Below are 288,358 nucleotides of genomic sequence, written 5' to 3'. Positions count from 1 at the left end.
CTCTTGCTATATTTTTCCCTAAGGCATTTCATTCAGTCGTAGGATTTTAAATTCCGACTATATATTGATGAGTTCCAAGTTTATATCTCCATCCATGATTTCCCTCTTAGCTCCAAACTCATATGTAAAACTGCCTATTTGATAATCATTTAAATGTGTAACTTCACCTTTACCTCAACCTGTTTCTTCCCAACCCTCCTCATTTAAGTGAATCATTGATTTACACTCAAGTCTAAAGTAATGTATCATTCCCTTTGTCCCATTCCCCTTCCTCTCCTTCCTAATTCAATCCAACAGCAAATCTTTTTGCTTTTAGATGTGTAGTATATCCCCAATCTGTTTCCTTCTCTCTGTTTCCACTCCATTACCCTAATACAAACGACTATTATCTTCTGCCTGGGCCTTGTAATTACCTCCTATAGCGGACAATATTGGTTGTTTACCCAGCATCTATTAATCTCTAGGAGAACCCTAATGTTTCTCATGTAGCCACTTTCTCCCACCAGCCAGGTGCTTCAAGAGAGTCTAGCCCCAACCCTGGATCCCAGAGTAGAACCTAATTAGTCCAAGGCAACTGTGCCAATACTAGTCTCCTTACCAGTGACCGATTTCGGAAGGAGCATCTGACCAAATTGTGGCCAATGAGACATAAAGGAAAGTTTATAGAGGACTCCTGAGTAAGGCTCCTCACTCTTACAAAGGGAAACAAGGAATATAGAGCCTCCTTCTACCTCTGGACATGGTCATGTCTAATCTGATACCAGAACTGCCACAGCCAAACTGCAACCAGCCAGAGAAGATGGAACGAACACACAAAGAAGGACATGGCCTCAAGAGCTCTAGTAAAGTGGAGCCAGAGTCTTGATGGCCTATCCCCACAGACCCCTACCTCTGTGCTTCTGTTATGGGAGGAGGATTCATTTCCATATTACTTAAGCTACTTTGAGGCAGTGTTTTCTGTTACTTGCTTTGAAAGGCTTCTGTGTCAATCTGAATTCCTAGTTGCCAACAATAGAGCCTATTACCATGTTTCCTTGAAAATAAGACCTAGCCAGACAATCAGCTCTAATGCGTCTTTTGGAGCAAAAATTAATATAAGACCCGGTCTTATTTTACTATAAGACCGGGTCTTATAGTAAAATAAGACCGGGTCTTATATAATATAAGCAATTATATTTGCTTATATTTGGAGCAATTAAGTTTTGCTCCAAAAGACGGATTAGAGCTGATTGTTCGTCTAGGTCTTATTTTCAGGGAAACAGAGTAGATAGTTTAAGCAAATTATGAAAGAATGTCCTTGAGTGAATCCGGTTTGGAATCTAGGGACAATATCCATGTTACATCAGCAGACAGATCCAATGAAGACCTTACCACTCCCACCCCCACTGGTGCAGGCACAGCAGTTCACAGTGATAGAGGTTGAGCATGAGATTCACCACTAACAACTTACCTCTGCCTCCTGTGAAAGCTGAATTTCTCTCTACCACCTTCCCCAGGATCAGTTCTCTGCAGTACCCCCTTCTTCATGTCATTTCCTGAATTGAAGTCTCGGTCAGATAAGTCAGACTGGCAAAGTTTGGGCCACTTGCCTTCACTTTAGCTGCAAGGGAGGCTAATAAAGACAGTTTCTGGCTTCCATCTTGAGGTGGCAGGGCTCAAAAAGGGGATGCATTATTTATCTATTGCAATGTGACAAACTGCCCCAAAACTTAGCAACTTAAACCAACAAACATTTGTTATTTCACAGCTTCCGACCATCAGGAATGTGGGAGCAGCTTACTGGGTTATACTGGTTCAGGGTCGCTCATGAGATTGCTGTCAAATTATCGGGCAGGACTGCATCACCTGCAGGCTTGACCAGAGCTGCTTTCAAGAAGACTTATTGGTTGGCTGTTGCCAGAAGTCTCAGTTCTTTGCCATGAAGATCTCTCCACAGGAATACCTGGGTATAAAACACAGCAGGTGGCTATGCACAGTGACTGATCCTAAAGAGAGACGGAGCCCCAGACATAAGCCACAGTCTAATCTTAGATTATACCTTAATCTTAGAAGTGATATACTATCATTTTGTTTTGTTGTATTACTTACGCAAACTAAACCCTGGTACAATGTGAGAGAGGATTACACAAGGGTGTGAGTACCAGCCTGCGGGGATCACTGGAGGCCATCTGGGAGGCTGGTTACCATAGTGGGAAATTTAGAAAGAGTGCATAAAAGGAGCTGGATGACCAGACAGCATGAAAAATGTTCATTAGCACAGTGCTTTCCAGTTTTTTCCACATTGTAGCCGACATGGAAAATGATGCTATTTATTTAGCAAGCTCACGTTAAAGGATGAGTTTGTTTGAAGACAAACCAATCCTGTGGCTTTGCCCAGCCCAGTCCTCTCCTGGTTACATAAGGACCGAAGGGATCAGTATCTTTTACACTTATAACTTGTTCATGTGATGAAACATCCTAACTAATGCACTTCCTAAGAAGTCTTCCTTTTCCCAGTCTTGCCTCCTACAATTCTTTCTCCTTAGAGCCTCTATAGTGATCTTTTAATTCATGAGCTAAGTCACATCAATTCACTGCTTAAATCTCAAATGACTTACAATTATACTGGTAATTAAACCCAAACTCCTTTGTTTGGTCTGTAGTGTCCAGCACAACAGAGCTTTCCTCTACCTTTCTGATACCATCATGTACTACTCTTCCCTTCGCTCAGTTTGTCTCAGTCACATTGTTCTCTTTCTGTCCCCAAATATAATCAGTTTGTTCTCAATTCAGTGATGTTTTATTTGCTCTTTCCTCTACCTCAGACACACACACCCTCAGCTGACTCCTTCATTTTCTTCACATTTTTAGCCTAAACATCACCTTCTTAGTGAGGCCTTCCTCATTGACTCTATTTAAATGCTCTATTTTTTACTAATCTATTTCCTTCACATCACTTAACACAATCAGAAACTACCTTGCTTATCCTATAAAATCACAGATATTTAGTGAGCACCTACTCTGTGCCAGAAACTGTTCTGGGTGCCATGTATGTGTTTGCTTGCTTTTTACTTATCCCCATCCTTCATTCCCCATGAGAGTAGGGACCTTGTCTGTCACTGCTGAGAATCCAGCATCCAAGACAATGCCTGACACTTAGGAAGTGTCCAGTGAATATTTGTCAAATGAAAGAAGATAGGCAATGAAGGGCAGCAAATTTAGATGGGCCAGGGTACTCGTGAGAGCATGGGTCAGCAGCTTGGCAAACACATCAGAACCAGTGTCCTGTGTCAAAGAGTCACGTGAATATGGAGCTCAGAATCCAAGTGAGCAGTCTGGCTCTGGATACATACAGGACAGGGAGTAAGACCAGAAGCAACATGGGAGGATCTTGCTCATGGAAACAAAGTTAAGCTTCCCTCCAGTATCATCTTGTATACTGTCAGTTTTATCAAGACAGACCCAAGCTAGCCAAGTGCAATGATAGCTGTTGAGTATGTCACCCCACCCAAGTTCATGTCTACCTGGAACCTCAAGAATGTGACCTTATTTGGAAACAAGGTCGTTGCAAATGTAGTTAGTTAAGGATGTAGAGAGGCAATCATCCTGAATTTAGGGTGGGCTCCTTCTAGAAGAGGAGGGGATACAGAGAGATACACAAGAAGAAGACAGAGACAGAGATTGGAGTGATGCAATAACAGACCAGGGAGTGCCAAGGGATTGCCAGGAGCCACCAGAAGCTAGGAAAAGGCATGGAAGGATTCTTCCCTAGAGCCTCCAGAAGGAGTGTGGCCCTGACAACACCTTGATTTCAGACTTCCAGAATTGTGAGGTAATAAATTTCTGTTGTTTTAAGCCACCAAGGTAGTTTGTTATAGCAGCCCTAGAAAAATAATACAACAGCTACGCTGGATTTTTTGTGTGTTTGTGTTTGTTTGTTTGTTTGTTTTTCCTGGGCACAGAGCAAGTGTTCAGCCAGGAAAGGTCTGCAGCCAACAGCCAAATAACTCAGCCAGGCAGGTCTGCAGCCAACAACTTGCCCAATATTTGGCACAGAGCAGATGATTTTAAAAATTCTTGTTGTTAATAAATGTTTGATGATTGGGTGACCTGGTATGATTTCAAAACACCCTTAGGAGAAATATATCAAAACCTTTCAGTGATTCTGTCTGTGACTATGGAAAGTCAAAAACACCTGAGGAATCTGACCTTTTCCTGCTGCTGAAAAGAAAATGTATTACCTTTGTCTGTAAAATTATATAAGAGCTGAGGTCAAAATGAATAAGGAAACAGTAGGGCTTGGAAACATTTCTGTAATTTTTATCCAAGTATGAAATATTTTATTTAAATTTGTATTTAAGATTTATTTCTTTACTACTCATGCCGCTTCCTTGTGTAATTAATGGAGCCCTGAGCCAAGAGGACAGTTACCTGGACGATTTCAGGTCACTTTAGGCTGATGAATTGAGCACTTTCTGGATGATTATGACTGTGTCAGTCACTGTGAGCTTTGAAAAATATGTAAGATTAGGTTCTTACCTTGCGGGACTGCACAGTCCTGGATAGTGACAGATGGGTGGTACCTCGTTAAAACACAGGGTCTTGTTAAGGCATTTCATAGAATTAGAAAACAATGCAGAGGGATGGATAGAGTAGTTCTATCAAGAAGCATTTGTCTATTATATGATTGTGTGGCCTCAAGAAAGTGACTCTGGGTATCAGTGTCTCATTGCCAAAACAAACGAGTTTGACAAGACAAGGTCCTTTTGGGTGCTGACAATATAACACTGATCTTGTTTCATATGTGCTAGCCTCATCTCCCGTTAGACTACGATGGGGTAGGGGTCATGTCTCAATCATCCCTCTACCGCAGTGCGCAGGGCATTGCCTGACCCATCAAATTTTGCCAAAGGGCTTGAGAAAGTCTCTGTATCTTAGTTCACTCTGATAGCAGTCTATCAAAAGTCTCCCTTTTCTGAACTGATGTGAGCCCCTCACCCCTCCATGATCTTTTCTGACTCTTAACACCTCACATTATAACCACCATGCGCCTGTATATATGAATGTATCTTAAAGATGTGAGTGTTTATAGGTGTGTGTGTGTGTGCATGCACGCACACACACAAAATGTTAAGAGAGTAAATGTGAAATTTAGTAGCATGTGCCTGCAAGATGTATGAGAGAGACTCTCTGAGTGTGCATTGTTTGTGTTGATTAGACCAGTAAGAAGAAAGGACTTCTTTATGCCCCACAGAATTACCAGCCCAACCTCAAACCAGAAGCTATCCTCCAAGTTAGCAGAGCTTATCCGAGAGAACAAGCCGGGGGTGGGATGGGGTGAGGGGGCTTCATGCCTCTTGCTTGTCAATTCTTGGGCCTCCATTCCCTAATCCTGGGGAGAGAATTCCATTCACTGTGAATCTTAGATAAAGATAACCATGGGAAAGCTATCAGTTTCAGGGCTTTTTTTGTTTTTTTGTTTGTTTGTTCGTTTGCTTGTTTTTAAGAGTATTAAAAAATAGTAAGCAAGTGAACTTGGCTTTCTTTACTGAATAGATGATGTTCTGTTGTTTAGAAAAAACTGTTGTCTGCAAAGTTTTTTTCCACAGACATTGTTTTCAGTTTATGAGCTGCTCTGATCTCAGAGGGGTAAGAGAGTAAATCATCTGTTTTCTGAAAGAAAAGACAAAACCATAAAATAAAAAACAAAGGCCCAATAAGATGACTTTTCCCCCGGTTTAAGCCATACTTGTCTGAGTAAATATTACTCAGGGCCCTGAGTTAAGGCCCAACAGGGCTAAGGTGTAATCAGGTCCAAGTCTGGGCCTCTGGAGACCATCCCAGGAGTATTAACACTAATCTGGGATTTTCAGAAAACACAAAACAGCCTTATGTCACATCACTAACACTGTTTCTGGGTCAGGATGACTCCTGAGGCAAAAGGAACTTCTCTGTACTAGAGAAGCTTAAGGTTTCCTTTCTTGTCCACCAACACCCCTCCCCTCCCCCAGCATTTGCTCTTCTATTACAAAACTAATGGCTAACAGAGCGAACCCATTTGTGGAGCTGTTGCTGTTGTAAGCACTTTACAAGCATTAATTTATCGAATCCTCAAAATAATGCTATCAAGTGGATGCCATTATTATATCCATCTTACCAGTAAGGAAGCTGATGCTTGGAGAGAGTAAGTCATTTGCCCAAAGTGACACAGCCAGGAAGTAGAAGAGTGAGGGTTCAAACCCAGACAATCTGCTTCGACTGCTTTATTAACTGCAAGACCACATTATTTTGCTGGCCAGGCCCCTGCTGCAGACAGGTTCTAGAAATGGACTTGTAATGTGAATATTAAATAAAAGCACAGTTTAAAATAGAACAGAACTTTGGCAATTATGTATTTAGAATTGATTAATTTTTAGGGTTATAACAAGGCAAATACAAGGACGGGAAACACTGAGAATTTGTTGTAACAGCCCATGGCTATAATAAAAAAAATGTACTGACTCTGTGTGGTGAACCCACAAGGTGATTATATATATATATATGATGTATTACAGAATTGTACACCTGAAATCTATGTAACTTTATTAACAACTGTCACCCCAATAAACTTTAATTAAAAACAAAATGTACTTATAAGAGTAAGGAGATTTCAATGCTTTCTCTGCCTCTACCCTTTTATACTATCAACTTGATGTCTCTGGATACAGTGCTCCACCATCTACCTATATACGCCCTCAGCTATGTGAATACTAGAAACTGAATTCCCTAAAAGCATACAGGTAGAGATTTACTAATGAAGAGATCGTGTGTGTTGTTGGAGGGAGATGGGTACAAGGAAAGTGGCTCTTCTTCTTCTTCCTCCTCCTCCTCCTCCTCCTTCTCCTCCTCCTCCTTCTTCTTTTTTATTTTATTTTTTTTTGAGAGTGGCGCTTCTGCAGCCTTTGGTAGGTGAGAGCCTTCTCAGAATTCTCCTCACTTAAGATCCCCTCTACATTCTGGTGAGTGGCTTTACTTGGGATCTCCCAGATTTTCTACCAATATTCCTGTGTAACTTTGTTTTCATTAGGAAGGGAGGGAAGGCAAGTCATGGTTGTCACACTAGGCTTCACAGGAGCCTTTGTGTTGTCTCTTCTAAGACAGATTTACATACATATCTTAAGAATCAAGTGGCATCATGAAAATGGGTGGTTTGGTATAATCCTGTGGCATGGTGCTTTATGCGATGATGCATCCTTGAACGTATCATTGTATTTCCTACACTCTGACTCTATTAAACATTTGATTCCATTCAGAATCCCAAATCAGAGTCTTCTCCCAAATATATCGACTATCTGTGACATAAAATTGATTATTTTTCCCACTGAATTAATATCTATTGTGACATAACAAATTACCCTAAAACTTAGAAACTTCAAGCAACTAACATTTCTGAGTATTATCTCACAGTCTCTGTGGGCCAGGAATACAGATGTGACTTAGCTGGGTTCTGGCTCTAGGTTTCTCTTGAGGTTGTAGTCAAGCTGTAATCAGGGCTGTGGTCTCATCCGAAGGCTTGTCAGGGGGAGAATCAATCCCCTTCCTACCTCACTCATGTGGTTGTTTGCTGCTTCATTTCCTTACAGGCTTTTGTATTGAGGGCCTGAGGTTTTGCTAGCTATTAGCTAGAGACCTCCTTCAGTTCCCTGCAATGTGGGAAATATGCTACAGCTATTAAACTAAGGAGAAAAACATTTTATAAATTATTGCTTTGTTGATCTAGAAGATCCAAAAACATTGAACAAATTATTCAAACAAATTAGAAAAGTTAGGAAAATGTTCAGATGCAAACATAAATAAAAAATATTACTAGTTGCTTCTTTTTGCCAGGAATAATCTAGTCGAAATTATTATGGTGAAATTATTTTATTCTATATCATCAAAAATAAGCAAATTTACAAATAACTAATAAAAAATCTGTGAAAAATAATTTAGAGAATTGTATCATCTATATGAAGAGAATTAGAAACCATATGGAGAGATACAACAGGAAAATAAATGGAGAGATATACCATGTTCCTGAATGAGAATGCTAAATATTATAAAGGTAATTAATTCTTCCCAAATAACTTAAAGATCTAATATGATTCCAATAAAAATTTTCTAAGAATTCTATTTTTTTCTTGACAAAGTGATAACATAGTTAATTTTTAAAAGTATATTGTTTTGAATAGCAAAAAATTTCCGAAAAGATACAACAAGATGGAAAGAGTAATGAAGAGGGATTTGTCTTACAAGATAATAAGGCCTACAATAAACTTTCAGTTATTAAGATGCTGTGTATCTAGGATAAGAATTGACAGTTTGATCAATGGAGCAATATAAACATTTTAGAAACCAACACTCTCATATGTAAGAATTTAATATATAGTTAAATTTCCATCATAAATCAATGTGTAAAGGAAGGCGTATTCAATAAATGATGCTGGAACAATTGGTTAGGTATTTAGGGAAAAATAGAGCTAGCTTGAAATGACTTAGTGATGTGCTTAAATTTAAGACAAAATAATACTAAAACCAAAGTAAACTAAATTAGAATAAACTGTATATGAGCATTTTGTTGACCCTGGAAGGAAAAATTTTTTTTCTAAGAATGAAAGACATAAAAGAAATCACTATGCAAATAACAAATAAACAAACAAACAAAAACCGGATTACTTAAAAATCTAAACTCTACTTCTCATAAGTTACCACAAAATAACATTAAAAGAAAGTTGACAAACTGGGAAACTTTTTGTAGACAAAGACTTTGTCTTCTTAAAATGTTTTCTTTAAATTGCTCTCAAATCAAGAAGAAACACACTAATACCTCAATAGATAATAATGGACAAAGGCTATGGTCAGATAATTTACCAAAGAAGCATAAGAAGCCAAAAAATATATTTTTTTAAAGGTTGATCTTTTTAGTTATGAAAGAATTGTGGGATAAAATAACAATGGAATAGTATTTTTCTGATTCTAAATTTGAAAAAAATCTTTAAACGCTATAATACTCAGTGTTAGTGAGGGCTATACTATCATTAGGTATAATCCTGTCTGGGAAATAATTTTGGAAAAGTATACCAAAGTAGTTAAATATTAATATCCTCTGACTAAAGTAACTTTATTAATTGGAATTTATGTTTTTAAAATAGAAGCTATTTTAAAAGTTTAATTTTCTAATAATATGGAAGAATCATTTGATATTGATGGATTAATATATTTTCAGCAATTATAAATCATAATCTCAAAGAAATTAGTTAATTAAATTGAAAAATATTCATAATACAAATAAAATTTTAGAATGAAATATTTCATGTTTACATAACATCATAAATTTGTGTATATCTATGCATGCACACATACAAATACCAATACACATGCATATATAAAAATGACCAGGAAAATATTTAAAACTTAATTGTATCTTTATGGGTGGATTATGAATTTGTTTTCTTTTAGTCTATTTTTTTGTAATTTTGAATATACTCAGAATATTATATTTTAATAATAATTAAAGAACTGTTGAGAAGAAGGATAAGGGGATATTTCTAAATTCCAGGAGACATTCACTCATATACTCATTCAACAAATGTTTACAAAGTGCTTACTAGTGCCAGATGTTATGTTAGGTCTTCAGTATACAAAGGGTGAATGAAGCCGGTGTGATTCCTTCCCCTAGTGACCGACCACACAGTCCCTGTGCCTCTCAAGATTTGTAGTTCTGATTTTTGGCTTCCCCTTTTCTAGTGGGAAATAAATAAGTTGCATTTTTCTCATACTCAGCAAAAAGAAAAAAAAAGAAAAGAAAATTCGCATGCTTTCCCTCAAAGAAAACCTAGCAACCAATTCTCTTAACTTCCTATCCTTTTACTCTAATACGCAGCCCTCCCCCGGAGCTAACTTTTTCCTGAAAGATGACTGTGTCATTAGCAGCAGCCAAATTGCCAAGTGACACCTTCCTTTCTCTCTGATGTGTTACCAGCCCAGGAGCTCAGTTTAGCAGAGTTCTGTGCTGAGGCTTCAAAAGGAATGAATTGTTTCTTTTAAATAATCTCTAAGAGGAGCTCTAGGAAGAGCTACAGTGAGCTATATATTTCCCCAAGATTTTGCTGTTATTTCTACAATATAATGTGTGTATATGCTCATGATCTGCTAGCGCCTAAGTGCTATATGCACCTAATACATGTGGACTAGATTTCCCAAACAGAACAATTTATGAAAACTGTATTTAATAAATGATTCCGAAATCAACCGTCACAAATACTACTACGCCTTTAATTACTGATTAGCTGGGAACAGATTTTAAAGCATTCTTTTTCCTCCAGCTGGAAACAGCTTCTGTCAGGCAGTCAGTTATTCAACATTTCCATGAATCCTTTCTAAGCGGCAGCCATGATCCTACTGAGGATATTAAGATGAATGAAGCAGACTTTTACCTGTAAGTCCCTAACAGGGTTGAGCAGAGGTGTAGAAAATATTACACTACTGTGAGCGAAGGGCTATGTTCAAGATATGTTCAAAAGAAAAGCTTTGAGAACCAAAGGGGAGATCATCAAATAAATTCTGTTAAACATGCTATTTATGCTAAATTTACAAATGAAGCTTGAATGGCACACAGAATGGGGACAGGCCAAGAAAGGGCATGTGAAAAGTTATGGAAACTGTCAAAAATACTATGCGGTGTGTACCAGGATAATTTATTGACCTACCTAATGGTTATTTTGTTTCTGCTGCTGAAAAAAAATTGGAAAGAATGTGAGCTTTGTGTTTTTCTCACTGTGTTTTTTCTGCTTCACATTCTGACAAGTTATCAAGCACTGCTCTAAATCCCTCTATTAGCTATTAATTCAATAAATCCTCATGATAACAATATGAAGGAGGAACTATTATCATCTCTAGCTTACAGAAAAGAAAACTGAAGCACCGAGTAAATAAGTAATTTATAGATTAGTTACAACCTCAAATTCAAACAGAGGCAAATTGGGTCAAAGTCTATATTCTACAACCACCATCCAAACAAAGGATTCACATGCAGAATATACAAAAAGTCTCCCACAAATCAAGAAGAGAAAACATAAAAAAAAATTCACAGGTTATAAAGTTCATAGAAGAAGAAATCTGAATGGGCAATAAACATGCAAAAAAAGGTTCAACCTCATTTGGATTTTGCAAACTGCAAAGTAAAGCAACAGTATAATTCCATTTTTCTCTCATCAAATAGGTAAATACTAAAAAGTCTGACAATATCAATAATTTGCAAGGATTTGGGGAAAACATAGTACTCATATATTACCGGTAAGAATATAAAGTGGTATAGCAATTTTAGAGAGCAATTGGTAGCAGCTAGCAAAATTAAAACTATGCAAACTGTATGATCCAGCAGTCCACTTCTAGATGAACTAGAAATTCTCATATGGACGTGCCACAAAACATATATAGTGAAAGCAAGTAATCTATTGTTTGTGACATATAAAGCTGACAGCCACCTAAATGTCTATTACGAAGGGAACAGACAAGTAAAACTTGTTATGTTTATAGTCGTGTTGTGAAATACTCTACAGTGAATAAAAATGTTGAACTATATATAGGTTATCTATGTCTGTAAGCAATTAACCACCATTAATCCTAGGTTGTGGGAGAATAGATATTTGTCATATTATTCTCTGTGTTTTTACATAGCTCTAAAATTTCTTAGATAAAAAGCAAAGGAAACCACAATTGCTCTTCCTCTCTTAAGGAAGGAAGCATAAATTCCACAAGATCCCTTAAGTTTCTCAGATCCCAACAGTATTTTCTACTTTTGCCACTTCCTTGACTTTGTAGAGGCAGATAATTAAGCTTTTGCACTTTCAAAAAGACTTATGAGCATCTGATGCCTCTTCTCCCCTCCATGGGCTTGGGTTGTTTGTCCTAGGGCTGAAGGGCATCTCTTTACACAGCCATATGCTGTTTTATTTTCCTATTTACTATTTTCAGATGGGCCAAAGCTTATCTTGGAACCAAAAGCTTATCTCTTTTATTATAGGATGTTTGTGAAGGGCATCAGAAGTAGCAAAACTGCTTCAACACCCTACATTTTTCCACCAAGGTCTCTGAAATCCCAGTATTATAGTAGGCACAGCATCTGACTCAAAATCCAAATAGATGGCAGTTTAACTAGTTGTTTGACAATCACTCAACCATGATGGTCAACTTCTCAGCAAGGGGCCTCACTATCCAACATCCAAGCTCTTTGCTGGTTCTATAATTACAAGTCTGTTAGTTGTAACATTCCAACATCTGTACCAATTTTGGTATTAATCAGAATGCTTTAGATTGCAAGTAACAGAACCTCAAGTGAAACTACCTTAAGCCACAAATGAACTACATTGGTTCCTATACCTGGAAAGTCCAGGGGTTAATGGGTCCTTTCAGGCACGGCTGGACTGACGGGCTTAACTAATTTATTATTCCTATTTATTCCTCCTATTCCTCCTCCTGCTCCTCTTCTTCCTCATTTTTTAATTCTGTTACTCTCTGTACTTGCCTCATTTTCTCCTACTATAGGTGAACTTTTTCTGTGCAGTTAGGGAAGATGGTTGCCAGCAATTCCAGGTTTCCACTGTCCGAGCTTAGTAAGCCCAGTGCAAAGGTAAGTACTTTCTCAGTGTCCATATATCAATCCCAAGGAAGGATTCTGATTTCCTTTTTTGGGTCATATGTTTACTCCTTGAATCAATTACTATTTCCATGAGGTGTGGGCACTGTGATGATACCCTATCAGAACCAAATGGAAGGGAAATGATCTCTCAAAGAAAGAGGGTGCTATGACTAGACAAAGAGGAAGAGATGCTGGGCAGAAAAACTGATTGGTACCATGAGTCCATTAAAATTCTTTCTACTTAGCCCTAAATTTTCAGTTACATACAACTTCCTTCCACTAGTGACTCTCTAAAGAATTAAGATGGAACTCTGAAGAAAAATGACCTCTGAATGATCCTTTTATTGAGGTCAGCATGGAAGTAGCAGATCAATGTGATAAAGAATGGCAGTTCCAAAGCTCCAAGTGATGGCCCCACAGCAATGTAAGTAGATACATATATGAAAGTAGGTATGAGAAACTAGATATTAATAGAAAAGTCTTCAGCATGAACTGGCCAAGTGGTAAATGTGAGACAAACTCCTTCTTCCCTCAAATACATATAGAAAGAAAAGTTTTGGGGTGGTATATTAGTCAGGATTTTCCAGAGAAACAGAACCAATGAGATACAGGAGATATATTATATATATATATATATATATATATATATATATATATATATATATATATATATTTCTGACGTGCATTTTTCCAATGGGGCATATATACATCCTATTGTTTCTGTTTTTCTGGGTAATCCTGATATGACATGACATGACATGACATGACATGACATGACATGACATGATATGACTGATATCATATATTTATTTTAAGGAATTGGCTCACCTGATTATGGAGGGTGAGAAATCCCAACTTCATAGTCAGCAAGCTAAAGACCCACAAGAGCCAATGTGTAGTTCCAGTGTGAGTCTGAGGTCTGAGAACCAAGAGAGCCAATGGTGTAACAGTTGAAATCTCTGAAATCTGGCAGGCTTGAGACCCAAGAAAAGCTAATGTTTCAGTCCAAGTTTGAAGGCTGGAAAAGACCAGCTCCAGTAGTCAAGTAGGGGAAGTGCTTTCTTACCCAGCCTTTTTGTTCTCCTCAGGCCTTCAAGTGATTGGTTGAGACCCATCCATATTAGGAGAACAATCTGCTCTACTCAGTCTAACCATTCAAATGTCAGTCTTCTCCAGAAACACTCTCACAGATACATCCAGAATAATGTTCGATCAAATGTCTGGGCACCCCATGGCCCAGTTGACACATAAAACTAACCATTACAGATGGAAACAGGAAGATGTCCCTGCTTTTATATGCTTGAGATTTTCAGGTAGCACACTTCATAAGCTTTCTACGGCCTATCTACTCTTCTCACTCTTCTCTGCTTCTTTATTCAGATCTTTTCTCTGTTCCTTGTTTCATTCTTCTCTATGTCCCATGCCCTTCTGCCCTCCTTTCAAACATGTTTCTTTCTATATTCTATTTTCCCATGAAAACCAAAGTCGTTTTATTTTGTGTGGTTGGTTTTTTTTTTAAGACAACTGTAGACTTTAGACTTTTTGGTAAAGACTGTCATCATTTTGACTTAGTTACTTAACATGAGAACACTAACTCTCCATAGCTGTGATATAATGAGAATTGTTCCTCCTGTTTCAAATGATATGATTAAGGACATCTATGAGGAAAACAGAAAGATATACATAACAATATTAGGACATATTTAATATCATAAAGATATCTCCTTGGAGGCAGAAAACTCTGGGAAATTTGTGGGAGGAGGCCACATCCTTGAGCACTTTGACTCGTTACCACAGAGCTGATGGACACATGATGAAGACACCAAAATACCTTTTGAAGACCTGAATGAGGAATGTAGGGTGTCTTGAGTGGTTAGCCCTCCTACTCTCAACAGCAAGAGGACACTGAACGATGTGTGTAGTATTGGTATCTATGCCATCCCTGGCTGGCCAATAACCCACTGGGGCCAGAAGTTGAATTTTGAACTCAACCATACCTACAGTCATCCCACGTTTCCTGGATGCAGCTTTACTTCCAGTGTCCACTATGGGAAAGACCAGTGCACAGCTTTCCTCCTACTTTCCACCAGGGCTGAACGCTTTAGCTTGATCTTGACTTCATGGCTCTCTAGTCAAATGGAAGTGTGAGTGCTTTTTTATACTCCCAGGGGAAACACCTGCCCTCCCTGAGTGTGGTCATGCTGTGAAAAGAGAGATTCTAGAGTATTGTTCTACAGCTACTTCCTCAGTAGCTGAGCACCAGGCAAAATGTCAGAGCAGCTGGTGCCCATCAATTCATCTTCTGTGATTTCAAATACCAATTAGAATTGCAAACTCCTAATTGCCTCATTTCTAGCCACATTTTAAAGTAATTAATAAGTAATTGAGTAATGGGTTAATAATAGCCTTAATCATTTTTCTAATGATCAGCTCCCGCATATAGTCATCTTTCCAACCCGTGGGGAGAATTGCACTCAGATCATATCTTGTTAATAGCCCCAAGCTGGTCCTGTAAAGCTATCGTTTCTTACCAGAGAAATTTGTTTTCATTCCCCAAAGCAGTTAAAAAAGATAAATTCAACATTCAAGCTGCAATCTGTCAGATATCTTTTAAAATTTATTCCTTCTCTTACACGTGCTGTCCCTTCCTCTTATCCAATTGATTCTCCTGCTAAAACTCAAAGGGAGGTGTCAACATCTAGGCGTGATTTCTAATTGCAGTGAAGCCTTATCTCATGACCATTCCTGAACACACACTTTCTTTAGTAGTAAGAACATTTACCTGGACTCTCAGTTTTGTTTTATCATAATTATAGCTTATATTAGCTGTTAGATATGAAGGGACTTACTAACCTTGGGTTTTAATTCAAGGAGAATGATGGCCACTGCAAAACTACCCAGACCTTCAGGAAAGTTTTAAGCAAGAAGTATAGAGGGTCATAAATAGATCTCCCAAAGAGGTTGAAACTTGCTCTCTCATGATGACCCCCAGCAGTTGAGAACCAGTGTGAGCAAGTCACTTAGAAATGGGTCAGAAGAACATTGGGTGGGTAAAACGGGTGAAGGGGCTCAAAAGGTACAAACTTCCAGTTATAAAGTCAGTCACGGGGATGTAGCATACAGCGTGGTGACTATAGTCAAAAATACTCTATTGCATATTTGAAAATTGCTAAGAAAGTAGATCTTCAAAGTCCTCATCCCCAGAAAAAAAGAGAATTTTTTTTTTGTACTCATGTATGGTGACAAATGTTAAGTAGATTTATTGTGGTGATCATTTCACAGTGTATACAAATATTGAATCATTCTTTGTACACCTGAAATATAATGTTAGGTGTTGATTATACTTCAATAAAAACAAAACCCCCCACAAAATATGGCAATACCTCAGGCTATGTTCTCTTTGTTATTAAAAAAAAATAATTGGAAGTCTCTATCAAATATCACTAACCTCCATTCTTTGGAGTTTGGGGGTTTGGAGACAGGAACTGTAATTCTAAATATGCAGAATAAGAGGTTAGAATTATGAGTGTGGGGATGAGACTATTGGAGAAAAATTTACAGGGATTGGTTGGTATAGGGTCTTTTCAGGAAAAGTGGTCCTTTTATTTTAGAACTGTCTCTCCACTGGTCTTTTTAATCCAGAATATACTAAAATATATTAAATATACTAAAGTTCCTACCTTAAAAAATTAAAACCAAAACAGGTCTCCTCTGCTCCTCCCTTCTCCTCTAGTGACTACAGTGTGTCACCTATAGGCTTTCTATGTGCTGTGATACACACACACACACACACACACACACACACACACACACACACAGGAACAGGTTCCCCCGCCCCCAGTGTGCAGAGAGTTTCATAGTGAAACAGTGTTTCTCAAGGAGGTGGCGGGGTCATTGTGGGGTATCAGAATTTGGGGAAGAAAGGTATCAAGGGTGGACTCACTTGGGCACAGCCACAGGACATACCTTCCCTATCTCTATCCTGTGGTTCCCAGTTGAGAACTACCACTTTTGAATTGCATCATGCTAACTTCTCATTTAGGAGTCTTTTGATCAGTCCTACACATGATGAAATCAAAACTCTCTTCCTGTTAGTTAGATCCAAATCTAGGAGATATAAAACTAATTATAACATATATATTCACCCCCTTAGATTGGGTTCCTCAGAAATAGACTCTGCAAACATTTGATGCAGGAGGTATTGAACACTGTTCTTGAGACTGATGCCTATAAATGGGTATGAGAGATGGGATTCTGCTGAGAAAGAGGTAAAAGTGCTATGTGATTGCACTCAGTTTCAGCCAATCTTATGGGAGCTCTGAAGCTGGAATGGCCCTTTGGAGACATCCTGAATTGAAGCAAGGAGACTGCGTTCTGATATCACCAAATCAACCATCATTGAATACTGACTGCCTCCTGGAAGGGAGCATAATCTTTATCAAGGACAATTTCTGTGGAGGGACTCAGCCATGACCAACCAGCAGTCAACCTTCCTGACAACTGGAAAAATGAGCGCCTCACTCCTGGAAGAGGGGACCTAAATGACAGTCCCCAGCATCTAGTACATTCACCCTTCCTCCCTCTAAGTCCCCCTATTGAAGCCTATTCAGGTACTTCAGTCTTGCCCATCCCTTCTGATGCATTAGGTATGGTGGGATTCTGGCAACACTGAGGTGATTTTGTTCATTTGTCTCAACCTGCTCTGTGGGAGAGGGATTCGTTTTATCCCTTCTCTCTCTCTCTCCAGGAATTTGGCTCTATTCACTTCCAACAATAAGCAATCACAACCACACTTTTTCTTCTCAGAGACTTCCTTCTAATCCCAGGTACTTTCTCTACAACTTGTTCAAAACTTGACTTATCAAAGTCAGTTCTAAAAAATTGGAACTCTTCCATACCCTTTAATTAGAATTTCAGTGATTTCCTAATTGTCAAAGTCAAAAGATGCGTTTTACTCCTCAACTTGTTTGACGTCTCTAGAATATGACTTCATTCTACTTTGAAACTCCCTTCTCTCCCTCCCCCACATTTTTTGACCTCACTTTCTCCTCACACTCTATTTATTTCTCTGGACCTAATCTCTGAGATTCTAGACTCTTCTCTTCTGTCCATCCCTAAAGCACCAGTATGCTATCTAGACTAATAACCCCAAAAGTGTATTTACTATTATTATTCTTTCCTCACACCTCAACTATATGCTGTTGATATCCATAGCTATAAATCTGGCTCATATATCCTGACTGAACAGTTTTGCTACGTATGTGTGATTTACATTCAAATAGCTTAGACAAGTTATATACAATATGTCCTCTTTTTCCCCAAATGCAATTCTCCTCCTATATTCTCTACCTCAAGTAATGGTATCACCAGACACATTCATCACCAAGCCATTCTAGGCTCTGACTTCTCCTTCTCATTCCACATATAATCCAACACCAAGTCTGTTTATTCCACTTGCTAAGTAGTTTTTGAATTTCTCCACTATTCCGCATATTGCTACTGGCTCTACTAAAAGCTTCATAAATTCTCACCTAAGCCTCTTTAATAGCTTCCTAATGGGTTTCCTCACTCCATTCTCCCCTCATCCAATTCATTTTTCACACTACCAGAATGATCTGCTTATAACACACATCTCATCTTTTTGCTTCCCTTCCTTAAAAGCCTTCCACTTCCTATTGCCTTCTGGATAATGTTCAAACTCTTTGTCAGGGCATTAAAAAAATCCTCATGATTGAGCTCTTACCCAGCTCCCCAGCCTTATCTCATCCACACTCCACTACAGACATGCCAGACCTTTTGTAATTTCCAGAATCTATCGTATTTCTCTTACTACCATGTCTTGCTTCTGCTGATCCATTTGGATCATCCTTTCCCACATATGGAGACTTTTTCGGAAGTGAATTATGTTTTCATGGCATTTCTCATCAGACTACACTGTCCAAGGAAAAGAACTACAGGGGTGAGGGCCAGCTGGTAATTTTTACTGAGCATTCTATGGCACATATGTTTCAAGAGGTGGAAATGAACTGAGACTATGGTCAGTGCCTAGAGACAAAAAAAAATGTACCTATGTCACTTTGAAATTGAAGTTAGGAAAAATAAAGTATAAAGGATATTTACAATTCTGAGAATCCAGGAAACTAAATTCAATTTGTTACCTAGACAATCCAACCAATGTTATTATTATTGGAAAACAGAGAGAGACCAAACCAACTTTAGGTTCATAAAACGATGTTCATAGGAGGACGGATTAAAGCACAACCACATGCCCACTCCCTGCCTTTAGTCACTGCAGCAAGTAGAAGCTGGCCAGGTGGCAGCTCTCTTGGCTTTCTCAGATCCATGCTGCCTGACTGTAGTTACCTTGCTTTCCTAGAAAAAGTTGTGAGCCAAAACTACCCACAGCTGCCTGCCTAGATCAAAGGGTCCTGCGTGGCAGTCATATTTCTGGCACCTCCATTCTTTATTACCTTCCAAGGAATTAACAGGGATGGAATTCCGATAGTTAACTGTACCATATTAGGATCTTATAGTCATTTAACTCTTAGAAAAGACTTACTTAAGATCTGCCTTGCACAGAAGGCCTGCCTTCCTTTCATCTATGTTCCTTCAGGAATTAAATCCAACTGCTGCTTCTCTAGGCCAGAATTACATAGGATTTTCATGAACCCACCCCAGTGTGTTTGTGTGTGTGTGTGTGTGTGTGTGTGTGTGTGTGTGTTTTGAGGGGGGGGTCTATGTAGCTCTTCAAAGGGGAAATAAATCATGGAGCAAATAAAACAAATTAGCACATCAATATAGAGTATAAATCTGAGTAATCAGGACAAATAGGCCAACATTTTTAAAAAAGAGTTAATGTAGGAAATAGGAAAACACAGCAGGCTGCCATGCTAAAGAGAAATTTGGCAATAAAAAAGTGTTTTTCAGCATAAAAATTGTATTTTCCAAAAATAAAAAATTCAATAGAGGCAATGAACAGAAGAATGTATGCCACCAAACACCAAATTAGAGTTTAATTATTGAAACAAATAATCCTCCCAGAACACAGAGCAAGAAGACAAAGAGATAGAAAACATGAGAAAACTCACGGAGGCTAATCCAGGTGCTCCAATCTGAAAAATGAGAGGAATGAAGGGACAGAAAAGAGCTAATGGAGGATAAGTGGCAATAAAAGTTGAACTGGAAGAAATTTCTCTTGGCCAAATACTGGCCAAGATTATCGAAAAACTATCTACATACACTTAGACACACGCTGGTGACACGTTGGAACCAAAAGATAAAGACCTAAAAGGTTCCACAGCAGTTACCTAAAAAATAAATAATAATAATTTGATTGGCATCAATATCTTCATATGCAATACTGGATATAAAGTATCAATGGAAAAATATCTATGGATTTTTAAGGAAAAGAGATGGTAATTCTGCATGAACATATTCAACTAAATTTTGTTCATTCATGATGGCAAGAAATTTTTAGACATGCAAACACTTAGAAAGTATCACATACATATTTCCTTTCTGAAAAAAGAAGACTCTCATAAAAGTACTCTAGCCAAATGAAAATTGCATTAGCATAAAGATCTCAAGATGGTGAAAATTTAATATACAAGAAACAGTAACAATCAATGAGACTAGCAGAAATTCCACCTAAATAACAGTACTATAGTCCTGAAATATGTGGAAATTGTTCAGAAAGAATTCTTGAAAGAGAAAGGACATAATGTAAGAAAAAATAAATAATATAAGAATAAACTCAAGAGTACAGATTCTCAAGATTAACTGATACTTCTATCGCTTTCTGGCTATTATCATCAAGAGCAAATTATTTAATCTCTTGTGCCTTGGTTTCCTCCTCATTATAATAGGATTGATAATAGCATGTTTCATAGCGTTGTTGTAAAGAATTAGTACATAGAAAGGGCTTAGAAAGGTATTTAGCATATAGTAAGTGCTTAATAAACATCATCTGTCATCATCATCATCATCATCATTGCTATTATTATTAGCATATCGAAAGGGCAGAAACATTGCTATTTTATTCTTACCACTAGAAAAAAACAAAGGCTCAAATGTTTAGTTAAATTAAGGAAACCAGTAGAAACCTTGAAATAGGTATAGAACTTCAAAATCAATTGAAGACAAACAGAACAAACATACTTTGATTAATCCAATTTATTAACCAAGATGATAAATACAGGACAAGGAGCTTGTTTAAGGGGGTGACTATAAATCAAATTTTGGACACACTGAATTTGAGATTCTTCTTGGACAGTTAATTGGATATTTCAGACTCCATTTAAGAGAGAGACCTGGATTAAGGACATATATTTTTGAAAATGAAATTTACAGATGTAGTTAAATGAAGAAATGAGAAGATTTTCAAGAAGGGGGATTAGGATAATGTGCAGCAGGAAAGGCTGATAAAGTAGTTTGATTTGGCCACATAGAGATCACCGGTAACTTGGTGAGAATAAACCTGATCATAGCAGACTGAGGAGGTAATTGGTGCTCAGGCAACATGCAGAATCAGATGGCGAGATAAAATTACACTAACTGGGAAGGGTTACACTCAGAGAAGAATATCCTTGTCTCTGTGCAGAGGTAGAAACCTTCACACGCACAGACCCTGAGACAAAGAGGCAGTCATTACTTCACTCATTCAACAAGTATCTATTCAATACCTATGTGCCAGAAGCTGTGCTAGACTCTGGGGAGACAGTGGTGAGTAGAACACACCTTCCCTTCCCTCATGTGGTATTAAGGCCTATAGCCATGAAAAAGAAAATGAAGTCTTTCCTCAGCCCACAAAAGGAAGAGGTTTCTTTCTAGATGGTAAACCAGCTAAATAAATGCTGGGATATAAAAAGGCTCCAACTTCTTTCTTTACCTTGCCAGAGAGAAACATTCATTTTCATCAGCATTCAGTATGTCCTGAATTTAGGATATTTAGGATATATAGAATATATGTATAGGATATCAACATTATTACATATTATACTCTCGCTATATTACACTTTGAGTTCCAGAATCCTTTGCATCCCATTAAAAATGACTCCCTTTTACTGGGGATGTAGACCACCCACTTATGGCTCCTTCTCCTTAGATAAGGAGACAAGAAAAGCTTCTCTTTCAGGGGTCACTGCAAACAGTAGGTCATTTATGTAGGAAAAAGTCTGGGCATTTCTTTTGGGCATCCCTTCCCTCGGTTCACTCCATTCACCTCAAATCAATCTTAGGAAGCAACCTGAGGAAGGGGCAGGGAATACCTTTTCTCACAGTTCTTGTGAATATTCTACCACAAATTCAAGCTTCATAGGTGTCAATTGCGTAGTGATAGCAGTTTCCTATCTGTGTAACTTCACATTCTCATACAATTGGACTGCATTCCCTTTTGCAGAGGTAGCACAGTGACCATTTCTCATCAATTGCCTTGCGTGAGTGATGGAAGACTGGGAATTAGGAATTCCATGTATAAATTCTGAAGATGTACTGTATTGTAGGATTGGGGACTGGAGCAAGGAAATCTTTACTCAAAAAGAGAGGGGCAAAGGGCACCAAAAACAAAGGCATGCATAAAGCCTAGGTGGTGACATGAATTCTGAAGAAAGCCAGAAGGATCTGTGCTAAATTTGTTCAAATCCAATGGGACTAGAATTGGATATTAAATTTAGGGTGTGGGTCCAGGAGACAAAAATCAGGGATAAAAATAGCAAGAGCAACAGGCACAGAAGTTAGTGACTGCCCCTAGGAGACTGCTTAGCATTTAACTGGGATAAGCTTTGAAGTGTTTCTGAGATCTGTTTGAGTTTCATGTGACCTCCAGGAACATGAGCAACTTTCTTGGAGTATTAAGTCAGAAGTCTGTGTGGGTTGTAGAAAAACACGGGAACATAAATTTGTACCAGCTCCAATATGCATCCCTCAGATTTAGTCTGCTCTAGTTTCCTAGGAAATTATTACTGTTGGCTGCTGGATATTCTATTGAATGGATACATTATAGTCAACTTACCCATTTCCTTATTCTTGAAAATTTATGTCATTTTCATTTTTCACTGGTACTATGATTAACATCTTCCTACATGCATTTGTGTAAAGGGGGAACTTGGTGTCTGAGCAGATAGAGTAAGAGAGAAAGAATTCAGGTAATTTCTTGGTTTCTCGGAGGTGCATGTATTGATTTTAAGGTACCTATAAGACATCTTGAGGGAGATTTCAAAAGGCTGGCTAGGATTTACAGCTCTAGAATACAGGATATTTACAAAGTAGAAGACACAGCTATCATTTGTCTGCATTTGGGTGACACTTGAAACTGTAATTGCATAGATATAATTACCCAGGAACATTGCGCAAAGAAGAGATCAAGAAAGGCCAGATTTCTGGGGAACACCAAAATATAATAATATGGGAGGGCAGAGACGGATCCTTTTTCCTTCAAAATAGAGGTCAGTGATATAGAACCAAAATATGATGTGATTACAGAAACCAAGTGGGAGAGCTTAAAAATGGAATAATATTACTTCCTAATTAGGAAATATGCTAAAGACAAGTCCAACCGGATAAAGAAAACAACTGGTATTAAACTTTCTTCTGGCTCCCAGATTTCTCCAGTTGTTCCTGTTCCCAAATTGGATAGAATTAGATTCTCAGTGAATTACTGAAAAATAAAATGCATACTGATAAGTGATGCTTAGCCTATGCCTAAAATTCACAAAATTATATATAATAGATTTAGTTCTGCTATAAGCATTTTGACTATGGATTTATTTCATATGTTTACACCATACAACTTATTTGTTTTAGAACATATATATATATATATATATATATATATATATATATATTGGTTTTTTTTCTTTTTTTTTTTTACTAGGAGTCATCTTTGGTCCTTTACTGTACCCACTAAAATACTTCATCTACTGTCATTTCTTATTAAATATTTATTGGATTTACTTAATTGAATCTATGACACAATTTGGAGCACATTATACTAAATAAATGTTATTGAATAAATAAATTAGTGAATCAAGTTTAAAGTCTTAATTCACAGAGACTGAAGATTTTATCTTCCTCCTTGTTAAAGACACATGCTCTGCTACATAGCTCCATATTGTAGCTGGAGGCAATGTGGTATGAATGAATGAAGTGATAAACATAATCATTAATCAGTTACCGTGTACTAGTCACCAGGACAAGCATGTTACATACATCTACCAGAATCTGCACTTTTATTCATTCTCTCTTTCTCTCCTAATGATGAGTAAGTACTTCCTGAGTTTATCTAAGGCCAGCCCCTCCGTTGGTGGACTCAGTGGCATGCTCATAAATGCTTAACATCTTATTATCCTAGGGGACAAAGCCCAGATTTGTAGCATCTTTGGATTTCTGTGGTATAAATAATCCCATGATGGCCTATTTCAAGCTACCAATGTGACGTCACTGAACTTGAAATTGGGAAGAGATGCTCACAATCTGCTCGTGAGAGATTGTATGAGAGGGACTCAAAAACCCACTAGATGTGCTAGATCTCACCCCTTCTTGTCACTCAAGGACATTGCTCTTGCAGGTTTTCCCTCTTGCTCCTAAAATAACAAATTTGCTCTCTTCTGGAACTTCCTTATCAGCCTGTGAACATACTATTATTTCTCCCACAAAACAAACAAACCCTCTCTTAACCCTACTTCTGTTTCTAGGACTATGCCTTTTTTCTTTTCTTTCTTTTTTTTTTTTTTACTGACCTGTCAAGTCACGTACAAAGAAGGTTGTTTTAATGCATGCTGGCTGATAGGTCATGTCCTATCACAGTTCTTATTGGCTGTCATGAAACATACATCCTGACATCTCTGGGCTGTTACAGCAAACATGACAGTGTCACAGTGTATGCATTGACACACACTGATCATCCACAGTATAAACAGCTCTCAAGGTGCAGACTAGCTGACATATGCTGTGTTGTCATATATACAAGTATACCTGGTTGTCATGGCGCATGCAGATTGATCTATGAGGCTGTATATAGGGCTGTCACAGTATGTAATTAATTGGCAGGGGCCACCCATACTGACATATTTGGGGATGATATGGCATACATGGGGCCATTATGGGACATATAGGCAAATATAGTGGGCTACTTTAGTATCAACTGGATTGTCATGGTATAAGCAGGCTGACACTGCTCGACCATCATAGTGACAAATAAAGTAGCCAAATCAGTTTCCTATTTTATGACCCAGTAATGTACACATCTAGCTCTTGCATCAAACAACCATAGCAATGCTAATAATATTGCATTTAGTTTGAGTTGAGTTATAAGGTGCATAGTTAAATTAATAAGTCCCTCCATTCCAAAGGAAGTACCCAAATAGTTAGGCAATCATACTCTTTTCCTCAATACATACGAGGGAATATCTTTGGTTTTCATTTCTTCTTCAGTTACTTGATTTATATATTTTCTACTTATCTAGGCAGATGGCAATAAACATACTGTGTTTTCCCTGACAGATAATTCGGTTTCCTACACACAGAGTATACTATGCTTATACCAATACATTGCAATATTTATCTGTCACTTCTCAAGAATAAATATATTTGCAAACTTTAAAGAAATCATTGATAATTTTCAGAAGTTTTAATTATGAAAATAAGATAAAATATATTTCTATATATGTAAACTTTTATAGTCTGAGTATTTGTGAGAAAATACATAATGTAACGTCATTTGGTTCATATAATAAATAGAAGTTTTCATTAGAATCAAATATAATGCACTGGAACAAAAATACAAATTATAGCATCATACCTACTAAAGGCTCTGACCTCACGTTTCTGTCAACATGAATACAGGATGTGCTGAAATGTGCCTAAGGCATTTACACCTCCCTTCTGATGCTTCTAAAAATAAGCACAACCCAAGTCCAGAAACATCCACTGAACAGTAGTGAAGAGGAGACGGGAGTGGCAGGCGTGACCAGTGCCAGGTAAGCTATTTGAGAAAAGAAGCTGCTCAAGGCTAGGAGGTGAGCACACACTGTAGGAAAACCCACCTGGGACTGGAGATGGAAGTTTGGTAGTTGATTTCAAGATCATACAAAATCCCACAAAACATTTTATTCTTTCTTGGCATATATTTTCTGTTTTGAGACAACCTCAAACTTGCGGAAAAATAGTGTGTATAGTACCAAAAAAACTGAATGTTAAGTATCCACCTGATGCCCTGTTATTCCCCGAATACTTCAGTGTGTGTTTCCCATAAACAAGGATATTGTCTCAATAATCATAATATGAACATCAAAATCAGGAAACTAATGTGGTACATTAATATCATCTAAGCCTCAGAGCCCATTTAAGTTTTTATGGCCAGTTATTTTGTATCATGTCTCTCCATTTTGGGGTGTCTGATGTCTGCTCACTACTACAGTTGGGTTATGCAACCTGGCCCATACATCAGAGAGTAGTGCTGTGTTGTCACTGCATCCTATCAGGTTATACAAGATTTCAACTGTTCCCGTCACTGGTGATGTTGTTTCATTATGTATTTAAGGTAGTTTATGTCACACTTCTTTACTGGGACATTTTTTTCCTTTGAAATTAATAAGTGTTTTGTGAAGAGGTTCTTTGAAACTATGTAAATATCCCATTGCTCATCAAACTTTCTTATTTACTTACTTAGATCAAAATGGACTATGTTTTGTATTTTGAACAACTCCAGGGTTAGGGGTCCCTACAGCCCATGCCATCAAAATGCATGTATCAGTAAGTTCAGCCCTCCAGATATGCAGACTGCCAACCTCCAGTTGACCCTTGAACAACTTGGATTTGAACTGTGTGGGTCAATAGGAAAAAAAAAAATCCACGTGTAAGTGGACCCATGCAGTTCAAACCTGCATTGTTCAAATGTCAACTGTAATCCTTAACTCTCATGATTTATTTTGATGCTCAAATGTGATAACTTTAAAAGATGGCTCTGGTGTCCTTTCGACATGTCTTACCATTCTTTCAACACTTTCTTGCTTTCTGGTATTAAAAAGATGATCTGGGCTCATTTTGAACTTTCCCTGCCCCAGCCTTGGAATCAGCCATTTCTCCAAAGAGCACTAGTTTCTTTTATTAGAAAATGGTATTTAGAAGCCAAGATCTGGGCACTACATGTGCCATTGAGGTGAGACCTCCCGGCCCTCTCAGTCAACAGAACATTCACACACACTTACATCTACATTTATTTCTGTATCTATGTATATTTATAGAAGTCCAGGAGTTTACACCAATATCTCTAATTCCAATCGGGCTCCAAAGGTCCATCCATATTTGTAGTTCCTGTGACAGTGAGAAATATAATGGGAATCACCCTTCTTATATTTACTTTTGCAAAATCAACTCCATGGTTTGTAGCCAATCTTCCATTACTCTGCCTGCCTTCTTCCCCACAGGGATGCTCTCCTCTACTTACTCTGGTGCCAAAGTCCATGCCATGGAGCCCCTCAGTGTGGATGATGCCCTTCCAACCCACTTGGTTTCTGACTATCATGCCAGGCTGCCCTTCAACATGAACACCATCCACACCCATGCCTTCTCCAAGTGCATGGCCCTCTCCGCACTTTGATATATTCAGAGGCTCTCTGAACCCCTTCATTTAGAGGTTTTGATGAAGGTTTCATTACAGAGGCATGATTGAATCATTCATTGGTCATTGGCGACTAACTCAATCTCCAGCCCTTCTCCTCTCCCTACAGGTCAGCACGTGGGGCTGAATGTCCTAACCATCTAATCATGACTTAGTTTTTCAAGCTACCATCCCCCATCCTGAAGCTATCTAGTCCCCAGTTCCCTCTGGCCAGGAGTCATCTCATTAACATACAAAAGACACTCTTTTCACTCAAGAGATTCCAAGGATTTCAGGAGCTTGGTAAAAGGAACCCAGCATAAAGATAAATATACTCTCATTCTACCATATTCACAGTGGAGAAGGCTTTTCAGCTTCTTAACCACTTCACCCTGGCAGTGACTCCCATTACTTGAGCTCACATTCCCGTAGTGAGAACTTTGTCATGTAGTCACACCTAACAGCGATGGCAGCCAAACAGTATAGTTGTGTGCTCAGGTAGAAGTCTCTGCCACAGTGCCATGACACAACCTTTCTGAATTAAGGCTGCCTCAGTATACTGGTTGCTCCAATCCTTGCTTCCTGTCTCCTGACAATAAATGAAATACTGTACAGGGATTACGAACTGTGAAACAGTTCTCTAGCTCAATTTATAATGGCACAATTAAAACAGTGCCCAGGTTATCAGAGAGGAGAATCAGGGAGAATTAATGCATATGATTCTTGAGTAAATACAACTTTCCATACACTGATCTCTAGGCCTGCTGTATACATTTTGCAAGCTCTGTACTGCAACTACACGAAGGACGTCTCCTAGAGCTTTGGAGTACATGACCGTACAGGTATAAATGGTGGTCTTGCTCCTTAATTCTAGATAATTAGCATAAAGCAGATCACATGAGGTACATACATAGAAACTACAGAAAAAGAAAAACTTGAAATCAAAACTTTCCCTACCTTCTTAGAGAAGACAAAGGACACATATTCTTTGAATCAAAACATCAATTACGAGATTAAAAGATCAGAAAGATACTAAAAAACAACCCAGTGAGAAAGAGGGAAGTCATGCCTCAGGAGGATGATTTGGCTAGTTCATTCTACGTAAGGATAGATATGGATTTTAAGATCTTAAGGTTAGACTTCAGTTTGTTACCACTGCTTCTTCCTGGGGGCAGGTGTTGTGGGGAATCCGTCAAAGAAGTGAGAGGAGCACTTTCACCGTCTACTGTTTACATTTCTGTAGCATTTGACTTGTTTAATATGAAACATGCATTATTTTTTATTACTTCTTCTGTGGGAGACAGTGAGCATCCTTTAAAGCATCTCTCTGTTCACAAATAGGCATCCCAACCTATTATTACAATTTTACGTAGCCTGTATTCTGAAACCTTTATTTGTTATTTTAATAAGGTCTTTCCAATCAGTAAATATAGAGTCCACTTTCAAGAACTGTATGAAATTCCCCCCTTAAATTTACTTTACCAGTCCATTATTGATGGGCATTAGGATTGTTTCACATTTTCAATATTGTAAATAGAGTATAATGTGCATTCATCTAATTAGAGTAAATTACCAGAAGTGTGTTGCAAAATGAAATATTTTACATTTCAACAAATACTGCTGGGTGGTCCTTTCCTAAGGTGATGTGACTGTTTTCTTGTCTCAACAACATTGCAGAACACTCAATGCCCCTCATAATTGCAAATTTGAGGTGGGCAGTAATTTTAATCTTTGCTGGTTTGATGGAAGGAAAAAGACTATTCACATTTTACTAGTATTTCTTTGATTATTCCTGAAGCTAAATCTTTTTCTGATGTCTTTGTGTTTCTTTGGTAATTTGTCTCACAGTATTTTGCCCATTTTTTCATTAAAACATTAAATATTTTCTCTATTGATTTTCAAGAGCTTTCTATCAAGGATATCTTTTCTTTGTCTAACATTTTGCAAATAGTTTTCCAATTTGTCTTCTACCTTTCAACCTTTTTGTGGTGTTTAATTTTACACAGAAGTTTCATTTTTTAAGTAGTCAAGTTTACCAATCTTTCCTACTATATTTTCTGATGCTGAGACAAACTTAGAAAGGTCTTCCCCAACCCAAAGCTATGATCACGAATGGTTTAATATTTTATGGTTCCAGCAAGAATTTATTGTATTATATATAGTAAGTGAGGTAGGAATCCAGATCTTTTTTTTTTTTTTTTTTCCAAATGGCAAGCTTCTTAACTTCATTTACTAATCTTTGTTTTCCCTACTAGTCTAAAAAGCTACCTATATAGACATAAACTCCTTATATACACTTGGTTCAAAGTCTGGAGTTGGATTCTTTCCATAGTTCATTCTGGCTTTGCACCAGTAACATATATCTTTAATGATTCTAACTTTGTAATGCATTTTAATATGTGCTAAAGCAAGATGCTATCATTACTCTTCTTTCTCGGAATTTTTTAGTATTTTCAAAACTATACATTTTTATAATTGTAAAGTAGAAAATAAATTCTGTTGGAATTTTTATTGGAACTGCATTGAAAATACACACAGACATACGATATGACCGCTTTCTTTATATACAAAGTCTTTCTATCCTAAAACAATATAGGCCTATTTATTTATGGTCTTTGGTAAAATCTTATAATTTTATAAATTTCATTATTTGTGTTATAAACAACTGGTTATTTTTTAGTTGTTATAGTAAATTATGTTTTCCTACCCTAGCACATGTGCACAAGGAGGCATATATGCCAGGATATTTATTGCAGCATTGTAAAATGAAAAATAGTAAGTGATCTAAATGTCCATCAATAGGGGAAGTAGATTAAATAACCAAACTGTAACATTTTCAAACAATGGACTACCGTACAGTGGTTTAAATGATCTAGATCTACATATATTATTAATATGGATAAATTATAAATCATAATACTTAACTTTAAAAAAGCAAGTTGTCAAATAAGTACAGAATGACCTCATTAATGTAAAATGTTAAGCTATCTTAAACAGTATTATATGTTTTATGAGTACAAACATGCGGAAAAGGAAGAATTTTATGCTCAAGAAGAATCCTAAAACATATATACACACGCACGTTCTCTGAAATTTTGTGGCTTAACAACTTCAGAGTTTATGTTTCTGATATAATGGGTGATTGCAGGCTGGTTCAGTTTCTCCTCAAGTATGTCAAGCCCATGCTCCTTCTGTCTACTCAGATATCCTTAGCATGTATGTTTAACTCATGGGCACATGACAATTGCTCTGCCACTGGATATCTCAGCTGTATTCCAGACCGGAAGAAAGGTAATGGCAAAAGACATAAAAGGTGTGTTCCAATTGAGCGTGCTGCCCTGTAGTTTTCTCAGGAACTTCATTCAACAAAGTCCGCTTCTGTCTCATTGACTAGAACTGAGTTACAGTAGTCCCCTATTATCTGCAGGAGATACCTTTCAAGACCCCCGATGGATGCTTCAAACTGGATAGTACCGAACCCTACATATATTACGTTTTTTCCTATGCATATATACCTTTTCACTTAAAGGAAGCACTTAAGGCTTCTCTTTGGCATAACTGAATTGCTAGCATCACTACTCTTACATGTTGGGGCCATTATTAAGTAAAATAAAGACTACTTGAACAAAAGCACTGTGATGCCATGACAGTTGATCTGATAACCCAGAGGGCCACTAAGTGACTAACAGGTGGGAAATGTATGTACATTGGACAAAGGGAAAATTCATATCCCCTGCAGGATGAAGCAGGACTGCGTGAGGTTTCATCACACTACTCACAATGGTGAGTAATTTAAAACTTACGAATTGTTTATTCCTGGAATTTTCCATTTAATGGTTTTGGATCACAGATGACTATGGGTAACTGAAACCACAAAAAGTGAAACCATGAATAAGGGGTGACTACAATACATAGTTAACCCTGTATGGGGGTCTTGTCTGGAATTTTTTTTAAGCACCTCTTAGATTTTTCATCAAATTAGCTGAGGCTTAGCAGTATTCAGGGGACCATGTTTATTTCAGATTCTTTTAGTAGTAGGTTGTATGCATTATCATTAGCTCTCAGAATAGAACTATAGGCCCACTCAGTGCTGGAGGGCACATCTGCCTTGAGTCAGGAAATAATGGACAAAATCTGTAATTATACACACCTGGTGCAACACCTATTTTTTGCTTGGATGTTTGAAAAATATTGCAATGATTCTCTTTTAGGTGATTCTAACCTAGTTTTATTTTTAAAAAGAGTTGGTGTACTGACATGTCAGTCTTTTTCACCTGGTAAATTATGCTCATTATCAGTCATTCACTACTACTTTTTGACTCTGATGCCTAATGGTGAACTATGTTTATTTTTTCTGGCATCGCATATAGAACTAAAAGGCCAGAAATCTGTCACTATTTTTGCCTGGACTGCATTATCTGAAAATACATTTAACTAGACTTTTTAACAGTGTGTACAAGTAATTTATCATTGGGAACAGTTTCAAGAAAATATTCTAAAATATCTATTTCTCTCTGTTTTTATTACTGATATATCGGAAAAAGGGGAACACAAAATCTTTAATTACTATATCCCTCTCATGGCTCTGACAATACAGATTTTCTAGACATTTATACATGCTTTATTTTCCTTATCAACTGCCTATGCAACAATATTTTCTCCAATACTGTGTCTTTGAATTTTGTGTAAAAGAGTAGTAGGCCCAAGATTTGGGGGAAATGGTTCAGTATTTCCTTTAGCATGGTTACCATAATTTAGACATTATGAACTTTCTGCTTTCTTTCGATCAAATTGCATTTTTTGGCTTCTCCTAGGATATTTCCTTCCCATTATAATTACAATTATTTTGGAAAAAAATCATACAAAATCATTCTGAAATTAAGATACACAGATCAATTCAAATGATTTTTAAGTTACTGCTGTGCTGTGTTGAGCTACATAATTTTGAAATTAGTTTATTTTCTTATACTGATCACATCGACTTATTGATGAAAATATGTAGGAGTTTAATCATGAAAACACTTGTTTCTTCAGGCCATTTCACATGTCAGTAGCAATTCTGTGTGCCATTTCATTTGGATCTACCAGATGAGATCTGATAAGTTGGGAAGTAAAAGTAAAAAAAACAACACAAAAAAACTTCTCATGTAGCTGTACTCATTATTTGTGATACCACTTCAGGTTAGTACAGCTATAATAAATCAATAAACTTGATTGCATGCACTTCTGATAAAAAAATAAATGTGACTGCCCGAGGCCTAGGGGCTGAGAGAAGGAGTCAATAAAGCCAAAGGACACAGCTGTCAGATTTTTCCTGAAGGTCAGGACAGAGGTGGCCTCTGAAAAGTCCCATTAGAGGAATAGTCAGCTTCGAATATATCTGCCTCACCTGGAAGCACTAACATCAACTCTAACTTTGCCAGTCAAATTAAGTTGTGCCTTTGTCCACCCCACCTTTCTCCTCACTCCGCCCTGGAGAGGCCATAAACATCACCTGAGACTCAAGAAAGGAGGAGGAGGAGACTGGAAAAAGAGAAATCAGCATGCGCCATCCACCAATGCAGGCTTCCTACTCTGAAATAAAACTCAATTTGGGAAAGGGAAAAAAAAATTATATTTAATCAGAGTTTAGAGTTTTATAGTATATATAGCATAAGAAAAATTTTATTTTATTCCCTGATCGTGACCCAAAACTAGGAGAATTCACTTAAATTTCATCCAGAGACCATGAAAGATCAAGTTGCAATGCAGGTCTGAAAGTGCAGTCGTATAAGGTTGCTTTCTATTTGCATTCTATTGATTCAAGTTAATTCAGTAAAACTGGGGGGGTTTTATGTTGTGGAAGAAATTTTAATTTAATACCGTAAAATATGTCAATAATATTTATTATATGTGTGTTTGTGTGGTGTGTTAAGAAGAAATCCTTTCCTATCCCAACATCATAAATACATTCTCCTGTATTTTCTTCTCAAAATTTTAAAGTAGATGAGGGTAAAAGGGAACAAATATATGGTGATGGAAGGAGCACTGACTCTGGGTGGTGAACACACAATGTGATATATAGCTGATGTATTACAGAATTGTACACCTGAAACTTTACTAACCATCATCACCCCAATAAATTTCAATTAAAAATATTTTTTAAGTTTTGTTTTTAACATTTACATTTTAATGCACCAGGAACTTATTTATTTTAGACAATGAACTCATTTTTTTTATATGGGTAACCAATTATCCCAGCTTCATATTATATATAATATATTCAGTTACCCATCATTTTCCCCACTGATTAGTAATGTCACTTCTGCAATAAATTAAGTTTCCCATACCTGCTTGGGTCTATTTGTGGGCTTTCTATTCTGATCCCTTGGCCAATATCACAGTATCTTCATACCTTAGATTTCTAATTGTAAATATAATAGAAAATCTTAGACCAGACCTATATTATATATCATGATAAAAGAACATAGGACAAATGCTGTTGGTCATCTGAAATATAAAGAATAGATCATTTCTGGGAAAGATACCAAGTGTCAAAAATTAGTATCAATATAGCAGATGGAGAACAGAAAAGCTTTACTATAAAGAAGGACTCAACTTCACGTGTCCTGACCAGGAATAAGGTAGTGCATAGCTACATCCTGTAATCCCAGTTCTCTTAAAAGTACCTCTTCTGAAAAGAGTATGAAAAATTTATGAAAATTTAAGAAGGTGTAAAAGTAATTATTACTTAACTTCATCTTAAAGGCAACTCCAATAAGAAATAGGTATAAGAATAAAGATAACACAGAAATAATTTAAAAACCTTGGTTTAAATAGTTAACACTCAGGTTTTCTGGTATCTGATCAGTTTTATAATTCCTATATTAAACATGCATTTTGACAGCTTTTTGAAATTTTAGAGCATTTAAGAGACTCATATATTCAAAAAGATTCTAATTAAAGGTTTGTAAGTGTTGGATTAAGTTTGCAATCAAAGGTTTGAATGTTTGGGGAAATTTAATCTGTTTAGTGTCTAACTTTGATTTTTCAGTTTATGTACATGCTGCATAAATATTCAGTGGGATGTTATTAATATTTAAATTAATTCTAGATTCATATGATTAATACATTGGAAAATAAACTAATTATAAAAGTGTTTAGTCCTCTTTCTGCACAGAAATAATTTGGACCTAAAGTAATCTCACAATGTTAAGTCGTATCTTACCCCTGGTCTTTTTCTGCAAAATGGTTTTTTCTATTTTTTGGCCCATAATTTCTCCATAAGAATTTTAGAATTAGCTTAGTAAATTCCATAAAAGTGCTCTGAGTTACTTTAATTGAAATTGCACTGGATCAATAGGTTGATTTGGAATGACTTTTCTTCGTTATGAGAACACATGGCCTTTCTTCTGTTCCTGTTTTAAAAGGAAATGCTTTTAATACAGGATGATGTCTTCTTGTATTCAGTGATGCTGATGAAATCCAGTATCAATATTGTTCTCATTCATTTGTATATGACTGAGATATTAGACCCTTATTAGATAGGATTTTCTCCCAATCTGTGATTTGTCTTTTCACTTTCTCATATTGCCCTTTGAAACACAGACGTTTTTAATTTTGATGAACTATAATTTATCTATTTTGTCTTCAGTTGCTTGTGCTTTAGGTGTCATATCTAACATAATATTGCCTAATCCAGGTCACAAAGATTTACTGCTGGATGAGTTTCAAATTTATTTCTTCCAAATATCCAATTCATTTCTCAAGAGTTTATATTCAGTTTATAAGAGTTTGTATTATGTCACTAGTGCTGGGCTTAGGGCTGCTCAGCAAGTTATGGGACATGTCGAAGCCTACTGCTGTAGTTGATTGTAATTTTGATGTGGCTGTGAGAGGAGGCAAGCACAGTGTTTACCTACTGCACCATCCTGCCTGTAACTGTACGCTGTTTTAACACCGAGTCTCTTCATAGGTTCAGATTTTGCCTTGCAAGCTCAATGTTGACTGCTAAAATATTTTTTTCCTTCTTTTTATTTTTTTTCCCTTTTCTTCTGTGTTTACCTTTTCTTATTTAATGATTTTGCAGATGCATCCCCCCAATTCTCTGGTCTAGTATATGGCCTTTTAATGATTGTTTTGTTTACTGCTCCACTGTGATATTGTAGATGTGGCAGATTTGGTTATAGAATCCCAGGTAACTTAACTATGTTCCCTGTTTCCTGGCTTTCAATGTGTGTAGAACCTGGGAGTATAGCCTCAGGCAATATTCAGCACACTCAAAATCATTTATTTCCCATTCTTTCCCTCTAACCTTTTATCTTTCTAAAGAAAAGCTGAAAATATTTTAATTTTTCTCTCAGTCTCGATTATTAACTTTAGCATTCAATATTACTCTTATCTTCTGCTATCTATTGTTACTGAGAGGTCAACTACTATCAAGATAATTGTTGTTGCTTTCACTGTAATCTATATTTTTCCTCTAATTACCATTAAAGATTTTTTTTCATTCTTGCTGCTCTGCAGGTTCACTGTGAAATTTCTAGCTGTGGTGCATTATCTGTATCCTTTTTTATTCTAATGATGCACTTTCAGTCTAAGGAATCATGTATTTATTTGATTCTGAAATTTTCAATTTTTATCTCTTCAGATAGTTATCTTTCATTTCTTCTATTAGATTCTTTTGGACGCCTATCAAATAAATATCCTTCATGCTTTTTAAGCCATTTGATAACATATATATCTTAGATTTTTTTTATCCCTTTTTATTGTGCCCATTGTCCAAAACCAGTCATGTTGACCCCACTTAACCACAAGTGTTGAGAATGTGGGGGAGCAGCTGAAATACGGGGAAAGCACCCATGCCCTTGCCATGGCCCCAGTGTACGTCTGTACTCTGACCAGTCTGCCCCACTATTCAACATCATCATATTCAACCATCACTTCTTAGACTACCAGCCCCAACACCCTTCTCGAGCTATGCCCAACCCTGCCCTGGGGGTAAGCCCATGTGGGTCCTTCATAGAAAAGAGCCCTGAGCTGATTAATTGGTTGCATTGGCTCCGTTTCACTACTCACACTTTCCCTGGCCTCCTCTCTCTTCAGAGGTCTGGGTGGTCACCTTTATCCTCCATTTATTTTATTTGAAAATATCAGTGCCCTAAGGACCCATCAGTGTCCAAGGATGGCTTCAGCATTTATCCGAACCACCCTGGAATCCCACTTTGGCAAATGGGGCTTTGCCTGACTAAAAACACACAGTTTTCCCAAAACGGTACATTACCCTTTACAACCCTGTCTATAGCCTCTAAACCATAACCTGGCCTCAGTGAAAAGAGCACTGGATTTAAACTCAGAAGTTTTCATCGAGGCTTTAAATTTAATCATCACCATAACAAATGATTATTATAATAATATCTATCATTTATTACTTGCCTGAAATGTGCATATTTTTCTTCTAAGCACATTATACATATTCCTCACAAAGATTTTATAAAGCAGTATTTTTCCTATTTAAAAGATAAGGCTTAGAGAACTATAAAATACAGAATATCTATGGTGAAAACAAAATCTTTCTCTTCTCTTCTAGAGAAGTAGTTCTCAAAGTGTTGTCTAGAGATCTGGGTCAAAACTATTTTCATAATAATATTAAGACTTTATTTTTCTCTTTTACTCTAATTCTCTCAAGAGTATATCAGATTGAATTCAGAAGCAAAATAAGAATCCAGCTGTCTCTAGCTAGCCAGACATTAAAGAGAATTACAAAAAGGTAAAATAATGTCACTCTTCTCACTAATTTATTTTAGAAAATGTGGTTATTTGTCTATATAAATATGTTATTTACGTTGACATGGGTTCATTGTTGTAATTTAAAATAAAATAATAGATACTTTTTTTTAAGTTTTCAGTTTTACTTTTGATGTAACAGATATCTACAGATATAACTCACATAAACAAAGCTCCTTGGGGTCCTCAATAATTTTTAAGAATATAAAGAAGTCCAAAGACAAAAGAAATTGAAAACCACTATCCTACAGTAATCCTACTCTCCAGCAATAAACATATTTGTGATTGCTAAGGTAGCTTCCATTTTTTCCCTTGACGTATAAAAACTAAAGCATATTAATACACATCCGGGGTCTGACAATTAAGTAGGAGAACTTGCTACCATACGCTTACATTGGCAGCACTATACAAACAGCTCGGTAAGGTTTCATAACTTTGGTATATCAGGGTCTCACAGCTGTGTTTGTGTCAACGTGTGGCGGTGTCTTGCTCAGTGGCATTCATTATTGTTGTTGCATGTTTTTGCATGTCATCGTAAGAATGAGCTTGAATTAGAGCAACAAACATTAAATTTCTTATTAAACGTGGCAAGAGAGGAAGTGGAATCAGAGACATGATAGTCCAAGTTTATGGAGATAATGCCATGAAGAAAACAGCAGTGTACAAATAGATTAAACGTTTTTCTGAGGGGAGAGAATGTGTCACTGATGAAGAGAATTCAGGGCGGCCAGTAATGAGAAGAACTGATGAAAACATTGCAAAAAGTTGTGAAATTGTGAGTCCAAATCGTCGGCTGACTGTGAGAGGTATAGCAGACCAAGTAAACATTGACAGAGAAACAGAAAAATCTTAACTGAAAATCTTGGCATGAGAAAGGTGTATGCAAAAATGGTCCCAAAGGAACTCACTGATGAACAAAAGCAAAGGAGAGCCGAAGTTTGCCAAGGCCCTTTGGAGAGGCAAGACCATATTTGGGGCTGTGTTACCAACACAACCCTGAAACAAAGCATCGAAGTGCACAATGGAAGTCAGCCTATTCTCCACAACCAAAAAAGTTCCATCAATCCAAATCAAGAGTTGTTAACGATGTTGTTAACCTTTTTTGATATCAGAGGGATTATTCCTTATGAATTTGTTCCAACTGGACAAACAGTTAACCAAGTTTACTATTTGGAAGTGCTGAAAAGGCTGCATGAAAAAGTTAGATGAAAACAACCTGAACTTTTTGCCAACAATTCATGGCTCTTGCCTCACAATGCACCAGCTCACATGGCACTGTCTGTGAGGGAGTTTTTAGTCAGTAAACAAATAACTGTATTGGAACACCCTCCCTACTCACCTGATCTGGCCCCCAATGACTTCTTTCTTTACTTGAAGATAAAGGAAATATTGAAAGGAAGACATTTTGATGACATTCAGGACATCAAGGGTAATACAACAACAGCTCTGATGGCCATTCCAGAAAAAGAGTTTCAAAATTGCTTTGAAGGGTGGACTAGGTGCTGGCGTCGGTGCATAGCTTCCCAAGGGGAGTACTCCAAAGGTGACCATAGTGATATTCAGCAATGAGGTATGTAGCACTTTTTCTAGGATGAGTTCACGAACTTAATTGTCTGACCTCATGTATGCTTGAATTCTTCAAGAACCTCAGACTCTTACATGAGAGGTAGACATGTAAGAATCACAGAGGAGAAAAAGTGGGGTCAGGGCAGAGTAGTCAGAGAAGCATCCACATAAAAAGAAATATCTTGAGCTTGTTTTTGTTTTATGACTTAAATCCTTAATATTGTACATGCAATTATCTGAATTATTTTCATATGGGTATTCTATGATTTGACTTTATTAAATGTTTACTCATTTATTCTTCAGCAATTCATTTTGGTGAGAGGTACAAATTTAGTGTGTACTGGAATTAAATACTGGTTTCTCACATTATTATCCAGCTACCAACTTGTTATTTAATAAATGGTCTTCCTTTTTCAGTTCTTTCGTGATACTGATTATTTCATTATACAATTTTGAAAGTTCTACTCTGTTCCAATCATATCTCGTACTCTGTTAGAATCAGAAGCCTAATATTTTAGTGTTTACCGTGTTCTGATACTTGGTAGAACAGGTCTCTTTGCTGCTCTTTTGTAAGTTCTGTGATTGTGTGACCTGTTCATTTTTCCTATGAAGTTTAGAAGCATGTTGTTGTTTCCTAATATGAAATCTTGTTGGAGTGTTCATCTGAATTATGTGTAACTTCTCCATTAACTGTTGGAAAGTAATTATTGAATTACTTTGGCATTTGTAGCACTGGCATATGTGGCCTCTGACTACATAGGAAAGAGGATTGGACTCAGTATTTCTGGGAAACTCTTCAGGCTCTCTTAGTCCTCATGTATGCAACACGCACCCCCACACACACACCCCCCCCCACCGGTCTATTCTCTTGTTTGGTAAGCTCTAATGTAGACCTTTAGTGTTGAACTTTGTTCCTTTTCCTTTACTTCTCTTTTTATTATTGGTTACATCCTTTCGAGAGTTTCCTTGGTTTCTGCCTGTGTTTCCTGCTGGGTGCTATGTTTTTTTCCTATTGTTTTGATTCTATTATCTTAGACTATTTGCCAGCTTCTCCTGTTTTCCTCTTCCAGCTCTAGATCCTAGAACTCCAGCCAGAGTTAGCAGATGTTCATTCTTTCATCTATTAATGTACCTTGCTATAGTTACTCAAAATTTTTATATATATTTATCAAGGTTTTATTATTTTCATTATGAATCTATGTATTGTTACTTCATCCCAATGCCTTTGGTATGTGTTTGTATTTGTGTAGTGTGGTGTGTGTGTGTGTGTGTGTGTGTGTGTGTCTGTGTATCTTATACTGAGGGAGGGCCTTTCCTGCTTAGATTCTCCATTTATTATTAATACATTATATTATTATTGATTTTTTTCTTCCAAGTGACATGTCTTCTCCATTAAAAAATTAATGTTATTAGTTTTTACCAATTTTTTGAAGTTTTCTAACTATACAGCTATTATCTCACAGATAAGAAAATATTATTTCAATCTTTCCAGTACTTATTTATTGCCCTCATCTATGGGAGTTAGAGCACATAGCGTCACTGGCCAGATATCACATCCACAAGCGTGAGCTTTGGGTCCATTGATGATGACAAGGCACCTTCATTAGCAATGTGGGCTACAGGGGGTACATGCAATCAGCAGACCTAAGAGACTGTTAATGCGCACATGTGATATGCTCACTGGAGACTTCTGAAAACAATAGAAAGAGAATTTGCAAAGTGGGAAACACATAATGTTAGGTAAGGACCAGACCCAGAAAAACCTAGTTTATTACTAGATCCTGTTTATAACTGTCGATATGCCCCTTTGGCCTTTGTGACCAGAAGAATGTGAAGTAGACAACATCAACTATAAAAGTATACAAGAACTGAACAGTTTGGATGAAAATGAAGAATTATAAAAATTCCTGAAAATAGCAAAGAAGAAGGCAAAAAGAGTATGTCAAAAGACAAATCTCAAATCTTAATTCTAGAGAAATGATAGAGACAGATTCAAGAACAACTAACAGGCCTAGACATTAATTTATAAAACCATGACAAAGATTAGTATATGTTGATTCTTAGTTCTTAATGGCTCTCCCAAATGAAAATTATACCTCACAATAATACAGAGATGTAAATGGTGTAACTTTTCAATGGGAACAAGTTTCTTTGGTTACCCTGACTTAATAATGAAATTAATTTTCAAATCCTCTCCACCATCCACCAGAGGCTCTCATGTAAATTCAGGAGAAAATATCCTAAAGTGGTCTTGTAAATGAATGAGCAAGCGCTACATTTATATGTTTTAAACAGCAGAGTTTACAACCAGCTGAAACCCTTGAGAATATTTTTAAATGTTAGGAAAATTGTTTCTACATTTTTAAGGTATGCAAGCAGCAGAGTTTTATAGGTGACACATAACCTTTTCAGCAGCAAAATCACATAATTGAAATGTTTCCCAAAAATCATTTTCAAAATGTTCACTCCAGACTTGAATTTATTTCATTAATAAACATCACATTTTCCTTGAAGAAGAAATTAAATGAGTCTATTTTTTCAAAAACATCTGCTAGGTAGTATACCAATGGCACATATTGAAGAAAAGGTAAGTAAATGTGGACTGTTTACTTTTTTAAAGGAGAAAAACGTGTAGTTCAGCTTTGACAATTATTTTAATATTCCTTGTTTTGAAACAATATGTGAAGCTTAAAGGATTTTTACAATCATTTCCCATTTCATAAATAAATATTGTAAAGATTCTTCTACTTAAGAAAAAATGATCCATTTAACTTAGCTCATAACATTACAAAATCCTGGAAGCAAAGGAAAATGTGAGACTAGCTCATGAACCCCACTACTTTTGTACTGGGTACAACTCTGTGCCGCATTTGCTTGTCTGATAGTTGGACCAAGTGAAAGCCCACTGTCAGTGTCCACATCACACATTAAGAGGAAATCTCCTAAAAGTGACAGAATAGGAAAACGGAAAATGCCTGCGTCCTTAAAGTCACTGCTGTGCTGCCAGTTAAACAAACCAGGATCATCTATCACCAGATTCTTGTTGTGTGAAATGGCAAATCCCTGTTTTTAAGCCACTTTGCATTGGGCTTTCTTTTTACTGGCAGCCCGGTGCATTCTAAAGCGTACACTGCCTCAGGGGCTTTGCCCTCGCTGTGTCTTCTGATTAGAGTTCTCTTATACCAGGGCTTCATACAACTGACTGGTTTTTAATCATTCAGGTCTCTGCTCAAACGCCATTTCCTTCTAGCAAGCTACTGTCACCCTAAGTTACTCTCTATCATGTTAGGTGATGCCATTTTCTTCAGAGAATTTAGCTCTTGAAATGTTCTGATCTGCTTATTTTATAATATTTTTATTTTCAATCTTCCTCGTGGGCAGAGACTTCATCTATTTGTTCATTGCTATATCCTGGTACAAAAAAACACTGCCTGGCACATGATGGCATTCAACATTTGTTGACTAATTGACTATATCTTCCATTTATTTCCTGAATCTTCTCCTCTTAAAGCCTATGCTCCAACATACTTAGTTTCCAACACATCACAGAACACAATCTATTTTCTCTTGATTCTCTGCCTTTGAATTTCCTGTTGCTTCTGTCTATATGTCTTTTTCCCTTTTCTCTGTTCTAAAATTTAAGGTTGCCATTTCATGCCCAACTTGGATGGCTATAATCGAAAGACAGACAATAACAAACCGTGGCAAGGATGTGAAGAAATTGGAACCTATACACTGCTGGTCAAAATGTAATATGATGTAGCCCCTTTTAAAAACAGTCTGGCAGTTCCATAAATAGTTAAACGCAGAGTCTTAATATGATTTAGTCCTTCTACTCCCAGGTATATACCCAAGAGAACAGAAAACATGTTCACATAGAAACGTATACATGAATAGTCATAGAAGCATTATTCATAGTGGCCAAAAAGTGGAAACAGTTCAAAAGTCCATAGAATTATGAGCAGAAAAATAAAGTATAGTATATCTATACGATAAAATATTATTTGGCAAAAAAATGAAATACTGATACATGCTACAACATGGATGAACCTTGAAAACATTATGCTACATGAAAAAAATCAGCTATGAAGCATAATTTATTCTAAAGTTTGTTCTAAAATTGAATGTGGTAATAGATCTACATATCTGTGAATACAATAAAAGCCACTAAACTTTATACTTTAAATGGGTGAATTGTGTGGTATGTGAATTATATCTCAAGAAAGCTGTTAAAAATGTATAATCACCAAAAACCACAAGAACAAAATCTCTGCCATCTCCACATGTCTTCCAAGATTGAACTTTAGGTTTTCTCCTCAGGGAAGTCTTGGTTCTGTGTCCCTGCTCAGTTTGCCTACGGAATTCTGCAGCTGCTTATATCGTAGCTTGAATCACCTGTTTTTGTAAGTTTCATTCACACTGAATGTTCTTTGGGAATAGGGATGGTGTCTTTCTGTTCTGACGCCCAAGAGACTAGAACACATATAGTGGCTGTTTTAGTAAATGTTGGCTGAAAGAAAGAATATGAAGAAATAATTGGATTAACGAAAAAGATAAAGGGAAGAGTTTTGTTTTGTTTTAGAATAAGAAAAAATGCAAAACTTTAAAAAAGTGTAGTCTGATAGAGCAAATCCAAGGATAGGGTATGAAAACAGAAAGTCAAGTTCTCTAAGGTAGAGCAGACCCAAAGGGAGAATGGGGGATCTGAAAGTCTTTCTTAATGTGGAGATTCCTAACGTAAGAGAAGGTCCAAGTTGCTGGAAAACAGAGGCCTAAGTTGTAGTTCTACCAAGTGGCCATTAGATAGAGCTGAAACTTGTAAGTTGAAGTTTTTCTGTGTGTTGGCGGGAAACTCTAGAACGAACAACAAAAAGTCAAGTACCAAAGATCTCAAGAAATATGGGAGAGTGACAAAGATGGGAAGAGAACAATACAAATGGATAATATGGATTTCAAAAGAAGGTACAGGCATAGCTTTTTTAGTGTAGGAAACATTTTCTTGGAAGTGATCATGTTAACTAAGTAAGTTTCAGAGCTGTTTTAACTGTCTCTATGCCCGTTCCATAGTTCCTTCTAGGTTATTGCAAACAATTATTGGTCTGCCGTACTGTTTACAATGCCCTTTAAAACGTCAAAGGATTTCCACCAATTCCCGCTGAAATTTATCTTCTGTTGCCATGTCCATTACATCAAATGCCTTGAACCATCATAAACTTTGTATTTGAATATCCAGCATGACAATTTTCCTTGGCAGTTTTGTGGCACTACAAGCACTCTCCTGGCATATCTTTTAATAGCCAGAAAAGGTCCACATAGTTCTCAAAAACAAGTTAATAACAGTAGAAAGAAACATCATAGCACGGAAAACAAACAGATTTGTGAAAGTCATTCCAACTGCAAAGAGCACAGGCTAGCCCAGTAGCACCTACTGGCTGAGAGCACAATCAGGAGAATAATGAATTACCAACTTCACATTGATTGAGGGCTTTCTGCATGTCTACTATGTCCTATGCATTTTACATGTGTTAATTCTAATTTTCAAAACAATTATTTGGGGGGAGGGTACTATTATTATTCCACTTTTTTACAGAGCAGGAAATAGAGAGAGGGGTTCATATCAGGCAGTATGGCTTTTAAGCCTGTATCCTAATCACCTTACTATACGACTTTCTGATATCTACTCTACTGGTTGATTGGACATGGGAAAGACACACACACACACACACACACACACACACACACACACACACAGTTCTGACAATTAAGTTTGTGAACTTATTGCAACGATGTTGCTAACCTTTTTTGATATCAGAGGGATTGTTCATTATGAATTTGTACCGACTGGACAAACAGTTAACCAAGTTTACTATTTGGAAGTGCTGAAAAGGCTACGTGAAAAAGTTAGACGACCTGAACTTTTCGCCAACAATTCATGACTCTTGCATCACGACAATGCACCAGCTCACAAGGCACTGCCTGTGAGGGAGTTTTTAGCCAGTAAACAAATAAGTGTAGTGGAACTGGCCCCCAATGATTTCTTTCTTTACCCAAAGATAAAGGAAATACTTAAAGGAAAGGAAGACATTTTGATGACATTCAGGACATCAAGGGTAATACGATGACAGTTCTGATGGCCAGTCCAGAAAAAGAGTTCCAAAACTGCTTTGAAAGGTTGACCAGGAGTTGGCATCAGTGCATAGCTTCCCAAGGGGAGTACTTCGAAGATGACAGTAGCGATATTCAGCAATGAGGTGTGTAGCACTTTTTCTAGGATGAGTTTGTGAACTTAATTGTCTGAACTTGTGTGTATGTGTGTATGTGTGTGTGTGTGATATATATATAATATATATATATATATATACACACACACACACATTCCTTGTGACATGGAAAGCACTGTAAGGAATTGGCACTCTATGGGGAAATGCTCACTGAGGTATAACTGTATTAAAAGAATGTACTAAAAAACAGGCTGGAAATGGCAGCAGAAATTCAGCAGAAATGTCTCCCTATTGTCCCTGAACACTATTATCCTTGACACCTTTGTGCTTCTACACAAGTTCTTTTCAATACCTAGATTGCCTTTTCCACCCTTAGCTGCCTATTGAATAATAATTACTACTCATCCTTCAAGATAGATAATATTATCACTTCTTCCATGGAAACTTCTCCAACTCTCCCTGGCAGAATTAGTCATGCATTTGGCTAGATTCTCAACTGCTTTGTTTATATACCTTTTATACCATCTGTAAATGTTCAGTGCAGGAAAGAGAAACCACTAAGTGTATTAAGCAAAAGGAAATTTAGATGCTTACAAAATTGTTGCAAGGGTTCTAGGCCAGGTCTCCTGAAATGACTCTCACATCACCACTGAATTGGCCTTAGTAAGAGAGCACACACCTTACCTATGATCTAGGGGTCAGAAAACGTTACCGGTACTTCAACTGAAATTGCCTCTTGGCAGCTACAAAGTTGGTAAATGGGCCTTGGAATGCTGCAGCAGAATAACCAGTCCCTAGGACCTTGTTTGCCAACAGAAAACAACCAAAGGGGCAGGGATTTGCCCTTCCAAATCATACGTAAGTGCATCAAATTGGTGGAAGCTAATTTATCCAGAACCCTTGTTGAAAGAGAGTCTAGGAAGTACAGTTTTTAGCTTTTCAGCCTTTGCAAACAGCAAAGCTCACCAGAAAGAAGACAACTGAAGCTGAGTGAGACCATTGATACCACCCACTACAGCACCTTGCAGGCTGTATTTTGATGTATCTGCTTTCATTAGTGGTTCATAAAGGGGTAGCAAAAAGCACCTTATTTGACTTTTCTAATCCCAAATACTTAGCTGAGAAAAGGTATCAATAGATATTTGTGGAACAAAGAATAATTCTTTATCATCTCTTAATTGTTTTGCTACTAAGGTCAAAGAAGAATATGGGTACTAATAGGCCCATTACAGAACTGACATACTCCATGCGTACTGAGAAGCAAGCAGGTGAGCCTGAAAAGCTGGAGTATAGAACAGCAGGGCAATGGGAAGTTAGATCTATTATTCCTAACTCAGCTACTTCTCAAATAGAAGTGTGCTAACTAACCACTTTGTGTATTGAAATATGCCCAAACCCCAGATCCACCTATTTGGAGATCTTCCTAGTACTTTCCTATACTCAGTTTGGTCACAAAAGTTGGGAGGTGGAAAAAAAGCAAACTGGATATTAGGAGAATGGCCTCTGGGCATCAGGAGAAAAACTTGCTAGACGTTTTTCACATTGGTTTTTCACAGCGCCCTGTTAATGTTGTGGTCTTACTGAAAATCTTCAATGCTCCCCTTTCACAAAGTAAAACTAAACATCCTCATTCTACCATTCAAGACCCATTACAAGGTCCATAACTACCTTTCCAAAACCATCCCCCACCAGTTACACTTGCTACTTCCAAGTAACCCCTCCTTCTCCTGATGGGCCATATGCTTGCCTCCAGGGTTTGCTCTCCCCATTTTCATTTCAGAAATGCCCTCTCCTCCTTCCTGTTTTGAATGGAACCTAATTTTCTCTGAGTTTTAGGTGTTCCCCATCTTTACAATTTAGTGCCTACCCTGCCTCTTCCATGAAGCTCTCCTGAGAGACAGTTCTATAATATTCTTTCCTCTTCCCACCTGCTATTCCACTTCCTGTTCCACTTATTATATATGCTTTGAATGTGTATCTTGCTTTTGCCTAAATACCCCATATTTCAGTTAGAGTGCTAGCTACTCCCTAGCAATAACTGGTCTTATATTTCCTTTTGTTCCCACACATTGGCCCAATAACTTACATCATGTTAAATGTGAGATAAAGACATAATTATAATTTTTCTTAGGTTTTTTATATTTTATAATTTATAATTAAAGCAATATAATTTTGTTAAGCATCTATGTGTTCCCCCTCTAACAATTCATTCTGGAAACTTCTATGCATAAAATATTAAGGTCAAATATCACCCTTAGGAGATTTTTCCTTGTCTAGTCTCTGCCCCCAATAGGCTGGGTTTTATTATACTGATATATCACAGCACTTATCCCCTGTATCATTTAGTTTTTGGTGCATAAAAACCATACCCAAACCTCAGTGGCTTAAAATAACAATCAATTACTTCTCATGATTCAGTGGGTCAACAATTTGGGTTGCGTTCAGCTGGGATAGTTCATCTTTGTTCTACATAGTGGCTGGGTTCACTCATGGAGATGGTGAGGAAAGTTGGGCCACCCTCTCTCCACATTGTCCCTCATCTTTAATGAAGTTGGCCTTGACTTGTTGTCATGGTTGAAGTCTCCCAAGAGAATGAGGGGATAAGCTGCAAAAACTCACATGACATCACTTCCGCTACATGCTACTGGAAAGCATGTCAAAAGACCAGCCAAATTCAAGGTACAGGGGAACAGACTTCACTTTTTGGTAAAAGAAGTTACAAAGAATCCATGGACATTTATATCTATTACATCCACTGTATTCCACTTACTTATTGTCTGTTTTTATAATTAGGTTAAGAAGTCCTAATATGCCTTGTCTGGATATTTATTTTCATGTGCTGAGTGCCTGGCATAGAGTGAACTGCTCAACATGGGGTTTATAAACATTAAGATTGCATGTTAGGCAGTGGTTGGAATACAAAGATGTGTGAGATACAAGACATAGTCTCTGCTCCTGAGGATTTTCCCTTGGTAGAAGAGGAAATAATGATGAGGCAAGTTTAAAAGAGCCTTTTCAAACAACAGAAATTGTACTATTCCAACAAGAAACTGGAAAACTAATTACCTAAGTGGGATACACAGGTAAGAAGAGAAAACACACATTATATCTGGTGATTTGGAAATTAAGACCTGCACTGTTTTGAAGATAAGATTTGGATTCTTAAGTAATAGTTGGGTATAATTAGCTGGAACTATGTGAGAAATGGCCCAGCGATGAAAAAGTAAAACTATGTTCAAAGAAGTAGTGGCTGCCCATTCTGCCTGCAGCAGGAGCTGGTGCCAGGGCACAGTGGAAGGCTCAAAGGACACCTTGGAAGACAGCTGCTTGGATTTTATCTTGCTGGTGATATGCTCTTAGAGCAGAAGAGCATCAGGATATATATTGTGTTTAGGGAGAGGACCAAGGAAACATATGTAAAATGGACAAAAGAGGGAGAGACAAGAAGTAGAAAGAAGCAACCACAGTGAGGGCCTAAACCTCATGTTAGCAGCAAGAATGGACAAGAGGACGCCAGGAGATTGAGTTACTGAGCCCCTGCTGTTCTCTAAGACTCAATATTTCATCTGATCCTTCAATAATCCTGCGATGTAGATGTGAACACCACCATCTTACAGATGAGGACAATAAAGTTCAGGTAATTTAGGTATCTGGCCCAAGATCATAAACTTATTAATGGAAGACCTGGTTCATTTAACTCTGATTTAGCTCTTATTTAGCTCTTCTCAGGACAGAAAAACATTTTATTATCAAACTTTTACTTTAGCACAAGTTTATGCAAGGTCTTCACCAAATGATGAGCAGGTCTCTAACATAGTAAAATAGTACCCCTGCCCTCTCTATTTCTGTTCATACAGTGGATAAAGGAAAGAGATACTTCAAACAAAATGCACGGGAGTGAAGTGGAGGAGACAGAAAAAGGGACGGAACACAAAAGTATTCAGCCACTAAGTTCTAACATAAGCATGAAACATTCATTCAGTATATATTTAGCACTTAATAAGTGCAAGCCCTGAGCCGGGTGCTGGGAAGGAAAGATGAATCAAACACCATTCCTATCTTTCAAAATCATAGAGGAAATTGGCATGTAACAAATCAATGCGGTATACCTTGCAAAGGAATTGATGGAATTCTGTATACAGTAAACCCAGAGACAAATAGGAAGGGATTATTTCTTGCTGAAGCATTGAAGAAAAGTTTCACAATGGAGATAGACCTTAGTCAGCATATCGATAAGCGAAAAAACGGCCAAGTAGCAAAAAGGGATAAAGAAGCTGTGACTGATGTGGAGGGACAAAGGAGGGGATAGTGAATGCAGTGTCATTCACTGCAAGACAGGAATCACATGGTAGAGAGGGACCAGTTCACGTGGGACAGAGCAGTTTAAGTGGAAGAAGTACAAAACAGCAGGTAAGAGAGTCAATGCCAGGGTCAGACTGATAGGCTTCAAATCTCGGTCTGTACTTCCTCCCTTTAGGCTTTAAATCAGTTGTTCAACTTCATTAAGATTCAATTTTCTCATCTGTAAAATGGAAACGATAACATCTTCTTCCTCTCTATCCCCATGTCTGAACCAATTGCAGAATAGATAGTGTCAAGTAGAAATCAACATATAGGCTTTAACCTGATAACTCTGGATTGGAGTATTTGGCTTGGATTTGAAGTGAAAATAGGCTTCCGAACACTTGCTCTCAAGCCCATATATTGGGCCCTACATGTGAGGAGAGCTACAGCTGCTGAAAAGGTACTCAGCATGAAGGACTGAAGCCTTCTCACACTCTGTAGACCTTTGTTACTCAGCGTCTGGTCCACAGACCAGCTGCATCAGCGCTACCTGAGAGTTCAACAGAAATGCAGAACTCAGGTCCCCGCAAAGACCTACTGGATCAGAGTCTGCATTTGAACGAGATCACCAGCTCAGTGCTCTGAACATTAAAGTCTGAGAAGCACTGCCAGAGAACACTAGAGAGATTGGACTAGAAGATGAGAGATTCTATATCTAGCCTGTAAGATCCATCATCCTTCTCCTATGGGGAAGAGCCAATGAGAGCTGGACAAGAGGCAGAACATTCAACCTGATGCCTCTGTGAAGGCGTGAGTTCCCACTTGGGGTGAGCAAGAATTCAGGATGGGCGAGAAGATGCTTTCTCCTGCAAATATAGAGGTGGGGGAGGAAGATCACCCCATGAATGTGACTCCAGAGAATGGATGCAACATTCCCCAAGACTGTAAATGTAGGACAAGAGGGAAATCTGAAAAGAAAATTTGGAATATTTTATAGATTCATTTTTTTATGTTTAAATGTTAGATCCATCTAGAATTTCTTCTATGTTTCTGCTCAAATGTCATCTAATGGGATATTCCCTGAGCACCTTATAGAAACACTTATCACTGGCACTACCACCTCCAGTGCTCAGCACTCTCTGCTCCCATAAGGGACTGTCTTAGTTTATCTGTCTCCTCACCTCCCCAGTACAATGTAAGTTCCACAAGGAGCTATATCTATTTTATTCATTATGATTTCCCTGGTGCCTAGAACAAAGTAGCACCAAAGTGGCACTGGAGATATATGGTAGGTACTCGGTAAGTATTTGTTAAATGAATGAATATGACTTTGAGATCCCACGAGGCATTGGGTGGAGTTGCCCAATAATAATTGTGTTTACACATCTGGAGTTCAGGGAAAAATTTGTTTTCTGTTTTCCTTAGAGAAAGCTAGCAACTTCTTGGAAAGTTGTATGATGTCACAAGAGGCAAAACAGCCAACAACAGCATTTATCATTTATGGAAAAACACTTCAATAATTCATTGCTTCAATTAACATTTTCTGTTAATCAAGATTTCATATCTGAAAGCATCATACCCAAGCTCAGCAGGTCGGTTTAGAATTAACTCCATCTGCCTGCCATGGAGTCCAGTGGGATGAACACAAGGAGACAAATGCCAAGCCTACTTAAAGCTGGCAGTGGGAGCCGTCTTCCAAAGCAGGCTGCTACAGGGAACCGGACACCTCATGGAGTTAGGAAAAGCAAACTTTTGCCTCCAAAAGGGGCCTACAGTCTCCAAAGGAAAAACAGAATATTTTCCCTAAGTGAGAGGAAGAGATTATTAATTAGTTTAGGTCTCTCTCACACACAATTTAATATAAGATTATTTCTCTGCATTTCTTCCTTTCCCACAAGCTGAAAAGACAATCTATAATGAAGCAGACAGAGCCTTGTCATATTTGATCACTTGTAATCTGGTTATTTGTGGGTAATTGTTTCTGCCAAGGGCAGCAGTTCTACAGTGAATAGGAAAGAAGCAAGAAAGGATGTCTTTTACCATTTATTGTTACTATTATTTCTATTGTTCTAAGATATATAAAAACTTATTTAAGGAGTCTGGTCAAGATGGTGGAGTAGGTAAATGTTGTGCTTACCTTCTTGCATGACCACATCACAATTACAACTAAATTACAGAAAACCAACCAAGTCGAGCTGAACCGAAGTCCTACCTCTAAGAACATACAGAAGAAGCCACCTTGAGATTGTTGGAGGGACAGATGCAGAATAGGCTAGTCCTATACCCGCATGTGACTGTAAAAAATCAAGAGGGATATTTCAGCTGCGGACGTTCCTCTCGCCCCCAGCCCCACTGAGGAGCAAGGGGTCCCAGCCCCACACCAGGCTCCCCAGCCCAGGAAGAGAAGTCTCCATAACTTCTGGTTGTAAAAATCAACAGATAGCAGCTGGGTGAGATGCAGGGCTCCTGGAGTTCCAGGTGCTCCTCTTCAAGGGCCTGGACATGGAAATACTCATTGACAGACTCACTTGCTCTGAGGTCCAGCACTGGGGAAGCAGCTCAAAAGGCACCAGGGACATAATGGGAGGAACTGAATTGTCTGGCTTCAGGGCAAGGGCTGGAAGAGCAGCTTTTTCCTAGACGGAGGAGCTGGTGGAAGCCACCGTTTTTCAGTTGAGCCCTCCCAGAGCCCAGCATGCAAACACAGGCAGCCACCATATCTGAGTCTCCATCAACCTGGCTAACATCGTTCATTTGCCCTGTCCCCAGTGATTCTCTGAGATGCCACCCCATCCAACTTACTTAGTTTGAAGATATTCATCTGGCTTCCAAAAACATATGAAGAAGGAAAACTGAAAAGCATGTTCCTCCCAAACCTCTATTGTTCCCACCACTATCTCGTAATATTTGAGCCCTGGTTTCATAAGATCAGAGGGGTGCTTGTCTACAGCTGCAGCAATTATCTTTGTAAAGATACTTCACTGCCACAGCAGGGCCTCATGCTTCGATTCCAAGCTTATACCTTGGTCAGTTTAAGAACACATGCTTAGTCCTTTCTCCCAACATTCACACCCTAGTGGTGTCACTGAGTCAGCTACATTTGCCAACCTCAAGCACAGACTGAGGCAGAGCCCCGCCAGCCCCACTCAAGGCCTCATATGTTGTGCTCTTGACCTCAGCCCAGACCCACCCATAGAGGGTACCTATCTAGGGAACTCTGTATAATTTCCAGCCCTAAACCTCATGTTTGCTATGCAGATTGACTCCAGGAGTTTTTCTATCATCACATCTCCTTATGCAAATTATTTCATGTCCTCCCTTGAGCTCAGCACACCATGAGGACAGAACCATAGCTTTTTGCATAGCTACATAAAGAGAGAAAGGTGCCCTTTTAAACCTAGTCCCAGGGCAAGGTAGGCCTACTGGTCATACATTCAAATAGCCATCCAAGTGTTTTGCTTATAATGAGGAAAATCTTCTCAATTACTATCTCCATCAGTAGAAATAAAAGACAGCCATAAAGCTGAATTTTCTACCTCAAAATTTACCCACTTATATAAGCAAAATTGAACTTAGATTTCTCCCTCTAAAAAATGTGTAAGTGTATAAATTTATTCTGAAAAAAACACTAGTAGTAGATGAGCCAAAGCAGATATGGAGGCTGACAATCCTCCAGGAACATATTTTATCTTTGGTGACAGGTGGGGAGCATGCCATTTTGAGGTGAGATGAACTGACTTTCAAATTAATTGGAGCAGGCAGCATCCATCCTGTGTAGCAAGGAAAGGGCCTTTTAGTGCTAGAGTGGTTCCTTCTGTAAAGCTGGCCAGGCTCAGACATTGCCAAATGCTCCTTAATACAATAATGGTGAGCTTTATTGTTTCAAAATCGTCAAGGCCTGGAGTCATGCTAATACAAATTGTTTCTCTCTCGGTATATATTAAATTGTATTGTTAAGAAAAATAATACTCACCTTGATGAGATGTGTTTACATGTTAGGATAAAATTTTTTAAATCTAGTTTTGAGTTTTCTTTTTAGGAAAATAAAGTTAAGGCTCACCCACCTCACCACTCTCAACCTACCAAACAACTGAACAGGAGGAAACTGCAGTGAGCACATAGGAGAAACATGGGACATTAGTGGAGTTTGCAAAATGCAAAGGAGGAAACTCTTAATCCTAAAGTGTGAAGGGAGTTTCCTGAGTGAAGAGGGAGGGTGCAGAAATGGTACCACATGACTTAATGAGAAAGCATTGCAGGAAGAAAGGGGAAGGCTCACATAGGGAGAGAGAAAATAGATGGAGAATAGCAAGGCTCTGGCAGAGTGGCCAAAGAAAGTCTTTGTTGTCCTTAGTCCCCTCACAAGGATGTGACTGAGACACGTTTGAAATTTTTAGCCCATGTAGATTATTAAATCACAGATGGTTTTCAGCCATGACTTGCTCAACAAAACATGCCCCCATCAAACATGGGAGACTCAATTGCTTCTCACAGATGAGCAGAGCTGGGAAGAAAGGGCCCTGTCACACCCAGATTACAGTGTGAAGGCGGGTCTCTACTCATGTGTGACCACATGGTAGCCTGGCACGTCTTCCTGCTCCTATTTCTTACTTTATAGAACATATGTGCTCTAATAGAATTAGTTCGATAGTTAATTTATGTAAACTGGATTCAAACTTCCCTTTTATTTGTGTTATTGATGTAGACATTATAAATCCACTGGAAGAAGTTTCAAAATAAGGCATTAGCAGATGAATATAGAAGTTTTCAGTGTATCAAAAACTAATCCACAACTGAAAAGCAAATGATAAACTGGGGAAAATATTTGCAATATCATAACAGATCAAGTGCTATTATATTTAGAATAAAAATTCAAATGACAACAACGAGTAATTTTTCACCTATCACACTCGCAAAGATTTTTAAAATGAGAATGCTCAAGGTTGGCAAAGGCTTCTGGATAACAATTCAGTAATAGACTTCAAAAGCTTTAAATATGTTCATATCTTCTGATCCATGAATTCTACTTCTGGAATAGATTCTAAGAAAACAATATAAAATGAAATCAAAGAATTAAGCACACAGCTGTTGTCTGAGACATAATTTACAAGAATAAGACAAATGTTCACTATTTGAAGAATGATTAAGGAAATCACAGTAAGTCCATATAATAGGACTAGATGCTACTATTAAAGTGATCCTTATGGAAGTTTTTAATGATATAGAAAAATTGGTATGAATGCTTTTTTTTAAATGAAAAAATGCAAGATATTATTTTATATACATACATAATGTGGTTTCAACCATGTAGAATTTCATTACAAACGATCTGGAAAGGAATATATTTATAATGTTATCAGTAGTTACTTTAAAATGGTAGGATTGCTTTTCTGCTTCTTTTCACTATTATGCTATCTGCACACTTTCTGCAATGAGAATACGCTTTTATAATTAGAAAAAAATGAGCAAAAATATAATCCAGATTCACATTAAAAGGAACCAAGACTCCAGAGAAATGGATGAATTTCAAGTTTGGAGTATAAAATTTATAAGGTGAGCCTGCAGCATTTTGTTGATACCCAAAAATAAGGAAGCTTTCAAAAGCTGTTGGAATGGGTCAGGTCAAAAGAACACCTGGAGCCAACTTGAAGAAGCCCCCATAGGCCAAACATGACATCACTAGAGCTCCAGAAAGAAAGCAAATAACTGCAAGTAATTGAAACACATTAAACATGTTTAAAACAATGCTTGAGCTCATAATGTTATGAAAATAAAAACCACTGGTCATTTTGGAGGTTGCTGGGGAACTGAATTATTATTCAAAGAACTGAAAAATAAAGAGAAACAATGAAGCATTTATTCTTTTTTTTTTTTTTTCCTATACAAAGTATAACCAAGGCAATGTTTCTCAAAAGTGTGGTCACAGGGCCAACCAACATTACCTGAGAACTTGTTCAAAATGTTAAATCCCAGGTCCCACTTTAGACTGAACCAAAATTCTAGGGATGGGCCTGAGCCTGAAAGGTTAGGAGTAGTCTTAATGAACATTATATCAAACTTGGAAGCTTTTGTTTTTGTCCTGTCATTTTTGTACCAACTATGAGGCTGTAGTGCGGTCTTTCCTTACAAAGAGAGATAAAATCCCAGAGTCTTGTGCGAGTTTAAGGAAAGAGGCGAGGTAGGCGTTTCAGTCTGCTCTCTACAAGGACAGATAGGTCCGTCTCTTCTAGGTGAGAATTTTCCAAGTGTTCCCGCAGACCCCACCTGGGGAGTACTCTGGAATGTGGAGCCAAAGTCTTGGCCAGGGTATTAAAGCTTCTCTCTTGCCCATTGTCTCATTTCCTATAACTTCCCCTGAACGGTACCAATTCTATCCAATTTCACAGGTCAAGTCTTTCAAACCAGTAAGTAAATAATACCAATTCCTTTTAAACCGTTCCAGAGCTTAGAGAAAGGTTACGAAGCTGATATAACACTGATGTCAAAACTGGACAAAGACAGCTTCCCCAAAGAGGTCCAAACTCTACCTTCCAGGTTGTCGGATCCACCAAACAGATTCCAGGTCTTACAAGCCTGAAAACTGGCACAGCAGAGGCCATCCTACCTGATCCTCTAGCCCAAGAAATGTGCCCCCAGCTCACTGTGACTGACCGAGATGATCAGGCAAGAACCGTGAGCACGTGGCAGTCCCTTGCAGAGGGGAAGGCCTCCTGCTCCGGCGGCAGGTGCATCTTCCCCTTACACACAGTGACTGCTGTAACATCATCCCGAGGACCACCGCAGATAATATAAAACGTGAGGGTGTTCTGTGGCTGTAAATCTGGCCTGGTGCTCTGCATTCACTTCTCTCTATGACACATATGCTTGAATCGAAAACAGACCTGATAGACACCTGAAAGTTTCTAGGACAAGCATCATGGATTACATAACGGACCCCCATACCATCCACAGGATTGGGGAGTAGGGGTGCAGTTTCAACCGTTTCCTCCTCATCAGGCACCAAGACCAATGCCTTAATCCTTTCATCATTGAATCTTCAGTGCCAGGCATGGTCCTTGACACACAATACATGTTTAACAAATGTTGAATGTATTTGTTTAGTAACTTAGTGTCCTAGGTTGACTTTCCTGGACAGAAAATGCATTGAGACCAATGTTATAGTAATAAACTTTGCATCCTCGGACCATATAATTTCTCTTGGTAAATGAACATATTAACACGTGGGTATTATCACAGTTGAGTGAGCTACTCAGCCCAAAGCCTTGACCACCTTAAATCTGACCGACAGGACTTAAAGGCCTTGTCCAACCATGGTCCCCTCTTAAAGCCTCTTCTAGGGAATCTTGCTCTGAAATTAACAAAATTTCACTCTGCCTCATCTCTTAAAATAAATTAGAACAAGTGTAAATTTCCCCATTCATCTACTACAGATGATTAGGGACCCTGGGAAAATGTTTCCACGCAGGAACACTCAGGAAAGGATCAAATAAATTTTGGAGACAGGAGTCTACCAATTAGGACCTAAGACCCTTGAGACATCAAAGGCGTGTGAAGTGGTCTAATTGGTTCCTGGAGAAGACAGCAGTTGGATCAGACACTGGCCCCCGAAACCACCTGCCATTGTGTTGGCTCACAGAGGCATGGATGATCTAAGCAGGGAACTTCCTTCAAACAGCCCCTGCAGTCAGTGTGAGAGCGAGTCACCTTCATTGTTCCAGCCGGTGCAGGCTGCATTTATTCTGGCTCTGCTCTTTTAATCCTCTGTGAGCCAGCCACATGTGTAAGGCCTATGGTCTATTATCGGAGTGTAATCTTTTCACTTTTCAAAATAGCTTCTTCTCTCTGGAGCCACAAAGCTTAAATAGGGCACCGGACTGCTAATCAGCTCCTGTTTGTGAGTGGGGATGGCAAGCCATCTGTGTAACAGCCGAAACAGAGAAGCAAAGCTGGGTTCCCTTGTTCTGACCCAGGGGTGCAGTAATGCCACCTACAGCTCCTGCTCTGAAGACCCTGGCCTGGGTTGCAATTAGTGTAAAAGGGGAGAAAGCAGGGGTAGGGCAGATGACACGCACCTCAACTGTGGATAATGGAACAGGCAGCAACATAGTTCCTCTTGCCGTCGTCAGACTACTGCTAGAATCAGTTAGAAGTTTTGGGGCTGACTTCATTACCACAACATGAAGGAAAGATTTCTTCTGAATCATTTCTCTTTTGACTTAATACAGAAACACAGGTTCATTTTTCTAGGACATTCTCCTCTTTAGTCAGGATTTATGTGCTTATTTTCATTTTGGTCAGCTAAGTCCCTAACCACTCATTCCTTAATCAAGAAGAAAAAGTAAATAAAATGCTTCATTTTCATATATAGTTAATCCAATTTTTCCTTAGACTGATATACACTTTCAGGACACAACAGAAGTCAGTTCAATTAGATTTTTGTATTTATTTTTAACTTAAGGGAAGAAACCATCTTTCTAATTCTTCTCCAGGGGTTAGAGCAAGCCTAGTAAGGGCACTGGCAGGGAAGGCCAATGGCAGAGCTGAGTGCCAAGGTCTCAATGGGGGTAGAAAGAGTTGGCCACCAAAGTGCCTAGAAGTGGGTAACATCAAAAGCTGAGGAGAAGCCATGTCTTAAAGAGTACTGACGGTCAAAGCCAGGACTAGCCCCTCTCTGATGCTCCACATGCTCCACATCCAATCCAACAGCAGATTCCTTCAGTTATACCTTCAAAACATACTCAGAATTGCATCACTTCTTCTGTCTCTAACCATTATAACCTGGTTCACGGCACTATCAGCTCCTTCCTAGGAAATTCTGAGACTCCTAACTGCCCTCTCATCTTCTCTCTCTCCCACTCCAAGACTATTCTCCTATGACAGTCCAAGTTGTACTTTTAAAACATTTCAGATGAGGGTATTTCCCTGCTCAAACAACTTCAAGAGCTATAGTCTCAGATTTAAACCAAAGTCTTGACCACGGCTTAGAAGGCTCTATACCCTAGGCTAGCCCTGGGCTTTACTACCGCTCTGACCTTTCCTCTTACCAGTCTTCTTTTATTCATTCTGTTCCAGCCTTTACACTAGCATTTCCCTCAACTGGGACAGTCTTCCCACCAGACACAAGCATGACTCTCACCCTAAATCCCTTCCAATCTCTGTTCAAGAGTTGCCTTATTCGAGAAGACTTTCCTGATCACACTACATAAAATAGCAGCCCCCAGACTACTCCCTGTCCCTCTTACGCTGAAGAATTTTATTTTTCTTCATGGCACTGTTGTAAACCATGTCTGTGTCTGTCTGTCTGTCTATCTATCTTATTTACCCATCTTATTTATCGCTAAATCCATCTATATAGCGATAGACCTCCACCACTACAGCCAGTACCAGAAGGTAAGTTCCATTAGGACGGGACTTTGTTTTACTCACTGATACACCCCCAGCACCCACGACAGAGTCTGGTACATCATAAACATTCAATCAATATTCCTTGAAAAAAATCAATGAATGAAAGTCACATCTGGCATTTTATTCAAAAAGGACAGGATTATAACCAAGAGACAAAAGCTAAGGACTAGAAGCCAGGAGGACATAGCAACAGGAGAAGGATTAGGGCCTAGAGCAGAATCAAAGAAAGAAGGATCCATGTTTCAGAAGCCTGAAGCTCACTTTTACTGCCCAGCAGAAGGTTGATATGGGTGGGTCAGCTTGATTCGAAGCCTGATTATCTGAGAACCAGGAAGCTGATAGTTGGAGGATTCCACTTCATTTCCCTTAGAAAGATCAGAACATTTCCTGATCTCCAGCACCTGTTTCATTCTCTGGAATTCCCTCAAGCTCCCAGGGAGACTATCTTCTATTGTCTTCATCTCTACCTTTCAAGTGTCTGATCTGGTGCCAGGCACAGGACACATGCTTGATAAATTATTACTGAAGTGGGTAAACTGTGAGTATGTCAGGAAATCCCTTTGCAAACTCGCAGAAGGTGGAATGTAAGTCCTGTGTCTGGAGATGGGCTGGGTTCTCAAATGCTCCACCCCCCACTCTGCACTCTCTTCCCTCTCTCCGGAGACCTTGTAACCCTTCTCAGCCCAATAATATGCCTTGAAAGAAAAAACAGAACCAAATCAAGACTGAGACATTTATTTTCTTGTTTGGCCCTGTAAGTGTTAGAACATGGTCTTCCAGCAGGGTCTATTCTTTCTTAGAACAGCATTGGTTCTTTTAAAGCCTGTAGCTAAAAATAAAACTCCTCCATTTCTTTGCCCCATAGCATTTTTTGCAATTCTAGCATACTTGGATGTAATTTTTCTGGACACAATTCTTGTATGTCTCATCACTGTCCTTCACTTCAATTTTATTCATACAAATGTTTATTAAGTTAATCCTCAGTGAAGAATGCACACAAGGCAGTCTTTGGTCCTGTGCTCTTCTGTCATCTTTGAGTTGTCCTGTGTATCTGAGCTGATCAGACAGCTCCCTCTACAGTCTTCCTGACATCTGCATGTGCCTCTTCCTTTTCTTCTTTCTTAGTAGTATATTTTATATTTTTTTAATCAGAATTTTCCAATTCTTTTAAAGCCAATTTTCCATTTAAAGTGTCACTTTGCAAAACTACAATTGTCTTTTTTTCTTATCTTTAGAATATTTACCATTTTCAAATCTAATACTACCCTTTTATTTTTTCTTAATTTTCACATCACCAACAAATTCTTGTTATTGGTTAGAATTAGTTCCTGTATTAATCAAGGTTCTCCAGAGAAACAGAACCAACAGGAGATGTATCTCGCCCTCTCTCTGATATAAAATATACATATATATATATATATATATATATATATATATATATATACATATATATACACATATATATATACATATATATACATATACATATATATACACATATATATATACATATATATACATATACATATATATACACATATATATATCACATACATACACGTGTGTGTATGTATATATTGCACATCTGTTATGGCTTGTGTGTCTGTGTGTGTGTGTGTGTGTGTCTGTGTGTGTCTGTGTGTGTCTGTGAGAGAGAGAGAGAGAGAGTGAGAGACAGAAAGAGGAGAGACGAGACTGATTTATTATAAAGAATTGGCTCAAGTGGAGACTGAGAAGTCCCAAGATAGCAGTCAGCAAGCTGGAGATCCAGGAGAGCTGATGGTGTAGTTCTAGTCCAAAAGCCAGCAGGCTGAGACCCAAGAAGAGCCAATGTTTCAGTGTGAGTGTGAAGGTAGGAAAAGACCAATGTCCCAGCTCAGCAGTCAGACCAGAGCAGCTCCCTCTTACTCGAGGGAGAATCAGCCTTTTTGTTCTTTTCAGGCCTTCAAACGACTGGATGAGTCCCACCCATATCCATGAGGACAATCTTCTTTGCCTTGTCTACTGACTCAAATGTTAATCTCACCCAAAAACACCCTCACAGACACACCCAGAATCATGTTTGACCAAGTATCTGGCCATCCAGTAACCAGTGAAGTTGACACATAGAATTAACCATCACAGGCCCTTTGTTGCTCTAGTTCTTTCTCTAATTTTGGAAAATAAAATTTCACAGGAATCAAGGTCCTTCCAGACTCTGCTTTCAACTAGAGGTATTCTCCAGATATCTAGTTAATTCTTATTCCCTTTCATGACAATATCCTACCTCTGCCAGTTTATGTTTTGCATGAAGTGTGCACCATTCAGCCATATTCCACAAGCAGACATTTTATATTGATCACCTATTATGCAGCAGGCACTGTGTCAGGAATCATCTACTCCTTTCTCGCCCAGCGGCCTGTGGGTGTCCATGATTATTTCACTTCAGTTCCTCTCTTCTGCTGGCCTGACACGCTCTGAGGAGAGGGTCCTCTCTCAGTTCCTGCGTTTTCTTACAAGCACGTATCTTCTTCATATAAAGGCAGTATGTTTCTCACTTCCTGTCAGACTCATTGATTATTTATTTATTATTTTGCATATCTGTTATGGCTTATAATTCATAGGCAAAGCTAGTGGTTTACTCACAGCAAGATAAATGCAGGTAGGAAAAGAAGTCACAACCTGGCAATAGATTCACCCACCTAAACAGTGCAGAGGCACATTAAGTGACCTTCTGGGCTGACAGTGGTTCTCAAGCCATGTCCAAATCCATAGTGTCTAAGAAATATTGAGTTTGGGGCAACAGGACAGCACCGAAACAGCTGCTGAACCAACAGGAGGTGGAGCACAGTGATAGAGAAACTACAAAGAGCACAACTCTGAAGAACTGGGAGAGAGACTGCTGGCACCCGAGATATTCATGTTCAGTAGGTTGGATTGAAATTCAGGGATAAGCCCACAGCTTCTGGAAAGAGAATTAGCAAGAGAAAGGCCTGACCTTTATGGTTCAGAGCATTGAACTTGAAGCCAGAGTGTTTGATTTTAGACCCACTTTCAAGCTGAAAAATCTTAGGCAAATTATTTAATTTCTTTACCCTGGTTTTTTTATCTACAAAGTGGAAAAACTAACAGTACTCACCTCACAAGACTGCTGTGAAATCTAAATGAATATATGTAAATTAGAATATGTAAAGCCTAGCACAAAGCAAGCATTCCAATTTAGTTGTTATTTAACAGGTTGTTTGAATGGGAACTAATGCAGAAGACTAATTATAGGAAGTAAATGGGGGTGAAACTTGGGAGTGTTTTCAGGTTTGAAAATTTCGTGAAGAATAAGAGACTGAATGACTGTAACACAGTCATAAATGTGGAAGTGAAAGAGTCACCCTGGTATACTTGGCCCAGGCCTGGAAGGCTCTGCTGAGCTGAGAGCATGGCCTTATAGATAAATCCGACCTTAGGAGCACTGTCTTCAGAATCTCAGGTGGAGAGGAAACTGATCCCAGCTTCAGGGCTTTATGCAGGGCAATCTTAAAATTGTGTCTAACCTCTTTTCCTATACAATTATTTGGTTATTTTCATTATGCAACACACACACACACACTATATGAATACATACAAAACAATATATAGCATATGTATAGACTAAATAATAATGAAACACACACCAACCACCATTAAGACACAGAACATTACCAGAATCTTTGAAGGCCCCCATGCACTCTTCCCTAAACATGACCTTTTCCCTTCCCCCATAAGTTACCACTATCCTGGGTTTTCTTACAGAATTTCACCATCTATACCACCAACACATTGTTCAATTTTTCAGGGTTTTGAATTTTAGGTGTACTCTTCTGTAATCTGCATGTTTTTCTCAGTATTGTCTTTGAGATTTATCCATGTTGAAGCATAGCCCTGCAGATCTTTCATTTTCATTGGGATTTGGTGCTGTTAATTCATAAAGGTTTCAATTCACTGGGAAAACATTTAAAAAATTAAATGCTAGGTATTTACTGACACAGCTTTAAAATATATACAGTAAAATTTATTGAAACCACAAGGGAAAATTAACAAGTGCACTATCACACGGGGGAGACTTCATACAACTCTACTAAGACACTAAATCAAGCAGAGAAAATAATCAGTAACAATAGAAGAGACCGAAACAAAGAAACAGTTGTGTAGGTAGCAAGGAGGAATTGCTAAACGGTCAAAGTATTATCAAGAAAACTGGCATGGTGTAAAGTAAGATTATAAAAAAACAAGTATATTCCAGAATATCCTTTTAATCTGTGCCTCTTGCTAGACTAGGAATAGAACTTTAAGGAGAATTATAAATTTTTTTAAACTTCTCTCATACAGCTCTTATACCAACCCTGCCTATTCTTAATTTTTCCTGCTAAGGAGAAACACTGGTTTAATTAGTTGGATCCAGGCCACTAACTGGGTCATATTTAATAGTGATAAAGGGTCAGTGTAAATTTAAAGATTGCCCATATATTGGTTCTCTCTCCTTTTTCTTCTTCAGCAAAATGGTAAGTGGCCTTAGGGTCACTCTAGTCTGGTAATGTAAACAATTCTGAAGTTGAGGCTTTGGGCTTCTAAGAAGAAACATGAAATAGAGGCCCCTTAAACTGCGTCCACCAGTGTAATTTATAAGAATTCTCTGCATTAGGGCTTAGGGCCCAAGTCTAGGAAACAAGTTATATTTTGCTTCCTATTTTTTATTATTCCTTATAGGCATAAATTTTATGGAGCTATATAGCTATCATCTGGTGTGCAATTCAGTTATTCCTAGGTCCCCTAAAAATACTAACACCTATAGTTTACCAAATGCCACCATTTTTTTCTTCTAACAAAGACACATTCCTTATTTTGAGCGTTCCGTTCTCTCTCAGAATCTGTCTTCCCCTCCATGGAAATCATCCTGATTGTGTACCTTCAGTTGTTTAAAGTTTCTTCTGCATCTTTACCTCCTCTAGGCACCCTTCTCCACAATCCCAACTCTGATCAGGCTTTAATTCTTCCTCAGGTCATTAGAATCCTCTACTTTCAGATTTGCTATTTGCAGTATTGCCTCATTCTCTCTGGGAACTTTCTCTTCCCCATAAGTAAAAGAGTAGAGGAATTCATCTTGAATCCTTTTCGACCCATGAAACAAAATGACCATCTGCTTTAAATATAGATAGATAGATAGATAGATAGATAGATAGATAGATAGATAGATAGATAAACAGATAGATAGATATAGAGGATGCCAAAAAATGTATACACATTTTAAGAAAGGAAAAAACTATTAAAATTGTAATACTCAATATATACCAATAACAAAAAATGAATACAAGTCACATTTGACTTCTGCAATTACAAGAGGTACTCAAAGACCAGACATTTCTGAATACAGCAAACTACTGCTTGAGCAACACTGACTAAAGTGTCCACTTCTATACATTTTTGGCACCCCCATGTATGTGTGTGTGTGTGTGTGCATATATATATATATATATATATATATACACACACACACATATATATATATATATACACACACACACACATATATATATGTAAATGAAACTGGCCCCTAAGTGAGGGAACAACTCACCTGTTACTGTATGTGTGTAACCTAGTTGTAAGGATAGTGTGTTTGCTATTTGAATGAGATGAGTCAACTTCTCAGCCTGTAATATAAAGCCATGGGTCTATACATATGGGAGCTGGGTCAAAGTCTCACCTGAAAGCTATTCCTGGTGTCAGTTACATGAGGAATAAGCCAAATTTTTCAGACTGAAAACCAGAATTGAAAAAGCGGACAACGGATATGCAAAAGACGCATATGCAGCAGATATGCAAAGTCTTTCTGTTAGTCTACACTGAAAAGTGACAAGGTTTTAATGGAGTTCATCAGTAATAGGTGAGAACAAGGTAATGAAAATCAAAACTGATACATAGAAACTGGCCAGAAATTGGGAAGGAAGAGACACAGATAAGATTTCAATGAATTAGGGCCAAATATAGAAGACTCGACAAACTAGACTTGATAGGATTGGATCCCTGGGTTTTGTTCAATGAAATGTTTGACATTCCACCTGTTTACTAATTATTTTCTTATGCTTTTCATTCAGACCTGACACAGTGTTTAGGATTTCAGTCTGTCTTAGACCTGCTAAGAACAAAGGCCTGGTGATGCCCAGGCCCAGAACAATGGCCTCCACTGAAGCTGGGCTGAGAAAGCTCCAAGGACTGGATGGGACTCAAAGCACCAGGTCAGCACTGCTGTTGAGCATCCCCTGCACTCCTGGCAATTCTTCCTCCGGAGATAAACCAAACTAAATCTGTTTTTGCTGTATTTAATGAGGTTACATTATTTAATACTTAGTTCAAACAGAAAAAAAAAAGCGTAACATCCATGTTTCACGTGACCTGATTTTGGCATTTTCCCAAGGTCTCTGGTGAAACTGAAGTCCTTGAGTTCTTGAGTTCCTGACCTGCCTCATCTCCACTCCCTTTCTGGAACTGAGGCTCTGTCATGTTCTTGGTAAGTTAATTATTGGAGTTAATTCCCTAAATGAAATCCCTCAGAAAGCAGCCTACCTCTGTGCCCAGACCTTCCAAATGTCTAAACCATGCCCAGGTACCTCAAATATCATCTGCATTGTATTCGTCACCACTGTACTTTGTCTACATGTTAAAATACCATGCCACTCTCTTGGATTCCTTTATCACTGGCTGTTCACATGAAATATACCCTTTTTTGGTTGGGGGTCAATATTGTGATAATGAAGGATACAGACTCAATTTTTAAATTATGACTCTACTGTTTATCAACAGTCTACACATAGAGAGGAGAAATCATACAGTCCGTACACAGACAGCACCACTATCAGAAACTTGAGTATCCAAGTGGCAATTATTATCTTATAAACCTTGATATGAAAGCTATATGCAGAGCTGGTTTAGGAACTTGGGACAGTTATCAAGAGTTTCTTTTCCAAAACTGCCTTTCTCTGAGTTTAAGGAGGGGGAAGGAGCGAGGGTCTTTTATTCTGAACACTGTGCTTTATTTTTCTGTAGTCCAGGGTTCCTGTTGATGCAGTCATCTATGGGGAGGAGTATCTTGTGGCCCAGGAAGACTGAGAACACTTCCAGAAGGAGAAATGGGAATGGAGTCTTCATCCCACATCCCACAGACTTTCTCTGCTCGCCCCAGCAGGGCTGTTCCCTCCAGCCCCATTTGGTATCATTCTATCAAGGAAGGCCAGGACTTGACTAGATGTCTGTGTCATCAGATCTTTCCCAACAAGGACTCCCTAGAGGTCTATATGACATCAGACCATTTCTTGTCTGAAATGATCAGACAAGAGAGGATCATTTCTTGTATGAAAGGTCGGGGTTCCATAAAATACCTGTGGTTATTTTGGGGGGGTGGTTATTAGGTTAGAGAGAATGGAGACATAGCCTGGAGAGAGCAGTGACCCCACTGGTGAGGCTAGAAGAAGAGTGAAGGAAGGGAGGGCAATGGCTCAAGAGACCTCTCGGGAAAAAAACACATAATAATAGTAGCCTGCTTTGGATCTTTAAAAGTGAAGTGTTGTACACGGAAAGAATGGAATAAAAGATGCTATACAGAAGACTTCTGGTTCAAGATGGCAGAGAGCATACTTTGCTTTACCCAAACCCTAAATCCTACTAAAATAATAGTAAAATAACACTTTTTATATAGTATAAACAAATAGCAAAGGGAACAACAGAAGGCAGAGGGGAAGTGTGAAGATGCAGTCCCAGCAGACAAAATATTCCAACATATTTTTGGAAGCAGATGGAAGAGTGTTGACAAATGCAATAAACTGGAGGAAGTCATAGCCTGAATAGAGTTGAAAGGTACCACAGGAAAAGAAAACCATATGCCTGGCAAAGCTCTATAGTCAGAAGGTGAGGGTCAGAAGTGAGGTTAAAAACAAAAAAGATTGATTGAAGATCTGCGTATAGAGAAGACTCTTCCAGCCCTCCCTGCCACGGGAAGAGCTTAGGCAGCCCAGCATTTATCACCAGGAAAAAAAATCTGTAAAGAAATTAAATGAACTATTAAGGGGGAACTAGGGTACCTAATAAGGCTGTTGTCACAAAAAAGTTGGCCATACTTTTCACAAAATTTGCCCCTTTCTAAGAATTTATTTTAAGGGAAAACTTCTAGTCAATAAGCCCACCCACACACACAGAGCTCCTAGTCAGCCTCCCTTTCCCATTCTTAAATATGAGTAGGTGTTTTAGTTATCTACTGCTGTTCAACAAACTGCTGCAAAACTTAGTGGATTAAGATAACAAACATTTATTATCTCACAGAGTTTCTGAGGGTCAGGAATTCAGAAGTTGCTCAGCAGGGTCGTTCTGTCTCAGGGTCTCTCATGAGGTTGCAGTCTAGATTTTGGCTGGGGCTACAGTTATCTGAAGGCTGGATTGGGACTGAAGGATCTGCTTCCAAGTTCATTTGTGTGGCTGTTAGCAAGAGGCCTCAGTGCTTTGCTATGTGGGCCTCTCCTCCTGTTATAGGAGTTAGCTTCCTTCAGAGAGAGTAACACAAGAGAAAGGAAAAAAGAAACAAGTTGTTAGAAACAATGATTGGTAGATACATTTTATAAGCAGTAAGAAGAGGTGATGGGCCAAAAGAAGATGGAGAATGGTACACAGAAGAGAATTTTGAAAATAGCACCATATTAGATGAAGATATGTGCAGGTGCTCTTTTCAATTCTAAGGTAGCCTGGAGAGTGGGGCGCCATCAACGCAGCTCTAAGAATTGACTTGAGCTCTCGAGTACAACTTCTAGAAGGGAGTGTTGAAGAGATGCTGCCTTTCTAGGGTCTTAGACTTAGTGTCTGTGTCTGAGGGTGTTCTAAGCCCCTTCCTGATGCCCTGCATAACTGCAATTAGATTTGTTGTCTGTTTTGCTTTCATTGGATGTAGGTATTATTGGAATACAAAAGCCTGCTTGCTCCATTTCTGAACTTGCAGACAGAAATATTTGTAACACAACCAAGAGTTACATATATCTTATTTTATGATCGTATAGTAATATGCTTTTCTCCTTCATCACATGTGTTATATTTGTTACAGTTGTGGTATTTCTTCTATTTGTGTGATAGTTGGACGATTGTCTCTCCTCCACACTAGATACATGCTCCTTACCTCAGAAATTGGGTTAGGAGCTGAGAGAACAGGGAGAGATGAGACTTGGAAGTGAAGCAAGGGCTATATCATAAAGACTTGAAGGTTGGGCTGGGGAACTTAAATTTGATCCTAAAAGCGGAAGTTTTCCTCTAAGCAATGGAGTATCATACTTGAGAAATAAAGCTGTCCCTCTAAGTAGATGACATGATGGTCTAGGTAGAAAATATCAAGGAATCCACCAAAAAGTCCTAGAAGTAGTAAGTAGGTTCAGAAGGTAAGGGGATACAAGATAAACGTATAGATTTTGCACTAGCAAGGATCACCTGAGAAATGAAATTAAAAATACCATACCACACAGAATCACTTGAAAAAGGACACATTTAAGTATAAATCTAACAAAATGTGTATAGGACTTGATGCTGAAAACTACAAACTACTGATGAAAGAAATCAAAGCTCAAAATAAATGGAAAGACATACTGGGGTCATGGATTGGAAGATTCAACTCAGTAAAGAAGTCAATTCTTCCCATATTGATATGCAAGTTTTAATACAACTCCTACTAAATGCCCAGCAAGACGTTTTGTAGATATGGATGAGGCTATTCTAACATTTATGTAGAAAGGCAAAAGAACTAGAATAGCTAAAACAATTTTCAAACACAAGAAATGGGAGGCAGCAGACGACCTGATTTCAGGAAGTATTAAATAGTTACAGTAATCAAGAATGTGTGGTATTGGTAGAGGGATGAACAAATAGAACAATGGAACATAGGAGAGAACCCGGAAATTGACCCAAGTAAATATGCTTCATAGATTGTTGACAAAGATTCAAAGGTAATATAGTTAATTCAATGGAGGAAAGATAGCCTTTTCAACAATTGGGGATCCATAGGCAAAAACCTTGATTCAACTTTCATACCTTATACAGAATTAATTCAAAATAGATCATAGACTTAATTGTAAAATGTAAAAAAAAATGTAATTTTTAAAATTTAAGTATAGTTGGCCTACAACATTATTAGTTCAGGTGTACAATATAGTGATTCAACATTTATATACCTTACAATGTGATCAGTCTAGTACTAGTAATCATCTGTCACCATACATACTTGCAACAAAAATGAAACTGGACTACTCTCTTATGCCATTTACAAAAATAAACTCAAAGTGGGTCAAAGACTTAAATGTAAGACCTGAAACCCTGAAACTTCTAGAAGAAAACATAGGTAGTAAACTCTTTGACATCAGTCTTAGTAATATCTTCTTGGATACGTCCCCTCAAACAAGGGAAACAAAAGCAAAAATAAACAAATGGGACTACATAAAACAAAAAGTTTCTGCACAGTGAAGAAAACCATCAACAAAATGAAAACACAACCCACTAAATGGGAGAATACATTCACAAATGACATATAAGAGAAGTGGTTAATATCCCAAATACATAAGGATCACATACAACTGAATAACAAAAAAGTAAACAATCCAATCAAAAAATGGGCAGAGGACCTGAATAGACATTTCTCCAAAGAGGACACACAGATCATATTAATCAGAGAAATGCAAATTAAAACCACAATGAGATACCACCTATCAGAATGGCTACTATCAACAAATCAACAAACAAAAAGTGTTGGTGAGGATGTAGAGAAAAGAGTGCAGCCATCATGGAAAACAGTATGGATGTTCTTCAAAAAATTAAAAACAGAACTACCTTATGACCCAGCAATTCCACTTCTGGGTATTTAACTGAAGGAAATGAAAACACTAATTCAAAAAGACATATATACCCCTTTATAATGGCAACATTATTTCTATTAGTCAAGATATAAAACTAATATTTAAGAAAAACCTGGAAGAAAATCTTAGGGATACCATGGCTACACAAAGATTTCTTAGACTTGTCACCACAAGCCATAAAAGTAAAAATTAATGTTGGACTTAATCAAAATTAAAACTTTTTCTCTTTGAAAGACTATTAAGAGGATAAAGGGGCAAGCTACAGAGTACAAGAAAATATTTACAAACCAAATATCTGACAAAGGACTAATATCGAGAATATAGAAAGAATTCTCTAAATTCACCAGCAATAAAAACAACAATACATTTAGGAAATGGAAAAAGGGCATGAAGAGAAATTCCACCGAAGAAGAGACACAAATGGCAAATAGCACATAAAAGATGTTCAATATCATCAGTCATTTGAGAAATGGAAATTTAACAAGATAAATATGTTATTACACACATATCAGAATGGCTAAAATTAAAAACAGTGAGTCAAAAATTGCAGAGAAACTGAATCACTCATGCATTGCTGGTGTGAATGTACAATGGTACAGCCCCTATGGAAAACAATGTGGCAGTGTTTAAAAACTTACACACAACTACCAGATGATCTATCAACTGTACTCATGGGTATTTATCCCAGAGAAATAAACTTTGCTTCATGCAAAAACCTGTGAACAAATGTTTATCGATGCTTTATTCATAATAGCCGAAACAACCCCAAAGGCCTCTTGGATGGGTGAATAGTTAAATAAAGTGTGGTACATCCATATTTTGGACTACAGCTCTGCAATAAAAAAACCAAAAAAACAAACTATTGATGAACATAAAAACCTGGATGAATCTCCAGGTGTTTAAAAAAAAAAAAAGCCAATCCCAAAAGGTTCCGTACTGTATGATTGCATTTATATAACATTCTTAAAATTACGAAACCATGGAAGTGGAAAACTGGCTAGTGCTTGCCAGGGGATAAGGAAAGGGTACTCTAAATACTGAGTAAAAGGTACTCTAAACTCAGATTGCCATCTTATTTCTTACAACTGCATATGAATCTATAATTATCTCAAAATAAAGTTAAAAAAACACACGAAACAATCTTACCTTCATCTTCAAAGATGAGTAGAAACGTTTTCTTACCAAGTCTGTCTTTGTCATTGCTTTATGCTTCCTATCAGAATAAGAACAATATTTACTGAACATATTTGATGATCACATTACATTGTGAGGCAAGTAATATTACCCCCATTTTATATTTGCAGTATCTAAGGCTTAGAGAGGTTAAATAACTAATATGTAGTCACACTGTTGGTTATCAAGCAACAAAGATTCACCAATTGATAGAATTGTAACACCTACAATGTCAGAGGGGTAGTAGATTGGGGGCGGGGGGTTACACTTTGTGAGGGGTGTAAATGTCTAACCATTACCTTGTTTTGTACCCCTGAAACTAATTAAAAAAAAAAAAAAAAGATTCACCAAAAACTTGCCTGGCTCTAAAACCAGCGCTCTTCACAATACGTATCCTTCAAAGACAATCTGCGTTGAGCATCACTCGAACAGGACTTTATTTTAGACTGAGAGCCACGAGCATGAGATTTTAATTGTGTTTCCCCCTCATCCAGTTGTTTTTTTCTTGTATCTCTTTTCCTATACTGCTCCTCTATGCTCTAGTGCAGATACATTTCTTGTTTTCAAGAAGCACCACAGGCAAGCTGAGCTTTTTCTGCTTCACTGACTGACCTGATAAAAATCCAATATTTCTTAAAATAAGCTTCTAAATAGCTCATGAAATCATTCTCAGGCATTGCCTGCAGCACCCAGAGTTTGTTCTGTTCTTCTGAATCTCTCAGTAAAAGTAGCTGCTTCACCCTCCCCTCAACCTTCCCTATTCTCTGATAATTTTGGGCAGTGGTGGCAGGGTTTTTAAGTTATATTAACAAGAAAACCCACTCATTATTTTAATTAATCAAAAACCTCACAAACGGGTGATTCCTCGGCCTGTGATATCAAACGTCTTGCATTTTCATGGCTCGGAGATACTGAATTAATTCAATATTGAATTAATTCTATTTGAATTCAATTAATTCAAAATGAATATGGGAGGTTCTTTAGGATTGTCAGCCATATATGGCTCTAAAGAGATTACAGTACACAAAATGCCACACAAATCAGCTTATTCTTTAGCAGTAAACTCTCGATAGTCCTCTGTGAAAAAATTGAATGTACATTAATTTACTTATTTACCATGTGCTGGACACTGTGTTAAGTGTTTTAAATGTGTTAAATAACGTAATGCTCCCCAAACCATCATGCAGTGGGCCTTCATATAATTCTCATCCTACAGAAGAGAAAACAGGCCTGGAGACGGGAAGTGGTTCACTCAAACCCACAGGGACATGGGATTTTGAACTCAAACAGTCTGATCAAGAGCCCCAGAAGCTTAACCCATGTTTTTCTTCTTACTCATTTTAATGAATTCACTTCTGTGTTTCACTAATTTGCTTCCATGTGCCTTTGGGGCTCATTAGAAGAAAGTTGAAGTCAGAAGAACAATGGAAGTAAAGAATCAGAGAAATAATGATTTTTAAAAAATAATTCCAAAGTTACAAAAAGGATGCAAGAATAGTAAAAAGAACTCCAACTCTGCCTTCTGCCAGGTTTCCCAACTGTTAACATTTGACACATTTTCTTTCTTCCTTTCTCTTTCCTTTCTTTCTTATTTTCCTTCTTTTTCTTTCTCTCTCCCTTTCTTTCGCTCTACCTTTCTTTCTTTTTCTTTTGTTCTTTTTTTCTCTTTCTTTCTTCCTTTGTTCATACGTATGCATGTGTGTGTGTGTGTGTGTGTGTGTGTGTCTGTGTGTGTAGACACCCACACACACATTATCCCCCCCAAATAGGTTTCAGGCATGATGACCCCTACTGCTATTTCCTAAAGAAAAGAACACTCCCCTATGTAACCATGAAGTTAACACTGAGAACCATAAAACCCACAAACCCCATTCAAATTCCACAAACTAAAGTTTCCTATAAACTTTGTACTTTATAGGAAAGAAAAGTACAAAGATCTTCTGGCTCAAGATCACCTGGGGATTGAGTGCTACATTTCATTGCCACTTCTTTTGACTGTCAGTCTGGAAAAGTTCCTCAGTCTTTCTTGGTTCACGATCTTGATGTTTTTAAAGAATACATGATAGTTATTTTTCAGAATTCCCCTCAATTTGATTTTACTCATGTGTCCTCAATATTAAATTCAGGTCATACATTTTTTTGGCAGGAATGTCCCAGAAGTGATGCTGTGTTCTTTTCAGGGTGTCTTAGCAAGGACACAGTGTTGATTTGCATCATTCCTAGTGATGTTAACTTTCATCACTGGGTTAAGGTGGTGCCTATCAAATTTCTTCACTATAAAGTTAGTTTTCCCTTTGTAATTAATAAGTATCTTGGAGAGAGATCCTTTGAGATTACATTATTATCCCACTCCTCATCAAATTTGTACTCACTAGTTTTACACTCTATTGATGATTCTTGACTAAATAATCACTATGATGCTTTCCTAATGATGACTTCTTAACTCTATCATTCCTTCTACATTTATCCATTGGTATTATAGTGTAAGAGTTTTTCCTATATTCATTCATTCATTTATAGACTCACTGATCCTTATATTAATCAATAGGGTTTAATCTGTTATATTATTTATTTTGATACTCAAACTGTCCCAATTTTCCTCTAAGCTGGGTACCGTGTCCTTCTGAGAAGTTCTCATAATGTTTTATCACTTCCTTGCTTTAGGACAAATCAAGACATTCTAGGAGTATCTTCTTCTTTCCCTGCCCCAGCCCTGGAATTAAACATTTCTCTAAGAAGGCATGGAATTAAACACTTCTCTAAGAAGTTTTCTCTTATTGGAGGAAGATATTTAGAAACCAAGATCTGGGTATCAGATGTGCTCTTTGCTACTGGGGTTTAGGCTCTCTCAGCAGAGAGCTAAAAAATGTACACATACATATACGGTACACAAATATATCTATCTACACACACACACACACACACACACACACACACACACACACAGAGCTATTTCCATTTCTCTCTAGATGATTGATAGATACCAGTAAATAGATCTACAGAGAAAGACTTCATCTGATACCTCCAATTCCAATCTAACAACACTCTGCTCATTCTTTCACCCTTTCAATTTTTGAATATCCTTTCTCTCAGAGAGAAAAAACTGGCTCCCATTATTCTTGATATAGTTGGTCATTTTCCCTGTTTACAAACAATTCTTCTTCCGCCCACCCCCACAGGACTCATTAGCCCAGGCCACCTCCTCAGCCCATGCCATGCAGTCCCCACAGGAGTAGGTATTTTTACAACAAAGCACTGAAAGAATGGGTATAATAATATAAACAGATCAGGTCCTCACAACTGCATGTTGGTGAAATCTGTGACCTATCACCCAAGACTATACAAGGTTCAGTGTACACACACAAGATGGATCAAAATTGTATCTGGCAAAGGTGAGAGGGGGAGGGAGTAGGTAGAGTGCACAGCATGAGCAAAGGTATGAAGGTAGGAAACAGATTTTCTCTATTCAGGAAGGCATTGCTCTTTTTCTCCAATATCCTCTTTTTTAATCACCTTCTGGGGCTTGAGCCTTGAAAATCCCATTCATAAAGAGGCAGTGAGGATTATGGAGATTATAGTTTACAGACCCAAAAATGGGACACAGTGTCATAACGACACAGAACATCTGAAAATATGACTCTCAGAAAATTCTAGAATTCTGTTTGCAATATGAAAATTGAATAGAGGTTCAGACCTAGCTCTGGTATTATCTGTGGATTCATTAAAAAGTTACTCATCTTCTTAAACCTTGGTTTCCTTATCACCATACAAATGTTTCAAAGGGTGATTATAAAAATTAAATTCTCAAATTTCCATATGATGTGAGAATCCAGAATCAGCTCCCCAACTCTTTACAAGTAGTATTGCATTAAGTCTTCACAACAGTCTCTGTGGGAGGTACTATTTATTACTAAAACTTTACAGATGAGAAAACAGAGACAGAAAGGTTCAGTAATGTATTCAAGATCACACAGCTTGGATTTATGGAGCTGATTTGGACTCAGGCAGTCTAATTGTAGAGTGTGCAATTTTTAACCACTCCATTATACTATTTGTGGGAAAGCATAATATAATACAGTATTCTTTTTGGACCTAATGCAAATGACCAGCGATTTTCAAGCATGAACATCTTGAGGGCAGAGCTTACTTTAGATTTACCTTTGGATCCCTCTTCCACCCCACCCCAGCCCTGTGCTTTGATAGCTGCTCAGTATATTTTAGTTAAATTAAGAAAATGCAAACTCTATAGTAAGTGGCAAATAGTTTTGAATGGAGAAATGTAGATCTTGGTCACTAAAAGAATCATTAAAGGCACAAATTTTATTTAAGGAATAAATATTTTTTAAAAATATATTCAAGCAAATTTTTCTGTTCAACTCTTCTATTTAAAGCTCAGAATTCACCAATCTTAAAGCACAAATTCCTAGTAAGACTGGAGTTCAAACTAAGGAAGTCTGTACTTTGTTCTAATTATTCCTTAAAAGCATATAGCTTATTATAATAAATATTTGCTCTTGGCCTTATTATTTCTTTTTACTCTTGAAAAATGGAAGGAGATATGAAGGAATTGACACTTTCTTTTTTACATAGTCCTAAAAATATCCTAGGATAACATAATGCAAAAACAACAAAGAAAATGTCCTGTTATCACATCCTGTCTTGGGCCCGTGGAGCTTGATGTGTCTCCTCAAGAACCACGCACATCCCCCGCATGGTGATGTTTCTCATAAGAATTAAATTGGTCATCATTCTGTCAGTCACCTGAGTATTCTGTGGTGGCGTGGTGACATTTTTCTTATTCTGCAGACAGTGTGGAGAAAGAGTCAGACATGAACGATCCGTCAACACAGTAGAATTTTGCAATGTGCATTACATTCTAGAATAGGTATTCAATTTCTCTTAATCCCAGCAGGCCAATAAGGAGACTAATTTCTGACCTTCTAGGATTTACATTGTAGGACTCATTAATAGCTATAAAACTTGGAAAGGAGGTTACTACGTGTGATACAGTTACACTTGTCTTCTGTTTCCAGAATTACCTGTTTCCCAAAGGATCAGTTTTCAGTATGTCTACCTTGGTCATGCTGCGGGCATCCCTTAAATATCTGATGATTCATAGTTGTCCATATTTAATAATAAAGGGAATAAGGCTGTCTATAAGTTCTGTTGATGTGGATGAAATTTAGCAACAGGAAAACTTCACACCTGTTCAAATGTATTAAACCATTGGTCCACAAAACAAATCAGGATTCACATAGTGACTTAATTTTTATAAAGCAGATTGTAAATTTTATAAATTAATTGTAAATAATTTAAAATTCGGGTATGATACGTAAATTATACTTCTAGCTTCTTTTGAAAAACAGACTATCTACCATGTTTCCTCAAAAATATGACCGGGTCTTATATTAATTTTTGCTCCAAAAGACACATTAGGGCTTATGTTCAGGGGATGTCATCCTGAAACACCATGCTAGGGCTTATTTTCTGGTTAGGTCTTATTATCGGGCAAACACGATAGCAGCACTAGGCCCACACTCACAAATGCCAGTTGGCCAAGAATTGGTGGCTGTTCTGCTTGCAGCCCATTTTACACATGTGTGTATGTGTGACCTATCTGGTTCCTGTTCACACTGGAATTTAAGGTAACTACTTAAGAGTGAGCAGGCAGGAGGCTGGACATTTTGCTGTAGAATCCTTACACACTAGGATAAAGAGGACTTTATTCTCAAGTGTCAGACCACACTCCCTGTTCTTGCTCCTCCTGGACAGGTCATTTGTTTCTTTTAATACGAGAAACACACTGTTTTCCAATATTCCTCAATAAAAAAAAATTATTAAAAAATAAAAAAATAAACCCAGGTGCAGGGAATTGAGCTGATCATGCTCTATAAGTCATTATCATTTTGTGCAAGGCCCTTCCCTTGATTAATATATTCTATTGTTTTGTTTCTTAATTTCCTATCCACCCTCCTATTCCATTTTTTCCCCCATGGGCACCCAGTCAAATGTATTGCATAAGATTTTGAACAAGTACTGTATGGAAATTATCATATCATTTGCAAGTAATGCCCAGACTTACAGGAGAACAGTACCATTATTCCAGGTTTACCTAACCCTGATACCCAAACTAGAAAATAAAAACAAACATAAACACAAACTACAGACTACATTCAGTTTTGAAGATAAACGAAAAAATAATAAATCAATATTAGAAAACTAAATCCAGCAGTGCATTAAAAAATAATACATCATGACTGTAAGGTTTATCTGAAGACATTTGTACATTATCAGTTTAAAGGAAAACTTATGACCTGATTGATAGATATTCCATAAGTAGTTGTTTATGTTCAACAACCATTCCTGTTTAAAAAAAATAAAACCCCATACGTTTAGCAAACTAGGAATAAAGTAAAGCTCCTTTAACAAACCCACAGCAAATACCATGCTTCATGTTAAATATTAGAAGCCCGCTAAACTACTGCAATAAAGTTAATGAGGATTCTCATTATCACTGTTACTAGTAAACATTTTATTGAGGGTTGCACTCATTTCAACAAGACAAGAAAACTACAAAGAGATACAAGTATTAGGAAAAAAGTACTATATTGTAAGCTATGATTTTCTCCTTAGAATATATAATAGAATCAATCGGAAAACTGTTGGAAGTTTTGAATGTTGACAAAGTTGTCCGTACATGACAGAAGTCTACAATTATGACAGCCTCCATAATCAACCAGCCACAATAATTAGAAAAGACTGAGAAGGAAAAGCCTTCACCATAGGAAGGCAAATTGTTAAATACATTGGAATACACCTAACAAAATCTATATGAAGAAAATGGCTTTATTTTACCTAAGGATATGAAAGAAACTTTAGTAAGTAGAAAAGCAAAGTATTCTTGGATAACACAACTATTACCTGCAAGTATTTTAGAAATACCAATTCACACTAAATTTATCTGTAATTCTGGTGTATTTGTAATCAAAGCAGAAAACAATTTTTTAAGAAACTTGACAAGTTGATTTCCAATCTTATCATTTAGGGAAAAACCCCATAAGACTTAGTAAATAAGAAAACAGAGGGGCAGCCTGTTAGCTTAGTTGGTTAGAGTGCAGTGCTCTCTTAACAACAAGGTTGCCGGTTCGATCTCCACACTGGCCACTGTGAGCTGCGCCCTCCACAACTAGATTCAAACAACTGCTTGACTCGGGGAGCTGATGTGCCCTGGAAAAACACACTTAAAAAAACGAGAAGTTAAAAAAAAAAGAAAATAGAGAAAATTTGTCTGTTAAAGGAAGGAGAGTCATAGGGTGATAACTAGAGAGGGTTTGGTGATCAACAGAGATTTTTAGAGACTTGAGTACATTTGTAATAAATGTTGATAGGGTAAGGCCAGTAGTGGTAGAGAAGTTGAAATTAAAAAAAAATAATAGCACAAGTTTCCTAAATAGCTTAGGAGTATAGTACATTCCAAATAAAATGTTATAATATACAAAACAGAATTCTTGTTCAGGATGACATCATGAATATATTTGTTTAACTTCTATCTTCAATCCCTTCTGAATTCTAACTTAAAAGACCAAGCAGACATAATGAAGGGGAAAAGAATCAATCAACCTATGGAAGGTTGTATTTTACCTGTCAGTTACACTGAGAATATATTGAAAGATATAATGGATATAAGATAGGAAAAAAATTACCAACTGTAATTTCTGCAAGAGATAATAAAGCCTGTCTGGGAATAAATGTAAAGTAATGCCAAGGTAATTCTTAATTAATCAAAAGTAGTTCCCTAGTCACCTTCACTGTGCCTTTATTTGACACTGAAGGGAGAGCAAACTGGAGCATTTGCAGGAAAGGAGGTCTATTTAAATCTTGCTGGAACCTAACAGGAAACAACGTTGTCCAAATAAAGAATCCAGCCTCATAGTACAGATTACCGAATAATTAAGGTGAGGGTCTTGCTGTGGTAATATTTTTAAAAGACAAACGTGCCAACTATGAGAGGAAAAATTATAGGCTTAAGGATATTTGAAGCCACCCAATCTGCTCTAGAGAGATTAAACAACAACAACAACAAAAAACCCTCAAATTTTGAACAAAATATATATAACAAAAATAAATCTTTCTAAATACTTCAAAGATCTGCCAAAATAGTAAGAAATTATCACGCCAAATGTAAGTGAAGAAACTTTTGCTAGGACAACATTTGCCAAATCATCTGAACTTTAACAGTAGTTTCCAAGGCTTTGCTTTGTCTTGGGAGATGAGACTAAATCCAAAGTGCATCTGGGTGAGGATTCTAAAAGAACAGCCTCCCTCCAAAGAGCTGTACCCTCAGTATATGGGCAAGACGGACATAAAGCTGCCTTCCCAACTTCACACATCCAAGGGATTGCTTTGGCACTGAGCCAAGCACCTATCAAACTGATTGGTAAATAAATGAATGTGTGATGGTATCCAGAGTTGAAAGGAGGTGAAACAACAGGTATTTCACAAACATGACTAGGTGAACTATATTTTGAGGCCATGACATTTGAAAGGCAGTTTGACATTATTTAGTCAACACTCTAGGTCCAAAGACACAACGATGTGGAGAATGGTATTGTTCAAAATTGTCTCAAACTGGAAATGATGCTGATATTTACGAACAGTAAATAGGTGAATAAATTATGGTATACTCATACAGTGGAATGAAAATCACTAGAGCAGTGAAAATTAACGAACTACTACCTCATTCAAGAATATGGATAAATCTTACAAATATAATACTGAGTGAAAGAAGAAAGTCACAAAATATACAGTATTAATTCCTTTCATATAAAATAAAATCCAGTAAAACTATATCACTCTATTTAAGAATACAGTTAGATTATTAAAATAAAGAAAAGCAAGAATATGATTATACAAAAGTCAAGAAAGTTATCACGTCCAGGAGAGTGAGGGGCTTGACATTTGGAAAGAGGCAATGCGGGACTGACCTCTTGTGTCTGGCTTGATCTAGTTAGTGATTACAGGAATCTAGTTAGTGTTCACTTTACAATTTTTCTCTAAACTGTACAAAAAATTCTCTACTCTTTTCTGCATGTATGATATATTTTGCAATAAACATTAACAAGGAAACCAAGACAAAAATAAATAAAACTAAGAGGAGGAGGATGACAGCAGAGGAGCAGGAAGCAAAGGAGGAAAAACGAAGATACATAGCTCCCTAACTTGAATTGTCACAATAAACATGGAAACCTATCTTTTGAGCATCAGGCCAACACTTCTTGTTTTGGCTGCTCCTGGCTCTACAGTTTTAATTTTCCTCTTAGGTTTCTGAATCTCTAAAATGTCAAAGTAAAACTTGAGAGAATTAGAATGTCTCCTGTTTGTTGGTGTTTCAAGTATTTAAAAGGAACTAAGTGTCAGACAAAAGCCACTCTGCTTCCCCACTGCTAAAACAGAGACATCCCTCTGCAGATATAATGAAACAGAACAAAGATAATAGGACTATGAAAAAACTCAGCAGTGAGAACAAGGGACCAAGCTGACAAATCCAGGCAATGTCCCCCCGCCCCCAGTGGCACCCCAAGTAAACTGACTTTTTGCCCTGAAACAGAAAAATCATTAGAAAAATCTACAATCCAAACACTCAACCAGATTTGGAGGTACATTATGATTTATGAAAATAGAATACAAAATTATGAAGAAAGCACAACACAATATTGAGAGATAGCTCAAGAGTTTGTATCAAAATGGATATTGAATTTTCATTAAAGCTTTATTGGAATCTAGGGACATGACAGTGTGACTTTTTCTTTTGGTTTATTGATGAAAGGTTATATTAATAGATTTTATAAAACGACATTCCTTTTTGTTCGTGGTGTGTTATTCTTTAACTGTGTTGTGTGGTTCAGAATCAATGAAATAAAAGAAAAACACGCCTTGAACTAAAGAACTGCTTGAACTTTCCGGTTGAAATGTTTCACATTACTCACAAGCAAATACAACAACAAAAAAAGTATATATTTTCATAAAACTTGTGAATTTTTAAGGATTAAAAAATATGTTCAAACCAGCATTTAAGTAAGAAGATGAACCACAGAGGAAAAATACAGTCCTGTTGGCCTCATATTTCTGCTCCATAACAATAACTGCCGGAAAACAATTTAGCATTAGCGATAGACACATCAACCTTTTCTGTTCTGGTCTTGCAACCATTCATTCATCAATCAAATGAAAGACATTCCCAACCACGTAAGAACTCAGAAACTCTACCAACCACATTTCTATCCTTAAAAGCTATTTCCAGCTTCTACTTTAGCTGACCACAAAATGAATTTAAATTTTTAAAAACATAATAAAAGGGAAGATGGTATAAAAAAATTGGTAGTAAATATTAAAAACAAACAAAGCTTACACTACATAATTTTAAAATATCCTAATGGAATTAAATGAAATTGTCACTAATTACTTTTGACAGAGCAGCTACATAAGACAATAAATTATTAAAATTTGAAATCCCAATGATTTCACTCAAAAACGCAAAGGGTAATGGGAGGAAATGAGGGAGAAGAAACATTCTAATTTTCTGTTTTTGAAAAATGAGGGGGTTGTTAAAAATACTGTTTCATTCTTGACATTGAAAGTATAGTCATGAGGATGTAAAGTACAGCATAGGGACTATAGTCAATTATATTGTAATAACTATGTATGGTGTCAGATGGGTACTAGACTTATCGGGGTGATCACTCTGTAAGTTATATAAATGTCTAATCCCTATGGTGTACACCTGAAACTAATATGATATTGTATGTCAATTGTCATTGAAAAACTTTAAAAAATTAAACGAAAATAATAATCGCCATTTCTTTCCACTGGTGAAATAAAAGGGGGACATTTACGATAGTTATATAAAATACATACCTGTATATTATAAGCTTTGAATACTCGCTTTATCATTTTTATCAATAAACTGTGTGCGTTACCTCCCTTCCTTATGCTGAGGTTTTCTCAGCTGTAAAATGGAGATAATAATAGAACTTGTCTGGAACATAGTAAGGACTCGGCATATATTAGCCAATTTATTATTGTCATGGTGATTATTCTTATGTTCTTGGCAATATATCAAGTGCTTTAATCATAAAAAAAGAAAGTGTAGCTCCTTCCTCTTTTATAAACAGTTAAATGTAAATAATCAACTCATCAGTGCATAATTATATTTCGTCTCTTTATTTAATTCCTTTTAATTTGCCTTTTTTCATATGCTGACACTCTAGACCAATACTGAATAACTGTAATAGTAATATCCCTGTCTTATTTCTTGCTTCAGTTAGATTCCTTCTGTTTTAGTATTAACAATGCTGTTAGCTGATATATCTTGCAATACATTTAACATGTTATATTTTGGGTTTACTAATAGTTTGTATCAAAATGGACACTGAGTTTTTATTAATGATTCAATGGAATCTATGGAGGTTGTGACCTTTTCTTTTAGTCTATAAACTCTATATTAATAGAGTTTATAAGAGTACATTCCTACTTGTTCATGGTATATTATTGTTTAAATGTGTGGCTTAATTTACTATTATTGAGGATATATTTTTACCTACATTTATGGATCAAAGGTAGCCTATTTTCATAGTTTTCCATTTTCATCAGCTTTTGGTAGCAAGTTTACACTGGCTTGTAAAATGAATTTAGACATTGTCTATCTCTTAAAATATTCTTCATTGATTTTATATAGCATGGGAATTATTTCTTTAAAATTTGAACAAGTGTGCTTTAAGAGTTCATTCTTTCACAGATTTTAAGTTGCTTCCATAGTTATTATCCTATTTATATACTCTATGTATTCTGAATCTATTCTACAATTTATATTTTTCTACTAAAGTGCCTACTTGACTGAGAGCAGGGACGGGGAAGCCAGGCCGAGCCTGGCCTTAACTAAGCAGCCCATAGTTGAAGATACAGAGACGAGAGTCCAGAGGGAACAAGGCCACTACCATATGCAGGCCAGAGTACCAGAAAGAAGAGTGTGGCACAAAAAGAGAACTCCAGACATCTGCAGAGGGCCTACCTAGAGCATCCAGCCAAGTACTGAGCAGTGAGTACATGTGAGGAAACTATCTGAGGCTAGGTAGGGGAAGCACCACCCAAAAGGATTAGGAAAGCACAGTACCTGGCCCTCACACCAGGCCAGGAATAGTCACCCCAGCAGCGGCTTAATCCTTGACTGAGTCCTATTTCTATTCTTAATTTTGTAGTTATTATTCTGGTTAGCCAAGTTAGTTACACGCTTAAGAAGGTGAGGCCTGGTTAATTTCATCTCTCCTGGGCATCATTTTGGGTCTATGAACATGGTTGTTTAGAAGCATGTATAAAATCAGATGAGTGTTTCAAAACAGCACATCCCTCCCCCAAAGTTCATAAATCTAGCTTTGCTGCTAATCCTTCCCAGAACAAATAAAGCACAGAGGAGTTAATCCAAACATATTAGTTACATGTGGAGTGTTTACTCCACTGGAAATAATGAAAATAAATAAAGCAGTATTATTATTGAGGCCATAAAACACATTTGGTGAGAACTAATCTTCTTAGTTTGCTATTTTAGCATTATCAAATGTTCATAATAGCTATGCTTTATATCAGAGAAATGGCATTTCTTTAAAACAAATTTTCAATTCACTGTTATATTTTTAGAGCTCTGCTGTCAAAAATATTTCACTGGATATAAAAGAGGAAACACATAATGGCTTTATCCAGACCCTAATTTACTTCAGCCTTTTTATTTAGGTTCATTCCTGGTCTTCAATTTTCCTTCTATTCCAAAGCAAAAGTTTCTTTTCCACTGCTAGTGTGAAGTGTTTTCATTTGTACTCTATGTGAGTTGGGTTGCAATTGATAGTTTGTGTTTTCCTTCTCCACTGGACTCAAAGACAAATATTCAATGATAGAGACCATAATCAGTGTCACATATCGACATTTCCACCTATCAGAACCATGCTTGGCCAATAGTAAGTGTTAAATTAATCTTTACTAAATGAGGGAATGGAAATCTGAGGACAACCACAAGCAGAAAGTGGTTCCCTTTCACATGCCCGGTGCCCCCTCATTCCTCTCCAGTGGATTGGACATTTTCTGAAATACCACTGAGCATCTAAAAAGCGGAACTGCATTTCCAGGCTGTCAAAAGGCCCAGAGTGATTATAATCCCAAGGACATCCACCCCTAATTAAATAGCATACAAATGGTTTGTTTTCCCAAGTCTCTGATTTTAGTGGAACCACCCATCATAATATCAACTGTGGAAGGTTTAGGGTCTCACCCAGAATGAGGTCTGGAGAAAAAAAAAAAAAGGTTTATAAAAATTAAATGTCAAGATTAAAAGGAAGGCTAAAACCATACACTACTACGTGTGGCCTCAATAACGAAATAAAACACAAATAAAAATAGGAAAATTGTACAATTGAGTTCTCTGGCACAATTTCGAGACTGGAGATAGAATACTGTTACGTATCTTGATGTTACTAGAAAAATAAAAGCAGACAGTATCATAATGTAATGGGGAAAATTAGGACATTTGTGAGTTTACAATCTCAAACCAGAGAAGGGTCAATGAGTTGCTGCCTGTGCGGTAGTTGGAGAATTTGGGGGAGGGTATGATTGAATTAAGGAGGCAAACACTGAGAAAGATTTATCTCAAGTCACATCCAGAAAATTGTCACCAGAAAGCAGTAGATATGAAGGTAGCGTGTGCCTCAAAATTCCAACAATGCTGCTCTTGACTCTGGATTTGATACCAAAAATCAATACAAGGTTTTTAAAAAATATATATTATCAATTCCAATTCAAGATTCATTGTGTGATTTCTTAGTTCAAAACAGCTGTTATGATTGAGGGATAAGCTGATAATTATAAAGACGCTGATGATAAAAGTAATTAAGAATACTCAGTAGCTTACAGAATGCCACTATTTTATCTTTATATTTTTTCTGTGGAGGAAGAGTGAAGTGTGAGTTATAAAAAGATATTACTAACACATTGGGTGAAACTAGGAATTGAGTGGATCCTTATCTTTGTTAAGTAACGTATATACCAATTTTTAACATATTTTTCCTTCTCATTAAATATTTTCTATAATTCTGAAATATAAATATTTATTAAATAGGGAATAGAACATTCCCCATTTTTTCCTAGAACTTCAAGGTGAGAACTGAGCCACCTCGATTGACATCATAGAGACCTGGGTTCTTATGCTATGGCCTGCTTGGCACAGGTGACTTTTTTTCAGGCAGTATAAACTAGGAAGTAAATCCTTGGGCTCTACAGGCCACTTAATTGGATTAAAATTATTACTTTACCAAATTTCTATTGCTGTAACCTTAGGCAAACTACTTACCTGCTCTAGACCTCAGTTTCCTCATCTGTAATATGGGTATAAAAGGCATCTATTTCATAACATCATTGTAAAGACTAAATGAGGTGAATTATTTCAATGCCTGCTCAGGAGAATCACTCAGAAATGTCAGTTATTTCTGTTACTATCCTTAAAGCCAGAAAGGACACTTAGAGATCATCCACGTCAAAATTATCTCAACCTCTATCAACCTCTTATTTATAAATTTGAAGAATATTAGGCTAAGCAGACTAAATGTTTATATAATTTTCACTAATGTTCTGATATTTATCCTAAGTATATAAGACCTCTTTTTCAACTGTATAGTTTCTTTAGAGCAATTAAGTTCCAATATGAATTTAGACTTTAAATTTATTTAAAAATATAGCTGTAATCTATACATTACTTAACAAAGTCCCTATTCTCATCTAATTTTTTAGTATCTTCTTAAAACTCGTATTTCATGTTTCCTCCATGTGATAAACATACATGGAGGGTATTCCCTTTATTAGGTTACATTAAGTGGCAAAGGTGATGGGATGTCACCTCCATGATTATGGAGATGCTACCCAGATGTTATATAAGACTAACGTTCTGTTCTGTTTGGTTGTTGTAAGAGTCTGTATTAGCAGACTGGACACTCTCTCTTGTAGGCTTGGAAGAAATAAGCTGCCATGTTATGAAAGGGCCTGTGAGAACGTCACATGGCAAGGAATTGAGGGGCGGCCACTGGTAGTTGAGAGCAGTCCCTTGCTGACAGCCAGCAAGGAAATGGGCTGTCAGTTTTATAGTTATCTGACAGCCCGGGGACCTCAGTTTTATAGTTATCTATCATATGAATATGAATTCTACCAAGAGAATATTTGGGTATAAATACATATGACAAATTACTAAATTTATTTAGTTAGATGGAAACAAAGTTTTAGTCTTTATGTAATCAAATTAATCAATATATAACTTTTTATACCTCTGCTGCTGGGCCTAGAAAAATCTTTCCCAACTCAAGATTATATATAAACCCACCTATATCTTCTAAGTTTTTGCAGTTTCTATTTTTTACATTTAAAATGTTAATCCACAAGAAGATGAAGAGTTCTGTGGATGGATGGTGATGATGGTAGCACAACAGTGTGAACTGTACACCTGAAAATGGTTAAGATGGTAAATTTTATGTGTATTTCACCACAATTTAAAACTAAAAAAAAAAACCTTACCTAAAAATAAAGTTTATCCATCTGGAACTTCTTTTAAAATAAGTATACATATACATATGTACACATACATACACACACATGTGTGTGGGCGAAGTTTTTAAAAGTATTTAGCTAACTGAATCAGCATTACTTATTGAATTATCCATCTTTTCCTACCAATTTGAATACTTATACACACTTGGATATACTTCTAGTCTTTCCAACTGTACACAATGCTCAGTATCTGATTATATGAAGATTTTCAGTTGCCTCTATTTCATTTCCATCATATCCAGAAAGAATGGCACAAGCACTACCCAGCCATAAATTGCGCACGCCCTGAGCCAAAATTCTAGGTGGCAGGTAGAAGGAAGGAAACATGAAGTCAAAATCCGTAAGCTTTTGGTGCCATCTAGTGGACATTTTCATGGGTAGACCTTTATTCTGAGTAAGGAAACACTCCTCCCCCAGCTTCTTAATTCACTCTGGCAACTATAAATATAAAAAATTTAAGCCTTACCATGTTGTCACGTGGGGTGTCATGCAAGGTCTCTGGTCCCACTCCCTGCATAAGAACGCAGGATATGGCGAGGCCAAAAAGGAACACCCATGGAGCCATAGGTAGGGGAGTCATACCACTATATTCTCCCTGGCAGCTGAGTTGGAGACACAGGAAGCAGGAGCCACAGTATCCCCAACTGGCCGTCCACATGTCTCTGCCAACCAACCTAACTTGCTAACTGCAATCCGCCTCTCTGCAATCTGCAATCCACACTCGGCCATGCCACGCCACGCCACGCCACATCGCCACACCACCACGACACCACACCTTGCTAGCTTAGCCACGACAGTTATATTAGTGGCTAATGGCTAACCGGTAACAGCTGATGGCCAACCGTCACAGCTGATGACCATCTACTACCCGAGCCAGCACCTTTTTATGTGAGGCCGAGAGCCTGGAAACTGCTCTCTGGGGCTTTCTCTGGGGTCCACTTTTAAGATGCCAAGGAGCCAAGGATATAACCGTCAAGTGCAGCTCAGATCACCACACCTGTCTTTCAAAGTTTCAATGACTACTAGTTGGAAATCAAATAAAGTACATGTAAATTAGCAGAGAGGGAAATAAAATCAACAAAGATAAGGACAATCCTAAAATTAACTACAAATAGAAACAAAGGACCTATCTGTACTTAAAATGGGCAACATACACACACCAAAAAGGAGCTTCCTTGATTCAGGGAAAACCTTGAAATTCACATCCTCTGGAAAGACTTCCTCTGATCAGAATTCATTCATTTGTTCCCTTAGCACACTGCCCATGCCCATCTCATAGCATTTATCTCTCCCTGTTTTGCATTTTAGGCAGTTTGATGCAGAACTATCTGTCACCCACACTAGACTGTGAGTGCCTTGAGGATAAAGATAGCATCTGGTTCATCTCAGATTCAAATTGCCTTGACACCTTAAGAAGAGTGACTTTCTCTGTGAAGGTAACTCAGAGACCTCAAAGGAGGTATCAATGCACATGCAGTTCATCCCAGGACATTAATCCAGACAATCCATTTCTGTTTCCCAGTGTCTACAATTTACCTATTCATTTTTCCCTATTAGTCTGACCTTAATCTGATCTCGTAATTTCTGTCTTTCTTATTTATTGATTCACATTTTGGGGTTCCTCATTTCTGTGCTCCTGGTAATCAACCTCAAGGTATACTTTCCTAAATTAGTATGTTAGTGATTAACCTGTGTTCCTTCACCCTTAGCTATATAAATTTCCAGCAAAAACTATATTGTCAAAAAAGAACAGCAATAGAAAACCACAGCCTCTGTTTACAGAGCTATGTGCTACATGCTTTAATATATTGTGGTAATTAATTTTCACAGCAAGCTAGTTCTTACTCATCCTTCACATCTTAATTCAATCATCACTTTCTCAAGGATGCATTCTCTGACGTCATAAACTATACCAAAACTTTATTAATACAGAATCTCATAGTACTACGCATCTCTTTCATGCTTATGATAGTTAAATTGTTACATTTTTAACCAAAATTTAGCTTCCCTTTTGAACACCTATCCCTTTGAGGATTAATAATGTATTAATTAATACTTTTGTTCTCCAAGGTGTCTCCGTTGCTCATCTAAGAGATAAGAATTAACTTGTCCAAAACTAATCGCCAGCAGAGTTGCTTCCAAGTAAAAGATTGGCCTTACACAAAGCTCTGTGGAAACTGGCTAAGGCCCAGTTTTTAAGGCAATCAATCAGCTGCACAACTTGGACCACTGTTGCTCCTACAGCTATGATGTTAGAAAAGGGCTAATGCTTCCCCACATCATGAATGCTGACGCAGCTAATCCTGCCTCTAGTTTGCTATTCCATACAGCTTCAACTGCAAGACTTTGCCCCAGCCCCCACAACATCTGAGAAGTGGTGTTACTCACACTGACATCTTTGCTGCCCCCCATCCCCCAGTATCCCCTACCCCACCCCCATCCCTGCTATTTATATTCTACTGTCTCTGACTTCTCTGGTTCTTGACAGCAGGGCTGGCCAAAAAACTCCACCAGGAGTATTAGTGTCCCGTTTTGAATACGTGAGGTAAGGCAGATAGATTTCATTATCAAGGCCTTAACTTCTTCAAATCCCAACCATGAGCACTGAGTGACAAGAGGGTTAGAGCTAAGGTTCTGCCAGGACATACTGCTATTACACCCTAACCCCTAAGAATTCCAGGATAGGGCTGGCACTTCCTGTATTATGCAACTCAAAGCCCCAGAGCCCAAAAGTAGTAAGTTCTCTTCCAAAGCTGATACCCAATGCTGCATCTCTGCATTCCCCTAGAATGCATGTACCAAGCCACCAACTGCTGCTGCTCTGCCTCTGTGACTCCTTCTTAATGAACGTGAATTCAGCAGCTAAGTATGTGTGCTGCTTTGTTGTTTGCCTGTTGGCATGGTATGATATTAGCACGGGGCTTGACATATAGAGGGTACTCCACAAATATCTGCTCAACATTGAATATAATGAACAGATGGACAAACAACCTCATGAGGTAAGCATCCTTGTGTGTATTTTATAAGTAAGAGAAGCAAAGCAGAGAGTGATCAAGTAACCTGATCAAGATCACATGGTTAGTAAATGGCAGATATAGGATCTGAATTCAGATCTACCCGATTCCATACTATTTATTCTAGATCACTGCACTCTCAGGGACTTCCCTAGGTGTGTCAGGCCCTAGATAAATTGTGAATAACAGTAACAATAGTAATAGCCACACTCTTTAAAATCCAGGCACCATACTAGATGTTTTATTTATGGGGTAAAGTGAAGTCTGAGGCTATTATGCCAGTGAGTAATAATTCTAAACCCTACATGATTTGAAGGATTCCAAGCCTTAATAATAACATCTATCTACCTCACTTTAGACCGGTTAGGAATGGGACACTGTAGAAAGATTGGACCTGCTGGTGGAAAGATTGGGTCACCCTAGCTGTCAAGAAGTAGAGAAGACAAAGGCAGCAGACTACAAATGGGGTCTGTAAAGAGTCAAGTATGTCTCTAAGATTTCAAACTGGAAGAATATTGCTTGAATAAATACAATAAAATGCACAAGATGAACTTTTCTGAAGACTTTTAGTACATAAGCAATTGTACTGTTCATTGGAAAAGATAAATTCCAAAGGGAAGTCTGGGCCTCCTCTGTGTGTGTAATGCTGTGGTACCATTTGACAAACCCACTGCATTCCAGGCACTGTGCTGGACGCTTTATAGGCCTTATCTTATTTTAAACTTTCAAAAATTTCATGAGATGATTTCACCACTTGCACAAGGAAAAACAAAAAACAAAAAACTGAAGGTCAAAAATTTTAAGAAAATTGCCTAAGCCACCTAAATAACAGAATGAAGACTGTTATTTGACCAAAAGATTACCTTTCTAGATTACATATGACTAAAGATTACATATGACCAAAAGATTACCTTTCTAGGGGTGGCCGGTTAGCTCAGTTGGTTAGAGCACAGTGCTCTTTACAACAAGGTTGCCAGTTCGATCCCCACATGGGCCACTGTGAGCTGCGCCCTCCAGAACTAGATTGAAACAACTACTTGACTTGGAGCTGATGGGTCCTGGAAAACACACTTAAAATAAATAAAAAGTTTTTTGTTTTTTTGTTTTTAAAGATTACCTTTCTACTATAACAAGCAGCCTATAAACGTGGGGAAGCCTATTTTTTCCTCAATATTTTTTTCCTAAAAATTTCCTGATACTCAGGTTTTCCTTCTCCTTGAGCATTTTAATAAATATAATGAAATACATTTGACAGGGTCATCATTGCTCTGTAGTCCCTCTAGAGTTATTTTTTACACTTAATACTCATGCTCATGTCACCCTCGAAATATTCAGACTCACAATCATTTTTAAAGAGTTCTTCAATGTGCTCCAGTATAAGAGAAATTAGCTTCAGAAGGAAAGTCACCACAAACAGAACATACAGATTCTGAAAGGAATTCCCCAACCACTGGATTCCATGTATGCTCAGCAAAAGCAACAGTCTGAATCTGCTTGGTGAGTTCCAGAGTATGCCCAAAAGAGGAGGACATAGTAACTGTCCCCAAAAAGGACATTTCTGTGGAGGAAGAGAAGGAAAGTCACATCACCTTTAAGATAAAGGCTAAAAGGGAGGCACATGGACCCCACATTATCTACAGGTTGAGAAATGAGAGGCCCCAGGTAGGAGGAATATAGGCAGAAAAGCCTTCCCATCTTACCTGGCCCAAGGCAAGGGAAGAAGGGGAGCTAAAGGAACAGGGGGAATGAAGTCTACCCCCAGCACTCTAAGGGAGCCCAGGACCCACAGAGGATTCAGGTTGCAGTCACAGATGGAAGCTCAGGCTTCACCTGGTGGGGAAATATTTAGTAATGCTGTCTGCTGCCACATGGACAGTTTGGATGCTCCTGGAACGCTGTTTTGGACAGAAGGAATGTAGAGATGGGATCTCAAGAGTAGGATGATTAGGCAAGCTCAAATTGAGAACATTAAGAGTTTTTTGGTTATGAGATGCACACTTCTTAAATTTTACCCAGTGGATAACTCCTGCAAAATACCTGATTTGCTTGCTCTTTCTCCTCCTTTCCCCCCTCATTATTATGAAAGCAAGTATAAACAAGAGCTCTCAAATCACTAGATCGCTTGCATATTTTCCTATGAAGATAGCTTTATTAATATTCAGTAAAAAAAAATATTGGGGCTGTTACACACGTACGAGAAACCCACAGCCTTTGTATGCTATGATCTCGAACTCATCTAAGCTCTGAGTCTTTATTTCCAAATGTTTACACCTCACCTTTTTAAATAAAGTTATTAATAGTTTCAGTATTCAGATTATTCCAGAAATAGCTATTCTGTAAATTGGAAAGTTTTTCATCACTATCGTGCTTCAAAAAGACTGTCAAAGGGAAAAGGTGCACTTTCCTCTAAGATTTGTTCTCAGATATGCAATTTCTAGCCTTGAGGTTATGGTGAGCTAGCTATGAGCAGTGTAGGATAGGAAGGTTCTGGAAACTGAGTCAAATAGAATAAGGCATCACCCATATTGATGCGAGAACAAAGCTGGGAGAATCATTGGAAAGATAAGAGTGCTGCAACTGAAAGTTTCAGAATAATAGATAACATTTTTTAAGAAGCCATTATATGCTGGTGCTGTGCTAAGCTCTATTTTTCATATTAAACTTTGTATTATGAAGGATTCTGAAATTATAGAACGACATGCTGATGTACAGACCACAGAAATTTAAGATTTAACATTGTTATTTTTGCTTACAACCCATCTTTTAGGACATGAAACATTCCAGATTCAGCTAAGGCCCACTACTCATCCTCTCCTTTCTCCTTACACTAAATATCCTTTTTGTGTACCACTCAAAACACATTTTTATCCTTTTGTTAATTATACCTACATTTATGCAATTTGCCTTTTCCCCCAAATATTTCAATATTTACCTATGCTGATGCATGTGGGTCTGGTTGACTTCTACATTGAACTTCGTAACAATAAGCCTCAGTTGATCCACTCCAGGTAGACTCTTGTTTTTTTAAACATTCAAATTGTGCTGTAAGGCCCAATCTTGAGCATATCTCCTGTGTACACATGCAAATTTCTCTGGGTCCTCTCCTTCAAGTGAAATTTTTGGGTCATAAGGCATGCATCCTCCCACATTACTAGGCATTGCCAGAGAATTATTTCCAAAGTGATTGTGTCAATTTATACATCAGAAAGGTATGAGTCTTTTGCTCATTTTTTTCTTTTTTATTTCTAAGCATTGGAAGTTGATTTCAATGCAAATAAATTCTCCCAATCTATGGTTTGATATATCACTATGTTAACAGTGTCTTTTATCATAAAAAATACCTTAATAATAATGCGGAAAATTGTATCATTTTTCTTCTAGGCTTATGCTTTTTATGTCTTAAAAAGGAATTCTCTACCCCAGTATGGTACGTATCTTCTTTATTTTCTTGTATTTAAACTTTTTTCACGTTTGTATCTTCACACCATCTAGGATGTATTTTTGTGTATGCTGTTAGGAAATTTCATTTTATCTTTTTGCAAAGAAATAGCCATTTTTTAAAGTCCATGCTTTCACCAATGACTTTTAAAGCTATCTGTCATATATCATGTTTTCATATACAAGTGGGCCTGTTTCTAGGCTTACTGTTTTAGTCCATTGGTCTACCTATCCTTGGTTTTGTTGATAACATACAGCTTAAACTACTAGAACTTCATAGTAAATCTTGATTATTTGGTAGGGTGAGTCCTTTCTAATCAGTTTTTCAGAATTGTTGTGGCTCTTCTTACTGTGTACTCCATCATGTAACTTTCAGGATTAGCTAAAGCTCCCATAAGTGCTTTTTATTTTTAATTTTTAAACCTGTTTCTTAATTTGTTGATAATGTTTTTTTTATTTCGTGGTTGAATAGCCAAATCTTTTATTTAGTATTCCATCGTTGATCAACACAAATAAGTGGTATTATTAGGAAAGCTAGGAGGGGAGCTGTGTGGGGGAAAAATCATGTTGTAATTTCATTTGAAGTAGTACTGATTTTCCAAGTTAATTTGATGAGGTGGAGAACAATTATAAAAAGTCTTCCCAACCATTTCATGATATGGCTCTCCATTTATTTAGTCTTCTTTTATGTCCTTTAATAAAGATTAACAATTTATCCATATAGGTCTTACCCATTTTTGCTAGATTAATTCCAGGAATCTTTTTTTGAGCTATTTCTATTGGTCTTCTGGGCCACTATGCAGCCTCTTGTAACTTCACTATTTTGTTGAAAAACCATGTTGTTAGAGTTGTATATGTGAGTGGGTTACATATTTTTGCTGTTGTGAAGGTGTTCCTCCAGCAATTATTACACTGAACATGGATCCTAGTATTTTAAACTGATCCTTCCTTCCCTGGTCACTAGAGTCCTTTGATTGTACAATTACCTTCTCTCAGATACCCATAAATTCCACAGGTCCTGAATGGAAAAAGTGTTTCTTGCCCTGTGCTTGGGGAAAAGAGACTGTTACACCCCTCCTGAGGCACCCTGGAGGAAACCTCTCTGATTCTTGTCTGCTCAAACCCTTTCCCCAACTTAAGACTATGGAACATTCAACCCATCTTCTTGCTTTTTGTGGACAGAAGACCAGGGTCCCTCATATCAGGTAGAGATTCTCAGATGCTGAACCGCCAAGCTCTCTCAGGGATTCTCAATCTTCTGAAACCTGATACCAGGCTGATCACATTCAAATCCTCCACACCTAGGGGAAGAAACCCAGTTCTCTCCACTGGAGCCAGCAGCTGCCTCTAGAGCCAAGGGCCAAGTAGTTTGGAATTAGGAATAGAAGCCATTATAGTCCCCAAATCCACCACTGGTATTTTTCTACCTGTTTCTTAATAATTTGGTGGTGGTCAAAATAAATGCCATTAGACGTTTTATGGGGTGTTGTTTTGTTTTTGAAGCTTTGTTGTTGATTGGCTAAATCTTTAATTTAGTATTCCATGCCTGCTCAACGCATTATGAATGGTATTTTGGGGAGCAAGGGGACAAGAGATTGTGCAGAAGCCCAAAGAAAAAGTAAAAACGCAAAATATGGCCAGCATTATCCATTTGCTTTTTTGATTTACGAAGTGAATAGAACTTTCTTTAAACACACATCTGATTTAAGTGTTTTTTGTTGTTGCTTGTCTTTGTTTTTTAATACTGGGAACACTGAAATTCAGTTCGAAAGACCCTTGGTATCTTTAGAGTAGCATACACCAATCCCTCCCACTCTCCCCTGCAAAATCTAGTTGGTTTGAATGGACAGAATGATCCATTTTTTATTTTAGTTGAGCAAATATTTGAAAAAGATCTTAGGACTGTTTGCCTCATTTATCAGGAAAATTGAGAAGGGAGGAAGCCTTTAGGAGAATTTCTACTCGGAAATATAAGAAGACTAGTACGCAGATTCGTCTTTTAACATGAGCTTGTTGAAAGAAACGTTAACAATTCCAAAACGAAATTAAACGAGTTTTAACTTTTTCCTCCCAAAAGCACCAAAATTATGGAGAGGAAGTTAACAGGAAATTCTCAAAAGGTAAAATCAACTCTTCCTTGTACTAGTCCTTAGGTAGTTACCACAGAACTGGTTCTTCTTTATGATAGTTTCTTTGAAGACGGATTTTGGTCATAAGCCGGCTGTACTTAATATCTGCTTCGGCCTCGGCCTCTCTCCGAGCGGCTTCCTAAGCGGCTTCCGCTTCTGGGAACCCTGCGGACCGACCGGCTGTAAGAATCGCGCGGCGGAGGGCACTCCCTTTCCATGGACGGGGGTCCCCCACGATTGGCTCTGTCGACCTGGTCACGGCCCCTCGAGTAGCGATCGCTCCGACCACTGCTGTAACTATCGCGCCCGCCGCCGTAGGCGTCGGGCGAGCAGCCCCGGTACTCGTCGTAGCGGCCTCCGCCGCCGTAGGATGGTTGGGGCCCCCGTCCGGAGGCGGTGCTGCGCGGGTCTCCGTAGCTCTCGAAGGGGTCTCGGTAGGAGCCTCCGCCCGGATGATCCACGTAGTCACGGTCGCGACCCCCGTAGCCGTCTCGGTCGCCGTAGCCTCTCGATGGACAGTCGTCACGGGCACTGGAGTGGCCGTAATCCCGGTAGGTGTATTCTCGGGGCGATGGAGCGAAATCCCGAGGGTCGCGGGAGCTCGGGTAGTCTCGGCTCGAGTAGCTGTCCCTGGGCGAGTAGGCCTCTTCCCAGGGGCCCAGGTAGGGATCCCGGCGCGGAGGTGGCGGCTCCCGTCGCGGCGGGCCCGGGTAGCCATCTCGCCCACGCGCGGCCGGAACCCGCCCATGCATTCCACCGCCACCACTGTGAGTGGGGACCGACGACGTGGCCCTCTTGGGGGGCGGGCCCGCCCTGTGTGGCGGCGGCCCGCGCTTCATGGGCATCGGGGCCCTGGAGGACCGCGGATCGAAATAACCCCCGTAGCCGCCATCGGAAGTCCCACCCCGGGAGGGGGATCGACGCGGGCCTCGGCCGCCCCCGCGGTTCCCGCGCAGGCCCCTCAGGCGACCGCGGCTACGCGACAGCGGCAGCGGGCCCCGCCGGCCGCTCTCAAAGGCCGGCTTGGTGGCCTGGGCCACCTTGATGGCCTTACCATCTAGGGACTTGCCGTTCATGTCTCTGGCGGCTGCCTTGGCGTCAGCGGGGTTTTCGAAGGTAATGAACGCGAAGCCTCTAGACTTGCTGGTTTCTCGATCTTTCATCAGGAGCACCTCGGTGATGGGGCCATATTTGCCAAACTCGGCGTCGAGGGCTTTCTCGTTGGTATCGAGGCTGAGCCCGCCAATGAAGAGCTTTCCCGGGCGATCCGCTTCGACCATTTCGGCGGGTCGAGTGATCAGTAGCGGTGGGAGGCGAAGAGGCAACGACCGTCTTGGCCTTGAGTCCACCGCCTGAGGGCCGCTTCTACCGGTCGGCAGGTCGGACGGCGCGTCGGCGCGGAGTCGGAGAACCGCAGTTACCGCCCCCTGGTGCGCAGGCGGAACGCTCCGGTTTGTACCGCTTGGGTCTGGTTCCCGCCGCCTGGCTGGGCTCTAGTTGTGATTGGTTGGTTGGGCCAGGAAGGCAGTCCCATCCGGGAAGATTGGCAGTTTGGTAACTTTCCAGTCTCTAAACTTAAAAAGACTTATTAACCTGCCTTAAGGTCTTTAATTCACTCCTGAAACCTCTGTTGAGAAATGAAAAGATGCTAGGTTAAAAAAATATTGTTTTTCCCCTATATTACTCCTGATGAGAATCATAATGTATTAAATCCAAGTGACCAAAACCATTTTTAAGAAAAAAAAAAAAAAAGCATTGAAAAATGAAGTATTGAATAACTATAATTGAAAAAAAATTTAAACGAAAAATGAAATAGTGATAACAATTTGAAAGTTTATACATAAAATGTTATTTGCTCTTTCGCACTTGCCAAAGGGGAAGACTTGGTAAGTGGGGGGTTAGTTGGAATAAGGAGGGAGCCGTTCTTTGGATGCACCATTTTCTTCAGTTTTTCGATCTTCAAAGGGCTCAGAGTTAGCATTGAAACGGCCCTTTCAAATAAAGGTATTGCACAGAAAGTCACCTTACAACTAACAGCAAAACGTGAGAGCATTTGGACACTCAGGGAAGTAGCACCTGAGCAAACATTAACTGAAGCCTTCCCCTCTTCCTCTTGAAACAGGAGGTACTCTTTAAGTATTTGGGGCTCATGTACAACAATTAACACAATTCAAATTTGTTCCTTACAATAGTCTCTGAATGAAACACAAGTGTGAAGAATAACTTGGTGAACGTATCTTTGCTAGAGACAGCAATGTCTAAAAACTTTAAAATAATATATTGAGTGTGGTTTGGACTGGGTTTTTTTTTTTTTTTTGAAGTAGTATAATTTTTGCAAAGGTTTCTAAGATGAAAATTTAACTGAATAATCATGTCTATATGTGTGTATGTACACGTATATATATATGTGTTACACTGGTTTACTGTAATAGCTATATAATATTGAGGCAGTGAAAGCAGACGTTTTTGTGTTTCTGACTTCAATGGGGACACTTCTAAGGTTTTAAGATTTTTTACCATGCATGAATGGCAGTTAAATATATCACATCAGTTCACGTGATGAACTGCGGTTAAGACGTTTATTAAGTCATTATATTTCTAAGTTAAACCTATCTGTGTGAGATGCATTCACTTTTTAATATATTGATTTTTATTTGCTCATACTTCACAAAAATTTTACATTTCTGAGCATAAAAGGTACTGGCCTATAATTTTCTTTCTCATACTGAGCTGGGGAGATTTTTGCTTTGTGACCTAATGTGTGTGCATGTGTGCATGTGTGTTTAATGTTCCATATATACTTGAGAAGTATATTCTCCAAATGTTGGCATAGAATTCTTTCCTTCTATTGTAATATTCAAATCTTCCCTACCCTATTTTTTATTTGATAGGATTGTCAAAAACTGAGAATTGATTTGAAATTTCCCCCAGTTCTGGATTTGTCAATTTCTTTATTTTTGTCCACTTTTACTGCATGTAATTTAATATTATGTTGTAGATACTGTTTAATAAACAGAAATTTGGAGCTCTAGTTGACTTTATTGATTCATGAATCAGGCAGCATTTCATCTAGCAATTACATGCACACTCTGAGGGGTTGTACAAACTGAAGGTTTTTACAGAACGAAAGGTGGGGCAAGGGGGCTATTAGCAAAAGAAAAAAGAAAGGATTGTTTTTAGGTCAGGCCCATCTTTAGTAAAAGGTATGAAGCATGGAGATGCATTTTTATGAAGGAAAAAACAAAATGTGTTTTCGGGATAAGGAAAGATATAAAAGACATGAGGGAGTTGGTAAACGAAGAAAAAAAAGTAATTTTGTCCTAAAGTAAAATGATTGTTTCAAAATAAAAAAGGAAAAGATAGGACAAAAGCTGAAAGGCATATGAAAGTTGCAGAAGTTTTATGGGTGAGGCATCTTAAGAATTTTATATATGGTCAAGCTAAGATTTCAATGGAAAACAAGTCAATTTCATTATTTTTACGTGTATGTATGTGAACTCTCATCAGATTTTTAACCATGGACATTTTAAAGTCTTTATCATTTACACTTACTGTTTTACTCTGATGTTTTGGCAAAACAAGACAAAAAAAAGTTCTTATAAACGTATTTCATCTTCAAAGATGTTTTTTAAAAAAACGCTGACAAGTACTCTAAAATGCCGGTTTCTCATCATTTTAAAAACATAACACTAACCTGGGTAAAAATGAACAGAACTCTAAGGAAGACGGCTAACAAAAAGATCAAGATCAACAAAAATGAACAACATGGGACTAAACGAACTGGTAAGAATGGTTATAATTTTTATGACTTTATATAAAATGTTACTGTATTTGATCTTTGTTTTCCAGATACATTTTTTTTTCTCCTAAGCTACCTATGACCTGTAGTTATTTGGTAAATTATACCTTTGTAAGCAAAATTAAAACATTTACTTTCCCTTTCTACATGATCCCTCCAAAATTTCAGGTACTCTTAACTAATCCATATATGACCAAATTTAAAGGTGTTTTAACTCTTGAATTCATGTTTCCCATTTAAAGAACTCTATTGCACCTAACTGGACTGGTCAACCAACATAAGATTTAAAATTTAAAACTACTAGAAAGTGAAGCAGACGACATCTATTGTGGACTACTGAACCAAGATTCCAGACCAGGCCATTATTGTATAATCTACACCTTCATTTTCCCATTTTTCCTTACTTCAGTTCCTTCCTATCTCACAAATAATATGAGAGGCCAAGCACTCACTATATTATTGTTTCCTTTTCCCCCTAAATTTCTGACTGGAAAGATAATTCCACATTGGGCATCATCTTTAAACCTACTTCACAGATCAGAATATGCAACTGGTTGCAGAGATAGGCTAGGATGTTGAATGCCTGGTGATGTCAACCCCAGTAAAGGTACCAGATTTGGAAGAATACTTTTTCCTTGGGCAGGTATTACAATGACTGCCACAGCAATAACCAACCAGAAAAATCTTTAAATTCCCTTGCACACTCAGAAAAATCTTTAAATTCCTGTTGTTATATTAGACAACAGAACTGTGACCATATCCTAACTGAACAAGGTGGGGTTTGCTGTGTTGATAATCTCTCTTATTATACTTGGATAAAACACCTCTGGTGAAACGAAGATGAAACTAGATAAAATCCAGGCACAAGCCAAATGATTAGTTACTGACACCTCGTTATTCTTTAGTATCTTTAGTTGACAAGTATTGCCTCCTGGTTCAGCTCTATTCTTCAAATTGGACTTGGCATTTTGTTTTGTTATTATGTATGGAAGTTTTTGCTGTTACAAAACTTTGTTTTGCATAGCTTAATATTAAAAAGACACCACTCTGATAATGGTTGCTCACTGTTTTGAGATAATAAAGCCTATGAGACTTGTTATGAAAAACCTCAAGAAACTACAGAAGATATTTGCTCTTGAACTGTAAAGCCTTCCTCTGTTCTGGTGCTCTTGTTGCTCAAATGTGCCCTAAGGTTCCTAAGGGGGAAAAACAAAGCAAAACCCTTTTCCTTCTATGGGGGACATACCACAAATGAACCTTCCTGGTGATGAGGGACCGACAATATCATGACGTTCCCCCAAATGATTCTTTGAATAACTAATCAATGTTGCTTTCTGATAAATGACTAATGATGCTTTCAAGGAAAGAACTTGATCAAAAAGAAAAAAATACGAAAATATAAATGGGGCCACTTTAAAAATGGAGTCTGAGCTGCCATCCCAGAAGAACTGCTTTGCATGTCTTACTCCTCAAACCTTTGTAATGTTAAAACAGGGCAAAATAACCTTTGGACTGAGCCTAAAGCAGTATTATGTCCCAGAGAACTGTCTACAAAAATAACAAGAAAGCAGATATTGGGGCAGCCGGTTGGCTTAGTTGGATAGAGCACAGCACTCATAACACCAAGGTCGCCGGTTTGATTCCCACATGGGCCAGTGAGCTGCGCCATCTACAACTGTATTGAGAATGATGACTTCACTTGGAGCTGATGGGTCCTGGAAAAACAGGACCCATTGGGGAGCTATGTTTTATAGTTCCCCAATAAAAAACATCAAAAAAAAAAAAAAAAAAAAAGGAAAGCAGATATTATGACTACTGGGCTGAAAATTAAAAACATTGTTTAGAATTAGCATCACCACTTTAGTTTATTTGCACCGACAGAAATGCTTTCCTTCTATTGATATAATTGTCCCCCTTCCTTTTCTCATCAAAACCCGTTGCCTTTGCCTCCTAAATTGGAACACCATTTGGGCTTCTATCCAAATAGTGCTTCCCAAATAGATATTGCTTCAATCTCAGATAAATGCTGGTTGCCTCTCACTTTGGCCTTTTATTTTTAGGTTAACACTTTTATGATGGATATATAAACCCTTGTTCCTCAAATACCTGCATCTCACTGGTTCCCTTACTACTGAATTGATGACAATGTTTGACAAGTGTTCACTCTGCATATGTATTAGAGCCATGATTTAAAATCCTTGAAAATTATATTTTACTGCATCACGGGATCCAGAATGGTCCAATTATCTTTGGAAGACATTTTCAACCAAAGCAGGGGACAAGAAGACATCTTTTCTCCTTGGTTGCTAAGCTGAAAGCATGCAAGTTCAAAGCTGCCTGTGACATATTTCTACCCTGTTTACCCCAAATAGCCTCAAAATATCTAAAGTAAAAATTTAAAGACTTACAGGAAAAAACAGAAAATTTCTCTATCATATTAGAAGATTTAAAGAAAATGTTCTCAATAATTGATAAACAGCAAATATTAGAAGATTTGAACTGCATAATTTAAAAGCTTGATTTGAGATATATATGTATTTATGCACTTTTATGGAAAAATGCGTATTTTTTCAAGCACACATTAGGAAATTGATTATATAGTAGGACATAAAGTCTATTTAAATCAATTTCAAAATATATTTTCATATTGAACACATTATCTGATCATAACTCAGTGAGGTTAAAAATCAATAACAAGAAGGTTAACTTTAAAAATGCCTAAGTTTGTAAACTGACAAGCATGCTTCTATGTCACACATGGGTCACAGGAGAAAAATACTCCAGTGTAAATCAGAAAATATTTGTACATGAATGCAAATGAAAATATTCCACATTCACACATAGGAATTCAGCTAAAATGTATACAGAGGAAAACTTGTAGCCTCAATACTTATGATAAAAGAGAGAAAAGGCTGGTATGTTAATTTAAGAAGTTAGCATACCAACAGAACACATTCAAATATAACAGAAATCCAATGATTTACAAAATTATTTTGAAAAACAGATAAAATGTAAAGAATCAACAAAGCTAAAATTTTTGACCACTCTATTTCATTCCTTGACTATCCTATTTGACTCCTTAACTACACTATTTAAAAATGCAAACACTTCCTATCCCAGGGTCTGTGTTTATGATGAGGGGAGTGATTTGCTTGATGCACAAAATTTAAGGGGATGCCAAAACAAACCAACAAAACCCTCAGTAATCAAGATAAATAATATTTTAGTGGAATATTTCTCAAAATCAAAATTAATGCAAAAATATCCATAACAAATATCACCAATTTAAATAAAGATAGTAACTAACTCTGAGCTGGCACAACCCTGAGAATAGGTGCCTCAGTTGCCTCACCCTAATCCTGGCCCATGGATTATCTGATAGCAGTGATACCAGGCATGGTTTCAAATTTTAAATGGCAATGATGCTAGTATGTTGTTGTTAATTTAGGGTAAATATTCCTTATCATGTTATGGAAGTAACTGACAAAAAAACCTAAATTTTATTAAATCCTTTTTCAGTATATATTAAGGTGATTATTTGGTCTTTATCAACTAACTGATGCCATAAATTTTAACAATATTCCTCCTAATACTTGTCCTCTCTTGCATTTCTGTTATAAATCATAATACTCATGGTATATTTTAATTGAGTGCTGGAATTCATTTTCAAATGTTTATATTTGGTCTTTGCATACACATTCATAAGTGACATTCAACTATATATTTTTCTACAGTGCTATCTCTGTGTGGTTTATTATCAAAGATTTTTTAGCTTCATAAAATGAAATGGGAAAATTATCTTCCTTTGTTATGCTTGGAAGTTGTTTAAAAAACACAAGAATTTTCCTTTATCTGAAAGTTCGGTACAGATCACCTTGATAAGCATTTATCAACAACCTGGAGTTTTACTTGGGCAGCTTGGAAATCCTGTCGTCTTGTGAAAGATGCTCATTGCCATGTGAAAGGAATGCCACTTCTCTGATGCATACAGTAGTCTCCCCATACTCAAAGTATCAAATTCCAAGGTTTCAGTTACCCAAGGTCAATCATGGTCCAAAAATATTACATAGAAAAATTCCAGAAATAAACAATTCGTAAGTCTTAAATTGTGCTGTTCTGAGTGATGAAATCTCACACCATCCTGCTCCATCCTGCCCTGAACATGAATGATCCATTTGTCCACGCTTTGTCCATGCTGTATACACTCTCCACTTTTAGTCACTTAATAGCCCTTTCTTATCAGGTCAACTGTTGTGGTATCACAGAGCTTATGTTCAAGTAACTTATTTTACTTAATAATGGCCCCAAAGGGCAAGTGATGTTGGCAATTCAGTTATGCCAAAGAGAAGCCATAAAGTACTTCCTTTAAGTGAAAAGGTATGTACGCATAAGAAAAAAATATAATATATATAGGGTTCAGTACTATCTGCAGTTTCAAGCATCCACTGGGGGATTTAGAAAGTATCCTTCGTATATAAGGGGGGACTACTGTACTTCCTTTTCTGAGTTTGTTCTGACAGCCTGAGGTAGCTTTCTTTAGCCTGTAGGACTATTATCACTGGGAATCAACCTCAGTAATGACTTCTTTTCCAAGTATTGTCTATGACAAATGTCAGCCATATTCTTGTTCTGTGTAGATATCAGCTCCAGTAACATTACCTATAAATTTTGACGATTACCGTCTGCCCCCTTCTAACTGCCAGGGTCCACTCTTGTCTCTATCCCTGCCATATTGACTCAGGAGCTACTACTATACCAGCTAAGAGGCTTTATCATCTCCTTCAGAAAGGAAGAAAAAAATGATAGCATTTGCAGTAGACAAAAGAAGGCCACATATTTTTTGACACTACTCTCATCAAGAAGTGACTGCCCTTGAACCTGGGCTGGCCTGTACTGTTTTGACCAATGGAGTAAAACAGAAGCTACTTTGCCAATTCTGGGACTAGTTTTTACAAGAACTGGCAACTTCCACTTGGCCTCTTCAAACTCTGAACTCTCATCAAAGAACTTTATCTTCTCTGTTGGAGAGACCACATGGAGAGGCTGAGATTAGAGGGAGGAGGGACCCAACCCAAACCAGCCTTCCAGCCATCCTCTCCAAGGCACCAGGCATGTGACTAAAGTCATCTTGGGGCTTCCAGAGCAACCTGGCTGTCAGCTGAATACCACCAAGGGACTCCAGATGATGTCATGTGGAACATAAGAAATGCTTAGATGAGCCTTTTCTGAATTTTAATCTACCAAGTCATGACATATAACAAAGTGGTTGTTTTAAGCCACTAAGTTTTGGGATGGTGTGTTACATAGCAATAAATAATGAAAACGTTCTTTTACAGAAAATTTTACTGTGCGATGTTTCTGTCAAACAGAGGAACCTGTTTTTAGCTCTAACCCTAATAATCTTTGTATCTCCTTATATCTTCACAGTAGACTATAGAAAATAGTTCACTGCAGAAGTAGACTCCCATTTCTATTAAGACTAGTGATTCTAAAATATTAATGTACCAAAGAATAGCCTGGGAAATAATTTAAAATGCCAGTTCCTAAGACCTTCACCCAGATATTCTGATTCATTAAGTCTAGTATGGGGTTCAGGAATCTGCATTTTAAGTAACACCTAAGTGATTTTGACCCTGGGGATCTAAGAATACACACGGAAAAGCATTCAATAAAATGAACCAGAGATGGTGAGGCTGTGAACTAAGCCATGGCAGTGGGAATGAGGGAAAGGAAACAAGACGCTTTAACACAATCTTCCCTGGCCCCACCCTCTGGTCTCATTTCTAGGCTCCTCACATCTGGATTCTTAAGTTCTGCATCCAATTAAAATCACGGTGCAATTTTCACAGAGTTTTGTGTTTTTCATTTTATTTTAGCCTCTCAACTCCTGTGGGAAGTAGAACAAACATTTTACAGAGAAATGATTAACCTATATCTAACAGATATCAAATGCAATATGTCTGGGCAAAGAGTATCTAAGCTAAGAGCCCCAGATCACTCTAAGGTCTTTACTTTACTTTTTTTTTTTTTTTTTTAAAGAATATCAAGTTCTTCAAATCAGAAACACTGCCACCAGGAACCATCTTCTTCATTATAATAATTACAATCTTGCTTAATGACTAGGTGAGGATTGCTAACTTGCACAGCTTCCAGCAGCTTCTGGGCTTCCGCATCAAATGCCTCTTTGCACAACCTGAGAAAACAAGGGAACATCTCTTCTTGTACTCAATTTTCCCACAGTACTTTACTTTCTCTGGAGAATTTATTTCAGAAAGAAAAAAACTGTTCTGTTAAAGTAGGGAGAGAATATTAACATGGCTGGGAGTAGGAAAGGAACCTGAGGGATACAGTAAGGGAGATACCATAGTTGAAGGAACATGGAATATAGAAGAGAAAGAGAGAAACATTAAAAATTACAAGAATCCTCCAAGAGCGTTTTTCTAGTCAAGCGAAACAGTACTACTAATGATACTGATGAAAATAGCTAACACATTGTTTATGTTAGGTACTGTTTTAAAGATTGCCTATACTGATGAAAGTGATCGATTCTTACAATAAACCTGTGTAGATATTATCATTTCATCCATTTTACAGATAACGAAACAAACGCAAGAGACTGGGGACTAGCACAAGTTCAAATATCTAGTAAGTGACAAGGCTGGAAATGAAACTCAGGTAGGCTGGCTCTCGAGTTTGTGGCTCTTAACCACTATTCTGTATTACATCTCTTGAAATTCCGTGTTCTATGGGAGGAAAAAAAAAAGGCCTGGAAAATATCCAAGGGTCCACAATCAGGTTGCTCCTGAGGACTGCAATAAACCAGTGTCTCCCCCGATTCCTCATTCCAGAAAACTTTTCTTCTAAGAAGCCAATGAAGACTTACCCTAGAACTTGTAGTTTACATTCAGGAGACATCAAACCTTCACATAACTTCGTAATTCCTTCACAACCTAAGGTATTCTGTGTCAGGTTTATTTTTATCAATCTTTGGTTGCTGCTAAGAGTAGAGGAGAGATCCTGACAACAGAGAGAGGTCAAACCACAATATGCCAGCCTGCAGGGAAGAGAGACTACAGATAAAGTTAACTTTATACCATGACAGAGAGCAAGCACACAAGAAATCTGTGAGCTGGGAGTGTAGGTTAACTCCAGAAGCTTAAAAAATGAGTACAATTAGGGTATATCCAAGGAATATAAGTATTTATCATATTCATTACTACTAGACATTTATAGACTGAATCTACCCCTTCCAATATCATGAATTACAAGTTCATAATTATAGTCTAAGGGATAAATAAAATATGGTAGCACACTAAGGAAAACTATAAAGCAGTTGAGTCCTTGAACAGCATTAAAAATGCAGTAACATAAGTAAATTTTAGAAATATAGTATTGAGTATTTAAATAGCAAGTTATATAATGAGATCTCTAGCACCATGCCATTTATATAAATAAAAATGCATACACCAAAAAACATTACATCTTTTACAAGGATACACACAATTCTATGGCAAATTTCAAACACATTAGGTCAGTTGTCCATGGCTGGGAAGGAGAATGGTTAATGGAGATAAATTAACCAACTAACCAACCATCAATCAATCAGTTGTGGGCCCTTGCATAAACCAATGATAATACAATACAATGAACTAAAGAAGCATGATAAACTCAACCTTCTGCACCTGATGATTCCCCCAACCAATTTAAATTTAATTTTCACCTTATGTTTATCTAGTCATTCAACAATTGAGGGCCTATAGAGGTACTGAGTATACAAAACTTTTTCTTCAGTTGCTGCCCACATGGAACACACATTAACATAATGGAGCAATAGTACCACTAATGATGACACAGGGTACATAAATATCACACAAAATAAACCTTAGGGTGACATAAAAGATTATCAAGAATTCATCAAGAAACAAATCATTCTAAATTTGCAGTCACTAATAAAAGTCTCAAAATACAGAAAACAAAAACAGAACTACAAAATGAAGGACAAATAATTATAAAAAAGACTTTAAACATATTTTACCATAATTAAATTATCTGGATAAAAATCACAAAAATTATAGATGACTTGAAGAGGATTAATAATCTTATTAATACGAAATATGGCAACCAACAGCTCTTCATATTCTTTTCAATTGCACTAGGGAACACATAAAACTGACTTATATACTAGGCCATGAAGCAAATGTCAACATATTTCAAAGAACTGAAATCATGTACTGTATGTTCTCAGACCAAAATGCTAGAGTGTAAATATAAAAAGATAACAAGAAACCACTCTTATATTTGAAAATTAAGAAATACACTTTAAGAAATGCACTTTAAAATAATGGTTTGAAGTTAAATATTTTAGACTCAAAAATAACAAAAACATTGTATACAGTATAAAAACTTGTAGGATGAAATTAATGCAATGATTTAAAAGAAAATCATAACCTCAAGTCTGTGTTGGAAAAGAAGAAATATTTATGAACGAAGCATCCAACTCAAGAACTTAGAAAAAGAATGGTAAAATAAATTCAACAAAAGTAGAATAAGATAGAAAGAATAATTAATAAAACATCTCTAGATATCTGAATCACTAGAAATGATACAGAAATGAAGCAGATGATAAAATATTATTAGACACTTGCCAATAAGTTTTAAAATGTAGATGAAAAGATAAAATTATAGGAATACTATACCAAAAATTACTCAATAAAGAACTGGCTAAAATTTTAAAAATTAAGTCTGACAAAACTGTCAAGAATAGAAAGCAATAGAAACTTTGGAAGTGGCAGAATAAATTGGTACAATCCTTTTGACAATATCTCCCTCCTATTTATTCTAGATAAATGTCTATGCTGGTGACTCAGAATTTATGTATTAAAATATTTATAGCATCACTAAGTCATAAAAGAAAGAAAATGAAAACAACCCCAAGTCTCCACCTACAATAGAATGGTTATAGTTTTTGGTATGGGCATTCGTCGGAATCTTTTACAGCAATAAAAATGAACTACAGTTACATGAAGCAACTAGATGACTCTTATAATCATAACATTAAGCAAAAATAAAAAAACACAACCATAACACAAAAGAATATATAAAGCATGATTCCCTGTATATAAAGTTGGTCAGATTAATCAAGAGGCCAGTGGAGTGTCATGTCCTTGTGAAGATTCACCAGAAGCTAGGACTATATTGTGTAGGAAAAAAAGGGATCGATATCGCTGGGAGACATTCTTCTATGGGTCTTTCTCCCTCCTATATTTTTGCTGACAAAAATGCAAGGTCCTGACAACTTTTTACCTGGGCTGTTTCCTAGAAAGCATTTGCAGTGAGAAACCTTGATGAATGTCTCCCCCTCCAGGACTAAGAGCAGGCTTATTCACTGCTTGCTATAAGATGATGGGTCCCCAAACTCAATGTTCCTCTACTGGGATGCAAGCCACTGCATGTACCGGCATCCATCCAGGCCCTCCACACTGACCTTGTGGGACTTGGGGCACAAAGGAAACTGACACAAATGTGCCTAATGCTGTGCAGTTGGCTATGCTATGAGTAATAAGGTGTCTGTCTCTGGTAGGATTCTATGTCTCCTGCCAGCATTCATGGGACAGTAATAGGCTAACTTATTGGGTGTTAAGTAGGACAAAATTAAATTTCAGACCCAATAGTTACAACATCATTGTTGTGATAAAAACATATAAATGGTCAATGAAAACAGGAAAAGCAGCACTTTCTTGGCAGATTCAGGGAGACATATCATAGTGTCTGGGCTTCTTACGTGTAAAGCAAAATTTTGACTCAGAGGTCAATTATTCATGTTGTATAAGTATAAAGTACTATCCAATATCAATTCAAGATTTTAAAGAGAAAAAAATCTAAACGATATATAACTGAACATAAAAAGTACGCAGAACATAGGATAAGATTAGATTGCAAGTTCCTTGAAAGCATCAATAGCATTTTTCTAGATAGAAGATGATTAGTAAAATCTTTGATTTAATAAGAATAATTAATTCAAGGACAGATGGGCTATCTGAAGGGTGATAGCATGTAAAAGACCTAAATCAAGTACTATTTATTTAATACATACCCTGTCCAACGCACTGAGGAAGACACAAAGAAATGTGAAATACTGCTTCTACACTAAACAACATATAATACACATTGATCCCTATATTTGAACGTAGGATTCTCATTTCTGAGAGTAACTTACCTTCTAGCCCCATTTATTCCCATCCTCTCTCCATATACTAAATTTCTTCTAAGTATACAAGCCACCAAATAGGTATCATTTTCCTAATGAAAAATTGAACTCACCCGAGCTTCTGAATATTACAGTTTGGATGTCTCAAAGCCTCAAACAGAATTTTCACTCCATCATCCTGCAAGTCATTGTTCCCAAGGTCCAGGCTCTGCAGGTTTGGGTTGTTCAAAATAGCAGAAGCCAGATCCTGACAACATGCACTAGTGAGAACACAGCCCATCAATCTGCAAGAAATACAAAAGAAAAGTGAGACCTCTAGTTGTGAGGCTTAATTATGCACAAGTATTTGAGCCTTTTTATTGAGCCTTTTTTATCTACAGTTCAGGACACTCATAAGAAGATCTAACATGACCAGTAGAAACAGATGGGCTTTATTAATGGGCAGGAAAAAATAGTGCATAAAACTGCTTTCTTCCACAAACAGGTTATTATCGATCAAGTTTCCCAAATCAAGGGTATAAACATTTATTTCCAGCAATACTAAAAAAAGTATTGTAAGCTTTCCCAAGGAACCCACAGATCTCAATAATTTCAGTTTCTAATATATTTTTGAAACAAAATTGCTGTCCAGGAATCTGTCTCAAAGTATTACCTCCAAAGAAGAAAAAAGCAAGCTACATATAAAAGACATTTTTCCTGTCCAATCTGGCCTCAAGCATTCTCTTTCCATACTTTGTCCCTACCCTATTCTCCAACTATATACATCTATTTTTTTTCCAAATATAACATATCTATCCTTGTTCCCCTTTTCTCTCTTCTTTCCTTCTGACAGACATCTGCATATAACAAAATCCTCTTCACCTGTCAAGACTACAGCAACTCAGTCTCCTCTGTCCCACTCCTTGCTCCTTGAAACTTCTTTATAACAACATATGGAATATATTAATATTATAGTTGGCTTTATATTATCTCCCTATTAGCATTTTGTGAGTTATCTGAGGACAAGAGCATCACTTTAATAATAACCTTTAGTCCCCTCAGCATCAGGCTCAATTTGCTGTAAACACTTGTTGAGGCAGTGGCACGGCCTGTATAGAGACTATGAAGGTAGCTAAGAAAGCACAATTAGTCTATGTGTTTATAGCAATGCTAAGACAAGTAACTGGGCTAAGCAAACATCTTCTGTGTATAGGTCACTTAGAAATTGTATCTCTGTAGCTGAAATAGAGGTATTGGATTCAATGACAATTTCCATTAAGTAAAATTTTATTTTCCAGTTGAATAATAATCAAGGAAATATCAGAGAATCACACTGTAATACATATCGTATCAGTTTTCTGAAAGTACAGGTGCTTATTGGACCCAAGAGTTCAATCACTTTAGTGTTTATAGATATGACAATCAACTATTAAACTCATTTGGAAATTTGCTTATCATGAGTCAGTGTAGTCAAGCCAAACACTTCTGGGTATACCAACAATCTTGAATTTATAGTTCTTAAAAAAACTATGCTGGGGTTAGACCTTAATGACTCACCCAGGCTACTAGTCCCAGGGGAGGCCCTAGTGGGGAAAGTAAGCTGAGATCGCTAAGGGACACCTCTATCTTGCATCACTCTAGCCACAACATTTATATAATTAAATAGTAAATATCATGCAACCATTAAGATAATAAGATAACTGTATATAAGTATTTAAATGTGTTTCTGAAATACTATCACGTAAAAAGAAAATTTTAAAGTCATGTCTACACAGTCATCACAATTACATATACACATACCAGGCACCCACTCACAGAGTAAGAAAGAACATAACAGGAATAAAACGATTGCTGTTTAAGAATGACTGGATTGTTGGATATTTTTAAAAATTCCATTCCCAGTTTCTTTAAAAGTTGACCTATTTATAAACCTGAATTTTAAGAAAGAAAAACTAATAGAGCACAATTTCAGCTTCATGGACATAAGGTAGAGGACACACACTGAGGCACAACCAAGGGAAAAATAAAATGGTTACTGTTCAGCGTGATGGCTCTGGTCCTCCTTACCTGAGGGACGTTAACTGTGATTACTGTACTAATTGTTTTTAAAAAAATTGATGAACAGACTTCTCCAGCTAGTCTAAGGCAGAATGAGAGAGAGGGAATCAGCTGTTTATTCTTTTCTCTGACACTCAGCTCTCAGTACCTTTCTTTCCCTTTCTCTCCTGCCCTCACAGTAGTTAAAGCTACACAAAAGTAAGGTCAAAGAATACCTACTCCAGGTCCTGAAGATTACAGCTTGGATGCTGAAAGACATCACACAGCAGCTTTACTCCATCATCTTGTAGCCAGTTTGACCCCAGATCCAGATGTGTCAGGCTTTGGTTGTGCAGGAGAGAAGATGAGAGATGTTCGCCGCTAAGTGAAGTGAAATGGCAACGTCTCAGCCTACAGGAAAGACAGTGAGAGGAAAAGATAGAATCACTGCTCTATGGCCCAGAGATGTATATCTTTGAAAACGTTTCACGTTACGATCCCTTATGTACTTGCCGACACTCCATCTCAGATCAAATACTCTCTTCCCTCATTGCCTCTTTGGCTGTCTCATTTGGGAAACAGATTTACACCAGATTGGGCTAAAAGTGGATTCATGTTCTTTCTATTGCTATAAATGAAATGTTAACCTCTTTACATTGTATACAAATATAGTACTCTGTTGCAGAAGTAGCTACATAGAGCAGAGGAACAGGCATACGGAAAAGAATGGGAGTAATCATAATAAAGTACTTTTTGTACATAATAAAAGTGGCTTTTCCAATCAGTAAGGAAAAGATATATTATATCAAATGATTTGGGGACAACAGACCTGACATATGGGGAGAAATAAGTTTAAGCCTTATAACAAAATTAATTTGGAATAATTTAACATTTAATTATTAAAAACTAAACCTTAAACAGTATGAAAAAGATGACATAAGTGGCATTTAAAAAAATTGTTATTTTCAATTATGAGAAAAATTTTTAAAGTGATAAGGGAGAAGATAATTAGATTTCACAAAAATTTTAAACTTCCATATTCTAAAAATGTCTATAAGGAAAATTAGAACTACAGCAACATTCTAGGTAAATTATTTTTAATATATAAAAGTAATAGTAACAATGTACATGGGATATTAACCATAATATATAACATATATAAAAGCACACATTCAGATGAAAACTAAGCCTATAATGAGGCAATTTCTAGACTACTAAAGGCCAAAAACATCTGAAAAGATGCTCAACATCAAATATTTTACTGTAAAGTTATTTTCAATTAATTAATATTGATCAAAAAGACTGTAGATACCCAGTGAGGATATTAAAATTCAGGCCCCTAGATTGACTGCTGAGGGAATATAAACAATTTATCAGGAGGCAATTTAACCATATTGCCAATAAAAAATTTGGCTCAACTGACCTTACATAATCCATCCCCTTGGGTGTTTCAGTTATAAATGACATACATCTTTGTCCAAAATTCCTGAAGCAGGAATTACAGAACCTGGCTCTGAGCTGCAAAACAGGGGGCAGGAGGCCATTGCAGAGTACCTTCTCATACTATGATTGCTGTTTTAATGTGTTTCTGCTTTTCAAGAATCTTTATTAAATCGTTACAAGTTAAAAAAAAAAACAAAAAACAACAACAAATGAATATATAACATATAATATATATGTATATATTATATATATATTATACGTATAATATACATATATTATATATTATATATATTATACGTATGGTGTGTATAATATATGTGTATTGTACGTATAATATATATATAATATATAATATCTATATCTATATCTATCTATATCTATATAGCTATATCTATAGCTATATCTTTACTAGAAACCTTCAAATAATTCCCTGAATCTTCACTCAAGCCATGGGATATAGGGATTATTACGTCTGCAATAACAACTACCATTTATTGAATATTTATTTTGCATCAGACACAATGCTAAATTTTAAATAAATTATCTTATTTAACCCACAATAAACTTGTATATTGGGTATTCTATTTTTATTTTAAAGATGAGAATACTAAGACGTGTTACATTTATATGCATGTTCATAAAGTGAATAAATGACAGCTTGGATTTGAAAAAAAAAAAAAAAAATTTTGGCTCATCAATTTGATATCTAGGACATTACCCAGCAGCAACTAACAGAATAATCACAGTGTGATCTAGCCATACCATGGAATGCTATATTTCTGCTCAATGGTATTCCTTACCTGTTCTGACCCCAGAATATGCACTTGGATATGTGGACTTTAGCTCTAAATTCATCATTTTCTTGTGAGCATTAGGCAAATTGCATAATCTTTCTAAGCCCCACAATCCTCATCTGTACTACGAGACACTTAGAACTCAGGTGGCCAATTTGACACCAAGTATTTTTTGTGCAGATTAAACAAATATAGCACAGCGCCCAGCACACAGTAAGGACACAATAAATGGCAGTTATTAATATCATCAAGCTCATCATCTTCATTATCATTAAGGATGACAGGGGAAAAAACAGGAGACATAATACATTCATTAATATTTTCCCATTTTAAATGTATTTCAAAATGTGTATTATAATGGGAGGCTGAAAATGGGCAGAAACTTACACAAGGCTCTGTAGAATGCAGTGTGGATGTTTCAAGGCATCACTCACAAGCTTTAGTCCATCATCTCCCAAGCCGTTATCCGCCAAGCATAAATGTGTCAGCCTTTTATTGCTGGTAAGAGCCAAAGAGAGATCCTGGCAACCAGCCACTGTGAGTCCACAGCTTTCTAAGCTGAAGGAGAAACACATGGTAAGGGAGCAGTCAAATTCCCAAGTTCATGCTTTTCTTCTTAGTCTCAGAGAAGTTAGCTGGTACTTACATTTCCTACACCTCAACTATAGACTCAACGTCATCAAAGCTACTAAAAATGATGGATTCCATTGCAGCAATGTATAGGGCATGATGAAACAAAACATAGGAGAGGAGAGGAGAAGCCTGGAAAGAAATGAAAATTAAGAATTCAATCATGAAGAGAAGAAGTGTCTAAAAGTTGGGTAAAAGAAGAAGGGCAGTAGAGGAAGAAAAGGAGGAGCCCATCCAGGGTTGACAAATGACCCAACTCGTGTCAAGACCCAGGCGGTTTGCCCATTCAGATCATAACTAAGCTACACAAGATTAAACAAAATGACTCTACAGAAAACAAAGCAAAAAGACTCACGATAGTCTCTCTAGGTGACACTTTGGATGTCTCAAGGCCTCACACAACAGCTTCACTCCATCATCTAATAGATTATTGGTGGACAGATTCAGAAATACCAGGCTCTGGCTTCTGACGAGAGCCTTAGAGATATTCAGACAACAACGCGTAGTCAGGTCGCAGGATTCCAAACTGGAAAACACAGAAAAATAGAAATGACCACTACTTGGAGAAAAATTATAACCACTGTTCACTCAGACAGAGCATGTGGTGACTTGGATATGGGTCTTTGGGACCTTTTGTGAGAATACAGCTTCCCTGCATAGAATGAGTTATTTAATTCAAGCAGAAGGCTCTAACAGAGAGTTGGGAAGGGAAGGGTGGGAAGCACGTCTTTTCCATCCCCACCTCCCCAATTTCTTATGAAAATCCATATAAAAACATTCAAAAATATTTTTAAATGATCATTTTTTTTTTTTTAATCTTGGAGGAATATCCTCTAACTACAACGTGGGAGATGGTGGACTGAAGTATGGCTCTAGCCTTGCATTCTTTGACTTCTGAAATAGATGGACGGGAAAGCAGGAGTAAAAGCTGTTACTCCCCTGTCTGCCAAGAGCTCATTTATTCATGGGAGCCAACACACGCTCTCTGAGGAATCCAGTCCTTAAGAGTGAAAACAAGAAGTAAATTGAAAATAAAAGTTTCTAAAAAATAAAGGAAGGGAAGCAGAAGTAGTGCATGTAGAGTCCATAGTTTGAGACTCATATTTAGAGACAACTTGCACTTTGGTTGAGGCTGAGCCTGATACCAGCTATTTGTAAGAAGAGTCCTGCGTCAGCAGCATTCCCGGAACGTGGAGTTGCTCTATTCTTTTAATCAAGGACTTATCAACTCGAGTCCCTTGGGAATTGGTTCTCTTTATCAAAATCAGGGTGTACAGAGGTAGAAACAGAAGGTGATCCTGCCTCAGTCCAGAATCAGACCTCAACAGATGACCTAGGACATACGCTCAGGCTGAAAAACCTCACTTGCCCTGAAAAGGTGTTATGGACTGAATAATGCTCCCCAAAATTCATGTTGAAGCCCTAATCCCCAATGTGACTGTATTTGGAGACAGAGCCTTTGAGAAAGTAATTAGGTTTTAAATCAGGTCATGAGAGCAGACCTCCTAATACAATAGGACTGGTGTCATTGTAAGAAGAGACACCAGGAATGCGAATACACAAAAATGGCCATGTGAAGAAACAGCAAGAAGGTGGCCATCTGTAAGCCGAAGAGAGAAGCCTTACCAGAAACCAATCCTGCCAACACCTTGGTTATGTATTTCCAGCCTCCCAAACTGTGAGAAATACATGTTGTTGTTTAACCTACCCAGTCTGTAATGCTTTCTTATAGCAGCCCAAGGAGACTACCGTGTTTCCCTGAAAATAAGACCTAGCCAGACCATCAGCTCTGATGCGTCTTTTGGAGCAAAAATTAATGTAAGACCGGGTATTATATTATAGTATATTATATAAGACCCGGTATTATATTATATTAATTTTATTAATTATATATTATACATATTATGTTATATTATATATATATATTATATTATATATTACATATTATATTACATTATATTATATTATGTTATATATTATACCCAGTCTTATATTATAGTAAAATAAAACCAGGTCTTATATTAACTTTTGTTCCAAAAGACGCATTAGAGTTGATTGTCCAGCTAGGTCTTATTTTTGGGGAAACGCTGTAATACCAAATGGTATTACATCAGCAACCAAGCATACAGGGAAATGAAGGAAATCTTATACACTGTATTTGGATAGAGCCCATCTAGAAACCAAAAGATTCCAATGTTATGGGAACTGTTGACAAATTACTAAAGTTTAACAGAAAAAGAACATTACACTAGAGGGACAGAACATAAGCACATATATTACATGGCCAGTCAACTGTCCATAGCTCTTATAACATGAGGTCTGAAATAAACACACAACTGGAACTTTTCCCACATGAAATGGCAACAGTCTATACAGGCCTCTTGATTACTCCCCACTGGCTACCCACAACAGGAGAATATCCAGTCCTACATAATGCAGTGTTTGGTTATTACAAAGCTTTGATGACTTCTGCCACCCCAATGTTCTGTTCACTGGTGCAAGGAACCTGACTAGTTGGCCCAGAGAGATGTTTTCCTGTCTGAATGCCTAGTAACTGGGTCTACATCAAGGTTTATCAAACCGCAACTGATGAAAGAGATTTTATCAAGTCCTGCTGATCTGTCAAGTGCCAAGGTATTTTGTGTTGGATCCAGGGCTCCCCCTGTAAGAAAACATCTTGCCCTCTATTTAAGAGCTATTTGCTATTAATATGTTTTACTTTTAGACAGGAACCAATGACCTACTTGTCACCTGGGTTCTAGACCAGAGGCTGCAGGTTACAGAAAATTCCTCAAGATGTCCTAAAACTACCTCATAGATAGTATAACCCATACCCAAACCTGGCCTGCCTGTAACTTAACACATGTTCAAGAATTATCCAACAACTTTCCAGACATGCTGTAAGTGAATTTCATCCTGTAAAAACTGGTGAGATTTAAAATACCCAATGGTAACAGAATTCATAGTCAAAAAGATCTTGTCTCAGATTTCACTTGTTTTTTTCCTACACAGATTATCATGCTTCCCACAAATACAGACCTGTCTTGGTCTTTGTTGCATCAAGGTTCATTCTTGACCACCACCACCGACTCCAGGAATTACAAAAACTTCAAAGGGAAAACCAACTGCAATGATTTTTTATTTTGTCAGAAACGGAATTTTCATTGTAAAATAAGATCTTTCTTGAAACCTGACACACAGTGTGGAGACCAAGTATGATTGCTAAGCTCACTTTCACAAAGAAAGAAAATCAGGCCCACCACTAAGATCCAGAGTATATATGACAGCGAGTGAGCACCTTCACAGTTGACAGCTGCTACACTGTTCTTCCTCAACTTTCTGTACTGGTCACGGAGTTGCACTTATAAGATGAGGGCGATTCATTATCAACATTAAATAAAACCAAGCCTGGCACAGCACTGCCCTCAGTTACCATTAGTCCATTCTTCTCTATGAGAATTTAAAGATACAATTATATACATATTCCTGCATTTAAATATGAAAAAAACTTAAATCTTTATAAATTCTGGGTCTGACTCCCCTCCCCAATTTAGGAGATGGAGACACAGAACTGTACAGTGAGGTGTCTTCAGATGGGGGGGATGGAAGGAGTTAGAAGTCCTATCAGTAGGAAATCAGCCTCAATCTACTGATCCCCACTATTCCATACCATGCAAGTACGAGTAGATTTAAGGTGGTGCTATGAACAGCAATTCCAGGCTGGAAGAGTCTATTTGGACAAAGTATCAATTGTAATAAAAACCTCACAGCTTACCTCAGATTCTGTAGTTTACAGTCTGGGTGTTTCAAGGCTTCACATAATGACTTTACTCCACTGTCCCCTACATCACTCCCTTTCAGGTCGAGATGCATCAGATTCTGGTTGTGAGTCAAAGAACTAGAGATATTCTGACAACCATCAGGGAAAGAAAGAAATCTTAACCTTTCGGAAAAAAATACACAGGAGGGATTACAAAATCATCTGTCCCTCGTTACAGCACCCCTTTCTTTTCAAACCTAAATAACTCTTAGATGTTTTCTAAATATTCCTGCCATTTCTTATCTTACTTAGGGTTCCTCATATTCCAGGTCAGGTCATAAATTCAAGTTTCAGGATGTTACTTAGAAAAACAATTGGGTTACCACTTAGGTGTCCATTACATTATATCCTGACAACTGATACTCTCAACTTTGTTTGACCATGGAAAAGAAGATGATAACATCAGGAAAAGCAGAAGAGGAGTTTTTAAACTCTTAAATCCCAGAAATGACGACCAAAAATTATTGGGATTATTCCAAATACTGTAATTACAACATTCACAATATTTAATCCATTAAATAAGCCAAGGTGAGTTAACAGTTAACATCAACTGTTTGATACGCATTAGGAAAAAACATTATTGCAAAAATGCGGTCATCTCGTGAACTTTGTTAGGTGTACAGAGACAGCCCAAAGCAAAATACGAAGGACGTTAAATCCTCCCACTTTTCTTTTGATTTTTCCATCTCCTAACTCAGTCATTGTTAGCTGTACCTGATTCTTCTGTAGTGCCTCTGCTGGCCCCAAATGCTTAGCATGCTCACACTGCTAACTGTTCAAAACCTCCTTTTTGCCCACTACTTACCTACCCTTCACCCTGACCTCCTTCCAGGCAAGCACAAGAAAATAAAGCTTTTCCCCATTTAGAGCACTAACCACCATCATCTAGTAAAAGTGGCTAAGGCACTCACTAAATGTAAATCAAAAGTACAGTCTCACTTTTTAGGGAAATGGGACTTGAGTCTAAGGCCCCACTAAGGTGGGAAAGGCCAAAAACTACCTTCACAGTACCAGGGTACCCTTGCATTCTAAAAGAGGAAACCATTTAACCCAAAAAAAGACATTAGCTATTGTATTGGTGACATTCAGTGAAGGGACAATGTGTGGGGGAGATATTTGAGGGTGAGCGAAAATGACTTCCAGGAACCCCTGAATTATAACATATATGTAACTGCCTACTACATCTATATGCAAATCCAGACCTAATCTAGTTGCTTGAAATCTAAGGTCAAATTTCACTAAAAACACTGAGAATCTAAGGGAAATATTTAGGGGGAAGCCTGTACCCCCATGAAAGAACATTAATCTTCAGTGCTTATAGGAACCAACATCTATCATTCTTTCAGCATTCAGCACATATTGCTGAGCACCAATTAGGCCACGTGTGCATTGAGGGGCACTGAATACAGAAAAAAACAGGATCAGTTTCAGCTCCTAGTAGAGCCAATGGACAAGAGGGAGACATGGAAACAAGCAAATGTAAAAATGTGATACGAGTATCTAGAATCAAATTAAAGACTAAAATAGCAAATGTCTGCAAGAATGAGGAGCAGCTGCACCTTCCGCATGCTGCTGGTAGGACTATGAAATGATAAAACCACTCTGGAGAACTGGGTGGTTATTTCTTAAAAAGTTAAATATATATCTACGAACTAGCAATTCCAATTCCTAGGTATTAGCTCAAGAGAAGAAAACATATGTCACAAAATAAAAAAATAAAAGATTTTCACAAGAATATGCACACCAGCCTTATCCAGAATAGCCAAGAATTGGAAACCCAGAGGTCTATTCACAGAGAATGAATGAGCAAGTTGTAGTATATCATACAATGGAATGCTAATCAGAGATTAAAATAAAGGAACAAGAAACAAAAACTAATAGACACAGACAATAGTTTAGTGGTTATCAGAGAGAAATGAGGGAGGGGGTCGTAGAGAAGGGAAAAGGGGACTCAAATATATGGTGATGGAAGAACTGACTCTGGGTGGTGAACACACAATGTGATACATGGATGATGTATTATTGAAATGTACACTTGAAACCCATATAATTTTACTAACCATGGTCACCCCAATAAATTTAAATAATTAACAATTAAAAACAGAAATAAACTATTAAAACATGCAGTAATGGATAAATTTTTATAAACATTTTGTTGAGCAAAAGATGGACACAAAATACACATATTGTTGAATCAATCTAAATGACTTCCAAGTACAGAAAAAGCTAATATATAGTGATAGAGGTTAGAAAGTGGTTGCCTTTGGGACTGGATGGGGTGAGAGGACTGAATAGAAAGGGGTACAAGGAAACTTTCTGAGGTGATAGAATTATTTTCTGTCTTGTTTTGGGTATTGGTTACAGAGGTGTATGCAATTGTCAACACTCAACAAACTGAACACTTAATATCTATGCGTTTTATTGAACATAAATTATTCTTCAATTAAAAAAAGTGTTCCAGAACTTCTTCGAAAATGCTTTGTTGACCTGCCTAGAATTAGAATGCCTTAGCTCTGTGTTCTTTTTCATCTAGAAAATTCCTAATTAAGCCTCAAAAAACCATGTCAACAGCTACTATGTTCTGTGCTATCTTTCCCAGAATAAATCAGTTATGCTTCCAGGTCCTCAGAGGTGTCCACTGGTCACATTCTTGGTTATTGTACTCCGTGGATTTTAAATATTTGTTTACTGTTGCCCCTAAGAAGTAGGAGTGGGAGGTGGGACAAAGAAAGAAACTGGAATAACTCCATTAAATTTTCTCATGTCAGACTTACAATAGTTTCTGTAGTTTACAGTTTGGGTGCCTTAGTTCTTGATAAAAAGTCTTCATTGCTAACTCATCAAGGTTGCTATGACACAGGTCCAATTCTCTCAAGTGTTCATTTGTATGAAGCACAGAGCAGAGATCTTGCCAACAATGAGTAATGCAACCAACATCCCTTTGCCTAAATAATTGGGAAAAGAAAAGACCAATGATCCTAATTCAGCCCAGGCAACTCTCAGAAGTTGGTACAGGGTGGAAGTTAAGTGGGCTTTGGGAATGGCGAGAACACCCAGTGCAGGTCTGGCTGGGCACAGTTCACCGGGAAGCCTTCCTTTTGGCACTCCAGAGGCTTTATTTGCCCAATAGCTTTCCCAACCCCCTGGACACACTCCTTTGATGCACAAGAGCGACTTCATTTAGGAGGAAGAGACTCAGGGAAGATAAGAGAGAAGCCTTCAAAAACCTGAAGAGCCAGTATCAAGAAGAAAAATAACATCCGACCCCAGTGAGTAAGATTAGGAATAATGGGTAGACATTATGGGACTGTGACACAGATTAAGAACCACAGGTATAAGCCCAGTACTACCACTTACTAGCAAAATTACTTTCAGCAAGTCACATCAATTCCATGAACTCTGAATTTTCTTCATCTATAAAATGGAAATGCCATCTCCTTTCACAGGGTTTGAGGATTTAATAGCCAATTTTAGTGGGTACACAAAAGCATTGTGTAAATTTTAAAATGCTGTATAATTTAATTATTAGGCATACTATCAATAGACTCATTATACACAAAAAGGGTGATTTTACAACAGATAGTCTAGCGATTATAAAAGCATGAGCTCTACAATAGAATAGTTCTGAGTTCCAACTCTACCACCATTCACTAAACTGCGTGATTCTGGCAACATTACTAACCTATAGGAGCCTCAGCTTTTTCAACATAAAAAGTGATGCTAATAGTATGTTTCTTAGGATTACTGTGAAATTCAGTAAGACAATCTGTAGAAAATGCTGAGCCAGTGTCTCATATTGTAAATGCTCCTGACAATTGGTAGCTGCTGTTATTTAAAGTATGTAAAAGTCTAGCATGTTGCCTTATACATAATAGCTACTGTAGAGCAGGAAAAAAAAATACCGTTTTCCCTCTGCCCTCCTAGGTTTCCTGGCCAGGGCCCTGTAAATTAGATTGATAAAAGACAGATTAACAAGAAAAAAACATGCAAATTTTATTAGCAGGTTCATCATGGGTACACATAGGGGAAACTCACGTATGAGTAACTCAATGGGGTGGTTAAAATTTGGGATCTAAACACCTAACTCACAGGGTAAAGGCAAAAGAGAAAGGGTGCTTATGGAAAAACAAATGAGTTTTTGGAAAGATAAATGGGATTTAGGAGAACAGATGAGAGAGATGATAGTTTGTGACATTTGTCTGCGTAGTGTCAACTTCTGTCTCAAAAAGAGATTCTCCAAAAAGAGATTAGGGTTGCTCCTAGGAGGGGATTTATGACAGTTGAGTTCTTTTGGAAAGCTCTGCTTCTAGGCAGATAAGGTATTTCAGGAACTCAAATGCTTTCAGCTCAAGATAATTCTTTTGTAAAAGTGGCATATTTTGGAGTGACGTATCCTGATCCCCTTCACTACTCAATAAATATCGGTTTCCTCCCTTATTTCCCCGATACCTTATTTAAATCGGAATGAATGACATTATAGAGCGGTGACCTCTACATCACCTGACGTCTTAGAGAAAACTAGGCAATAAATTATTGACTTAAACATTCAAGTGCTTACTGTGTACAGATACTATGGATAAAATGTGTGACCTCAGTCAAGTTACACAACTTCGTGGTACCTCAGTTTTTTATAAGTAAAAGTAGCATCTACCTTGGATTTTTAGGAGGCTAAATGATTTGGGGCTTAGAAGATTGTCAGGTATGTATTAAGCAAATGTTAGCTACTATTTGATGTGTGCTTGAATCAATGATTGTACACTTACTTTCTAGGTGAACTCTGCAGCTCAGTTTTGTAATCTCAAAAGTAAATTGAGATATGGCTTTCATCAGCATTAAATTGGGAATGTTAAATATCCTGTGCACTCTGTAACTGTATACCACATCGTAAGCCCTCAATTAATTTTAGTTTAATATGGAACTAATTCCATAGTTCGATTGTTCCCCCAGACTTAGAGGGGTAGAGTCAGGAAAGGCAATCTGAGGAAGGGAAGAGGGTGTAATAATAAGCAGAAAGTGCTGAAGTTCATTTATTCTTTCAAAACATTCATCTAGCACCTACTATTTCTTACCCACATCTGACTCTCTCCAGTTAGTTGTTAAAGGGCTGAGACTTTTCATACAAAGGCCGGGGATGTCTAGGCAATAGGGAAGGTGAGCTAAATCAGTAGAATACAGTGGAACAGAGCCCACAGAGATGACCTATGTACACTAGGTTTAGCAAGAAATTCCTAGTTCCTATTCTTCTGGAGGGCATGATTTCTAAAAGTTAAACATATGTAAGCTGATGGGTGTAAGTTTGGCCTACGCCATACCCCTCCTTGAGGACTGAAGCACTCATTCCCTAGTCGTTGGGAGTGTTGACAGCAGACAATGCTCAGCCAGGTCCCTCTCCTGGGATTACCGTCAGGCCAAGATGGATACTTCAGGCAAGTTTTTGCATATTCCTCACCAGTAGCTGTGACTGGTCAATAAGGGGTTTCAGTGCCTGGCCTCTCTCTCAAGGTGGGAAATCTCTGAAAGGTTATCCTGGCTCTGGGATCTCAGCTAAACAACTCCTCCTTTCCCTCTGAGAAAATCTACTTCCTTCACACCCCCACAGAACACATCCAGGGAACTGACCTAACACACTTACCAAGTTTCAGCTGGGGGGCTTAAGTTTAACATCTTCTCAAATACCACAGACAGTTTAATGGTCTGTAAACCTTGGCAATGCTTAAGGCAGAATGAAGACACAAGCAAATGGATTTTCCCATAAATATTAATGACAACCTTTTGTAAATATCTCATTGCCTGGCTTATAAATGCTTCATCTTGAGTCTCATATAGACAGTGAAACAACTCCAGACATTCCAGCTGTGATGAGAAATGTTCACTCTTTCCTAATATTTTTATCCACTGAAGTATCTTCCATTTTATCTCCAGTGACATTTTACAGTTAAAAGTTTCCTCCAGTTGTTTCACTCGATCTTCATTCAAAAGGCCAAACAAAAAGCATTTCATCTGCATCAGATGGGGGTCTCTATGGCTGTTGCTTTCAAGTAACAGCTTCAAGTCTTCAAAAGACTGAAGGGAACAGTCTGTGATTCCCCAACTGTCTTTCAACATATAGAACATAGCTGCAAAAAACTCCTGAATGTGTAGGTGCGTGAACTCATAGCAGTTTTCATACTCTATGTCCTTTTGAAGAATATTCATGTCCAGGAAAACTGAGACATCAGATTTAGTTAACCCATGCTTTCTGAGATTTTCCCTGTAAAACACATGTGTCATAGTCCATACTCCTTTAGCGGCCAAGTGGCACAGCCTCTTCAGTTGGGTTTGGTTGGGTAGATTAGGACAGCTTCCATCTACCTGTGTGAACAAGCTAGAGATATAGCAGGTAAACAGAGCCGTGGTGGTTTTGCAGGTCAACCTGATATCACCACCCTTCTCCATTTGCTGCTCCAGACAAGTACAAATGACCCAGCACACTAGGGGGACTTTGCACATGCTAAAAAGCATCTCGTTGTTTCTTAGTAAATCCAGTACTTGCAAGGCCAACTTCTTGTCTTCAAAAAACTGGTAAATATACTCCTCTCTTGCATCCTCAGACATACCTAGTAGCTCTACAGAATGCTGGCTTTTCAACAGAGGCTTTAGTTTCTTGCAAGCTGTGAGTCTCGTTGTCACCAGTAAGGACGACTCAGGGAGCATCACTTTCCTCAGCAAACTACTCATGAGGAAGGACACTGGGTGGACCTGGGTCCAGTCTTCGCACAGCGCAAACTCAGGTTCCTCAAATGCGAAGTTCAGCTCATCAAAACTATCAATTATAAAAAGGAGACTATTTGGCTGGGACATAATCCTTTCAATGGGGCCTTCTGTGCTGGGCCAGTCCTTTGATATTATTTGAACAAAGCTTCTTTCTCTCAACTGGTTAATTTCTCTTGCATTGAGATAAAAAATGTAAGTAAATTTCTGGTGATAGAGATTGCCCTGGGCCCAATCTAACAATGCCTTTCTCACCAAGGTGGTTTTTCCAACTCCAGCAGCCCCCTGAAGTACCACTGTCTGCGGCTGTTCACCGGTTTTGACATCCACATCAAACAACTGTTCCAATACTTTTCCACCTTCCTCAGCAATTTCATGACGGAAATCTTTAGGTTCTCCAAGCAAACACTTTCTATTCCGCATGATGCAAAATTTTTCCTGTATTTGAAATCTGTATTCTGTTCCATCACCTAAGTCAGAATGGAGCAGGAAAAACAAAACAAATATACACGTGATTAAAACAAATTCTATGATTTGCAAGAATACTGGAGTTGGAGTTAGGAACAAGAAGTGATACAGGCTGAAATCAAAGTGCAGGCTGGATTAGCTAAGAAAAGAATGTAAATAAAACAAAAATATTCCTGTAGATTTAAAATCTACATTACAAACTGGAAAAATAGAACTGACAATGACAAATGAATTTGTGATGGAAAATAAAAAGTAAATTCATTCTAAAAATATTTTCTCTATTTTGTACTTTTGCTCTACAGAGAAAAAAAGATGATACATGTGTAGAACAGTCATCATGCAGATTAAAAATGAACACAGACAACAATTAACAGTAATAGCCAGAGAGGACCTAAAGACAGATCTGAAGCTACAAAATAATCCACTTTGTACAGGTAAAATGTTAATAGAAATGAACACTGAAAAATAGCGTGAAAAATATTTAAAAGAGAAGAAAAAATTCCCAAGTGTGCAAATAAAATGAAAATATGGTTTCATTTTTACCTAAAGTTTGATCCCATCTTCAGATCTCAATTTAAATGTCACTATCTCAGGAAGGAAGTCGTCTCAAGCCCCAACGCTAGAATAATTCTCTCTCACATATTCCCATAAAACAGTTTATTTTTCATTCATAGCACTTATCACAAGCTGTAATTGTTCTATTTAATTTTTAAAGTAAACACAGGTTTGAACTGCATGGGACCACTTATAAGTGGATTTTTTTTTTTCAATATTCAGTCGGTCCTGTGTATCCCTAGGCTTCACATTCACAAATTCAGCCAACCTCAAATAATATTTTTGATCTGAGGCTGGGAATCTGCAGATGAGGAGGGCCAAAACTCCATGCGCGGTTCTACACCATTTTATACAAAGGGCTTCATTCAGCATCCACAGATTCTGGATCAGAGGAGGATCCTGGAACCAATCCCCCTCAGATACTGAGGGACAACTGTGAATAATTCTTTCCTTTGTTTTCCTAGTGCATTCACGACAAACGTCTAACATAGTTCATATTCCACTAAATTATGCTTAGTTCTCCCCCAGGAAAAGTTATGGAATTATAAGGCAGGTATTCTTTCTTTCTAGGGTGTAATACCTAGTACAGTGCAGTACTTTAAATTGAAATTATAAGGATGATTTTTACTTTTTTCATTACACTTTTATCTAGATTCTAAATTTTCTAACAGAACAATCTCTATGAAGATAGAATGCTGGTTTCTTAAATTTATGGCCAGTTATACCACAAAAATAAACTTCCTTATATTGGATCAGAAATTGAAGTCAAAGTGGGAAGTCATCTTCAAGATCATTTAATACAATAAGCAAATTATTTATTAGTACTTAGAATGAAATTCCAAGTACTAATAAATACTTAGAATGAAGTTCCAAGTACTAATAAGTTCTTAATTATTTCTTGAATGATATAGTGTGGCCTGTTAGAAAGCAACATAGCTGAATTAAGAATAAAGGTTTCTCACCTGGACCAGCTTTCTTTGTACTGTATTTCCTCTTACAGACTGGAAGTCAACTACATAGAAATCAAAACAAAGTAGGGGGAATGGAAATGGTACTGAACTAAGAGTGAGAAAACCTGATTCTAGAAATTATATTTTATATGGAGTAATTGGTCACCACCCCTGGAATTCAATTATTGCATCATTTCTAAAGAAAGGGAATAGATGTGATAAGCCAAATAGCCCCTGCTAACTCAGGGATTCTTTAGTTCATAAAACACAGACATGAATATACCTTTGCTTATTAAGACTGTCATCTTTGATTGGACATTTCCAAATTCAGGGCTCTCTTGAATTGAATTTTCAAATTCAGGGCTCTCATGAATTAACACGGCATTGATGCTGACTTTGGCCAGGGAGCCAGTTTTGTTCACTCTTTTTGAATGAGAATCAGCAAACAGGATAGTAGAGGAAGTTAACATGAGTTGAATAAAAGTCCCCTGGGAGATAAACCCCATCCAGCTTCATAAGCTCATACTCCTCCCAAATCTGACAAAAGCCCATCTACTCACCCAGCACTGTCTCTTCATCATCTTGTGCCTCTCTGGCTCTGGTGTTGTCTGGTCCCATGGTCTGGGCTGCCCCTGCAACAGGTTCCAAAAGGATCATGAGATTTGCCAAAAACAAGGAGAGCTTTGGTAATGGCCAGAACAGGGGCCAGAATTCTCCTCAGTGGTGTAATTTTATGACTACCTGTTTTAAGAAAAGTAGCGCCATCAGAGCCTCAGACACCACCAGTCAGTCTAGCTGAGGAAGAAGTGATGTGGTATGAACAACATGAAATAGGAGACCTCTTGTCATGCCCCCCACCCTGTAACAGGGCCAGTCGTCTAATCTAAGCTCAAATTTCCTTGTCTGTACTGACCTCACAGTGATGCAGTGAGCCCCAAAGGAAATAATAGATATACACTTTGTAATACTTGTGTATGAATAACGAATTTTAGATATCTACCATATTTCATACTTGGGAATGACTAAAAATACTGACTTAGCTTATGTCCCTTAATAATTTTTCCCCAGTCCTATTTCAGCAAAGATTTTAAATCATATTTGAGATTCCTTAAAATTTAGCCTAACCTATGACTTTATCTGTAGTTTAGGCAAAGGAACACTAAATGGGATAATTCTTATCACTCAGTTCCATTAAGCATTGTAATTAGTGCAAAATGGATGAATTACCTCCAATTAAGGAGCCAGGCTGAGTAACAGTACTCAAAACCCTTCTGCCTCTTCCGTGCTACTCAAATGATACAACAAGCTCCCAATGTACTTGAGCACCATGGAGTTTGTGTCTCACAGAGTGGTTTAATCTCATAGAGATTCATAGAATCACCCTAGCGGGCTCCAGGAAGCACTTCCATCTCCCTACCGCCCAGATATGTGCCTAGCATCACTCACAGTTGATCTCTGTCTTTGCTCTCTCATACAGATCCTTCAGGTTCATCTTGCCAAAGAGTTTGAGAGCCACATCCCAGGCCTGCTCTCCTGAATAATGCTTCTTCATCAAGTTAGCCAAATCCTCCCGCTTGGCCTTCTTCACTTCAGCCCAGGGTATCGGGCAGCCCCCAGCTTCCATGACCTCATTCTTTAGGAGTAACTTGAATTTCTTTAATTCCTCTTTGTTTAGCTCCTCCAAATACAACAGGAGCCCAAAATCAGAAAAGAAGGAAGATGACGACAAATCTGTCATCTTGTCCCTGAAAAAATAATTGAAATAAATGAGACCTAGGGAAAAGTAAAATTAGAACATGAAATACCTATAAAAATATGGATTAATTCAACAAAAATGTGTTGAAGCCCACTAAATTCGGCTCAATGCTGACCTACTATCCTCTGTAATACATTTGCTATCCTAAAAAAAAACATTCCTTCAATATAGACCACTGCATATTTCTTCCACCTTAAGAGCTACTCCCAGTCCTACCACTTATGAGCTATAAGAAATAAAGACAGACCATTCATCTCTGAGCCTCAGTTTACTCTTCTGCAAAATGAGGTATCAGAGGCAACCTCAGAGGACTGTGGTATGGGTTATATGAGGTAGACTGCATGGATCACCTGGCACAGAACAGGCTCCTACTAAGTACTGGCAACTTTCCTCATCCCTTCTCTCCCCCACCAACACCCAACATATATCTCAGCCTATAAAACACTGTTATTATACCCAACCAAACACTTCATTACGCTTGAAGCACATGTGACTGGAATATTCCACCATCTACCCCTTCATATCATGTCACCTCTGGTCACAAACGCATATGCAGTCACCAAAGGTCTGTGTTCCTAACTCACAAGCTCCTTTCACATCCATTCCCCATCACAATTTTTCTGGGTGAGCTCAAAGTTAATGCCCACACGAAACACCCCCCTCTCACATCCTTGACCCTAACTCCCATGACCTGATTTCACTTCAGCATTTCACTATGATGCTTTCACTCCAGACTTTTATCAGCAACAACTATTCAACCTCTTAAACTCTGAAGTCCCATAATCCATTCTCTACTAATACCTTCCAGTTAATTGAGCAGTTTCATGGCCTCACTCCCATTGTGACAGTTCTTCAAACAGCATGAAATCCTGGTCTTTTGAGCCCTGTGTTTTCCTCTTATTTACCACCCATCTTACTCAATTTAGGAGCTTTATTCAATTTCTTATTCAGCATGGGCATCCAGTTAATCACTTAAACCATATCTTCAAGTTTCTCATCTCTTCAGTGATTTGCCTAAAGAGACACAGCCAGTCTGCAGTGCAGCTGATTTTTCTCTAAACCCCTCTCCCCATTACAGTCTTTCATAATGCCTCCCCCTATGTTTGCCAATGAGACTGAAAAGGTAGGATGGGGGAAATAAAAAACGGTACCAAAGGGAGATTTTACTTCTTAAACAGAAAGTGGATCATATAGTATCAAATCACATATAACTGAATTATACAGTAAATAAGGATAATACCCTACAGTAAATGATAAGTTTATCAGCTGTTTTTTGTTTTGTTGTTGTTGTTTTTGTGGGGAGAGTTGGTGTATGTTTTAACTGCACTGCAGATACAGATTAGGATCTAGATTACAGATTAGAAAACAACTTTCAGAGTAATTTAAATTAAAAAAAAAGCAAAAGGAGTAAATTTGAGCAAAACTTCAAAGGAACACTGAAATTTCTCCAAGACATACGAATTACAGTAAGTGAGGGAAAATGAGGCATAAAACACAACAACCTCAACTTCCTGCCTAGAAATTTACAGATATCACTAAAGCCTTGTTCTTCTTTCCTGTAATAAAGGAAGGGGGCTCCCTCCCTTTTTGTATAGCTCATCTCTCCACCTGTGATCTGAATCTCATCAGAATCCAATATTAAGGGACTTAATCCATGAATGATCTATCTTCTCTATCTTCAACTTCCCCCTGTCCTCTAAGTCCTTATTAACATTTAAACATGCCCAAGTCTACTTTAGTCTTTTACAAATGTTCCCTTTACTTCACATCCCCGTCATCTTATAGTCAAACTTTAGAATCTTTCATACTTTACCTATCCTCAATCCACTGCAATCTAATTTTTGCAACCCCACTTCTACTGAGATAACTCATACCAATTATCACCCTATTGCAAAACCCGGTAGGCATTTTGGATTCAATTTTCATTATCTGTAAGCAGGAAAAATAACAGTACCTGCAAGGATTCAAAGATAATGCATGTACCTAATTTATAGAGTGCCATATGTATAATACTATTTTAACAATTCCTTAATTCTTGATATTCTCTCTCCCCTTGACTGTCATAATCCCCTATTTTCTTCATTATTTTCCCCCTGCTTATCTGGGTGTCTCTTTGAGCCAATATCTACATGGTTCTGAATCCTACTGGGTTTCTACTACACAGTAGCTACAATTCTGATAGAGAGCACAGTATACTCTGTTCTCCTTCCCAAAGGTTTTATGCTGTATTTGAAGGAATTTGCTTTTCGTTTGTGGTCTTTGTTTATATTTTTGGGAAGGGGAAAACAGATGTCTGATGTTGTTCCTCTTATGTAAAGACATTCATAAATTCCAGAATGTTCTAAACTCAAATGGGAACCTATGGTCTAAAAGGATCAATTTCAATTTGCAAAGTTATTGATGTGAATTTTTATCATCTATAATGATTAAAGCATATTTGTTCAAAATAATTTATTCATTCAGTACATGTTAATAATGACCATCTTTGTTGAGGATCTACCGTGAAAGGTTCTTCATGAAAATGTTCTCGTCTTAAAAATACTCATGAAAGTTTGGTTTTATCCGTACTTTACAGATAGAAGAACTTGAAAATTAAGATACTTGCCAGGTTACAAAGTTCACAAGTAGCATATCAAACTATAAAGCTCATTCTTTCTATTAGGCACCACCACCTTTTAATTTCAATTTTCCTAGGCACTGGGAATTCAGAGTTAAATGAAATTTATGTGGCCATGCTCTGCGATGCCTGATTTTGTGATGAACACTGGGCTAGGGGAAGAGGAAGCCCTCTAAGCTATATAACGGCAACCTTTTGAGCTCTACTAGTTCTATAAAGGGTAGAAATGAGGAGGTCTTGGGGAAGTGAAATTTTATCTAGGAAACAGGATATTCCCACCCTTTCACACACTCCTGCCCTGTTTCCTTTCTTGGTTGGTCTAACAGAATCTTCTATAGCAGTTTATCAACCTCATCACTACTAACAAGTTTTTTGCCAGATAATTATTTTGGGGACACGGTGTGATGTTTAGCAGCGTTCCTGGCCTCTACCCACTAGATGCCATTAGAACTCTCAATCTCCCATAGTTGTGACAAACAAAATGTCTTCAGACATTGCCAAATGTCCCCAGGGCAGCAAACTGCCCCCAGTTGAAACCACTTCTAAAGCCTTACCCTCTATTGTTAACTGTACAACTCATCAATCCTTCCCTGTGATAGCACCATAATGAACAAATCAAAAAGAGTAGATAGCTTAGAAAAAGCAATTCCGAGAGACTCTAATGTATAATAGAAGAAATGCCATATCTGGGAAAGGAAGCATTCAGTGCAAATTTTTTGGATAATTTGTAAACTATTCAGATAAAAATTAATTATTGTCCTCGCAGAATAACTCAGATATAGTAAATCAGTAAAACATTAATACTTCAAACCAGAGGAGGAAAAATAGCTGACGACATTCATCACGCCATAGGGGAAGACGGACTCATCATCTTGGACACAATAACACAAAGATCAAGAATCAGGATAAATATTAGGAAATATATTATTGACGATATTGAAATTAAAACCACTTGCCCATAAGAATTCAAACACAAAAGATAAACCAAACCCAGCAAAATTTTTTTGGGGAAATTTGACAAAGAGATAAAGTATAAATTAGTAAAACCACTTTAGAACTGTTGGCATTCACTACTAAAATTGGAGATAGGCCCCCAGACCCAGATCTTGGTTTCTAATACTACTCTCCAATAAGAAGAATCAGGGCTTCTTGGAGAAATTGCTGATTCTAGGGCTGGGGCAGGGAATATACTAGGTGAACCTAGAGCTTCTTATACTGCCAGAAAGCAAGGAAAAGAAAAGGATAGGGTATGTCAAAAAGACACAGGAGCCAACCAGAAAGAGCTCCCAATGGCCAAAATAAATAACGTAGTATTGGATTATAACCCAAAGTATAAACCAAATTTCCTTGAGCCATACTGACAGATAACTGACTGACTGACTGAATGAATGAATAAATGTGGGGGGTGGGGAGACAAATCTCTCTTACAGAATAATTACAAATACTTTACGTAGATATAACCTCCTCCAGGAGATAGATTATAACCCCAGCCCATTCCCACCCATGAGTGTGGACTGTGCTTAATGATTTGCTAAGTGGAGAAACTTGATAAACACAGCCTCTGCTTGGGGATTAAGGTTAGTATCACTGGTCAACAGTCACTGTTGATAGTATGTGCCACTGATATGATATGCTGAGAATGGCATGTCACCATTATGATGTTCCTCTCCTAAACCCATAATCCCAGTCCAACCATGAGGAAAACATCACACAAACCCAAAGTGACATACTACAAAATATCTGACTAGTACTCAAAACTGTCAAGGTCATGAAAAACAAGGAAAGACTGAGAAAATGTTATAGGCCACAGAAGACTAACAAGAAAAGATGACTAAGTGTAATACAGGGTCCTGTAGAGGATCCAAGTACAGGCCTATGTCGGAGATATTGCAGGTTTAGCTCCAGACCACAAAACAAGTATTACAATAAAGTATGTCATTATCTTTTTGCTGTTGGAAGGTCTTGCCTTCAGTTTGTAAAAAATGCAACATATGTGAAGTACAATAAAGTGAAGTGTAATAAAACAAGGTTTGCCTGTATAGAAAAAGAACCAGGATACAACTACCGTGTTTCCCCGAAAATAAGACCTACCCAGACCATCAGCTCTAATGTGTCTTTTGGAGCAAAAATTAATATAAAACCCTAGGTATTATATTATATTATTATATTATATAAGACCTGGTCGTATATTTTATTAAAATAAGACTGGGTCTTCTGAATGAAGTGTGACTTGTCTTAATTGACTTAGTTTTTATAAATATACTATAGTAACATAAGCTGTTAAAAATAGGAGAAATGGGGGGAGAAGCATATGAGAACTCTTTCTGCAAAATCCAAAACTATTCAAAAAGAAAATGGTTATTTTTTTAAATTGAAGGTCTGCATACCCTATGGCCTAGCAATTACACTCCTGGGAATATACCCAGCAGAAATGTGTGTGTGGGTACACCACATGACATATGAGTACAAGAACAGTCACTGCAGCATTGTTTGTAATTCCTAAGCCCTGGAAAAGATCCAAGAGTCCACCTATAGTGGAACCGATAAATAAATTGTGGCAAATTCATACAATGAAATCCTATACAGCAATGCAAATATATCATCTGCAGCTACATGCCACTACGCTGTATCTCAAAAACAATCAGTGAAAGCAGCCAAACCCCAAAAGATTATGTGTCACACAATTCTAATTATAAAAAGACCAAAACTAAAATATGGAAAACTATACTATTTATGGACACATGTGTGTTAAAGCCATATTTTTTATAATGGGCTGGGGGGAAGGTAGTAACTTACTCCTAAAAGTTGGTTTAGTGTTACCTCTGCAGGGAAGGAGACATTTGTGATCAGGGAGGTACCCCTGGGGCTCTTGAGCTCTGGTGATGTGTTCCTTGACCTCGTGATCGTTTACATGGATGATTAGTTACTTGGTAATCATTCTCTAAGCTGCACGTTTATGTTTAATGAACTCTTTTTTTATTGGGGAATATTGGTGAACAGTGTGTTTTTCCAGGACCCATCATTTCGATGTCAAGTCATTTTTTTAAATCTAGTCGTGGAGGACACAGCTCACTGACCCATGTGGGAAACCAACCAACAACCTTGGTGTTACGAGCACTGCGCTCTAACTGCTGTAACAACCAGCCGCAGCAATGAACTCTTTTATACGAATCATAGTTCACACTAAAATATGGTTTTAAAAAGATTCATATCACCAGAAAGACATAACACACAAAAAGATAAGCAAAGCACTAAAAGCAAATTATTGCAAGAATTTCATACAGAAAAAAAGGTTAATGGCTAACAAGTACTTCAGAAAACACTCGAAGTTAAGCAGATACAAAAACTAATACAAACCAAGTGATATCACTTCACAATGATCAAAATGGCAAAAATAAGCTTTTAAAAAATAATACTGTATGACAATGAGAACGGAATGGAGCAGATATTGTTAGTATAAATGTTAACTGATACACCTTTGGAAAGCTGCATATCCACAACTATGTAGAGATTTAAAAGTATGCATGACTTTCCAATCGGTAACTTCTTCTCTGGGAAATTATCCAATGGAAATAATCCCAAATGCAGAAAAAAGTTTTGTGAGTAGGGGTGTCAACAAATTAAAATTCAATTATGATTAATGAAATAAATGCATAAAAATATGGCACACACTTGATTTTTTTCTATCATTAAAATGACCTCTTCATGCAGCAATATGCAAATACATGCAGGGTTAAAAGCATATGGTAGGAATATGATTACAACCACGGAATTAAAACCAAACCTCCACATAAAAAACAGACAACGAAAATATACCAAAATATTAACCATGGCTGTGTTTTGGGTTTAGGGCAATTTGTGACTTTTTAAAACCACAATACGTTCTTTAAATAAGTGGAACGATAAAAGGAAGGCGATGGCAAGTTGTTAAACCCCAAAGGAAATACAGAAATGAATGCTTGTCAACTGCACTCGAATTTGGCGGGTGGGAACTCATGGTAACCTCTGTAGAGTGATAAAATCTCACCACTATGGGTAGAGGATGACCTCACGCAGGGAACGAACAAGGGCATTCTTTTCAAAACTTTGCTAGGAAGTAGAGAAACTGGTAGCGCAGCACAGGGGATGTAAAGTGTTAGGCTGTTGTCTCCAATGGAGCGAGAGGGGCTCAGAGGAGGCATCACACGGAGGGCGGTTGGGGGAAAATCAGCGCGGAGCACAGGTGGCGGGAATATTCCCGGAGTGAATGACCGACACCTGCTTCCTGCCGAGACGAGAGAGGGGTGCCTGAATTCATCAGTACTGGTGAAAGTGGGTATAATAACACCACCTGAATTCAGGCCACTCTAGGTCCCCACCCGAAGTGGACTTCTTATCCACGTGCGCACCTCAGTCCTGGGCTCCCCGCCACGCAAGGTGACCGCCGCCTCTCCCCGGGAAAGTGGTCTCTCCCGCCGGGTCTCCGCCCGTGCCCACGCCCGCAAATCGGCTGCATTCTCCACCCTGGGGGTCCTGGCAGCTCTCACTCTTGGGCCTCCCTCCTAGGTCCGCATCCCCTTCCATGTCTGCCACATACAATGTGCGTGCCACAAACACTCCTACTGACTCTAACTTCCTATTTGGGGACCGGCAAAACACACCCAGAGGAGAGTCATTCCATACCTGTGGTCACAGTGTGAGTAGGTGCGAAGGTTAAATCTCTGCTCTGAAAACCATGAGCGAACGCAAGAGAGAAAAAGTGAAAACAACGGCTCAACAGGCAACTGTCGGCTGACGCTAAAGGTAAACCCGCTCTTTGGTTCTCTCTGCCTACTCTCCCTCCTCCGCCGCGAGCTGAACAAACACGCAAAAAGCCCTGCGTGGGTCGGGAATGCGGTGGATCCTGCCCACCCGCCCAGCGAGGCTCTCTTCCCATTGGCTGGCCAGGGAAGGGGCTGCTCCCACGCTCCCCGCCCGGCCTGAGCCTCGGACTCTCTCTACCACGCAATCTTCCTGGGAGAAGATACATTGTTGTATATAGGTTGTTCTGCGTGCAGCACACCTGCGGGTGCTCAGCGTCCTTCCTTTCCTGATAACCAATAACATGTGGGAGACAGGGCTGGGGGTGTGGAGCGGGAGGGAGGGGGTCTGGGAATTGGACCCCAGGTTGGGTTGACCTCCCAATAATCCATATAATTATTGAGCACCTGCTTCGTGCCTGGCAGTTTTCTGAGCCCTCTCTAGCAGTGAAGGAAACATCCAAAGTTTCGCTTCCTCCCTCCCCCACCCACCTCCCATGGAGCTTGCAGTGTATTGAAGTAACACAGATAATGAGGTAGTATATCAGATAGTGATCATTGCTATGAAGAAAACAGACCTTGTACAGGGGCTGGGGGCTACCTTTGGGTAGAAAGGGAAGACACTTTGTTAACGTGACATTTGCAGAAAGCAAGAGCATGAGCCATGAGATATCTGGGAGATGGAGCAATCCAGAAGGAAATAGCTACTGCAAAGGCCCTCAGACAAGAGCCTGCTTGATATATTTGAGGAACATTTGAGTCAAATCAAACATCAAGGTCACCATGACTCTATGTTGATATGTGTTGATATGTAGATAGTGCAATTTCATACAAATGCTACATGACTAGAACTACTCTGGTGTAAATTTATGGCCCTGGTCCCTGAAGACAGGGATCTCAAAATTGGCGTAGACCTTAATAGGTCCAGCAGCTTCAGGAATGAGAATTGTCTCTCAGATGAGAGCACTCTAGATCAAAAAGGCAAATGTGTGTTCTCATAGGACAGCTTCCTTTTTCTCCAGGTTATCCATTCTAAAGACCTTTTCCAATTGACATAGCTGCAAGATTTGGGAGATTCTAGAGTTGTCCATAACCTTGTTTAAAGTATCATTTCTCCAGCTGGAATCTCCATGGAGAGCTTTTAACCTTATTGACAAAGTAGGAGCCAGTGTTTGTTGGCATTAAACAACTGTACCCTGTAGGCAACTGATACTAAGGGCAAGGTGGAGCCAATAACCTCAATCCCAGTCAGAAATCAGAGCCCTAGATTATAAGATTCATATAAAAACTAACCCAAAAGAATAACCAACACTATAGAGGTGAGAGAAAAACAAGGTAAACTCTCTTGGTTTGGGCTCCAACCTACTATGTTCATTGATTATGTAACAGCCACTCAGGTAATATGCTGAATGTTATATTCACAAGTACGTACATCTTAAGAAAGCTATGAATGTTACAGGTTTGGGTTCTAAAACCATTTCTAACATGCTTGTAAAAACATAAAATAGAACACATTTAGTCCATGAAAAATAAAAAACTGAGGAGACCGTTCAAGTAAAACTTTAGAAGCACAAAGTCCTAAACTGTACCTAATAAAAATGAATGAAAACTTTTCCATTTCACTTTACATATACCTGACCATATTTAATTTTACATAAACACTTAAGTTTTACATTCATACATTTTAGTGCAATTTTTTGTTTTTCCCTTTTTATTTAGCTCTCACCTGGAAAGCAACCCTTGTGACGATTGCTTGCCCCTTTTTGCATTATTATTAAAGAACGTTCTGTTTTGTCTCCATTACTTTTGCAAAAAGTTAACTTTTTTTGCTCAAAATGCTATATAATAAAATTGAAAATGCAAGTCTCTTTAATTAACAGTTACTAGCAAAAAAGTATCTTGAAAGAATTTAAAGATGTCTCTTCATAAAACTAAACTAATAGGGTGCAAAGTTAATAAGGGCAATTAAAACCACATTCATCAGCTGAGAATGAGGATGGCAACTCATGATTAGTTTTCCTTTTTAACTTTTTTTTTAATTTTTAAAAATATTTTTAATAAAATGTTCCCAATAGGCTGAATGCTAGCAACATACTAGTAGCAGGAAAGAAACCTAGTAGGAAAAATGTTTTGTGGTCATGGCCACCTCAAATGAGAAACGGCATTCTAAAAGCCTTGGTAATGACCATCTCATGCTTAGTTTTTGTTAATTTTATACGGACACAAAAACATGTTTCCTATTCTCAGGATATAAGTTTCTATGTATCTTTTAAATCAAAATTTTTAATTATACTTAATCACATTTAATTAAGATTTTTAATTATTTGATTTCTGTATGGTTTTATTTTTTGTCTGCTAGATCTAATTCTGACACAAATGTATTGAATTTTCCCACAGAACTGAATTTTTTTTATAGTTCTCAAATTTGTACATTTTTGCTCTATGCATTTAGTAGGTTTGATACTCTTATACGTCTTCAGAAATTGTCTTTTATCAACATGTAAAGTTCATCTTTCTTTGATTCTTAAATTAACTTTCACTTTGTTTTCTGCAATGTTGAAATTTCTGCTCTTTTGTTTGCCTGGTAGCTTTCTGACAAAGCTCACAGGTGTTCTCCTAAACAGCATATGGCGGGATTTTGCTGTTTGGCCCATCTCTGCCTTTATATAAGAAAATTCAGTCCATTCACCTTTAGCACAATGACTGATAATTTATTGCATTCTTTACATATGACTTTAGTTTCATTATTTATTTCACACCTTGGTTTCCTTTTCCATAATTTTTCTGTTAGTTTATTTGTCATTTGTTTAGAGTCCTTTCTTGAATTGTTCTTTCAGATGGGGGAGACCTGAGTGATACAGACTGAATTTTTACAAATCCTCAAATATTTACTTCACCAGGACAGGTGACTATATTTTGGCTGATGGAGTGCCACCCCTTTATTTCAGTCTGTAGCTGCTATCTAACCATTTTCTAGCTTCCAACATTACAAATGAGAAGTCTAATGTCATTTTCTTTTTAGATAACTTGCCATTTCTGCCTAAAACCTTGAGTTCTTTCTTCTTTAGTTTGTAGAAACTATATCTGTATATGCGTATGCATACTGTGAGTCTTTATTTATTAATCCAAACTGAAATGTAGTGAGTTCTTTATATCTGCAGATTCAGGCCTTAAAAATTTTCAGCCTACAGAAATTTTCTATTTTTTTGTTATTCATTAATTTTTTTACTCCACTTTTTTTTTCTTCTGGAATTTTTATGTCTGCATATTAGGTCTCATAGGTCTATCCTTTAAGTTGTATCTCCTTTTTCTTCATGATTTCCATCTGTCTTTTTTCCTCTGTGCTTTGGGGTATGTCTTTAAATCATCTAGTTCTTGGGTCTCAAAAGGGACCATCTCCAATTAAATTGCTAAATTTCTTAATTAGGAAACTACATATAGATAGATATAAATATAGGTCTCTTTTTAAATTAAAAATTTTAAAAGCATATATATTAATTTCAACAAGCATTTATGCTGTACTTGATACTCTTTTTGTTATTAATACCGTCATCTGCTGTTCTAGCAGTTACATATCCCTAGATACACATTTTGTTTGTTTCTACTCATCATTCTCTGTCTTAGTTTTGTTTTGTTTTTGTCAGTTTGAGGTTCAGGTCTGGTTAATGGAATATTTTAAGTGGCAGCAGTCCCACAGTTAGGGGAAGGGGCCTTTACCGCTGCTGGCTATTGAATAGAAGCATGAAGCCTGCCATTCTCCTACTGAGGCACCTGGATAAAACCTTCTTGCTTCCTAGTCTCCTTATAATCTCTTGAATTCAGCACAGGGGACTGCCCGCCTACCCGTTCATCTGTTTGGTTTCTTGGGAGTCAAAGAACCCCAGCAAATTTATACAGGTCTCCTACGGGGGTCCACAGACCTGAAGTCCAGGATCTTTTCAAGAAATGCCACTTTCAAGTACTCAGCACCTAGGCACTGATGCCGTTCTCCACATTCTTATCAACCCAGAAGGCTGAAGGGAGGTCCAACATCAAGTCTCGATACCTCTAAAGCAGTGCTCTAAACTCAACATTTCTCTCCATAAGCCCCATTTCTCTTAGAAGCAGGCAGCTAGAGCAGGAAAAAGAAGAGCTCATTAGGCAGCCCTTTCTAAGAATCTCCCGCATGATCCATATCTAACAGAAAGCTACTGCCCTGTTCTGTGAATGACCTTATGAAATGGGAGACCCACTCACTTTCTTTTATATGAAAAGCCCCAATTTTTCCCAGTATACTCCAACTTTGGCAAGGAGAAGACATTATCAGTGTGTCTGGGGTGAAAAGCCTTAAGGAGTAGTGTTATTAATTAATTAACTTGCAAACAATCAGTTGCTTAAAACAAAACCCTGTGTTCCACTTCCATCTCAAAATAAGTTCACAACAACTCCAAGTTCAGGAGATTCCGTTACACCTGTGAGATCCTCTGATTGAACAGTACTTTAGTTTCAAACCACACTTTAAAAATGAGACTATAAGTTAAATAAAGGCATCAACAACTAACATTTGACGTTTTTATGTGCCAGAAATGTCAAAAAAACAAATTATATAGATTATCCCACTTATTCTTTAACAATCAGGACTGATACATTACAGTCAGGACTGACAGGTTGGAAGAAGCCTGGCAGAGCAGCCCACCTCCAGTGCTTGTTTTTACTGGTCAACGTTTGTGCACTCAGGATTTTAGATTTTATCAACTATAACTTTTTAATCACATTACAATCTTCATTTTACAGATGAGACAAAAAATTAAAGAACTTGCCTAACACCATTTAATGAATAACAATTTTAAAGTCAGTTTTGTCAAACAGCAAAGCCTAAGCAAGCTCCTAAACGATATGCCATTTTGTCTCTGAATGTTTAAGCCCGGGATGGGTCCACACAATGATTTTCAAAATGTGGTGTTGGGAATCCTAAGTAACTCAGAGGCTCATTTCCTAGTAGGGGCAAGAGGGGTAGGCCCTGGACTATCCACCCCTGGTAGGCATTTAACTGTAGATACATAGTTAACATTTATAGAATACTTCCTATATGCCAGGGACTAGATTAAGCATTATAGTAACTGCCCTCATTATAATTCTAACAAGTCTCTGAAATGGTTACTACAGTTATGCTTATTTTAAAGGTGGGGACGCTGACACAAAAAAGGTCATTCAGCCAAAGTCACGTCACCAGTAAGTAGTGTAGTCAGATTGGAATCCAAGGAGTCCCTTGCTTTCAAAGACTGTCCTAACAAAGGTTTCTTGCCTACCAAATTGAAAATTACGGATTCAACTCAAGTTTGAGGGAAAGTGCTTAAGGAAATGAAAACATTTTCCCAAGATAACACACTCAACTACATGATAGAAGATCAAGTACTAGGATCTCTTTCTGCTCTTCCCAGGATACCATGACGATGGTCCTGCCCACGGCTCCACCTCGGTCCCATCTTGCCTTTCCTGTGTCTGCCAGGAGCCACCAGAGGAGCCCAAGAATTGGCAGGAAGAGAGGAGGAAAGCCAGATTCCACCAGCGAATGAGCAGGAGCGAAGCGGTCCAGGCAACCATGAACGGAAATTGGAAAGATCTTCTGCGTGACTCCAACCTCGAGTTTAGGGAGGATGCTAGGGCCAGAGCTAATGGGGGTGCCCATTTCGTCGAGGGTGCGAGACAGCAGGGGCAACCACCCCTCGTCCTCAAAGGGGACCTGACAGCAAAGGTTTCCCCAGGTTCCTGTTGTGGGGGTTCCGCACTCGCGGGTTGTGAGGGTCCCAGAATTCTCCAAGGCCGGCCGCTCATTTCCTCGAATCCCCAGCCCCGCCCGCTTCCCAGGGGCCCTAGAAGCACAGTCCTACTTCGTTAGCATGGGTGGGGGGTGGTTAGTTCGGCCGCATCCCCTGCTCGGAGTGAGCGAGTGCACAAACCTCCGCCCCTGGAACGCTTGGCACAGCGCCGGACTGCGCCCGATCTTTCTGGCCAATCAGGAGCGACGTTCTCCGGCGCTCTCCTTTCCTGCCGGCCCCCTCCCGTCTCCATGGAAACACTTCGAGTGTGTATACCAGGCCTTGCGGCTTCGGTTCGGTGCTGCGGAGCTGCGGCCATTGTTTGTGTAGACGGAGTGATTTGGTCGTCTCCGTACCCATCAGAGGCTCCGTAAGTGACGCGGACTCTTGGGAGCACTGAGCCAGAAACGGACAAGGGCGGGAAAAGCTGTGACTGAAGAAAGAGTGGCAGAACAGGGAGGGTCCGGGGCGGAGAAATAGCTGCGGCTTAGAAATCCCGGAGACACCAGTGTAGGTGGGTTCTTCACAGCCGCCCTGCCCATGTTAAAACAGTAAGGGGAAGGAGAGAGAAGGGCAACTTGGGCCCTGGGGCCGAGGTGCTCGGGGTTGGGAGGTGTTGGGGCGCCGCTCGGGTCTACGGTCTGGGCAGCGGAACGGAGGCCGCGCAGATCGTGGCCCTGAGACAGGGAGATCCCGCTCCTTCAGAACCGTTTGTAGTCTGAAACCGGACACCCGGGCAGCCCGTTGCTCGTTGGGGGAGCCCAAACCTGCCCTGCTCTTAGGACACCCATGAATCATTTTTCTCCCTAGAGAAAGAGGGCTCTTACTGTTTATCATTTTCCCCAGGGACCTGTGATCAGCAAGGCAGGACCTGGGTGGCAAACGCTCATGCACCCCATTTTACAGGTGAGGGAAGTCGCAAGTCTAGAAGCCTGGTCCTTTTCAAAGCTCCACAAGTGGTTGGTGGTGGAGTTGAGACTATGATCAGGATCTAAGACTCTACGTACTCTGGTAATAAATCTGGTAATAAATTTCTGTTGTTAACAGTAGGGGAGAGCAGTGGAATTATCTTTCTACTTAACTGATGAACAAAATAAAAAAATAAATATAAACTAACTACCCTATTATTTCTATTATTTTTATTGTTCTTAATAATAAACTAGAAAAGCCTTGAGGGTCAGAGAGATTAAATAACATAGAGAACATCTGCATCCTTGGAGGGATTAAACTGAGATCAAATTCTGTGTTTTCATGCTCAAAGTAGAATAGTACTTTTGAAGTTTCTAGAGGGTCAGAAATAAAGTCCTGGTGCCAGTCCTAATAAGTCTCCTGGTTCTTGAAGGGGAACAGAAATGTTCTTGGGTTTTTTCTGACCTCTTCGTTGGGGATTTGGGTTCATGCCCCATTAGTATGTGGAGAATGTACTGGGTTTGGGAATTTCAAGTCATGCCGTCTTTCATTCCTCAGCTCAGCCTTCTCAACACTCCACCCTTACCCACAAGAGAAGCACAAAGTTAGAAGGAATATTTACTATTTTCCTCATTATCTGATCCCAGGTGAGTAGGAGGTGTGGTAAAAAAAATATAGTGAATGTTTAAATTAAAAAAAAATTATTACAGAAAAGACATATTGCCATTAATCCCCCTCACTTTGAACACAGTTATCTCATTGTTCTTGCCACTTTCGGAAGCAGTTCTAGAAATCCTCTTTCGTGTCTTTATTTCATCCTCCATCATGACAATGCTCCATGTCACACATCACTTCTGGTATGGCAATTCCTGCCGAATAAAAACATTATGGTGTGTCCTCACTCATCTTATTCACTGGATCTGGCACCGTGCAACTTCTGGCTCTTCCCTAAAGTCAGAATGACCACGAAAGGAAAACATTTTGAATCGATTCAGGACATTGAGGCAGCCATGACAGCACAACTGAAAATACTCACGAAAGAGGACTTCCAGAACATCTTCAGAAAGTGGCAAGAACGATGGGATAAATGTGTTCGAAGCAAGGGGGAGTATTTTGAGGGGAATTAATAATAATGTATCTTTCACTGTAATAAATTATTTGATCATAGCTCGTAGGATTGTCTTTTCTCATTTATAAAATACCCGTGAATTCTCCTAGTAGTTGAAGTGGCCATGGGAATACCTATACCAGACAGAACAGAATATGTTCCTCCCTTGCCTGGACAGCTTCCTATACAGCAAGTCCCTGCCTCCCACCCAGTGTCTTTTCCCAACATTTACTCAGTCATTCAAGTCTACTATACAATTCATGTTTTCCTTAGAGCTCTGAGATAAATACAAGATTGGGTAAATAAACCATATGAAGTTAATAATAATTTCTAAAGTTACTGCACATTAAACAGTGCCAGTATGAGCCACACTTAAAAGACAGGAACAGAAACTCAGATTTGAATAATCATTATGTATAGGAAGATAATCATTCCAGATAGGAAGGCCATCCTTTAATCTCAGGCAGAATTTGAAGGAAGAAATAGGAAATTGGGTAGTTGCAGTAGAGTGTAAATATGAATGCATAAGGTGAGACCATTTGTGGAGGGCTGGTAATATTTAATGGGTTACTTATTCTCGTGAACTACTCTAGAGTCCCCTGCACATCAGCCAGAGGCAGCCATTATTGACTTACAATCTTTTATCTAATACTTTATATACATACTAATCTGTATAAACAATATGTATGCATACATATACATACACATATGTACAAATATACACACATGGATTTATCTAAGATACATTATATAGAGAAATTACATAAAAAAGTTCTGAAATTTTAAAAATTTGCGTGAAGTGAAATCTTATTTCTTTTTAATATATAGGTTTATGCTCTGAAAGTTCTTCATTCTCAAATATTTCATTTTTTCAATTGTATTTTATAGTTTCAAGTATTTTAAAAATTTAACTCTGAAACTTAAACATTCTTTTTTCTTACTTATTTTTCTAGTAACATTTCCTTTCTCCACTGATTGTGGTACTACCTTTTCTTATCCAAATCACAAAATTCTTTACACACACATTCACATACACAAATGTAACACAGGTCACTTCTGGGGCTATCCCGTTTCATAGACTCATTTCTCAATTCTTAATACTGGTATCATAATGTATTTAATCTTGTTTCTTTATACATAGTGGATTTGATGGGTAATGAAGAGGAATTTAGCCTTTCCTTTTTACTCAGTGAGGATAAAGAAAAGGAAGATAGCTTACATACTGGGAATATTCCACAGAATAACATTATGATTTCTATTTTGGAAAAAGGAAGTAAAAGTAACATATAATGACTTTTAGATATTGAATATATTAACCTTTCAGTGTGTTTTATTCGTATAGCATATTGGACAAAATACAGGCTCTGGACTTACTACCTAAACTTGTTTCATGCCTCCACAACTTCTTGGTTATGTGAACTAGATTCAGTTACTTAACCAGTTTCTCAACTGAAGTGGGAAAATAGAACCTACTATATAGAGTTGTTAAGAAGGTTAAATAAGATCACACATGTAAAAGACTTAGTACAGTGCTTGACAATTAGAACTCATTAACAATTGGGTGCCATTATGTTAGTTAATATTTGAAATATAATGCATACCATGTTTCCCCGAAAATAAGACCTAGCCGGACCATCAGCTGTGCATCTTTTGGAGCAAAAATTAATATAAGACCTGGTCTTATTTTACTATATCTTATACTGTATCTTATAGTAAATGTCTTATGGTAAAATAAGACTGGGTTTTATATAATAAAATATGAGACCAGGTCTTATATTAATTTTTGCTCCAAAAGATGCATTAGAGCTGATGGTCCAGCTACGTCTTATTTTCGGGGAAACACGGTATCTGATAACTCTCTAGTCACTAAGATACAAGAATTTAGGCAGGGAATCTAGCTTTTTTTTTTTCTTTGCCAGATGGCTAGTCACTTGTCCCAGCATCAATTAAATTAGCCATCTTCGCTCCACTAATTTGGTATCACCTTTATCATGTTTAGAATTAATTGCTATATTTGAGTCCATTTCTGGATTTCTAGTCTTTCCATTAATCTCTATTCCTGTGTCAACCCCATGGTGGTATAATTAGAGGCCTCATTAAAGTTTTTATATACCATTGGGTTAGTCTCCCTTATTCTTTTTCACAATTTTTCTTTTTCTCATGGAAGCACTTGAAAATCAGTTTGTCAGATACCTTCTTCTCCCTTCCCCCAAACCTTGTTAGTATCTTGATTGGGAGCCCATTAAAAATATAGGTAAGTTTAGTGAGAACAAAATTACATTTATTTCTCCTGCCTAAGATTGTGGAGTATTTTGAAATTCTAAAGCTATCTTTATATAGGTTTCAAGTGTTTTTGTTAAACTAATTTTTAAGAATTTATATTTTAAAATTACTGTTGTTAAATATTATTTTAAAAATAACTTTCAAAGATTATTTGTGTCCAAACTTTTTCTAAATTATGTAATTGTACTTTATGTTAATTTGAACTTTTATTGTGATGTATTACATAATGCAAAAAATATATTAAAAGAAATATGTACAATTTAAAATACAATAACATGGACACCCACCATCTAGACCAGCAAAAACTTTTAAAAGCCCCCTGATGACTCCACAATTTCATTCCCTCCCTCTCCTAGAGAGGCAATGGCTACGTTAAATCTTGTGTTTATTATTCCTAAGCTTTTTTTTTTTTTTTTTTGCAGTTTTAACTACCTATGTCTGCATCTCTAGACAAAATTGTTTAGTTTGCCAATTTTGAACAGTATATACATGGAATCACTATGTATATATTTCTGCCAATGGCTTCTTTAGCATGTTAAATTTTTATTTTTCTGTACTTTTTACAAAATGAAGGACCAGTGAGTTCATTTATTTTCCACACTTTTCAGTCCTGTAGTCTGGGTTTCTGAGCATCCCAGTTGTCTTTTCTTATTTATATATTCATTTATATTAAACATTATTTTTCAATTTTTTAACTTTTATTTTATAAACATATAAAAATAAAGATCACTGAATTTCCTCATTTTTGATTTATTTGTGTCTAATGTTTCATTGTTGATTAATTCAACATTCAAGATTCATGTTTGAATCTTGGGAATTCACTTAATCTTTTGCAATCAGTGCTTATTAATTTGTAAAGAATAGGTAATAGTAATATGCACAAGATGGGATTGCTGTGAGGATTACTTGAAATATATGTGAAGTAGTTAGCCCAGTGGTTAGCAGACAAATGCTATATAAATGTTTCTTATAATAGTGATGGGGTTGAATGACTGGATACATTATTTAGCCATTTGACTATTAGTGTGTCTCCTCTTGCCTTTCTTGTTTTCATCATTATTGAAGTTCTTTCTTTTTCTATTTGATTTGCCATTTATGTTACCTGATGAATGTCTTTTTCCTTTTCCATCTTCTTATATAGATTTCTTCTTCCCGGAAAGGTTGATCTTTGACCCGATGGCAGTAACATTTGAAGATGTGACAGTTATTTTTACCTGGGAGGAGTGGAAATTCCTGGACTTTTCTCAAAAAAAGCTCTACAGAGAGGTCATGTGGGAGAACTACACAAATGTCATGTCAGTAGGTAAAGTTATCCCAGTTCTTAGGGAACCGTTTCTTCTGGGACCAATTGTGTAGAGTAGTTTGGTTCTTTATCTCGGTGTTGTAGTGAGGTGGAAGAAACAAGTGTCAGAAATGGGTCTTAAATCAGATGACAAATAGAAGATATGTAAAGCAAGACATCTTCCAAGACTATGTAATTAATAGGTATTTGTGATTGTTATTCTTATTTTCTGTATTACATTTAAAGCACAGATCATACACAATCAGTTTTGTGTGGTCCTAAAATTGTTCTCCGTACTATTTGTGCAAGTTTGCTTTTGCTGTATAACCCCATACTTAATGATATAAAACAAACTATTGTTTTTTATGATTCTAATTGGTTACATGGATCTTCTATCATGGAGTCACTTGGTTGGGGCTGGAGAGCCTGACTCACATTTCTGGCAGTTGGTAAATATCAGTGGGGAGAATGGGAATGGGTTAACTATAGGTCCCTCTTCAAGCAGGCTATTCAGGTTCGTTTACATGGTGGGGGTCACAGAATTTTCAAAATGAGCAAGAGAGAGGCAAAGCCCCAATGCACAAGCAATTTTCAAGTCTCTGCTTATATCACTTTTGCTATTGTCCCAGTGACCAAAGAAAATTGTACAGCCAAGCCTACAGTCAGTGTGGAAGGGAAACACCAAAAGATATAGATTAAAATAGAGAGTTAATACAGCCATGTTTTTATACATAATCTATGACACTATTCTAAAACAAAAATTCTAGAAGTAGTATTTTATTTCTTATAATAGTGCCCCAAATAGAGTAATCTAATTAAATCTTGGTCTTCAAAGACTATTTCCATGAAGCAGTCAGTCAGCCTTACTCTTTTATTTCTAAGAGTACATAGTAGATGCTCAAGATACGTTTGTGGAATGAGTAAGTGAGTGAATGAATACATATATGAATAAACAAACAAACGAATTTCAGACCCAAATACGGAGCAGCCTAAGGCATAACCTTCTTTCCCACTCCAATCTACATATATATTCCTATAATTCTGGAATGTATACTTGGAAATTTTTAAACACAGACTTAATATCACTACTGGATTATCTGTTTATACTTCTAGGAAACTGGAAAAAGAGCTACAAACCCCAAAAAGAAAGATTCAGATATTTAGAACATGAAAATCTTTCCTGCTGGCGAGGTTGGAGGACTGCGAGCACTCAGATATATGAGAACCGAAACTATGTGAAAACCATTCAAGGGACAGATTCCAAAGACCAAAAGCAACAAGACTTTTCTCATTATCAAGAATGGTTAATACTCTCCACACAAGTACCAGGCTATGGGGACTATGAATTGGCTTTTGAAGGCAAAAATCCCAGGAACTTAAAATATACAAAGTTTATACCTTGGCAGCCCTTAGAAACAAAACACTCTCAAGACTATGGTAGAGAAATCTACATGAGTGATTCACATGGTTTTCAAGGAAACAGATACCATCTTGGCATATCTAGGAAAAATCTCTCCATGGAAAAAGAACAGAAGCTCATAGTTCAGCATTCCTATTTCCCAATAGAGGACGCCCTTCCAGAGTACATTGAGGAGATATGCCAAAATGACCTACTGAAAGACTCTGTGGAAGATAAATACTGTGGATGTAGTAAATGTAAAGAAATTTATTATTGGAACTCGCACTGTGTTCTCCACAAGAAAAATCAACTTGGAGAAAAGTTCTATCAATGCTCCATCAGCACAGCATGTTTCTCTCCGGGGTCAGCCTTATACAGACATCCAAGATTCCACATAGGTAAGAAGCTGCACGGATGTGACGATGTTGACAGTAACTTTAGTCAGAGCTTAGGTGTTCACTTTCATCAGAGAGTCCACAGAGGGAAGGTTCCTCCTTATATATGTAATATATGTGGTAAGGGCTTCAGTCAGATCTCTAGTTTTCACAATCATCAAAGAATCCATACAGAAGAGAAACTCTATGAACTTGAGTGTATTAAGGACCTCAGTAGAAACCCATTACTTCACATTCACCAGAGACTTCACGTAGGAGAGAAGCCTTTTAAGTGTGATCAGTGTGGTAAGAGTTTTAGTCGGAGTTCAGTACTTCATGTTCATCAGCGAGTCCACACAGGAGAGAAACCATATAAATGTGATGAGTGTGGTAAAGGCTTCAGTCAGAGCTCAAATCTTCGAATTCATCAGCTAGTCCATACAGGAGAGAAGTCCTATAAATGTGATAACTGTGGTAAAGGCTTTACCCAGCGCTCAAATCTTCAAATTCATCAGAGAGTGCATACAGGAGAGAAGCCTTATAAATGTGACAACTGTGGGAAGGACTTCAGTCACAGCTCAGATCTTCGCATTCATCAGAGGGTACATACAGGGGAGAAACCCTATACTTGTCATGAATGTGGGAAGGGCTTCAGCAAGAGTTCAAAGCTTCACACTCATCAAAGAGTACATACTGGAGAGAAACCCTATAAATGTGAACAGTGTGGTAAGGGATTCAGTCAGCGTTCACACCTTCTCATTCATCAGAGAGTCCATACAGGAGAAAAGCCCTATAAATGTGATGATTGCGGAAAGGGCTTCAGTCACAGCTCTAATCTTCACATTCATCAGAGGGTCCACACAGGAGAGAAGCCTTATCAATGTGCTAAGTGTGGTAAGGGTTTCAGTCATAGCTCAGCTCTTCGAATTCACCAGAGAGTCCACACAGGAGAGAAACCCCATAAATGCCATGAGTATTATAGGAGATTTGATCAGAATTCACATCTTCACAATAATCACAGAAGAGAAACCTTATAATTCTGTGCATTTAGTTAACAGAAGCTTTAATCAAAGCTTAACCTTAAGCCCAATAAATGCTGCTGGGAAGAAAATTCTATAAATAACCCAAGTAATCCCAAGCAACATTTACAGTTTCCCCTAATACCCACTAAGAATAATTTACTTCAACGTGAGATTCTTAGGATTCCTGTGTATTTAAAAAATTAAAGTTTTTTTTCTATAAATATTATAGTCATTATAAACTATGTAGAAGATTTGAGAAAACTCTTCCTCCTCTTTCATTCTAGTCTTTATTTCTGTGCTTTTTTATGTGCATGAAATCATACTGTATGTTCACCTTTATATTTCCACTTCAAAACATTTATCTGTACTTACATTTTGGTTTGAACTGAAAATAGCTGGCTATCTATGGAATAAAATCTTGACTCTCCTATAAAGTCCCTAGGAAGCCATAGAAAAAAAAGGAAAACACACTAGACTTGAAATTGAAGCTGGCAGACAACCTGTTAGTCAAATGTGGAAGAATTAATTCTAGGGCCAATAGAATTCAATTGCTTATGACAACAGATAGGAAAACACTGTGTGACCCTTTATCGGAGATAGGACAGCTTAGAGATCCTAAGTCAACTAAAATCTTTGTCACCCAGAAAACTCAAGAACCATCTTTTTGTTGCAGAGGTGCTGTACTTTCAGGTTACCACAATGCACTCTAATCCATCCTCCTCCCCAGCTTTCCACATTTACTCATAAGTTCAGAAAAGTAATAAGAAGCACAAGATTTAGTTTATCTAAGGTGTGAAAGATGTTGACAAAATCTGATAGAAGTGAATGCTAGAAACTGAAGATACTCCATAGGTTCACAGTTAGAAATCCAAGCAGTAGAATTTGATTTAATCTCAGTAGAAGAGAGTGGTAATAGAGAAATATCTGGTAGAAACAGAAATGAACTCACAGCTATGTGCAAAAATGAATTCAAGCTAATTATGTAAGAAGAGAGAATCTGGCCATTATAAAAATGGAGTAGAAACAGTAATGCACAAGTCCTAATTATTGATATATAAATATGTTTGGGTATCACGACCCAAGAAAAAATAAGTAGACCTGTTTAGGGAAATAAGAAGAAGTTGCAATCCAAAGAAAGGAATATCATTGTAAAGACTCAGAATCCTATAGCCCTAAAAATGAACTATTTTGGTCTCCAGAAGAATTTTCAAAACAATTGGTGTCCTCGGTAGCATGACAGAAAACCTGAATTCAATAAAACTAGAGTAGAAATCCATAAGTACAGAAGAAACTCTAAGATAAGAAAGAAAAATATATAAAATGAAGAAGGACTACAGGGAACTTTAAAATACTGTATCATAGTGAAAGGCAACAAAGAGCAAAACTGACACTGCAGAACATCAAATACTGTAACGAATAAACTTGAGATGATCTTAAATGTGTAAGTAGAGGATAATGAGATGAGAACAATGACAGGAAAGACGTGAAGTGCAGAGAATGGCGATTCCAATGTAAGAATGGTGTTTCTAAGGAAGATAAAAGAACATTTGGAATATGTGTAGAATCAATGATTAAAGAAATTAAATTGTTTCTAAGCTAAAAGTATATGCTCACTAGATTTTAGGGAAAACAAGTATAAAAACCACGCTTAGAAACAACTTAGGACAAAAAGAACAATGCAGAAAGAAAAATTCTAGTTGTCCACAGAACCAAAAAGGGAGGATGGAGAAAGACCTAGGCAACAATAAAATGTCAAAAGACAACGGAACAACACCTTTGGAATTGTGAGGTTAAAAATTCTGTTATCACCTACAGGATTTTTTTTTAAAATCAACTAAATTGTCTTTTATGCGTGCAGATAAATTAGATAAGCAAGAAACAAAACGTGCCTTTTTAAAAAAGAACCCAAGAATGTGGAAGTCATGGTATAAAAGGACGGGTTATGAGCACTTAGATAAAACATGCCATTAAGTCTGAATAATTGTTAATTTGTTTACAAAACTTCAAAAATTTTAAATAGTTGTGCAAGAAAATATTTAATATACAAATGCTGGGTATAAAAGCAGAGTATATATAAAAGTTTGACTGGGGAAGTAGAGTTGTCAGATTAAATACATGACACCCAGTTAAGTTTGAATTTCAGATATACATGAATAATTTTTTAGTATAAGTATGTTCCGAATATTGCATGGGACTTATACTAAGACATTATTTGTTTATATGAAATTCAAATTTACCTAGGCATCCTGTGTTTTTCATTTGCTAAATCCAGCAACACTATGAGGAAAACAGCAAAAGAAAGTGTACTACATTTCTGATCTTAAGTAGTATAGACTATTACATTTTCTTCTTGACTTTAAAAATTCAAGAAGTAAAATTCTAATATATATTTTTTACATTAGAAATTGCAACTAAGAGAACTAAAAACATATATCTTTCAAAACAGGAGAAAAAGCGAAGATAAAATAAAAGTTCAGTCGCTATAGCCAAAGACAGACAAAAAACCAAGAAGATATCCTAAAAAATTTGAGAACATGTATCAAGATGAGAAAAAAACAAGTTTACCAAAATAGGTTAAATTCTCCATTAAAAAATTTTGAAAACCCTTGATTTTTAAAATTACTTATATGCTATTACAAATAAAAACATTAAGCAAAATGATATTGAATAATTGATCAATTGCTCAACATTGCCATTAATTTTACTGATGTAAAAGAACAGGCTAAGTTTATTAGGCAAACATAAAGGGAGTGTCTACAATATGTTTTTATAAATTAAAAAAATCAACTAATTATCCCCATTAAGATGGGTAAAAATATAAAAACCAACATTTTCTTAAACTCTTGTAATAATCAGAAAATAAAATGGGTGGAAAAAACATGATTTGTAATAAAACTAAAATGTCTTAACAAGGAACAAATAAAAATGTAGAATGAAAATAATGAAAAACAAAACATTTAATTGAAAATAAAAATAGACTTGAATAGAGAGGAGTCTTATTTACGTTTAGAGGGAATGTTCCTAAGTAAATTTATAGATTTATTTAAAATTTCATCAAAATCCCAATGACATCTGAAATTTAAAAAATGAGATTCTAAAATATTTTAAGAAAAACATTAGAGAAGGACAGAGAATTATGAGAAAGATTAAGATTGCTAACAGATAATGCTATATTGAAGTTAAAATAATGGAGAACTTGGTTATATATTTGAAAAATGTTCAGAGTACTCAGTCACTAGCTTAGAAGTAGACCAGTGTACGGAGTGTGTGTGTGTGTGTGTGTGTGTGTGTGTGTGTGTGTGTGTTACTGGGGGTGCCAAAAAAATGTATGCAACTGGACAGTTTGGTCAACATTGCTCAAGCAATAGTTCGCCATAATCAGACGTATCTGGAAGCTGATGGTAACCATTTTGAGAACCTCTTGTAATTGCAGAAGTCAAATGAGACTTGTATTCATCTTTTGTTACCAGTATATATTGCATATTACAATTTTAATAAAGTTTTCCTTTCTTAAAATGTGTATACATTTTTTTGGCACCCTCTGTATATACATATCATGTAGTACATATGCTAACATACTTTACATATGATAAAAATTAATGACTAGGCGAAGGTTTATTCAGTAAATAGTGCTGAGAAAATTATTTCTTTGGTGAAAAATAAAATTAGGCTTTCATCTCATGACTTACATCATATATATGCATATATGTGTATATATGCCAATTAAAGCACAAGTTTTCAAGCTGTGTTCTAAGAACCTACGTATGGTTTCATGAAGGCTGGTTTAACAGAAACAAAAGAATCACAAATTTAACCCCATTTTTATATGAGTCATATTCAAAATTAGCACAAAATTTCCTCTTTTAAAAGGAGGTTCCACCACTTGAAACATAAACTTTTAAAATTCAATAAAGCGGGTTTTTATATTGAAAACACACATGCATTTTTTGAGAGTTAAATGAAATGGAAGAACCCAGAAAAAATACCTAGAATTTTGACCACATAATTTTTTTTTAAATTTATTGGGGTGACAATTGTTAGTAAAATTACATAGATTTCAGGTGTACAGTTCTGTATTACATCATCTATAAATCCCATTGTGTGTTCACCACCCAGAGTTAGTTCTCCTAAAATTTTTTAAACTGTAGGTTAAGAACATATGGAAGTCAGGCAACAATAGGAAAAATATTTGTTTTGATTATGACAGTTACGAACTTTTATAATTTGGCAAAGGACAACAGATTAAAGCAATAAAATACCACTTTATTAAAAATTATAATAGCAATTTTTAGTGAGTACAGAGTGGTGGATACTTATATACTACTTATGTTGAGGGCAAATTGATACATGTTTTTTTGAAAAGCTTCTTGGCAAAATCCTACTCTTTCCTACAGTGATTTCATATCTAGGCATGTATCCTAGAGTTACACACTATTCAGGAATTTCTATTTGCAAAGAACAGAGATCCACTTAGGTTATCTCATTTAAATATGGAGTTATATAATGTATTTTAAAATCTCATCAAAAAAAATCCTGGGACAGAAGCTTCAGTATGGGAACTTGCTCTACAAAGACATTATTCAATGAGGCTACTCTTTCAAGAGCTTGTTTCTCTTTGGGTATCCTCTTTTCTCTCTACAGATCGACTTGTTTACTCTATGTATGCTTATAATTGCCGTCACATCCCTGAATATTTTTTCAATTTTGTTGCCTGCCACTCATTTGTAACTTCCTTCTGGATCTCTATTCAGATTTCTGAGTGGGGTAAGATGATTGACTCAACGTGTAATTACTACCTCTGAACAAGCCTTTGAATCCAGGCCAAACTATAGACTACTGGTAAGCCTTTGGAATGGCTAACTTTGTATCAGATGGTCACTCTCATCCCTTCAGACATGCCCAGGGATGGGGTGCTAAGGCATATGACATGCTCATTAAGGGCTGATGTTCAAATAGGTTTCCCCAGAAAGTGGTTGGTTTGGCCAGGCAATCTAAACTTCATTAGAACACACACAAAGATAAATATTCAAGATATTTATTGCAGTATTTTTTATGTTGCCCTCTCCACAAAATAGGGAAAAGGTCAAATAAATAAATAAATTATGATGCATCTATATGATGAAATGTTATGCAGTCATTAAAACGTTTTCCAAGAATATTGTAATGATAAGAATATACTTAGGGTGTTAAGTGAAAAGTACAAAATATAGAACTGCACATGGGTTAAGATTCCATTTATACATATTTATATGGATATTTCCATGGGAAAATATTGGATACATTTAAAACTGTTATTAGTGGGTACCTTTGACAGGATGGCTTGTGGTTATCTTTATGTTCTTCAAACTTTTCTGTATTTTTTATATTTTATTGATGTCTTATTTTCATAAAAAATAAAAATCACTTTTACATACAACTTATTTAAAATGTTACATGATATTCCATTGTGTGGCTATACTTTAATAATTATCTATATTATCAGGGACATAGACTGTTTGCATTTTTATATCGTGAACTGAACTGCTATGTCATTATGTATGAAGTTTTCTATTAGGTAATTTTTATAATAATTGTATTCAGTTATTGGTTTAAAAGATAGGAGAAGATATAACTTGTGCAAAGAACTGGAATAATGAAATTACATGATGTATACAGCTAACTACAAGTAGCTTGACATTGTTGGGGTATAAAGTGTATAAGTGGAAGGAGAGGTTAGAGTAGAGGATGGCCAGATCATGAAAGACTTCCTATGCCAAGCTAAAAAAATGGAGAAACATTAAAGAAGTTTAAACAAAAGAACAGCACTCATTTTGAAAAGGTGACTTTAACACTGCAGAGATTAGATATGTTGTAGAGTGTGAGGGGAAGAGAATGAGAAAGAATGGAAGTCCCAAGACTATTTAGTAGACAAGACAACTAGGTGGTGTCAATGAGTTTGGACAGGGGGCAATTTCCTTTTTAATTGTTGGTTTTATTTTTCCCTTTGTTAGTGTGGTCACCATAGTAAATTTGGAAGTCATATTTACTTAAAAAAAAAAAAAAAAAAAAACGAGGTTAAAGGTAGTATGAAAAGCCATTGGAGGTTTTAAGTGACATGATCTAACTTTAAATTTTAACAGGCTGACTCTGAATGCTGTATTAAGAATTGACTAAAGGTAGAGGCTAGAGCCAAAGCCGGGATTCTAATGAGAAGGTACTGCATAACACCTAAGAGAGAGGAGGTGTTAACATAGTGTTAACAGTGGAGATGAGAGAAATCAAATTTTGAATATATTTTGAGTATGATGAATATATCAGAAGGTAGTTCTAAAACTGGACTTTAGATAGTATTTTAATAGATAAAAAGGTGAAAATGTTTAAGACAAGAGGAATTGTTTGTAGTAACTTGTAGTTGAGCAGTGTTTTAGAAACAGTGAAATCAGTCTGTCCAGAGTAATGATTTCATGCTGGGGTTTGAGCTACTTCTAAATGTCTAGGTTTTTTTTTATCTGGATAATCTAAAGCTCAGATTCTGCCATGGGAATAGTCAAATACAACCTTGGGGAGGAGTCAGGGGAGGCTTTCCAGAATGGTTTTAATCTTAGTCCAGAATAAATTGAAATAAGGTGTGTGTGTGTGTGTGTGTGTGTGTGTATGTGTGAAAGGGGGGTAAAAGTGTTTCAGGTACTCCAGTCCAAAAAGTAACGCAATAGCGTGTTTTTATTCATTTCAGGCCCTAAAATTTAGTTTAGAGTCATGTGCAAGTGTCTTTCACCAAACATTAAAATTAATTGGCAAATTAACAGTCCTTGAAAGTTTCCTAGTGAAGTGAAAAACACAGTGGCTGAAATAGGTTAAGAATTTGCTGGCCTTTGATCCAGGATCTGATGGCATAGGATTAGGCTAATCATTTGACCTCTCTGAGCTTAAGTATCCTTCGCTGTAAATTAAAGGGGTTGAAATTACAGTTCTTAAGGTCTTTTAACTGAATTTTTCTTTTATCTCTAAACTAAAAAAGTGTCTACTACATAATAAAGTATTAATTTCCACAGCACACCGATTCTGGGAGGTCTTTTCAAAAGTCATTCTAATTTCTAAGCTCACTTCATAGTTCAGAGAACTTGTGGCTCAGCAAGGTTGACGATTAGCCCCAAGACACCAAGTGGAACGGCCCAGAGGGAAACGTCACCACATCTTCAAGCGTCTTCATGGGACTGGGGACTGGAAGTCATGGTACACTTCAATAGCAATTAAAGAGAGAAGCGCAAAAGATGTTACCAGGTTTTCACGAGAAAGCTTGTGGATTCTGGGGTCCGCAGAAAGGACAGGAACGTCGGGTCCAAGAACCTACCCTGCTGGCGGAACGCCACCGTACTTCCGCAGGCTCCCAGCGACTCCACTTCCGGTCACCATGGCACCGCCCCGCGGGGGAGGAGCCTACCGGCTGGGATGAGTTCCTGAGGGTAAATGGTGAGCGAGTTCCTTAAGCATTGGCTGGAGTATTCCTGCCATGGCAGACAGTTCGAGCCTTCCAGCTTGTCCTACCCTCTCAGATTGAAGGGGCTCGCGAGGGCGAGCAGAGGGTTATTGATTTCTCGTTTTTTGTTGATAGGCTGAAGCTACAAATTGTAGTCGCACACAGCGAAGATCTAGCTAATTTCTTCAGACTTACAAAAGGACGGTCCACAGACTCCTTTTCTTATCATTCTGCCCTCCCCTAGCAAAGGTGCAGAGAAAAGGAGGGATAGACGGAACCCTTCGCAGCCAGGGCTCAAGTCAGTAGGTGTTTCTTCTCCATCCCAAAATGCAGTTTCATAGTCATCCTGAAGATTTTGCCTACACGCTGGAGGCTTAAACTTTGCCAAATCTGGTCTCTGGACTCCTGTACTTTTACATCATTTGCCTAGTACCTGCCACCTGTGTAATGCTTAGGTATTATGAGTTCCTGGAGTGTTTCCAGCTTCTAGTGCAGTGTTGACAGACTGTAAATGTTTAAGGGATGGATGTTGCTGAATACACAGCATCACCATAACTCCACCACATCTTCAAATGATTCCAAGTATACTGAGATAAAAAAGAATGAAATTTGGGGGTTTAGGAGCAAAGAATCCATTAAAATGTTTACAGGTGTCCCATTCAGAAATATTTTGTTGCTTTTATATGAAAACTGATTCACAGGAAGAGAAACCTGACAGAAAAATTCCCTTTAATCTCTTTAAGCTACAGCACTCTATTTTTAATAATTACTATGTTCATAAAGAAATACAACTTTAAAACAGTCATGTACATTCAAGTCTGTACATTCTGAAGGTGGTCCTCATGTCAGCTTTCTCTCTCCACTATTGTCCACTAATGGAACATGAAGGAATTATTTTAGAATCAAAGAGCAAACCAGTAGCTGATGCAGAATAGACTTTTATCGATTCCAAAAAGTCACACATTTTCATTCAGAAGTCAAACCCTCTGAGATGTTACCATTTTACATCCATGAACATAAAGGAAAATTATTCTTGGAAGCTAATCTTCTAATAGCCTCTTCCCTTTCTTCCCTCAACCATTCTTTTTAAATTACTTGGTTTTCTCTATGATGTGTATATTTTAGTATTAGACCAGCGACCTTTGGTTTTGTCTTCCTGTGGGTCAAAGCCCCCCTTTGCTCTCCTGTTGCCTCCCTCTGGGGCAGATGCCCATCAATACTTACCTTTAGATTGTCAGGCAACTGGAGACTACACCTGTTAGTTTCCACTAGGTCTTGTTGTTTCTGAAATAATTGCTTTGGTCTGGTATCTGCTATATTTGGTAAGACTGCATTCACATGCATAAACACAGATACACACATCCAGATTTCTGAGAGTACTTATTGCCACAGAAGTTTTGAATGGCTTTTTCCACAGTTTATATTTATCTCGAACAGGTCCTTTGAATATCTTGAAGGTCCTTAGAGACCTTTGAATAGGTCTCTAAGAGTTCTTAGCTTTGTTTTCTAGTTTAAGGATAGATAGGAAAAGTAAAGGCATGACTCCTTTTGAAAGTTTTCAAACCATTTCACAATTGAAAATGTTAATGTAAATGGTGGGAGTAGGGTGGGATCTATCCCTATTTAAAAATGAATGGCTGTATCTATGATGAATTGTGATGCTGAAATTTCTTTCACTGAATCATTATGTATGACTTAGAAAACTTCCTAAGCACACATAGTTGGGTAATCCTTCATCTCTAGAACTAGAATTTATTCATTTGATGTTTTGAAGGGTTGATTGTTACTTGCTGAGCCAGGCTACTGCTTCTTTGGTAGATTATAATAATTTGTGGCTATGATTTTTTAGCACTATGAGCCACTGTCCTAAATCACTGAGCTCTGATATGTAATAATATTAAAATCATACATTTGCATTTCATTTGTAATTACTGTACTTAAGAACTAAGTCCTATATTATCTAATTTGAGCTGTATAATAATTAAAACATGGGCCAGGTATCCGCATTCTTAGTTGAGATATTAGAATCCCAAGTTAAACAACTAGTTATAGGACCATTAGTGGCGAATCCAAAATGAAAACATAGAAGTTTGATTTTCCACATATCTTAAGACTATTTTAGTAGATATAGGTGTTTTATAAGCATTTTCATCAAAAAATGAAAATCAAAATACTAATTATACTTTTTCTCATAAGCTTTGCTCTTTAGCCACCAAACTCATTGTCATATATATTTAATTAGTTATAGATACCGCTTACAATTTTCACTTACTAGAGTGGTACCTACAAAATAAACTTTATAATCACCTTGTGAAATAATCTTTCCAATGAAATATTTGATTAGAATTTTTTTTTAATGTGGGAAGAGTCAACATCTCTACAATAGTCTTTTCATCCAGAAACATCTTTCCATTTATTCAAAATATTTTTTGAGGAAAGTGGGGTATATTTAGTATATCCAAATTCATTTATTAAATCTAAGCTTTTCAATTGATTTTTTTAGGTTGTCCTGATGGTCTACAAATGATATTTTCCCTTTCCAATTTCCATTTATTTTCCTTCTCTCATTATTTCAATTAGCACTTTCACAGCACTAAATAATTGTGAAATTTTTTTTGCCATTACCTTTAGGATAAACTCCAGACTTCTAAGGTGGCTTACAAGGCCTTTCATGACATGGCCTGAGTCTCTCTCTAGCTTTACCTCAATAATGTATTACTGCTCCATTCTTTTCCAGTGCCATATTCTAGCCAGGAAACTTGTTTTCTGATATCATGCCCTCGTCCCTCTACAGCTTGTACTGCTGTTTTTCTTGATCATTTCTCCTCTAAAATTCCCACCCTCTCCCGCCCCACAATCTAATTTCCACTTTTTCTTCATGTTCAGCTTAGCTATCTGCCCTTGAATGCCTACAGTAAAATTCAAATATATATTAAGTAGGTTTATGGGGAAAGTTTGCGGAAGGTGTTCATTGGCTGTAAATGTTTTGCAAAAATTAATTTTAAATCCACTCTAAAGAGGCATTCTTTGAAGCTATGTATTTTAATATAGTAAATGGTAAACAGATATTTTATTTTTTAGAAAGATTAGAAATTTAGGAGGAAAAAATCATTTTACTTAGACCCAATAAGAATATTAGAATCCATTATATTGAACATGTAATTGCTCTAACAAATGACTGAACTATATACCCCAAGAATTTCCTAGAGTGTTTTTCCCTTATTAGGACCCTCTATCAAGTTGCCTTATGTTTATACGAATTTCCATATCAAATATTTGTGTAGTTTTGTCTTAATACAACTTGTGTTGTGATGTAAAGGATGAAGAAACGAACATAGAATAATTTCCCACATTTATTAACTCATCCTAATGTTCACTCCAGTATACTTCTTCTGCTTTTGAATAAGATATGAACTCAGACAAAAAGCCACCATCATCAGTCATTGTGAGTGCCTCCAGTATGAATCTTTTTGGGCAGATTAAGATAAACTTCTTAGCTCAAGAACTCTTTGGGATCCTGCAGTTGTTTTTAGAACAAAGAGGCAGTTGTAGTACACAGAGAATTAGGACACTTTATTGACCTTATAATGTTTAGGATAAATGCTAGATGTAGGGTCATGGATGTCTCTCCAGCCTAGATCCCAAAGAGTACTTTTTAAAAATGTAGATATTAAAAAATACATGTAGATTAACAACAACACATTCACCTCCAATTGCAGTTGATAATCCTCTTCCAATTCTAGTCCCCGCTCAGCACCAGGACAGCCCACGGATATTAGGAGGGGTGGAGTAACTGGCTGTCACTGTGGTCTTTGCCATTAATTCAGAGAATTCAGTCCTTACAGATGTCCTCCTATATTTTTATGAGCTCCAGGTTTCTTGTGACCTTCTTATTAGAACTGAAAGTTTGAGTTTTATTAAATATCAAAGTCAAGGATATTGCTTGGCTTCTCCCTAATACGTATTTCATCAATAGACCAGGTGAATAGGTCCTATTTATGAACTAGGGAAAGATGATGGCAATGGACATGAGAATAATGATACAAACACTTACATGGTGATAAGCTTTACTCCAAACTCTGTAACTTCATCTGGAAGCCTGGAAAAACTCTCAGATTTCTATCCAATAACAATTTCTCTCCAATATTAATTCTGTCAGATCAATTAAAGAATAATCTCTGACAAACATTTTCTCCCATTTATTACTTTTATAAGATTCCTTCCAGCATAAATTTATGGATGTTGAAGGTGTTCTGCACTCTGACTGAAAGTAATCTCACGTTTCTTCCTGTTACAGGACTTCTCTCGAGTATGAAGTTGTTGGTGTTTATTCAGGTTTGAACTCCTGTTGAAGGTTTTCTCACATTCCTTACATTTAAATGGTTTCTCTCCTGTATGAATCATTTGATGTCGAATAAGCGAGGAGCTCCGATCGAAGGATTTTCCACAGCTAACACATTCATAGGCATTATTCATAGGACTTGGATTTTTATTACTGTCTTCACTCTCAGTGAAGGCTGTTCCACATTTACTGCCTTCATAGGCCTTGGCTTTCATATGAATTTTTTGATGCTTAGAAAGATTTGTACGTCTATTGAAGAATCTCCCACATTCACTACATTTATAGGGTTTCTCTCCTGTGTGAATGATCTGATGTCGAACAAGAGACGAACTCCGGCTGAAGGCTTTCCCACACTGATAACATGCATAGGAATTCACTGTGGTATGACTTTTTGGGTGATGAATATCTATACACAGGCTCAAGGCATTTCCACATTCATGATATTCTGAATGTTGCTCACCTACTGAGTCTAAATTAAATTTGAAGTTAGTTTTAAACTTATCACACTTTGGGGACGCCTTTCTCATCAGAATTCCCTGTTGTGTATTAAAAACTGAGTTAACTGACTTAACATCAAAATTTTTCTTATTTTCACTGCATTCAAAGTCCCCCTCCTCAGTGTACATTGTCTTGTGAATGAAAGCCTCTTGAGGCAAATTTATGTCCCAGTGTTCCCGGCTCCTATATAACCAGTCATCACCTTTCCAGGCATCTACAGAAAGATGTCCACTTTGGGTCAGTTTTGTCATAATCGCTCCATGGGATGGTTCTTCTCCAGAAATTCTCTGCTTTGGAAATGAATCTTGATTTTCTGAAATTGTCTGTCTATCTAAAAAGAAATAAAAAATTCCACAAACTAGAGGAAAGGAAATTGCTTAATTGGGAGAGACAGGCTGAACCATATAAACGGATATGCATATTTTATGGGTCTTAAATACAGAATGAAAATGTGAGGTGAGGCTAGAAAAGGAGAAGTATAGAAGAAATAAATAGGATAAAAATATTAAAAAGAAAGTTAGGAGATCATAAAATAAGAGGAGGCCATTCAGGAACACTAAGGAGAATACGTAGGGTTTGGGTAAAATATCAGCATATGAATTGGGATGGGGTGGCATACCATAGTATCATAGTATCTCTTCTGCTGCATTTTGCTGATCAAACAGTCCAGCTTGGATTCAAGGGGGAGGGGAAACAAAGTCTTTATCTTGATGAAGAAGAGTGACAAAGATTTTGTGGCCATATTTAATTCACCACAATCCATTAACTATTTTTGAAAATAAATTATATGTATATATTGAAGCAAATTCCAGATTGATTAACATATTTTATTTAAATGATGAACTAGGTGAAATCAGAATAAATTCAGGGAGTAAGTTTCTTAGTTTGGGGATGGAAAAATTCTTATGTATAAAATTAACAGATATAAAATAGGGGAAGATACCTGATAACATAAATTTAAAAAATATGGATGATGAACACCATGAATTAAATAAAATAAAAAAAGAGAACACCTCAGAGATACCTTATTTACCATAACTGTGGTCAATAGTGAGAATTTACATAAGATCCTCATATGTTAATTAAAAACCTCTAAATTTTTTATAAAAGACATAAAACCATTTACTGAATCACAAATGACCAAAACAAATGAAATAATTTTTAACTTTCTCATACTCCAGGATCCACTTATCCATTGTTTTCCTTTAGTTCCTATATATGTGTTAAGGGCTGGAGCTATAAAGGGCAAAAGAGACATGGTCCCTACCCTCAAGGAATATAAAGCCTGGTGTGGGGGACAAAGATTCACACAGATATATGTAAAATATAATTGTATTAAGTGCTAAAAGGAGAAGAATATGGTGCTATGGGATTATATAACAGAAAAACATGAAACTAGTCAAGAAAGTTTTCCCTGAATTGTGGACCCATTTGAGGTCCAAAGGAAGAATAGGCGTCAATAAGGCAAAGAATAGGAGAAAGACCATTTTACTAAAATGGGATCCAAAAGATAACTGAGGGAGACGATTTACCTTAGAAAGGAAGAGATAATTTGCCTATCAAATTAATGAAAATTTCAAGTAAACAATACCCAGTGTTTGCTAGAGTGATAATAGAGAGATAATAGAGAGATAATAGGCATTATTAGTGAGAGTCTGAGTTGGTAATAACCTTCTGTAGACAATGTAGCAGACTGTAACATGACAGTTAAAAGTTAAATATATTTATACCCTTTGATGTACTTCTAATAAGGTATCCTATCGAAGTCATCAGACATGCTTGAAAAATTGGCAACAACCTAAATGTCCAACTTTTGGGGGTGGAAGGAGCAACGATTAAATATATTGGTATATGTATGTGATGGTATGTTATACATGAACTAGAAATCACATTTTCACAAACTATTTAGTGAAATAGACAATTATTCATGATACCATATTAGGTGGAAAGAGCAGAATATATAATGACGTATCATCCAATTTTGGAAAAAAGAAATCTTCACAAACCACAGAGATACATACCACTCCCCACCCCCACCCCCCCAAAAAAGGCTTAAGAAAACAAACCAAATGTTAACATTGCATAGCTCTGGGTAGTGTGGTAATGGGTGAGTATATTCCTCTTCATATTTTTCTGCACTTACTAAAATTTATATTAAACCCACATGGCTTATAATCTCTCACAAAATGTTAATAATAATAAAGAAATTACGATGAGGGTAGGGAGTTAAGGCACAAGTTAAGCAGTTCTATAGTAAAACAAGGAAAAATGGACGATAACTGAAGCCACTCTAGGATAAAGCAGAGTTTTCTGTTTCCTTTAAAAGAAAGAATATCAATCAATGTTATGTTGCCTGATGTTTGTTTATATAGCACTTACCACGTGACAGGCACTGTTCTAAATGTCTTATAGTATCAACTCATTGGAGACAGATACCATTATTTACACTCTGTTACAGATGAGGAAACTGACAGGCCACACAGCTTTAAGTTCAGTGTCTGTTTCTAACCCTAACACTATTTTGCCTGTCCATATAAGAAAAAGAATTTGTGAACAAAAAGCAATAAGGATTTTTTTAGGTGGTTCTGTTGTCACCTCCCCAACTATAATATCAACTCAAAGGCTGGTTGTACATGGGCTGTATATTTCACAGAGGCTTTTTACAAATGCCTCGTATCTGCCTGGTTCTTACCAAAAATGGTTGTTCTTGGGATTTCTTGCTCCATTAACCATTCTTTTTTCTTACTTTCCAACTTGGGGACTTCAACTGGTTTGGAAAATAGATGCTCTGTTCATGGGGAAAATGAAAACAACAACAAACAAATATACATGACACTTCAGGCATCTTTATAGGGAAGGGACTTTCACCCCAATATAGTAGTCTAAGCTGCTGAAAATTAAGGCTCGAGATCACCACACAGACCTGTGTATTTCTAACGGCATCAGAAAGGACTTTCAACCATACAGCATGAAAATTTTCCATTGTGCCCAAAGGACATTAGGAAATCTGACCCCAAACCCAAATGCCCGTAACCACTTCAGCAGTCCTGTAGTTTTTAACACTAGGTGAGGAGACTACTAAAGGGCAAATTAGGTAAATACTTGAAAGTCACCTTTACGTAATGAATTCAAGTTCTTATAGTTCTCCAGCATCACATCCCTGTACAGGTTCTTTACAGCCGGGTCCAGTTGTCCCCACTCTTCCTTGCTGAATTCCAGAACCACATCTTTGAATGTCACTGGTTCCTAAAACATTAAGTTCCTTTTTAATCAAGGGTCATTCCCAAAAACATTACTAGAGGAGAAATGAATTTGGAAAGAATAGGATTGGTGGCTAGAATACACAAGAAATTGATAGGACAATGTTTGGGGCTCTAAGTGATAAAAATCAATTAGACAAGGGGCCTATCAACTTGGTACTCTGTGAGGGCTGTGAAAGGAAAATGAAGTGCAGTCCTAACTATAGATTAGCTTACATTTTGGTTGAGGAGAAACAATAATTGTGGAAAAAAATTATTGTAGAGTACACATAATTTACATAAAAGGAGTTCAGAACACAAAGTATTTAAGGCAGATTTGTAATGAAGATGCATGCTCTGCTAGCAGAAGACATATGGTATTTTCCCTAATTGAAAAATGCAGCCTGCTAATTCAGTTCTCACAGCCCAATGTCACCTTGTCAGACAGGCCTTTCCCAATTACCCAAAGTAGCCATCCTCCTAATCAGTCTCCACTGCGTTACGTTTCTTTCTTTATAGTAATTATTACTATTTGCAATTATCTCACAAAGACAGGGGTTTTGTTTCATATTCCCAGCCCTTAGAAAAAGTGTCTGGCTTATTGGGCACCGCATAAATACTTGTTACAACGGCTCTCATACCGTCAGTTGTACTTCTCTCTTTAACATTCTCAACTTTGTCATTATTGGCACCTTCAATCAAACTGAAATATACAAATCCTTTCCCTTCCTCTACTTCAGAGCCCATCTCTTTTGTGAATAAGTTGTCTACATTCATTTTTACCTACGTCCTCTCCTCCTCTGTCCTCAACCCTCAACAACCTGGCTTCTAGTCCATGCGTGTTAGTATCTCCCTGATGGTCAGTGAATAAGACACTACTCAGGCTGGATTTTCCTGAACTTTAAAGGATTTCTCCTTGAACTATTCTCATTCTTTGCTTTCAGTGACATATTTTCCTGGTTTTTCTCCACCACTTTGGTCCTCTCATTTCAGTATCCTTTAGGGTGTCTTCTGCTCCTGCCAATTAAATGACATTGCTCAGGATTCTGCCCTTAGCTCCCTTCACTTTTAACTCTACACATTCTTGGGTAGACTCTATTTCTATAGCTTCAATTATCATCTATAATCTTGAAGAAATAGATGCATAGAGAATATACAAAGATTATATTTTCCAAAGAGTGTATCACCAACTAAAAGAGGTCCAATATCCTGTGGGAGACCAAATCTCCTGTCCTTAGATAGAACTATGTTTGGCAAAAGTTCAAAGACCAAAAAAGAAGAAGCACGTCATTTTAGTAAAGAGTGAAATCCTAATTCACCTGGGATTGGCCTGTTAGTGTGTCTGCTTCCATTCTCTCTTTCTCAATGCTCCCCTTCTGGAATAGGACAGAATCCCTGCAGGCTACATCTGAGGAAGATAAAGGAAAACATATGGGAGACCAGTTTTGCCTTGGAGAAACTTTTAATGATTATTAGTTTTTAACAGGCTATTATTATTCATAGGCATCATCTTTAGAATTTTGAATATATATATATATATATATATATGTAAATATATATATATATATATATATATATATATATATATATATATTTAACTTTTATTTATTTAAGTGTGTTTTTCCAGGACCCATCAGCTCCAAGTCAAGTAGTTGTTTCAATCTAGTTGTGGAGGGCACAGCTCACAGTGTCCCATGTGGGGATCGAACTGGCAACCTTGTTAAGAGCACTGTCCTCTAACCAACTGAGCTAACTTGCCGCCCTTAGATCTCATATTTTTAAAAAGCTTTAAAAGTGATTTTGATATATCAAGGGTTGAGAATTACTGGACAGCGAAGAGGGCCAAAATATTTTGAGGGCTCATCTGTGGTTGTAGCAGATTCCAAAAAAATAATTTTAATCCCGTCAAAACTAACGCCTAACTAAGGCATAGCCACCACAGACTAATTCTACTGGGAGCCAAGAGGATTTTATCCAACCAATCTCTTCCTCAAACACATTGGGGAGAATTCTACTCAAGGGCTCCTTTCCTCTAAACTATACACAGGCTTAAGCAGTTTGGTCACCTAGAACTAACTCAAGGACATAAAAATCTGAATGGCAACCAATTATTTTCTCCAGCCCTCTGGTGAGAAGTATATCCAAGGGCCACTTTCCTAAAGTTTCTCCAAATTCATTAGTTACACCAATGATCCTCAAATGCCAGACTACAAACCAATACTAGTCTGTGAGGAAGTTTCCATTGATTCAGGGTGAAAGAAGAAAAAATAGAAACAATGTAGGAAATATTTTATGAGACCATTTTGTAAATAAAGGCCAGAAGTTGAAAAAAAAAAATCCAAATTTCTCAGCAACATAACTTTTGAATGCTGCGAAGATTACAGTTTGTTAACTTTACTCAGACCTATAACAGTTAGTGAAACCTGTCAACTCAATCCCATAACCCCTAGGACAGACAATACAACATTGTTTCTTTTTGTCATTCTTGGAAATATGTGAGGTATCTTATAAAAATCTCCAATCAGCTACTCCCTTATTTATGGCTCTCACTGAATACTGTTTCCTTCTCTTAATTCTTCTTCCCTGCTGACCTTCTTCAATCTTTACAAGTGTATTCTCAGAAACTCTTATTCCATTCAAAGAAAAATTCATATGCATTCTCAAGCTCTTTTATAGAATATTCATTCCTTCTCCCTTCTAATCTAAGACGGATCTTGGCCATCATCAAAGCACTTCTTTGTAGTATGGTCTTGGAAGTTGTTTTGGTTTTGATATACTCATACCTCTCTGTTCTCACTTCCTCATAAAGATTTTTCTACTCATACAAAAATTTTTTCTTATAGGTTCAGACCACTTAGCTATGGACTTCTTAGTGTTGTAATAAACTAAGCAATTGCTCATTCATTTATTCAACACATATTTACTGAGTGTTTCCTATGTGTGAGACACACAAATACCTGCCCTAAGAGAGCCTATAGTCTATTGTGAATGAAAGACATTAAATAATTAGGTCAACAAAAACTCTGTGGTTATTTAGCTCACATTGTTGATTTCCACCCTAAATCCTGCCAATATTATGATAGGTTACTTCAACACTGGCACAGACAACCCAGCCTGAAGACCCTTGATAAACGTATTTCTAATAACCATCAGCAACCAAGCTACTTCCTTTCTCATATTTGGGTCATTACTTAGAATTGTTCTACTACGAGACAAACTCGAATAAATCAATCCCTAACTACATTTTCCTATCCTTTCAATTTTCACTTTCTTGCTCTTAGTATATTCTCCAACTTTTATCAAGGTCCCACACAGTACATTGATTCTCTCCTTTTCTCCCAGTCTATCACCTATGAAGTCACGTTCCTCTCCATGCAGCTTAATTTCATGGTAAATCACTTTCAGTACTCTTTTCAGAGGCTTCAAATTCCTTAAACATTTGTCCTTTACATCTAACACCCAATCTTAGTTTGATCCCATATTCTCTCTTATCTACCCTTTCTAAAAATTGAGGTACAATTTACGTAATATAAAATTCTCCATATTAAGCACTTTAAAGTATACAATTCAGTGGCTTTTAGTATGTTCAAATTGTGATGCAACCATCACCATTATCTAATTCCAGAATATTTTCATTTCCTCAAAAAGAAACCCCATTCCCATTAATAAGTCACTCCCATTCCACCTCCCTCTGACACTCTTTATTCTGGGCATTCCATATAAATACAATCAATGGCATGTGACCTTCTGTGTCTGACTTCTTTAAATTAGCATAATATTTTGGAGGTCCATCCATGATGTACCATGTATCAGTACTTCATTCCTTTTAATGGCTGAATATTTTCCATTGTATAGATATACCATTTCTTTATCCATTCAGTTGACAGACATTTGGATTATTTCTACTTTTTGGCTATTATAATGCTGCTATAAAGATTCATGTACAAATTTTTGTGTAAACATGTTTTCAATTCTCTTCAGTATATGGTAAATCTATATTTATTTTTTTAAGGAACTACCAAACTGTTTTCCAGAGTGACTGCACCATTTTACATTCCCAATGTATGAGGGAAAAGCAATGTATGAGGGTTATTTCTCCATAGTCTCGCCAACACTTTTTTCCCCTCCTTCTAGTAATATAGCCATCCTAGTGGATGTCAATTGGTATCTCATTGTGGGTTTGATATATAATTTCCTAATGACTGATGATGAACAATTATTGTTGGCCGTTTGTATATCTTCTTTGGAGAAATAGCTATTCAAGTCCTTTGCCCATTTAAAAAATTGCATAGCTTGTCTTTATATTGTTGTGTTGTAAGAGTTCTTTTCCCAATATGTTCCTAATACTGGGCCTTTATCAGATATAATTTTCAAATATTCTCTCTCATTCTGTAGGTTTCTTTTTCACTTTCTTGATAGTATCCTTTGATACACAAAGTGTTTAATTTTGATGAAGTCTAATTTTTCTCTTGTTGCTTGTATTTTTGGTGCCATATCTAAGTATCAACTACCAAAGTCAAAGTGATGAAGAATTATTCCTATTTTTTTCTTCTAAGAATTTTAGTTTTAGCTCTTATATTTAGGTTTGTTGACCCATTTTGAGTTAATTTTTGCATAGGTATAAAATCCTACTTCAATCTTTTGCCTGTGGATATCAACTTGTTCCAGCACCATTTATTAAAAAAAATTCCCATTTGTCTTAGTACCCTTGTTGAAAATCAACCAACCACAGAAGTATGAGTTTCTTTCTGAACTCTCAATTCGATTCCCTTAATCTATATGGCTATCTTATTCCAGTACTCATGGCTTTGATTATTTTAGCTTTGTAGCAAGTTTTGAAATTAGACAAGTGTGTACCCTCAAACCTTGTTCTTTATCAAGGTTGTTCTGGCTATTTGGAGTCCGTTGTAATTCCATATGAATTTTAGGACCAGCTTGTCCATTTCTGAAAAAAAAGATAACTGAAATTTAGATGTAAATTGCATTTGAATCTGTAGATTGCTTCGGGTAGTATTATCATTTTAATAGTACTGTCTTCCAGTCCATAAACATGGGGTATCTTTCCATTTATTTAAGCCTTCTTTAATTTCTTTCAACAATGTTTTGCAGTTTTCAGTGGACAAGTATTACATCCCTATAGTTAAATTTATACTTAAGTATTTCATTCTTTTTGATGTTATTGTAAATTAAACTGTTTTCTTAATTTCATTTTAGGATTGCTCATTCGTAGTGTATAAAAATACAACTGATTTTTGTATGTTGGTCTAGAATCTTGAAACTTTGCTAAATTTATCAGGTAGTTAATAAATCCTTTACATTCAAATTCCTCTGTTTTTCCAATGCTCCCTTCATTCTGTAACACCTATTACAATAGTCTCCTAGCTGGTTTTTCTATTTTTAGAGCCCTTAGGTCTAACACTTACATGAAAAGTTCATTAACTTTTTCTGTAAAGATCTAGATAGTAAATATTTTAGGCTTTGCAGGCAATGCAGTTTCTGCTACAACTAACCAACTCTGGCCATAGCACGAAAGCAACTGTAGACAAAATATAAATGAACGGGCATGGCTGTGTTCCAGTAAAACTTTATGTCCAAAAATATTTTGCCTGTGGTTCATAGTTAGCCAATCCCCACTCTACAATGATACAAACATGTTTTTAAAATGCAAATCAAATTGTTTTACTCCCCTACCCAATCTGTGAGATCTCATTCTATCTCTGTTGCCTACAGAATAAAATCCATGTCCCTGGATATAGTAAATTCCTTCATGATCTGAGCCTTGTTGCCCTCTAGCCTCAAAAAAGATAATTTCTATTCATATGGGAAGGGTCAAGTACTTTTTTCTTTCTTTTTAATTGAGGCATATATGACATATTAGCTTCAGGTGTACAACATAATTCAGTATTTGTATATGTTATGAACTGATCACCACAATAAGTCTAGTTAACTTCTGTCACTACAGTGTTTCCCTGAAAATAAGACCTAACAGGAAAATAAGCCCTAGCATGATTTTTCAGGATGACGTCCCCTGAACATAAGCCATAATGCGTCTTTTGGAGCACAACTTAATATATGACCCGGTCTTACTTTTGGGGAAACACGGTATCTATAGTAACTAATTTTTTTCTTATGACAACTTTTAAGATTTACTTTCTTAGCAACTCTCAAATATGTAACACAGTATTAACTGTAGTCACCGTGCTGTACATTACATCCACATGACGTATTTATTTTATAATTGAAAGTTTGCACCTTTTGACCCCCTTCACCCATTTTGCCCACCCTTTAACCCCTGCCTTTGGCAACCACCTTTGGTAAACGCCATTGGCAATCTGTTCTCTGAATGTATGAGCTCTGTACTTTTGTTTTTGGTATCTAGATTCCACAGATGGGTCAACTATTCTAGTGCCAATTTTCTATATTCTCACCTTTGTCTTGAAGCATTTCAATCACATCCTCTATGAGGGTCACCACTTCTTTGCTGTTCTTTGGATGTTGTAAACTCACCCAAGTCCTGACCTCCTCAGGGAGAATTGTCAGGAATTGTTCCAGCACCAGCAGCTCTAGGATCTGCTTCTTTGTATGAACTTCTGGTCTCAGCCACTGAAGACACAGCTCCCAGAGTTGGCTCAGGGTTTCATGAGGCCCAGATACTTCCAAGTACTGGAAATGTCTGAACTTTTGACGAGAGGCCTCAGAGTCATAGGTCTCCATGACTGGGATGCTTTCCTGTTGCCAAGACATATCTGCTCTCAGGACATCACCTTGCTCATGTAGAGCCAGATTTTGAGGTTTTGAGATAGCCATCAACTTGTGCAGGGGCTGCATCTTCCTAGATAGAATTCCCAGTTGTTTGAATTTGTCTTACCAGAAGACCAGCAATTCTTAGGCCTGGGCTAAGCAGCTGTATACATATATACAGTGTGATTTGAGCCAAGTTTGTATCAAGAGAAAAATTCCAGGAGCTTCAGATACAACGTCAACATTCAGGTACCTGAGAGACTGAAAAAAGACATAAATATGACCTACAGCTAATGAACATGTATTAGCATAGTGTTAAAAGATAAAATAATACAAATAATATTCTTAAAATGACCTAAGAAAGTAAATATTATGAATTCTCCCTTCATTCTTGTTTTCCTTCTTTAGAAAAGGGAAATACGTTGTCTCTTTGCACCCAACCACCCACCAAAAAGACAGAGAAGCAAACACAGACAGACATCACATAAAAAGGTGATAAATGAAATAGTCCTTTGATTAAAACAAACCTCATAATTTAATTGCAGTTAGATTTCTCCTGTACCAGGTTAACAATTCACTTTTGCTTTACAACTAAGCAAAACGAATCATCAGGATCTACTAGAGATGCCTAAAAAACAACCTCTTCCTAAGTTCTCATTAAAATACCAATGAAGTTATTAATATATAAGACGAGTAAAATTGGCAGTCGCACTAGAAATTAAGGTAAGAAACTGTAATTTTAAAAATACAAGAATAAATATCCATATGCCATTTTATTGTTAGGGATGCATCAAAAAGTGCATTCCTAGACTACAATAATTTAAAAACTTCATTTGTTAGAACTCACTATGGGTCAGTCTGCAATGTCCACCAGGAAGATTTTAGGCTCAACTACCCTGTTTCCCCGAAAATAAGAGCAAGCTGGACCATCAGCTCTAATGAGTCTTTTGGAACAAAAATTAATGTAAGACCCGGTCTTATTTTAATGTAAGACCTGGTCTTATATAAGGCCTGGTCTATAATATAATATAATATAATATAATATAATATAATATAATAAATATAATAAATATAATATAATATAATATAATATAATATAATATAATACAATACAATATAATACTGGGTCTTATATTAATTTTTGCTCCAAAAGACTCATTAGAGCTGATGGTCCGGCTAGGTCTTACTTTTGGGGAAACAGGGTAAACATTTAGACTCACAAGACTACCATGAGTCAAATTTGGCACCAGTTTATTCAGAAGGCTATTGGACAGAAAACACAGCTTGCTACCAGAGTGAGTAACTGACATTTTTCTTCAGTGGGAGTTCTCATAGACTATAGCTCAAGTCAAGAGATCCAGTAGGTTGTGCAGAAAGCATCTTAACTGAAAAGCCTTCCCACAGGAGCCAATATCTCTTCTAACAACTCTACGAGCACAGCACTCAGAGCTTGCCCAACTATAACAGTCTTTACATTCAGGGAAGTTCAGATACAGCTTTCTACCTGATTTACAATTCTCCCAGTCTGGATGCAATTTACCATTCAGGGGTATTTTTATTATACACGTCTAGGCCAGTGGTTTTCAGTAGTTTTGCCACCAGGGGAAATTTGGGAATGTCTAGAGACAGTTTTGATTGTCACAAACGGGGGTTATTATTGGCACCTAGTGGGACGAAACCAGGGATGCTGCTAAACATCCTACAATGTGGAAGACAACCTTCTATAACAAAGAATTATCCAGCCCAAAATATTAATAATTCCAAGATTAAGAAACCATGCTATAGGCAATACACAGTAATTAACAGTACATACTTTGGAGTCATATCTGACATGAGGTTAAATCCCAGCTGAAGTTACTATATTTATGAAATTGAACAAATTATTTAACAAAAGCTTGAGTTTTCTCAACTATAATATGGCTATAAAATATATATATAATTGAATGATAGTGATTAAAAGAACACTTATCTCACTTCAGGCAGATAGTAAGCACTCAATACCCGCTTTGTTGAGAGTTTTTATTATAAATGGATGTTGGATTTTGTCAAACACTTTTTCTATTGATATTATGATTTTTATATTTTATTTTGTTAATGTCGTGTATCACACTGACTGATTTGTAGATATATTTCCAAATCATATATCTGATAAGGGGTTAATATCCAAAATACCAAGGGTGCCAAAAAAAATCTATACAAGTGAACACTTTGGTCAATGCTGCTCAAGCAGTAGTTCGCCATAATCAGAAGTGTCTGGACACTGATGGTAACCACTTTGAGCACCTCTTGTAATTGCAGAAGTCAAACATGACTTGTATTCATCTTTTGTTATTGGTATATATTATTACAATTTTAATATTTTCTTTCCTTAAAATGTATATACATTTTTTGGTACCTTCTGTATATAGAGAACTCATACAACTCAATAGCAAAAACAAACAATCCAATTAAAAGATGGACAGAAGATCTGAACAAACATTTTTTTCCAAAGAAGACATACAGATGGACAACAGATATGTGAAAAGATGCTCAACATCACTAATCATGAGGGAAATGTGACTCTAAATCACAATGAAATGCCACCTGTAAGAGTGGCTATGATAAAAAAGACAAGTGATAAGTGTTGTCGAGGATGTGAAGAAAAGAGAACGCTTATGCACTGTGGGTGGAATATAAACTGGTGCAGTCACTATGGAAAAAGTATGGAGTTTCTTCAAAAAAAAATCGAAGAACAGAACTACCATATAATTCAGGAATTCCACTTCTGGGTATTAATCTGAGGGAAATGAAAACAGTAACTCAAAAATACACAGTGCAGCACTGTTTACAAGAGCCACGATATGGAAACAACCTAAATGTCCATCAATAAATGAAGAAACTGTGACACACAGACACACACACACACAGACACACACACACACAGACACACACAGAATATTACTCAGCCATACAAAAAGAATGAAATCTTGCCATTCGTGATAACATGGAAAGACCTTGAGGGCATTATGCTAAGTGAAATAAGTCAGACAGAGAAAGACAAATGGCATATTATCTCTCTTATATGTGGAATCTAAAAACAAAACAAACCAACAAACCAAAAAACCAAGCTCATAGATTCAGAGAACACAATGGTGGTTATCAGAGGAAATGGGTGGGAGAATGGGAGAAATAAGTGAAGGGGGTCAAAAGGTTTTTTTAAAAAATAAAAAGAGCTAGAAGCAAATGGGCAGAATATCATCTCTCAATACTTTTCGTTGTGTCTTGCTGCACCATATAGTACCTATTTTAAAAAAGCACTCAACAGATTACCTTATATACATATGTATGTCTGCTTGTTAGATCTTACAGATTGGTGAAAACTTTGTGCACAAAAGTATTTCCTGACTCCTGAGATCCAACACAAACCTTCTCTAAAGCTTAAGGAAAGTCCAGGTTCATTAAAAAAAGAAAGTTTCAAAGTGCCAAAGGTATCACTGAGTCTCAGCCAAACAATGAACTACAGGCCCAGATTACTTTAAAAATTACACAATGGGATAAATATAGGGGAAAAGCTCATGGGCCATATGTTAAAAATAAAACAAACAAAAAACAAGGAAGCATAAAAATTAAAAAATTAAATTACAAGGATATTCATTGTAACAATAAATGTACTGGGTAAAAGTTTAAACCCAGCTAGATAAACACTCAAGAGACATCCAAAACAAAAGAATTCCCAAGTTGAAAATAAGGGGATGATTAAAAATGCAACAAGCAAATGTAAACAATAAAATATGCAAGGACATATTGAAGTAAAAGCACAAATGCATTAAAATAGACAATGAGGAAAGTTTAAATGATTAAAGGTACAACTCATAACAAAATACGACTGTTATTAAATGTACCAAGTAACACAATTGAAATATATTTATAGCAAAACCCTCAGAAAATAAAATGAAATCAACAATGACACAATAGAAATGGGAGACTAGGGGAACTTTCTCAGTCCTCAACAACAAAAAACTAAACTAAAATTAAGTAGTAATATAGTGGATATGAATAATATGCCTAGCTTGACCATATATTTTATCATTCATTCTATTAATGTACTATATCACATTTACTGATTTGCATATGTTGAACCATCCTTGCATCCCAGGAATGGATCCCACTTGATCATGGCGTATGATCCTTTTAACATGCTGTTGAATTTGGTTTGCTAGTATTTTGTTGAGAATTTTTGCATCTATATTTAAAAGGGATATTAGCCTGTATTTTTCTTTTCTTGTAGTATCCTCATTTAGCTTTGTTATCATGGTACTGCCAGCCTGAAAAATTAGTTCGGGAGTGTTCCCTTCTCTTCAATTTTCTGAAATAGTTTGAGAAGGATTGGTGTTAGTTCTTTAAGTGTTTAATATATAAACCAGACAGAATGTAGTTTCTATTCAAGCACTTATGAGAATGTTTACAAAAGCTGCTATTTATTCAGCTACCAAAAAACTCAATAAATAAAAATATATAGAGTGGTACAGATCACATTTATTCCTGGAATGAAAACCAGAGTTAACACAAACACAGAAAAAACACTCTCAACTACTTTGAAATTTAAATGTTGCTTCTAAAAAGCAACTCTAATTAAAAATAATAAAAACATTGCACATCATAATCTATAGAGCATAGATCAAGCTCCACTGTAAGGCAATGGCAAAGACTTACATATATAATTAAGCAAGAATGAGATGAATTAAACATTCAACTCAAAGTGAGAAAAAATAACAGAATGTACTAGGGATTTATAGGTTAAAATATGTTAATAAATTACTCGGTATAAATAATTAATTAAAGAACTAGGACAGGTAGAGATGAGTTCAGGATGATATGCTTGCATTTAGTATTTCAGAACAGTCTAGGTGATAGAAGGGCCAAGGTATGGCCTAGACTGCCAGTACCTTAAGTGGTCTGTAAGTGATGAACGCTGGAATAAACAAAGTCAAGAACTGTTTAAACTCTAATGTACTGAATAGTCGACTTGGAGGATGATGGTGGGACTCAGAATGAAGTTCTAGGGCAAGGCTCAGTAAAGCTCAAGTGATAGGAATCTGGAAATAGAGCTTGATTAAATAAACAGGTGACACTAGCTCAAAGAACTTTACAGCTTCAAGAAACTTGAACATGGGATCACTGGCCCTGTGGCTCAGGCGGTTGGAGCTCCATGCTTCTAATGTGGGTTCGATTCCCATATGGGCTCTCAACCACAAGGCTACAGGTTGGACTCCTCAACTCCCGCACTGGATGGTGGGCTCTGCCCCCTGCAACTAAGACTGAACACAGCACTTTGGGCTGAGCTGCCGCTGAGCTCCCGGATGGCTCAGTTGGTTGGAGTATGTCCTCTGGGCCACAAGGTTGAGGGTTCAACCCCTACAAGGGATGGTGGGCTACACCCCTTACAACTGAAAATGGCAACTGGACTTGTAGCTTAACTGCGTTCTCCACAATTACGATTGAAAGGACAACCTGACTTGGAAAATATCCTGGAATTACACGCTATTCCCTAATAAAGTCCTGTTCCCCTTCCCCAATAAAATCTTAAAAAAATAAAAAGAAACTTGACCAGGTGCTAATTATGGGGGAAAGATAGTTATCTGTGAAGAGGGTTGTTTTTAATAGAATAGGTCATAGGTAGGGCAGTAGCTTGAGGTAAGGAAAGCACTTTGAGATTAGCGCTGCTAAAAAGCAGAAAATAGTTTGCAAACCAGTGTCTGAAATAAAGATGCCTGGAGGTTTTAAAGTTTTGGGGGCGTGGCCAGGAATGATTGGGAAAAGAAGGCAAGTGTTGTGCGGGGGGAGGGGGGGGACCCTGCTCGCTAGCCACGTGTAGTGTGGGGCAGCCTGTGGGGTCTCTGGTCCCGCTCCCCACATAAGAACGCTCCCCACATAAGAACACAGGACATGGTGAGGCCAAAAAGGAACACCCACAGAGGCATAGATAGGGGAGTCATACTACCATATTCTCCCTGGCGGGACTATAGTCTCACTGGAGGCTGGATCCACACTGTCCGCAACCCACCATCCTAACTGTAATCTGCACTTGCCAGCTCAGCCACCATCTTCTTGTTAGCCCCCCTTTGCTGCTAGCGTAGCCACGGCAGCTATGTTAGTGGCCAATGGCTCACTGGTTACAGCTGACAGCCAACTAGCCACAGCTGATGGCCATCCAATCACAGTTGATGGACATTTACTAGTTGAGCCAGCACCTTTCTATGTGAGGCCCAGAGCCTGTAAAATGCTCTCCTGGCTCTGTCCCCACAGCAAGTTGCAATGAACTTTTCTCCATTTCCTTCTCCAGTAGATTGATCCCATCACACCTGGTCTTTCCCTGAGGAATCAATACACAATACCTGCCAATACCAGTCATTCCAAAACTAGCTGATCAAGATACATTTCCCAGGTTAAGCGCCTGGGGATTGCCCCATTACGGAATGGAAGAAACAGCAGCGAAGTGAAATTCCTGGTGTAGCAGAACTGAATCTAGAACCCAGCCATCCTGTTTCGCACCTCTAACTCCCTTATCTCTGCTCTCAAGTACCAACTTCCTTCCGCAGCCCTCGCCTCCAGCCCTGTTAGCTCGCGCCCTCCTCCAGCTTCTCCCGCAGACAGCGGTGCGCAGCGCACAAGACCACAAGGGCGCGTTCCGCGTGGACGCCCTGAAGCGGGACTCCCAGTTGCACGCACCCACTCCTCACCCCCCCTCTCCCCCGCTGACCCGAGTGATACCTGCGAGCACGGCTGCCAGCCAGGGCTCTGTTCGGCCGAGAGGAGCCTCCGAAGTCACCATCATGGCTGGCGAAGGGAGCTGGCGTGACGCCACAACCGGGAAGCCCTAGCCACACCCGGACCCTAAACGCCGCTGGGAGCGCTGAGGCTTTTAAATTGCCAAGGCAGCCTCCGCACACTCCTGCGCACGCCCACCAGCCGTGGAAGGAACCCCGCAGAAGCCCCAGAGGCCCCGGGTCTGTAAAGGGGGCTTTTTCCAGTCCTGCCCCTTTCCCCAGGCCATGCCCACTCCGTAGATTTGCATCCAGCCATAGGGCCGGGAATGAATGGATGCATGCCAGCTTCCGGTGGGTGGGAGAAGGGCGGGTCAAATTTATGTCGCTACCCTGTCCCATCCAGGAAAACTATATTGCCATTTGCGATGGATCGTGAGAGTATCTTGCTAAGAGAAATACGTCAGAAGAGGACAAGAACCATATGATTTCATTCGTAAATGGGCTATAAAACAAAAAGCAACAAATAGAAAAACTCTTAGAGGCAGACAACAGTATGGTGGTTACTAGAGGAGAAGCGGGTGGGGAGAGGATGAAAATGGTAAAGCGGTCAAACATATGGTGAAAAAAGGAGACTGGACTTTAAGTGGTGGACACACAATGGAATGTACAGATGATGTATTATAAAATTGTATAACTGAAATTTATATAATGTTATTAACCAATGTTACCCAATAAATTTAATTTAAAAATGAAAAGTAAACTCCTACTAGATTTGGTCCATTTTTATACTCACTAGTCTGTTCCTTTTCTGGTTTTTCTATTTCTGTACAAGTACCATGCAATCTTAATTCATCCTGTTGTTTGATTCTCAAGTGTGGAGAACTGAATTAATTACATTCTTCAGGGTATGACACATTAGTATGATAAATGATTTCAAAGCCGCTCTTTTATTTATTTATACATTTATTTTATTTTCTATTTGCTTAATATATACCTATACCTCATTTCCATTGACCTCGTAACCATTCTAATGTATGCAATACTTTCTAAGCTCTCACAAAATGATTTTCTGTTTGTGAATGCATTTTTATTTGCTATAAATGATATTGTGTTATATGTCTCTGTTTCTTTTACCACTCAGTTCTTAACTCTTTAAGATCATTCATATTGCCATATGGACATCCAATCTCTTATCTGAATGCTGTGGAATATCCTTGGTGTTCATCCATCACCTTTTCACTTATCTCCTCTCCTAGGGAGGGATATGCAAATTACATAACGTGTCATCAACACAAATAACAGAATCACAAATATCCCAGGAATGAGTCTGTGTGAGAATGTGTTTGGCTCAATAATTGCTACATCATAAAATGTTCACAAGCATAAGATGGATTCCTTCCCAGAATGACTGCCTCTCTCTATTCTCCCCAAATGTGAAGAAATGTTCCTTTATTTTCTACTGTTTTTCCAGCCCTTTATAGTATCTGACTTTCTAATTTCTGCATGTCTAATACAGGTAAATACATATCTCTTTGTTGTTTTACTTTTATATCTTTGATTTTGAGTATCGCTTTATATTTTTGTAGCCCTTTGAAGTTACTTTTTTGTAAATTCCTAGTTTATATCCTCTGCTCTTTATTTCTTTTCTTTTTTTTTGGGGGGTGGTGGTGGTAGGTTTTCTTCTTGTTGACTTTCAGAATTTACCGTAAATTCCTGACAGTAAATTCCTACTTCTTATTGGTTTTAGATAGTGCGAACATCTCATCCATTTTCTCACCTCTTTTATCTTTGTCCTTAGTGTTCTTTATTAAAGACAAATCCAAATTTTGATGAAGTCAAATTTGTCAAATTTTTCATTATGGGTTGTGCTTTGGAATTTCCTTAGTCTAGGTCAGAAAGATGTACCCCTATGTTTTCTTCTATAATGCCATTGTTCTATTTTAACTTTCAGGTATTTAATCTATCCAGAGACTACCACTTTGTGTCACGTTAAGTAGGTATCCAGTTTTATTTTTCTCATTGTAGTGAACTAATTTTACCAACACTATTTACTGAACTATTTGTCCACTCCCTAATGATTTTTGGAATTAACTTTGTTGTACATTAAATTACCACGTGGGTCTAGCTGTGAGCTCTCAATTTTGTTCCATTTGTTTATTAGTCTTTTAGCAGTACCACCTGGGTTTATTTTTGGCTTGGCAATATGTCTTAATACCTGGAAGGGCATTCCTACATCACTCCTTTCAATATTCTCACTAATTGGGATTATTTCACCACATAAATTTAACAGTAAATCTCTTTCTGAGTTACTAAAAAAATCTCACTGGAATTATTATTGATATTACCCTAAATTTATACATCAATTTGGAGATAAATTATATCTCTATAATATTAAAGTCATCTGATCCAAGAGATGAAATATCTCTCCATTTATTCAAATAATCTTCTGCTTTACTAGAGCTAATTTTCCCCCATGCAGATCTCATGTATTCTTGATTTGTTTCTACATACTTTATAATTTCTGTTGCTATTGTAAAATTGTACCCTATTTTAAAATTATATTTTCCAGTTGGTTATTGCTGGTAGAGAGGTAGAGCAAATCACCTTTTTTTTTTAGGTTGAGTTCTGATACAGGAAACTTACAAATATTTCTTTATTATTCTAACAGTTTGCTCACTGAAAATAGTTTTCTAATCAGCAAATAGTACAGTTTTATTTCTTTTCTTCCAATTCTTATATCTTTTTCTTTCTTTGTGGTGTTCTTAGTGACTCTCAGTATTATATTAAACAGTAATGGTGGTAGCCAGCACTTGTCTTGTTTCTGATCTTAGAGACTGCACCTAAAATTTCTCTATTAAATGTAAGATGTGTTGTTGGGGTTTAGTTGTTGGGGTCTTATTCCTGGTTTACAAAGATTAAAAAATAATAAAGATGTGTTTTGCTTTAACACATTTTTCCTACATTGCTGAGATTATTATCTGATTTTATCTTTCAGTGCAATAATTTGTGAATTTCTTTGTAGGGTTTCTGATATTGAAACATTTGCATACCTGAGATAAATCATATTTAATCATGCTGTGTTATTTGTAAGTACGCTTTTGCATTCAATTAGCTCTAATTTTTTGTGTGTGAGGATTTTTGCATCTGCATTCTCCCATTAACAGAGATGTGAGTGCTAACTACATGTTATTTTCTGTTTTCCTTATAGCCATTTGGGAAGCTTCTGATGGGAAACGCAGCGTAGAATCCACCCTGATTATTCAGAATTCTCTCGAGCATGTCAGCCACTCCAGAGACTGCTTATGATCCATCTGTTCACCTCATTTAAATGGAACTACTGTTTGCACAGTCTGCCCTGAAGTCAGACCTCTGGATGGACCATGAGGACATTGGAGATGCGGGGCGTCCCCTTCCTGCTTTGTCTTTGATGTTGCTGAGCTCTCTAACTATATGACCAAGTGCTCTCAGTCGCTGCTGCCCATTCTGCAGCCAATACACGGGCAGCAGTTTCCCCTCAACAATGAGATGTCTTTACTGACTTTGACATTCTAATTTGATCTTTCTTCTCCCAGATGAGAAAACGTTGGTAAGATTATTAGAGGAAGGGAAAGAGAAGGCATGAGTTGAACACAAGGGATAACCTGGCATATACTGGTGGTGAAATTAGTTTCAATCCCTTCATAGATTTGATTTTTTAATTCAACTAATTTTGTCCAAACAATCTGATTCTCAGGGCTAAATCTCCTGCAATAGATCTAGCCAAGGTTTTTCCACAACGGATCTAACCTTATCCAACCACAGTTACAATGTTGAATTCCCTGTGAGGAAGAATCACGGTCCTCACCTGATGAAGATATAAGCATTGCTTACATGGAGCCAGTATTGACCCTCTGGGTGAAGATTCTTATCCTGCTGTGAACTGGGCTTGGAAGATAGTAAGTGGGTATGGAGGGTAGAGAATAGGTGATTTTGAGGATGAAAGCTCTTGTAATAAGAAAATAAATTTAGTATTTTCTCTTGGTTACTGTGGATTTCCTCTGTATCCTCTTCCTAAGAGAAATGTCAGTTTAGACAGTTCATGGCTCTGTGACCCTATTATCTTATTCCATATCCAGTAACATATGTCTTTTTTTAGAGAAGAGAACTTATAAGTTAATGTTAAATCTGGAGAAAAGGCAGAATAACATGAGAAAAGATTGAAAGTAGACATCATTTTCTTACAGAAGCTCCCTAACCCTAAAGGTCAGGTTGCCTGGGGGAGCATTTTTTCCTCCATATTTAAATGGGAGAATACCATGCTTTTAAAAACAAATTGGGAGAGGTCAGGGGTGTAACCTTCTAATGTTGTACTCTCAGCGTCAGCGCTCCTATCATCTGATGGGTCACAAGTCATACTCGTTTCTAACTCATATTTGCCTCTTTGTCTCCTTTTACTTTGGTTCAGGTCAAATCAGCTCAAAAAACATGTGTTGAACACTTATTCTGTGCCAGGATTTATCTTACGTGCTGTGAGGAAAGATGAGTCAGGTATAGTTGCTGCCTTTGAATGTCTTATAGTCACAGAGAAAGTAAATAATTTCAATATAATTTGTTAAGAGCTATGATGGAGGTAAGTACATCATGTTGTAAGTACACTTATGTATCTATAATATACTAGATATTTGTACTTGTGTGTGTCTATGTCTATGTGTGTTGGAGATACTTGGAAGTACAGAATGGGCAAGAAGTCTTAGAAATCAGCAATAGCCTAAAGCTGTCCTTTCATTAAGTTAACTACCAATTGTAGACATCACTTAGAACTTTGCAACAAGGGTTTAGTTTTATCCTCTATATCTCTTTTCATCAAAACTGAGAAACATTGGGCCAGCCCGGTGGCTTAGGCGGTTAGAGCTCCATGCTCCTAACTCTGAAGGCTGCCGGTTCGATTCCCACATGGACCAGTGGTCTCTCAACCACAAGGTTGCCAATTCAATTCCTCGAGTCCCACAAGGGATGGTGGGCAGCGACCCCTGCAACTAAGATTGGACATGGCACCTTGAGCTGAGCTGCCTCTGAGCTCCCAAATGGCTCAGCTGGTTGGAATGCATCCTCTCAACCACAAGGTTGCCAGTTCAATTCCTCAACTCCCGCAAGGGATGGTGGGCGTCCCCCCTGCAACTAAAGATTGAAAATGGCAACTGGGCTTGGAGTTGAGCTGCGCGGCCCACAACTAGATTGAAGGACAGTGACTTGGAGCTGATGGGCCCTGGAGAAACACACTGTTCTCCAATATTCCCTAATAAACCTTAAAAAACCCAAAAACTGAGAAACATTGTTTGCTTATCATTTAATTAGCCCTGAGATCTAGACACATGAGTGATACCATTGCACTAATTTCTACTCTGGGAAGGGTGTGAATTGTGACAGAAGTTAAGTATAAAGGACCTGAGCTGAACCATTACTGGAGACTAAGAACCAACCAGGTAGCATCTTCCACTAGATGGATGGTAATTCCAAAAGTACCTATCTTAAAATAGCTTGTGTTCTCAAATTTTATCTTTATATAAGCTATTTAACAATAGACTATATTTCCCATTAGAGGCAATTCTATATCAGTTTGATTTAAGTAATTGTTAGATCATAGGGACTCACTTGGTCCCGTACATTAATTCATTAAACCAATATTTTCTGTGAATCTATGATGTTCCAGGGAACAACTGGCACTGGGGATAAAACATGACTATAGTTTTGTCCCTCCTATCTGAGATTCCTTGGCCTCAGGAGCTGGGTCTTCTGTCTGTATCCCCATTACCAAGGAAGTGCTTGACCAATAACATTTGCTCAACAAATAAAGTTACTGAATATTCAAAGTATGATGAATGTTCAACAAAAATGATGCTAACTCTATATAGTGGGCATACCTCAGAATAGAGGGACTATGCTGAGCAAAATCCAGTGGGGCATAAAAATACAGTGTGTCCTAGTTACGTAGCAGGAAATGGCTGGAAAGGTGTACTGTGGTCAGACAACGGAGCCATTTATGACCATCCAGCAGAGATGTGATTATTCATATTAATGTTTTATTCATTCATTTATTATTTGAATGATGAATTGAAATCTTTCATCATTTTGATTCGTGGATCCTTCCAAATACCTAAGACTCCATTATAAGATTATATAGAGTATAATTGTGTCTTTTTGAGAACACTCCGGGGAATTCCTTCAGCCCAGGAGTTCTTAACTTGGAATTAGGAGTTTCTTCAATTTAGATGTGAATGCTATTTATTTATTTTTATTTTATTCTAACTGAAATTTAAAATTTCCTTCTTATTTGAATGTAGGTAACCAACCCAAACCAGCATTATTAGTACCCATGACTTTACCACAAATAGAAATCAGAGGTAGTTTTATATCATAGTTCAGTTGTTGAAGATGCCTCAAAATATCATTTAGGCTCATCATTGTGAAATTAAGGTGGTAATTAGACCTTCCACAACATTTTAAAATTTAATGTGTTGAAGAAGCACATGTATTATTATCCCACATATTTATTTTCTAAAACTATTTTGGTTACTATATTTGGGTATAATTGGTTTTCTTGGTAATCCTATACATTCTATTTGATGTTTGTATATATGTACATGTGTATGTATATATGTGTGTATATAGTTAATGTATTTAAAACATTATGTTGAAGCACTTTTACCAGACAGATAAAGGGTTGACTGCCCCAGTCTTGCATAGGGCCTTAAATTTTAAAATAAATTTCTTTTCTCTCTTTTTGGAACAACTCCATGATATTTCACTATTGCCCCAAATTCTTGCAAATATCTCTAGGGGTACTGGCAGGCTTTTAAACAACTCTACTAAACTATGTGACCAAATTATTTGTATTTACCTAATTTAATTAATAACTTATTGAACAAAGCTCTATGCTATGTCTAATAAAGTATAAAAAAATGAAAAAGACATAGACACAATTTTCAAAGGAGCTTGTAATCTCTGGGAGGAGTAGACAGATAACACAAGGCAGGAAGAGCTGATGGGCTGGAGGTGGCAGATTAGTGCTGTTTAGTCTGAACACAGAAAACGAGCCAAGCTGGTGGCTTACAATTGGAAACTATGTTGTGATGATGTGTCTGCTATTTCAGAAGTTCACTGATGGTTAAGACTGATATTTGGGAGCTCTAGCTGATGCTGGGGATAGGATTTCCAAAGAGATTATGGCACACTATTTAGAGTTACGTTTTGCTCTTCCAGCTCCATCAAAACAGGTTTTCTCTAAGAAAAAGTCAGTTCTGCAGAGTACTTTGGCTCTTTTTTATTTCTTACACCTCAGTGACAATCTTTTCAGTGAGGAGACAACAGAAGAAGTTGTATGTCCAAAAAATTAAAAATATCTACACCATCATGAGATGGGGGCTCTGTGGCAAGAGCAGCATAAGACTCAAAGGTTTTAGTTGAAAAGCGAAATTAAATGGCATGACTCTATAGATGAATTCAATCTATTGTTTTATTATTACCGTATTTTCCCCCAAATAAGACCTAACTGGAAAATAAGCCCTAGCATGATTTTTCAGGATGACATCCCCTGAACATAAGCCCTGCGTCTTTTGGAGCAAAACTTAATATAAGACCCAGTTATATTTTTGGGGAAACATGGTAGAAGTGTGATATTTAGAATAAAGAAGATGATTTTTTAATCTACTCTATACTTTCCTTACGACACTGAAAATGAATGCACCATCTCATATAGTATTCAATTTTGCAGCATTGAAAACATTGCAACTAAAGTAGCATGATCTACTTCTAAAAACCTTATAAAAGGGATTCTAAAAATGGTTGGTAGTGATTGGGGGCAGTTCCTAAACCCTTCGACTCTGAATTATATCATTTTATAGGTTATACACACCTGTGTTTAGTGTGTTGTGACTTCGTGCTCAAAAGACAGACAACTATGAAACAGACAAATCAGACACAGGTGACAGAATTCCTCCTTCTGGGACTTTCTGATGACCCATACACCCAGCAGCTGCTATTCATCTTATTCCTGGGTATCTACCTGATCACTGTGTTTGGAAATCTGCTTCTCATGTCCCTTGTTTATGTTGACTCCCTGCTTCACACACCCATGTATTTTTTTCTTTGCAATTTATCTCTGGCTGACCTCTGTTTCTCTACCAACATCATTCCTCAGGCCCTAGTCCATCTGCTATCCAGGAAGAAGATCATTCCATTCACACGTTGTGCAGCTCAGCTTCTACTCTTCCTCGTTTTTGGGTGTACACAGTGTGCCCTTCTGGCAGTAATGTCCTATGATCGGTATGTGTCCATCTGCAACCCTTTGCATTACCCCAGCATCATGACTTGGAGGGTGTGTGTGCAGCTGGCTGCGGGATCATGGACCAGCGGCGTTCTGGTGTCTGCAGTGGACACCACCTTTACACTGAAGCTACCCTACCGAGGCAGCAATAGTGTTGCTCATTTCTTTTGTGAGGCCCCTGCACTGTTGCTCCTGGCATCCACAGACACTCGGACTTCAGAGATGGCCATTTTCCTCATGGGAGTCATGATTCTCCTTATACCTGTTTCCCTAATTCTGGTATCCTATGGCTGCATTATAGTGACTGTGGTTAGAATGAAGTCAGCTGCGGGGAGGCTCAAGGCATTCTCCACCTGTGGCTCCCACCTCATAGTGGTCATCTTCTTTTATGGGTCAGCGATTATCACCTACATGACACCAAAGTCTTCCAAACAACAGGAAAAACTGTCATCTGTGTTCTATGCAATGGTGACCCCCATGCTTAATCCCCTCATCTACAGCTTGAGGAACAAGGATGTGAAGGGAGCGCTGAGGAGAGTCGCCACAAGGAATTTCCCATGCAGGCTGACAGTGAGACCCTCCTGATTCCCTCCTTATAAGACTTGCTAAGTAGTTCCCTCAGCAAGACTGGAATGTGGTACAATTCTTATCTTTGGGCCTTATCCACAGACTCACTCTCCATCCTTTATCCAGTACTTCCTTTGTAGAAGAAAAAGAATAATAATTCATGGAGCACTAGGAAGGAGGGTCTGCTTCCTTCTGGTTGGTCTTTTAGCACCTAAGCATTAGGAAATGCCCTGAGAAACATTCACATTTTATAAACCCTGGAACCTGTATATATATATTTTTTATCATGCTACATATTACTATCTATCTATCTCAGATCCTACGCCAACTCCTTTATCTTTTGGTATTTCTGAATCTCTTTGCATCATCAAATAATCAATAAACTAGCAAACATTACTTAATCACTTACTGTGAGCTAGTTGCTACATGTATGTGTACATGTACCTACATGTGTGTTTGAGGTAGGTCGTGAACAGAACAAGTACAATGAAGCAAAATTTATGAGCTGTGCTATATTTCTTCTGACACTCTTGATAGAGACATGAGTGTTTTATCTGTCAGGCAACACCTTTATGAAGGTAAAGACAAGGTTTTGGAAACCAAGAAGAAATAGTAACTTTCCAGGGTAACAAGAGTGAGAAGCTGTTACCATCCCTAGGCCTAATGGATCAAGAGGAGGCAACTAGAATTTGGGGAGGGTAGCCACATATAGAAGGCAACCAGGCAGGAGCTGTGGACTTAGGAATATGGAAGTGAGGAAGCCATGTGGGTGAATATCTAAAGCTATTCTCTGCCCACCTTGTGATTTCCTGTTACCATATTAAAAAGAAATCCAGGATAACCTCCCCACATGAAGATCCTTAATTTAATCACATCTACAAAGTCCCATGTAAGGTAACACGTACAGTTTCTGGATCCAGAACACGGACATCTTGGTGGGCCCATTATTCTGCCTACTCTACCAAGGTCAAGTGAAATGAATGTGATGGAGTGATTAAAGCCTGGATAAAATTGGAGGTGATAAATTTATAATGGTGCCAATCTGCTTAATTGTGTGATTGCCATCAGGTAAGTAGAGTCCTGTGATTTGCCTTTTCATTTGCAAGTTCTTATGGTACTTCATTCAGAATGTGGTCCTCTCCTGGAGCCCTGGCTACATGAGAGCTGAAGGATACTTTGTGTGGGAGATTGAACTGGTCCTGGTACCTCCATGGCACACAGAATTTGTGGAGAAGACATGCCTATGCAGTAAATGCTATTTTATTTTGTTAATTATCAATACAGTCTTATGAATAGTTTACACAAAGCTATGGTGCCCATGTCTCAAACCTATTGTTTGTCAAGAGTTCAGAGTTGGACAATGTTCACTGGACAAAACCATAAGGACGGGCTGCTACATTGTTTGAGTGATATGCAAACTTAAAAGGGATAGCTGATTTCATCCAATCACAACAATATTACAAAAAGAAATCTAGTAAACAAAGAAACTTTGTTTCACTTCCAAAGCAAGTGGAAGTTTTAAATATCTTTTTATCTCTCTCACTAGAATATAATTTTTACGAGGCAATAAATCTGTTTCATTCACCAATGTGTCTTCTGGGACTAAACAGTGTCTAACACATGCTGAGTAATGAATAAAAATTTGTTGAAATTTTGAGTTCAAATAAAAGAATGAATCAAAACTCTATTATTTATTATCATTACTTTACCTTGTAAACAGATTCTTAAAAGTGTAGTTTTTTGAGAAACAGAAGAAAGAGTATAAAGCAGAAGATTATAAAATAACATGGATGAAGAAGTTCGAGAAAAGTTAAAACAAATTAAAAATGGCAAATTGTAACAAAGTTGTCCACCTTCAAATAGGCCCCCAATCTGTGTAACCTCCTGGCATCCTCAGAAACATTGTGTCACAGTCCCATAGGACAATGGGCCTACTGCAGTTCTTTTCTCACAGCTCATATTCTTTCATTCAGAAATGGATCCCAGTGGAAAATCCAAAATCCCCGTGGGTATACTGTGGCTCCTGGAAAGAGTGGAGACCAGAACCTCATTTGAGGACTTTGCTTTTCTTTCCTTTGTCCTTGCAATCTACCTTTTTAGTTCCCATCTAAGTCAGTCATAGTTTCTGTGGGCCCAGGGTCCTGTGGATGACCCTTCTCAGTGCCGCCTTCACTTCACTATTCCTTAAGCTGTAGATGATGGGGTTCAACATGGGAGTCACCACCGTGTAAGAGAGTGACAGCAACTTCTTGCTCTCAGGAGAAGTGCTGGACCGGGGTCGGAAGTATGTGAGGATGGCAGTGCTATAGAAGAGGGAGACAACCAGGAGGTGGGAGGAACAGGTGGAGAAAGCCTTGCGTTTCCCCTCAGCTGAGGGCATCCTGAAGATGGTGGAGAGGATGCGGACATAGGACCCCAGGATCAGCAAGAAAGGGAAGAGGATGAATAGGACAGTGGCTGTCAGAGCCTCCAGTTCAAACAGAGAGGTGTCTGCACAAACCAGTGCAATGACAGGGGGGCTGTCACAGAAGAAATGGTTCACCCTGTTGGGGCCACAAAAAGGGAAGCTGAAAATCCACGTGGTTTGCACAGTGGCCACTGGAACCCCTGAGAACCAAGAAGCAGCTGCCAGCTGGGCACAAGCCCTGCGGCCCATGATGACTGGGTAACGCAAAGGGTCACAGATAGCCACATAGCGGTCATACGCCATTGTGGCCAGGAGGCAGCACTCAGCAGCCCCAAAAAAGAAGAAGAAATACATCTGAGTGGCACAGCCAAGGAAGGAAATGGTTGTGTCTTGAATGATCAGGGTCCCCAGCATCTTGGGCACAATGACCAAATTGAAACCTATTTCCAGGAAGGACAAGTTCCTGAGGAAGAAGTACATGGGACTTTGTAGGGCAGAATCAGCTGTAGTGACCAGGATGATGAGGACATTGCCCATTAGGGTAACCAGGTAAATGGCCAAGAAAAGGAGAAATAGTAGAGCTTGTAGCTCAGAAGACAAGTTTGAGAAGCTCACAAGTACAAAGTCACTAACAGTTGTCCAGTTTCCCCACATCATTCTTCTGCCCAGGATGTCATTGGGCATTCACACTCCAGGAAGGAGAAGTCTTCATTTGTTAATTAGACTTCTATTATACTCTTAGAAAGAGAATCTCCTGCGGCCTCATTCTCTATCTCTCTTGTTATAGTTATTGAAGATCAAATAGCTGTACTTAAAAAAAAAATGCAAAAAATAAGTCTGACTATGGGAGTCACAACTTTTTGGAAGAGTACTAACCTTTTATCAGACTGACCGGAGGCACGCCATATATATCTATACATCTCTTGACTTTTCTCTGCTTTTCTCTTTCCCTTTGCATCAGTCAATGACACTAAGAAGCCAGGCCAAGCATTTCTGAAGAGAGCGTTCTTGACACATGGTAAAACGTGGTGAGGTGATTCAGGATATGTTTTCTGCAAAACAAAAGGGTGGGAAGGAGAAAGCAAAGGAAGTGAGACAACAGTTACCAAGGATCCCTGAGGAAACCTGAATGTGTCTCAGTCTCCAGTAGCCCACACTCAGGAAGGTTTCAGCAATAATGGAGTAGTCTTCATTTATAAACTCAGACAATTTCGGTTTAAACAAGAAGACACACAGTATAGAAACTGTGGTTTATTTTGATCCTGGGGATAAATATTCTCCATGTGGCCATATGTGATCAGACAAAAGGAATACAGACTCAAGAGGTATCAGACCTCTGAGAGAATCTAGGTGTGTTACGTGGAAATCCTTTATCAGCTTCAATTGGTTGAACTGTGCCTTCACTCTCATGAAATATGAAGTGTTACATGTTAATAAATACCAACTTAAATATGCAGGTGTGACTAATAATATTAAATCATATGAAAAAGAAACAGACGTTTCAATCATTGTATCAAAAACTAAGCTTCAAAACTGGGACTCTGAAATTCTTTCTGATAACTATACACTTAATAAAGGAATAAATCTAGCATGGTGACTTAGCATGGTGACTGAAACATAGTACACGCTCAACAAATGCTAACCAGTATAATTATTATGACATAATGTTAGATGTACCTTCCAAAATCCACTTGTCATGTAATCCATTGCCCAAACTCACTATAGTCCTTGCTCTGTAATATCTAAGAGGATAAAATAATTTATTCAATAAATATTGTCTTCTGTGTGTCAGACACTGTTCTAGATACTAAGGATGATACAACAGTAAGTCAAACAAACAAAAATCTCTTCCTTCATACAACTCATCTTCTAGTAGGGAAGACAGATTATAAACAAATTATGTAGGTAGAATATGCAGTATCTTTGATAGAAGAACAACGGAGAAAAATAAAGCAGTGGAGAAGGAGACAGGCATTGGGGTGTGAGGAGTGTCACAGAAAGCTTCTCTGAAAAAAATGACATTCGATTAAAATCCTGAGCAGGTGCGAGATGTGAAGTCAGAGTGGTGAAGGAAGAAGGGAGGTAAAGGGCAAAAACAGTGAGAAAGTACTATTTCAAAAATTTTGCGGAATCCTATTCATTTTACAAACTTCAAGCAGGGCATCACTTCTGTGAAAATTTTTTTGGGGATGTCTTGTCTCTATTTTCATAGTAAGAATTAACATTTCTTGAGCACCAAATAAATGCCAGACACTAATCTAAGTGTTTTTGCATGTATCATGTTGTTTGTCTCACAACAACCTGAAGACATAGGGACTATTATTTTACAGCCAAGGAATGTGAGGCACAGAGAAGTTGAGTAATTTTTCTAAAGTTAGGCAGCCAGCAATGTTGGCATCAGGATATGCATTCTGGGCAGCCCAACTCCAAATCATGGATTTACTCATCAGGCAACACGCACCCACTCTCTGAAAACAGGAATGAGTCCGAGCTCACAGGTGAGGAGGTCAAACCTCAGTGTTTGGGTTTGGGTGGCAGTAGGAGAGAAAAGACCAAGACAATTCCTAGACGGGGGCAGGAAGTTTCAAGATATTAGCAACACTGGAGACCTGGAATACCAATTTCATAGTCCTTATTTTAGAATAATCAATTATTTATGTCTCTATCTCATACTCTAGATGGTATACTCCTTGATAGTAGAAATTATGTTATTCAACTTTTTATCCCAATTCGTAGCAAGGTTAATGCCCAGTAAATTGTTATTTGAATGAATGAATAAATAATGAAGAAAATGTGGGAAACGATTGGGGAAATATCTATATAGACAGAATGTGGACACAGTGAGCTCCACACATAAGGAATTTAGACACAAAAGACTACATACGTCAACAATACAGCCTCATACAATATGCACTGATTTAAACAGGGACAAGTTATAAATTATACCCAATTACATTCTTTAACTCAAGCCTTTTCTTTATCTACCCCATTTCAGAAAATGCCAACACCCATAGTATAACCCAGGAACTGGGATAAAAATACTTTATTTCATCTCCCACACTTGATTAGTTTTCCTCCTAAACACCGATTCAGTGTCACCTTCTGCATCCCTACCACACTGCCTTTAGATTATGGGTCTTACTTTCTCTGGCCTGGAATATTGTAGGAACACAATTCCAATCCATTCTTTTCAGACAATTCTAGGCGTGTGTGTGATCTGACAGCAACTCTGATTAGTTACTTACCTGCCTAACATCTTTCAGTCACTCCCTACTGTCCCTTTAACAAGGTTTTCCTCTGTGATATCTGATTATTTTTCCAGTTTCAAATTCCTTACACTGCCAATGCACGCGTCACACGAAAACATGTCCTGTTTTGCGCACACTTCATATTCTCTCCCCTCTTTGTATTTACGCACGTGGCTCTCTACTCTGGTTCTCATACCTCTTTCTGCAGTTATGTATAACTTCCTGCTTATCATGCAACTCTCAGCTGAAACATCATTTCTTTGTGAAGTTTCCCTTTCTTCCCTTGGCAAATCAAGGGACTATTCTTTTATTCCCTTATAGCACTTGGTGTCAGCCTCTATTAGAGCAGTTTTATAACTGTGTATGCGTACATTTACGAAGTCTGACAATTAAGTTCATGAACTTGTTGCAACAAGGTTGCTAACCTTTTTTGATATCAGAGGGATTATTTATTATGAATTTGTACCAACTGGACAAAGAGTTAACCAAGTTTACTATTTGGAAGTGCTGAAAAGGCTGCATGAAAAAGTTACACAACCTGAACTTTCCACCAACAATTTATGGCTCTTGCATCACGACAATGTACCAACTTACTTGGCACTGTGAGAGAGTTTTTAGCCAGTAAACAAATAACCATATTGAAACACCCTCCCGACTCACATGATCTGGCCCCCAGTGACTTCTTTCTTTACCCGAAGATAAAGGAAATATTTAAAGGTAGACATTTTGATGACATTCAGGACATCAAGGGTAATATGACGACAGCTCTGATGGCCATTCCAGAAAGAGTTCCAAAATTGCTTTGAAGGGTGGACTAGGCACTGGCTTCCCAAGGGGAGTATTTCAAAGGTTACCGTAGTGATATTCAGCAATGAGGTATGTAGCACTTTTTCTACTAGGATGAGGTCAGGAACTTAATTGTCAGACATCGTGTTGGTGTTTTCTAATTGTTAATACTATGAGGACAAATTTCTTCATTTGTCATTGTAGCTTCGATAGTTAGTGGAGTGCTTATCTCCAAGTGCTCAGTAATTAATGTAGCCTAAAGTCTAATTACTTTTAATTACTTTGCAGTTTGAAGACACTATTGGATCTTTAGTTAAGCCTACAGTCAAGTAAGGCTTGTGTGTGTGTGTGTGTGTGTGTGTATGTGTGTGTGTGTATGTGTTTTATAGGTGGTACAAGTTTCATCTTCCAAGGTATATTTATATCGTTTAATTTTTTTGCTATGTTCTGAGAAAATATTTTAAAAACTTTATTATAAGAGCTTTATGTCACTCAGTGTGCCATGGATGTCCACTCCTCTCAAATATGTAATCAAAATATTTTCTAGGACATATAGGACTCAGGGCATATCACTTAATCCATATCCCAAAATGGGTTGATACCAATTTTTAATCGCTAATTTTTGGGCAAATAGCAAAGCCATTCATTATTTTTTTATAGCAGTGACTTTAAATCATTTTTGACATGGATTAGGTATAAATAAACATTGTTTACTGTTATCTGGAACATATCTCTTTAGTGAAGTAACAACGTTCTCATGAAAGAGTACATCAAATGCCTTAGTGAAATGCAGATAAACCATATTAATACTCACTCTTTAATCCAAGATCTAATGCCAACTTTCTTGTAAAATCTCTTCTGACCACACTCATACTCCAAATAGGTATAATTAATTAATCTCTCCCTTGTGTATCTTAAAATACTTTATTATGACAAACATTGTAACAACAATAAATATTTATTGAATTACTAATTTACACTTATATTAATGTCATTAGTTAATTGGCTTAACATAATAATATCTTCAAAAGTTAATGCAGTTCTTTCAGATGGACTAAACCAATCACTTACTTTTTGTATTTATAAAAAATCCTCTTAATGTTTTAAATTATTGTCTTGTAAGAGAAATGGAAATAAATGTAGAATTATAAAACACCACAAATTTGAATTATCGTTGTCATTATTATTAACTATAATTTCTATAGTTTTAAAAAAACTATTACTATAGTTTCTATAGTTTCTAAATCAAATCTTTTAGTAAAGCAGTGTTGTATAGATAGAAAACAATCTAATGAAGTATAGCTGAGACCCATGACAATTGAAACTGGAGGAAAACTGTAGCACAACGCAGGTTGAAAATTTCCTAATGACACACTACCAGACGACAATATTTAGATATTGTGTCTACACGGCAACAGGCCATGAGAAAAAAGGTTCCCAGGCCCAAAACTCAGACATTTCAAAGAGAATCTTTGAATGTCTAGTTAGTGAAGCCGGGGGACTTGCACATGCCTAACAAGAGGTTTTTGACTTTTAAAGCAGAGGTGCCCCCTCCTTTTTTTTCTTTTCCAAACCAAATCTTACAAAGAATCTCAATACTGAAACCCAACGAGGATGAACAAGGACAGGAGTCAGGGCTCAGAGCCCTACTTGCTTGGCTTTCCCTTTTCACCTGTCCCCTGAAATGGCCCCTCATGCATCTTCTTAGGACCTTAGGGCTGCACAAAACACAGTATGAAAGCATGATTCACGACTTTGCATCTGCTTTCTTCCCATGGTTGTAATTCTATACTTTCCTTCATTTGCCTTGATCCTTCTCTAACCCTTCCCTTTATATTTTGTTTTGATCTAGCCTTCCTTCTATTTCTCTTTCATATGTTTCACCTTCCCCTCCTGTGTTTATTATTCTATCTGTTTTTCCTTACTAAATAGCAAAAGGATGGTAGAGCGGAAGTTGCTGGGAAGACTTTGAAGAACTGCCTTCCTCTAACTGCATGAGTACAGGTTTGGCTGTAAGGATGTTATTAGTGCAGTATAATTCAGGTACTGTTTTACTTCGAGTTTTGCAAGCTTGGAGCCCTGGATAAGTGTGGTTGTGGTTGCAGCCATCAGACAGAAGGAGAGAACCCTAGGGGGGAGGGGAAGTTATGGGGACACTAGGTTGAGCTTGGCTGGCCAGCTACAGCTCTAGCCAGAGTGTCTCCTTTTAAGGATAGCACCTTGGAGATTCCATGTTTTGTTTCAACAAGGAAGAACTAAATAACACACTTAAAAGAACTCTGTGAAAATGCCACATAAATGATAGTTTGAGACCACATAGCTATAATGGCCAGGATGTTGGACTCATAAATTCAGAATTACGGTTCTGGTTATTATTTTTTTAGCTGCGAGACACAGAGCTACTGACGACATTTTCTGAGTTATAGTTTTCTCAAGTATAAAATGATGATTATTATAAATGCATTATCCACCTCACAGGGTGGTTGTGGGTGTGAAATGAGATAATATTTGTGCCCAAACTTTGAAGCATTCTAAAACACAATACATATATTATCATTGTTTTCTATTCTTTCCGTTTTCCTAATTTGTTAAGTCTTATAAAACTCCATGTTCTTTACTTGAGACCTCTGATTTCCTTTCTTGTCTCTCAGAAATGTGTCACAGAAGACACATTTTTTGGTGGTGAGCCATTATTCTCTTTACAAGTGATCAAGCCTGTGCCCTATCCACTCACCCTTTACTTACCTCCTGTCAACGAGACTTGTCTGTGTCACATTTCCGGAGAAGCCCTGGTTTGCATGAGTCACTCTAGAGCAGACTATGTCTGAATGAGTGTCTCCAGGGCAGTCCTAAATTATGGCTGTGCTTGTCATGTCAGAAGAGCTCAGGACTGTGTCTGTGCCAGTCATTCCAAAGACACTCTGGCTGTGCTTATCTTGGTCCACATTGCTGGTGAACCCTGGGGTTGTGCCTTGGCATATTCTCAAAATTTCTTTGCCTTAAAGAAGCTGTGTCAGACATCTCAGGTAAATCCTGGGCTGTGGCTGGGCCGGTCCTTATAAAGATGTTCGACTGTGCAGCATTAGTCACACCAGAGAAGCTCGCTGGGCCTGTGTCAATCACTCTAGAGGATTCCAGGCTGAGTCTCAGGACTATTTTGGTCCCTGCTGTTTATTGTAGAGTAGTGATTCCCCCAGTGCTTCTTCTTTCTCAGGTGAAGTCACAGATTCACTTTCTGACAGGTGTGAGTTTTGAGGAGTTCCCAGGAGTGCAAAAATTCATGAAGATTCTGCAACTCCATAGTTGAAGGAAGGTCTCTACTGAAGTTCCAATTGTTCCTGGACTTGTGAGGCTACAGAGCAAAGGATAAAACTCAGTAGTCTGGCTGTCCTCCAAGGAGCATGCCAGTATTCTCTTTTTAATTTAATTTGTAATTTTTTCCAGCTTTATTGAGATATAATTGACATATAACATTGTGTAAGTATAAAGTGTACAAAGTGATGATTTGATACATGTATGTATGTGAAATGATTACTACAATAGGTTTAATTAACACCTCCATCACCTCCCATGATTACATTTTATGGTAAAAGTTAAGACACTTTTTTAAAACAACTTTAAAGTATAGAATACAATATCGTTAACTGTAGTCACCATGTTATATATTAGATCCCCAGAATTTATTCATCTTACAACTGAGTTTGAAACCTTCGACCAATACCTCCCCATTTCCCCTCCTTATACAGCCACTGGTAACCATTATTCTGTTCTCTGTTCCCCTAAGTTTGGTACTTTTTTTTAGATTCTACATATAAATGAGATCATACAGTATTTGTCTTTTTCTGTCTGACTTATTTCACTTAGCATAATGCCTTTAGGGTCCATCCATGTTTTTGTAAGTGACAGGACTTCCTTTCCTTAATGGATGATAAATATTTCTGTGTGTATGTATGTGTGTGTGTGTGTGTGTGTGTGTGTGTGTGTGTGTGTGTGAGACATTTTCTTTATCCATTCATCTGCCAATGGATACTTAGACTGTTTCTATGTTTTGGCTGTTGTGAACAATGATTCAATGAATATGGTAGTGCCAGTGCAAAGATCTCTTCAAGACAGTGATTTCGTTTTCTTCATGCCAGTGCTGTTTTACATGTTCCCTCACTTTTGATTTTTATTGAATTGGTTCTCAGGAGTGTTTTTGACCTGGACTCAGGAGAAATTTTGAAGCATGGGAAGGAAAGCCCATTAGTCATAATCTGAGCCAAGTGGAGAATATTAATAAAAACTGTAAGCAGTTGGTTGGAGATGCTGTTGGTTGCAGAGGCTACTAACTCCTGGTTGAGATAAAGAGAAGATAGTCTGACTAACAGTCTCAAAATCCTAACATTTCTGGAATAGGAATTGAAGTTGAGGGAGTAAAATGAAGTCCATGCTTTGAGATAAAATTTCCCCCAGCTGATAAGGGCTTTATCCCAAGACTCTAATGCATATCTGAACATTTCTTACAGTGCTTCCAAAACAGACATTTGATTGCATATTTCTTACTGAAAACAGTCATCATATCTGACTTGTTTATTATTGTTTGCTTAGTATCTAGCACAGTGCCTACACATATGTGCTTGAATTTTTACCCAAGGCATATTTAAAATCCTAATCTCCTGGCACATCCTCCACCTATATAACTTTCCATTTTGAGATTTTCCATTTTAATTGATTAAAATGGCACATTCATCTTGCACTTTGCTCTAGGAAAGTGGTCCACGTTTCCAACAAAAGTGATAATAGAGAGGTGGCTCAGTGGATAAAAAGAATAGTATTTATTCCTCCCCCGCCCCCTCGCCCTGATAACTCTTTTCTTTGTCTAGTATATAATCTAAACCCCTGTTGGTTCCCATGTTTATTTGGGATTACAGCCAAAGATAATGTAAGAGTACGAACATCTACATGACTTCTCTGTGTCATTTTTCCTCTCATCCTCTCCCTCTCCCCAAGTCCTGCTTACTTTGGAAGAGGAGCAACTGGCCAAAGAACAAACACATAAGATTCACTTTGGATGTTTGTTCATTCATTCAAAAATATTTATTGGATACCTAACATGAACAAGGCACTGAGGTTTCAGTAGTAAATTTAATAAACATTGTCCCAGGCCTTGTGGAACACAGAATAAAAATGGGAAAACAAACATCAAAGACTCATATAAAAATGTAAAATTACAACTGTGATGAATATGTAACTAGAAGAAAATGATGTAGCTGCAAAAACAGCACCACCATTTCCCAATTCCTTGGACATAACTATGAGTATGAGAGACTTGAATAATAATGTAATGAATTTATTGTGAATAGCAACCTCAAAGCTTCAGTGATGTCTTTGGATGGCTTAGTGAAAACTCTTTAAGGGGTAAATCATTCATTACGAGCTACTTTCTCAGTCCCAACAATGCCAAAAGGACCCCTGTAAAAGTGGGAGATGAACAAAATGAACCATCACTGCTCTATATAATGATGTGAGGTTCTGAGTCTATTATAAAAAATAAAAGCACCTTGAAAATGATGAATTAGATAAGAAAATTTTATTTCATACTTATGTGCTTGGTTCTATTGTTTCTGACAATTAATGCATATGCTTGGAAGGTGGACTTGGATGTCTGTGTATTTAAATTACAGTAGTCTCCCATTCAAGTACCAAACTTATTGATGTTGGTCTTAGAAAGATTTTATGAATTTGACCTCAAAGGCAAGGGAAGTAAAAGCAAAAATAAATGAATGGTACCATATCAAACTAAAAACCTTCGGCACAGAAAAAGAAACCATCAATAAGACAAACAGGCAATCAACTGAATTGGAGAAGATATTTGCAAAGAACACCTCCGATAAGAGGCTAATATCCAAAATATATAGAATTCATACAACTCATCAGCAAAAAAACAAACAATCCAATTAAAAAATGGGCAGAAGACCTGAACACACATTTCTCCCAAGAAAACATACAAATGGCCAACAGATATATGAAAAAACGCTCAACTTCACTGGTTATTAGGGAAAATGCAAATCAAAACCACAATGAGATACCACCTCACACCTGTTAGAATGGCTATTATCAATAAGACAAGTAATAACAAGTGTTGGAGAGGCTGTGGAGAAAAAAGAACCCTCATACACAGCTGGTGGGAATGTAAACTGCTACAGCTACTATGGGAAACAGTATGGAGTTTCCTTAAAAAATTAAGAATAGAATTACCATATGACCTAACAATCCCTGTTTTGGATATCTGCCAAAAAAAAAATCTGAAAACATTTATCTGTAAAGATATATGTACCCCTATGTTCATTGCAATTTTATTTATGGTGGCCAAGATATGGAAACAACCAAAGGGTCCTTTGATAGATGATTAGATAAAGATGTGGTACATATATACAATAGGATATTACTTGGACATAAGAAAAGATGAAATACTGCCATTTGCAACAAAATGGATGGATTTTGAGATTATCATGCTAAGCGAAATGAATCAGACAGAAAAAGCTGAGAACCATATGATTTCACTCATATGTGGGATATAAAACTGAAAACAACAAATAAACAAGATGAACAAACAAGCAAAAACTCAGACACTGATAGCAGTTTAGTGGTTACCAGAGGGTAAGTGGGGGAGGTAGAGGAGAGTAAAGGGGGTCAAATATATGGTGATAGAAGAAGATTTAACTTTGGGTGGTGCACACACGATGCAATATACAGATGATGCATTATAGAATTGTATACTTGAAACTTATATAATTTTATTAACCAATGTCAACCCAATAAATTTATAAAATTTTTTTAATTAAAAACTTTACAGTAATCCCCCCTTATCTATGGGGGATATGTTCCAAGACCCCCAGTGGATGCCTGAAACAATGGATAGTACCAAACCCTATATCCACTATGTTATTTTTTTCCTACACATACATACACTTTATGGCTTCTCTTTGGCATAACTGAATTGCCAGCATCACTACTCTTGCACTTTGGGGCCATCATTAAGTAAAATAATGGTTACATAAACATAAGCACTGCAATACTGTGACAGTCAATTTGATAACCAACATGGCTACTAAGTGACTAATGGGTGGGTAGCCTATACAGCACAGAAAAACTTGACAAAGGGAGGATTTCATCTCCCAGGTCGAATGTCGCGAGATGGAGCAAAATTTCATCACACTAGTCAGAACAGTATGTAATTTAATACTTATGAATTGTTGATATTTGGAATTTTCCATTTAATATTTTCAGACTGCAGTTGACCATGGGTAACTGAAACTGTGGAAAGCAAAACCACAGATAAGGGGGGACTACTGGATAAAAGTAGATGTAACACCAACTCACATTGATGGGTAGATGTTGTACTTGGAAAGGACATCATACATTGAACTTAGTTCTAGATTTAGGGTTTTGGTGGTCATTTCAAATTTTTTTTTAGTGTTCTGACATTGAGAAGAATTCCCTTAGACCCAGGGGATCCTCTCTAGGAGACAGAGGTGCCTGAGAGTTTTAATTCTCCCTCTTTCCTACCATGGTTCACTAGTAGCTAATGGATGACTGGGCTGGGAGTACAAAAACCTACTTCCCATGACCTGAAACAGAACAAACTCTGAACTTTGTTTATGGTCTGGAGTTCCCTGCTGGATCAGGTTGAGTCTGGGCTTTCCCCTGAAATTACATGTATCGGTTAGTTTCTTCTCCATTCCTATTCCACTTTCCCCACTCATTTAATGTTTTGTTTTTGTTTGTTTCTTTGTTTGTCTGTTTTTCCCCTAATAACTCAGTTGAACTTGAATTTTTGGCTCCATATCTGATTCTAGGAGAATGTGGCCTATGATAAAAGCGTTTGGTCCCAAGTCATGATCAATTACTGCAGGTTTGGGGTAGATATTCCTAAAAGGTAAAAGGATTCATAACAAGGAAATGAAGAAAAAAGTGTTAGGCTTGTTCCTTCTGGAAAAAATATCACTTTCATACCTCTGTGATGGATCTCCTGCAGATTTTCAGAACATCTATTCTCTATCTCAGGAATTGGTCTTGTTCATGAATCAACCTGCCTCTCTTCAGCAATGCTTTTCCCCACATGCATCCACCATCAAGTCATATCAATTCTTCCCCTAAAAGTTATTTAGATTCACTTTCTACTGATACCATTCTACTCCAAGTCACCATCATATCTCAGCTGGTTTACCTATTCATTTATTCATCTTTCAGGTAGTGTTGAAACACAGGAGAATGATTTCATTGTAATATGAAAGTTTTTATTGGGCATAGCAAACCAGAATAGATGGAGTGAAGTGATAACCTTCAACACTGAAGTGTATGTCCTTAGGACTTCGCCAGGAGCCTTCTTAACTGTTTTTAAGAAAATGTTGAAAATTTGCCTGTACCTGAGGCTCCAACCCCAAAGAGAAGCACTTCTTGCTTTGCGCAGCTTTTGGCTCCTGGAAAGTGGCAGTGACTCCCACAGGACCATCTCAGGGCTGCTCCATTGGTTCAGAACATCACACTCATCGGCACTGTCTCAGCACCACACACTCTTGTTTTAGGTAAAGCATTGTTGTCATTTTCATTCTACATTATTGTGCATGTTAAATGCCTACTGTGGTGACCTCCAGCCTCACTGAGCTGCATTCCTCAGCAGTCTATGTTGTCTCTCCAGGTACTGACTATTGCTTCTGCTAAAACTCTGGCTTCACAGTTGCATATATTTTGAGTGGTCTTCCCTAACCCTGTTTCCTCATAGTATTTTTAGTGCAGAGTTTTGCAGGTTCATAGGAATGACTATGTCATATGAAAAAGAAACACTTGTGCAGCTCTCATTTTCAAAGATTTACAAGTACATTGGAAGACAAATGTGTAAAAATAAGCAAAGCATAGTATATACAAAATTTAAGTTATCTATTGATAAACTCTGAATAGATGCATATAGTAGAGAATAATTTATGCTGCTTAAGTGATCACAGGGGGACCTTGAAAGATGAGATGGATTTGGCTAAAATAAAGGTAAAAAGAACCTTTCAAGAGGAGAAAATAGAATACCATCACCAACTGCTAATCATCTAAACTATAAACTAAGAAGTCTGAATGAAATGCATGCCTTTTCTCTGATTTACTTATGTATTTCTTCCACATTTTTCAAAATTTATTTCATTCCAATTAAAATTTAATTGAGTTTTTAAAAAATTATTATACAAGTAAAATTCCAAATGTGTGATGACAAATGTTATTGACAGGGCTGTGGGGAAATAAGCTAGTTGGAGTGTAAAACGGTATGCTTTCTAATTGGATCTCCTAATTGGATGACCTGAGAAATGGAGCTTGCCTCCAGCATTCAGTTAAGTTTCAAATGACTCTCCACTCACTGTTCAAAGGGCGAGGACTTTGGGTGCTGTACAAATGGGAAAAAAGACTTTGAAAAGGAAGGAAAAAGTCTCCTTGGTCTGACATAAATATTTGGATTTTAGCTATATACCAAATTAAACGTTTATTCCCACAACCCTCTCACTTCACCTGAGATCTTTTATACCTATCCTGATATGCACTTGACAGTTAAATCTTATCAATTAACCATACACAATACGGAGTTTTGGTGACCGCAATTCAGATTGCTTTCTCACATACTTTAAAATCCTAAAACACCGGTATCTTGTAATGGTCAAAGCAGGGGATGTTTCTGAATAGGGGACAATTTTTCCAGACAACAAAATGTTTGAGTGCTAGATAGCTACCACTGAGAAGCCAGCAGCAACTTTGGTGTTAGGTAATTATCAGCATTCCTACCCCTTCTGGACATTTGTGGCTTAATAGACCCCCACAGAATCATTATTTGTACCAAATACTGCTTTATGGACACTTCCTTTCTTGCTCTCTTCTATGCCTGTGGGTTGTTTTACACAATATTAGAGACATTTTTCATGAATACTTGAAGACAGGGTTAAAATGTCACTGTCATAAAGTTGACTACTCATGTCATGTAAGTAAAATTTTTAAAAATGAAAAATGAAACATTTTCATCGTCTTTGCACTCACGAGTTTATCTTTAAAAATAATGCCCATTTGGGCATATGGCTAACATATAATAAATTTATTTATATGCTAGAGAGTCAATAAATACAGATATGCCTTGACTTTAAGTTTTAGGGATGACATATTTCCTCTAGTTATAGGTGTGAAAGAGAACTTAAAGATGTACAACCCTCTGGGGTTATAATTAAGAAATCTGGAGCTCTCGGATATTGTGTTCTGCCTGAGATCATCACAGAACAACTCCCAGGCTCCTGACTCTGTGTTTGATGTCCTTGGAGCTTTCCCTAAATTGATTTCCATTGTCTAAATCATTTTCATTATTTTCTAACTACTCAAATAAGCAAGGGTAGTTAGGAAATATTGTAAATTTGGGTTAGTTAATTGACTCCTTTAAGACCTCTCTTTTATAAAAGCATTGAAAGATGACAATTTCTCTTGCGAAGATATCACTTTTTGCTGCTGTTTTTAAGTAATAATTGTAGACTGTACTGATTGATTTTATTTTGCCAATTAACTCATTTATTTTAAAGTTGTGGTTTTTAAACTTTAGTAAGCCTAAGACTCTCCTGCAATGCGTGATTAAAAATGCAAAGTGATTTAATATGCCTGTGGTGGAGCACTTGCCTCGCATGAAAACGATACAGGTGGTTCGTGAACCACACTTGTAAAACTCGATGCTCTGCTTCCAAGGAATAAAATCTTAGGGCTGGTAATGTAGGTGAGAGGAGAGGTTTAGATTTTGGAGAAAGGAGAGATGTAGATTTTATTGAAGAACAAATTGCTATTGTCTATCAGATGAAGAGGATAAGAAAGAATGATTCAAATATGCAGCTTGTCCAAGACAAAATAGCAAAGAACAAAGAACTCGGGTAGAGAATGTGTTAGTGTTTCTTATAGTTTCTACATTACATGTGCTTTGCATTAAAGATAAATTGGCAATTCATCTTCACTTTTTGGGATAAGATGGCCTAAGAGAGCAAAAGAAACAAATTTTTAAGATATACTTCTTGATAACTAGAAAAAGTGATGAGCTCTTACATAAACCATAAGAACCTAGAAAGATATCAGGGTGAACTAAAATTTGGTGGCAGATAAAAAATAAACTTAATAGAGTGCGTTCAGACTGGTTCCTCTTTCTAGTTTTTCATGACTCTGGATGTGTACATTTATAGCATCCACTGGCTAGATGGGAGGAAGTGGAGCCTGGCTGCAGCATTTCTGTATATTCTGCAGGGTGCTTTTGGGCAATGAAGAAGGCACCCAATTCACATGATCCTCACCTTGGGGCTTTTGTGCAAAGGGCTTAAGACTTGTTGCCTAGTGGATAAACTGGACTTTGGTCCCACTCACCCCCTCTCCCAAGCACTCTTGTAAATATAGAGCTTATGCAAGTGTATGCAGAGGCCCTACCTGCTCCATAAAGGAAACAAAAACTTGGGAGGTCGGGGGGTGGGATGGGAGGGTTCTCCGGCAGTGCTATAGTGATTGACTGGATGAAAAGTCCTCAAACATAAATTTTACTTTTCATGAAATATTTCCTTTCGAGGGGAATTTGCCAATATATAGCAACATTACATATGTGTTTACCCTTTGCCCAAGAAATTCAATTTCTAGACTTCCATACTGGCAAAAACATAAAAAGGCATATTCATAAATCTATTCTTTAGCATGATTTGTAATCATAAAAGGCTCAAAACTATGGTATGTCTATAAAATAAAGTACTATGAAGTAATAAAAAAAATGAGAAATCTTTTGTGGTTAAAGAAGAGCTATGTTGGAATCAGCTGAGATCTATTTTGAAAGTTGATGAAAGCAGCATCATGATTGAAATTTATGACATCACTTCAACAAGCTAAGAATGTGAATATGGATTAGAGAGAGGTCCCATGGAAAAGAGAGGGAGGAAGAAAATGATTATTGGGCTTATAAAGATATATTTGTATATATTATTGTATTGTATTGTTTATATTATAATGTATATATTATTGATCCACTTTCCTATATTCATATCATATACCAGTGAGCTTAAAAAAGCTAACACTAACCTAAGGGGCATGAGAATTGAAATAAGACAACAAGGAGAGTTATGCTTTTGGAGGGAACATAGGGTTTTCTATCTAATCAATGGAGTCAGATTTTCTCAAAGGAAGAGAAAGTGACAAGAGGATTTTTGATTGATTTTGCTCTCTTTTACCATGCATGTCCTTAAGTTAAGATTATAAGCAGTTTCATACTATCCACAATGTGGACACAGGGTAAATATATGGAATTACTTGGCCACAGATGTATTGAAATATCAATAATAAAAAGAATATACGTCTACAATGGGCAGGCAGAGGAGTTTTCCAGGGGGTAGCAATAGGTCTAAACTACCTCAGTGTTGTTTTTTGTCCACTGAGCTCTGCAACAGTCATTTCAGTAGTTGGGTTTCATCTCAAAGGAGATATGAAGTGAGGCAAAGAGGAATCCCAAATATAAAATTGATTGTTTCCCATTCAATAAACTTTAGTCTTACCTTTTAATGTTTATGGGATATAGTTTCTAAGGCCTAAGGCTTTGCGGAAGGTCCTGCTAAGGGCATTCTTCACCTCATTATTTCTCAGGCTGTAGATGATGGGGTTCAACATGGGAGTCACAACGGTGTAAGACAATGATAGCAGCTTCTTGCTCTCGGGAGAATTATTGGCCTTAGGCCGGAAGTAGGTGAGGCCTGATGATACATAGAAAAGGGACACAACAAGAAGGTGGGAGGAGCAGGTAGAGAAAGCTTTATGCTTCCCTTTAGTTGATGGAATCTTGAGGATGGCAGCAGCGATGTGAGAGTAGGAACACAGGATCAGCAAGCAAGGTACCATGACAACCAGAACGGTTCCGATGATTGCATAGATCTCAAACAGTGCTGTGTCTGCACAGACTAGCCTCAGCACAGGGGGACTGTCACAGAAGAAGTGGTTCACCTTGTTGGTGCCACAGAATGGAAAGCTGAAGAGCCATGTGGTCTGCACAGTAGCTACAGGAAAGCCTGGAAACCAGGAGGCAACAGCCAGTTTGGCTCTTGTCCTTTGGTTCATGATGACTGGGTAGTGTAAGGGGTTGCAGATGGCTACATAGCGGTCATATGCCATGGTGGCCAGGAGAAAGCATTCAGCAACCCCAAAGAAAAAGAAGAAATACATCTGCGTGGCACAGCCAGGAAAGGAGATGGTTGTGTCCTGGGCAAGCAGGGTCCCCAGCATTTGGGGCACAATAACTAGGTTGAAGCCAATCTCCAAAAAGGACAAGTTCCTGAGGAAGAAGTACATGGGACTATGCAGCATGGGGTCAACCAAAGTAACCAGAATAATGAGGCCGTTTCCCATTAGAGTGACCAGGTAGATGATTAGAAATGTCAGAAAAAGTAACAACTGTATTTCAGTAGGTAGAGAAGAGAAACTCATGAGGATAAACTCACTTACTCTTGTCCAGTTTCCTCCAGCCATAGATATAGGAAAAATTCTTCAGCTGTGGTCATGAAGAGAGATTCTTGATTGGAAGAGTCAGATTCTAGATTTGTTATTAAAATTCCTTCTTATTGTCAAGGAAAGAGGCAAGATCAGGGTCTCAGTTGGAAGAGGAAGGGCCTTGTGTTGCCTAAGAATAAAAACACAAAGAAGAATGGCCAGAGCTTACACTCTGAGATGGGCGGTCAGCTTTTGGAGGAACTGATATTTCCCTATGTGCACATTAAAATATACCAAAAGGTCACGCCAAATCACAGCCATGTATCTCTGAAGGGGTCATCAAAGGGCCCATTTTGGGTGACAGTGAGATTCCTGAAAACACCTAAACTTTTGAGAAGCAAACCCAATATTCGTGATTTCATTAAAAAACACACATGAATACATGAGAATTTATCAAAACTTAGAAATATAATTGTAATACAGGATAATGCATCTAATAACGTTTCTACTCTTGAATGAATATTTCTTGCCTGGTGGAGCTAGCATCTATTAACAGTTACATATGAATGTATTTGTTCCTCTTATATGTTCATTTAGTAGATGAGGAAACAACTCAGAGAAGCAACAGCAGTTAAAGTTAAAGTTGCAGATCTGAAATCCAAAACACATCTGTTAAATTCCAAAGTCCTCTGAGTTCTACTGAACCATGTTTCATTGGACTGCCCTGCCTTGATCTGAAGACTAACTCATTAATTTTTAAGAGAATGATAATTGGGATTTCCGCAAAATCACAGTGAAGACAGAAGGAAAAAGAACCAAGAGAATCAATTAACATCATTAACATCAAGATGTTCAGGAGGTGGAAACAACCTAAGTGTCCATTGACAAATGAATAGATAAAGACGTTGTGATATGTATACATAATGGAATATTATTCACCCAAAGAAAACAAGGAAATCCTGCCATTGCATCAACATGGATGGACCATGAGGGCATTATGCTAAGTGAAACAAGTCAGACAGACAAAGACAAATACTGCATGATCTCACTTACATGTGGAATCTAAAAAACAAACAAAACAAAACAAAAATAAATTCATAGAAAAAGAGATTAGATTTTTCTTTTAGATGGAGGGTGGAGGGAGGAGGAATAAGAGGAAGGTGGTCAAAAGGTATGAATTCCCAGTATTAAGCTGATAAGTACTAGAGATCTAAGATACAACATGATGACTATAGTTAACACTACTCTGTGATATATAGAAAAGTTAAGAGAGCAGACCCTAAGAGTTTTCATCAGAAAGATAATTTTTTTTCCTTTTTATTGTTTGAGGTTTGACAATTATGTTCAATAACTCACCCTAGAAAAAGTGCTACATACCTCACTGCTGAATATCAGTATGATCATCTTCAAAGTACTCCCCTTGGGAAGCTATGCACTGATGCCAGCGCCTAGTTCACCCTTCAAAGCAATTTTGGAACTCTTTCTGGAATAGCCATCAGAGCTATTGTCATATTACCCTTGATTTCCAGAAAGTCATCAAAATGTGTTCCTTTCAATATTTTCGTTATCTTTGGGTAAAGAAAGAAGTCATTGGGGATCAGATCTGGTGACTAGGGAGGGTGTTCCAATACAGTTGTTTACTGGTTAAAAACACCCTCACAGACAGTGTCGTGATGCAAGAGCCATGAATTGGCAAAAAGTTCAGGGCGTGTAACGTTTTCATGCAGCCTTTATAGCACTTCCAAATACTAAACTTGGTTAACTGTTTGTCCATTTGGTACAAATTCATAATGAATAATCCCTCTGATATCAAAAAACTTTAGCAACATCGTTGCAACAAGTTCTTGAACTTAATTGTCAAACCTCATATAACCTGGAAATTCAAATTATTTACTATGACCTGACTAATATGTAACCTCTCTTCATTATTTAGCTTCTCTACTGATTGAAAATGGATTTTAAGTGAAAACAGAACTGAAGGATGAGCAAACAAACAAACCTATAGTTAGTAAGACTAGGAAAATAAATAAGGCATAAACATGGGAAAGAAAAGGATAACATCATTTCGAGTAGATGAAAGATTTAATACTAAGGAGTTCAATGAGTTGACCAATTATAGAATAGATATATAAAATAACTATTTTATAGATATATAAAATAGTTTTCCAATATTCATGAAAAAAGATAGGGAAAAAAATTTCACTGTATCAAAATACTAAATACTTTGGAATAAGCATATTAAAAATAGACACATTCTTATGGACTGTAGTATACTTTACGAAAGGTCTGACAAGTTCGCAAACTCATCCTAGAAAAAGGCTACATACCTTATTACTGAATATCACAATGGTCACCTTCGAAGTACTCCCCTTGGAAAGCTATGCACTGATGTCAGCGCCTAGTCCACCCTTCAGAGAAATTTTGGGACTCTTTTTCTGGAATGGCCATCAGAGCTACCGTCGTATTACCATTGACATCCTGAATGCCACCAAACTGTCTTCCTTTCATTGTTTCCTCTATCTTTGAGTAAAGAAAGAAGTCATTGGGGGCCAGATCAGGTGACTAGAGAGGGTGTCTACTGGTTAAAACTCCCTCACAGACAGTGCCGTGTGAGCTGGTGCGTTGTTGTGATGCAAGAGTCATGAATTGTTGGCAAAAAGTTCAGGTCGTCTAATGTTTTCATGTAGCCTTTTCAGCACTTCCAAATAGTAAACTTGACTAGCTTGTCCAGTTGGTACAAATTCATAATGAATAATCCCTCTGACATCAAAAAAAGGTTAGCAATATTGTTGCAACAAGTTCGTGAACTTAATTGTCAGACCTGTATATAATGTTAGAAAATGTCTTGAACAAATTGACTTTTGACAAATTGTCTTTAAGAAGACAAAGGTATTATTATAAAGATATCAATTACTAACAAATCTATAAGTAAAATGATGTAATTCCAAAAACATTAAGAAAAGTAGAACAAGAAGTATATATACTGTCTGATATTAAAACATATTATATTACCTCATAATGTTTTATTATATTCTCTCATAATATTAAAATATTTTATTATATCTATTTGTATATTATATATTATATTTGTATATTTGTATATTATATCTAGTTTTGAAGAATTGGGCTTCAGGTTAATAACTGAAACAGAATGAATCTCAGGAGCACTGCATACATGAGAAATTCCAGAAACAGCTCTGGGGCAAGTTGAAGGGAAAATAAATACTATATTCTCACCTTAAACAATACAACAAAATATATCCCATGTGGATAATGATTTAAATGTAAATATGAAGCTCTAGTTGAATTTGAATAAAATATAGGTTAATATTTATGTTAGCATTCAGAATGTCTTTATTGGCATGTATTCTAAATCATAATCCAAAAAAGTTTCATTTATTTGACCATATAAAAATTAAATAAATTTGAACATTAAAAGCCTGACATAGAAATTAAAAGTAAATTCCAAATGAAGGCAACATTTACAAGATGCTCATCAAGAAAGTGTTACAGATTGCCCAAGACAAAATTAGGCAAACCTATCATCGTTTAATTCACATCATCAGAAATCAAACATAATTTTCTAAAAGGAGATTAATTTTCTTTTAAAAATTTAAATATGACAATATTTACTTTGGACAAAAATGAAAGAATATAAACATTCAAACAGTGTAGTTCCAAATGATAAGTGGATTTTATAGTATGTATCAGAAACTCTTGGAACAAGTAATCTCGTATCTTCAATTTTAGATTAGTACGGACTTTATCAGAATGCTCCTCTCAGTTTTATTTATAATAGAGTAATTGAAACAAATAAACAATAAAGGAAAATGTAAATATATAAAAATGGCAGATTGGTGAAATAAATTGTGTTATACCTATGCTATGAAATGCTATGAAGTAATTTAAAAGTATGTTGTAAGAATATTAAATGGCACGAGAAAATATTCAATACGTTCTGTAAATTGATAAATTAGGCTACAAAATAGTATTTTAAATGTAAGATATTTCTTTTAAAATGAAAAATTATCTATGAATTACTATATATATATATATATATATATATATATATATATACACACATACATATACCGGGGTTGCCAAAAAAATGTATACAAGTGGACACTTTGGTCAACGTTGCTCAAGCAGTAGTTCGCCATAATCAGAAGTGCCTGGAGGCTGATGGTAACCACTTTGAGCAACTCTTGTAATTGCAGAAGTCAGATATGACTTGTATTCATCTTTTGTTATCGGTATATATTGAGTATTACAATTTTAATACAGTTTTCCTTTCTTAAAATGTGTATACTTTTTTTGGCAACATACATATATATATGTGTGTATGTATGGTTCTTCAATTCTAATCACTTGTTAATATCCTAGGGGTGCAATTCCAAGTGTTTTAAATTTCTTATTTGCATTTTATGTTTTTTACATTATCCATTGTGAAAATATATTGCTTTTTATTTTGAAGAACAAATGCTTGGATATTATTAAGACTAAAATTCTTACAACGCAAAACAACCCATAAACAAAGGGGAAAGGTAAATGACAAACTGGGGAAGATATTTGCAATAATGGCAACAAATAATGAAAAGTATTTATCTATCTGATACATAATGTGTCATATAAAATAATTTTTATAAAGACATGCTCTACCCCCCCAAAAATAGGATACACAAAGATATACTTCACCAAGAGGTGCCAATGGCCAGTAAGCATATGAAAATTACTCTATTATGCTTGGAATAAAATTAAAAATTGTCAATATAGAAATTCAATTTCTTCATCAAATTTGAAATATTGAATAATATTCAGTGTTAGTAAGGAGTGGTGTACTAAACAATTTCTTATTTTGTTTAAGGCTGTGTAAATTAAAATAATTTCTCTGAAAATCAATTTGGTACAATTGTGTGAGGATCCTTTAATGTTCATACATTTTGATACAAGAACTCCTTTTGGCAGAAACGATGGAGGCAATGATTTTACGTGGAACTTTGTTCAGTGCCAACCATTAGAGAGATAAGTTGAAAACAATTATTAATAGATAATTGAATGATTCAATTTATAAAGAATGTACTTAAGGAAATACACAATCATTTAAGTACTTTTTGAAGAACATTGAATGCTGTAGTGTAATAATCACCATACAATATTAGATTAAAAAACAGGAATGTAACACTGCACACAATTTTGTAAACCTATGCTTCTATAAAAAGGCTGAAAGGTATATGCAAAATTCAAAAGTTATCTACTTCAAGTGGTAAGAAGGTATTTATTTTCTTATTTTTATTTTCCTGGATTTCCAAATTTTCTACAGTGAGCTAAATTTGTTATATAATAGCAATAAAACATTAAAAATAAAAATGATGATGGCCATAATGATGATGAAGTGGCAATATTTGCTGAGTATATAATAAATAGATTTATGCTTTATGCTTTACATTCATTCTCATTTTCTTCTCACAACAACTCCGTGACTTAACTACCATCATTATCCACCCCACATTAGAAATGAATAAACACAAATTCAAGGCAGATATATAATTTTGTAGTTAAGAAACTCTGCAATTATATGGGGAGTAAATGACAGAGCATTCGCTTAAAACCGTAATCAGAATAATAATAAAAATCACACTAAGGCTATTAACAAGGCATATAATATGAATATAAGCTATACCTTAAGTGTCATTTTTGGTCCTCCACTTCCATTTCTTCCTTCTCTGCTTCATTGTTGAGCAGAGAATTCTTATCATTTATTGAACAACTCAATCCTTTTGTGTCTCTATGCCATTGCATGTGACATTGCCTCTGCCAATATACAATGTCAGACTTCTTCCTTCCTATCCTCCAAACTCACTTCTGTCTCTTCTGTGATGTTTCCAGATAGAATTAGTCATCTTCTCTATTTTCCCATATTCTTTAAAAACATTTTTATTAATTTGATATTAAAATGACGTATTTACATCTCAATCTGGAAAATCCTTCAGAACATGAACTATCTTAGTCATCTTTATAGGAGGAAACCCAGTGTCCATCCAGATAAGCTATTAATATGCGTTTGAGGATGACTGATTAGATGAATGAACACATGAATTTGACAAAGTTCATTCTTCCTAAAGTTTCCATTCATCATTAGAGTTCTTGCTTTTCTCAATGACTACTTTTCCTTTAGTCAGAATTCCACTTTCATTAGAAACTCCATGTCAGGACACAGTGTAGTGTTTCGTGCTGGTGGAGAAGGATTGGGAAAGAGGAGGGAGGAGAGATGAAAAATCCTATTGGGATTTCCCATAGAACTTCTGGAAACTAAGGGGGAAGAAGAGATAGCTCCTGGCTTGGGGGTGGAAGACATCACAGAACCTGGTGGCCCATGGCCCCTTACCAGTTTCTCCAGAACTTCTGCAGGAACATCCCTCTGCTAATCATTTGACTGTCCCAGGAGTAAGAACTCACTCTTCTAGGCCTCCACACTTAGAATTGTCCTAAGGAGATAGTGGACTCTGATGTCCTCTGCATCACGAATGGTCCACTGAGGTAAGTCTTCCCTAAGTTAATTAAAGGAAAGTCAAAAAATGGAGGAAATTTATATCCTGTTGTAGTTATGACATAGAGAGGGGAAACTGAGGCCCAGATAAGAGAGAAAACTGATGATATTTTTCCAGTGTTGACATAGGAACAGAATTAGGTGCTCCACCGAACCCTGCCCAAACCTTGTCCAGTCAAGCACCTGAACCTGGAGAGGGACCCAGCTGACCTGACCCTTGGTAAAGAGCCTTACCTGTATCCAACAGGGAGACCTGCTTTGTTCAGACCTGCCTGACACCCACGTTTCATGCATGTCCTTGAGTATTTGAAAAGCTCCAGCTCTGTTGTCAGAAGAAGCAGAAGAGGAACCAAGGAAGTCTTAGGTCCATTAATGGCTGGACCTGAAACCAGGTCACTGCTGCCTTCTCTCAGGTGTGACTGAAGAAAATACATGGGTTTGCCATGACCTCAGTTCTGATTAGGAGAGTTATTTCCATCTGTGCCCTTTTTGTCCTGGGGCCAGTTGAAGGGCTGGCACTTGTGTTTTCCCCCAGGTGTTATTGGGTTCAACTTAGCTCCTCTTCCTTCCTTTCCTCTTGGGGACCTCACCTTTCTTGAATCTACTGTCCTTTGAGACCATGATGAATTTCATAAGCCAACAGGATGAAGTTCAAGAAAAGAGAACCAAACTCAGGGCTAGCATCGTGTAGAATAAAGCACAAAGTTTGAAGTCAGTGATGTAAATGTAATCGCAGTAGTGGATCTCTCTGGTTTGTGATGCTTAGCAATTTTAAGTTTATTTTAAAAAAATCAAGGTGAAGAACATTATATACACATCACATATCATAAACTGCATCTATTTTATAAAAAGAAAATTTCAAATATATACATTAAATTTATTATTAAAACATTTCTATAAGGATATACAAGAAATTGATAATAGTTGCTTCTAGGCAAGGAACTGGGGTAATGGAGGTCTGTACTGAGAGGGAAATCTACTTTTGATTGTATATAATTTTGTACTGATTGAATTTTTTTACTTAAATCATTTAATTTTGAAATTATTTTCGATTTGTAAGAGTCACAAAGATAGTAAAAAAAACTTTTTTACTCTCCATTCAGGTTTCCCTAATTTTAACATGTTACATAAACATGGTTCGTTTGTCAGAAAAATTAACATTGGTACAACGCTATTAACTAAACTATAGGTCTTATTTGATCAGTTTTTCCACACAAGTCTGTTTTCTGCACCAGGATTCAATCTAAGATAATATACTGCATTTAGTCATTATATATCCTTACTTTTCGCTACTCTTTGATGTTTTCACAGTGTTCCCTTATTTTTAATGACTTTGACACCTTTGAGGGGTAACTGGTCAGGTATTTTGTAGATTGTCCCTCAATTAAAGTTTGTGTGGTGATTTTTTCATGATAAGACTTTTTTTTTTTTTTTCTGAGATGGGGGAATAATATCACTGGGGTGAAGTGCCCTTCTCATCTCACTACATCAGGGTGTGACTGATATTAACATGACATCACTATTTCCTTTGCATACTCTATTCCTTAGAAGCAGGTTACTAAATCCAACCCACATGCAAGGGGGTGGGGAATTAATCTCCACCTCCAGAAGAAAGGAGTCTGGTTGAATTTTTATCATGTGTAAATATTTGACTTTTTAATAAAAAAGAGATATTTGAGACAAAACAAAACTAATGCTCCTCCACTGAGTCCTAACCTCATGACCTGGAGAAAATTATTCCATGTCTCAGTTTCTCATGTATAAAATGCCCAGTACCTGTTGTGAGAAGGAAATTAGATAAAGTATAGAAAATATGGCAAGCCCTGTCAAATGTCATACGTGATAAGGTTCCGTCAGGATACTATGTGACGTGGGACTGGAAGGTTGCCATCAAGGAGGCCAAGGGGCACTCCAAATGCTATATGATGACCACCATCACTGCTATTACGGCCACCTACACCTTTTCCACAATAACTGACTTAGAATCTCTGTGTATACTAATCCTTTTGCTTTGTATATTATTCCTGTTTGTTTTTATCTGGTTAACTCCTATACACTCTTCTGATACTACTTTAAATGTCACCTTCTCAGTGAGGTCTTTTCTGATTCGAATGTAAATTGAGACTCCCTCCTATTCTTTGTCAGAGTACTTTGTTCTTTTCCTTCATTGTGATCATATAAATTTGTAATTATATATTTATTTGTCAGTTATTTGTTTTATATCTTTCCTCTCCTTTGGACTATAATGTCCCTGAAGGCAGGGACTCTGTTTTGCTCATCCCCGTAAATCCAGCACTGAGCTGCGAGTGTAAAGGAGGATTAAGAAGTGATCATGGAAGCAATGAGGACAGTGAGGAGGCTCTTATAATAATAATAATTTAGAAGTAAGGGCCTGGATAGTGTCATACAATGGCATGTAATGGCAGTGGCAATGAAAATGGGAATTGAGCTAAGGTTTGAGTAAGAAGAATTTTGCCAAGGAAGCACGAGCAGGTTTAAGAAACTGGTTGAACACTTCTATGATAGCATTTACCACAGTGTAGAATTATATATAATACAGCACTTTGCATGATACTGTCTTTTTGTTCTATAGCTGTTTGTGTACTTGTCTGTCTCACCACAGAGCCAGGAGCTCCTTTTGGGCAGCATTGCTATCTTTTCAAGATCCAGTACATATATATTCACTGATTAAATGAAAGAATATGTCAATGAATAATGGGGTAAAAAAGAGGAATAAGTAACAAGAAATTTTTTTCAAGATTTGGAGGCTGGGAGAATAAATTTGTCTGGGAACATGGTGCTAGACATATGTCTTGACACCTAAGCAGAAATGTCTTAGTGGCAGTTGGAAATATGGAACAAACATTTCAGTGAGATGTCAGGGCTAGGAAAACAATTTGGGGATCATGCATTCATTTATTGAGTACTTACTATATGCCATAAACTGGACTAGGCCTCAGAAATACAAATATGAATGATAAATTCTCCTTACCCTGTCCTTTATGCATATAAAAATACAATTGTAATGTTTAATGCTTAACAGTGATATAGGCAAGATACCATATATGTACAAAGAAAGTAAACTTGGATTTGCCCAGAGGAATCAGGGAGAGATTAATAGAAGAAAAAACATTAGAATTTAATCTTAAATAATATGTAAAAGTTAACTTGGTATGAGAAGTATGAGGTGAAAAGCAGGAAATGAGTAAAGATATATTTAATAATAATGTCTACCTTTTGTTGAAAATGTATTGTATTCCAAGTAACTTTATTTGGAGAATAAAACTAACTTTATCAGTCCTTTCAATGATCCCAAAGAAATAGAAATCTCCCTGATATATATATATATATATATATATATATATATATATATATATATATATATGTATGTATGTATATGTATATGTATATGTATATGTATATACATATATACACACACACACACATACACACACACACACATATATATATGTCTCAAAGTTTTGTTTTCTCCTATGCTCCCCTTGAAGACTCTTGGCCTTCCATGTTACATATCATTCTTTTTCTTTTGACTTCTTTATAGTTTCTGTCTTTATATTTTACAGAAGACATATAATATATTGTAAAAAACATTATATTTTGCAGTCAGATAAACCTGGATTCAAATGTAAGCTCTGACACTTACTGTTTGTTCCTTTGTCCTGTTCTATACATCCTGATAATACCTATGATGAGTAAATGATACTTTATTTACAAATAGGTAACTCATATTTGACAGTAAATATATGTTAATTCCTTTCTTTACCTTACTCTCTGGGAAAGGAGGGAACCTAGTAATTTACCTGTGTTATAATTAGTAACAAACTAATTGAGAATTCTGCATAACTAATATCCTATTTTAAATTGCAAGAAATACTAGAGAATAGAAAGAAGCATAAAGTTCTACAAGCAGAAATGGTTGTCTACATGGTGCTTCTGTTGCCACAGAATAACTGGCTTTAATGTTTTCACAGTAGGTTTCGTTACCCTCCTCTTTATCTTTACATCAAGATGAGGCAGGTTGGGTAGATGGAGGACTAGAAATTTAGAGTAATTTGCATAAACTTGCATAGTTGGCAAATAGGATTTGAACCCAAGTTTTTCAGACTTCAAATTGTTGAGGATAATAAAAAACAACTATAATTAGAGAAACCAGGTGTAGGGGGAAAGAAAATCATTGCTTCAGACAATAGTTGAATGAATTTTTCTGTATATGGTTGAGGTATAATAAGAACTGAAATTGGAAAGATAAACTGGAGCTTAACTACAAGGAGGCTGTATGGTATGCTAAGAATAATAGTTTCATTCTGAAGATGAGGGTGAATTATAAGAATTTTAAGCATTACAGTGACAGATTATCAGATGCGTATTTAGAAAGAACTCTGGAGAGGCCAAGGAGACTGTATTAGAATGAGGTGTATATGAAAGTCTACAGTATGACTGGAGGCTGGAAGAAATTAGGAGTCTCTAGCAATAATCCTGCTGGGGTATAATCAATACCCACATTTCTTCTCCAGAGGGGTGATTTATTGAAACCCTGACAATGGACAGGACCTCTAAGAGACAGACACCAGGACGGGAGAAGAATGTCAACCACTGAATTCCTAGGATAAGTATAGTTTAGCAGGAGTTGAAAAATAATACAAACAATCTGCATTTGGACATGTGAGAGGAATAACAAGAGAATCCATGGTTATGGAAGGCAAGATGACAAAAAGCTTCAAGAGTATTATAGAAAGCCTGAAGAACATTTCATTTCCTCAACAATTATTCTAGACCAAAGGCTAGTCCAAGCCTGAGATTGTGCTGACTCTGTTGCACCTACATCCCGGGTCCCTCCAGACCTCTATCTGCAGAATCATTGTCTCTGAGGCCTGGAAGTGACTCTGGAGACCTAAAAGCCTAGGAGTCTCTGCTAAAGGGAGTTAGTTTTCCCCACCTCTGATGCAGCTATACTTTGGCTGAGGTCTGTTCTCACTGGCTTCTATCCTCAGCTTCCTCTACCTCTGGGGTTGTAGACTAACTAGCTTATTAATCAGCAGTCACAGACTGTGGCCTCATTAAGAAGTTGTTAATGAGGCACACTGCTGTTCAGGGAACAAATCTGACAGAGGCTCCCAGTGGCCTATCCTGAGGCCTAGAGGGAGATCTTAGGTGAATAGACAGGGCTAGATCTGGGGAGAGAGCTAATGATCTCAGACTGCAGAGCCATACATCCAAATGAATTTATCTTGGCAAGCAGTCCAGCTTTGAAGCTCAAGTCCCTGCTGCCTGCAGGCTTACAGGAGTGAATGCAATCCAGATCAGCAGCAATTTTGCTCTGAGGGTTCAGCTCAGCTTAATGCCTGCTATTCTGACCCATTTTGATGGAGGACTTCAAATTCTGAGATTGAGTAGTAATTTTGTGCTGCATTGAATCTGTGGCTCATGAACAATTATATAAGCCTTTTGACTAGTCTCTACCCTACAGGCTTTTTCCATTTGCCACCCATCTCCACATTACTGCCAGGATAATCTTTCCAAACACAGCTGATTGTTGCTTCATGCTGAGGGGGAGTAGATTTTGCCACCCCAAAGGCCTTTTGGGATATTGATTATTTTAAGATGGTTATTTTTAAGAAATAAAGGACTCAGAAAAAAATCTGTGAACTTCCCCTTAACTACCTAAAAGAATTTAGACTCCAGGAAGGGATATTATCATAGATAACTATAGTTTAATATGAACTAAATATGATAGACAGGGAGGAATCTAGCAAGGCCCATTTGATCAAAGTCTTCTCTGTGTCCCATTGTTAAAATTGGCCAGCAAACATTTATTTAGCAAAGACTTGCTTTTATATCTCCAAGTGAATTGCCTTCCTACCCTTTCACACCTCCCTCCACTAACCCCCCACCCCGCCTTCTCCTTAGCTTAAGATGGCATATAAACCTTACCTGCCCTATCTGTCCTGGGGTCTCATAATCTTATGGAACCCCTGCATGTACATAGGTAATAAATATAGTCATTTTCCCATTAATTTGTCTCATGTTGTTTTGATTATTAGTCCATCCAGAATAAATTAAAAGGGTAGAAATAAATTAATTATTCTTCCCCATAAAACCTTTTAATAGAAATAGTTCACAAAATATGTAAGATTTAAAGTCCTCAGCACAGCAAGCCGTTGAATATTTGACTTCTGCCTGTCTTCCCACCCTTGTCTCCTCCAGATTTCTCTCCCATGTTATCATTTTCATCTTTATTACCACCTCTATCACCATCATCATTATCATGATTGCCATCATCATAATTAACATTGGTGTAGTGCTTCTTATGTATATATCAGTGTTTTACATATACTAATTCATTTAAACTTCACAACACACAGTGTAATAGGTGCTGCAATTAACACCATTTTATAGATGACACTGAGTCATGGTAACTTGTCCAATATCTTACAGCTACTAAGACATAGTAACTTGTCCAATATCTTACAGCTACTAAGAAAGACAGAACCAGAATTAAAACACAGGCATTTTGGCTTCAGGGTTCATGTTCTTACAAATTTTGAAGATTTAGGCTTCTGCACTTTTTGCACTTACTACTTATTTGTCTTGGGATGCTTCTCTCATATACAATCTTAAATCTTGGCTCCCAATCCTTACACATACTGCTTTGCTACTACTTCCAATCATTATACATGTATTATTACTTAGGGTCCTAAAGTTTATATGTCTATCTCCTCACTGGACTGAAAGTTCTTGCATATCAGGGATTGAGGTAGGTTCAGTAACTGTTCATGTGGGTTTACTGAATCTTTTTGTATTTATTATGCTAGTTTAAACATACAACATACTGTATTCTCTTTGAGAAAATGGAATTAAATTCTTGACCTCTCTCTTGCTGCCATGCCTCTACTGCCATATACGCTCATCCTCCTTATTTTCTCATCTCATTAAAAGGAACTTTTATCACCATGGTTGATTATGCCAGAAATATGAGTGTAGTTTTGACACCTTTCTAAAACTAAACCATCATCAGTTCATATCTGGTCTACTGCCATTCCTATACTAGTCTTTCTCTTCATATTCTTGCCATGTAAAATATATTTATCTACCCAGTAGACATAGTTATTTTAAAAAAAAAAAATAAAACAAAAAACAACTCCCCTTGCTCAAAATGCTTCAATGGCTGCCACTGCATTTAGATTAATATCTACTTGTAAAATCTATAGTATGGTCAAAAATAAGTTCTGAATGGTCCGACTTCTTCTTACTTACACAATTAATTTTTACCTCTCTTGTCCTTACTCACAATATTTTAACCAAATATATTTTTTTCCTGGTTTTGGTATCAAGGTAATACTGACCTCAAAGGGTGAGTTGGGAAGTGTTCCCTCCTCTTCGATTTTTTGGAACAGTTTTTGAAAGAAAGTATGGTAGAATTGACCAGTGAACCATCTAGTCCTCGTCTTTTGTTTCTGGGAAAGTTTTTGATTATTAATTTCAGCTCTTTACTTGTTATAGTTCTATTGAGATTTTCTATTTCCCTTTAACCAGTTTTGGTTTGTGCCTTTTCATGAATTTTTCCATTTTACCTAGGTTATCTAGTTTGTTGGCATGCTGCTACTCATAGCATCCCTTATAATCATGTTTATTTTGGCAAGATTGGCTATAATGATTCCCATTTCATTCCTGATTTTAGTAATTTGAGTCTTCTCTTTTTCTTGATTAGTCTAAATGTCAGTTTTGTGGATGTTTTCTAAGAACCAACTTCTGATTATATTGACTTCCTCTTTTTTATTTTATATTTGATTAATTTTTGCTATAATATTTTTAAATTTATTAGGGTGACTTTGGTTAGTAAAATTATATAGGTTTCAACTGTACATTTCTGTAACACATCACAATGGAAGGAGTCAGTTCTCCTTCCATCTTATTTCCTTCCTTATGCTCACTTTGTGTTTATTTTGCTCTTCTGTTTCTTAAGATGGAATGTTAGGATATTTATTTGAGATCATTCTTCTTTTTCTTAGCTCTACAATCAATTTTTACCTCTTTTATTGCTGTTATTATTGGCACAACATTTCAACCAAATAGATCTTTGTCTGGTTGTGGTATCAGGGGGTAATAGTGACCTCACAGAATGAATTCAGAAGTGTTCCTCTTCATATTTCTGGAAGGGTTTGAGAAGAATTGGTATTAATTATTCCTTAAATGTTTAGTAGAATTCACCAGGGAAGCCATTTGGTCCTGGACTTTTGCTTGTTGAGAGGTTTTTGATTACTGATTCAATCTCCTTACTAGTAATTGGTCTGTTCAGATTTTCTCTTGAAGAAAAGAAAATTTCAGCAGGTTCCTAGGTGTTTGTTAAATTAGATGCCTGACTCTCAGGCCAAAGCTGTAAGATAAGCAAATTTACCTCTTCCACAGAAAGTCTGAGTGCTTTTCAGTCAGCTGCCTCTGTGCTGTGTGAGTCTTCAAAGAGCCCTCTTAGAATTATTTCTCAGATCACTATAGCCTTGTGGATCTTGACACAAGTCCAATTGGCTCTCAAAGGTAGATGTTGGGGGGGGGGCTTATCTTTCAGGGGTAGGTCTCAAAATTGGGGTTCCAGACGTGGGATCAAACCCTTCATCCTAGGGAGAAGCTTGGGTTTATGAGTTCCCTCCTGATTGTTGGGTTGCCATGTAGGGGATGGGGTTTATGGTGAGATTGTGTTGCAGCCTCTCCCACCCATTTCCATGAGGGTATTTTTCTATATAGGACCATATATGAGTCACTTACCCAGTTTTGGGGTTTCTTTCAGAAGAACATTTTTTCATATGTAGCTGTAGATTTGGTGTGTCTGTGGGAGAAGGTGAGATCAGGGTCTTCCTATGTCGCCATTTCGAACTGGAACTCTCAATGCTTCTCTTTCTTTAGATTCAATTGCTCGTAGTCATCTACTGAAGAGCAGCATCTTTGTTATTTTCTCTCTGAGCCATTTTGTCCAAATGAAAGGATTTTTGGAGTATTTGTTAGAGAAGTATCTCACATCTAGCTGTCAGTCAGGATAGTATAGATTGTAATTGAAAACAGCACTAAAGTCTCAGTGGCTTTCATCAACAATGGTTTATATTTGTGCTACATTTTCAGTGTGGGTTTACTGCAATATTGCTCCATGTTTTCTTCGTTGGAGGACATAGGCAGGTGGAGCATCCTCTATCTCATGGCTGAGGAAGAATGAGAGAGGATGGACCACAAGACAGCTGTTAAAGCTTCAACTCAGAGAGGACACACTCTTCCACCCACATTTCATGGACCAAAGGAAGTCACATGGCCAAATCTGAATTTAGCAGAAAGAGATGTAAAATTCTTGCACCCAGAAGAGGTACAGTAAGTCACAGCCAAGCTGGACCTCAGCAGTGCACAGACATATCATTGCTCTAGAGAGAAAAGAACTGTAAATAGTAATATAATATGTCCCACTCACTGTATTGTCTTCTGGAAAGTTGAAGTTTCTTAATTGAAATGGAAAAATTAAGAATAGAATTACCATATGATCCATCAATCCCTCTCCTGGATATCTACCCCTAAAAGTCTGAAAACATTTATCCATAAAGATATATGTACTCCAATGTTCATTGCAGCATTATTTTTGGTGGCCAAAACACAGAAACAACCAAAGTGCCCTTTGATAGATGATTGGCTAATGATGATGTGGGACATAGACACAATGGAATACTACTTGGCCATAAGAAAAGATGAAATACTGCCATTTGTGACAACATGGATGGATCTTGAGATTATTATGCTAAGTGAAATAAGTCAGACAGAAAAAGTCGAGAACCATATGACTTCACTTAAAAGTGGGATATAAAATTAAAAGCAACAAAGGAACAAGACAAACAAAGAAACAAAAACTCATAGTCACAGATAACAGTTTAGTGGTTACCAGAGGGTAAGAGGGAGGGGGAATGCAAAAGAGGATAAAGGGGGTCACATATATGGTGATAGAAGGAGAACTTACTCTGGGTCATGTGCTCACAAAGTGATATACAGGTGATGTATTATAGAAATGTACACTTGAAACCTATGTAATTTTACTAACCATTTTTTAAAAATTTAATTAAAAAAAGAAACAGATATTTTTCAACAAATGTCCTGTTGTTTAATATTCAAATAACACAACCATGTAGATAGATTGGCAGAAAATACGTTCATTTTTAACAGATTCTTGAGGTTGTTTCGCTTGCTATATTGTTTCATTAGTGAAATTCATCAGTTATGGTTTCACAGAAAGGTAGAAAATATTGTTACATCAATGATATATTTGTGCCACATTCTGTTGAAGCTAGTAGTTCTGATTTTTTTCCTTTTCTTTTTTAAAACACCCTACCTATTTTTTCCAAAATATATTTCACAATCCATTTTTTCCTTAAATTTTCCTGTAAATATCTCTCCTTTTTCAAACACTGACACTTTTCTAAAATTTACTTCTAACATCTGGAAATAAATATATATTATCTTAGTATTTTATTTTTGAGTTTATAACATTTTGAAATAATACATATGTGACAAGTCACAAATTTTAACAGAAGTTGATTTTTATACTGACAATTTTACAACAATAAACAATTGCTTTAATGTAATCAGGGAATCATTATATAGTGATCTTTATGTCTACAAAATTTACTCTGTGGATTATCAATGATATTAATAGCAGTATTACATTATGAGGTCTATCATGATAAAAATAATTGTAGATTCAAATTGGGAACTCAGCAATTCTATTTTTTCTAAAAATAAAATAATATGAACTATAACATAAAATGCTAAATTTGGCTAGTCAAGTAACACTAATAGAGATTTTTATTATTAATTTTAGTATACTCACTTATCTGTTCAAAGACTAAAAAAGCAGCATATTATGTTCAAATCTCTTACATCCTTACTGCATTTTTGTCTAGTCCTTTATCAATTACTGAGAGAGGATTGGTGAAAACTTCTATTATAATTGTAGTCTTGTTATTTATCTTTTCAATTTTACTTTTTTATTAAATTTATTGGGATGACATTGGTTAGTAAAATTATATTAGTGAAATTATATAAGTTTCAAGTGTACAATTCTATAATACATCATCTGTATATTGTATTGTGTGTTCACTACCGGAAGCCAATTCTTCCATCAGCATATTTTTGACCCCCTTCACCTTCCACTCCCACTCCCACTCTCCCCTTACTCTCTGGTAACCACTAAACTGTTGTCTGTGTCTATGAGTTTTTGTTTGTTTGTTCATCTTCTTCGTTTGTTGCTTTCAGATATATATCCCAAATATGAAGGAAATCACTTGGTTCTCAGCTTCTTCTGTCTGACTTATTTCTTTTAGCATGATAATCTCAAGATCCATCCATGTTATTACAAATAGCAGTATTTCATCTTTTTATGGCTGAGTAATATTCCATTGTGTATATGTACCGCATCTCCTCTATCCAATCATCTATTGAAGGACAATTTTGTTGTTTCCATGTCTTGGCCACCATGAATAATGCTGCAATAAACATAGTGGCACATACAAGTATATCCTTACATATAGGTGTTTTCAGATTTTTTTTGGTAGATACACAGAAGAGGGATTGCTTGGTTGCATGGTAATTCTATTCTCACTTTTTGAGAAAACTCCATACTATTTTCCATCATGACCATACCAGTTTACATTCCCACCAGCAGAGTATAGGATTCCTTTTTTTCCACGGCCTCTCCAACACTTGTTATTAATTGTTTTGTTCATAATAGCCATTCTAACAGGTATGAGATGGTACCTTATTGTAATTTTGATTGGCATTTCCCTAATAGCTAGTGAAGTTGAGCATTTTTTCATGTATCTGTTGGCCATTAATATGTCTTCTTGGGTGAAGTAACTGTTCAGGTCCTCTGCCCATTTTTTAATTTGATTGTTTTTTTTTTATTGTTGTTGTTGAGTTGTATGAGTTTTTTTATATATATATTTTGGATATTAGCCCCTTATTGGAGCCGTTGTTTGCAAATATCTCCTATTCAGTTGGTTGCCTCTTTGTTCTGTTGATGGTTTCTTTTGCTGTGATATAGTCACATTCACTTATTTTTGCTTTTACTTTCCTTGCCTTTGAGGTCAAAATCATAAAATCCTCTTTGAATCCAATGTCCAGTAGTTTTAGTATCTATGTTTTCTTCTATGCAGTTTATTTTTTCAGGTCTTATGTTTAGGTCTTTGAACCATTTTGAGTTAATTTTGGTATGTGGTCTAGATAGCAGTCTAGTTTCATTCTCTTGCGTGTGGCTTCCCAATTTTCCCTGCATCACTTATTGAAGAGTCTTTCTTTTCTCCATTGTATGTTTTTGGTTCCTTTTTCTTTATATATGTGGGTTTATTTCTGGGTTCTCAATTCTGTTCCATTGGTCTTGTGTCTGTTTTTCTGCCAATACCATGCTGTTTTGATTATTGTCACTTTGTAATGTAAATTGAATTCAGGGAGTGTGATACCTCCGGTCTTGTTCTTTTTCCTCAGGATTGCTTTGGCTATTTGGATCTTTTGTGATTTCATACAAATCTGATGATTTTATGTTCTATTTCTTTCAAAAATGCCATTGGGATTTTGATGGGTTTGCATTAAATCTCTATATTGCTTGGGGTAATATGGCCATTTTAACTATGTTGGTTCTTTGAATCCATTAACATGGAATATCTTTCCATTTCTTTGTGTATTCTTCAATTTCTTTTAATAATGTCTTGTAGTTTTCAGTGTATAGGTCCTTCACATCCTTTGTTAAGTTTATTCCTAGGTATTTTATTCGTTTTGTTGCAATTGCAAAAGGAATTATTTTAAAAATTGTTTTGTGTGAAGTTTCATTGTTAGTATATATGAATGCAATGGATTTTGTACATTGATTTTATATTCTGCAACTTTATTGTATTTGTTGTTTCTAAGTTTCTTTGGTGGAGTCTTTAGGGTTTTCTATTATATATAAAGAATCATGTCATCTGCAAAAAGTGACGATTTGACTTCTTTATTCCTAATTTGATGTCGTTTATTTCTTTCTCTTGCCTGATTGCTCTGGCTAGGACTTGCCATACTATATTGAATAACAGCGGTGAGAGTTAGCATCCTTGTCTTGTTCCTGAGCTTACAGGAAAAGCTTTCGGTTTTTCACTATTAAATATGATATTAGCTGAGGGTTTGCTGTATGTGGGCTTCATTATGTTGAGGTACTATGGTATTTTTTTTGAGGTAACCCTGCTATACCCATTTTAAGTGTTTTAATCATAAGTGAACGTTGTATCTCGTCAAATACTTTTTATGTATCTATTGATACGATTATATAATTTTTATCCTTTATTTTGTTTATGTGGTGTATAACATTGATCAATTTGCATATGTTGAACCATCTTTGCGCCCCTGGAATGAACCCCATTTGATCATGATGTATAATCGTTTTAATGTGTTGTTGTATTTGATTTGCTAATATTTTGTTTAGGATTTGGCATCTGTATTCATTACATTCTATTTTGGTTTTATGTATTTTGAAGCTGTCTTATTAGAAGCCTTCAAATTTAGGATTGTTATGTTAATGTGATGAATCGATCTTTTTAGTATTAGAAATTTACTTTCTTATTTAATTTTTCTGAATATTCTTGATACAGTAATTAACTCAGGTGCTCTAATTTTCTTTTGATTAGTGTTTGCCTTATATAACACTTATCCATTTTTATATTACAACCTCTTTGTGTCTTTATATTTAAAAAGCATCTCTTGCTGACAGTACATAGTTGGGTCATGCTTTTATACCAGAATGATAATCTCTGTCTCTTAATAGGGATATTTAGTTTACTCTTATTAAATACTTAGTGTAAATATTGGTAATATTTAGTTCTCAGTTTTAATCTACAAGTATTTATTTTTATCATGATAAGCATCATAATGTAATACTACTACATTTATTATCAATAATCCAGAGTAAATTGTGTAGACATAAAAATCACTATATTGATTTCCTAATTACATTTAAGTAATTGCTTATTGCTGTGAAAGTTGTTGGTATGAAAATTAACTTCTGTTAAAATAGACTAACCTTACAATTAATTTTAATGTAGTTGGGTTTTGTGTGTACCATTCTTTCCTGCCTCCTTTTGGATTATTTTTTTTAATTTTCTCTTGATATTTTAACTATACCTACGAATTATTTGTTTCTTTGTTCATGTGTTTTCTGTAGGATTGCCATATTCCTCCTTAACATATAGCAATCTAACTAGAAGTAATATAACTGTTCATGTGTAATGTAAAATTTCTAAGAGTAAACTTCCACTTACCTCTCTTTCTATTGTGCTATTGCTGTCATACATTTTACTTATATATATTCTATAAATTTCACAACATACTGTTATTATTTTTGCTATAACAGTTCATTGGCCACTTTTACTAATTCTGTCCATAAGCATAACTAAAAACTGTGGACAATATATATATATGGTGGAGGAAAGAAGGCAGACTAGCTAGGGACCTTATAGCCCAAGGAAAGAAATGGTAATGAGTTCCCTGGGTTTTCTTTTGGTTTCACATATACCAGACCTGATATTGGAGAAGCCAGAAATCTGGACATGCTAAATGTAGATACAAAGAAAAAACTCCAAAGTATACTCTCTCTTCCCAAACAACCAGGAAAGGGGCAACCTAGGGAGACAGAATGTTTTAGACAATACCACTCTACTTTAGCCAAAACCCGTTAAAAAAGAAACTGCGGTTTTATCTCTACCCACACTAGCAAAGATTGAGGGGGAGTCTAGACTTCCACCCTTACCAGGGTAGGTAAGGAGCCAGGGATTTCATTCCCACTGGGAGGTGGTGAGCTCCTCTGCCCTACTGCCACCAGGTGTCAGTGAAGAGCTTGGATTCTCCCCTCATCCAGCAGTAATAAGGTGTCCCTGTCCTTTCATACTAAAGTTATGTCAGAAGATGCCTAATGGAGAGTCAGGACTTTCACCACCATCCCGCAGTAACAAGGCCACTCACTGTGGTGTCAGTAGAATCCACACAGTGAGCAGTAACTAAGCACTCTTACTCCTCCTAGGAAGGTATCAGCAGAGTAACAGGGAGTTGGAATTGCCATCCCTGCCCATCAGTAATGAGAAGCTCCACATTTGGATATCAGTGGAGAGTGAATAATGAACCTAGACTTCTACCTGCTCCTGGCAATAACAAGGTCGTATCCCTCCTGTTCATATAGGAGAAATATCAAAGGAAATCAGCTAAAGCAGAGGGTTTAAATAAGATCCAAGCCTCAAAAGAGAATATCCAATGTATTCTGGTTTCAGTAGAAAATTAGTCATCATATCAAGAACCAGGAAGATCTCAAAGTGAATATTAAAAAAAAAAATAAACAGAAGCCAATACTGACATTATAGAAATGTCAGAATTATGGACAAAAAATTTTTAAATAGCCATCATAAGGAGGAATTATAAACACTCTTAAAACACATGAAAAATAGAACATCTCAACAAAGAAATAGAACATATAAAGAAGATACAAATGGAAATTTTACAACTGAAAAACAAAATAAGGAAATAAAAAGGTTCAGTGGATGGGCTAAACATCAGAATGGAGAGAACAGAGGGAAGAACAGAAGAGGCTGGTGAGACTGTAACAAAATATCTTAACATTCAGGTTATCAGAGTCCAGTAAGGAGAGAAACAAGAGAGTGGGGCTGAAAAAGTACTCAAAAAGTGATGTCTGAACATATCCAAATTTGGCAACAGAAAATCTACAGATTCAAGAAACTAAATGGACCCTAAACAGGACAAGCCCAATGAAATCCACAAGATACATGCAAAACAAATTTCTGAAAACTGAAGATAAATTAAAAACTTTGAAGTTGCAAAGGAGAACACCTTACCTCTAGGGGATGACAATTTGAAAGACAGCAAATTTCTCATCAGAAACCATGGAGGCAAGAAGGAAGGGGCACACTAGTTTTCAAGTGCTGAAGAAACGCAATCAACTCTGAGCCCAATATCCAGTGAAAATCTCTCTCAAGAATGAAAAAGAAATCTAGACATTCTCAGATGAAGGGAAACCAAGAGAATATGTTACCAGCAGACAAATCCTTAAAGAATGGCTATAGGAAGTCCTCTATCCTGAAAGGAAATGATCAAAGAGATTGAGAACAATAGGAAGGAAGAAGACCGTAAGCAAAAGCATGCGTAAATTGACTAATTGGGATGATCACTGCATAAATTATATAAATGTCTAATTACTATACTGTATACCTGAAACTAACATAAAATAATATTGAATGCCAACTGTAACTGAAAAACATAATTAAAAAAAGAAAAAAGTCATTTAACTCCTGAGGCTCACCACATATGTAAAATAAAAAAGCTTCTAAATGTTAAAAAAACAAACACAACAACACTTTTCTTCTCCTCTTCAGTTTTCCTTGTTTTTTAGTTGAGATATAATTGACATAAAACATTCTGTAAGTTTAAGGTGTACAATGTGTTGATTTGATACATTTATACATTGCAATGTGATTACCACCGTAGTATTAGCTAACACTTCTGTAACACCACATACACTACAGTAATCAAGACTGTGTGTTATTTACAGAAGTGTAGACATACAGATCAATGAATCAGAATAGAGAATCTAAAAACAGACCCATTGACATATGCTCACTGATTTTTTAAAAATGTGTGAAAGTAATATGGAGGAAAGAAAGCCTTTTCAACAAATAGTGCTCGAACATTTGAGCATCCATGGATGAAAAAAATGAACCCTGACCCAAGTCTCACATCTTATACAAAAATTAACTCAAAATAGATCATGCACTTACATGTAAAATGCAAAACTATAAAACTTTGAGAGAAAATCTTTGGGAACTATCGGTAGACAAAAAAATTCTTAGAATTCACACCAAAAAATCCATAAAAGAAAAATTAATAAATTAGACTTTATCAAAATTAAAAATGTTTGCTTTGTGAAAGACAAAAGGATCAAAAGAGAATCTACAGACTGGGATGATATATTTGCAAGGCATACAGAACTAGGCTCTAGAATACATGGGCAGCTCTAAAAACAACAGTCTAAAAACAACAATCCAAGTAGAAAATGGGCAAAAACATAAAGAGACATTTCACTGAAACAACATAGGAGGCAAATAAATACATGAAAAGATGTTCAATTTCATAGCTATTAGGTAAATGCAAATTAAGTCACAATAAGATACCATGACACATCTATCAAAAACACTAAAATAAAAAAATAGTGACAACAACAAATGGTGGCAAGGATGCAGAGAAACTTTATCACATACATTCATGGTGGTGATGTGAAATGGTACATCCACTCTGGAAACAGTTTGGCAATTTCTTTAAAAACTTAAGTATGCAATTAACATATGACTCAGCAACTGCACTTCTGTGCATTTATCCCGAAGTAATGAAAACTTAGTTTTACATAAAAATTTGTACACAAATGTTTATAGCAGCATTATTCATAACAGCCTGAACTGGAAACAACCCCCAGATGTCCTTCAACTGGTGAATATTTAAACAAACGGAGGTACATCCATAGCATGTAATACTATTCAGCAACTAAAAAATGAACTATTGATACACTCCACAAGCTGAATGAATCTCCAGAGAATTATGTTAAGTGAAAAGCCAATTCCAAATGATTATAAACTGTGTGACTCCATTTGTATAGCATTTCTGAAATGACAAATTATAGAAATGAAGAACACATAGTAGTTTTCAGAGCTTAAGGAAAGGACAGAGGTAGGAGAGAAATGGGTCTGCGTATAAAAGGACAACATGAGGATCCTTGTGATGAAGATACTCTGTATCCTTTCTGTATCTGTGTTGTTACTCTGTGATAATGTACTATAGTTTTGTAAGACGTTATCGTTATTGTTATAGGAACTACAAAAAGTACATAGAATCTTTATGTAGTATTTCTTACAAGTATCTAACAGTTTTTCCTTTAGTACTCTTATTTTTCATGATCCTAATCATATAAACAAATAATAATTTTGAATTTATCTTTTCAATATTTTTATACATTTCTTTCATGTATTATATTAACAAACTGCCTAGAAGATGAAATAATGGGGATAAAGAATATATATTTTTTATTAATTAAATTAATTGGGGTAATAATGATTAGTAAAATTAGGTACATAGTTTTCAAGTATACAATGCTATATTACATCATCTGTATATCATATTGTGTGCTCACCCAGAGTCAGTTCTCCTTCCATCACCATATATGTGACCCTCTTTATGCTTTTACATTCCTCCTCCCCCTCACGCTCTGGTAACCACTAAACTGTTGTCTGTGACTATGAGTTTTTGTTTGTCTTGTTCCTTTGTTGCTTTTAGTTTTATATCCCACATATGAGTGAAGTCATATGGTTCTCGACTTTTTCTGTCTGACTTATTTCACTTAGTATAATAATCTCAAGATCCATCCATGTTGTCACAAATGGCACTATTTCTTCTTTTCTTATGGCCAAGTAGTATTCCATCGTGTCTATGTACCACATCTTCGTTAGCCAATCATCTGTCAAAGGACACTTTTGTTGTTTCTATGGCGGCATGCATGGAGGACTCACCTCACTCGTGGTTGTGTTTCTCGTGCTGCATCTGTGCGCCCACTGAGACATCTCCCTCTCATGCCCAGCATTCTGTCTTACACAGGAAGGAGAGAATCCGCAAAGATCTCTTTATTCTAAAAAAAATAATAATAATAATGCCACCAAAAATAATGCTGCAATGAACATCAGAGTACAGATATCTTTATGGATAAATGTTTTCAAATGTTTTGGGGTAGGTATCCAAGAGAGGGATTGCTGGTCACATGGTAATTCTATTCTTAATTGTTTGAGGAACCTCCACACTGCTTTCCATAATGGCTGTACCAATTTACATTCCCATCAACAGTGTATGAGGGTTTCTTTTTCTCCACAGCCTCTCCAACACTTGCTATTATTTGTCTTGTTGATGACTGCCATTCTAACAGGCGTGAAGTCTCATTGTGGTTTTGATTTGCATTTCCCTAATAGCTAGTGAAGTTGAGCATTTTTTCATAAATCCGCTGGCTGTTTGTATGTCTTTTTGGGAGAAATGTCTGTTCAGGTCCTCTGCCCATTTTTTAATTGGATTGTTTGTTTTTTGTTGTTATTGTTTGTTTTTTTGTTGTTGAGTTGTATGAGTTCTTTATATATTTTGGATATTATCCCCTTATTGGAGGTGTTATTTGCAAATATCTTCTCCCATCCCATTGGTTGCCTCTTTGTTTTGTCGATGGTTTCCTTTGATTTACAGAAGCTTTTAAGTTTGATATAGTCCCATTCACTTATTTTTCGCTTTTGCTTTCCTTGCCTTTAAGGTCAAATTCATAAAATCTTCTTTGAACCCAAGGTCCATAATTTTAATACCTATGATTTCTTCTATGCAGTTTATTGTCTCAGGTATTATGCTTAGGTCTTTGATCCATTTTGAGTTAATTTTGGCATATGGTGACAGATATCAGTCTAGTTTCATTCTTTTGCACGTGGTTTCCCAATTTGCCTAGCACCATTTATTGAAGAGGTTTTCTTTTCTCCATTGCATGTTTTTGGCTCCTTTGTTGAAAATTGTCAGCTCATACTTATGGGGTTTATTTCTGTTTTTTTTCAATTCTATTCCATTGGTCTGTGTGTCTGTTTTTCTGCGAATACTATGCTGTTTTGATTACTGTCACTTTGTAGTATGAGCTGAAGTCAGGGAGTGTGGTACCTCCAGCCTTTTTTTCCCCCTTAGGATTGCTTTGGCTATTCGGGGTCTGTTGCAGTTCCATACAAATCTAGTGATTTCCTGTTCTATTTCTTTAACATATGCTATTGGGATTTTGATGGGGATTGCATTAAATCTGTATAATGCTTTGGGTAATATGGCCATAGTTAAAAAACTATGCTGATTCTTCCAATCCATGAACATGGAATGTCTTTCCATTTCTTTGTGTCTTCTTCAATTACTTTTAAAAATGTCTTATAGTTTTCAGTGTAGGTCCTTCACATCCTTTGTTAAGTTTATTCCTAGGAATTTTATCCTTTTTGTTGCAATTGTGAAAGGAATTGTTCTTTTCTTTCTCTGAAATTTCAATGCTAGTATATAGAAAAGCTATGGATTTTTGTGCATTGATTTCTGTAGCCAACAACTTTATTCTTTTATTGTTTCTAATAGCTTTTTGGTGGAGTCTTTAGGGTTTTCTATATAAATAGTCATATCACCTGCAAAAAGTGACAATTTAACTTCTTCTTTCCCAATTTGAATGTCTTTTATTTCTTTCTCTTGATTGCTCTGGCTAGGACTTCCAATACTATGTTGACTAACAGTGGTGATAGGGGGCAATACTGTCGTGTTCCTGAACATAGGGAAAAAGGCTTCAGTTTTTCATCATTAATTATGATGTTAGCTGAGGGTTTGTCATATATGGCCTTTATTATGGTAAGGTATTTTCCTTCTATACCCATTTTATTAAGTGTTTTAATCATAAATGGATGTTGTCTCTTGTCAAATGTTTTTTCTGCATCTATTGATATAATCATATGATTTAATCTTTTATTTTGTTCATGTGATATATCACATTGATTGGTTTGCATACGATGAACCATCCTTGTACTCCTGGGATAAACCTCACTTGATCATGACGTATAATCTTCTTAATGTATTGTTGTATTCAATTTGCTAGAATTTTGTTTAGTATTCATCAGAGATATTGGTCTGTAATTTTCCTTTTTTGTGTGTTATCCTTACATCAGTATTCATCAGAGATATTGGCCTGTAATTTTCCTTTTTTGTGTGTTATCCTTAGCAGGTTTTGGTATCAGGATAATGCTGGTCTCACAAAATGAGTTAGAAAGTATTGCCTCTTCTTCAGTGTTTTCTAAGAGTTTGAGGAAGACAGGTGTTAGATCCTCTTTGAATGTTTGGTAGAATTCGCTAGGGAAGGTATCGGGTCCTGGACTTTTGCTTTTGGGAAGGTTTCAGATGACTGACTCAATTTCCTTACTGTTGATCAGTCTGTTTACATTTTCCAGTTCTTCGTGATTCAGCCTAAGAAGGCTATATGTTTCTAAGAACTTATCTATTTCTTTTAGGTCATTAAATTTGGTAGCATATAGTCCTTCATAGTATTATTGGATGATCCTTTGTATTTCTGTAGTTCCCATGGTAACTTCTCTTTCAATTCTGATTTTGTTTAATAGTGTCTTTTCTCTTTTTATCTTAGTGAGTCTAGCCAAGGGTTTGTCAATTTTATTAATCTTCTGAAAAAACCACCTCTTCATTGCATTTAATTTTTTCTATTGTCTTTTTGTTCTCTATTTCATTTAGTTCTGCTCTGATTTTTATTATTTCCTTCCTTCTGTTGACTTTGGGTTTCATTTGTTCTTCTTTTCCTAGTTCTTTAAGGTGTAATGTTAGGTTATCTGGGATTTTTCTTGCTTGTTGAGATAGGCCTATAATGATTTAAATTTCCCTCTTATTACTGCTTTTGTTGTATCCCAATAATTTTGATAGGATGTGTTTTTATTCTCATTTGTTTCTCCGTATCTTTTGATCTCTCCTTTTATTTCTTCTTTGACCCAGTTATTCTTTAATACATGTTGTTTAATCTCCACATATTTGTGTTTTTTTTTCCTGCTCTGATAAAGAATATTTTTGCCATCTTCTGTTTTAAAAAGAACATATCTAGTATTTCCCCATTTTTATATATGTTTAGTTTTAAATAGATATTGATTCCACAAGGCTTTCTCTATGGTTTCAAATTCCAACCAACTTTGGAAATTGAATATTTATTTCCTAAGTTTTGGGTCTAAACTCATTGGATGACAAAATCTGTTATGAATTGATATAAAATTATGTATTGCTTTTATTTCATCCACATTGTAAAAATAGTCATATGCTTTGCTACAGAGATATTAATGTGTTAGATTATAAGATGCTGCTTGAGAACTCTGGCAGTTTTAGGAAATGTATGGTGCAGGCAGCATATCACCTTTCCAAAATCTAAAAAATCCAAGAGCCCCCATTTGTTTGGATAAAATAATTTGGACATTTATTTTTCATTTTAAGCATGTATTCCCTCTACCCTCAAGGGTGATGATTTTATCAAATGGATAATAGTATATATACTGAATTGATTATGGCTCATTTTATTTAGCCTATTGATGTAGTCTGTTGACTGTGGAATAATCACGAAAAGCAAACTGACATCAATGTCAATATATCTAAACTTTTGAAAACATTCCTTATTCAAACAGTACTACATCAACCAAACCAATGCTAACTCAACCAGCTGCTAGCTTTAGAAGTTTTTCAACTAAGAATACAGCTTGTTGATAATATTTATGTACATACATATTTTTTCTTTATTCAAAATAGTTTACTACAATGTCTACGGCATATGATTTTACTCAAAATAGGCTTTTATTTTAAGGAATTAGCAGTTATTCTTTTAAGTTCTGTCTCTCTTAACAGTTGGGTTGGTTCCTTACCCCATGACTTCCTCCATATCTTTTCCATTCTTGAAGCAACGAGTTTTGTTCCTATTATGAGATCAATGAGGCTTATGACTAGCACAGTGATCTAGATAATGATTACTGCCTAATCACACTCATTTTGTTCTGATTATTTAAGAACTGTTTCCTCCCAATTACTTATGAGAATCCCTCTTAAACTCAGAATATCAAAGATCCTTCTCTTATATCTCCAAATATTGCCATGAATAAATTCTCTTCATTCTCAACAGACACAGATTCAACAAATATTTCTTGAACACCTGCTAAGACTTATTGAGAAACACTATGTTGCAAGTTCTGTTTTAAGAAACTTCCATCCAAAAAGAGAGTGAGGACCAAATTAATAAAATCAGAAATGAAAGCGGTGAAGTGACAATAGACACCACAGCAATACACAAAATTTTAAGAAATTACTATGAGCAACTATATGGCAAAAAATTAGACAACCTGGAAGAAATGGACAATTCTCTAGAAGCATACAACCTTCAAAGGCTAACTCAAGAAGAAGTGAAAAACCTGAATAGACTGATTACTACCAGGAAAATTGAATCAGTAATCAAGCTCCCAACAAACAAAAGCCCTGGACCAGATGGCTTTACAAGTGAATTTTACAAAACATTCAAAAAAGAATTATCACCTATTCTCCTCAACTATTCCAAAAAAAAAAAAAAACAGAAGGAGGGAAGAGGAGGGAAGGCTCCCAAACACTTTTTATGAAGCTACTATCACCCTGACCCCAATATCAGACAAAGACACCTCAAAAAAAGAAAACTACAGGCCGATACCTCTAATGAACATAGATGCAAAAATCCTCAACAAAATATTAGCAAACAGAATTCAGCAATACATTAAAAACATCATACATCATGATCAAGTGGGATTCATTCTTGGTATGCAAGGGTGGTTCAACATCCACAAATCAATTAATGTGATACACCACATTAACAAACGAAAAATAAAAATCATATGATCCTATCAATAGATGCAGAAAAAGCATTTGACAAAATCCAGCAGCCATTTATGATAAAAACCCTTAAGATAGTGGGAAAGAGGGACCATATGTCAAAATAGTAAAGGCCATATATCATAAACCCACAGCTAACGTCATACTCAACGGGGAAAGACTAAAAGATCAGGAAGAAGGCAAGGGTGTCCACTTTCTCTGCTTCTATTCAACATAGTGCTGGAAGTTCTAGCCATAGCAGTGAGACAAGAAAAAGAAATAAAAGGCATACAAATTGGTAAGGAGGAGGTAAAATTGTCATTATATGCAGATGACATGATTCTATATATAGAGAACCCTAAAGACTCCACCAAAAAACTATTAGAGCTAATAAACGAATTTAGTAAAGTAGCAGGATACAAAATTAATATTCAGAAATCAGTTGCATTTGCATATACTAATGATAAAATGACAGAAGGAGAAATTAAGAAAACAGTCCCATTTATAATTGATTCAAAGACTATAAAATACCTGGGAATAAATTTAACCAAAGAAGTAAAAGATCTGTACTCAGAAAATTATGAGACACTAAAGAGAGAAATAAAAGAAGATAGAAATAGATGGAAACACATACCATGCTCATGGATAGGACAAATTAATATAGTTAAAATGTCCATACTGCCTAAGGCAATATACATATTCAACGCAATTCCTATCAAACTACCAATGATGTTTTTCACAGAAACACAACATATAATCCTAAAATTTATATGGAATCATAAAGGACCGCGGATAGCCTCAGCAATCTTGAGAAATAAGAACAAAGTGGGAGGTATAACGATACCTGACATCAAATTATACTACAAGGCTACAGTAATCAAAACAGCATGATACTGGCATAAAAACAGACACATAGATCAATGGAACAGAATAGAGATCCCAGAAGTAAATCCATGCCTAGGTGGTCATTTAATCTATGACAATGGCAGCAAGAATTTATGGTGGGGTAAAGACAGTCTATTCAATAAATGGTGCTGGGAAACCTGGACAGACACATGCAAAACAATGAAGCTGGACCACTTCCTTATGCCATATACACGAATAAATTAAAAATGGATTAATGACTTAAATGTAAAATCTGAAACCATAAAATTCCTACAAGAAAATATAGGAAAAAACTTTACAGACATTACCTGGAGAAAGATTTTTACCGATATATCCTCCTGCGCAAGTGAAGTAAGAGAAAAAATAAACACGTGGGATTATATCAGACTAAAAAGTTTTTTCACAGCTAAGGAAACCATCAATAAAACAAAAAGGGATCCTACTGAATGGGAGAAGATATTTGCCAATGATATATCCAATAAAGGGTTAATATCCAAAATTTATAAAAAAAACTCACTCAACTCAACTCCAAAAAACAAACAAACAACCCAATTAAAACAATGGGCAGAAGACATGAAGAGACATTTTTCTAAAAAGGACATACAGATGGCAAACAGACATATGAAAAAATGCTCAACCTCACTAATCATTAGAGAAATGCAAATAAAAACCACAATGAGTTACCACCTCACCCCAGCCAAAATGGCTATCATCAATAAATCAACAAACAACAAGTGCTGGCAAGGATGTGGAGAAAAGGGAACCCTTGTGCACTGTTGGTGGGATTGCAGACTGGTGCAGCCACCATGGAAAACAGTATGGAGGTATCTCAAAAATCTTAAAATGGAACTACCCTATGATCCAGTAAATCCACTCCAAGGTATCTATCTGGAGAAATCCAAAACTCTAATTCAAAAAAATTTATGCACCCCTATGTTTATTGCAGCCTTATACACAATAGCCAAGACATGGAAACAACCGAAATGCCTATCGGTAGACAACTGGTTTAAGAAACTGTGGTACATTTATACAATGGACTATCATGCAGACATAAAGAAGAAAGAAATCTTACCATTTGCAACAATACGAGAAAGACAAATACCATATGATCTCACTTATATGTGGAATCTAAAGAAAAGAATAAATGAATGAAGTAATCAGAAACAATCTCAGAGACATAGAGGAAAAACCAAGGGTTGCTAGATGGGAGGGGGGGTGGGGATAAGGGGGAAGGTGAGGGGATTAGAAAACAATCAGTAAACACAAGATTGCCACGGGGTTATGAAACTCAATTTGGGGAATGTAATCAATAATGTTGTAAAGATTTTGTAGGGTATCCGATGGACACTTGTCTCATTAGGGAGACCACCTCAGGGATGATGTAGATACCTGATCACTGCACTGTACACCTGAAGCTGAAGGTGAACAATAATGAATGTCAACTACAATTTTATATATATATATATATACATATACATATATATATATATAGTTATATATAACTATATATATATATATAGTTATATATATATAGTTATATATATAGTTATATATATAGTTATATATATATATATATATATATATATATATATATAGTACAGCATTAGGAATAGAGACGGTGGAAATGTAATGGCTGTGTGCGATGTCATAGGGATAGTGGATGGGGGACAGGTGGTTGTCACTGTGTGAGGGATATAAATAATAAATGTCTAACTATTACAATTGTTTTGTGCACCTGAAACCAATTTTAAAAAGTTATAATAAACAAACAAACAAACAAACAAATAAATAAAAGGATAAAAAAAGAAACTTCCATCTATATATGCATTTAATATCCATAGGTATTAGAATTATTCCCATTTTAATGATAAGAAAAGGGAGGCATAGAGAGGTTAAATAATTTCCCCAAGGTCACATAGTTAACACAAGTAGTGTGACTGTGGAGCCCACATTATTAACCTGTACTTATGCTGCTGAGTATAGACTGAGTACTGTGCCAAACCTTTCACAAACTTTGTTTTATTTAATCTTCAAAACACCTGTAATATATGTCATTTTATGGAAAATAAACTGATATATAACAAAAACCTAGATTATACAAAATATAAATTACAAACATGGAACTAAAACCCAGAAACCCTAACTCCCAATTCAGTGCTCTTTCTATGATGTCATAGAATTAATAGATGTTACCCATACGGGTTCAGAAGATAAAAGAAAAAAAAGTCTAAAATTGTTGAACCCCTATCACGTTCCAAGGACTCTGTATATCTCCTAACATTTACTCTTCTCAACAATGCTGTGAGGTATATTAATCACATTTAATGGATTAACAATCCAAGGTTCAAAGAGGTTAAATACATTGCCCAAGATTATGTGACAGAGCTAGGATATACACCCAGGTTGTCCTGGCCCCAAGCTGAAGGACAGGAATGTGGCACAATAGAAAGAAATGGAGACTGACAAGGAAAGAAAAGGCAAGGCGAGAAGCTATGAGGTTGTAGGGGTATTGTGACACCTACATGTAACTTTCCTGATAAACTTTTATTTCCTAAGTTTCCCAAATATACCCTTTTCCAGTCTGGGGCCCAGTCTTTTTTTTTTTTCCTTCTTCTGTTGTATCTCTTTTGGTCTCTTGGGCTCCAGCTTCAGAGCCATCCCAAAGCATCACAAAGGAGGGCAACATGCCGACTACAGGAGGGAGGTGCAAGATAAAAGAATCTTTTGTGGTTTGGCAGTTTCTCTGATCATGAGAGGAAGAGATGGTGGAGTCTCTGTGGAACCTTTCTTTGTCCTGGTGCTTCAACTTTCTTTTATATACACTCCCTAAGTCTTTTCGTAAGCAGCCTGGTCATCTTAGGAGGATCAAAGACATCTGAATAAAGTGAGTGGATTCTATTATCTTTTACATTGCTCTTCAAGTGGTCAATTCTCTCATGTTCACTTTCTGTCCAATACATTCCCCTTCCTATTCCTCTCTACACCTAATAAAACCCAAACCCCTACCAGCATTTTCCAGATCTGGTCCATTCTATTGATACTTAGACCAACATCACTTTCTTCATCTTTTCCATTTATATCTGGTCTCTTTATTTATTCATACTCTGCCTGCTCTTGTTACGGCTTTTATGATCTTCCATTGCTAGTCTATCTTTTCTATATTATAGTTATCTTTACCTAATCTTCTCTCATTGGATCTGTTGCCTAGATAGCAAATTTATCCTACCAAAAATCATCCATTTTATCCATAGAAAGTTTACTCTCTCTGCACATAATCCAACTTCCTCACGTTTTATTTGATTCCTGCAGATCTACTCACTTTTCTACATTCAGTGTCTGTTTTCCTTGCATGTCATTTCAACTCTGTCAAATTTTCTGGTAATTCATTTAAATTTTCCACTCCTGATCATTTTCATGCAATTCATTTTTACATGCTGCCCTTTTTATATTCCATTCCTATCACCTGCAATTCATCTGTTCATCCCATATCAAAATTTTCTTTATTTTCCCACCCACCCACGCATCCATACAACAATATAATACCTTTAATACAGTTACTGAAGCAGAACCTATCATAGGAACTATTGTCAAAAGGAAAGACATAAATACTAGTAACTAATCTATGTCTTTAGAAATGTAGAATGGGAACAGTGAGGAGAGGAAGCTCACCAAACCAGTGAAGGAAAAAGGAAAGAAAGAAGGACAGCTGTTTCTATGAGGAGTTGCCACATCAGCCAAGACTTGGAGGCTACCTCGGAGTGAGCCATGCTCATGGAGATTGCAGCATGAGCAAAGCTACAGAGCTAATACCCATGCCACATGCCAAGAGCTTCAGAGTATAAAATATGAGGTAGGTTGTGGCAAGAGATAGATTTTGGTGATAGCAATGGCAGGTCATGAAGAACTTATATGCCTTGTTAAATAGCTTTAACATTATTGTGTAGGCAATGGGGAGTTATAGAAGGACTTTAAGTAGGGGAGTGAAATGGTCAGATTCCAACTTTAGGGGAGAGACTATAGGCAATAAGACCAATTACCAGTCCATGTGTAAGAGACTAATCTTTTTATTCAAGTATGCAGAGCTTCAAATATGAAGATAGAGAAGATGAAAGGATAAGCAGGAAGGTTTGGGGCCAAATGATCAAATGCACATTAAATGTCATATGAGGCTGGTATTGAGAAGAAAGGATGAAGGTTAAGATTATGAATGACAATTGTACTTTTGAGATTCCCATTTATGAAGCTAGTATATAATGTAGGGATAGGTGTGATAGCTTAAACTTTCACAGATGAGAAGATGAAGATACGTCTCTACCACTAGATTATGAGCTCCTTGATAACTTAGTTTTCTTTACTTTTTATGTAATGCAACTCAGCTTGTGGTCTGGAACATAGTTGATCTACCATAAATTATGAAACGAATAAATTGTGGGTGTGGATAATAAGGATGGGAGTGATGGGAAATGCAAGCCAGGGATATGGGAATTTTGTGGTTGTAATAAAGTACTCTAGTATTGCGGGATGCCAAGGGCTCAAGTGCTGAGTAATGCTCAAGTATTGATCACAGAGCATAAAGAGAAGAAAAACCATTAGCAGCATTAATGTTTTTATATTCCATATATAAGTGAGATATATAGTATGAGATATATAGTATTTTTCTCTGTCTGGCTTATTTCACTTTGTAGAATGCCTTTAAGGTCTATCTATGTCATTGCAAATGGGAGAATTTCCTTTTTTTGTGGGTGAAATACACACACACACACACACACACACACACACACACACATTTTCTTTATCCATTCATCCATTGATGATGGATGCTTAGGTTGTTCCCATGTCTTGGCTATTCATAGAAACAGAAAGAGGAATGGTGAGTGTCTGGGATGGGGAGACATTGGTCAAAGAGTATAAACTTTTAGGTATAAGATGAATACATTCTGCTATAATGTACAACATTATATGCACAGTTAACAATACTCTATTGTATACTTGAAGGTTGCAATGAGATTAGAGCTTTAGTACTCCCACCATAACAACAAAATGGTAATTATGTGAGCTAAACGATGTGTTAACTAATCTTATTGTGGTACACACTTCACAATATCTACTTGTATCAAATGGTCACATTGTACAACTTAAATTTACCCAATGTTATATGTCAATTTTATGTCAATAAAGCTGGAAAAAAATACATTTGCAGGTTGAAATCTGATGTGTGAACGCATTCTGCCCTTGCTAACTGCACAGAAACAGGCAGGCCTAAGACTAAAAAGTAAGGAATCTCCTGAGGGGAACTAGCACCCAGGTGTTCAGCTTCTTCTGCCACCATTCACCCTTCTAATCTGTATACTCCCTTCCAATGCTACAACCATACAGGGACAGTAGGGTCAATAACTTTTTCTTCATATCAACTCCCATGTGGAAAAATCAACATTAAGTCCAGAAGAGGCTTGATGTTTGGAAAGGACAAACTTTATTTTTGATACCACAGAAAACAAAGACAGTACTCTCTAAATGTATGCTTTTATGTTGGTCTTGATACTGTTAAAGTAATAAAACAAGGATGCCATTAAACTACGTGGCTTTAATGACTTGGTAGCATACAATAGCTTGGTAAGCCATCAAAAACTTAAGCCAGTCTACTGGAAATGCATTCATATTCAAGAAAACAAAATTTAAAAACAACCAATCACAAGAAGTCAACTAGGCCTTCCCCCAAAAGTCAACCACCTAACCTATAACCAGTCAAATAATGTCCTTGCTTTGCCTCTGCACTTGCTCTATAAAAGCCTTGCCCCTAGCTTCTGTCAACAGAGCACACCTAACCAAACCAATTTGTTTGGCACTGCCTGATTTGAATTGATGTTTGCTCAAATAAACTCTCGAAAATTTTAATGTGCCTCAGTTTATCTTTTAACAATACTAAAGGAATATTTTTTTTTTACTCTCATTCCAAGAGAGCACAACTTTCAGAACCATTGGGATTCTCAGTTCTTCTGCCATCCAGAATTCTCTTCCTAATATGATTTTCTGGTGGGTCCCAGGTCCTCCTCTTAAGTACTAGGTTATGTAGGACTTTCATTCCATAGGTAGAACCTTTTGGGGTTCTACTTCTTTCCCTTGTAGAAAAGGAACTGCTTTCCTAGCTGAGCCCTAAGGATTCCCTCTCTTGGATGTAAATCCAGGATAAATCTCACAGTCCCTCCTTCATGTTGCCTGAATATTTTGGAAACTCTAAGGTCCTGACTTACTGGTTCCACCTCTTACTATCTGTGTGACCTGAAACAAGTCACTTAACTATGTCTCAGTTTCCTTAGGTGTTAAGTGAGGTTAATAACAGTACTAACTCAAGGTTTTTCTGAAGATTAAGTGAATTAATATCTGCAAAATTTTTAGAATGCTTGCACTAATAAAACACAACAAATACTCAATTGTATTATACATTATTGTTATTCCTCCATTATGTAACTTATGACTCAACACAGAGTCATAATCTAGCTCACAGACACACTTCCATGTTAGGGTAGATCAGACTCTCTTACCATTTTTGTTTTTTAATGTATGTACTTTAGGGACCAACTAGTGTCATCTTTACCTGGTGCTTATCAATGCATGCTTCTTCAAGTGCCCAAACAGACTTCTTCCTGTACTATCTCCAAAACAAAACAATTTATTATTGTCCATGTTTGTCTTAGCTCTTTCCCAGGTTACAGAAGAGAGCGATGGCCTCTGCTCAGTGGTGAATTATATGTACTACATACATTGCATTCTACCAATATAAACCCATCAAGAGAAAGGCTGAGTTCTTGCTGCTACCTCCTGAAGACACTCTATTCTCCCTCCTGAAGAGCAGTGGGCAAGACCAAACCCATGGAATGGAGGAACCAAAGTGGGAGAGTAAGTGAGTTTGTGTTGGTAGGCTTCCCAGCTCCTGTGCCACTGCGGGCACTACTGTTTGCCATCGCTCTGCTGGCCTATCTGTTGGTCCTGATTGAGAACACACTCATCATTATGGCAGTTAGGAACCACCCCACCCTCCACAAACCCATGTACTTCTTTCTGGCTAATATGTCCTTCCTAGAGATCTGGTATGTGACTGTCACTATTCCCAAGATGCTAGCTGGCTTTGTTGGGTCCAAACAGGGCCATGGACACCTCATCTCCTTTGAGGGCTGCATGACACAGCTCTACTTTTTCCTGGGTCTGGCCTGCACTGAGTGTGTCCTTCTTGCTGTTATGGCCTATGATCGTTATGTGGCCATCTGCCATCCTCTCCGCTACCCTGTCATTGTCAGTAGCCAGCTGTGTGTGCAGCTGGCAGCCAGCTCCTGGGCTGGAGGTTTTGGTATCGCCATGCTCAAAGTTTTTTTCATTTCTCGCCTCTCTTACTGTGGCCCCAACATCATCAACCACTTTTTCTGTGATGTCTCCCCATTGCTCAACCTTTCATGCACTGACATGTCCACAGCAGAGCTTACAGACTTTGTTCTGGCGATTTTTATCCTGCTAGGGCCACTCTCTGTCACTGGGGCCTCCTACATGGCCATCACTGGTGCCGTGATGCGCATTCCCTCGGCTGCTGGGCGCCATAAAGCCTTTTCTACCTGTGCCTCTCATCTCACTGTTGTGGTCATCTTCTATGCAGCCAGTATCTTCATCTATGCCCGGCCAAAGGCACTCTCAGCTTTTAACACCAACAAGCTGGTCTCTGTACTCTACGCCGTCATTGTACCATTGCTCAACCCCATCATTTACTGCTTGCGCAACCAAGAGGTCAAGAGAGCCCTACGCCATACTCTACATCTGTACCAGGGCCAGGATGCTAAGCCTGGGAAAGCTAGAAGAGGTGGGCAGAAAGGAGGTGTTGAGTCTTAGACAATATTCTTAAATTTGGGGTCTATGTCTTCTGTGACATCCAGAGGAGTTTTAGGGCCTAAATTAGGGATTAGAGTTTCAAAGAAACCACCAAGAAAATAGTTCAGAAGGAGAAAGAGGAATGGATTGTAAGCTAGCAGTTAGCATCTGGATTTCTATGTAATTTACATAGAGCAGGTTCAGGAATCATGCATCCTGGTGGGGTGGAAAGGACTGACTCTGAGCAGAAGGTACTGCACTTTAACATTTAAATAACCAAACAAGTGCAGAACTGGCATCTCTCTACATGGACTTTCCTGGGATTGCTCTTGGTTGTGGTTCTGAAGAAGAAGGTATAGAAAAGGGAAGCAGAAGGATGAAGCGATTCAGGGAAGCAAAGGCTTAATTATGGAAAAGCATCAGGAGTCTCTGGATGATATTTCTTTTAGCCATAGGCCACTGACTGCAGCCTATGAGGTAATGGGACCCAGGAGGTTATAATTTTAGTGTGAATTACAAGGCAAGGAGATAAGGAACTGCAAATTTTTGTGTTGACAACGTATCACCTTCTGGACTACAGAGGTTTTTTGCCTAATTTCTTGATTTACCAAGGTCAGTTAACACATTGAACTGGTGGCTGATTGCAGTTGTTTATTTTATCTTCCATTTTCCTAATTAGACTGTAAGCTCCATGGAGACAAGGATCACATTTGCTTATTCATCATTTTATTACCATGACCCAGAACAATGTCTAGCACATGGTGGCTATGAAAAAGCATAATAAATAAATATAATTGAGAGCCATGTAGGCAGGCATGTGTGTCACCCCTATAGCTAGCAGGTGCAGGAACTAAACCCTTCAAGCCTTGCTAGAGTATGGAGAGGTACAAATTGGCGCAGGCTTGTTGGAAGGAAATTTGGCAACATGTGTCGCAAACACCAAAAATATTGAAAACATTCTGATTCAGAAAGATTTGTATAGATAGACGTATAATTTATAAACTGTAAATTATTTAACCAATTCTCTATTTGTAGAAGTTTAACGTATTTCTGTGTTTTTGTTATTATAAATAAAATGCACTGATAGGTCCTCTCTGATATCCAGTCATCATGCTCACAGGTTATGTGTGCAGTGGGTAGTTTTCTTCTATATGACTGGTTTTATGATCGCTGTGATCAAGGTCTATTTCATTTTACATGTCACCATCTGTGTCTGCAATGTCATGAACCACTGTTTTTTTGGTGACATCTCACTGGTCCTTGAATTGGCCTGTAAAGACGTGTCCACAACTCAGCAAGTGGACTTTGCTTTAGCTATTGTCACTTTTGTCTTCCCTCTCACCATTACCACCATCCTCTCCCATATCTACATTGTCTCTGCCATTCTGCGTATATCCCCCACTCAGGGAGGATAGAAATCCTCCACCTGAGCATCCCACCTCACTGTAGTCATACTTTATTGCATAGCCATGATTGTCGTGTATGTTCAATCCAGAACTATTGCATCATTTAATTCCAACAAATTAATCTCAGCTGTGTATGCAGTCCTCACACACATGCTAAATCCCTTCATCTACTGTCTCAGGAACCGGGAAGTCAAAAACGCTATCAAAAAGACCATGGGGGTTGGCCAGCGCCTCCTGCTCAGCTGAGCCCTGCTGCCTTGAGGAAGAAACAGTGTCCCAGAAAGGATGTTATTCCTATGACACTTATCATGACTCTGTATATTTGCTTGCTTTATAGATCTTGATTTTTAAAGTAATCACAGAATAGGAAGAGAGAAAAAAATTAAAAATCAAAGCACGACATATTATGTATTGCTTAAACTATGTTTAATATATACTGTATGAAGTTTGGACAATTAAGTTTGTGAACTTATATTTATATATTTAATCAGTACTTTGAAATTACAGAGTAATAATAATAAAGGTTAACATATGTAAGGTAGTATTATTAACTCTTTACACATAACAAACTATTTTATTCTCATAACACTTCTATGAGTTAGTTATGATTAGTTACCTGATTTTACAGATCAGGAAACTGATTCACACAAAGAGAGATTAAATAAGCTGTCCAAGATGCACACTTAATAAATGTGAAAGTTGTTTTTGAAGTCAGGGAGTCTAGCTTTACAAAAACTGTATTAGATTTTCTCTATATCTAAGAGTCTGCGATAATAGCTCTAAGGATACATTAGTTAATAAACTCTGATGCCTGGAAGGAATAAGCAATACAGTTAGTAAGTTATGTGCAAGTGCGATGATATGTGATAATGGTGTGGTGGTGGTGGTGGTGATAGTGCTGTTTGTGATTTAATAGGGTTGATGATGATGGACTACCACTGACGTTAAAAATAATGTTGATAATCTCCCAGTCCTCTCCCAATTTTAGACTCCTTCCAGGACTATAAGAGCTCATTTCTTATTATAGGGATGGTATCAAGTTTCATGAGAAAGAATCAGTATTACTGCAAATTTTGCAGTTATGTCTCCCTTGAGACACTCTCTTTTGGTCTCTTGGATTCTTGTGGCCCTCCATGCTATATCATGACTACTATCAGCAAACTAATGGAATATCATTACATCAGCATATGTCTGAGCTGAAACCCTCAATGCATCAATATAACATAAATGCTATACACAAATTAGGCAGAAAACAAATACAAAATTTTCTAAGACAAATGTGAGTGTTAGATATCATTGTGACTAGATAAGGAAATGTTGTGTACCAGGGAGAATTCCACAAAATTGATCTAACTGAATCTAAAATATGAGAGGGATAATCAGAAAGAGCTACCCATTTTATATCCTGCTCATTTTAAGTGAGAGTCTAAAATTGGTCTCCAGGGTGGCCGGTTAGTTCAGTTGGTTAGAGCCTGGTGCTGATAACACCGAGGTTGCTGGTTTGATCCCTGCATGGGCCACTGTGAGCTGTGCCTTCCTTAAATAAATAAACAAACAAACAAATAAAATAAAATAGATCTCCTAATTTTGACCTAAGCCATCCTCAACATTATTCAAACTCCTGGACTAATCTTTCTTCTATATTGCTCTTATAATGTTACTCTACTACTTAAGAATTCTCAATTTGAATGAAATAGTACCTACTCATTTGATTAATTATTATTATTTTGGAATAATTTTAGCATTCACCAACTCAACCTTGTGTTTTATTGATCCTCGATATGAAACATCCATTTTGATGATATCAGTCACCTTAATATACGTAATAATTACACTATAGTAATTCTTATCTTGCTTAACTTTATTCATTCATTCACTCATTAAAAATTTTTCGTACCTTTATCCCTTGCCAAGCCCTGCAATAGCCTGTGAGAATATAATGGTCAACAACAACAAAAAATAAATAGACACAGATTCTTCCTTCAAATAGCTATAATGAGTAGGAAAGATAAAGACACAATTACCTTCAGAGTTAAAAGTGTGATGATGCAAGTACAAAGTACTATGGAAGCAAATGGTAGGTAGACCTAGCGTGAGAAGAGAAAATGTTCCAGTAGAAGAAGTAGCATTTAGGCTAATATTTGAAGGAAATACACAAATGTAAAATGGTGGGCAGTAATGAAGGTCAGGGTTGCAGAGATAAGAAAACCCAAGAATCAAGAGAGATAACAGCACACTCAAAGACCTGAAAGATGATTAGCATAAAGTGACGTAAGGAAGTAAGGGATCACATAACAAAGAACATTCATGTTTATCAATCCAAATCTAACCAATCTGTGAATTTTCTCTTACTGCATAAATTTATGCACACATAATAAGTTCTACAGAGGCATTTCAGTTTCTGCAAGTACTAGATCTTCAGGTTGCTGTGCTTCTACCAGGTGAATGGCAGTCACTTATAAAGCAGGAACAAAGTGAACTCACTTTGAGTATTCAGCCTTGCCTGCAGCAGCTTTTCATTCCAATAGATGTCAGTTTGTGTTTCACTCCCTGTTAGACTGTGAGTTCCACCAGGGCAGAAACAACCTTATTCCTCTTGAATCTACAATGTTGACCATAGTCCCTGACACTGTAGGCACCTGTGATGGCTATCCTCTATTTCCCAGCCCCCCCCACCCCAGTTATCTGTTCTCTGCATTCCTGTACCACTTTGTGTACCCAATCTCCCAGGGGGTGAGAAGAATTGATCCTGTGGACTATATCACTCTGGCTCAGTTGGCCTCTGGCTTCTAATTTGGTTGGCTCAATGGGAGGCACCAACAGGAAACTCAAGATGCCAGGAAAAAGATGACAAGGGATTCTTTCCTACTTCCCAGGGTTCTGTGACTCTGGGAATGACAACTTCTGCAACAGGGGTGCCCCTTCCAAGACTGCAGCTGTCACTGGGTATCTGCACTACCAGTCCTTATGTGGTTCAATATCCCTGTTGGTTGTCTTCACCTCATCCAATCCTTGGCACATAGTTGTGAAATCAATTCTACTCAAAAATTTCAGCAGAAATTACTTTCTGTTTCTTACTAAGATCCTGACTATATATGACATTTAATAAATATTAGTCAAATTGAAATAAATCTCAGTGGGAATGCTTTGAATAAATATACCACTTGAAAGACTGACATGGGTTTATATTTTGAAATAAATAACACAATCTAAGGAAAGTTCATTTTCTACTTAACCATGATATATGGCAGAACGTGATTAAAATACAAAACCATTAGTTCCACATTTAATTTTTTAAATATTTCTTTATAAACAACTTCTACCTTTCTACCATCCACATGATGTCACTGCTGAATTGAATTGATTCTGAGATGTCTGAGCTAACACATTCAGCAAATTTAAACTCAGGTGTTGACGATCTAATACGGTCCTACTCAAACTCTTCCAAAAAATTGAAGACGACACAATACTCGCTAACTCATTTTATGAGGCCAACATTACCCTGATACCAAAACTTGGTAAGGATAACACACAAAAAAGAAAACTACAGACCAATATCTCTGATGAATACAGATGCAAAAATTCTAAACAAAATTCTAGCAAATCAAATGCAATAATGCATTAAAAATATTATACATCACGACCAAGTGGGGTTCACCCCAGGGGCACAAGGATGGTTCAACATATGCAAATCCATCAATGTGATACATCACATAAAATAAAGGACAAAAATCATATGATTATATCTACTGATGCAGAAAAGGCATTTGACAAGATACAACATCCATTTATGATTAACACACTTAATAAAATAGGTATAAAAGGAAAATATCTTAATATAATAAAGGCCATATATGACAAACCCTCAGCTAATATCATAGTTAATGTAAAAAACTGAAGCCCTTTGCTCTCCATTCAGGAACAGGACAGGGCTTCCCCCTATCATCTCTGCTTTTCAACATAGTCTTGGAAGTCCTTACCAGAGCAATCAGGCAAGAGAAAGAAATAAAAGGCATCCAAATTGGGAATGAAGAAGTTAAATTATCACTCTTTGCAGATGATATGATGCTATATATAGAAAATCCTAAAGACGCCACCAAAAAGCTATTAGAAACAATCAACGAATACAGTAAAGTTGTGGGCTACAAAATCAACGTACAAAAGTCCATTGCATTCCTATATACTAACAATGATATCTCAGAAAAAGAAATAAAAAAAAAACACAATTCCTTTTGCAATTGCAACAAAAAGAATAAAATACCTAGGAATAAACTTAAGCAAGGATGTGAAAGACCTACATGCTGAAAACTATGACATTCTTAAAAGAAATTGAAGAAGACACAAAGAAATGGAAATACATTCCGTGCTCATGGATTGGAAGAATCAACATAGTTAAAATGGCCATATTACCCAAAGCAATATACAGATTTAATGCAATCCCCATCAAAATCCCAATGACATTTTTTAAAGAAATAGAACAGAAAATCATCAGATTTATTTGGAACCACAAAAGACCCTGAATAGCCAAAGCAATCTTAAGAAAAAAGAACAATAATGGAGGTATCACACTTCCTGACTTTGGCTTGTACTACAGGGCTACAATAATCAAAACAGCATGGTATTGGCAGAAGAACAGACACATAGACCAATGGAATAGAATTGAGAACCCAGAAATAAAACCACATAAATACGAACAGATAATTTTCGACAAAGAGGCAAAAAACATACAATGGAGAAAACACAGCCTCTTCAATAAATGGTGCTGGCAGAATTGGAAAGCCACTGGCAAAAGAATGAAACTGGACTGCTATCTGTCACCATGTACCAAAATTAATTCAAAATGGATCAAAGACTTAAGCATAAGACCTGACACAATAAACTGCATAGAAGAAAACATATGTACTAAAGTTATGGACGTTGGGTTCAAAGAGCATTTTATGAATTTGACTCCAAAGGAAGGGAAGTAAAAGCTAAAATAAATGAATGGGACTATATCAAACTTAAAAGTTTCTGCACAGCAAAAGAAACCACCGACAAAATAAAGAGGCAATCCACTGAATGGGAGAAGGTTTTTGCAGACAGTGCCTCCGATAAGGGGATAATATCAAAATATACAGGAACTCATGCCACTCAACACCAAAAAAACAAACAACCTAATTGAAAAATGGGCAGAGGACCTGGAGAGACATTTCTCCAAAAGGACATACAAATGGCAAATAGACATATGAAAAATGCTCAACATCACTAATCATCAGAGAAATGCAAATAAAAATGACAATAAGATATCACCTCACCCCAGTTAGAATGGCTATCATCAACATGACAAATAGTAATAAGTGTTGGAGAGGCTGTGGAGAAAAAGGAACCCTCGTACACTGTTGGTGGGAATGCAGACTGATGCAGCCGTTATGGAAGGCAGTGTGGAGGTTCCTCAAAAAATTACGAATAGAATTACCATATGACCCAGCAAGTCCTCTCCTGGGCATCTACCCAAAAAATCTGAAAACATTTATCCATAAAGACAAGTGTGCTCCAATGTTCATTGCAGCTTTATTTACAGTGGCCAAGACATGGAAACAACCAAAATGTCCTTCGATAGATGAATGGGATAAAGAAGTTGTGGTATATATACACAATGGAATACTATTTGGCAGTACGAAAAGATGAAATAGGACCATTTGTGACAACATGGATGGATCTTGAGATTATAATGTCAAATGAAATAAGTCAGACAGAAAAAGCAGAGAACTATATGATTTCACTGATATGTGGTATATAAACCAAAAACAACAAAAGAACAAGACAAACAAATGAGAAACAAAAACTCATAGACACAGACAATAGTTTAGTGGTTACCAGAGGGTAAGAGGGGAGGGAGGAGGTAAATGAGGGTAAAGGGGATCAAATATGTGGTGATGGAAGGAGAACTGACTCTGGGTGGTGAACACACAACGTGATATATAGACGATGTATCACAGAATTGTACACCTGAAATCTATGTAACTTTACTAACAATTGTCATCCCAATAAACTTTAATTTTAAAAAAAGATGAAATAGTATCATTTGCGACAACATGGATGGATCTTGAGATTATAATGCTAAGTGAAATAAGTCAGACAGAAATAGTAGAGAACCATATGATTTCACTGATATGGGGTATATAAAACTGATAACAACAAAAGGTGAAGACAAATGAAGGAACAAAAAATCATAGACATAGACAATAGTTTAGGGATTACTAGAGAGTAAGGGGGGAGAGGGCCTCTAGAAGAGGGCATACGGGGTCCAATATATGGTGATGGAAAGAGAACTGACTCTGGGTGGTGAACACACAATGTGAGATATAGATGATGTATTACAGAATTGTACACCTGAAATCTATACAATTTTACTAACAATTGTCACCCCAATAAACTTTAATTAAAAGTAAAATAAAATAAACTCAGGTGTTGAATATGTTGTACTCAGCTTTTCTGCCACTTATTATGAGACTTTATAGAAACACTTTTTCTTCTCTGAACCAGTATAAGTGACTTTACTGCATAGAAATACCCCCACTACTTTTTACCTTTTAGGTTGCACTGCTTCTCCTATCAGAGTAAATCAGACTATATTTTAAGATCTATAGAAGAATTTCCCCAATATATTTTCCCAGGGGCTTCTAATTCACTCATTCAAGTTTATTATCTTTTAATAAATGATGTAATCAGACTTTAAAAACAGCTTCACTAGCAATTTGGTAACTGGGAAAATAATAGGAAAGTAGATGGTCTTGGGAGGCAAATATTTAGCTTAAGACCCTGGCATTACCAGCTATTATTAGTTTTGTGGTTTCTGTAGATTATTAGGACTTCAGGTATTTTTGAGTTTCAGTTTCCGAAATGTGGGTCATAATATCTACCTTCAAAAGTTTTTATGAAGATTATATAAAAATGAATACATATGAATGCATCTGGAACAGCATTTGACACATACTTTTCTAAATTATTCAACAAAATATAAGATAAGCAGAATTGCTCATAATATCTTTAAAATTCAGCCGGAGTCTCAAGTCTACCATGATGTTTTGCCATTTTTTTTCCAAACTCCAGCTTGTGCTGATTTATCGCCACATCTATCGGGAAGAAAGGATCTCTAGCTGTGCTTAGCTCCTTTTTAGCGTGACAATATATTTGTTATAACACTCTTCCAGACTCCACCTTATATTTGATAATGATTCAAATTCACATATTATTTCTCATACTAGATTGCAAGTTTCTTATATCATAGACATCTCTTTATGACTCTCAGTTACTAAAAGTTATTTCTAATTATTAGGTATTTAATGGTCAATACATATTTGATGGATAAACCCCTGTGTGAATGTATGTCATACTTTCAGTTGACAGCCACAGTGCCCATACTTTCCAAATTTTGGTGCATAGTCCCAATTTCAGATATTCTGTTCTCTCCAATCTTCTAATTTTTAAATTAAATTTATTGGGATGACATTGGTTAGCAAAATTACACAGGCTTTAACTCTATAATTCTATAAAACATCATCTGTATATTACAATGTGTGTTCACAACCCAGTCAGTTCTCCTTCAATTACCATATATTTGACCTTCTTTACCCTTTTACATCGCCCTCCCTTAGCCTCTGGTAATCACTAAATTGTTGTCTGTGTCTATAAGATTTTGTCTTTTTGTTTGTTGTTTTCAGTTTTATATCCCACATATGAGTGAAGTCATATGGTTCTCAACTTTTTCTGTCTGACTTATTTTGCTTAAGTCTTCCAATTTTTAGATTAAGGGAAATATAATGGATTAGTTCTTCGTATCCATTTCAATACTTTCTAACATGCTGAGGCTGGAAAGCTTAACATTATAATTCTCAGGCTTCATTTATGTTTATGTTCCTGTCTGATGCACATATGTGAAACATTGATTGACACATAAGTCATATGCAGAGGGAGGCAGAGGATGGGGCATTCAGGTAGCTGATGTGGATTATGTCCACCAGATTCTGGTTCATTGGCCCTGGAGAGGAAGCAGCAACCACAGCAACAACTTTCTCTATTGTGGTCAAGACAAGGAGGTTTGGGGAGCTGAAAATTTTTCCTGGGTTACAGCCTAAATAAAGCCCCCTACTCAAGCCCTCTCCATGATTTTACAAGAACCAAATTCTCTTTTTGCTTAAACTAAGGTGAATTCCATTATCTATAACATAATACTGACTAATACAATCTCTCTGGGAAAATTATTATTTATTTTTAGCCTTGATTTTCTTTCTTGAAAAATGAAAATATTTATAACATTTTATAAGATGGCGGATTAGGTAAATGCTATGTCTATTGCATCCCAGGATCATACCAAAATTACAAATAAGTTATAGAACAATCAACCTCAAGAATCATCTAAAGATTGGCTGAACAAAACCTCTGTAACTAAGGATATAAAGAAGAGGCTATATCGAGAATGGTAGGGAGGGTGGAGACATGAAACAGGCTGACCCCAAACCCATAGATAGTGGTTGAACACCGGGAGGGACACCTCAGTGGTGGAGGTCCTGCCAAAAGAGGAAGGAGTCCCAGCCCCCTACTGGGCTCCTCAGCCCAAAGGTCCTGTGTGGGGACGAGGAGTTTCCACAATATTAGGCCATGAAAATCAGTGTGTAATCTGTTCATCCCAGTGAGACGGAAGGCGGCTGGAAAGCCACACACCCTCTTAAAAGACCCACACAGACTCACTTGCTTGCAAATACTCACTTAGTCTCCAGTGAAGGGGTGGCAACTTGAGAGGTGCCAGAGACATACAGGGAAAGACTGAGTTGTGTGGCTTTGAGAGAGGGTTGGAGGGACAGCAGCCATTTCTCTGTGTGGAGCCTGCCTTATGTGTGACCTGCAGGAGGGCCCCATCTTTTCTATGTTGAACCTTCCCCCAAAGGGCCAACTCTGAGACCATATTGTTCTGGAAAATTCATGTTAGTGCACCACTTTGGTACCCACCACACACAGCTAGTATTGCTTAACCCAAAGCATTCCCAGTGTTGGCCCTACCTCAAAAGCTTCAGAAGACTTTTACAGCAGTGGCTGGCCCATGGCTGCCTGCAAAACTTTTGGTGGTGGGCAATGAGCCACAACCTGTTCTGTAGCCTCTCTTGGGAGGCTTTCAGGGACCTGTGGGCCTAAGGAGAATGGTGAATAGCTGTGGTGTTCTCAGCGCATTTTTGTGAAGTGGTCACCAGCCCAATGATGGTACAAGAACTGAAACTTCCTTAACTTGCTATAAACAACTGCCCTTACTCCATAGCTCCCTGGAACCCTGCCCCCCCACACCTGTATTGCCAGGGGGCACTCTTGGCACCTGGGTGGCCAGCCCTGCCACACAAGCTGTGGAATCCTTTTGCAGCAGGGGACAACCCACAACTGCCTGGGGAAATTTTGGTGGTGGGCAGTGAGTCACAACTTGTGTCATAGCCTCTCTTGGGCATTTTTCAGAGATCTGCAAGCCTGCGGTGAGTGGTGGCTGGCTGTGGTGTTCTTAGAACATTTCACAAAGTGATCACAGGCCAGGCATTGGTACAAGAACTGAATCTGCGTTAACCTTGTGAAAACCACCAGCAAAACCTTGTGACTCCCTGGGACCTCACCCTCCCAGCTAGTGCTGCATCACTGGAGGCACTCTCAACACTGGGTGAACAAGCCCAACCCACACACCTAAGGAGGTTCTTTCAACAGCTAAGACTTATATGCAGCTGGCAGGTGGCAACAGGCCAAGGGGGCCCTGGGTCTTTTGAAAAGCTGCCTCAGGACAAATACTGGTAGCAGCCAGCCTCAGTTCATAGGGAGGCCACCCCCACACTCCTCCAGGTTCAGCACAGGCAGCAGCCAACCACATCTACAATGCTGAAATTGGCCTGCACAGGAACCCCTCCCAAGAGACACCAGCAACAATACGTCCAGGGGCCAGCATCAGAACACACCAGGCACTACCTGGTTAGTCCTCCAAGCAGCACAAGAGCTCACGGGATCAAATCCTCTTCTGACCAGACAGCCCCCACACAGCAGCTCATACACAGTGGGCAGAGCCAATCCTCACAGTCAGAAAGCCTGGGAATCATCCCACTCACTGAAGTGCCAAAAGCAACCAAGGCTCAACTACAACAGGAGAACACACACAACATACTCAAGGGACACTCCTGGAACACACACAAAGGAGATCAGGGAGACTGCATCATTGGACCACACAAGACACAAAATACGTAAGGCCACCCAGCAAAGACTGAAAGACATAGGAAATCTACCTAATACATAGAAGCAAACACAGAGGGCAACCAGAATGAGGAAACAAAGAAACACGTCCAAAATAAAAGAACAGGAGAAACCCCCAGAAATAGAACTAAGTGAAATGGAGGCTACCAACCTACCAGAGACAGAGTTTAAAACAATGGTTATAAATATGTTTAAGGAACTTAGTGAGAATTTCAACAAAGAGATAGTAAGCATAAAGAAGGACATAGAAACCACAAAAAAGAATCAGTCAGAAATAAAGAATACAATAACTGAAATGAAGAATACACTAGAAGGAATCAACAGCAGATTAGATGAAATAGAGGATCAAATCAGTGATTTAGAAGACAAGATAGAGGAAAACATCCAATCAGAACAGCAAAAAGAAAAAAGAATAAAAAACAATGGAGATAGTGTAAAGGACCTGTGGAACAACATCAAGCATAACAACATTCGCATCATAGGGGTACCAGGAGGAGAAAAGAGGTAGCAGGGGATCGAGAACCTATGTGAAGAAATAATGACTGAAAGTTTTCACCCTAACCTGGTGAAGAAAATAGACATACAAGACCAGAACGTGCAGAGAGTCCCAAACAAGATGAATCCTAACAGGCTCACATCAAGAGACATCATAATTACAATGGCAAAGTTTAAAGACAAAAAGAGAATCCTAAAAGCAGAAAAAGAAAGACAACTAGTTACTCACAAGGTAGCTCCCAGAAGACTATCAGCTAATTTCTCAACAGAAACTTTGCAGTCCAGAAGAGAGTGGCAGGAAATATTCAAAGTGATGAAAAGCAAATACCTACAACCAAGACTACTCTACTCAGCATAGCTATCATTTAGAGTCAAAAGACAGATAAAGAGCTTCCCAGAAAAGAAAAAGTGAAAGGAATTCATTACCATCGTGTCAGTATTATAAAAATTGTTGAAAGTACTTCTTTAAGCACAAGAGAGGAGAAAACAAAGATAAAAAATATGAATAATAAAATGGCAATTATGTACCTATCAATAACTACATTAAATGTGAATGGATTAAATGCTCCAATCAAAAGACATACGGTAGCTGAATGGATAAGAAAACAAGACCCATGGATATTCTGTCTACAAGAGACACACCTCATATCAAAAGACAAATATAGATTGGAAGTAAATTGATGGAAAAATATATTTTATGCAAATGGAAACCAGAAAAAAGCTGGGGTAGCAATAGTTGTATTGGACAAAATAGACTTTAAAACAAATACTATTATAAGAGACAAAGAAGGACATTACAGAATAGTAAAGGGATCAATCCAACAAGAGGACATCACCCTAGTAAACATTTATGCACCCAACATAGGAGAACCTAAATATATAAAATAAATATTGACTGACATAAAGGCAGAAACCAACAGTAACACAATCATAGTAGGGGACTTTAACAACCTACTGACACCAATGGACAGATCTTCCAGACAGAAAATCAACATGGAAACAGTGGCCTTAAATGACACAGTAGACCAGATGGATTTGATATTTTTAGAGCATTTCATCCCAAAGCAGAAGACTATACATTCTTTTCAAGTGTACATGGAACATTTTCCAAAATAGACCAAATGTTAAACCACAGAACAAATCTCAATAAATTTAAGAAGACTGAAATCATATCAAGCATGTTCTGACCACAATTGTATAAAACTAGAAAACAATTACAAGAAAAAAAAACTGAAAAACACACAAATATTTGGAGGCTAAATAACATGCTACTAAATGATGAATGGGTCAAGAAGATCAAGGAAGAAATCAAGATAACTTGAGGCAAATGAAAATGAAAACAATGGGACACAGTGAAAGCAGTCCTAAGAGGGAAATTCATGGTAATGCAGGCCTTCATAAAGGAACAAAAAGTTTTTCAAATAAGCAGTCTAACTTTGCACTTAAAGGAATTGGAAAAAGAACAGCAAACAAAGCCCGAAGTGAGTCCAAGGAAGGAAATAATAAATAATATTATTAAATAATAAATAATATTATTTATTATTAGGGTGGGAAATAATTTCCACCTTCAGAGTGGAAATAAGTGAATTAGAGATTTAAAAAAACCAATACAAAAGATCAATGAAACCAAGAACTGTTTTTTTAAAGATAAACAAAATTCACAAACCTTTAACCAGACTCATCAAGAAAAAAAGAGAGAGGACCCAAATAAATAAAATCAGAAATGAATGAGGAAAAGTGACAATGGACACCACAGAAATACAAAATGGTTCAAAAAAATACTATGAGCAACTACTCGTATATGCCAACAAATTGGACAGTCTGAAAGAAACGGATAAATTCCTAGAAGCATGCAATCTTCCAAGGCTGAATCAAGTAGAAACAGAAAATCTGAACAGACTGATTACTACTAATGAAATTTAATCATTAATCAAAAAGCTCCAAACACAAAAGTCCTGGACCACGTGGCTTCACAGGTGAATTTTACCAAACATTCAAAAAGAATTGACACCCATTCTCCTTAAACTATGTCAAAAAAATCCAAGACATTTCAATTTTATTTAGGTAGTAGACCACCTTTGGGTCCATGTTTCAGCCAATCAACTAAACTACCTTTAGAGCCCGTTCTAACCTCTGAATCCAGGATCTCTGTAAATTCTCATATCAATAAATTCAGCCTGATACAACATTTTTTTCCTTCCACCATGATTCCACACCTATAAGAATTATTCCCACACATTTTCCAAATTTCTGTTTGTATACATTGGAAAAAATCAGGTTGTTGTTTGAATGATACGTAACACATCTCAGGGGTCACACTTTGTACCCCACCTTTTGGAGTCTGCTGGGACATGGGCTTACTTACAGGTTTAGAAGGCAAGAGAGATGGTGATGGTAGCCTCTAAGGATTATCAGCAGTGCTTTGAAAGGCAATGACCTCAGGGAAGGCCATTACAGGTTCTTATGGCAAAGGAGGGCTAACCTCTCAGGCAGAGGTAAAAGAGCTATTGGTAATGTTTCTATTGGTAAAGAAACTTATCAGTACTTAAGGTTCCATGACCCCAGAGTCATTGGGATCTATCTGTATGTCCCCAATATAATTTTCAGGATCCCATTCTTTCCCAATTAATGCCTTCACTTTAAGAAAAGACACCTTGGGAACTTTGGAATTTAATTTGAAGTATAATTCAGCCAATTGCAGAGTGATACTCTGGGTTTGGTTTCCAGAAATCTTAGCCACAGGTTATAGAAGATAGGGATTTCTTTAGGGCCATCTAGGGAGGGTAACAATTATCTTCTTCCTGAGTTCCTTTCCTCACACTTGAAGTGCACTGGCACCCTTTGTATCTAGTGGGGTGCCATTGTGAAGTCTTCAGAAATCCACCTCCTTAGCAAACTCTGGATTGTCTAAGACCTTCTGAATTCAGATACTCATATAAGCTATCTGTACGGTTCTCAATATCTTACCCACTACAATATAGAGTAAAGAAACTATGTATTTTCTACCATTGGGTCCACTATACCTAGCAGAGTACCTGGCACATAGTAGGAAGTAATTATTTGTTGAATTCATAAAAGAATCTCAGTATCAGAGGAAAATTTTAATTGACTGAAATCAGTATAGAGTTCTAATTACCTGGCTTAACTGAAGAGAACCAACATGATAATACTAACATTTATATACTAACGTTTATAAACACACACATCCTTTTTCAAAATATATCCAGGATCATATCACTTAACAGTTCTTCCACTGCCACCCCTCTGATCCAAGCCATTGGTTCCCTCTTGGATCATTGCAATATAATCTGGTCTCCTTGCTTCTTTTCTTGTCCCTCTTAAGTCTTTAACAGAGTAACCAGAGGAATCCCCTTAAATGAAAAACCATTATTTTGATTCTCCACTTAATGCCCTCTTATAGCTCCCTCTTTTACTCACTTAGAGTAATAGCTAAAATCTTTACAATGGGTCAATATGTTTACTCCACTTACTTCTCTGACCTCATCTCCTAACACATCCCAGTTCACCCACTCTGTTCCCAGCTCCATTGGTCTCCTTGCTGCTCTCCTCGGTACCACCACAGAACCTTTAAGTGGTTATTTTTTCTCCACAGAATGTTCTTCAAGTTTTGCTCATTGTCACCTTCTCATTAAGGTCTGACCTAACCACCCTATTTAAATTTACAACTCCTTCCCATATTCTCTATTCCCCTTCCCTTGCTTTTTTATTTTTATTTTTTTGGCTGCAAACCACTTTAAACCACGTAATATATAACAAGTTTTAATATTTTATTTCTTGTTTTCTCTCTCCCCACTTACCAAAATGTAAGATCCATGTTATAAGCGATAGTTGTCTATTTTTTCACTGCTGTGTAATTTAGCATTTGAAATCTAGCACATAGTAGTTCAACAAATATTGAATGAGAAAATTATAAAAAAAATTATTAAAAAAATTAAAACTGGAACAAAGGAGGAAAAACAAAGCATTTACCAGAGGGTAAGAGGGGAGGGAGGTAGTAGAAGAGGGTAAAGGGGGTCAAATATATGGTGATGGAAGGAGAATTGACTCTGGATGGTGAACACACAATGTGATATATAGAAATTTAAAAAAGAAAAAAAAGAAAAGAAACAAGGGCGGAAAGGTCAGCCTGGCCAGATCGTAATCTATGTTGTACAGTATGACAAGAAGATTGGAGTTGGTCTTGAGGGTAGTTTAAACTATGTTAAAGAAGAATGGCATAAGAGTTGTAATATTAATATTTTTATGTCTGTTCTTAAAATTTTTTTCCATAACACCACAGTGTGGAAAATGGATTACAGGAAATAAGACTGAATCCAGAGGGATCAATTAGGAGGACACTGTAGTAATCCAGGTGTGGGTAATATCCAAGGAAATTGACAGGATCATGGAAGAGATAAGACATAATTTGGGAGCTCAAATTAATAGAAACTCATGAACTCAATGTCACCTAACTCACCAGGCTTCACACTCCTAATCCTTGGTCACCCTTTAGATTGTAAATGGCTATCTTTTCAGCTACTCTTCTTTTCACATCTCTCTGTTTCCTCTCTATGACCCAACTTCCCACTGTGCACCCACCCTCACTCTCTTACCCTTACTTTATGTTCTCTGAAATCCTTGGTCCTTCTAACACAAACATTCCTATATCCTTAATCTACAATATAGTCCTTCCACTTCCTTAACTAAACAAAATCTTGACTACTCCCTAAGAAACCTGTACTTCTATTGCCCTCTTTGGTGAGTTCTGACCACTCTTCAACACCTACTTACAGTATTTCCCCGAAAATCAGAACTAACTGGAAAATAAGACCTAGCATGATTTTTTCAGGATGCTTGTAATATAAGCCCTACCCCAAAAATAAGCCCCAGTTGAGACTGTCAGTAAGATGGACGCATTTAGTATGTCCATTGCAACACACAACGGACTTATTGAATTATAAAATAATAATATATAATTAAATATAAATAATATAATTGACATTAATACTTAAAATAAATGATAATATAAATTATAATTAAGTGTTCATAAATACCCAAGTGGGCATCTTTGAACAAGAAGTAAATGCCTATGTAAATAGATGAACTCGAAACTTGTTGCTGAATGACCAATCAGAGTATAGACACAACGCATGAATAACATGCTCACTTGATAACGAATGGAGGTGGTTGTGTCTAATATGAATATTCATAGTTCAATATGTCATGTGTTGTAACAGATGTACTTAATGCACTCGTGTGAAGTAAAGAAACGTTTTCTAAATTTTGATGCCTGCAATTTTTCATCGCTTTTGTGTGGACTATTATTCTTAACTGTCATCATTTTTGTTGCCACTCCTGTCTCATAAGTCTTCAATTAACACTTGATTCAATGGTAGATTTAAAGGGAATGATATTTTGATCCCCAGACAAGATGAGTGCAAAAAGAAAGAGGTATTCCGTCGAATACAAGAATCGTGGGGGACTCTCAGGGCAAGAATCTTACAGTTTCCTGCACAGAAAAGAAGCTGGATGTCCAAATGGTCCAAAAATGGCAAGCAAAGTACCATAACCTCAGTCGACAGGTGGATGAGGGAAATGCTAAGAAGCGCAAGTGTGGATTAGGTCGCCAGCCATTATTTCCTGAGCTGGAAGACATCATCTGTGAATGGATTGCTGACAGGAGAGTAAGGGCTTTGGTTGTGCGCAGGGCTGATATTCAAGCATTTGCCCTTGCGATGGCACCACAGTTAGAAGTATCCCAAGAAGAATTCAAAGCATCACAAAACTTGCTGGATGGCTTCCTTCAGCAATATGAACTCTCTAAGAAAATTGACAATACTGTTCAAGCTGGAAGATACTGAAGCTATTTAATGTGCACTTGCATTCAAGTCCTTTGTTGATGGCAACTTTTCTGAATACCAACTCTCCAACATGATTGCTATGGATGAAACTGCAGTGTTTATGGACCAAGGATCTCAAACAACAATTGATCAAAGGGTGCCTTGTCAATCTACATTCCCTCCACTGGATATAAAAGTGCACGTGTTACCTGTATTTTGACAAATCATCTGGATGGAAAGAAAGCCCCACCTCTAATCATCACTAAGGGCAAGAAAGATAAGGTTGAATGTGTTTTAGGTATTTATGTTCTTGAAACCGAAAAAGCCTGGGGCATACAAGCAGTTATAAGAAAGTGGGTCGATTTAATGCTGGCATTTGTTTTACATAGTGGCCAAAGAGGTCTGCAAGGTGGGATTCAGCCAGCACTCGCCACGTTAAAGACATGAACAACTTCTTTGCAGAGAGAAGAATAGATCAAATAATCATTCCGCAGGAATGACTGCCTATCTCCAGATTCTTGATATTGCAACAAACAAGCCATTCAAGGACCATTTGCACATGGAAATCAATGACTACATTGAAAATAGAATGGAGAGAAATCAGCGTGGAAATTTTGTGAAGCGTAGCCTGCAAGAGATCGTGACTTGGGTAAAGAATTCATGGGATAAAATCACTGACAGCTGTGGTGCCAATGCACTACGAGCAGGCTACATGGACAAGAAGTGCTTAGTTAAGGAGAGCGCTATTGCTGGACATGAGAGATTGGGGCCAATGGTTCTACAGGAAATGGAGTCGCAAGAAATTCAAGCCGGAATTTGGGGTTTGGAGAGTTATGATGATGTTCCAGAAGACAACATGATTGTATTTGAATAAATGTAGATTTTTGTACATGAATAAATGAATAAATGTAGATTGTTGTATATGAAAAACTAAGACATCCCCTGAAAATAAGCCCTAATGCATCTTTTGGAACAAAAATTAACATAAGACCCAGTCTTATTTTGGGGGAAATACGGTACCTGTGGGTTGAGAGGTGGGCTTGGCATTCTCCTTGTCCCCCAGGAGCACTTTCTAAACCACCACATCTCTATTCTCATATAACATTTTCTACTCCTTGAGGATATTTCATTCCTTGTCATTTTTATCTCCCACCACCCTGGTCATTCCTTCACACCCTTTCAAGGCTTTGGCATTTAGATCATAGTCTTTTAACTGCCTTGTTCTGTCATTGTCTTAGATGATTTCAGTATCCATGGAAATGACCCATCTTAGTTCCATATTTTTTATGCTCAAATAACATATGTATACAATGTAAGCCACCCATTCCAGTGGATTCACTATTCATTTTGTCCCCATTACTGTTCCACCTCTGAATTTGAAGCACATGTTTAACTCTTTAATTATAATCTACTGCTCTTCCAATTCTCACATACATTAGCTCTCACATACAATTTTTCAACCTCAAAAAATAAAAACAACACTATATGTTCCTTGATCCTTCTATTATTTCCTTTTACTCAGTCCTCTCTAGACCATTCTTTATCCTTACCCAGCCTGAACTCCGTGGTTGGGTTTTGAATGTTCTCTCACTAATTCTCTGTTGCCTTGCACCCCAATCTCTCACACCATCTCTTTTACAAATCTCCAATTCAAATCAGTAACCCATCTTTTCTGATTCTATACCTGACGAAAGAGAGGATATCTGGACATAACTCCCTCCCTGACCCCGAAAAAACAGATTTCCTGCCCTTCAACCATAGCAAATCCCTCAATTCCATCAAGAAATCCTTTTATTTTTACTTAGTTAGCAATATCACCTATTCTCCCCACCAAGCATCAAAACTTCTCTCTCTTCTCAAGCCTAGCTTCCACACCCTTAGCAGATAATCATGTTTCTTTCTTACCTGAGAATATTGAGGTCAGATGTAATCACATGAACATCCACCAGGTCTGGCTTACTGTACTAGCTTCCCCTGATCTTCTTCCTCCTTATGTTAATTAATAAATGTTCATATCCTTCCGTATCTCCTTGCTTCCAGTCTAAGAAGATAAAGTTCCCATAACTCTCGCCAAGGAAAACTTCTCAATTACTCTTCTTGAACACATTTGTCCTGACTTCTCCTGGAACTTGTTCAATCTTTATCTCCTTTAACTTCAACCTCTCTCTACTGGATCCTTCTTCTCATTTTATAAATGTGCTAAACTCACCTCCTTTCCTGAAAATAATAAAAACATAAAAGGTTACCTTGCTTTCCCCCTCCCCTCTTGCTACTTTCCAATCTTTCTACCTTTTTATTTAAAACTATAAAAGTGTAATTTATACCTACTATCTTAGCTTCCCCACCTCCTCTTTTCAAATCACAGCAGTCTGGCCTCTTTTCTCACCATCTACTGAAACCTCTGTACCCAGACTTGCCAATGATATCTTTACCTCTAAAATCCATGCACTTTTATTCTATTCATATTTTCTGAATCTCTGGGCTACATCTGACAGTGGATGTCTCTTTGAAACTTTCTCTTCCTTGGCTTCCACAAGACCACATTCTCCTGGTTCTACTGAAAAATGTATCTGTTCCTTTGTTCTTGCCCTTCCTTGCCTCACTCACTGGCAATTTTTCTTCTTAGACATTAATGTTTCTTAGGCTTCATCCTTGGCCCACCCATCGTATCAAAATTAATGGAAAACTGGGGCAGTGATTGATTATTCTATTTTTGTTCTTAAGTACTTTTAACTTACAACAGTATTCTTTATAAGGATTTGAAAATGACCATCTCTAAGGAATACAGTTTACAATGTAATACAGTTTACACTTATAATACACACAAACAAATAAAATGGAAATGAATGTTTTCCGAAAACTAAAATTATATGATTACAAGAGATGTTATTTTCTTTTCTATTTCAGTTTTAATAAATGCTGATGGCTACTCATTAAATATATTTATTATTCACTAATGTGTTATAAATCAGTTTCAAAAGAACTGACTTAAGCAAGTGATTATTTGGCTATTGATGCTGCAGACTTTTTAAAATTGATCCTCTTGTGTATTCTCTACACTGTATCTAAAATAAAGCTATTTCTTATTTAATTTTGCCAGTTCTTCCTTGTGCCTCACAGCCCATGGATCTTCCTCTATGTTCAGGGTAAACCCAGTTTCATATCTAATCTGGATGGAAATTCATGAATAGAAAATTTACTGTCACCCAGTGGTCTTGAAATCAAGTTACACTTGGCAGTTTATGAGCCAGTGGTCCAGCCACAGCTGATCTGACCACATTTTCCTATACCACCAGCTAGATGTAGTGTCTTATGTGTGAAAACAAGCCATTATATGTTTTCAGTCTTTGACTTCCCCCTATCCAACGATGGCCCTCCCAGGTGGGCTGACTTTCTGTTTTGACGTCTCTACTCCAAAGGGCAGTTCTAGGACTAGTACTTCAATCCTTCCCAGAGATATCAGACTCCAGCCCTAAGTCCCAGCCATTTGCCCATGACCCTCTTACCTTCCCTAACTCTCTCTAATCTCCTTCCCTATGAGCTCAGCTCCAGCCATGTTATTCCTTGCTTATTCTTGATGTACAGCAATGTAAAGACTTTGAATTAGTGTCTCCTGTCTGGCTTCAGAGCAATGGACCAAGGATTGATTTCCTGCTGATGCATCTATCCAACTGGATACTCTTATACAAACGGAAGCACAAATGAACTCGAACAATGTTATGCCAGATAAGACGTTGAACTATGCAGACAGCTATTGCAGCTGCATTCAGTCTCCCAACTTCCATAGTTTGTGGTGCTGCCTAAGTCTGGCCTCGTGTCAACTGTCTAGGCTCTGTGATGATGAGGTCTCATCATGCCTTACTTTTGCCATTGAGCCTTGATTCTCTGATCCAGTGAAGAATTTAGGAAAGGATGAGGAAGATAATCTCTTTAATATATCATCTATATGTTATAGAAATGTACACTTGAAACCTATATAATTTTACTAACCAATTCACCCCAATACATTTAATGGAGATAAAAATAAAACATAATCTAAAACAATAAAATAATCTCTTAAAATGTCCTTCCTACTTGGAAGAATGATAAAGGATCACTTGGAAACATAAATGAAAAGTGGTTGCAGCTTGCTTGCCTCAAAACAGTTCTTTTGATATTGTATTATAAATTATATTTATATGTTATATAAATATGTTAAAATATTGAACAGAACCCTCATTTACAATTGCATTATTAATTCACTAATCAATTATCAACAGCGATATTACCTTTCAGTTCTAAACTCTAAACTCCACCGCTGCTTGTCAGACTCATCCCATGCCAACATCATCTACAGCCATCCATAGATCTTGGACTTGTCAATATGCTAGACTTTACAGTTTCCTGTGAGAAAAAAAAAATCAATGACACCTTGAAGCTCTGGTATGGAACCTTGTTTTCTGTAGAGTCCCAAAATACTGCTATAATCAATTTAATTGCACATGGGGGAGCTACTGGCATAAACAATAGTGTGTGCAATCTCATATTGCAGCAAACACCTTTCATATATCACACACTGTTACCCTCCAAAGACAATTGCTGGCTTGAGGGAACTAGGATTGAGAAGCAACCTGCCTACATCAGAACTGTCAGGTCAGACACCCCTGTGACACTAATATACCACAGGTGTTCCCCCCTCAGACATGCTCTCCCCTCTTCTTCAGGTTTGATTTTGCCAGTACCCATTAAGTTCTTTTTGGGGAAAGTGAAAGAGAATGCTGATATAATAAGCAATCCCAGAAAATGGAGCTTGTTCTATAAGATGAAATTGCCCCTTTAGATTTTTCTAACTACTACTAGAACCCTGTTACGGCAGAAGCAGCACTGGAAACCTAACTAGCTTTTCACCAATATTCAGTATGTGTACTTCCCCTCCCTTGGAAGGAAATCCACTGCTGTCTTCTCCCTTATCTTCAACTAAAGGTCTAACTCCAGGTATTAAGTGAATTGACCCAACACTCTATTGTTATGTAGAAACATTACCAATTCTCATCCCTGGCTTCAGGGCCTGTGAGCCACGAAGCAGCTGGGGACCATCATTATCCTGCCCATTTCCCCCAGTGGATCTCCACATCTCCTGGCAGAAGTCCCATGACACACACATATTCCATTACTTTGTGCTTCATTTGCCAGACTTACATATATCCCCTGACTCATCACACACACCTGCCATTGAGCCATTTGTAGGGATTTTGTCATATTAAGATAATGCTGCTAGCCATATCTAAACCTTTTTTTCACAAAATGAGAAGATTATGGGAGCACTTTATCTTTAACTGGGAGTAATTTCAACTTGGAATTCAACTCTCACTTCATGATCCTTTCTTAAGGCATCTACAAAGTGATTATGGGTGAAGGATGGCATGAGCCAGAGAAAATGAGAAGGCCCTGATGAAAGTCAAGCTGACTTCTGGCTGCTCCGGCTTCAGTGTCCATGGCCTGTTCTGGGTAGCCAATGCTTCATTCCATGTGATGATGTCATTGCTGAATTGAATGTATTATGTACAGAATGATTCTTCATGGCAGAAAAAAATGTGTGTAATACTAGATTCACTATGTGTATTGTCTTCAAACTATGTGGGCTAGCATGAATCTATACAAGGAAAAAAAAAACTGGCCCTGCACTAAAAATTATTTGAGAAGCTATGTTTAAATAAATAGCTGCTACTTTCAGACATGCTGCTGCCTTATGACCATTCAAAAGTTCACCTTACCACTTCCTCTTTGCTTGCCATTAAGTAAAAGGGAAGTCATATCACATAATTGGAATGATCTTTGATTTATATAAAAACATTATAACTGACCTCAGTAGGAAAATGGTAGAGTCAACAGGGTAAGAAAGCACAGATACTGACATATATTTCTAAATGAAAACACCAGCCTCAGGCTAGATACCAGGCAATTAATGACTGTGCAGCAGATGCTAGATGAATAATAGTAAGTGAGAAGCTTACAAGCTACTGAAGTCACCACATTCTGGGAACTACCCATGTTTTGTGAAGGAAACAGTTTTTCAGTTTTTAAAGGAAATAAGTTTTCTTTCATTTATGTCACAGGCTGTATGACTGTTACTATGCATTAGTCAACCCAAATGACATTGATTTCAATAGCACAGTTTAAGTTCATTTATTCAATGAATATCTAATTCATTTATTAACTAAATATTTAAGAACTCTTCTACGTGCTGAATATATAGCAATGAATGAAGTTCAAAATTCCTGTCCCCATTTTAACAGGTGTGAGGTTGACATCTCATTGTGGTTTTAATTTGCATTTCCCTAATAGCTACTGAAGTTGAGCATTTTTTCCATATGTCTGTTGGCCATTAGTATGTATTCTTGGGAGAATTGTCTGTTCAGGTCTTCTGCCCATTTTTTAATTGGATTGTTTGTTTTGTTGTTGTTGAGTTGTACAAGTTATTTATACATTTTGGACATTATCCCCTTATCAGAGGCATTGTTTGCCAATATCTTCTCCCATTTGGTTGGCTGCCTCTTTGTTTCGTTGATGGTTTCATTTGCTGTGCAGAATCTTTTTAGTTTGATATAGTCCCATTCATTTATTTTAGCTTTTACTTCCCTTGCCTTTGAGGACAAATTCATAAAATCCCCTTTGAACCCAATGTTCATAAGTTTAGTACCTGTGTTTTCTTCTATGCAGTTTATTGTTTCAGGTCTTACGAGGTTGGACAGTTAAGTTCACGAACTTGTTGTCAAGATGTTGCCAACCTTTTTTAATATCAGAGGGATTATTCACTATGAACTTGAACCAACTGGACAAACAGTTAACCAAGTTTACTATTTGGAAGTGCTGAAAGGGCTGCATGAAAAAGTTAGATGAAAACGACCTGAACTTTTTGCCAACACTTCATGGCTCTTGTATCATGACAATGCAGCAGCTCACACGACACTGTCTGTGAGGGTGTTTTTAGCCAGTAAACAAATAACTGTATTGGAACAGTGATCCACTCACCTGATCTGGCACCCAATAACTTCTTTCTTTACCCTAAGATAAAGGAAATATTGAAAGGCAAACATTTTGATGATATTCAGAACATCAAGGGTAATATGACGACAGCTCTGATGGGCATTCCAGAAAGAGTTCCAAAATTGCTTTGAAGGGTGGACTAGGCAATAACATTGGTGCATAGCTTCCCAAGGGGAGTACTTTGAAGGTAACCATAGTGATATTTAGCAATGAGATATGTAGCACTTTTTCTCGGATGACTTCGTGAACCCTATTGTCTGACCTCATACGCTTAGGTCTTTGATCCATTTTGAGTTAATTTTGGTATACGGTGACAGATAGCAGTATGGTTTCATTCTTTTGCACGTGGCTTTCCAATTTGCCCAGCACCATTTATTGAAGAGGTTTTCTTTTCTCCATTGTATGTTTTTGGCTCCTTTGTCAAAAATTATCTGCCCATATTTATATATGTTTATTTCTGGGTTTTCAATGGCTATCATCAACAAGACAAATAACAACAAGTGTTGGAGAGGCTGTAGAGAAAAAGGAACCCTCATACACTGTTGGTGGGAACATAAGTTGGTACAGCCGTTATGGAAAACATTATGGAGGCTCCTCAAAAAATTAAGAAGAGAAATACCATATGACCCAGTTGTCCCTTTCCTGGGTACCTAGTCAAAAAATCTGAAGACATTTATCTGTAATGATATATGTTCATTGCAGCATTATTTATAGTGGCCAAGACATAGAAACAACCAAAGTGTCCTTCGAGAGATGACTGGGTAAAGAAGATGTGGCCTATATACACAATGGAATACTACTTGGCCATAAGAAAAGATGAAATAGTGCCATCTGCAACAACGTGAATGGATCTTGAGATTATTAAGCTAACTGAACTAAGTCAGACAGAAAAAGTCAAGAACCATATGACTTCACTCATATATGCGGTATAAAACTGAATATAACAAAGGAACAAGACAAACAAACAAAGAAACAAAAACTCATAGACACACACAACAGTGGTTACCAGAGGGTAAGCGGGGAGGACAGATGGTAAAAGAGGGTAAAGGGAGTTAAATATATGGTGATGGAAGAACTGACTCTAGGTGGTAAGCACACAATTTGATATACAGATAACATATTATAGAATTGTACACTTGAAACTTATGTAATTTTACTAACTATTGTCACCCCAATAAATTTAATTTAAAACTAAATATTAAAAAAATTTTATATCCCCATAGAACTTACATTTTAGAAGAGAGTGATAAAAATAAATACACAAATAAGTAAAACACAGAATATGTCTGATGGTAATAAGTGCTATGAGAAAATAAAAACAAGGAAGAGTGGGTTGCACTTTTGAGAAGGTGGCATTTCAGTTAAAAGACATCTTACATCTTAGAGAAATTAATATTTGTGCCGTGACCAGAAGATTAAGAATAGAGAATCAGATAAGCAGAGATTTGAGGGAAGAGGTTTCAGGCAGAGAGAATAGAGCCTAAATGGCTTGGATGCGAATGAGTTTTTTGAGACCAGGACAAAGAAAGATCAGTGATTGGGGGCTGATGAGTGACAGAGAAAGTGGAAATGAATGAGATCATAGAAACAGGCAGAAGCCAGATTGGTAGGACCTCTGCATTATTTTCCTAAGGCTGTCATAACAAATCATCACAAACCTTGTGGCTCAAAACAACAGAAATTCACATTTCCGGAGGCCAAAAGTCTGAAATCAAGGTATCTGCAGACTATGCTCTCTCAGAAGGCTCTGGGAGAGGAGCCTTCCTTACATATTCCAGCTTTTGTGTTCTGGGTGTTCCTTGGCTTGTGGCAGCATAACTCCAATTTCTGCCTCTTTCTTCACAGTGCCTTCTTTCCTCTGTCTCTGTGCCTTCCCCTTTTCTTAAAAGGACACCTGTCATTGGGTTTAGAGTCTACCTTCATCCAGGATGATCTCATCTTGAGACTTCCCTTCATTACATTTTGATATATAGATATACAAATAAGGTGACACTCTGAGGTTTCAAGTAGACACATGTTTTTGGATGACACAATTCAACGCATTACAGCCTTGGAAGTCCTGAAAAGGTGACTATTTTATTTTACGTTCAATAAAAAACCATCTTGATGTTATACTTTTAAAAGGTCACTTTGAGTGTTGTATAGAGAATGAATGGTAGATGCACCAGTGTGGAAGCAAGAAAAACAATCAGTAAGGTTGAGCTCTGTTGCAGTAGCCCAGGGGAGAGATAACGGCCTCAACTAGGGTTTTAGCAGTGGAAAAGCAGAAGAGATGGTAAGATAGGATGTACAAGATGAAAAATGTCATGGCATCTTTAACTGCATCATGTACCTCTTGTTTTGTTTGTTTTTCCCCATTAGCAATGAAAGCATTTTGAGTACAACTACAGACAAGTGTTCTGAAATCCCCTGGCAGTTCTTAGTTTGGGGGCTATCATCCAGACAATGCAGAGTATACTGATGTCAGCTGCCTCTGTGTTGCCATCATCCTTCAAAAAATGTGATTTAAAAAATTCAGACAGAGAACTCAGAGACTCCAGCGGTCCTTAGACTGGTTTGAGAAACAGTAGTGACATCAAATAAGATTCAGGTATTTAATCTGTGATTATAATAAAAAATGCCCCAGGGTATCTGTCATTGTAGAAAGATTTTAAAAAGTTTACAGCACTGATTGCTCCAGAGAATTGCCCTATTTACAGTGGCTCTTAGGACCTGAGGTTTAAAGACTTTCTTCCAGGAAGATCCTTCAAATTTGTTCCTTGGTGAATTTGGGATTTTAATAAAACGGTGCTCCTTGGCTTGGGATTGGATAAGACTCAGCCCAGAGGATGCCCTAACGTTCAAAATCTTTGATAAACTGCAGTGGAGGGTGCCTACTAGGATATGAATTAGCATATGGCAGAAACCACAGCTTCCGTCATCCACTAACTTACCTCTTCATCACTGACCCCACTATCCTGTGTTTGTCACATGCCAGTCCTCCAGGTGAGAGTGGGTAGGATAATTAAGGGGAATTAATTCTTTTAGGGAGTCAGAAATCTTGATTCTGCTCATTGGGGTGGGTTTTGCCTTTCACTCTCCTGCTGGTCTCTTTTCCATTTGACTTCTAAAGAGAATATGCACTCTGCTTTTTTGCTCCTGAGTAATAGCGTCATGAATTCTGTTCTGCAAGTCCTCTGGGGAGGATTAAGTTATTGATCAGAATACTAGAGTGACTGCAAGGGCTGTGGACATGTACTGCCTCTCCTTTTGTTCTAAACGCTAATCTTCCAGATTGTCCTCTGCCCCTTGCTGTCTCAATGCTCTCCTTTCAGGGAGTCCTTCTTTACTCCTGGTAGCCACTTGTGTTTGGACACTGGGAGTAGGCAGGATCAGGATGAACCCGGAACCTTCTGCCCCAGGGGACACAAGCAGGATATTCATGAGGTCAGACATCCCTGGTTGGCCACACAAAGCTGTGTGAGTGCGTGTGCAGCCATATACAGATACTGGTATCTTGTTCTCCCTGTCACACTGAATTCACCCTTCATTTGGATGCAGCTGACAGTTCACTCATCCTCTGTAACCTGGTGATCAATCCTGAGATTTTCCAAGCCAAGATCTTCCCAATCCCAGGTCAAAGTTCAGTATCTCAATAGCCAACATAGTTTCTTCTTACCTACGTTTCTATTGAGAAAGTGAATGCATTGGTGTGCTAACGTGTTTCTGTGAAGTGTCAGCATGAGTCTATTTATTCAACTTACTTTAAAAACCCCCCATATATAAAAATACATATATGTCATATATGTATATGACATATAGATAACAGAATTAAGTGTTATACGTTTTACTACCTTGAAGAAGCAATTTAGTTAGTACAGGGAGACAAATATTTAAAAGACAGCGTACTCCTATTACATTTGGTGTTGACATCGACTTTTGCTAGCAACAGTTTCAGTCCCAAAGGACGAATAAAGAGCAACAGAATGCAAAGGGTAAAAATAATGAGAATAAGCATCTTCTTCAATCAAACACAGCAGCCAGGTGTTAGAATGCATTGTCCTTAACAACTGTTTTCCTAATCTTGCAGTTACTTCTAGATCATGATCCCATTATTATAATGGGATATTATATAATACTATAAGCTAGCCTAGTTACTGTCCTAAATTCTTTAAATGGTTTACATTTTACTTAATCTCTATAAAAACATTGTAAGATATGTATTATTTATATTTTATAGATGAGGAAAATTAGGCACAGAAAATCTAACTAATTTGCTGTTAGTCGAACATCAACTAGAAAAGGCAGGATTCAAGCCCTTCGGTTTAGCTGCAGAGTCCCAACTTCCAATCAGTGAGCTATATACTGTCTCCTTACAAATGAGGGCAGCCCATGATCAGTGGAATCTCACTGCAGGAAAAATGCCTGAAGAAATACCACAAATACACATGTATACACAAATACACACACCCATTCACACTCCATTTAAAAAATTAAAATGATATATCACACATAGAGTCTGATGGCTTGCTTTTTACTTAATAACCTATTGCAGTCATCTTGCTAAGTCACAAACTTGGATGCAATATCCTTTTAAATTATATCTAAGAGGCAAATATGATATCCCATTTGTTGTTTTAATGTGAATGTTTTTGCTCCATGTTTATTGCTCAGTTTTACTTTTTTTCTGTGAATTGGATGTTTAAATCCTTTACCCATTTTGTTTTGGAATGGATTATGTATTTTGCTATTTATTTTTAAGAGGTTTTCTATATTAGGAATAAAACTTTTTCTGCTAAATTTTTTGCAAATATTTTCTCAGATTTATCTCACTTTTTAAATTTTGTTTATAGTGCCATACACTACATAGAAGTCTGATTTTTTAATTGTCAAGTTTGTTAGCATTTTCCTTTATGATTTTTTATGTGCATGTTTAAGAAAGCTTTTATTATCCAAAGATTGAATAATAGACAGGTTGATAGAGATGATCGGTAGATTGATAGATGATAGATAGATGATAGACTACCTAATTTCATAGAAAACTTAAATGTTTTTTAAAATTAAATCATTCACTTGGGATCAATTATTGCTTATACTTAAATGTATGTATAAATATGCTTAAATATAAACCTAAGTGAATATATGTATGAATATATACAGGTATACATATGGTCTAAGTAAACAAGCAATTGTGTCATACTTTTTAAAAGTAATATACTTAAGATGCCACCATTGTCATATATTAAATTTTCATACTAGGATCTCTTTCAGCTCTATAATATACTTATTGGCCAACTGTTTTATGCCTGCTCAGTATACACTGTGTCAATAAGGCAGGGAAAATTTACTATATATTTTATATCTGATAGGATATATTTCCTCTATTCCCTCAATTTTCTTTGCCACATCTCACTTTCTATCATAAAGTTACTCATCCAGATAAAATTTAGAATAAACTTATTAAATTCCCTTACAAAAATCCTATGGGGACTTGGTCATAATTTCAGTGAATTTATGGATTAATTCAGATGAAATGAATATCTTTATAAAACTACATTGTTCTATTCATAAAATCAGTGTGTGTATTCATTTACTCAGATACTCAGACATCATGTTTCACAGTTTTCTTCAAATAGGCCTTGAATGTTTTTAAGTGTATATTTTAAGTGTAACTATTGCAAACGACTTTTTTCACTAACGTCTCTACTTGGTTATTTTTGATATATATATATGGTGCCAAAAAAAGTATACACATTTTAAGAAAGAACTACTAAAATTGTAATACTCAATATATGCCGATAACAAAAGATAAATACAAGTCACATTTGACTTCTGCAATTACAAGAGGTGCTCAAAGTGGTTACCATCAGTGTCTGATTACGGTGAACTACTGCTTGAGCAACGTTGACCAAAATGAACACTTGCATACGTTTTTATTTTCTTAGCACTCACGATATATATACACACATATATATATACATATATATATACACATACACACATACACACATACACACACACACACACACACACACACATACATATATATCAAGAATGATCAATTAACGACATCTTGTAACAGCTCACATTTCTTACCAGTTATGGGCTTGAACTGGCTCTTAAGTTTTTTTTAAAGATTTACAATCAAATTATCTTCAAATAATCTTTATCACACTCTCATTATTTGTGCCTTTAATTCTTTTTATTGTTGTTTGGGCAAAGCTCCCCAAAATGTTTTAAAAATATCTGTTAAAATATGCCTGTTATTTTTGTGCCTGCAGAGAGCTCTGCCATAGTGGATTAGCTCTAAAACCCTTAAAATAGAGAAGGTCTGTGAGCTGGTCTTCAGGAAGCGCATATGGGGGATAGGCAGATATAATTGGGTGAAAGTTTAACCTCCTCTATATCCAGTTTTTGAGTAGGAAAGAAAGAATTGCAGGACAGAGAATAAGTGAAGAAGGCTTAGAGGAATCAGTTTGAAATTTTCTGCGTCTTTGTTTCATCACCTGTACACTGAGGAAAATAATAGCTACCTCATATGGACTCAAAGAGGATTTAAAATAAAAACGTAATATAAAGAAACCATTAATAATGACTGGCACCAGGAGAGTACCCAGTACATGATAATTAGCATTATTATTATTGTCCAAGTGCCTGCACAAAGAGAGATAAGTGTGAAAGACAGATAAGGGCATATTTAAGGGATGCTACTGAATGCAACGACCAATGAAGCAGCTATGTTTATTGATGTTCCTCAGCAGTCTCTTCACATTGAAAACAAATGACAGGAGAATTTGTTTAAGAACCAGGGTCACAGACTACTACATCTTCCTTTAAATTCCTGTTCCTTGATCAGAATGTTTCTTTAGGATTATTTTGTAAATATGATGAAACAAATCAGCTTTCATAAATGTTATCAGGCAGTCTGTAGCATAAAAATCTAACTGGTTCAAACCAACATTAAACTGTTTGCTTCTTAAACCTATAAGGAAGGATGCACTCTGAGCAGCACTATAGTTTTCTCAGGATTACATAGTCCCGCGCAGATTTGGTCACGGAACATATTAAGGATGATTTCTGCACATCTGGTGCTACTAAACGATTCAAGAAGAGAGAAAATCAGAAACGTCTCTTAATTGTCAGAACTACTAAGCAAAAAGAGAACTCTGTCTTCTGACATAGAGAAGCTGTTAAGAGACGAAAATCAATAACCCAGTTTTGGATACTGATTAATAAAATATCTAAGTTACTCAGATTGTTTTTTATAACTGACCAATATATATTTCTTTTCTTGGTGCTGACCTATAAACAGTTATAAATATTCATGGGAAAAGAAAACCAAACCTATGTGACTGTATTTGTCTTCCTGGGCCTTTCACAGGATCCACAGACACAAGTCCTGCTCTTCTTCCTTTTTCTGATCATCTACCTACTGACTGTGCTGGGAAACCTGCTTATCATTGTGCTCATTCACAGAGACTCCAGGCTCCACACACCAATGTACTTTTTCCTTAGAAATTTGTCCTTTGCTGATCTCTGTTTTTCTACTACCACAGTCCCCCAGGTGCTAGTTCACTTCCTGGTAAAGAGGAAAACAATTTCCTTTGCTGGATGTTCAACACAGATAGTTGTTTTACTTCTGGTTGGCTGTACAGAGTGTGCACTGCTGGCAGTGATGTCCTATGACCGCTACGTGGCTGTCTGCAAGCCCCTGCGCTATTCCACTATCATGACACATTGGGTATGTGTCCAGCTGGCCATAGGGTCCTGGGCTAGTGGAGCATTTGTGTCTCTTGTCGACACCACATTCACGCTGCATCTGCCCTATCGAGGGAACAATATCATTAACCACTTTTTTTGTGAGCCTCCTGCACTCCTGAAGCTGGCTTCAGCAGACACCTACAGCACAGAAATGGCCATCTTTGTAATGGGTGTGGTCATCCTCTTGGCTCCTGTCTCCCTGATCCTGGTCTCCTACTGGAATATTGTCTCTACTGTGATTCAGATACAGTCTGGGGAGGGGAGGCTCAAGACTTTCTCCACCTGTGGCTCTCATCTCATTGTTGTTGTCCTCTTCTATGGCTCAGCAATATTTGCCTACATGAGGCCAAACTCCAAGGTAATGAATGAAAGGGATAAAATGATCTCGGTGTTCTACTCAGCAGTGACGCCCATGCTGAACCCCATCATTTATAGTCTGAGGAACAAGGATGTCAAAGCGGCTTTCAGGAGAGTGACTGCAAAATAGTCTTCTTGAAAGTAGGAATCTATGATTATGATGACAATTTTAGGAATGTGGAGAGAAGTGATTTTCTTGTGAACTTTTCCCCTTTTCATACCATTCCTCCATTTTTTTCTTTCTTCTCCTATTTTCCAATATCTCTCCTCAGATAAATTCGGCAAATTACCTATTCAAACCAAGGCACTTTTGATAGACACAGGAAAGAAATATAGAAATGGAAGGAAAGGGGAAAAAAGAAGGAAGGGGAGGAAGGAAGGGAGGGAGAGAGAAAGGAAGGAAAGAAAGAAGGAAGGAAATAAAAGGCAGGTAAGGAAACAGTCACTAATCTCTGAGCCTATATAAGCTAATAAGGAAATTAAAACAACTAGATATACAGCTATATATCAAAAACAAACAAAGTAAATAAATAAAACTCTCACAAATATGGTAATGCATTGCTGGCAAAGGGAATAATTTCCTTAATTTTTGCATGTGCTCATCAAACATATTTTGAATGCTTATTATATGTCCCAGGTACATTTCTAGAAACTGGAGATATAGAAATAAAAAGTAAAGTCTTCATGACATTATATTTCTAACATGGCATTAAATTCTAAATTTAACAATCTGAAATTTAAAAGAAAGCACATTTAAGGAATAACAAATGGTACAAATTTTTCTGAGTATATAAAACACTGGGAGAATAGTGAAATATCAGGCTTAAAAGTAAAACAAAGAGTCTAGATTAAGAAATGTCTTAAATTCATTTTTAAAGAATTTGCCCAGCATGTAATTCTGAAAATGGTGAAGATTAGGAATTTATGGGACAGTGATGGAAAATGAGGATAAAGTTAAGAAAAGGAGGGATGGGACAAGTTATGCCTTGGTAAAGCATTTATGATGTAGACCACAGTTTTGCATATCATGACTTGAAATGATTCCTGAGTTGCTTTTTTGAAAATATTTTTTAGTAAAGGATGGAGTAGGGCAGTTGACCTCAGGAATCTACATTTGTAACAAGTTCCAGGTGATTCTTAAGCACATTAAAAATTGTATATTGCTTTTTAGGCAATGGAGTGGCTTTTATATAAACAAATGGTGCAATTATTTTATAATGTCCAACTCCTTCAGTTGACTGTGAATTCCATGGCAGTAAAGACTGTGACTGTTTTGTTGATCTTTATATTATTACTTGTAGTAAAGTACCCAGCCATGGCTGTTGCTCAAGAAATATCATTTTGAATAAGTGAATAAAGCTAGAGTTTAGGAGAGCGATATGAGCTGGCGAAATAGATTTAGAAGTTTACTGCAAATAAATGCAACTGAAATTTGACACAACTAAGGATGTATGCCAAAAGTTTTAGCCAGAAAACCAAGTGCATGCATTGCAATCTTGAAGGAGTTCTATTAAAATGCAAGTTCCTGGTCCTACTGTAGATCGTAAGAGTGACAAAGATCGAGGCAATACATATGTTTTGTGAAAAAACATTCCAAGATAATTCGGAAACACAATCCTTGATGAGAGGTGATGTTGAAGACAATGGGAAAGAATCCAAGACACAACCTTGGAGTTACCAGCATTTCAAGATGGATGAAGAGTAGCCAATCAAGCCTGGAGCAGCAAGAATCAGAGAAACAGGAGACGCTGAATACAGGTGTGTCAGAAGTGTTGAAAGGAGAAGACTTCCAGGAAAGATTTCTCAAATGTCTCAGAGTTTTACATATTAATAAAGGCTACTGAATTTGTCAATTCAGTCATTACTGACCTTTGCAAAGATGATTACAGCGGATTAGTGAAATAACAGTTACAGACTTTTAGAAAGCATACAGAATGCATTTTTTTCTTTTTTTAATTAAAATTTATTGGAGTGGCAATGCTTGGTAAAATTACATAGGTTTCAAGTGTACAGTTCTGCACTACATCAGTGTGATATATAAATAATGCATTCCTAAGGAGTTGATTTATAAGTTGAAAGCTGAAGGATGAAAGCGCTAACCAGATAAATGTACGTACCGGTGGAAGTAAGAGGCAAGCAGAGAATAAGAGGGGATGAGTACATAGATTTTTCTTTTTATTAAGAGAGGGTTTCCTCACCCCTAACATAATAAATATTCTCCTATGTTATCTTCTAGCTCTAGTTGTAGTTTTCCTTTATGTAAGGTAATACGTGTTGCTCTAACATAGAGATCAGCAAACTTTTTCTCTAAAGGGTCAGATAATAAATAATTTAGGTGTTGTAGGCCATACTGTCCCCATCACAGCTACTCAACTCTGTCATTGTAGTGGAAAAACACTCATAGACAATACAAAAATGAATGTGTCCCAATAAAACTTTATTTGTAAAAAGCATGGCCCCAGGGACATGTTTACCGACTTCTACTCTAACAGATAAATCCCAACTCTCAGTGGTTTAACAGGTAGAAGTTAATTTTTCACTTACATAAATTCTAGTTGAAGGATAGAGGGGCAGGCATATAGACCCAAGCTGACAGAAGCTCTGTTATTTGGAGCTTTCAAGGTCATCCTGCATGTCAACATCCAGAAAGATGAAGATAAAAGGATTGTTCACTGGTAGGTTTTATGGCTTAGAAGGAGTACACATCACATCTGCTCACATTCCATTTACAGAAACTAAATCATACGGCCCCACATAAATGCTGGGAAACAAGAGGGACATGAACCTGGAGTGGGCAGCTTGACATAGGACTTTGCTTTTAACCATTAGATATTTAAAATATCTGGAATTTATTTTAGGAGAATTTATATATGTGAGTTAGTATGGTACTTTTCCCCCTAAATGTTTAGCCATTTTTTTCTACTATCATAATTAGTCATTCTTTTCCCAATAATTTCAAATAGCATCACTCTCTCTCTCTCTCTCTCTCTATATATATATATATATATACACACACACATATATATATAATCTCAATATGCATATTGGCATATTTGTCAATTACTGCACTTGTTTTGTTGTATTTCAATTACTGTAGCTTTAGTTGGTAGGACATAACTCTTATTTTTCTTCTATTTCACAATTTTCTTGATAATTCATATGCTTTCTACCTCTAAGCTCATCAAAATCTACTTTTTAGCATGCCATTAGAATTTTGATAGTTATCACTTTAAATGTATAGATTATGCAGCAAAAATTTAACATATTAAATATTTTTATCTAGGAACACGGCCTATTCTTTTACTTCTTCAGTGAAGTTATACACATGCATTCATACACATATATCTTTTTACATTGTTATTGTAGAGAGAGTGGTATATGTATACCTAGATCTTATGGAAAAGAAGCCCTGACACACACATAGCACAGTCCAAGCTCTCATGGCGTTTTAATTTTGGAAGGTGGAGGCAGAGAGTAAGCAAGTAACCTATGGTATAAATAAATAAGTTTCACATAATAAGTGGAGTGGAGAAAATAAAACAGTGTGTAATAATGACTTTTAGTTTGGGTACATACCTCTTAAATTGGTAACCTCCTTGAGACGTTAAGATTTTAAGATGCAATCTGAATGATAAGAAGTAGTAAGCCAAGCATGTTTAACAGAAGAACATTACAGGCTAGGAGAACAGCTATTAACTGGCCATAAAGCAGGAAAAATTTTGGGCTGTACAATGGACAGCAAGAAGGTCAATGGAGTTAGATTAGAGTGAGTGTAAGGCCACAAAGTTTCAAATATGGGCTAAAAGGTAGACAGCGGTAAGATCACATGCATTCTTGCTGCAAAGTGATAATAATCTGATTTACACTTATGAAGGTCAGTCTGTATACTGGGAAAAAAACAGATTATAGTGGGGAAGAGTGAAAAGATGAAGACTCTTAAGAAGTTATTGTAGAGCACAGGCAACAGATTATGGTGACTTGGGCTAAGATACCTGTAGGTGAGACCAAGAGAAGTGCACATATTTGTATTGCATAGATTATGCCAACAGGAATTATTTGTTGGGGCAGTAGAAGAAAAGAGAAAGCCATGTTTATATTTAAGTTTTTAGTTCGATCAGTTGTATGGATGGGAATGCTATTGATTTAGAAGGAAAAGAATGAGGGAAGAACAGATTAGTAGGAAAATGAATCAAGTGTTATGTTTTGGATTAAGTTTGAAATTCCTATTAGATGTGACAAGTAGGCAATTAGATATGAGTCTTAGGGTTTATGGAAGTAGTCAGATCTTTGGGAGTTAGAAGCATCTAGGTCATGGTTTAACCTATGCAAGTAGATAAAATTAATCAGGAAGAGGTTATTGAGTGAGAAGAAAGTGAGGTCCATATTAGTGCCACGGGGAACTCCAAATTCAGAAAGAGAGAGGGATCAAATAAGGTAAAGAAAGCTAAGAAGGAAAATCAGGAGTGTGTAGAGTCTGGAAACCAAGAGAAGTTTCAAGAGACAGGAAGTGTCAACTGTGTTAATATTGCCAAAAGGATAAAGGAAAAGGATACAGAAATGACCCCTTTATTTGGAACATCAATGATGAATTTGACAAAAAAGAGATCAATGGAGAGAGATCAAAGCTTGATTCAGAGTAGGTTAAAATGTGAACAGAAAATCATCAGAGGAGAAAGTGGGAGATACCCCTTTTGAGATTTTTTTTTTCTCTGAAGAGAAGCTGGAAAAAAATGGGTAACTGAAAAAGATGTGGAGTCGTAAAAAATGTTGTTGTTTTTTTAATGATGGAATAATCAGAGCACATTTATATCCTTATGATAATGATCCAGAAGAAAGAAAGAAAATGGTTTCAGATTAAAGGACTTCTGTAGGAGCAAAATCTTTGGTATGTGAGTGAGACTGGGATCCCAAGTACTGGTGGAGGGGTCAGCCTTTGATAGACGGTTGAAAAGGGGAAACACAGGGCATGAATGTGCCGGGACATACACATGGGTGAAAGCTTTGAAGAGGGGAAGATATAGGACTGCCTTTCCTTACTTCTCTTCCTCTTCTTACCCCAAATTTTACTTTCTATCCCAAGTAAAGCATGGGGAAAGGTCGTCAGCCGAGACAGACGGTGTGAAATAGTCATTTTAAGAAAAAACCCTGAAACTGGGTTCAGGAAATGTGGTAGTGTATTGTGTTCTGGAAGGCAGGGCTGACTGAGCACTGCAAAAAATACCCAAATTTCAAGTGAATTTATAAGCTGAATATATTCATGATCAAATTACCAGTAAGCTTGTAAGACATAGATGATAGAATCAAATACCTTCAGAATACATAGAGAAGAGAAAGAAGCTAGAACTAAATAGATAGCCAAGACATGTAGCTTAATACTATATTTATGAGAACATAATATATGATAAAATAAATAGAAGAAATTAACGGAAAAGGCAAGAATTATTTTTAAATATTACTAGGAAAGTGACAACTTCAAAAACAAACTTAAAACCTTACCATATCACAATAAATTAGAAATTTACTATAAAAGTTAAATTCAGAATTCTGGTCAAGATGGTGCAGTAAGTAAATGCTTTGCTCACTGTCATGCCAGGTGTCATGCAGGGTCTCTAGTCCTGCTCCCTGCATAAGAACGCATGCAGGACATGGTGAGGCCAAAAAGGAACACCAATGGAGCCATAGATAGAGGAGTCATACCACTATATTCTCGCTGGCAGCTGGGTTGGAGACACAGGAAGCAGGAGCCAAACGATCTGCAACCTGCCATCTGCTTCTCTATCAACCAACCAATCCCACTTGCTAACTGCAATCCGCACTTATTAGCTCAGCTACCATCTTCTTGCTAGCCCCCATTGTCTGCTAGCGTAGCCATGGCAGTTATGTTAGTGGCCAATGGCTCACTGGTTATAGCTGACGGCCAACTAGCCACAGCTGATGGCCATCCAATCACAGTTGATGGCCATTTACTACCTGAATGAGCACCTTTCCACCGGAGGGCAAGAGCCTGGAAACTGCATTCCTGGCTCTGTCCCCACACTCACGTTCTCTGACAACCACATCAAAATTATAACTAAACTACAAAACAACCACCATTGAGAATCACCTAAAATCTTGCTGAGGACATGCAAAAGAAGCGACCTCCAGGCTGGTAGGAGGGGCAGAGATTCTGAACCGGCTGGTCCCATACCACGTGTGACCATTAAAAATCAGGAGAGATATCTTGGCTGTGGACGTTTCCCTCAGAGGAGCGAGGGGTCCCAGCACCTCCCCAGCCCAGGGTTCCAGTGCTGGGAAAGAAGTTCCCATAATTTCTGGTTATTTCAAATAGCAGAGATAGTGACTGAGTAAGATGGTGGGGGTTGGAGTCCCAGGCGCTCCTCTTAAAAGGACCATGCTTGGACTTACTCACCAATGGAATCACTCGCTCTGAGCTCCAGCACCGGGGCAGCAGCTGGAGAGGTGGCAGGGACATATGGTGGGGAAGTGAGTTGTCTGGCTTCGGACGGGGCTAGAGGGGCAGCTTTCTCCTGGATGGAGAAGTGGGCAGAGGCCATTGTTTCTTTGTTGGGTCCTTCCCCTTCCCTGCGTGCAGACACAGGTGGCCGCCATATCTGAGTCTCCATCAAGCTGGCTGACACCATTCATTTGCCAAGTCCTGATTCGAGACCATGCCCTGCTCAAGTTTCTAGCATACCCAAGCCACTTTCAGTGGCTTTTGTCTGCCTTGGCTCATGCTGCAGACTTTCCTAGCATCTCTCAAAGATTTGCAGAACCCAGACAAGCAGCATCTGGCTTGAGCATATTCTGTACCTACCTCTGGCTGGCCCAGCACTAGTAGCAGCAGGCCTTGGTTCGTGACTTGGCCTCTTGAGACATTTCAAGTATGGCACAGGCAGTGGTCATCTGCAGATTGGTTTGTAGCTCCTGTCAGATGACCCGGGGGGGAGGCACAGGCTGCGGCTGAACTTGACCTGCAGCAGGTCCCCTCCAAGGGGGCTCTGGGGCTGGCGCCCCCCAGTGGTCAGCTTTGGAACAAGCTGGAGCATCACCCAGCTGCTTCCAAGGACAACAAACCCAAGGGGCGGGATGGATAGGTACCAGAGCCCTGCTGATAGATCCTACTCTATAGGGTCAGCCTCTGCACCACACTGGAGCCCCTCCTCCACTGTAGTCACAGCCAGTCCTCACAACCAATGAGCTTATTTATCCCAAATAAGAGAACAGAACAAAGCTCCAGAAAAAGAACTAAACAAAATGGAGACAAGTAATTTACCAGATGCAGAGTTCCAAACACTGGTTATAAGGATGCTCAGTGATCTCAGGGAGAACTTCAACAAAGAGATGGGATACATAAAAATGGAGATAGAAAACTTAACTAAGAACCAGTCAGAAATAAAGAATACAATAACGCAAATGAAGACTACATTACAGGGAATCAACAATGGATTAGATGAAGCAGAGGCTCAAATCATCAATTTAGAAGATAAGGTCGCAGAAAACACTCAATTAGAACAGCAAAAAGAAAAAAATCCAAAAAATATGAGGAGAGTTTAAGGGGACTCTGGGACAATATCAAGAGTAGCAACACTTGCATTATAGGGGTGCCAGAAGGAGAAGAGAGAGAGCAAGGAATTGAAAACTTATTTGAAGAAATAATGATGGAAAACTTCCCGAACCTGGCAAAGAAAATAGATATGCAAACCCAGGATGCACAGAGAGTCCTAAACAAGATGAACCCAAAGAGGCCAACACCAAAACATAGCATAATTAAAAAGCCAAAAGTTAAGGACAAAGAGAGAATCCTAAAAACAGCAAGAGAAAAGCAGTTATAATATTAAGAGTTACCTACAAGACAGCTCCCATAAGACTGTCAGCTAATTTGTCAACAGAAACTTTGAAGGTCAGAAGGGATTGGCAGGAAATATTCAAAGTGATGAAAAGCATGTACCTACAACCAAGATTATTCTACCCAGCAAAGTTATCATTTAGAATTGAAGGACAGATAAAGAGCTTCCCCAGATAAGAAAAAAGCTAAAGAAGTTTGTAAGTACCAAACCAGTATTATAAGGAACCTTAGAGGGATTTCTTTAAGATGAAAAAAAAATTCAAAAGTATGAATAATAAAATGGCAATAAGTACATGCATATCAAGAATTACTTTCAATATAAATGGATTAAATGCTCTCATCGAAAGACAGGGTGGGACTGAATGGAAAAGAAAACAAGGCCCTTACATATGCTGCCTACAAGAGACTCACTTCAGATGGAAAGATACACACAGACTGAAAGTAAGGGATGGACAAAGATATTTCATGAAAATGGAAACAAATGAACAAAAAGCTGGGGTAGCAATATTTATAGGAGACAAAATAGACTTTAAAACAAAGACTATTACAACAGACAAAGAAGGACCTATCAATTCCACTTTTGGGTATTTATCCGAAGAAAACCAAAGTGCTGCTTTGCAGGGATGTGCCCATCTGTATGTTCATTGCAGCATTATTTACAATAGCCAGGATATGAAGGCAACCTGGGTATGCCTGAATGGATGAATGGATAAAGAAGAGGTGATGTGTGTGTGTGTGTGTGTGTGTGTGTGTGTGTGTGTGTGTGTATGTGTGTGTGTGTGTGTGTATATATATATATACATACATATATAATATATATAGTGTGTATATATACACAATGGACTATTACTCAGCTGTGAAAAAGAATGAAATCTTTTCATGTGCAACATAGATGGACCTTGAGGGTATTGCGCTGAGTGGGTTAAAAAGGGAAAGGGATTAAGAAGTACAAATTGGTTGTTACAAAGCAGTCATGGGAATGTAGGGTATAGCATAAGGAATAGAGTCAATAATACTATAAAAACTATGTACGGTGTCAGATGGCTACTAGATTTGTCAGGGTGTTAGTTGGGAGGGGGTTGGGGCAGGGTGAAAAAGGTGAAAGGATTAAGAAATACAAATTGATAGTACAAAATAGTCACTGCGATGTAAAGTATAGGGAATATAATCAATAACACAAGTATGGTAATAACTATTTATAGTGCCAGGTGGGTACTAGTCAGGGGGATCACTTCCTAAATTGTATAAATATCTAAACGCTATGCTGTA

The 288,358-nt window shown here is 37.2% G+C and overlaps 9 protein-coding genes and 1 non-coding gene across 22 annotated transcripts; 4 read left to right on the top strand and 6 right to left on the bottom strand.

Moving 5' to 3' along the window:
* Nucleotides 1-94,508: 94,508 nt before the first annotated feature.
* On the bottom strand, nucleotides 94,509-97,036 carry RBMXL2 (RBMX like 2). Its single transcript, XM_019727894.3, has one exon. The coding sequence runs from the start codon at nucleotides 96,022-96,024 to the stop codon at nucleotides 94,843-94,845; it is 1,182 nt and encodes a 393-aa protein (XP_019583453.2). The 5' UTR covers nucleotides 96,025-97,036; the 3' UTR covers nucleotides 94,509-94,842.
* Nucleotides 97,037-104,333: 7,297 nt separating this feature from the next.
* Nucleotides 104,334-127,950, bottom strand: NLRP14 (NLR family pyrin domain containing 14). Its single transcript, XM_074335932.2, has 11 exons — nucleotides 127,623-127,950; nucleotides 126,737-126,808; nucleotides 123,086-124,673; nucleotides 120,228-120,398; nucleotides 117,409-117,576; nucleotides 113,989-114,159; nucleotides 113,391-113,561; nucleotides 111,007-111,177; nucleotides 108,864-109,034; nucleotides 105,427-105,597; nucleotides 104,334-104,736 (listed from the first exon to the last, which is right to left on the bottom strand). Exons 1-11 carry the CDS (start codon nucleotides 127,912-127,914, stop codon nucleotides 104,601-104,603), a joined length of 3,282 nt encoding a protein of 1,093 aa, XP_074192033.2. The 5' UTR covers nucleotides 127,915-127,950; the 3' UTR covers nucleotides 104,334-104,600.
* Nucleotides 127,951-137,387: 9,437 nt separating this feature from the next.
* Nucleotides 137,388-137,515, bottom strand: LOC141572573 (small nucleolar RNA SNORA32). The gene has a single exon (XR_012497897.1). It is a non-coding gene; the product is annotated as a small nucleolar RNA SNORA32 (small nucleolar RNA).
* A 3,625-nt stretch (nucleotides 137,516-141,140) lies between these two features.
* On the top strand, nucleotides 141,141-152,354 carry ZNF214 (zinc finger protein 214). 7 transcript variants are annotated; one of them, XM_074335917.2, is made up of 5 exons: nucleotides 141,368-141,495; nucleotides 142,032-142,136; nucleotides 142,593-142,681; nucleotides 146,567-146,728; nucleotides 147,821-152,354. In XM_074335917.2, exons 4-5 carry the CDS (start codon nucleotides 146,602-146,604, stop codon nucleotides 149,515-149,517), a joined length of 1,824 nt encoding a protein of 607 aa, XP_074192018.2. In that variant the 5' UTR covers nucleotides 141,368-141,495; nucleotides 142,032-142,136; nucleotides 142,593-142,681; nucleotides 146,567-146,601; the 3' UTR covers nucleotides 149,518-152,354. The 7 variants fall into 7 exon arrangements, with proteins under 7 accessions (XP_019583674.3, XP_074192018.2, XP_019583657.3 ...); XM_074335920.2 differs by lacking the exon at nucleotides 142,032-142,136 and adding an exon at nucleotides 141,972-142,031 and having other exon boundaries at nucleotides 141,413-141,495; XM_088791622.1 differs by lacking the exon at nucleotides 141,368-141,495 and adding an exon at nucleotides 141,514-141,639.
* Nucleotides 152,355-153,850: 1,496 nt separating this feature from the next.
* ZNF215 (zinc finger protein 215) lies at nucleotides 153,851-268,503 on the bottom strand. 7 transcript variants are annotated; one of them, XM_074335924.2, is made up of 8 exons: nucleotides 268,389-268,501; nucleotides 196,580-197,186; nucleotides 190,677-190,852; nucleotides 171,466-172,039; nucleotides 166,357-166,445; nucleotides 164,912-165,044; nucleotides 164,491-164,586; nucleotides 153,851-162,129 (listed from the first exon to the last, which is right to left on the bottom strand). In XM_074335924.2, the coding sequence occupies exons 4-8, from the start codon at nucleotides 171,863-171,865 to the stop codon at nucleotides 161,192-161,194; spliced, it is 1,656 nt and encodes a 551-aa protein (XP_074192025.2). In that variant the 5' UTR covers nucleotides 171,866-172,039; nucleotides 190,677-190,852; nucleotides 196,580-197,186; nucleotides 268,389-268,501; the 3' UTR covers nucleotides 153,851-161,191. The 7 variants fall into 7 exon arrangements, with proteins under 7 accessions (XP_074192025.2, XP_074192022.2, XP_074192026.2 ...); XM_074335921.2 differs by lacking the exon at nucleotides 268,389-268,501 and adding an exon at nucleotides 207,338-207,473; XM_074335925.2 differs by lacking the exon at nucleotides 268,389-268,501 and adding an exon at nucleotides 207,338-207,473 and having other exon boundaries at nucleotides 190,693-190,852.
* Nucleotides 186,072-189,413, top strand: OR2D2 (olfactory receptor family 2 subfamily D member 2). The gene has a single exon (XM_019727796.3). The coding sequence runs from the start codon at nucleotides 186,461-186,463 to the stop codon at nucleotides 187,409-187,411; it is 951 nt and encodes a 316-aa protein (XP_019583355.3). The 5' UTR covers nucleotides 186,072-186,460; the 3' UTR covers nucleotides 187,412-189,413.
* Nucleotides 189,435-190,669, bottom strand: OR10A4 (olfactory receptor family 10 subfamily A member 4). Its single transcript, XM_019728042.3, has one exon. It carries the CDS (start codon nucleotides 190,482-190,484, stop codon nucleotides 189,510-189,512), a length of 975 nt encoding a protein of 324 aa, XP_019583601.3. The 5' UTR covers nucleotides 190,485-190,669; the 3' UTR covers nucleotides 189,435-189,509.
* OR10A5 (olfactory receptor family 10 subfamily A member 5) lies at nucleotides 205,516-207,361 on the bottom strand. The gene has a single exon (XM_019728036.3). It carries the CDS (start codon nucleotides 207,359-207,361, stop codon nucleotides 206,408-206,410), a length of 954 nt encoding a protein of 317 aa, XP_019583595.1. The 3' UTR covers nucleotides 205,516-206,407.
* OR6A2 (olfactory receptor family 6 subfamily A member 2) lies at nucleotides 244,986-246,766 on the top strand. The gene has a single exon (XM_019727783.3). The coding sequence runs from the start codon at nucleotides 245,142-245,144 to the stop codon at nucleotides 246,144-246,146; it is 1,005 nt and encodes a 334-aa protein (XP_019583342.3). The 5' UTR covers nucleotides 244,986-245,141; the 3' UTR covers nucleotides 246,147-246,766.
* Nucleotides 268,504-278,449: 9,946 nt separating the features above from the next.
* On the top strand, nucleotides 278,450-279,373 carry LOC109445583 (olfactory receptor 2D3). Its single transcript, XM_019728052.3, has one exon. It carries the CDS (start codon nucleotides 278,450-278,452, stop codon nucleotides 279,371-279,373), a length of 924 nt encoding a protein of 307 aa, XP_019583611.3.
* Nucleotides 279,374-288,358: the final 8,985 nt, after the last annotated feature.

The sequence above is a fragment of the Rhinolophus sinicus genome, chromosome 14 (genome assembly GCF_057876585.1).
Source record: "Rhinolophus sinicus isolate RSI-liver-muscle chromosome 14, RSI-T2T, whole genome shotgun sequence".
Classification (NCBI taxonomy): Eukaryota; Metazoa; Chordata; class Mammalia; order Chiroptera; family Rhinolophidae; genus Rhinolophus; species Rhinolophus sinicus.
The sequence above is the reverse complement of the archived record's forward strand: the minus strand, read 5'-3'. Positions and strand labels throughout refer to the sequence as shown.

What these genes read in the sequence shown, in the direction of transcription:
- OR10A4 (XM_019728042.3), bottom strand. Translation starts at nt 190,484, where the DNA reads ATGCCCAATGACATCCTGGGCAGAAGAATGATGTGGGGAAACTGGACA.
- OR2D2 (XM_019727796.3), top strand. Translation starts at nt 186,461, where the DNA reads ATGAAACAGACAAATCAGACACAGGTGACAGAATTCCTCCTTCTGGGA.
- LOC109445583 (XM_019728052.3), top strand. Translation starts at nt 278,450, where the DNA reads ATGGGAAAAGAAAACCAAACCTATGTGACTGTATTTGTCTTCCTGGGC.
- NLRP14 (XM_074335932.2), bottom strand. Translation starts at nt 127,914, where the DNA reads ATGACAGATTTGTCGTCATCTTCCTTCTTTTCTGATTTTGGGCTCCTG. An exon ending in AGCAAAGACAGAGATCAACT is followed by an intron (nt 126,809 to 127,622) that starts GTGAGTGATGCT and finishes AACCTGTTGCAG; the next exon opens with GGGCAGCCCAGACCATGGGA. An exon ending in TGTCACCTAGAGAGACTATC is followed by an intron (nt 113,562 to 113,988) that starts GTGAGTCTTTTT and finishes TTTCTCCTTCAG; the next exon opens with CTTAGAAAGCTGTGGACTCA.
- OR6A2 (XM_019727783.3), top strand. Translation starts at nt 245,142, where the DNA reads ATGGAATGGAGGAACCAAAGTGGGAGAGTAAGTGAGTTTGTGTTGGTA.
- ZNF215 (XM_019728013.3), bottom strand. Translation starts at nt 171,865, where the DNA reads ATGCAGCCCCTGCACAAGTTGATGGCTATCTCAAAACCTCAAAATCTG. An exon ending in TGAAATGCTTCAAGACAAAG is followed by an intron (nt 166,446 to 171,465) that starts GTGAGAATATAG and finishes TATCTTCCTCAG; the next exon opens with ATGTAGCCTGCAGGGATTCT. An exon ending in CTTGAATTCATTACGTAAAG is followed by an intron (nt 164,587 to 164,911) that starts GTGACTTTCAAG and finishes CCCCATGAACAG; the next exon opens with AGCATCTATTTTCCAAACCA.
- ZNF214 (XM_019728115.3), top strand. Translation starts at nt 141,377, where the DNA reads ATGGAAACACTTCGAGTGTGTATACCAGGCCTTGCGGCTTCGGTTCGG. An exon ending in TCCTCATTATCTGATCCCAG is followed by an intron (nt 142,682 to 146,566) that starts GTGAGTAGGAGG and finishes CTTCTTATATAG; the next exon opens with ATTTCTTCTTCCCGGAAAGG. An exon ending in CACAAATGTCATGTCAGTAG is followed by an intron (nt 146,729 to 147,820) that starts GTAAAGTTATCC and finishes TTATACTTCTAG; the next exon opens with GAAACTGGAAAAAGAGCTAC.
- OR10A5 (XM_019728036.3), bottom strand. Translation starts at nt 207,361, where the DNA reads ATGGCTGGAGGAAACTGGACAAGAGTAAGTGAGTTTATCCTCATGAGT.
- RBMXL2 (XM_019727894.3), bottom strand. Translation starts at nt 96,024, where the DNA reads ATGGTCGAAGCGGATCGCCCGGGAAAGCTCTTCATTGGCGGGCTCAGC.